Source organism: Battus philenor, unplaced genomic scaffold (assembly GCF_028537555.1).
Source record: "Battus philenor isolate CCGP_79_NKW_IND1 unplaced genomic scaffold, ilBatPhil1.0.hap1 SCAF_1, whole genome shotgun sequence".
Classification (NCBI taxonomy): Eukaryota; Metazoa; Arthropoda; class Insecta; order Lepidoptera; family Papilionidae; genus Battus; species Battus philenor.
This window is the reverse complement of record NW_027181661.1, coordinates 11,111,497-11,334,992: the sequence shown is the minus strand read 5'-3', so window position 1 is coordinate 11,334,992 and position 223,496 is coordinate 11,111,497. Positions and strand designations below refer to the sequence as shown.

Below are 223,496 nucleotides of genomic sequence, written 5' to 3'. Positions count from 1 at the left end.
TGTGTTTGCATGGCATGTTTTAGTTTTATTTATATTCCCACTCCTCTTTTGGTCCAGTATTTGTAATTTGTTTTCGTCGTTACATACTCGAATACTCTGAAATTCATACTATAATAAAACATATATAATATTACTTGTAAAATTAAAGTCTTAAAACGCTGATATTTTCTACAATTAAACTATACATATACTCCAGTAGCTGTGAAAGTCACACAATATAATAGATGTTATACCGAATGTGAATACTTAATATTTTAACATATTTAATTTCAATAAATAATACATATATGAAACGTACGGTTTTCCAAACCTAGTTCTTTTAGTTGATGTTTAGGTCTCCAATCATTATTCTGTATTACAAAATAGATTGAATGATCATAATTTAAACTTTAGAATTGTTTTTCTTAGTAGGCTGTCAACTGTTAATGCAGCAGATATTCGGATGAGAGAAATATTTTTTAGCGATTATTCGAATAAGCGCCTGCTTTATTGCACCCAGTCGATAAAGAAATAAAAGTGATTGTTTTTTGCTTGGCAATGCACACTACATGTTTATAAAAGTCAGTATACAGCTTAAGACGTTAAAGAATGTATGTATTTTTAAAATGCGCCATTGTGAGGGTATACTAAAATAAATGTGCAAAGCTTGATGAAGTAATAATGTAGAAAAAGAAAGATAGTTTTATGTTATACCTGTCTCAGTTTTATTACATCTCATGTGTTACAATGTGAATATTTACGAATTATGGAACAATTTTTGCCTCAAAGACAATGTTGCTTAGATGGTAATATTTTTCAATGAAAATCTGCATACAATATTTTCTACATAATTTCAAATTTGATTTTTCTAAAATGTTGTTTGAAAACGAAAATTCTGTACAAAAAAATGAATTTTTAGATAAGAAAATAACGTAAGCCATTTTCAAACATTGTGTAAATTTGAACAGTAATTAGGAATGAGTGATTCTACTGAAAAATTCTTTGAAATCAATACTTTTTTCAGGAATTTGAATTGTAAGTTAATGTAATAGACGTATTTTTTGTATTCATATAATATGTAATATGTTAAGCAAATGTTTTTAAATTATTTTGCGCGAATAATTAGTGGAGCATCAAGGAATAGCGAAGTCAAAGAATATTCGAAATTTTCAATACTTTTCATAAGGTTAATTGTTAGTGTATAAGATGAAAACGAGTATTTACAATTAAGTTTTAATTGACTAGTGGCTGCTGTTTTTAAAACATTTAAAAATTGATTTATGGAGTCTGTTGTGTATTGGTTCTCAATAATTTCATAAGCGACAATAAAATAATATTACTGATTTAAAAGCGACTCGATCCAATATCAAAATGAACAATATTCATACGTATGTCAATTGGAATTTTTTTTTTGATATAGCATAGCTTACAAAGCAAGTTACTTGAAAGAAATTTAATAATAAAAGAATTAAAATGTTTATATTGCATATTTTTGTATTTAGGAAATTGACAATTGAAATACATATTCTATTTTAAATAGATTTCAGGCCATAACAATTGGATTTGAATAAATAGCTCTGGTAGTTCATAAATAAATTACTTATACTCTTTTTGTGGAAAAATCTTGTTTCTGCATGTCTGTAAAGGTTCTGGAGGGTAAAGATATGGTTAAATTGTAATGAGAGTTTTGAAAACTAAAAATATGTAGAATCCAAATTGAAGTTATTATTGCTTTTACTATATTCTTATGTACTGCGCAGTGTATCTGCAACTCGACAATTACTTTGATCATGTAATTTACTAGAAATTACAACTGTAAATGTGCTAACTGAAGTTGTTCTTTAATGCATGTGTTAAAGAATTTATAATTATCAATCTGTGGGCTATTTTTCTAAAAGAAAATTCTTGACTCAAACCACACTCATAGATTATTTTTCTTATTTAATATCTATTATGATGTCATAAACAGTAAAGGAAATTGAATAATTTAACAGTAAATTAAATCATATTTAGCATTTCAACTGTAAAGTTACCTATTTCGATTTTTGTCATTATGACAAAAGCAAATAAAACTGTAGTTTTTAGAATAACATTCTATATAAATATGGAACGTCCAATGTTTTTATTAATGAACGGGTCATAATACATGCCCTTTGCTGGTGTTAATGGTTTATTTTTAGCGGCGGATTTTCTATACTCAACTTATGTATAGAATTTCTTAGCTAAGACTGAATGGAAGCAAGATATTATACATTATTATTCAAAAAGGCATCGGCATCTTAAATTGAGCTGGAACACTGGAAGGATTATACAGTAAGTCACATTATCTTTTAAATATCTATTTGTAAACGAGGCGTTATAATGATTTAATAGCGGAGTCTGGGTATTAAATAATTGTAAATATTCTCTTAAAGGACGGGCAAAAACATTTCTTTCCCTTATCAAGACTTCCAAATGGCTGTTCCGATGATAGTAGAAGTAGATTTTTCTTGTGTATTTACATATTGTAGTATTCAACTGCCTTCTCTTATAGGAATTTAAAATGTGTAACATGTTTAGGTTTATGTATTTGAGGACAATAGTCCATAATTGCCAACATTGTAATTTATGAACTTTAATAAAATATTTTGTTGTCATCTGGTTTGTGATTTTCTTAGAAATGAAATGCACATTTTTTATAATACTTAAAACATTTATTGATTACTTTGGTTTAATTTTTCAGTATGTGTAATAATAATTTATATACTCTAACAAACTTACATGAGCAGCCTTTATAGTTATGTTCGATAGTTTGACACAAATTAAAAAGAATCATCTCCTTGTTAGTTATAATTTTAGTAAAAGTTTGATATATATAGTTGTATGCATTTATATACAGTATAAGTATATAACTTAAAACAATCATTCCATTTATTTATTAGATATAATCAACACTTATATACTAATATATATATGTTCCATATTCAAGCAATTAATAATTGTTATAAATACACGCATATAATAATGTCGTAATAACGAACCCTAGATCAGAATAAGTCTTCTGATTCAATGAATTCTATTCAGACTCATAATAATCAAATGGACTACTAATAGTATAGGCAATCATGACAGATGCAAAAGTATGTATTCCATGTGTTTTAGTTGTATAGAAAATGCATATACCGCATTTTATTTGCAACAGAGATTTCTTAAAATTTTCTTTCGATTTTATTATGTATAACACGATGAATAGAATTTTTGACTCCGTTTCGTTATCATTAAAAATTTTACTGTCAGACGATAGTTCGGAAGATATTGGTAACGGAAGCAAAAAAATTCCCAAAATTTGATTAGTCGAATGTTTAGTGATCTAAGGCTAAAAAAGAATGCTAGTGTTACATATAATTTAAAAGATACGCTACTGATTGTAGCAAAAACATTCAGAAACATTGTGAAATATGTCTATTAAACGTGGGAAAAATATTGACGAAATAAAAATAAATTTATGATTATACATTAAGACCACAATAATCATTTTATTTATCTGACTAACATTGCACGTTCAATCTCTACAATATGCCTTTTATATCGTAAAATCAAAAAAAGTCTAGGAGATGTTCTACGAAGTTCCCCGAACATATCAGTCAATCTCATATACAAGTAGTAATTTCTTCGACATAAGATGACGGGAATATTCCGTAACTCCCATTAAGGTCGCCAGTCCACCACACGTTGTCTTGTTTCTCATAAATGTTGATTATGTCACCTGTTTAATAATGTTATTTTATTAGATAAAATTTAACATTAATTCGAAATTTTTTAATCTACGTAGTAGCAAACAAATTTTTCGCACAGCGAGTAATGTAGGCATAGTTAAAAAAATATCGATTTTCATTTTGACAAATGTGGATCTAAATAATTAAAGACGTTAAATGTATTCAAAGTATCAAGGTTTAAGTCGCAAGCATTTAAAAGTAAATTAGATAAGGGAAAGTTGTTTAGCATAAAAATAAGTATTTAAATATACCTAAAACGAGGAAAATTGGTTTCATAACAATAATTTTTTTTATTTGGTTCCCAACGGAATATATGGAAAGACCGATAATGACAGTCGTATATTTAAAAAAAATATAACCGTCATGTTGTAATTTAGAAATAATTTATATATATGTATATATATACATACATACACACGCACACACACACACATATATATGTATATTTATATGAACATGATTGAGCATATAAATGTTAAAAATAACTATCGTTTTAATAATATGGCAAAATAGTAAATGGCATTTATAATATTCAACTTTTATCGATATTTCGTAGATATCGTGTATCTTGTTTTCATACAGGAGTGCTGATAATTCGCACAGCAATCTGTGTCAGAGAAACCATGTTTTGTCTTAATAACGTGAAATATTTTATAATCGACAATTCAGTGAGAACATTGACTCACAATTATCTTCTTGACACAAACATAGCGTCAATTTTATCATCTTACATAATAATGTTTTAATTTAGACAGTAATTTAAAATGCACGTATTTTATATAAAAGACGCATATTACATTTAAATAAGAAAATCTTTTTTCAAAGCATTTATTAGAGAATTTAGGCAGAAAAAACCTATACATTAAGTTACATAAGCTCGACGATAAATTTATAATAAAATAAATATATCTTCATGACAATATATTATTTTCATCGTCAACACAAGACATAACAAGAAATGCAAAAAAGAAGTTAAAGGGCGGTCTTATTGAAAACACCGATTTTTTCCTGCCAACGAAAGGATGGACTTCGTTAAAGAAAAAATAGACAAATGATCATCAATAGAAAGAATATCATCTTAAAAGAAGCGGTTTGAAATGGATGCTAATGTTTTTATAACAACTGAGGATTATGTAATTTGTGCGTAATTGTTTTCTGTCTGAAATATGTGGGTAAAAAATGTATATGAGCAAATATTTTTCTAATAAAATAATGTACATATTATACGATTAGGTATAATGATTTCTTTTATCAGATTAAATAACGCACGCAATTACCTGGTGAAAGGGTAAGCTCATCGGCGAGTCTCGCTTCATAGGAATACAGAGCTCGACACCTTCCTATAAACTTTTGCGCCGACTCAATATTACTCCCATTCTTTTCAATATCAGCCAAATCAGTTGAGCAATCACTTTGTGAGGAAAATTCATCTGTAAAAAAGAAGCATTCATAATTCATCGCTATAATACGAGTATTTACATAAAAAATGTGTATTTTTTTCACATAGCGATAGATTGCCATTGGGGCCCTAAGGTTCTGGGGCGGACACCACGGACTGGGAAGCACAGCGTAGAACGTCCCCGCACACATGGTGAACAGACGAACTTATAATGGTCGTTAGAAGACGATGCAAGCGTTTTCCAACTCGTTCTCTAGGAAATCTATCGGGAAGGCTTTTTTTTTTAAACGTTAGTGATGAAAATGAAAATACTTTTTATGTAACTAGAACAATACACTTAAACATAGGCAGTTTAATTTTACCCTTAATGGTAAATGTAAAGGTAAATTACTGAATTATAATATAGAACCGGCTTAAATAAATTGTCATAGAGCTGTTTTAGAAACCGTCCTATACTTAAGTTGAAAGTAATTTGACTTACAGGTATGTATGATTAAAACAAATGATACACACTTGTATAGTATTAGAGAGGATAATGTCCATAAATTTGTGCATGTGTGTAAAAGAATAGGTATTTTGTTTTTTTATTATAATAAAGAAGTGTAAGGAACTAATAATGGACACTACATTTATATTACACTACATTAATAACTCTATACATACTTTATATACTGTTTTCTTAACAGAACGACAATTGTAGCGCGAGCATCAAAACATTCTTACCGTATCAAAGCGCCACTGAATAAAAAACGGACTCTCATGCCATGTCCCTACTACTGACTTAACAAAATATCCCTTCTTTATTAACCATTTACAACAACGTGCTATAGGAATATAATAAAGGATACTCGTAGATCGTCCTTATTTTACCCCTCTTTTTCAATGCTGGTTGCAGGTTGACATTTATGGTTTCGCCAGATTTGAAGTAATAAAGCGTTAAATGCGCTTGGCCTAGACCTTTTTTTTTTTAAATTGTTAAGATTAAGGTCTCCTTCGGAAGCCTCGGCCCAAGCTGTTATATAAAAGCTCAGTTCTCGCTGTTTGTTAAGATTCTAGAGTTATCTAGAAGTAGGAGCTGGTCGATTTTGACTTATCCAAACCGTCATGAAACGAAGCTTATGGCAAACAAACCACTCTGACACGATAGAGATTTTAAGGTGGCGTCATATACTTTTAGTTGTGTGAATACGTATGTATATATGTATATACTTTGTACCAAATAATCATTATTTGCGGCAATTGTTAATGAAGTAGCTTATTCCCTAGACATTGTGCCGTTCGATTATTACTTGTTCTTTTTGATGGTACATAGTCTAAGTTAACAGTTCCATTCATATGAAGGCATTTAAAAATTGGCTTGATTCGTGGATAGCCACAAAAGACGAATACTTTTGTCGGAGGAGTATTTGAGCTTGACAATAGTTTTAATAATATATGATACATTATACCATATCAATCGTACCAGCAAACATTTTAGTTAACTATTACTTTAATTTTTTAGGTTCTGTTTTAATGTAGCTTTTATTCTTTCAGTCTAAGTTTTTTCGTATTGTTTGTTTGTAATGAAGAGTTTGAACTCCTGCCCTTCGCACCTGTGGAAACTGTAAACGCCTCTTGGACTGCACTGTAAGCCAGGTCATAAAAAAATAGCAGAAAGTTCTGATCAGAGAATCCATCAGTGATCGATGACCAACCATCATCATCACTTCGGCTATAATACATCTGTGTGTTCGTCATGGGCTTCCACCATAGATATCCTGTAGGATTAGTTTTTTTCTAGTATCGTCAGTGTATTATTTAGCTCCAATTGGAAAATTAAGAGTAGCGCTCTTGCTTCTTTTTTACTACATTTTTGTATGGAAACGAACACCTTAGGAACAGTTTTAAGCGCACTGCATTCAGCTTCTTCCTACGACATTAACAAGACTGTCTTCCTGTATTGTATGTGGAGTCAGGTTGTTAGGGCTGGATTATTCAAACAATGTGGTAACAGAAAAATACGTATCCTTACCAAAATCACTGTCATGTTGGTTAGATAAGCCGTCACCAGCACCTCGTTCACTCCAATCCAATGGGCTCTCCGGTGGCTGTGACGCGGGTGGAGTTGGAGGCTTCATAGCTGGCGCGGTTAACTCTGCACAGACCGGTGTCGTGGGTGTACTCCTACTATCTGTATTCTTCCTGAACGATAAATGCTCTATACGAAGTTTACTCGAAGCTCGGCTCATTATTGAATCACGTCTTTCTCTCTCTTCTCCGCCGTTAACGCTCTTCGACAAAGCCGTGTAATTTGGTTGTAAGTTCTTATTAACCTCGTTTTGATAATCCTCCTGAAGCCATGGTGGTACCTGCAAAATTAAGTTTTATTTATCAGGGAAGGTAAAGAATTTTATCACTAAAATCTATTTAAACATTTTAGTAATACGAATAAGTTAACTTTTATTTTATTTACTTTTATTATAGCTTATTAGTTTCTAATCTGTTCGATGACATAAAACACGTTACTATTTATCTTTAAAATTACGTGCTGCTAGTTTGAAAATGTTAATCATTTATGATCCAAATTAAGAAAGAAAAGAGTGACGTGACAATTATATTGTAAAACTAACGTGAAACGTAACGTGACTTATTTACTTAAGCGCTGAAAAATGCTACCATTTAAAAATTTATTGTTTCATTTACTTTAAGAATGCTTTGCTGCAGTCCTTGTTTGTCTCTTATTATTTGTATGTGTGTAGCGAGTGGGTGTTGAACAGGAGATCTACTATCGAGTTCACTCAGGCTTGCTGATATTTTATATCGGACTGCTTCTAAGTACGTAAGCGTCGACCTCATCTGTAAAACAAAAATGCACGAGAAATATAACAAAGTTACGATCAGTAACAGTTACGTATACAACAAGCAAGAATACTGTCTTACGTGATAAAGTTTATCAGCTACGTTTTGTTGGGAATCGTCATTGCCGAAAGTGGGCGTTTGCTTTATAGCCATAGACAACTTTTCCAAACCCTGCTTGGATTTTCTTTCTCTGTCTATATCTTGCTTCACCAACTGAAGAATCTTTAACAAAGCCTGGAAATATGTCCGTAATATCTTTTTACTTCGTGATCTTACATAAAATCAAATTATGAAACATATCTATTTATCCACAGTTAACTGTTGTTATAAATTCTCAAATTAGATACAGACATTTAAAATAGATTAAAATCAATATATTTTAACAATTAAAGCGTTTACTTCCTTATTAAAGTGGAAATTATATAAAAAGTAGGGTTATATGATATGAAATGCGTAGATATAAAATTAAACTAATTTTCAACGGTTTAAATACCATTTACAATTTTTATATGTTACGGAAGTTTCGACTGTTTTACAGCAGCTATGGTGGGTAGGAGTGAGCCACCTTAACACTTTTAATTAATATTCCTGGTCGAATTTACGCGGGAAGAGATAACGGTATTTTGGAATATGGCATTATTGTTAGGCTTCGGGATTAAATATTTTAATTACGGTTTCCTAAGTCGATGGTACATTGGTTGGGCGCAATTTATTTATGTATATAGACTGCAAATTTCTTTAGCTGTCGCTAATTTTAAATGAAAAAAAAAACTTAAATCGGGATATAATCCTTTAAAATTAGTTCTATAATTTAAAAATGTTACACGGACAATTATTCGCAAATATAGAAGTGCTACTGCACTTCTATATTTGCGAATAATTGTCTATAAACGACTATAAACGATTTGTGGACTCGATGCGAGATTTTGATAGCCAACTGCGGATAATTTTTTTTAATGAATGTTATTTTTAGTTGAACTTAAATGTTTTATTTTATTTATGCTTTCACGCACTTGTTTACGGCGTTCCTTATTCATGGCTAGTGTCGTGTGTTCGCAGTAAAAGTCAGGTAAAAGCTGTTCGCTTGCGCCGGCCGGCGACGATCTCACACCACGCACGACTCTCATGTCGACATTAGCATTGGCGTTTTTTATTGGACCCACTAAAGCGTTAGTTGCCTGTCAACAAAACATTTACATAACAATGTTCACACGTGATTAAAAAAAATGTATTTGATACGTCACTCGTTCTACAATATGCTATCTTTAACTTTTTTTCATTTATTCATACAATATGAATAAAAACATCTATTCAGAAGTATTTTTAAGCCTGTTCTCTTATCATGAACTGTATATTAAAGGTAAAAAGAAGGTACTTATTCATTTATTTCTTCGTTCATATTATTATCCAAATATAATCATTTACAGTGACTCTTCTGTGGTCTCTTTAATATCCAATTCAATCTGATGTCCATTACCAAACTGAAAATCCCTCGCACTATAAGAGTATTTTTTTTAAATCTGTTAAATATTTCACAAATTTATGACATGGTAATTTAGAGACATATGGGAGAGTTTATACATTGTGTACGGCGTATGGTGTATGTGTACGGATGAATAACAGTAAAAATTGCGAACTTACCTCTGCTAGTTGCGGCGCCACCGCCGCTGTTAATCTCAAATAGCAATCTGCGGAACTTTTCAGTTGAGCGAGTCTCTCTTCTTCGAGAGATTCCAACATTCCGGCGCCTTTCACGACACTCGTCTCCCATTCCAACCTGTACAATAGCGAATTGTAAATGCTTATTCAGACGTATCGTTTGTATTAATACAAATCGAGTAACAACTACCTCGCCCGTTCCGCTTGGACACAGACATTGTAGTACTCGACTTCAGCCTTTTTAACAGCGTCTTCGGTTTTCCTCTTCTTGACTTGTAATTTGGCAGCGTCTCGCTCGCTCGTGCTGTTAGATAAGCGCTCCGCTCGGGCCGCGCTCAGTATAGAGTGCGGTATGTGTCCTACGCTTGAACTGCGAGAAATACGACTGCAACAAATGGAATTTTCCTAATGATTCGACCTTAGAGCCCCTATAATAAATCGCGTGGCAGACGCATAGCAAAACTCGCATTAATCGCATCGCAAATCTTATTTGTTATTTCTAACAGACAGCACGGCAAGTGAGTAATTATGAGAGGTATTACAATTAATCAGACCTAATATCCAGAACGGCGTCTTGAAGTTTCTCGTTCTCTCTCGCCGCGGCGTGTGATTGTCTTTTCGATTTGGCTTCTGCTGTTCTCCAGTCAGCGAGGCTTCGTGTCGTTTTATCTACGCTCCCTTCGATCTATAATCACCATGTAACATTTTATTTACATGCAATACTACATCCTAGATATATAAATACATATGACGTGTAACATAATCACCTTTTTTCTTAACTTTAATTGATTTTCAATAATATGTTTCATCGGTTTTACTAACTCCTCTGACATTGCGCTGGAGTAATTTCTGTAACATTGATACATTTTAATAAATTGTTGTTTGATTAATTTGTTCAGTGATAAAACGATCGAAATTTTACCTATGAATTTCTGATCTCTTTTCCATTTCATTGGCGACATGTTTCCATGCTTCTGTGCACGAGCCGACACTTTCTTTGCATGCTTTACTTAACTTCGTTCCCAGCTTAGCGAGGCATTTTGAGTAGTAATTTTCTGCTTCAACCCTTATGCAAATGAAATAAATAAAATAATAAATAATTACCTTAAAAGTAATATTTAACGTACGTAATTAGAAAAGTAGTTTCCTATCCACAGCACTAATTCTTGTTCATAATTATAAAGAAACAACATGTCTACGTAATTAAAACACATTACAGTTTCGTTGTTTCGTCGATTAAGAGATTTATCTATGCAAGTATATAAATTTATAAATAATTATTAATGTTACTTTATTTTTGTATTGTTAAGTATTTTTTGTTATTAGTTTATAAAACACAATACTTTAGAATATCAAATGTATGTAAATGAATATGCAACTCATAACTATACGTATATCCAGCTACTTTTTGTAGCGGGAACAGCAGAATGCGTAATTAAAACAAAACAAATGGTCGTTTTAATGACCAGATTCTTCGCGGAGGCAAACTATTGAGTCATAAACAATAAGGCATTGTTTTATCGCTCCGCTGGTGGAAAGTAAACGTTACAAAGAAACCCTGATAATGTAGCTTATCTATTGCGTTCACTTGTCGCCACGTGTGAGAAAACTGGCTTTATCGACTGGCGCCTGGTTAATGTTGCACTTTACAATTGTATTAGAATTTAAAAATTATGTGTAACATTTAAAACGTATTAGTAAATGTTGATGGAATTATTTCTGTTTTTATGTAGACATTATTATAAACAAAATTAGAGTTTATCTAGTGACATTCAGTCTTTTTCTACTAAATCATAAAAGTTTTGAAATATGAAATCCAACATTACACCGAATTGACTGTATCTTATTATCTTATCTTACCTTTCCTGAAGTATAGTCGCGAGTTCTTTACTAAAATCACTGCCTTGTTTTACGTAGCGGCGAAGTTCATCGAAGCCATTTTGTGCCTTGAAATAAAAAAAAGAAATGTTTACTTATTCTTATATTAATGTACATATACATTACATATACATTATATGTACATTAATATAAGAATAAGTACATACATTATATTCTTATATATTAATGTACATATGGCCGCTAAAGCAGCAAGCGCCAACGAAGAACTATCCGGGAACTATCCAGGATACCTATAAGGTGGATAGACGACCTTGTTAAGTCAAGTGACGGTACCTATGGGAGAAGACTATGTCCAATAGTAGACAGATGTTTTTCGGCTGAAATTATGATGGCGTTTTTTCAGTGAAGTAGAATTATAGTCAGTCACGTAATTCTATTCTTAAGTATTTAAAAGAACGTACCTTAACAAGTTGATTCTGCCGAATGTATCTAATAAAGTGAAATTTTCGTGGAAACAGTAGATATTACGTGACAATGACATGCGTGTCATGTAATTTAAGTTTATTATAATCACAGGACGTGACCTTTTAGTGTTTTGTAACAAAACGTAAACAGAGCTTGGAACTGGATAAATTGTAACTATTCATGTTTTCGATAGGCATTACATTTGTTCATGTTTTAAATAAGTACACGTTTTTACTTTTATTATAAAAAATGGTTGTTTTTATTATTTAATATATATCAGTAGGTAGGCGCCCTCTACAAGGCCCAAGGATCGTGACTTTAATTATGCTGTTAGTGCATCTAGTGGAGATCCTGCTCGCGTCGCGTCCTTTAGATAAGTAATTCTTCATGCTGCGTTGGTGACCTTGGTCCTTTTGCAGATCTCTATTCGGAATCGATCACGCAGCGAGATTCGAACATAGCCCTCTCCATTGCGCTCTGAGAGACCTGGGATACCAGCTAGGTCTACATGAACATAAATGTGATACTCATTCACAAATACGTATTTATACCTCTTTAAGTTCATTACACTGTCTCTGAATTCGTTTACTGTAGCAAAGTATAAATTTCTTTAAAGTTTTGTACAATCGAAAAAAATCTATATTATTTTGAGGGTTATGAATCAGTATAAAAGTATATATATGACTACCAGCTTTCCTCCACCAGCTCTGATCACACTCGTGGACAGTTAATTGTCATGGGTGGCTCAAACCCGCTATCTAGATGTCGTCCTGAAAGGCAGCCTTCGTCCAGTACGAATCAGCTGGCCAAGGATGCGGCCATAAAGAGTAAAAGGCTACCCGGGAGTTAGGAGTGCTTAGTTTCATTCGTCAAGCGGCTGGATACGGTTGGCGAGTGAAGGTGGAAAGTGAGGAAGAAGAAGAAGAATCTTCTTCTTCTTAAATCTGTACTTAAATTTAAAAATGAAGGAGGAAACAAATATTTATAAAATAAAATAAAAAATAACAAAAATAAACATAATAAAATGTATGCAAATAAAATGTAAATAAAAACCACGAGAGTAAAATAAATCATGAAGGATGCAAGAGGAGAGGAGCGAAAGAGATTGAGATGGTTAAGAACGCAAAATAAACAAAAACCTGAAAAACTTATTTAGAAATACAAGTCACTGCTACTTGGTTACAGCTTCTGTACTGGGTTCACGGAACTGTAGGGTCTGTGAACCTATTAAAAATTTATGCCCGGAGAGTCACACTCCAGTTGCATGATGGCGTTCGCTCGTAGCAAACAGCTCTACCCGAGTAGAGGTGAATAGGGCCGTTGTTATGTTTGCGGCTTAGGATGGCAGCGTGGGCTACTGGGCGAATCAAGACAGTATCCCAATCTTCTCCAGGTACGCCCACGCTGTTCGCGGTTAGGGAGCGGGTGTAGCGTCTTGTCCTATAGTGAGTGTCGCAGATGCAGTGGCTGCCACAAGTCTGTCATAGTATAAGAGACAGGGGAACAAGTAGCCTCCAAAATCGGAGGCGATACAAAATTAAAACGCCCGGAATCAGCTAATGCCATTTGGGCAGCAGTGAGAGTCTGGTCCAAAAAAAAAATGTCCCCCGCCCGCTTAGAGTGGCTCGTTCTGTTTTTTTCTGATGATTTTATGATATCCATTCTTGGTAATTTCTGGGGTTCCGAAAAAAATTAACTAGCAACTGGTTTTATTTATTCTAAGTAATATATTGAAAATATGCATTATTTTTAATAAAGGCTATTTCAACCTGTTTTGCGAAAGGAATTTCATTAAATCCGTTCTCAGGTGACTTTTAACGGCAAAAATAAAATTTCTTCTAATTTTCAAATCTCGTAAGCCATATGGTTTCAGACATATCGTGATGAGTCAGTACATAGGCAAAAATTTCTTATGTATATTAAAAACTGTGACGTACGGATGCACGTTGAAATAAAAAAAAACGGTTTTCGGCCCGTAAACTACGACATCCTTGAAGTTGTAAACAACCTTTTTTTTCACTTATCTTTTTATTTTAACTATGTAAATAAATATTTCACTACGTAGGAATTCTCTAAGGTTATAACCTACTTTATATTAAATAATCTTGTTCATTAATTCTTTTTTGTACAATTGTTTAATGTTGGAATATCAGGATGAGCAAACGGAGATTCTATTTTTAGAGTAATGTTCACCTACAGTTAATTTTGAAATTAATTACATTACAAAGGCGTTTCCTGGTTCTAATGCTTTCATTACATGTTATAAGAGCTATTCGTAAAATCACTTTACTAGTTTATCATTACACTTAAACTTTTTACGTGATAAAAGATTGTCCAAAACTATGGTACAGAAAATGTGACGGTACATAATCTATGTATATGTACATGATGGTCTAGTGTGTGTGGATAAGAACATAACTATAACTAACTCAGATTACTAGGCGCAGGCAAAGGTTTCATTGATACGTTGTTGACATACCCAAAAGTGGAACTAATCGGTTTGACAGCTCGTTTTTGGTGAGAGTCGCCAAGATTTGGAACGACCTGCCTGGATCTATTTTTCCAGATAAGTTGAACTCTGGAGCCTTCAAGAGTAGAGTGAACAAGGTTCTTTTGGATGGGCGTGTATCACCTTCGTCTTCATGTACACTTTGCATCAGGTGAGATGGAAGACTAAACGCCTATTCCATTATATTAATAAAAAACAGATAAAAATAGCGATACGTGAAGTTTGCACTAGACTACTAAAGAAATGCTTATTATATATACATTTCTCTAAGCTTTATAAAATTATAAATTAATTTGTGAGCAGTTGTGTACAGTGTTACTATACACTCCCATTTAATGTGTTTTAATAAATTAATACATACTTACATACATAAATTTAAGTTTACTGAACAAAAACTTGTAAAAAAAAAAAACCTTTTATAGTGCGAAGACTTTTTTAAGCTAATAAAGTTAGAGAAGGAATTGGTGCGGTTGCATGTAATGACAAAAAAGTCATGTCGGAGATTAGACCATCGTAGCTTGTGTCTCGTAAGTTGAATGCGTTTGAAGGAGGGTTAAATATGTTTTAAGTTTCTATGTAATTGGGCTCTTCTGGCATTCTTATCATGACGTGCAACAATATGGCTAATAATGTCAACGAATAAATAAATAGAAAGTGACTTCTTTTAATCTTATAATGTTTACCTCATGAAACGTGACTAAGAGCAAAACGATTGACTTCTGAATGCAGAGGTTTTTAAGAAATATTCGTAATGTCGGCGAAGTCGACCTTCCAAACGATTATTAAAGAATCATTTCTGCATTGCTCGAAGCTAAATGTATTCGTAGCGTGTATTTAATTACACGCAATGGACTTCTTTTAATAAAACAAGATTTCTGTTTTTCTTATTGCTATTATTGTAAGAAATCTAATGTAAAACGTTTTTTCTCGTTAATTATTTATGACGCTAGTGCTAAACTGCATCTAAAATGATAGTTGGCCTTGATTATATGTATTATTAAGGAAAAAATTAACATTTAAGTTAAATTAAAATAAAAAAAAATACGTTAAATGAACAGGCTGCTTTATACGGAAAATTATTCTAAATAAATCTGCTATATATATACAGTTTTATATCATAATAGCCATTAATTACTTTGGCTCCATACTTAAACACATTAATGTTTGGTCTAACAAAAAAAAACACAATAAAGAAACACACTTCACGTGCGAATAATTTTCGTAAGATTCGTAGTCGTAAAGCGTCCACTGTCTGACATACGCCCACCAGAATATACAAAGATTATATCTAAAAATAATAATATATATGTGAAAAAATTATAATGTATTTAACACTATGTGTAAATCTATGAAATTATTTAAACGAGATTATTTTATACTGTGAAATTTTAGGTTAACTACGGATTGTTTGTCACCCTTTGCGATAACAGACAGTTCTAGTCGATATGTATGTACAGTGTTCATTCAGTTTTACCTTTACCTGCCGGTCACGCAGAACACCACAACGGTAAACGTAAACAGATTAAAAGATACCATCAATACGAATAGTTCAACTCAACAACCTATAGCTTTCTTCACATCCTTACTTTCCCTGCAATGAATATTGAATTGTATGTGTTTAACTTAGAGTATATATTTTAATGATTTATATTAACACTTGGGCCGATTTCAAATGGCACGCGCATGAGTTGAATGGTTACGGTTCCACGTTTCCGCCCTCTCGGGAAGTGCGCACTGCCATTACGAAACTGTCAGCACAATTTCGAAATTTAAAAGTATAAAATAAACAGACGAAAATGAAAGTGCACAAATTGATCAAATACCAGAAATCTTAGTTAAAAATCTATCTTGATTGTTTTAACTTTATAGTGATATTCATAAATAAAAAATAAACCAAATATATTAACGATACGTTATTATTAAAAAAAACTAAATTAAATATTGAAACATACAACGCAAATATAAAAGTCGTCAATTGTTAGAAATGACACACCGCTGGTAACTCGTAAAGAAAGTTATCTCCTTATTATATTTCTGTGAATAAAACTTGATTCATGAGTAAGGATATACGTGGACTTATAGAACATTTGCGATCAAATGTACAACTAGTCTTCAGGTATAGAAATTTATTTATTCGAGCTTGATACGATAAAAGGTACAATGTAGCATTGGATATTAAAATTAAAATTAGTAAATCTTTTGTGCGAAAATGTTTACGATTTCACATTACACTCCCATTGAATGTCTCTAAATTATCTTGTAATAAAGAAGATTTAAATCAAAAATTGTCATAAAATCCTATTAAAGAGCTAAGGATTGAACGATAATAGAACTTGGAAAAGAATTTCTGTAACTACTGTATTATAATATTGTAAATGTGAACACAAAAACCTGTCTGACTATATTGTAAGCTCTTGTCAGATCAGAGAGCGTTTGGATACCTGGTAGCTATAAGTTGATGGACGCCTTATAGAAGAGTTCAATTTGATTCGAGTTTTTATTAAATCGAACTTTTAACAATGCTAGTCTACTCATGACATACACAAATGGTCACTTTAAATGATCACTTGCTAATAACACGAATGAATATGTTTATAATAACAGGAAATAAATAAAAGTATTTCATGGCGGAAGCTGAATTTGCGAGGGAAACATTATCTTTCTAGGGCACGATTGTATTCTGTGTCGTTTGTTATAGTTCGCTGTTCAGCAAATTTTACCTTTAAAACGAATCGAAGCCGTGCAACAATCTGCTACTTTTGTATATTTATCAGGAAGTAGGCACCGCATAGCTCGAATAGTTGTAAACCACGTTTTTTATTCGGTAACATATAAACAAGCGAAATCGACATGATTGAGCGATTTCTCTTTTCTCTCTGCTGCACTGAACCCTTTGAGTGATGTGATGGATACTTTATAGCAATCAAATAGTATAGTAGTAATATATCTCTTATACCAAATAACTATAAGACTTCCATATTTTACTATTTCTTTAGTTATATATTACTTGAGATTATGTTATTATTACAGCTTAGAAGTATTTTTTTATTACGAGTCCGAGTTACGAAGCAATAACCTTAGAAATTTCTGGAGGTTCACGGCAAATTTTGATAATCTCCACGTTGGTAAAGGTGTAATATAAATTTGTAAATTCATTAACAGAATGTGACAACTATGCGATGTGTATGATGTTACGCTGTTAGCCACTTTAGGCTTTGTGCAGCTTCTCATATGAAATTGAGCTCACGGAAACAGAGATCCGTAAGCTAAAAACTTTACTCTGGAAATTGTTACAACGATAACGCATGCACTAAGAGAGACTATACCCGTGTATGTGTAGTGTTGTGACTGAAGTGTAGTGAAGGCTAGCGAGGTGAGGACAACTCGGTGGTCGGGAGCAATACGGGCCTCTTCTGACCACACTCGCTTGAACCCGGGCGCGCCGGACGCGGCCGCCGGTGTAGTGAGTACGAAAGTGATGAGTGTGGTGCATCGCGCCAGATGGGGGCCCGATGTGGGAAGAGTATCGTAGCGTAGAAACGAAGAGGGGAATTTATTTAAATTCCGCTTTGAGGGCAGCGAGAAACGCCGAATGTAATGTGACGAGGAAAAACATAAAGCAACATTTAACAATTATATTTAGAAAAAAAACAGTATTAGGTAGAACTTATTTACATAAAAACCTAATTATATTCATAAATGGACACATATTTTAGGTGAAGGTACCAAAACGAACATAGTTAAAAAAGATTTGGGATATACGTTTTGCACAAAATTTCTAGTTAACGTAAATTCGGTGAGTACTATAACGAATCTTAGCTGCCCTAAATGCGTCTTTCTATAAGTCCACCAATTGCAGTCTCTGTATTATTTTTGATATTTATAATAGTACTGGTAAGACAGTAAAACTATTGGGGATAGGTGCGTTAATAATGTAAACAGTAAATTTTAGATTACATGTTGTGTAAGAGTAAAAGGCTTTAATATCGTCTATTACTGATTAAATGGATATCATATAGTAAACGCGGCAGTTTTGGCACATTTGAAAATTATAAAATTTGAATTAACCTGAATTATTCTCAAGTGAAACCGATGGTTCTTACTAAAGTCCGTTATGAATATTTATTATTGTAATAATAATATATTGCCTGAGCACTAAAATATAGTTGCCATCTCTACAATCTCACCTGTAAATTACATTTTTTTTATCAAGATATTAGTTTTTCGAAATATTAACATCGGTTTTAGTCAGTAAGCCGAATGAATCTATCGCATGTTATAAAAAAGTTTCTAGGTATATTTGTTTAATTGGTCTAAATAGCATCTAAACATGTAATAAACATTATTACTACTGAAACATAAAACTTTATGATATTATTCAGTTTCATGAGAGATGTCCTCATTGCAAACCTATCAATTGCGAAACATTGCTTTCACCAAATTTTTTGCGAATCTAGTAAAACATTATCTCAATTAAGACACCTGGGGCACTTTCACTCTCACAAAGACGCAATGCTCTTGTGAACAACGATGAATTTAATTGTATTTTTACTTAACTCTTTAGAAAAACATCATGTAATATGAGAAATTTTTTAACTGTATTTTATAATACTAATCTTCTGTTCGCTTTAATTGTGGTAGAATTATCAGTTTTAAGATAGTTCAACCCTTTACGCAGTAACTACACTTTTATTTCAATAATTAAATAAAATAGAAAAAAATACGTATCAATTCCATTTTAACAGAACACATACCCACTAGTTATGACGTCCAATTTAATAAAATATTTAAAGAAAAGTAGACCTGTCTTCGAAAAGAGATATAGTAAAACTTTTTGTATTTTTTTTATCCTCATTAAATGTAAAGAATAATAAAATCAAAACTTGTAATGTTTGGTTGATCCGGAGGTTACTGTGTGCGAATATATATATATATATATATATTCGCGTAATATATATATATATATATATATATACGCCATGACCCGTGCTGCGCTGCCCGCCTCCAGCGACTTCCTGCGACCTTGGGTATTTCGTTGATCCACCTAGAGGAGGGCTTAAGCACGCCATGTCTACCGCCTCGTGGTCGGAACACGAGAATCATTCGGTCCCAAGGTTAGGGAAAGCAATTCTTCAAGCTACGTCGGTGACCTTGGTTCTCCTGCGAATCTCCTCATTTCTTCAATTCCGCAGCGAAGTTCCGCCTTCTTTATAAGTTATAAGTCACTTGAAAATAATTGAAAATAGGAAACTAACCCAATAATTATCTTTGAACGCTTGATTATTCGAAGAACGTAAATGAATCATTTCTTCTAGCGTATTCTGCCATCGGTCCATTCCAGCCGCTATTTTGGTGGAAACGTTCTCCCTATTCATGGTGACTCTTGAAGCATCTTTTTCTCTCGTATGGGAAGCTGCATTACCGATTGTGCTTTCTTTGCTGCTACCGCTATACGACCTGGAAAAAAGTATTGTTAAAGTTAAACAAATGTACCAAAAAAATATTTTTTTTCAAGAGTATTCGTTGACGAAAATTAAACATCTGCTATGAATGTAGTCTCTACTGTGATGAACTAAGAAAAGACACGTCATACTTCCGATTTTGATGCGTAACTATTTCTTAGTCACCGAGTCGGTTTTCTAAATGCTGTAATATGAAATTAGATCATTTATACTGCACGAAAACAACTTTGGACTCAAATTCAGTCGATGTTCTCATAGCTGATAAACATAATGTAAAATGATACACATTTATCACTACGAAGTTGCTTCCTTTGTTATGATGTACTTATCCGGGAACCTACCCGGTGATTTTAATGCCAAGCTATGCTCTGGCGGTGCGGTAGCATTAAAATCGTAATAAATAATCGTGTAGTCTTTGACAATGATCACAGTAAAATATCGTTGATTTGTTTGTTAACTATTAATATAGTGTACCGAAACAATTATTAAGAAATTGAAAATATTAAAATACTAATTTCCACATGATCTTTTCGTGAACTTAACGCCACCCTTTACGTTAGCGAAATAGGCATGAGGAAAGTAGTATTTTCAACCCTCTCTGCTGGTGTAGTTTTGTAAAATCAGTTCTTAGCTGAAATCTACTCTTAAAAGTAATATTCCTTAAGTCTTTAAGCTTTATGGTTCCAGAGATAGGGTAATAAGACGGTTTAAACATACAGTACAGTTTACATCGTTTTTCGGAACATACGCTTCAAATTTAAAATTTTGCAAACAGAAGCTTAAAATTAGCTTGTGTACTGCTGCTGGGACTCGCGTTTCTTTTTCGAAGAGGTTGCACAGGCTGTGACACAGGCTGCACCTACCAAGAATCCTTAAAGCAGGACGGTTAAATAAATTAATTAGGTGGTGTAAGCCAGGTTAGCATGGCAATGAGATACTCCAGGAGCTGGTAGTCAGTTTTGACCTACAGTATCATTCAAAATTATTAAAATAGCCTAATAAAGACTATGCCCTGCTTGTGAAGTATCTTTTGCATATGTTATGTTATATCACTTATTTTTAAATAAATGACTGACTCATCATATCATTAGAACCAGAAGGCTTAAAGACAAAATTTAATAGGAATATTCCTATAGCCGAGTACAGGTGAGTCTTAAAAGGATTTTATTAAATTGTACCCGCAAGAGGGGTTGAGGAGACACTCGAAAAAAATTTAAATGTTTAAAAAATTACGAAAAATGGATTTTATGAAATTACATCTACAAAAGGTAGCGTGGACCACGCGAAACCGGAAAGATGAAATTATATGAAAACTGTTGTGTCATTGATAAGTTTAACCGTACTTTAATCAAATTCACTTTTATATAATGATGTTTGTTTTATTAAAATTATTACAAATGAAGGCATTGTGGTAAGTACTCAAAGTTTTTGTTTTAAAAACAATTACATAAAGTACGTATTGACATTTAATGCAATGTTGAAACACGGCCAGGCAGTCGAAGATTTGCATGGCCGCGCCGTCCGGCCGTTACATAACCGACACAGAGGACCGTTGGTTGTTGACGGTACAGTTTGCGAGTTTCAAATTCTTATTTACTAGTTAATATTCATCGTAATTTTTATGTCATTGACTACTCCATATCTATTCTGAATTCTTTTAATGAAAAATCTTCTTGTATTTTTATCAACATTATCGCATTGTAGCGAGACTTGGTTGGATAATTGTTTTAGTGAGAAATTATAATTTTATTTTGCAACGACTTTGGTATTTTACGATAGAATAAAAATCAAAATACTTTATTAAGGGCTTTGGTACTTGACTACAATTACCGATTCGTATTTACTTTCATTTAAATAACACGAGTTTGCGGCCTTGCCTCAAGGCCATGACAAATGAGTATTCATATACGAGTACATATCTGTTATTCACGGTTTTTTCTTCTCAATGCCATTTTGATCCTAACTACAATGATTTATTGTTTTTTTAATCAAATCCTATTGATTATAATTTTGATCTCTTAGTCCTATCTACGAAAGAATGACTTATAAATATGATCTATGCAAATATTGCTTCACAATATTTTTGCGCATTACGTTCTGTAATTAATTATATTATAAATTGTAATTATTTTTTGAAATTTTATTATATTAAATGACTCCTAAATTGTAAATGTTAGAATATTAGAACAGATAATATTAGAATAATAGATAATTTCAGAATAAATATTAGAATAAACTTCATTCTTAGCTTCTGAATCTGTAATTTTTAAGCAAGCTCAAGTCTTTGGCTTCAATTGGCAACTAGAATCCATATTAAGTGAAGTTTACTTTTGCACACATTAACTTACAGTTAAAAATTAATGTTAAGATACAAATGTTTCGGTTAATTGAATATTTCATAAATAAAGTATGAACGAAATGCAATGGTTTATGTTGACAGATTTAATACATCATCTTTTTTTTTCAGTATATTTCTGTGTTTCCTTGGTAAGCTTCTTAATAAGGTTGTGAGCTAGAAAGAAAGAACTTATTTGAAATATACACATAATTGAAAAATTCAAACTTTAAAATCCTAAAAACGTGATAGCAAAAACCGCGCATTCTACATTTATGTGTATATCTATGCTGCATGGGTACGAAATGATTGTAGAAATGAGATATGGTACTGGCTTTATCGCCTTCGTGTTAAATAGCTTCGTATTATAGCCGAGAATTAAATAGAAACTTAGACAATTCCAGAAGGAAAATATTAGTTGTTGGCTAGCGATTGTGACGAATTGTGAAATATTGTTTAACGATTACTTGAATTGCACCTAAAAGAAGTTCAATATTTAAAGAGGCTATCTACCTAGGTAACTTTAAATAGCAAATGTTATCGAGAAATAAAAAAATATGTGTTTCGCTTTAGAGCAACGTAATCAGGAAAATTTCCATACTACCGAAGCGTACCTTCTTATGTCTCAAGAAATTATGGTAATAATAGCGCTTTTAATGTACATACTTTATAAAAGAGAAAACAAATAAAAATTGAAATATTTCTCAGTCAAATAACAATAGAGAGGACTGTGGTGCAATCTAATCAATGTTCGTTGGAGCATAAAATTTAAGTTGTCTTCTGAAGGAATTTTCTTATTTTAGGAATTATACAAGTTACTCGAGTCTCCGGCCAAAACGATAACATAGAAAGCGATGTTGGGAACTATTTAGAATAATTTTTAGGAATAGTCTAATGACCAAATGAAAAGTAACAATATAAATGAAGTTTTGTTAAAAAAAAACTTACAAGACAGGCGAGTTGTTGCGATATGATTTTGAATGTCGCTCTATATTCAAATTTCTCAATAAATGACAGCATTAAAAACTGAATCGAGTAAAATAGAAAAATGAATCTGCCTCGAAAACATTTTTTAATTTATAAAGCCTACAAAATTGTTTAGTCAAATTTAATTATATTTTCGAACGTTTTGTCCTTCGAAAGTAACTGTGTGTATGTGTAACTTGTGCATGCGGTCACCTAAATATGAAGGATAAAGAAACCAGTATTCGTCATTACAAAGTTACTTGTAAAAGTTGATCTCACTAATTAGCAAATTAGCAAATCACATATGAAGAGACTTCACAACCTTGACTGCGAGCTCCGTGATCAGATCGAGACACATCTTAGAAACAACGCCGGTAAAACTTCGACAGACATGATTCGTCACAGACTCCCCCCCCCCCCCCCATTTAAAAGCAACTTAAGAGAATACTGTTGTCATTGTCAAAAGATACGACCTGTGCTGACCATGTCTATTGCAGTCAAAAATATGCTATTGATTCAGATGCATGAAACTTTAATATAGATGCTGGTATGTTTTTTGAAAATAATTAGTAAAACATGGTCTTCAACGGCCATTCATAAAATACATTTCCTCTGTAAAAGGGGCGAGGGGGATCTATGAAATCGTAATGTTTCTTCGTCGCAGAATGTGTAACGTGGCAGTAACGATGTTAGGAGTTTATAAAAATAAAGTTTCAGTTGACCTATGTTGTGAACAGCTCCTTATAAAGTTTTTACAATTTTTTTTGAACATACGAAATACGGTTTATACATTTTAACTAAAACTGCACATACGTAAGTAAACTACAAATTTAACGGCGATAGCAATCGCGAGATTATGACATCTGTGTAACCAACACCGGTTGGTCTATAGATCGGTTTCATAAGCTGTACGAGAAATGTGAGCAGGCCGCTGCGTGGCCCAACCATTGCGCAGTCGCCCGAATTGTCTTTGCCAATCAAACTATACAACCTGTGTCCATTGGAACAAAAGTTATAACCGGGAAGCGACTGTTGCACGTTAATTGAAAACGCAGCTACTGTATTGCGTTGTTACTTTTGAAAATTGATTCCCTACGAGCGCAAAATCCATATTATAATACATTCATTTTTCCATGTCTTATGTTTTCGTGTTAACCTTGACCTTACTAGCAAGAATATTCCAAAACAGACTGTCCAATCCATATATTTCTCCATATATGTTGGCCTGCCACAAACACCATTCTTAGTAGCTAGTCAAAGCAAAAGAAATGTTAAAACCGAAGTTCAAAATATAAACGTCATAGCTGTTTTGAAAAAAAAAAACTAAAAACTCTGTTGCGGAGTCTTTGGCATATAATGTTAGCGTACAATAAAAATGGAGAAGTTTACAGCGACATCGGAGGGATAATTTACCAAACTGATGTAGAAGATTAGCTCGCTATTGTAATATGTGAAAAACACGTAGTCCTTCTATGTTAAAGGAAAACCTAACCAGCGAAGTGTTTGCTGAAATAATCTATGTTTATTATTTTTGGGTTAATTCTTAAGTATTTGTATAAATTTTATTAGTAGTGACTGTGTATGTTATCGTACTGTGAACTTGTATTTGTGCAGAAGAACCACTCCAATTTTGACAATTACTACAAAATGGAATTACCCATTTATTGATCTAAACGCAAAACACCGCACTATGGACGGATATTGTGGTGAAGTACGTGAAAACTTATTATGCGATGTACACCATCAAGGTGGACATTACACCTTCAGGTCGTCGGAAGGTGATTGAAGGTCCTATTGAATATTTACAGGAGAGTACTCGGTTTCATATTTACAAATACTATTAAACTTTTTTAACATTGTATTTAAGACAAAGTATGTTAATTTAAAAGATATGTCTGGTTTTTTTAATTATTCGTTTTTAACCTTGTTAAGAAGCAAGAACATAATAGTTACAAAAGAAGAAAATAATTGTGGAAATATACTTTTTGTTTTATTGCTTTCATACCTGTCAACGAGGACAGGCAAAAAATTAAACATTTTACGCACATCGCGACCTATTTCGACATCATTTTTATTGCAAAAACCTAGGACCTTTTGTGGTTTTTTTATTATGTGTGGAGATCTTTAATCAATTTTTAGAAACCTTAATAGGAATCTCGATGATCATTTGATTGATGATCGTAATGGTTTTAGCTAAATTTTCTAAGGGGAGTTTAATGTAGGTAACTTTAAATTTATTTATCGAATAAGTGCGAACAATCCTATATCGCGAATATTAAAAATAATATCACAATTTATCACAGTCGCAAAATACACGTTAACGTAATATTTTTATCATCATCATGAATGATAAAAAACATCAGCGGTTGGTTGCGGCCGGGAATAATGTATGCACAAAGTATAGTTTGCACACACGTTGCCACTTCTCAATCTTGATACGGTTTCGTAGAGAAATTCTGAGCATAATGACCACACTACTACTATGTCCACTACTATGACCACACAATGGCAGTAATGGAATGAATATATATATATATATATATATATATATATATATATATATATATATATATTTTATATGGCAAATACACGCTTAACTATAACAGTATAAACTGCGATTATTCGCCGCCTCAACTGCTTGGAAGTTGGTTTTACCCTATTTATACATAGCTCATAAAAAAGTAAATGTGGGTATAGAACTAGTTGTAAAACATATCTTTGTTTTTTTGTCCATTGGACACAAAACACATTAGGATTGTTTAATACAAGAGCAGAAGGAAAAAAACGATTGGCAGCGCTCATATTTAAAAAAGAATAAAGTATATGTGTAATATGATCTCTGATTGTGTTTAATGTTAAAAAGAGAGATAAGATGGTATCACTAATTATATACTCAATAATCTCCTGTAATGTTCGCAGAAGTCCTAATCGTCGCTTGGTTTTTGTAAGCGGTTAAACTAGAGATTTTAGGGCGATTAACAAGACGCACAAGAGTTTTTCAGTCGATCATACACAGAAGCGTTGTTAGAATTTCTACCGGTTTTTCTGCTGTCGGTAACGCTTTCCGAAGTGGAAGTAGCCAGGCAATAGCAACTGACCAAGTCGAGGTTCGACTGTCTTGTCGACCTTGTGTGGAAATGCTTAACAAGTATTATCGACAAGTGACAGCCCAAGCCGAGGTTCTGTCGCGGGTATCCTTGGGCCTAGTCTGAATCTGAATCGTCTACCGCAGCGATCTAAGGACTTGGCGGTCTCCCAGTTCGGCGAAACGGTGGTATGTAGCAGCTTAAACCGGGGCTCCCTCAGGAGCCGTCGACCTTCGCTATCTTATAAAAAATCTTAGGCTAGGAGCCCTCAGAGACATACTGCCTCGAACCCGCTGAGACGAATTTAGTAATTACAAACAAATGTTCCACGGACAAAAAAATAACTTTGCTAAATATTTATGTATTCAAACTTCGTAAAGTTATTTATATTTTTCTTAAATAGAACAAATTAAAAAGAACGCTAATAAATTCAAAAAGAATAATAATATTCATGCAATTATTTGACAAAATGACCTTGTTTCAAATAATTAAAGTAATACCAACATTAACAAAATATTGTTACTTCCTTCCTTTCAAATCGCAGCCAGGAAGTTATATGTCGGTTTCCTTTGACTAAAGTAATTGAAGTCTTTCATCTTTAATAATAAATAGTATAAAATAATTTTAACATGCATTTAATCCTATAATTATATTATCAAGTTTAATGAAGTATTTTTTACTATCCGTTAATTGAAATAGCTAATGAATTACTCTATTAACAACTGTCTCCCGCTTGCTTCGGAAATGTAATGACGGTCCCATAAACACCCTTGTGGGTAGAATTTCGTTTAAGCACAATTTTTAACTCACCTCTACTCGTCGAAAGGAATATCCTACCTAATAAGTATCAAATATATATCTGTCTTATTGTTCCAGACATATCGTGATCAATCAGTTTATTCTTATATTTAAGAATAAATCAAATTGTCAATAATTGCGTTTGATTGAAGTTCGCCGATTTCTTATCAATGTTATTGAAACGAATAACAAAAGGCAGCAAGGAATCCAGTTCCGTTAACCTTATAATTAAAGATTCATTTTTTAATAATTATTTTAAAGATACACGAGCACTATTTTATCTGTTTCTTTTATGAAAGAGTTACTTTAATTTTATTATCACTGTATTATATAGATATTAACAATAATTTTGTAAGAGAATTATCTAAATCAAAGTCGGTATTGCATGAAAGCGTCGTTTGTCACATAATGTAATTATATGTGCACATTTGTGTGATGAAATATACGTGTAAAGTAAAGTATTTTAATATTTGTCATTACTAACACAACACTCGCACGGCGGTAGGGAAATCAGCGACGAGGATCAAGTTCCGAATGACAATCGATTCAAAGCAACGAAAGTGTTGCAGATTGATACCTCCGTTGATCGATTCGGCCACTTTCACTAACGGCCGACCGCCATGGTGATGTCGTCGTTCGTCGCCGCAGCTAAACATCGGCATTTGCGACGTGTTAAAAAAACCCAATCTAGCTATATAAACACTGTTTCGTAACATCATACTACATATAATAAATATATACGAAAGGTAAATAAATTATTTTTTTCATACATTCGTCAAAGTACTGGAGTAATAAATAAGGAAAAATCGCGAGGAAAACAGTAAAAACATCAGTTTTATTTTTCCATGCATATCACACAAAACACTAGTCCCTAGATGTCAAACGTTTGAGGTCAGTTTTGTATTCGTCCTGTAGTTTACCATTAAGTTATTATGTAATATTTTCATTAAAGTATATTAATATCTTTTTCAATAAAATTCTCGTGAATCTGCTTTTATTCTATAAAAGAATATACTGTAAAATTTATCAGGTTTCTATTAAAGTATTAAGTACATATGTTCAAATATCAATTTAATTTTAATTTTTACTTTAGTGTCGTATCTATCTCTTAATCGTTATAGAAATACGAAAATGCTAATGACTTTAAAAGTCAGCTCTAATAAACATGCGTAAGCCAATCTAAAGAAACATAAAATTAAAATTCATAATGTGTATATTAATATCAAACGATGCTAATTTACTATTTTCCCTCGTGATTAAAAATCGATTGCAAAATCGAAACTGCATTTATAATCCGTTATAAACATTTTCCTGATCTATCTGGACTAAAAACAAGAAGTTGAATATACAATAAAAATTGCCTATACAATAAAAAGTGTGATTTAGTAACTAAAACGTAGTTACATTACAATCACTCCCGCCATGCCGTGTGTGATATAATAGTATGAGATAATGAAAACAGTAAAACGTTAGACGCACACAGGCATAGGCATGCACGCACACACAATGAAGTTCCGATTATTTCCGGTAGAGCAGCACTATATGGTAAACTTACCGCACACCTTGGGAAGCTTCAATTACAATCCCGGTCAGGACAACCTCTGCCGTCTCCTTTCTCATTATTTTAATGATATATATAATAATAATAATAATACAATGATACATTTATGAAAATATAAAAATATTTTATTATTAAGTTTATCAATAACAGGTTGGACAATCCAATTTTAACAACGTATATTTTCATCATTTTTAAACGGTTAAAGACATAATTATTTTGGCTACTGTTCCAAAACGATTTACTTGGATATATTATGTTTGGAATTTTAATTAAAAAAAAATAGACGTAATATAATTGTCATTTTAATCTTTGGTGATTTGCTATAACAGGAATTATTTGTAAAAGTCATTATCTTCAATAAGTCAGAAAAATTAAAACTAATTCGGACCGCTGAGGTCTAAAATCGACCTCGTGTAATTAACACAAGATCTTTTATTAAAGTTTTAAAAATGTCTTGAAGTTATTTATGTTACGTGTACCGACTTGTTATAAGAATGACTAATATTTTAGTAGGAAGTATGATTGTTGTACTTTTAAAAGCAGTCTTTCAACAGAATGTGGTCAAGTTAATTAATTTAACCAACTGCGAAGTTTTTAAATTGTTAAGTATTTTTATCAATAGTCAAAAAACTGGGATATGATTTTTGGAGTATTTTGGCTATCATCTGAGGTACCAATTCATTTTAGAAGAGACTTAGAATCATATCATGCAAGATTTTTCTTTAAAAAATAGTAAACAGAAGTTTTCGTACGGTTAGCATTTACAACAGATGACATGTTATTAGAAATTATTTATTACTACAATAATTATTATAGCCATTTTAGAATATTAATATTATACTATACTATGATTTCTTACCACGTAAAAAAGATTTTACTACATATATTAACCCGGTTTTGCTTTATACATAAACAAATTTATGCCAAGGATATTTTTAATTTTTCTATACATTTCTTTGACTTTTACATATTAATTGAAAAAACATTGTACAATAGTATGCTGACGATATTTTATAACACTTTATTCGAATTCTTTTTAACAACATAAAAAATTTCACGTTATATGCATATACAACTACCACGCTCTAACGATAAAACAAATCTATCTTTTCATGATAATTGTCATAGTTGCTGTTCAACGAATGCCTCTTCCAAAACCCTAGCACCACCACTACTATTACCACTTCTTCTGTCAATCTGTGTAATATCCGAACTTCCCTAGCATGACCAAAAGGCTCACCTCCCATATTCAGTAAAGGTTTGTCATACTTCCTCTCTTTGGTTAGCACTATCACATTATTTTTGTGAGGGGCGAACCTATGCTTGTTTCTGAAACCGCAGTCATGAACATGGGCGAGAACCATTGGCTCTACTCGCGACGTGGCTTTAGCTATTACTCAGTCATACTCGATCATGATTCAGACAACGCTTAAATATAAAATGATCGGGGGTTGGCATCCCCTGTAAAATATGAGCGAAACTAATCCAAGACGAGGCCAAGTGGTCTTTGAACGATTGCAAACAGTATTTGTGATGACCGGCAGAGTTAAAATAATTATTCGATTTCCCTTTTAACAACTGGAGCTTGTTGTATTAAAGAATTGAGATATAACACCTGATATGGACAGATGGGTATATCGCAACAAGTAAGTTAACGTAGCGCTCTTACAGTTGAGTCGTAAAATGCACCTACGCGTCTTCATCTGCTTGTAAAAAACATACACCTTAGAATGATATTATTTATAATATACTATAGCAATGATCTACCCACGCTTCTATGGGCGTAGGTAGTCCCGGTCTAAATGGACAGACGATATAGTCAAGGTCGCGGGAAGTCGGCAGATGTGGACAGCGTTAGATCGGTCATTGTGGCGACCTCCGGCGAGGCCTGTGCCTTGCTGTGGGCCTCTACCTGCTGCCATGATAATGATGAGTGAAAACACATTTGTAGTGTTGGAACACGCTAAATTTGAGTTAGGCTACACCAATTCGGCTAAGGATTAGGTACAGACAAAATGGGAAAATTACAAGATAAGTAGCAAAACAACATAACAACCCATTTAATCACAGACAAAACATGGAGTAAATTAAAACACGTCTCTCTAGTTGTCAGACATATGATATCATAAAAAATGTCGTGTACAGATTATTACAAGTATTTAGTAATATTAATAACAGTATACTAAATTGATATGTTATTTTTCTAGATATTCATTGTTTATTATTAACACAATAACTAATAGACAAACCACTCTGAAACACGTTTTAATAATAAATTTCCTCTTTTTGACTGCGACGGACTAATAATATTTTAGAATACGCAATCTATCAAAGTAATTTATTTTATTAGTTTATATTCGTAAACAAGAATGACAAATAAATTTATGCATTGTACAGGCCGCATTGACATTACCTTGTACAAATAAAATAATTTGTAAGCGATGGTAAGAATTAACTTGTGTTATAGGCAACGAGCCCTGGGGAGGGACATACTGAGTATTTCTTTAAAAGATCGCATCAGCAATCTCATAAAGAATCAGCAAAAGAGATTCATAGACGGAGGAAAGTAACAGACTTAAAGTTGCAGTGGTCAGAGAACAAGGTACCATAAGATGAGCGTGCCGTAAGGTTCTGGAGTGGATACCACGGACTGACAAGCATAACGTAAGAGGTCCACGGACAAGGTTGACAGACGAACCTGATAAGGATTTTGGAATAGGTTGGATGTGGTTCGCTTTCATCCGCTCCTATTGTAAATCTACGGATGAGGCCTATATCCAGTCTCTCTAGTATTCTGTAAATTATACTATAAGCAAAAATAACAGTATACATAAATGTATAAAAACATTTGCGACATACATAAGAAGCCGAAATTAAGGTTATATAGATAATAACCTTCATTGGCATGAGTTGGTAGATATTACGCAGGACCTTTTCGTAAGTGGGTCAAAAATGCAACATTCAAAACTGCACTTGTATCATTTTATATTTTATAAAAAAATCTGAAAGTGCGATATAACGTCTATATTGTTTTACAATACGTTCTATGGTTCTGTTGAAACGAATATTTTAACGAAAAATGTCCTGACGGATTTTATTTTTGATAAGGATTATCTCAGTTTTTTTAATAAATTTAATTAATATATGATAAATTGTTAACTTTTTGAAACATAAGCAATGTGACATTTGTGGGATGATGATTGTTTTTACCGAACACATTCGATGTTAGAAGTAAACATTTCATACTTCCTTTTAAGAAAAATACTTATAATTCTGAAGATTAAATGGTACTTTAATATGATGAATTTTTTAAACAATGTTTCTTTAAACTAGACATAAGATACATATATAGTCTATTTACTTGCATGCATATAGGAAGTTCTCACAGCGTTGCGGTAAGAAGCCGCGCATTCAAGCATGGCGGAACGGTATCAAATGCGGTTTCAAGAACTCTGTTCGAAAAATAAAAAACAGGTACAGTCCCCAGCAAAAGAAAATAATAAACCTTAATGATTACTTACACATGAATTATTGTATACGATTTGTTTGTCATCGTTTATGCTGGATATATTTGATAATCCTCAGGCAATTATTTTACTACAATTTCTAACTAAATTTTAGCAATTTAAATCCCGTTTACTCTTAGTTATAATTTAAATAGTTTTATTTAAAATTCTACATCGTCATAATCATTTCAGCCGATGGGCGTCCACTGCTTAATGTAGAAGACCTGACCTGTCCTATACTTCCAACAGGAATTCTAACTAATTATTGGTATGTTTTGTATGTGAAGGTATTTTTATTAACTTCGTTTATTAATATTTGCAGTTGTCGCGAAAGTTACTGTCATTGGATATCTAAGCGGTTCCGCTTGTTGTGTTCACAGTTTCTTTGCTGATTTCTAAGTTCATTCGATCACATATTTCTTACGAATTTGATCTAGATAATAATAATTAGGCCGGTGTTATAATTTGCTGAAACCGGTAAACGGCATACACTTTCGCATGGATACATTTTTCTAAGAGTATATATTTTTTATTAACTCTAGTGTTACGTATTGTTTTTACAAATCGTAACACCAAAACTTTGTGTAATGCGTAGCATAATTACATGTTCCAAGGTTTTTGAAGACGCGCAACAATTCACAAGATTTAGAATTTCTAATTCTTCCGGGTACTACCGCTTCGTATTGAGAAAATCAGTTAATATTAAGACAAGTTCTTCTTCTGTTGGAACTTACAAAAAAAAATACAGAAATTATCCAGTCATTAAACAGCATGAATTGGCTTTGAAATAAAATTAACGATAAACGATTTATAAAATATATGCCGTGGTAGCCCAGCAGCAGAAGACTGATACTTGCGATCGTAGGTCACGGGTTCCATTTCCGATATTTCATCCTTTGTAACTCAAACGTTGAACATTAATTACATACGATTGCCCCGCTGACTAAAAAGTTTCTAGAGGATAGGCAGCAGCGTCCTCTTCGTACAATAATACTACACTGCGATCGCCAACCCGCCTGACTAGCGAGGCGATTATGGTATATTCACCCATAGATAACTTTAGGGAGGTCTATACCTTGCAGTGGGCGTCTATTGTATGAAGAGAAAAAGAAAATGCATGTTGTTACAAACGTTTGCGGCTATTGTTTTATTTAAAATACGTATGTACGCAAGTACTATGTTTACGGCAAAAGTATATTTCTATGTTTTATAATTATTTAAAATTCTTTTTATGTAAATATCAAAATACAAAGGCATATATTTAATGTTTTAGCCATACCGTCAAGCATAGCAAGTGAAACAATAAAACGCGAACCGCTTATGAAAACCTTGAAAAATGTGTCTGCACTATGATGTCATGAGTATAATTTAGACATTAACAGAATTATAACATAGCTATCACATCATAGGTTTTATTATTTGACAACGTACCCAAGTCGCTTATTATTCAAATAATTGGTGGTGAATGTTTTTTTTTAATACTTCATACTAATTATTAAAGTATTAAATAACAAGTGACTTGAAAGAAATAACATACACCAATTTTCAATCAGTATAAACTAAGAATGCTTACATAGGTAGGTCGCTGTATTTGATTTTAGAACCAAAATATTATTTGTACTCGAAATTGTTTTATTTGCTTTGATTAATACGCGATGTATTCAAAACATACCGTAATTAGTAGTAACGAAGAGATGCAGTGGTACGATGTTAAATATAACAGCGTCGCGGTGGCAGCTAAAAGAGACAAATAAATACTTATGTTTATTTAAAGGTCACCATCATTATTTTATCCGTAACACGTAGACAGATGAACATAGAACATCTTTTTTAGAATCACAAGAGGTCCGGTAGGAAGCGGCCTTAATCCAGCGTCTTCGGATAACGTTAACATTGCCTGTCCTAACCCGTGCCCAGTCAGTGGCCATCAATTCTGCGTGGGATTTAGCATGTCCTCTGTCACTCAGATTTCCCAATCCGCTTTGCCATGCGGCTTGCCTTCGTTCGTTTACACGGATGTCCTAATTCTTGATTCAGATATATTCCGAGCGGAGCCCTCTGTATCTTTACGAGCTAAAGCGAATGTGAACTAGCCAATGAGGCCCGAATTAAGAGATTTATCATAGAAATTAATAACATATTATCGATCCACACAGCCCCAGTAGAACGATCTGTCGGTATCTTTATTTCCCGAGAATTATAACTCCGTTCTTTTTGAGGTCACAGTGTATATACTACCTACAGAGTCTGCGTACATCATCTTCGACCACAACATTGCTTTCCATCAAATGCAGACGAATAAGCAATAAAAAAACTTGAAAACAAATAAATGGGAAATTAACATACATTATCATCCATGTAGTGCACAGAATTTTAAATAAATATGAATCGTGAAACACTTGTCTGTAACAAAATAAATAGCCAGCTATAAATAAACTCTTTAGAATAAGAATAGGAAATATTTTACTCCCGCAATCGCGCCAATTTTAGTTTGAATAAATACAGTGGGTGATGTAGTTCACTAAATTAGATTTTCTGGGGGACATAGTTAATAAAGAACAAATAAAAATCTCGGCAAATACGAAAGTTGTATGTTAAAAGATTAATTGTGAATGGCTTATGTAAAATTTAATTAATGGTATTAAAACCAATCAAAACAGTCAAGTAATGACGATTGTCGTGTTAATACTAAAATAGATGACGAACTGTCCCCGCGAGCGGCCGATCCCCCCCGTCCCGTCTCACCTTGCGACATGGTACAGCGGTTTCGGTAGCACACTAAATTCATATTTGAGTTCTTTATGTTAATTAGCTTTAGTTAGTTAGCTTTGATGTTGAAAAAGTTCTTCGTCGTATTTTGGATGAACGATTGATATTATTAATATACAGCCTAGTAAAGTTCCATCGATACTTATCGAGGTAGTTAATCCAAATATATTAAATATTATCGCTTAAGAAAGGCTAGGGTTAAATATGGAACTACTACAAAAACTAGTTCTATTCGCTAATTGTTTTCATATTAAATACAAATATGAGAGGTTTGAGATATAAAATATCTCTGGCACAGAGCGTGCGGAACAGAAGGCCGTTGGGGCCTTCAGGTTCCAGAGTAGAGAATACGAACCGGCAAGCGCAGCGTAGTATATCCACCTACAAGGTGTACAGATGACCTTGTTAAGGTCGCCGGATAATGCTGGATGTTCGACCGTTTGTTTTAGGTATAGGTTTCCTATGGTGGAAGTCTATGTCCAATAGTGGACATCCCACGCCCAAAATTGGACGATGTGACAGTACGATCTACGAAAAAAAACCATTACTTGTTATGTTATGGAATTAAATATTTATAATTTGTTTTTTAATTACATTGTTTCCCAAAAAGAAAATATACTCCTTCTCAATTCTTTCGTTCTTCTCGATGTTTGTCATTCTTCCTGTAATATCCTTCACAATATCTTTCATTCCTTTCTATTCTTTCTTTTATCACTTCCTTCGCCTTCGCTCCAGAATCCTACAGTTTTACGTTAATTATTTTTATCGTTTGTTCATTCATTTATTTATTCTTAATCCCCATTTATTTTCATACTATCACGTTTTATTTATTTTTAATATTATCAGCAATTTTCTCAGTCTTGTTTATTATTTAGATAATTCTTGTTCTGTTTTTTATTGATTTTTATTGTTTTTCCCATTACCTTTTTGCAGAATTCCAAAAAGGTCTGCCGATACTACTTTTTATTCACTAGTGAGGACATATTCTACTCCTCCATTCTCTCTGTGCGATAAGGTGCACTACAGTCTGGTCCACACCCGGATCACAGATGCACAAGGGTCTCTCCCTGAGTTTGGACCTATACAGGTACTCAGAACGTCCTTGGTCAACAGGACCGTCGTCTCGTTCCCTCCGTCCCCGCGTGCGCTTTTATCCAATATAACCTGTCATTCTTCCCTTTTTCTGTTCCTTTCATAATATTTTTCCACTCTTAACGACAAGGGATGGAGGGTATTCGGCCGTGCGGCAGCCTGGGGGGTTGTACCCCGAGTCGCTGAGAATCGTGCATGATTGCACAGACTCTCGTGCCACTATCTCTTTCGCTAATGATATAAGGCGCAGTGTACCACTGGATCCTACGAATCAATATCTACACCAAGACCTTCCCCAAAATGGGCAAGAGTTCGTTGGGCTGTAGGACTTCAGGTGCGTGTAGTCCTGCTTGCCCGGCTTCATCAACGCCATATCCACTGTTTCTTCCCACCTCGTGGAGAACAGAGGGCGTGAGAAACAGAATGGGATCCACGGAGACAAACGCGCGGCAAATGTGTGCAGTTTGGCCGCTAGCTGCCTGGTGTTGAAGATCGTTACCGTTCATCGGAGGTCCTGCATTGCGAACGGAAAGTCGAGTTTCATTATTGCTCCCTGCATTGACTTCATCGAATTCCACTCTAAGAGTACAATGGTCCGTGTTGAACTGTCCAGAGTTGTCCTTCAGGAAGAAAGCCTCCGTCAGCAACATGGCAGATCCCGCTGCGACTTTACGTAAATCTAATTCCGTACAGGCCAGCCTCGCGTAACGTATCCGCCTTTTTTCCTCTAGACATCAGTCTTGGCCCACCAGAGTTCTGTTCCCTTCCGCTTCGATACCTTCGGTAGGACAAACTCGTAAGCGTATTATTAACGATATTACTGTAATAATAAATATTTACAAGTTTATGCAAAGGCTACGCCTAGCCGAATTTGTTTATGTAATTGCAGAGACACTAAGGCGCAACATAAAATATATAAAAAAAATTTTGAAGAAAAAATAATCAACCTTATTGTGTATTAATCTATGGAGCATCATGGCTAGGAGCAGTAAACGTCTCGACTTCAATGGTAAGAACTTGCATGTTGCCAATGATTTCTCATACGGAATACTATGAATTACATAAAGACAGTTATATTGTAGTTTGTAGTTTCCAAAGTAGTTCAGGTGGACCCTCGTGGTCCATGGGAGACTCAACGGTGTAGAGCCCGTAGATGTGACAATAAAATGGGGGTTCTCAACTTGTTAGCGACACAAAAATGTATTTGCTTTCTATAGTAAAGAACTATTTTAGTTAGGTTAACAGAAAGAGTTGAGTGGACTTAACCTGTCAATGTAGCCATATAATATTATAAGAAACACCACTAACAGCCCAATATATTAATTAATTAAAAATTATTAATTCGTTGTTGAAACTTGCCCGTAACGCAAATTTCCATAGTTAGGTCTAATTTTCACATAAGTTTTGTCAGCTCGATAGAAATGTAGCAGCCGGAACCAGCAAAATTTAAAAATGGTCTATAAGAAAAAAGTATGCGAATCTCAGCTTTTTAGTGTAATGCATAATTTTATCATAATAATAAAAAAGATTTTTGACAATAATTTCATGCTGTAACAAACTACACGTTTTTTTAAAAAAAAATTAATGATGTTATCATGCAATAACCCCAAATATGGATTAAAATCAATATTACACATAAACTTATAAAAACGTTCTCACGGTCTGTTAACTGTTCCATTTTCGATTTTATATTTCGAAAATAAATAAATTGGATTTATCAATTTAAATTTCTTGTCAACAAATTAAAGTGCCATTACGCAAGGCCATTTCGACTACCTTGTTCACTTAAGCGAGTAGATCAACAATTTGAATTTATGAATCATAAGTCGAATGTCGATAAATTAAATTTCCATTAATGTAATTTTTAAAAAGACCACACAAAAAAAGGGGAAGTTAAAATCGTATTTTAATTATCGATAGTATTAGTCACCCTTTTACTCGATACGCTTGTATTATACTTCAAGTTTATTGTACAAGGTAATTAAAAAAAAGGTAAATAAAATATTTACGACTTAGGTACACAAGTTGCTTTCAATTGGTCCTATTGGAAATCTACGCGCAACACTTTAATAGCTGATCGAAAAGTCACGACCTTTACACCTATGATAAAGATAAAAAAGTAAAAAAAAACTTATGTTTGACATTATCAACTTAGCTATAACTATAATAGCATGACTAACTTGTTATATGGAAGGAATACTACATTTTAAGAGCTAACTAAAACTAAAAGATCGGACCACTCTGTTGTATTTTATTTTTGTACGTCGCTCAAGGGCGTCTGCTCGACACATGTTTGGTATAATTCAATCGCCTGGCCCAGTAATCGTTTCGTAAGTAAAAACCGACCGCCTTGTAGACCTTCGAGCTGGAGCAATCGGACGATTTTAAATAAAATTATGCTTCAATATGTATGCACTTCAGTAAAATGTTTTACTCGGAGCTTGAGATCGTGAACTTATTTTGTCGGATTTCGTAAACTCCGGCTGACCGCTACTCGACGAAAGGAGTATTCCTACTAAATCTCAAGTCTGGAAGACTTGTGGTTCCAGTGATATGGTAATGAGACAGTGCATAGTTGAAAATATTTTTTATATATATTGGTTGTCCCTCACGCTTTGCGTGGCTTTCACTCTTATGGGTCCATTTTAATGAAATCCACCTCTCCTTAGTAAAATTTAAAACGCTAAATATATACTTTGAATACAATATTTTTTTAAATCAAATGAGTGGAATTTCGTAGAAGCCGCTTAGCCGAAACCCTCTTGGCAAATGGAATAATCCTACCAAATTTCGAGTCTCCGCGCCTTATGGTTTTAGATATCGTTATAAATCAGTACATAGGTGGAAATCTCCTATACCTCGATAGATAGTTGCACTAATAATTTCACTATATTATCAATCCTTTTGAATCTGTTCAAAATTACTTTTTTATTTATTTATTACTGTGACGTGCCGTTCTTATAAGTTTTGTCGAATATAAAAAAAATTCTGTACATAAAAGCTATTAAAAGCATTTACCTCTTTTTGATAAAGAGATATGGCAGAAAAGCAAATAACTGATCACTCGATAATAAAATAATTTAATGAAAACATTCCGTTCGAATGTATCATAAACGAGGGAAATATTTACTGACATCGGTTTGCTTTAACGCATAAAACTGGTTATTGCAATATTGAGTCTTAAAGTTAAACGATCAAGCTAATTATAATAATAATGATGATTAATCATTTTATTTCGGACAACAAACCATAAAATTATAACACATAAAATGATTGCAAGCTATTATAGTATAAATAATGAACATTTGCAATGAAGCTTGGTCTGCACTTATTTTATATATACATCGTGATAAGCGGTACTTTAATGGGAATGCTAAATACATATATACACAGTACAGTCGGTCTCCGAATCTAGAGGATCTCTAATGCTGTCTTTCTCTTATTCGCCACTTCACATGTAACTTGGTGAAATTGTATATACTAATGGGCTTTCAGCAAGAACTAAAATTTTTGTGTTAAATGTTATTAAGTATTTTAATACACATCTCTATTTTCATTTTTGGTATAATGTCTTCTAAACAACTTCTAACCGTGCTTTACAGAAAGACAGGGAACATAGATAAATATTTTATGTTTGGTCGTTATTGACAAAATTGATAAAGAAAATTTCATAAAAAATATAACTCTTGAATTGTTTATCAGCGATGACACACTTGTTATGTTTTACTGGTAAGGATAATCATTAAATTTAAAACATTCATGACAAACATACCGGGCGCCTCTAAAGACAATGCACAACAGAAAAAACTTTTTTTAATCCCTTTAAATTGTTCATTGTGAATCAAAAATCTGATACAATCGTTAATAATTCAACCACTTAATTTTTTAAATCGTTTAATTAAATTACGTTGATCATACTACTAATTATTACTCAAACACTTCGTTAAAGTCATGTGCAACAGAAACCGATAAGCGGAGATTGTTGAAAGATCGTTGTGCAATAGATTGGTGTCGCCAAATAAACTTGATGGCCACTAAATTAAGCAAGATCGAAGTTAATTACAAAATCGTTACATAAGTCCCTTTCGTTTGTACTTATTCGCACGGGTACGGAACGCTTTCCTGTTCTGAATGTGTTATACATTTGATAAAATAATTAGCATCTATTATAATTTCTCAGTAATATAGCAGTACTAGGTGATTTTAATCTTTTTAAGAGAATTTATCATTTTAGCCATAGAACGTCCACTACTCCATAGATTTCTAACAAGTGCAGCTTCCGACGACTTCAAAAGTCATTCTACCAGCGCAGCGTAAGACATCTGTCTTCGTGGTCTCCACTGTAAAACCTTAATTCTCTAGCGACCGTCATATCTGCGCGCTTTCTGATCTATCCACTGCCATTTCAAATTGTCAATCCGCTAAGTGACGTTACTTACGCTCTCGGATCTCCACCAATTCTGTTCATTTTTTATATTGTTGTTAAGACACGAGGATGGTTCATATAGAGAGTTAAAATGGAAAAAATCCTGAAGAGTTTAAGTGTAAAAACAACAATTTTTTTTTACCCATACAAACCACAAAATAAAACATCTAGATACCATTTTCAAATAAAAATAAAAATAGATCCAAATTTATACAATTATTAAGGTATCAAACCTATAAATAAAGTAATTACAGTGAAATATGTTTTATATATTTATTTTGGCTTATAACTTTTGTTAAGGTGGTCGAAAGACGTTGAATGCACGCTGCTTCTCATCTTTTTTTAAACCTATAGTGGAGGTCTGTGTTCAACGGAGGTCTTTCAAATGGAAGTATGATAAAATGATATAATAGTTTTCGACAGCACTAAGTTCTAAGCAGATAATTTTTAATAAATTAAAATTGTTCGGTATATACTCAACGACAATATGGCAATGTAATTAGTTCCCTGTTTTACTTTATGTGATTCTCTGACTAATTCATCAAAGTAAAATAACATTTTGCATGACTTATACTCATATAATGTTCGTTGAGTAGAAAAATTGCTTGTACGTAATTCACAAACATGGAATATGATATTGGCTGCAGCTACATGAAAATCTATGCCGTTTACGTAATATCTGAACATGCATTCTTATGCATATCATTCTTTTAATACTTTACATAAAAATTATTTTTTTTTCTTTTAGATGTAATATTTACTTACTCAATACCTTAAAAGTTCATATTTTCCTCGTATTATAAAAATTATTTGTGTGAGTCACAGTCGTTATGACGATTCGTTTATTATATTGGATTTATGATTCATTACAGAGCGTTAAGTCCAGTTAATCATTTCTTCAAATAGTAAAAAACATAAACTGTTAAAAATAATTTTTCAAAAACCTTCCCGGATTGAATGTATCGTTTTTCAATCTATCGAACAAAGACAAACAAACTTTGACCTTTTATTTATAACGATAACAAAACCATACCATTTTTGCTTCTAGTTTTCATATACCTCATGAGCTATGTACTGCGATATCGTCTCTTCAATAAAAATTCATGTATGATTCAGTTACGAAAACCCAACATAAACGATTTCGCACCTCTAGTATTTCATATGTGAACACGTGACGTAGGATATATGTTAATAGCGTAGTCGTATGTTATAAAAACTTGAGAGGAAAAATCAATGACTGCACACAGCACGCAGCAATGAATGTTATACGAAAACGTATTGCCGTGTACCTATATCGAGATTATCGCCAATATTACATTTTGGACGATTACATAACGGTTGTATAAACTACACTGCACTAATAAAATAAAGGGCTCACCCCTTCTTGAAAAACCTTTAATGTGTTAAATAAGGACAAGTTAATGACATACAGGGTGATGGTTATTGATGTAAAAGCTATTAAGGGGTGAATGTATGGTGAAAGAAGTTTAGTTTTTTACAATTTCTCTCGATTTTTTGAATTTTATTACTCCATATGATACTTAAGCATTAAGGAAAATAATAAAAAGTAACTGAAATTGTAGCAGTCTCAAGTTTTGTGGCATAACACACCAGGTGCTTTAATATTATCTATATAGATTTAGACAGTATTATTATAAGGTATGATTGGTTATAAGTGAAAAGCTTTAAACCTTTAACATCTTTTCGAGTCATCCTGTATGGAGTGATCATATTGAAACTCTATTGGAATACGTCAGGCTAATTAGCTTCTGGTAGTAGAAAATCTACAGGTACAAATAGTAAACAATTATTAATTTTAATAGGTAGTAATCTTAATTGTGAAAGTGTTTTTTTTATTATTATGTTAATGCTTAGTTCTTTCTGATTTCCGAAACCTCTAATTTTTGGATAAGGTGTACCCGTACATTAATTTACAACAAATAATCTATACATTCACGCCTTTTGTACCAATAACCGAACAACCTGTATTTATGCCTTAAAGAAATTAGTGCCAAATTTAAACGTTGGATTATTCTAGGCGTACACAACACTGGCCATAATTATGCCAGCTTATAACTACACGTTATTAAATGATTAAAAGATTAATATAACTAAATAGTAAAGGGATCTGTAAATAATCATACAATAAGCCTAAGGATCGAAGTTACAGACAAGATTTTGTACTTTTATTACATACAGATCTTTATTATTGCCTGTATCTGAAATTTATGTATCCAATTATTATTTTTTTATGATAAGAGAAACTGTCAACCATAGTCCTTGTTACACCATGGAGTTCAAATACGTGCAAAGAGAACAATAATTCTAGTTTCAAAAAGTGGGTTTCCGTTTCAATTTTAATTGTCACGTCCGTCACCTGCAACATGGTGGCCGTATCAACCTTGCGCCCGTTTCAGCTGTCGTTTGTGTGCAAGTGATAATGCTACAATGTAGCTATTGTGCGCTATTCTTCTTTGGACACGGCCCGACTGCAAGATCAAGGGATAGTATGTGTTGCAATATCAGCAAGAATACTTATATCAACAGGTTTGACCTTTATCGCGTTGACTCATTAATATTCTTAGCCCACTATGGGATAGACATTGCCTTCCTTTTAATTTATTTAATTATTTATGCATTTTTTACATATTTTGGAATCAAGATGGCAGATTAGGCACATTATGAAAATAGCGCTTAGGTCCAAATGGATGCGTATGGCGATTGAGAACGGAATGGAAAACATTGGAGATGGCCTTTGTCAACATGCTGAAGGCATTCAACGACCGTTTACCGATACTAATGTTATCTTATTATTATTAAGGCAATTTCCAGCAACAAAGGTTTATTTCATTTATTATAAATGCATTTGTTTAGAGTTTTTCATGAAATACGTCACCAAAAATTACACTTTTTCTCAACCCTTCCTCTACTCATTTTTAATACACTTCGACCCCCCTGGCAATATTATGTCATAAAAAACAAACCCTCTCCGCGTAAAATAATGGGCAATCGAACAAAAATTAGTTTTTAATTTAAAATTGATTGATATAAATAAATAATTTCTTTTTATTCAGACGTCCAAGGTTTTCTTAACGTTAATCGTCACGCTAGGCAATGTCCCAAAGAAGTTTACTATTTTATACTACTTTTAGCTTGTAATATGTACTCACCAGAGAAAATTGATATCCTTTGAGAACTTTTTATTATTGCAAATTTTACTTCGCGCTTTTAATAATAGCTATCGCGTATCTTTTAATAATATATTTTATAATACATAGTTAACACTGTAAGTCATTGAATTTTATTAACTCATAACATAGCTGTGCTACCAAAGCTTTACAGAAATAAAATTTGCTTCGCAATACGTTAGCGTCCATCATTTTGATATAAAATAAAAAAAATCTCTCAATTACCACAGTAATTTTACTAATATTCATTATGCGATTGTAGCAATTATTTATTGTTGACTTTCCATTTACAAATGTATGCAACAGTAATTATCCCCAAAAAAGAATCAACGAATATCGGAGAATATAACCAGTAAATTAAAATTGAATAACTTTCAAAAAGCATATATAATTATAAAATGTTTACAAGAAATATAACAGTATATAAGTGTTATCACAAGGTTCTAAAGGCTCTTAATGCTCGACCTCGTAGATATCTGATAAGAGAGACGAAAATTATAACCAAAAGGCTACACTAACCGATAGAATGGATAAGACATCTCATGTGTCAATAATTAATTTCAGTCTCCTAAAAATAATCAAGATTTTAGTCTCAGTTAAACCAAAATATTTTAATCTGTTGGAGTGTAAGTTTAATCTGTTCAAGGCTATCTACGACAATTTTTGCATTCTCAAATGTGATATTCACTGAAACTATATTGCTACCGAAATCGTTGTATCGCGCCTTAAGTTCGATCCTTACCGTCAGTCCGCTGCCAACGTCCGCGACTCATCCTCGTCAAGTAACGTAAGATGTATGAATGTAACGTTAATAAATTAATGTATGCAGGTAGACCGAGAACACTTTCACTGGCTTCGCCCTGCTGTCTCATTGTCTTTGATTCCACGTACGCGTCTCCACGTTTTGGGGAAAGTGTTTTAATATAAACTTAATTGGACGCCTCTCTACACTGGTCAATTATTTGTTATTACAAACTATTATATTTTCGAAGCGGGCATTCTGTAATTGTCTTGTAAATTCGCACGCGTTACATGAAATGAAATTATTTAAGACAACCGTGCATGCAATACTTCATAGTTGCGCAAATTGCGTTATCCACAAAGATTTGAACGATGCGAAAAGGCACAAATACTTCATGCGGTATAAATCACGTCGCGTACAAATGAACGAACATGCATGCGTTTTTATTCTTCTAATCGTCTGTCAATTGATCTAAATCGTCTGTGGCACGTCACGAGCGTCTTGTACTCTCTTACGAGCTAATGATTCGCACGTTTCAAAACAAATTACTCGTACGATCAACGGCAAAAGTATTGCTCAAAACGGGACGCCACTAGCAATGGACGACAATTGACTCCAATAGAAAGGTCGTTCTTATTAAATTAGCGATGCTCTCCTAATGTGGAATATTGACCGTGTAACTAACCGACAACGGCATATGGTTTTTGGGTTTTTCACCTCACTTTTGTTATATCGGGTATTGCAAAATTAAATTTATTTCAATGTACGATAAGAAATCACTGGAAGTTTCTTATAATATCTAATTGTTATTTTTTGAAAAACGCGTGTGTTTGGGATTTTTTAAATTAAATATTGGATATTAGAAAATATGTCGTTTATTATTTTGAATTTCTTCTAATTTACCTCAAAAAATGTATGATGACAAGTTAAGCCTTGTGACTGAACGAATCTTGCTCCAGCCACAGTCCTACAGAGACGCTGAATCATATAGGCAGCACCTGTGTCCTTGCGACAAGGCGTACAACCCTTGAATACAAAACCATTGTGATGATAGAGAAAAACAAAGGTTCTAAAGTGTGTGCAATGGATAAGTCTATTGGGCAAAGTCAGTTAACGAAACTGAAAAGACAAGATGACAGTACAGCATCGACCAAAGCGAAAGTCCCAGCTGAGGTCGAATAATTCTATGGACAGTTGCACACATCGGTCGTTAAGCCTGTGCCTGTGCTGTTAGCAAGGCGAAAGACCAAAAAGCAAATCTATTCATTTTTACACTTACACTGAATATCGCGGACAACAAAGCCGTTATTTAAAAAAAAATAATAAACGCGTATGAGCTCGATGGTTGCTAGATATTTCAGTTAGATACAGGTAAACGAATTATTTTAAAATAGCTTATTTAACACGTAATTGTGTTAACAGCTAATGTGAAACTAAGAAATTTCTTTTGGCACACCGCTCGTATTTTATATTCCTAATACCGTTTTAGATATGCGTTCAATTTCTAAATTTCACCTATTCAGTACTATAAAAACGTAACATAATTGTACATTATACTAACAAAATAAAAGAGGTTTTTGTTTATAACACGAGATGGTTTCTAACAAAGAAAAATGTTACATCAGAGTATACATTATGAGTTTTATTGATACATCACATAGTGAATTTTCAAAGGAACAAAGTAGGGGCTTGTAGTCGGCGTCCAACGACTGACTGACGTTATACGTCGCAATAATTTTTTATATACTTATATTATTTGATTCAATTAAAAAATACTATATACTCAATTTAAATTTAAAGCTGTTAGTCCGTTTGTTTGTTACAGTTTCGTTTATTTTTGGGCGGGACAATCCTGAACTGACACGTTGAATCCTCTTATATTTCGTTAGGGAGGATATTAATATTAGCAATATTAACACAACTAACGAACTATCCAAAATAGATTTGTAGTTTCTTTTGTTATTTTAATATACTTGCACTGCTAACATTTTATCGGCGCTCTTGTTTGTAATTAAATATAGGTTCTTCAGCTTTGTTCAACGAGCTTATGACGTTTGATCATACCTTATTTTTTTGTTTTCATTGGCAGTTGAGAAGATCCGGTTAAAATGTAAGAGGTTGTTTCGACCCTACCTTACGCTTCCTTTAATCTTTGGCTATGTTGTTTTATTTTCTGCGCGGTGTTTTATATCAGTGTCGATGTCAGTGGTATTATGCATGTTTTGCAATGTACACATTAGACAAGTCTGCGCGTGACACGGGTTTGTGTTAATGAGTTTGGTGCCATAATACCTCGTAAACCTACGACTTAGGTTTTTATCAGTTTTAACTGAAGTTGAATCTGAAGAACTTATTATTCGTTAGAAGAATGAGGATGCAATTTGCTGTACGGGTGAATCGGTTTTGGATTACGCTTGGTTTGCCTTGAGGCATGATGTGAAGGATACCTAAACTTTTGCATAACAAAATTAGATCAAAACAACAGCTGTTTACCTTCGAGTCTTGAGTCTACTTATCGACAACTATCGAATTATGAGGCGAGCAATTTGTTTTTTGGTTCAATAAATTAAAAGGTTGAGTAAAATTAATTAAATTAAACTTTTATACGAAGTGAAATCAGAGTAAGCAACGAGAGATATCGTGGCTAGACCCGTTTACTCATTACTAAACCCTGATCGGTTACAATGTAACTGTTATAGCTGGTTGACGGATTGTTGTATGGACGCTAATACCGAGATCGAGGTCAGTAGAACCCAGACCGGGCGCACGGACAGTCAACTTTGCCTGAACTTGAACAAATTGTGGAGTAATTACTCTGAATATACTAACTTAATTTTAAAAAAGAAAACGACGTTTCTTAAAGTACCGTTACAAAGAACAGTATAAGGCATATGGCACATTTATCGATTAGTGATGAATTATATATACACGGTCTAATTAATAGTTATTCGCGTTTACCTGATTCTGGCCTATAAAATTCTGCTTGGAAATGCATCCTTTCCTCAATTTAATTCTCTCTCATGGTAATAATATATCATAGGTAGTCGATACATTTTCAACCCCATTCATCATTTAATGACCGCCCTTTGTAATTAATTGACTAAGTCAATGCAATGGTTGTCTAGAAGATTGCCGTTTGCTTAGTCTTTTGCCTATGTCATCTATTTTCCTTTTGTAGTTTGTGTTGTGTACAGTAAAGATTCAAATAATTAACAAAAAAAATGTATTTTAAAAAATTTTGTACAAATTTTTAAGAAGTCAATCTATTAAAAATGTGATTGTTTGAGTTATGAATATATTTATAATGATTTATATGTAAACAATAGCCTTTAAGTATTATGTTATCATTTTTGACATTATGTCACGCATTCTAAAATTATTGATTAGGTTATTATTCGTTTATACAATGAATATATCATCACATTTTTAAAATATAACAGAATGATGCCATATCTTAAACTAAGCACATTTTTTAGTACGATGCCGCAAAATCTATTTACAAAAATTGAGTTTGTTTAAATTTACCCGGTTCATGACAGACAAACAAAAATTTGATGTGAACCCAATAGTTTGCTTCGTTCTGATTGCTAAATAATGATGTTTTGCGTAACCGGCAACTTAACGTTTCCTGGCTTCAACAATGGCCACTGTAGACAATGCAGCGCCAAGAGATTCAGGTAACAGAGGCCCGCAACCTTGGTGAGCCGATCGCATCTTTGCAGTGTCGCATCTACTGTACAACTAACAAACATTGTTATTCGTACTTTAACACAACTACCTTTTATCCATTTACTGTACTATCCACGGCAATTCTAATTTCTACCATTTGAAATTTTTATTACATTTGAATGTAATCAATATTAAAGATAAACCGATAGTAGCCACAAATTTTGTTATATTCATTGCTTAAAAAAATTGTTAAACCAGTTTTGGATTATAAAACTGGCATTGCTTGTGAAATGGCTTAATTTTTTTTAATAGATATAATGAAAACTTCATGTAATAAATAAAGGTTTTCTAAGACATTACCTTAACTAAATAACTGAGTTATCAGGCAGCTCATATATCTAAAAAAAGTCACTATCCTCAGGAATGGATATGACGGAAGGAAAAGGAATATTAGCAAAGTCTAGTTATAAGCTTGTTGAAAGTCTGAGATCTCATTAAAATAATTAAAAAAAATATTTCCGTTTTTTTACCCAATATTATCAATTTATATAAAAGTGATTATTCTGCATAGCCCAAAGGTTGAATGGCGGAGAATGCCATTATAATTGCCTTCTGGTATTTGCAAGTGCAAATAGTCTATATAAACAAATTATTCATAACAACATGGCGGCGAAAATACTCAATACGGAAAATAATTGAATATATACGGCTATAAATTGAAATTTAATTATTTAGCATGAATGAAATTTCTTACATAATACATAATTTCTAACTGAATCACACCAAGAAGTATTAAACCATTATTACCGATAAATATTAATAAATGGAATTAAGTACATAAAACTTATGAAAACGTTAACCGATATAAGAAAAAAATTTTATTTAATAGTTATTAAAAACGCAACCAAAATGTGAAAGCCAGCTTTGTGGATAAAATTCGCAATATTCGTAAGATGTATTATAAAATAAAAGATATGGTAAACTACTAAATATCTCATGACATACAAAAATAATTTTCGGAGATATTGTCTTTACTAAATGTCGTAACCGAGTTAACAGGCAGCTTAGTTAACAGAGAGGTCATTGAAATTTGTTCAAGTGCCCTTTCCTATTCTTTTTACATTCCGTTTACCGAAGAAACGTAGGAGCGACAAATTCTTTCAAACAAAGCCTTTACCGGCAAATTATAATGCATGGCAACAGTAATGAAATAATGTAAAACTATTTGTCATGTATAGGCCGTACAATTTCAATATACAATTATTTTACTGTTAGTAAATAAACCGGTGTTTTTACCAGACTTACATATATTCTATGTCACAAGACGTTAATGCTAATAAGAGAGTATATATCTATTTTATACGATTTAAATATGCATCCTTCTATTCTATTATAATAATTTCTCTTAAACGATTTATAACAACTGACTTTATTCGGTATGTAACGGTATGTTTTCTTATAATCATGTATCTATATACAGTCAGTGCTGTTAAGTAGGTTTTAATAAAGCAGAAGAAAAATACCGAATTAAATAAATGCACATGGTTTTTATTAATTTTTTGGCATCGTTTTATCCGGAAGCGAGCGGATTGGAATGATGATCATGTGTAACAATAAACAAATGTTACAGGTTAAAGATACAATTTTGTTAATATAATACGTGGGCAAATCTGTTGGCGATTAGAAGTGCTAGATTTCAAAACATGTCATTAAAAGAGATAAACGTTCGCTTTATACTAAACTATGGAGATTCAAACTTGTTTCATTCTTGTTTAAAATTATATATATATTGATTTAACTAGCCACGTAGAAACCATATATAATCAAATTTGTGTTATGTTAAGAGAGATTACATAAATTGAAATTTATAAGTAAATATTTAAATACCGCGCCTTAGTGGCGCGTTGGAAATTATATAAGTTAATGTTTATATCTATTCGGAACTATAATGCGTAATAACGCATAACAATGTCACATTTATTTCATTTGTTATGATTTCCTTGTCGGAAGGTCAGTAACGAGATTAAGTTACGGAAATTAATTAAAAAAAACATTACCTACTTACGTTCCGCTACGAATTGACATCGATCCATTTAAAGCGACTCTCAACAGTTACGCTATTTAACAGTAGCGTTGTGTTATATTAGGTGTTTTGACAATCACCAATTTACACGCGAACACACGCGGTGCATATCCATTCTGACCCACATCAGTATTAGCGAATTCAAATTACATGGCTGCATCAGTTACTAGCTCCGGTTTATACGCAAGTGCAAAATGGGTATTATACTTAATCCAAGTCGATATTTAAGTATCTATTACTAAAAACAAGCGATATTGCTCGCGCGTCGTTATCTTTGGTATTTAAGAGCATGCGTGTGTTACATAGTCATTTGAAAAGAAAACTTTGCTATCTGATTTGCGCTGGTTTGGAGTAAAATATACATTGAATTGATGTATACTACAATCTATATTCATTTAAAATAATTTAGGGTACCCTATCGTATAGGACACAATATTTATAAATTTTTTCTTTCGTGAAGGAGAGAAAATGACGACTTCGAGATTTTTCACATAGACTAGATATTGTGATTGAAAAATATAAAATGTATTCAGTAATCATCATAAGTTCGATGGATTCTTCGGAAGCCTTTGCTCGATATATAGATACTTCACCCTATTGAGAGACCGCCGAGCTTGTACGTCGATTGGATTGGACGCCTCAAACAAAGATCGAACCGAGGTGCGATCGCATACTATTGCCAGACTACCATTACTTCTACCATTGAATAACGATATGCATTTAATCATATTTCTCTCCTAATAGAATCATTAAGGCCTATGTCTCGCAGTGGATGTCTATAGGTCTACTTGATGACGAGAATCATCCACAGTGACCACTTCAACGCGTCATGAGAAGAATTCCAGGGAAGGCAAATTTAATCAAAACTAGAATCATATTGAGCCACTAATTCAAATTTTTTCCTGAGAATTCTGAGACGTTACATGGGAATATACAGTAATATAGCTATCGTACCTAGTTGTTGTCCCACAAAAGAGTTATTAATTTTATGAATCCGAGAGGAAGTTGAATATTTTTTACTTTGCGTATATTATTCACAGATGCGTTATTCGGATTTAGGAGGGCTATAGGATCCTTTACCGTAAAAACCCTTAATACTAGGTACCGTCATATTTTCTAAATATTTATTTAGAGAACCGGTTATCTTTCGCGCTTTTTCATTAATTCTTTGTCTCTAAAATTTTAAAAAAATGGGTACAGTTTTTGATAATATTACAAAAATATTTTAAATGAAGAAGATTATAAAAAATATGAACATATTTACCTTTTTAAATTGTTAGCCATTATTACAATACACAATTTATATAAAAATCACTATAATGAAAGTTTTTTTAAAAAATTAATGTAACAAGAGCCACACATCGTAGTCGACTAGCACATTATCTGCAGAGGTCGTTATCAATGACAGATCGGGTTTTCTTAACTTTATCTTTCGCGTAATCTAAGAACAACACGTCAATCATGCAGACATGGCACTTATCTCGTCTTGTAGATAGCTTCATCTTTCTCTACACAGTCACATGGGAATATATAATAATAGTTCATTAGAATCGGCAATTAAACAGAACTTGCGTTAAGACACGCGTTTCAAAAATGTTTGAAGCTACGGCCATATAAAAATGTTAATACATTAAAGTTATAACTATGATTTAAGTACGTCTTCTCAAATTCAATTAAGTTATTTTAGATAAAGCAAGCATTATAACACGAGATTTCTAAACAATATGTAAGACTATGACCGTTGTCAGTATTTCCGATAGTAAGTATTCAATTGGCAAGAAGATTTAATCATCGGTGGTGAGTCGGTAAATAGTGAAAATACTATTATACATATGTGTCCATAATTTAAAAAAATTGTGTAAGTGAAAATAAAAAAACCCGTTTATTACTTATTTGAAACAAAATTTATTAAATGTGATTTTTACAATATCGTCAAAAAAGAACCTTTATATTGTGGTTGTAATTTCAACGCTATACAATATTCATTTAGTTGTTAATATTGGAAGTGGTCAAATCCAAAATTTTAAGCAAAACATACATTATGTGTAGAGATACATTACAAAAAAAACATTTTCAATAAATCTTCTAAAATAAAATCAGTGTTCTTTATTTAACGATTTTGTCCTGTATAGGATAGGAAAATACCTATGGCGTATGATCACGAAAATTAGTGTATTCAAATGGTTAGTACGTGTTGCAAAACGATATTCTAAACAGAATTACGTTACGATGTCTTACAACCGGTCTATTGGTAGCATGTGTACATCTTGTCTCTGAATATTTTAGTGCCTCTCTCTTTATTGCATATTACCTATACTATTAAAAAGATGATAATTAATCTCGTTTTAACACAATATTCCGCTAGTACTGCAAAACATTTTAAGAGTTTGTACAAAAAAAACTAATCAATTTTAATCATAATCATATCTTAAACAAATTCACGTAAACAATGAAATAAATATTTATACGAAAAATTAAATATTATACGATATTATAAACATTTGTTTGGCTTTGCTAAGAACTTTCGAAAGGGTAAAACACTGATATAATTTACATTTAAGTAAGTATTTATACATAGTATTATTGGTTCTAATTTTCTCCATATTCTACAGCCAGGTTCGGAATATTGATTCCATTAAGAAGAATCTGGCAAGAAACATTGTAGACTCTTAACGAATTTTTTTCAATTTTTCAGGTTATATACCCTGATACTGATCTCGGGTATGTTCGTTTCCTATATTAATGCCTCAATATTATTATCATTTTTCTTTACAATTATGCAACTATATATGTTAATATCCAAAATTAAAAATTTAACACTGTGTGTGTTACACAGTGTGTGTGTGTTACAAACACATTATAATATATATATATATATATATATATATATATATATATATATATATATATATGACATACATAATGTTAATAATTATATACATAATTAGTTAATTAAATTAAATTATTGGAAATATTAATAATATAAAATATTATTGAGAGCTGATCTATTGCTTCAGGTACAAAACATCGTCGACACCTTTTGAACCGAATTATGAAGATAATAAATAAAAACAATGAAATGACCCATATTTAATTATTTATAAAAAATCATCAGTCCCACAGTTTGTATATCACTAAATGTTGTTTATTGATTGCAATTATTACGATCTACAATGATCTTTCTTTCTTTTACTGGTAAGTTGTATGGATTTACCGTTAGACAATAGGTAATACTATTTAATTTGTCAACCTATATCTGAGTCTCCTGGCGTAATTTGTGTTACGTTACGGTTAGCACCTGTCCGTAGTTTTGCCGTGTTTCATTAAGGCGTCTAGGTGAGCAGTATTAATTAAAATAATATCGAAAATGGTCCGACCCATGGCTCCCCAAGAAGGCCTCGTACCTTGGTCCTTAAAATGAGATCTAAGCAAAGCTTCTTTTCTGCTATGCAACCTGAAGCTCGTTAAACCTTTAAATGTCAGTAGGGCAACAATGACGACCGTCAAAAAGAGTTGCGTACAACCGTGACGATAATTCCTGCCATCAAACGGTAGGATTCAAGTATACTGTGTTCCGGTTTGAAGGACACCGTAGTTGGTAAAATTATTAGACTGAAATATAATAATAAACAATGCAATCTCTTATTTATTTTGGTGAAATGCACAACGCGGGGCTATTTAGGTTTGTGCAAGGAATAACGTTGTTTTCCATTATTATACATCGATAGGTAACATTTGCTAACATTTTTCGATAAGGTATTTTATAAAGAGAGATTTTAAAGATAGCACAACGCTATTAAGCACATTTAATTAATTGAGATTTTTCTAGACCTGTTACATAAAATTCACAGTAAGCATGTACCATAACTACTATTTTTATTGATTGCAAACATAAAAGTCTGTACACTATCATGCATACCTAGATGTAATTAAAACCGTATTCGTTAAATATTTTTAGTTCATTTAAATGTTCATTAAATGGTCATCATAAAAAATTACACAATTCTGCTGACGATGTTATTCAAAGTTGTAATTTGTATTAATAACCTGTTCATCTCACGCTGAATTTCATTCTAATATGTAGCAATGGAGTAGAATAATGTGGTTAAGGAAATTTACAGAGCAATTTCAACCTTGCTTCCCACATTTTATATAGAGTATTAATTACTTTGCACAAGCATGCACACTTTCATTCCTCTATTTATATATCGTCAACGTTATTTTTTTGTCATTGAGAACAACTGAAACTTTTATACAGCTAGTTACGTATAGTAAAATCGTCAATAACGTAATTACTAACTTATACGAAAATAATAAAATAGTAAGCAACAGAACGCTTACCTAGGTTAGATGGACGTTAAAATAAACATCAAGAGCACTCACCGAAATATGCAAAAACTGTTGCTCCTTTTTAATAACTTTCAAAGGGTTTACACTCACAATTTGTATCTAGTCGACTTATATTATTACACTTTGTATATCTCGATCAAAAAAACTAGTATCTTAACAAACAACACTAGCGAGAGAGATAAAAAGGCAGCGCGTAAACATAAGGCGCGAACGCGTGCGCGTACTTCTTGCGACTGAGTCGACTGCGCCGCCCGAGTCGGCCAATAGAGTGAACGTCGCCGCGTTGGACCGCTGTGTAACCGTGCATCCGCAATGCCAGTTGTCCAGTCCGCCAGCAACCTTTGCGTTTGTGTGTTTATTATTATTAGTCTAGTCTTTATATGGTATCTTAAATGATTTTCATTATCCGAATTCATTACGCTTTTTTTGTTTTATTACTAAACATGTGAAGTTGATAGCTCTTTACTGAACGTTCTAATCTAATCGAATTAGTAAATATATTTGTTAAATAGGAAGAAGCGGCACCTAGGTGTAACCAATTAATGTTTCACCGTACGTGATGATTCAATGATATCCGAAATAAATTGAAAATTTAATCTAAAGGGTCTCTGCCATACAGGTAGAGGTAGGAAATTAGTGACAAAATTACTATTCCTTAGTAATGTCATTCTATAGAGAATGTAGTAGTCTGGCTACTTATCGTATTTTGAAACGTGTGGATCAATCTAAATTCAAAAGTTATTATATTTTATGGCCGGACAGAGTTGACATCATAAAACACAACTATCTCATTAGTTAGTAATAAAGAGTTAAGGATGCATTGACGTTAATAGTAAACTGTCAATTTACAATTGGCCTTCGCACATTGACTTGAATATGATTTTTTTAGAAATTATTTTAAAGAATGTAATTAATTATTAAAATAAAGTAATATAATCTTAATGTAAGATGAAATAAAATATTCATCAAATATTTTTAGGAAATGTTGACACTGACAGTTAACGAAATGAAAGAAAAATTGTTCATAAATAAGTTACTTATATACTTTCAAAACAGGTATCCTGATGTATAATCATTATTATTGTTTGCCATTATTGTCGTCCATTATTTTCAACTATCCCTTTCTCCTACCAAAATGCGATTGTAGGAGCGCTATATTAATTCTGTTAGCTGAATATAACATAATATTTTACTTAGTTTTAGTCAATAATAGTTTGACTACTTCGTCATTTCCTGTAAAGGATTATTAAATTTCTGAGTAAAAAAAAGAAAGGTTCATCATCAAAGAAGAGTCTGTTTAAATTGAATCCTGAGGAAATATACACTTTTGTTACTGTGGACCTGACATGTTTTGTAAAGATGGGTACATATACTGTGATTCTATCGATGGTGACAGAATTAGCGTGAAGTTTCTGCAGGGTACATATCGCGATAAGCTGTATCTTTCCCAACAATCACAGCTACACCGAATGACTTTCTTTTAGTGAACGTAGTAAATACGAACTATGTTCGAAAGACCTGCATTGGTTTTGCCAATAATATGAAATTATGTATCACAGAAGATTTAAAAAATTTTCAACATTGCGGACTCTTTGCTACTTGTTTTTTTTTTAATGCGTGTCAATTTCATCTTAGTGTCAACTGACGAAACGAATGTTTATAGATATTTTTATTTACGTATATGTTGTCCCTTATTATATTGTATAGAATATTTGAGTGAAATTATTCTACATTGAAATGGAGAAAAGACGATCATCGAACGTTTTGCCTAAAAGAGATTCCAAGAAAACGAATTCAAATCGATCCCTTTACAGAAATGCTAAAGGAGATAATAATGAAGCACCAAGTTATACACAATACTTTAAGAGAGATATTAAAACTGATGAATTCATAAGATTAAACAGTTTAGAAGTAATAAGGATGAAAAGAAATTTGCCCAGTACGTCCTCTTCGTCATCTGAAACATTTCAGTGTGTACAAGGATCAGAAGGGAAACAATATACTGAAGAGGAAATACAAAAAAAGTTTTTAACTCAAAAAATTGATCCCATTTTTGTTGGTAAAGAACTTTATATTACACTCTTAATTTAATTATGTTTTATTTTCTGCGTAATAGAAGTACAAAAATAGAAAGTTTATGGCGGTTACTGTGAGATAGAACAATGGCACGCAGTCAAATATATTAATAAATATGTAATTTACATAAACATAATGAAATGCTAGTCCTAACGCTCAATAAACTTTCCCTCGCCTACATAACCTTTAATCTGTTGTCATATATATATATGATTTCTCGTGTGCCACTGTGTTGACCTGCAAACGATATCCATTGTTTGCCAATCAAATTATATGGTCACACACAACAGTCAGGCCATCATTAAAACAGGATGACAGAGTACTTAAAAACTGGGGGGGGGATGATTGTTTTTTTAATAATGTCCTCCGATAGACAAACATATCAATAACTCGCGTCGACAGCTCATTAAAAGCGTTTTAAAAATTCTCAAATTTGTTTAAGTTCGACGAATAATCATAAGATTTTTTTTTTCATGAAACGTAATTAGTGTGATAAATACAAAATTAATTAAGAAAAGCTAATGGATAAATTTATAAAACATGTAGTTTTTTTTTTCAAATATATTGCTTTTATGGTAAGACATGCACGTATAATACAGAACATACAACTGTCACTAATTAGCCGTTGCAGACAATAATAAAACCGATAGCATAGTCAAAATTGCAACCATCTGTTTCTCTGCATAAAATAATGTATTGTATAAAAAAATTTGAAAATGTTAAGGGAAACACCCAAAACATGATCTACACTAATATGATTATTGTTCTTTTAAATATTTTATCGTCTATTACGATTAAATTTTAGATCAATCATGGGTCGATCCGTGTCCACCAACTCTTGGATGGGAAATTACCGAAACTTTAGTATTCATGATGCAAGACCCTGTCGCAAACCAACATGTTGACCGCTTACAATCTTATCTGAAAGATTTTGCGGAAATCGCAAAATATGGATATGTATCCTTTTCATTTTGCGTAAATTAGAAATGTGAATGGTTATCAATTACAAATTTCACATCAGGAAGCACCAAAACGTTTATTGTACATCGCTCATAGTACGTTCCCATGATTTAAACAGATATTATACACAAACCATTGGGAGAAAGTATGAAGGTATGTGTTTTCAACATCATAATCTACGTCTTTACTTTCAAACTACATTAGACGTGGAAAGTTCGCTTCTTCTAATAAAATCATCGATTGGTGGGTATCAGTAAGTTATATAATATTATAACCATAAACTTATTGAAAATGTTTAATTCTGCTTCTAGTAGGCAAATATTCTATAAGTATTCTATAAATATGTTAATTTTAAAATAATAATCAATTAAAGTAAATTGTATTAATTTTGTGCATTTAACAGGAAAACTGCAAACCAATTTTTCTTAAAATATCCTCAGAACATTCACTTTTTAGATAGTGTTTGCATAATAATAGACTATCTGTGTGAAAATTTGTCCGCCGACTACCCTTTACGTGAAGAATTTAAACTTTTATTACGTACAATGAATAAGCCTATATTATTAAATGCGGCTTCAGATGTTACAACTCACTTTCAATCTTTGACGAGTTACGTAAATTTTATGGGTTAGTTCTCTTGTATTTATCTGTAGAGAGTATAATTGTGTGGAAAAAAAAATGTAATGATATACATAGAGCGTATTTCATTTTCTTTTCTACTGTTTCCTTTGGAAAACCGTATAATTTTTTCATAATACTAAAATCTTGAATTGAGTAAATGTATTATTATCGTCGAACATGATTGTTTTAAAATATTTTATAATAAATATTCGCAACGGTTCAAATAATGGAGGATTTTAACTTATCGGGAATATTAAATAAAATTAATCACTGTTTTATAATTTTTTCAACTAAAATACTGACTTGTTTTAAATATTTTATTCTGTGTAATCATTACCTTTACGGCAAGGAGCGATATCGGCATCGCGCAATTGTTATGGTTAAAGAGGACAACGGTGATAGTATTCGAAGGGGTTTTACTCCTATTTTAGAGGCGTTAATATTATATAGTAAGCATGCCTACGACACGATGGAACGCTCAGCCCACTTCGTACCCTGCCCTACTTATGATTAATCTAGAACATTCTAAATTCAATCTTAACTTTCTACTGCGATATGATATATTATATACGCAACGATTCATTGATATTAAAAAATGTACTGATTTGCGTTCTCATTGTATTGTACTCTTGTTACATTTTGATAGATGGCTCAACCAGCAGCAAGTTTTGAAAATATTGTTTTACAAAATTAAAAATTATTCAAAATTTTCACTGTTCGTAGTGGAATTCTATTTATATTATTTTTAAAATGATCTATGAATTTTTTTTTATCCTTAAACATAAATTAAAGACAAGATTTCCAATTCTTAATAGATTTTAGAACTTTTTTATTAGATTATTCTCATTGTCTAAAGTTAGGTATTAGATTTAAAAAATACTTTTATTAATGTGTTAGTAAATTTTAGTTTTGACCTCGATAAAAAAAGGTTTGGTCTTCTATTACGACAGACTAGTTTTAAATTAACATTGAAGTAAAAAAAAACAGTTCTTTTAATAAATATTGTTCTTGTTAAACATATTTTGATCGTATTTAAAAATATTGTTAATAAAAAGGTTTAAATTTATGCTATATTTCCAGGTTACCTTCTCATACGAATAGTAGAAGATGATAATTTCGACGTGATTTCTAAGGCGCTTATCTGGCATCTATCAGCCCCTGATTCTCAGCGTGGGCAGGGCGATCTACGTCTAAATGTCACCCTCGCTGCCGCGACAGATCTGAATGAAACCATTGTTAGAATGTTGGCTTTGGCTACATGCCATCGTTTTCCAACATTTCTAGAGCTTGCTCTTCTATTAGCTTGCGATCAAGTCGATAATTGTAATTGTTACTTTATTTACAAACTTGAGAAAGTTGGGGACGAAAGGTGGCAACTACGAACTAACCGACGACATAGTTAACATAGGAAGTGACTGCATAGTCACTTCCCGCTTTAGGCGGAAGACCGGTCCTCGCGGAGATCCTTACAAGAGGCCGTCTAACAGCTGTTATGATAATGATGATGATGAACTGTAGGTGTGATGAAGATGAGCAGTTTGTAACCTAATGCGTGAGAGATTTTATGAACTATAAATCACAATTAGTATTATATATCCAATTTTGGAAGAACAAGACAATCAGTTGTCTTATCTGAATAATTTTTTTAATGAAAGCAGTTAATAAAACTAATGGACTAGAATTACTTATAAGTTTAAAAATTTATAAATATATTTTTTTAAATAAATTTTGTAGTGATGTTTATTAGAAATATACATACATACACGTTTTGTCAAAATATGTCGTTGCATATTTCAGGTTTATATATGATAAATAATAACATATTTGAAAACATATTTCTTCGCTTCAATCCATACTTCCCCGATCGAGCTTTGCCCATTTTCGACACCAATCCTTTGGATCCACAAGATATTAATATAAAATTAGGTAAACATAGTAATGTGAATATAATTAATATAATTAATCCTTATTTTTTACAAACATGCAATAGATTGTTGGATAAAAAATGAATTAAGAATCTGTTGTCTCTTAATTAATCGTGTTTTAATATTTCAATTTTCAAATGCTCTTAAAGAGAAAGAGGTTGCAAAGATAGATATAGTCAATATATACAATATTATAACCTTTTCACAGGTGCAAGCAGCCAACATATGTCAACAACTATGTCACTTCTCTTGGTTTTATTAAAAACGATTAAAAATATTACGGATGACAACCCTAAATTTAGTTTAACAATCCCTTGTCCTGATACATATAGCCAAAGGTAATTATTAATCTGTTTCCTCAGTTCTTGCTTGCACCATAAAACTTGTTCTTGCAATTTGTATTTGATACAAAATTACACTTTAAGTTCTAATGTTTTGGTCCACGTAAAACAATTTTTGATATTTTATTACCTGACATTTATTCAACAACCAAAGCTTAAATTTTAAGGAAAGATTAAATTTTATGAAATTGTTTTCTTGAAAAGTCAGAGTCTTCCTCTGACTTTTCTTATCTAATTTATATATTGCGACTAAAGTTAGTTTCTCACTTATGCCGTCGAAATAATTTCTACCTTAAATTATAGGTTGAAATGAAAAACTCTAGAAGAGTTTTTCATTTCAACATATAATTTTACATTACATTACCATTTCTCTATTTGGTTATAAAAGGTGCTTCATTTGGGCGTACCGATATGAATGTCGCGCGAGGGATCATCGGCACGAGAGAATCACTCTTACAGTTATTGCTTCTTGTCTTCTTCATTGTTTTGGAGAACGTTTGACTTCTTTTGGTAACGACTTGATGCCTGGTATGCTACGGTTTTCTTATATGATTAAATATTTATGACACTATGCGGTGGCATGGTCCATGTACTGTGACCGCTTTACAAGTTTTTATTTGTATTTACAAGAATTAATACATATTTATTATGTACACAAAAAAACTAAAAGCAATGTTATCTATTATTTTTTTAATAATTATTTATTCTATCATAGTACGTGTCTCTAAGCAATTATTTTTCAATTGTTTAGTACAATCAATTACTTTTCAAATAACATGAACTAATTAATTTCTGAATACCATTTACTTACTTACCGAAATTAAACTATAAATTTTAACAGATTCAAAATAAAGGCTGACGTGTAAAGTAATTTTAAGATACATTTTATTTATTATATCTATAGATGTGTTGTCGCTATCTGTTCAAACGGAAGTACCAGTAAAACAAGATTGGACAGGATCGGTTATTTTCAACACTAGTCAGCCAGATGTACGATTCAAGCTGGATTTACTGTATTTAAGCGTAAAATTCTATAAAACATTTCCTTACAATAAATTTGTAAGTAACTTAAGTGTTTAAGAATCATTTATTTGTCATAAAATTTTTATATTAATTATTTACTGAAAAAACTTTTCAAACTTTCACTGCATGGCATTGGCCTCTCCCAAAGATCGCAAAAACGTAGTCTATCGATCTTGATATTTGACTATAAACACTAAAAGATTCTACATTTGTTAAAATTTTAGTACCAATAATATTATTTAAGCAATACTCTCATTTTAAATGTGTCATTTTAAAATTAAATAACAACTATTAACTTAATAGACGCCACTTTCTAATAACACGCGTTAAACAATTTGACGTTTTCTTGAGGTGATACTGAGTTTTTTTTTGGTTGTTTTCAGTTTGAGTTCATAAATAATTACTTAATGATTAATAAAAAAAAATCCATTTCCCATTGACATTATAATTATTATACAAAAAATAGATATCATAATTTTTGTTGTAAATTAAAATTAAAACGTCACAGCAATGCAGATGTTGCATCAAGAACAAACTTACCCATAAAAGCATTAATTGTTTGAATTAAAAAAAAGTACCTTGCTTTACTTTTCTAGCTTTGGACATAGAAAAAGATCGAAGGGAGTGTAAAATAAAAAGTGTAGCAGCGCTTCTTTGTCAGGCCGTAAAAACAATAATAGAGAGAGTGTGTTTATCCTCTCAAAATATACTCCAAATTATTCACGAGAAACATAAGTCTGGTTTGGGTTAAGTCTACGCTAACTTCCTAGATTTTAATTTCTTTCATATCATTAAGAGAACTGACGATGGGAAAAAACAAGACTGAGTTAGTTTAATTGTGCCCCGAAAAACTACCAAACGTTTAGATACTCCTGGGGCTAGGCACACGTGATAGTTTAACGGTATCTATAGATAAAAAATGTATAAGATGGTTAGTTAGTTACCAAGGAAGTAAAAATCATTACTGAAACATTGCGATTATGTGTTAAGAATTGAAACGAACGAAAACAAAAATAAATCAATTCCAAAATTTCCTTAATTTCAAGAGCCCTTAGTTAGCAGTGAACATAGAAAGGCATAAGGATAGCTAATTTTTTCTGAATCCAAAACGTTTCAATGAAATCTCTGCATAAAGCAAATATTGTCAATAGCTTGGAAAAATATGTATGTTCATCGAAAGTTCAGTTTGATACTGAGAACAAAAACAAAAACTGGTTTAGCAAAAGTTATCAAATTAAAGAAGAACAAGAAAGAAGAATGTTATAAATTATATAAAAATTGCAAAGATCAACGACACACTACCAGATACTCTTAGATTTCGGTACCAACTTATGATAGCAAATATTTAAGTAATAAATTTTAATTTTTATTAATTCTGAATGTGTTTACAGATGATGGCATCGCGACATTGGCTTATAGGCTTAATGTATCTTTTGGATCCTCTATTATGCAAGCTGAGACGCCATTGGTCTTCGTCGCTTTATGCAGACTTAAGAGATGCTGCCTTTAAAGCACTGATTTGCATTCTACCAATAGCATCTCTACCTTTAATTCAAGATTATGGATTAATAAGACGGTTAGTTTCAACATGTTTTAAAAGCTTCTATGAAAACATGGCCTACCACTACATATTCGTCGACAAACGCCTACTACAAGGCATAGGCTAGCCCAAAATATAACTGTGCCGCCACGACTGGCAGGTAGGTTGGCGATCGCAGTGCGGTATTATGGTACGCAGATGGCGCTGCTGCCCACCCTCAGAAAACTTATTTGTGGGCAGTGGCAATCCTATATAATTAATGAACAAAATGTGAATTACATAAGATTGTATCCTTGGAATCAAGCCGGAGACCTACGATTGCATGTCTCAGTCCTCTGCCGCTGGGCATCACTACTCGTATTCGACAAGATCAAGTTAATTTCAGCTTTTGGGCTATCTAAAGCTAAAAAGTCAAGAATAAAGCTTAAGTACGCGTTATGCAGATGCAGGTGAGTTGCCACCCGTGCACGTTTTCCTTCATCGTCTTTCTTTCTTGGTGGCGAGGAATACGAAAGCCTCGAGTGTGATTGAGATGATAGAATTTACATATCTCTATACTATACTCTATATATTTGATGCAAACGCAATCGCAGCGACTTCTTTCAAGCTTTGTAATTTGAGTTTGACACTAAAAAGTATTTTGGCTATAGTTGCCACCAATGCTGACTGTTTACGCGTTAACGCTGCATCTCTATTTATTTTCAGACTAATGTGGTACATTGAATGGTATTCTGTTAGTCCCTATGAATTATCCGTCTTATATTGGTGCCTGAGGGTTCTGCAAGTCGCTACATGTCAAAGGAAAAGCGAAACTCGCTCAACTATGCTTAAAGACCTATTTGATAGTCACGGTATTATTATAATTGTTCGTAAGTATTTCTTACCCTTAAAAATTTTTGTTATTTATTTTATAACGTTTAATCGCCGTAGAAATAAAGTTTGAAAAAACCTTATAATTATGAGCATTACAACAATAATATTATTAAGTCTCAAAATAGTGAAAATGTAATAGACATTTGACGTATAGTGCTTTGAATTCACCGTGTCCAAAAAATATTTCTCTCTCAATACGGGTTAAAATTATTTATTGTTTACTAGTTCTTCTTTTTTTACTAAAGGAAATAAACACCAAAATTCATCCAAAGACCACACCAAAATAATCACAGACGCGTTGCTTATCAGGGAACCTAGTCTGTAGATTGTACTTTTACTAAGTGATAGCAGCTTTTCTTATCAATTTTAAATAGTTATTTACTTTTAGGTCTCTGTCACAATCTGCTAGATCAGAAAACGCCTCCAGTGGAAAAAAGCCAAGTGATAATAACATTGTGTTTAAGACTTCTGACCAGTTCTATTGTATTAAATTCGCGTTTAAGTTGTTGTGTGTATCCCGATATCAAATGGCCTTCTGCTGTGCAAACTCTATCAACGAGAATGATAAACATCGTTCTTCACTCATTACAGAAACATCTTCTTATAAGCGACAGGTAATGAATTTTAATACAACGAAAAATTTATGTATCAAGTTATATACAACGTTTTAAAAAGGTTCCATAGGAATACAGAATATTTGTTTTACATTCATACTACAAATGTACATTTTTTTATTCTTATTTAAAACGTTTATAAAATAACTTTCCAGGTGGATAATATCGTTACTCAATTTTATATGGGAGACAATCATTTGGAATGATATGTACAGGGCAAACTTTGTCGCCGATGATGGAGTTTTTAAACTTTTGGATATAATTTCGGTAAGTTGTGTCGGCTGGCATAGTTGTTGAGGTATTCTACGAACTATTATGCTAGAGCAACACGGGGCCAGCGGGCGGCTTGCGGCTTTTTAGCATTTTTTTGCGGCACGCCAAGCATTTCGAAAATTGCAATACATTTTTATAAAATTAAATCAAAATGGTAGTACATACTAAACCGAAACAGTTTGTGACGAGTTACTAACACAGCGACTTGTTCAAATATGCGATACGCAAGCGACAAGACGGAATGAAAAGATTACTTTTTTAATTTTACATTTTGTAATGTTTATTATAAATATCATTTTTAGCTTATTATTAAGTAGTACTTTATGTAAGGTCCACCAAACCATTTTAAAATTTAAATTGGCTCGTTGAGTATAACGGTTTTTTAGCCCTGGACTAGAGAGATACACCGAGGTGCGAACGCGTAATATTGTCGAAGATTTTGTACTTAAATTCTGCAAATCCAAGTAGGCTTTTCCAAGCACTTTGACTGTCTATTATTTTAACATTAGAAGTAGTAAGCTACAACCTGCTCGAAACGTGGATCTCCTGAGAAGAGCCGACTAGAAACTCCAAAGTTGCTTTTTTGAATTCAAATTTAACACTTTTTGTGGTGTTGCTTATAAAAAGCCCTTGAATACTATAGTAAGATTTATTTATTAATATACTTTTAATATTAGATTAAAATTAAGAAAACGAAGGCCTAGAACAGAGTTCCCCAAACTTTTTTTTGTCGTAGACCCCTTGCCATGTTTTTCCGTGTTGGGTAGACCCCCTACTTTCTTGATAATGATTTCCTGTAAACTTTTAACTGTAGTGACGATTAGTGTTAAAAACTTAAAGAAAAAACACATGTTAATTTATACATTTATTAATTGAATTTAAATTAAAACTACTCAAAATAAAATTTTATATCTGTTATGTTAAATATACGTAACATTAAATAAACATGTATGGCGACCACAAAGCGAATACCAACATCCTACAACTTACACAATTTTATAAACATATATAATATTTTTTATAACTTCAAAGGTACTTTTATAAATAATGTAAATGTTTTGATATTATAATATAGTATGATGTAAGTAAATAGGTATTATCAGTGTATGTATGTGTCGAGATCCACTATCGTGGACCCCCATTTTTATTTCATGGACCCTTTTTTCTTGAGTAAAGCTATAACTTCGTGTTAACATACATAGTTTCATAGCGATTATGACTCTTAATTGAAGTTGGAACATAAACATATGCGGGCCTCTCGTCTATCCGCTAACTCTATTATAAACAATTTTCTGATCAAGGAGGATTAGGAAGAAGATTGTAACATCCTCATTGATTAGTTGAATTGACTGTTTGTCCTCCCTTTATCACTATGACATCGATCATGAATAGTAATAAGATTCTTCAGAAAGTAATTATTTCATAACCTTTTATCATGCCCTAAAACAGGAAAAAACCATTAATTCTGATCTCCTCGTACAGGTATTGGAAATGTTTTAAAATATCTGTTTTTCGGCAACATCAAAAATAGGTACAAAACATGGATAATGTTTGTTTTGTTTCAAAAATGTTTATTTCGCTATCATTAAGTCTGCTTGTTATCGAAATGTTATAAATAAATGACCTAAAAATAAATATCTTATAGTATTACGTAGCCCTTTTTGCGTTTTCTTAGTTGCTAAAGCTTAGTAAATAAAAGGAATAATAATTCAGAGAGAAAATTAAAAGCTATGCTAACTTTCATCAAGTTGCAATGAGACTTCAAATGTGATCCGTATACTTTTTAAATTTTTATAATATATATTTAAATACTTTGTATGCACTAGTATTTAAATATTGTACATGTCTTTTTCCAACACGTCAGGGCAGCGCGGGGACTTAAGAGTACCCCCCACTAACCGATATAAATGAATATACTGCCACATATAAATATAAATCTCCGGCAGGAGAGAGGTAGTATAGTGGCAAGGGATACAAAGAAATCGAAAAGGTTGAAGGATCTTAGCCAACCGGCAAACAGAACGTCAATTCGTAGTGGCCTTTGAGCCTGTTTCGGATATGTCGACTAGAACACGCGAAATCGGCAAATGCCATTTGAGCAGCGGTGAAAAAAAACATGATATTACGGCAACACTAGATAATATAGCCTCTGCAAAATCTGACAAAAACGCTATAATAATAAACATAGGTAAGCAGGCCTGCTGTCCAATGTCTCGCCCTTGCTCTTCTATGCGACGTGGCTCGAGCCGGCAAAGCAGTTGGGCAATTGGTCACATGGCGAGCTAGCTCTACCGCTTCGGACATCGTATGTACACATATTTTTATTTGAAATCAAAACGTATCATGGCGTGGTAATAGTAGTTCCGGTTACTTAAAGAAGATTTATAGCAAAACGCGTAAACAATAAAACGCGTAAACAAAAGTAAACATTAAAAATCGACAGACTTCATTTACATTTAATAATATTTATTAGCTATATAGTCTGTATATCATTTCATCATAATTATCGTATCAGCCGATAGACGCCCACTGCACAGGCCACCGATAAAAATCGCTACGTTGACAGGTCATGCACTGCCGGAGGAAATGACTTCTCACGATTTTAACAATGCAGTCAGTAACCATGACTATTCTGCGCATCTCCTCAATCCTGGATTGGATCTTCAGCGTAGCTCCGAGCATAACCCTCGTTCTCCACAGCTCTTTGAGTGAATTTGAGCCTTCTTATAAGGCCTGTCGTTAGTGGCCCCATCTCGCCCCGTCTCGACTCTATTATTTACTGTTATAAAAATATAACTGAAATAATATTAGTATTGGTTTGGGTACTTATTGACGTATGTGATGTTTAGATACCAAATGTTGTAAGAAGAGGGGCTACGATCGCAAATTTACTAGCAGCAATATTTCGTGATGAATGTGATGCAAACAAAATAAAATTGGATAATTATGGCATAATACAAAGTATGTATTTCTTCTACTTCCCTTAGTTTAACAGATACGAGAATTATTGTCAACCAATACGCACTGGACCGATCGTAAAATATATTGTATAATTATATATACCTCTTATAATTTTAATTTACCATTTATTTAATAACTTCAGCGCTTAATTTTATAATTTATTACATAAAAATTCGAACTAAAACTACTTTTAAACATATGTACAGACTTAGAGTGTCCACTGATGTCTCGGGAGTTATTAGAACAAATATGTTCCCTATATGATACACAGTATTTTAGCAGAAAGACGCTAAAATGTTTGCCGGCGGCTGACTTAGCTGGATCTAGAATGCCGAAGGTAAGGCTTTTTTTATTTAAATGATCTCTGGTAATCTAAGCCAATCTAAGCCAATAAGTAAGTCTAAGTCTGGTATCTAAGCCAATAATTTTTGTGTGATTATCATAGTTATGTATCATTTATATGAGCGAATCGCACAACTACAACTACTGCTTTTAACTTTTTTATTGACGTAATTGGTAAATTATTAAACGGTTTACGCCGTTTACGAATATATGACACGATAGAAAGCTTTCTCGCAAAGACATTCATTGTTGATTAGTTTAAAATCGCAATGTACAAGTCTTCCCAACTAGTTCTTTCTATTACGGTTTAGGTAATAGATTAGGTAGTAGCTAGAATCGAGAAATCAATAACGAACATAACCTCAATATAAACTGAAATTAAAAGTAATACTTCAAATTATTTCAGACAACTGAACTAATTAAACATTAGGTTGAAATAGAAGCTACACGCACGTCAATTTAAAAGTTTGTGTTGGTGACACTGAATGTTTTAAGAACTGACCAACAATAAAAAAAATTCCCAAATTAGCTTCAACGTGAATTTTACTTTTTACTGTCATTATGGATTTAAAAACAATGATTATTTTTAATAATTTTCGTCTTGATCTGTCAGTAACGACGTCATGATAGGCTTCTAGTAGCATTTATTGGTGTCAATGTCAGTTTACGTATTTAAAAATAATTTAAATTTTAGGTGTACGCTCTTCTTCACATGCTTTCAAAAGATTTGGCCTTTAAAGTATCATTAGCTGACGAAGCCTACAACCTGTATAAGAATATCAAGTTGCCACCACAAGATGAGGTACTAGATGTTTTAAATTTTAATATTAATTTTAACAAATTAAGCTTAATATTAATTTGAACAAATTAATAAATTTGATTTTCTCAATTCATGCCATAGGTTTAAAATAATTAAAATATGTTAGAGGTAAAGTGGAAATTACTTTCTTGTTATAAAATCAATAATTTCACTCGTCACCGGTTGTATAATCTGGCGGGTTTAGTTTTAAAATTTTTGATTAGATCTCAAAACAAACGTTTAATTTTGGTTAAGATTAATGCATTGCACCTGAAACTTGTTAATGATAAAAAATACGAATTTCCAGATAATCCTTCTCCTTTGTTCACATTATTTAACAATTAAACTAAATGAAACTTGGTTTGAAGCGAAGATATTATGCCCCGGATTACTGCCACAAGGCGTTGAGACCCTTGAAGAATTTTCGCAAATAGAGCGGTTAGTTTATTCATTATTTTACTAGGAATAATATTTTAGCAATTTTTTTAGAATGTTTCAAGTCTTACATAGATTTACTTGATGACATGCCGATTTCTTCATGATGTTTTCTTCACAGTTTTAAACAATAGTGTTGCTCAATTTACACGAAACTACGCCTCTACCGGATAGAACTTACAGTTTACGACTCAACTAACACTACCTTAGCACTGGTTTAGTTGCCATAAACGTGACAACGCTATAAGTATTTTATTTAATAGCAAGGGGCGGAATTTCATTTTGTTCTTGGTTGTTGACATTAGCATAGGGATGATCGAACGCCATTTTGAACTATAATAACCGCAAAGCGGCTTAATCACAACATTAGTGATAATATAATTAATAAATTGTAGTCTAAACACGAAACATAACTTTATTTTAATGGAAGAGAAGCCTTTACTTAAACAGGGACTTACAACATAAACAAATTACTAATCACACTAACCATTGGGAGGTAAAAGTAAATAAAATATTTGAAGTGTAAATATTTACAAAAACAAGGATAATAAATCTTGTTATTAATTATTATGTGTTAGCATGGTAACCTTTTTAAACGAGGTACAGTAATTATTCTTCGTGTTAAATTCAAATCTGTCTTGTTTTAAAATGCTAATATAATTAGTTAACAATCAATAATATTACGCGGTTTAAAATGTTCTCGACTATCTGAGTAACACCTACGACAATCCTTCCGGATATTATAACGAAATTAAATAAAGCTAAAGTCGAGTTCATGCAATGATTTTGAGTGTTAGAAATGAGGTTCATAGAAACTCTTTAAAGTCAATGTAAGGCACACACTGCTATGAAGTAATATGTAAAAAAATTGACGTTGCAACGTATACTATGCTTGATTCAAAATTAAATAAATCAAAAAATGAGTTTGTTATAAAAGTTTTTAACTATAAGCCGTGATCGAAAAACATGTTCCGCTGCCACCATGATGTAAATATAATTTAGATAGCCCCGAAACATCAAAGCGCTGTTAATAATATCCAACATTGTTTAAAGTGTTAAGGTAGGTGACTACGGCTGCGCTATGAATTTATTATTTAAATTTAAAAATGCACTTTATGTAAATGGGGGCTTATTGATTATTACGAAAGATAATGTTATGTATGTACAAAAGTATATACTTACCAATACACGAATCTAGCACTAACACTGTTTTATTAATCGAGTGTTGTGACATTTTGTTAACCATTGCATTATCGTACAGGCGAGTAAATAGAGAGAATATATATATATATATAATTTAGTCTTTTATAATTCCAGTGGATGGGGAACAGAAATAAAGAAAATGCAGGAACGCATTTTGCAAAAAAGTCAAAAGGAGGTAACATTAATAAGTAGAGATCGCGTTTTCCAATTCATACCACAAACAGAATATTATTACTTTTAATAGTTATAATATTTCTTTTTTACGTTGCCAAAACATTGTTGTATTTTATTCAACAGTTAATGATGTATTTTCTTATCATTTGTTAGTTAGTTTGGTAGAAATAATGAACATTATGGTAGAATTAAAATATTCCGCTTTATTTTCGGGCACTGTTGAGACTTCACTCTAGTCTCCTCTTAGAGAGAAATCTATGACACTGGGATGTAATTCAACAAACGGGCCTGTTGTGACGGTTTTGTTGGGTTTGTGATTTCTAAGTTTTTTATAAAAACATTTTAATATATTTTTTGCAGGATGAAGCGGTTGAATGTTCGTTTTATGAATTTCTTAGTCGCGTGAGGCTTAACACGGCTTTGGACGCGTTACGCGAAGTACGCTGTATGGCACGCTCATCTGATAGATTCCAGATATCGCATGCTCTTCTCCATGACGCCGTGTTGGCACAAAAACGTCGATGCGAACTATCAGAAAACATAAAGTCACCAATAAAGAAGACATATACTTCTCCGCTAGATGCACAAGTAGTACCTTTAACTCATTTTTATTATAGTTTATTCTATTTGACCGAGACTGACTATCGCTTCACCTATGACTACAGCAATCTTATCATATATTGCTGTTTGACTGACTACGTCTACACCGACTGTGATAACTACAGGTCTACGACTATAACTACTATTCTGACAACCTCCTGAGGACGGCTATGTCTACTGATGCAAAGTTGACGGGTACAACTCAAATTCCTACGACTATTTCTATGACTATCACTTCGAACGTGGCTGATTCAATGTCTTCGGATATCACGTTAGCTTTGTGTAATACTTTGTGTCTATTACCGTCACTACCATTATGTCTACGGCCATGACATCGACAACGTAGTCGTAGGCGTAGGTCTTGTCATTTCTGTAGTCAATGACTACGTTATTCCCGTTGACTATATTATTATAATAACTACGGATACCACTATCCCTACGATAACGACGATGACTACTATTACTAGTATTGGTAACTTTTCTTTACGTGTTTTATTCAAATTAAAATTGAAACCCGAGTATCTGGTATATATTCATGTTAAGTTTTATTATAGCTTTATTTATCATTATTAAATACTTAAGAAACATCTGCAACCTATGATTATGATATTCTTCCAGAACGTAATTGGACAGCATGTAAAAGTCATCAGCATTGAACCAAAAACGGCTATCAAGACATCGCAGTCATGTTATTGTCAAAAATTGAATAACAATAAATGTTTTAATGTTTAAAATAAAGTACATATGTTAGTGATTATTGCTAAATTTTTACTATAGGGTGTTATCCGTTTTAATTAACACAATCAATGTCTTGAGGTGTAAAAATATATTCAGATTTGTTAATCCTTTGAAAAAGTATCAGTCTTTGTTGATATATCATAGTTTGAAGAATGTTTATAACTAGGGTGATGAATAGTTTCTCACTAAATGGTTATGCGCTTAGTTGTGGCAGCGGACTCAATAGTTGTGATTTGATACCAGACGGTGAAGTTAAGAGAAGCCTACGTGACTATTAAGTCACCGAAGATAGACACGAGAAGCCCACATCGGACGTAGGAACTAGTGGACGACTACTCTACTTCCACCTCACAGTAGTTGTTCTCTCTTCGGTTCCATTGGCCTATGTGAAGTCCGTTACCCCAACTCCCTCTCTCTTCCCAAAGAGAACTGCCGTAACATAGCAGACCTTATTTCTCGTCCTTATTATCCAAAGCAGGCAACGGACCCGCTTTGTTTTGGCATAGCTCTAAATGGAAAGAGGGGCATTCATTTTTCGAAAGGGCTGCTTGAGCAGTCAATACTGACGTGACAGTGGACGTTTTCGCAAGCGTTTCAGTAGCATACTAACTACGAGAAAACATCGCGGAGGTATTGGTAAGTCTGACATAGTGTTCCTGTCCCATAAGGGCGAGTAGATAATGCATTCCACACGCAAAAAAAAAATTAATAACGCTTTCGAATATTTTTTTATAAAATAATATTTGTTATATTATACAAGCCGTTGATTATTTTTTAATACTCTGATTCAATTTTTCAAGTTTGTGGAAATTACTAAAGCCATCTATAAGCGCCGTCAGAATGTAGTGAGTTCCGTCAATAAAATTCAGATTAATTTGAAGAAATTGTATTCATCGCAGCCACCATAAATTTCTATGTATACGTAAACGTAGGTTCTTTAACCTACACCAGTTCGGGGTTTTTAAATTATAAAAGTTCCCAAAATGAAAAAAGTTGAGCTTCATGTTAAATTCATCATGAAAAAATAATTAAACATGGTTTATATTAATCCAAACTTTATATAACGCGTAGAATACACGTTTTACATTTTGTGTTGAACATTTAACTCAACGCCTCTTTTCTGGTATAAACAACAAACTTTTGACATGTAACGTTTTTTAAAAAAGTAGTTTGAAATATTCACAAATCACTAATGCATTGAAACGTACATTTAAATATTTGCAACTACATTAAAGACAATAAAAGGAAAAACGTTTAAATACTAGGAAAACGAACCTTTGTTTAATTACAGTTCTTATATCAATATATAAATGAAATTATCACCCAATGCACAAGACAAGCAATGGTTGCATAAACAAAAATTAAACTATTCTAATATATAAATTGTTAAAGCCAAACAGTTACAGTAGATACCGAGTACAAACTCCCAAAACTTAAATAATTCAATATCAAGAATGTACCTGATGAATATGAATAATTAAGCAAATCTTTAAAAGCCTTCTAATGCAGAAGCAACACTGGAATTGGGAATCCTTTCCTGTCAGAAATCAATTCTGACAAAGTGACATATCCAGGTAAACCAAGTAATGCAAAAATCATATGTAGGACTAAACCAATATGAAAATAAAAACAAAACAATAATCAAAAATACATAGTACACGAATGAAAATCTTTTCACGTTGCCAACCGTAACACAATTAAATATTATAATTTGACTAGCAACATAATTAAGATTAATTCTTAAAGTTATCACTTATAACAGACACATAAATATCATTGACTGTAACTTTACAATAAAATCTATCAACTACATAAAGTTAGACTCTGATAGTTTGACAGGCTATGAGTAGGTATAAATTAATTTTAAAACTAATTGGCACTTCTTTGTAACATGTTAAAACTAGATGCCATCATTGCTGTATCATTAAGGCACTAATAAATATTGAAGATTTTGTATGGAGGTAATACACATTAATAAACACAAACAGACAAACCTTATTTACCCCAGTTGTACTATTACACCTTTCACTTTTGAAAATTGAAAGTACGACGAGTTATTGATAATGGAAATTTTACATGGCTGTAGTCAACATCCAGGTATAAAAAGGTATTCAGTTTTAAATATAAACTTACAAAATAGTCCCAGGCGTATCTAATAATACATACTCTACTCTATGGTTAACTAGTGTGTTCAAAACTACAAATTTCAACATTTAGTAATGAGACATCTCTCTCTGTGCATTTCAGGGTCATTTCATCCGAGCAAAAGCTATAAATATATGACATGTATATAAAATCTACCACAAATCGTTAATTTAGATAAAATAGCAATATTTCAGTTAGTTTTAATATTTTTCGTAATATTTAACAAACAATTCATCGATATATCTTACATGTACATCAAATTAGTTTGTATACTAAAAATACTAATTTAAAAACAAAGTATAAAGTTATATTTTTTAAAAGTTGGACTTATCTTTTTGAATGTATCATTAGAATACTGCTGTTATCCATCCAAAAATGATTTTAGTAAAAAAGTAAATAATAACTGTAAAAATAAATTTTGTATAAAAAATCACAAGAAAAAATTAGTCCATATATATGCTGTAACTAAAAATAGTGCAATTCCATTGCATTACATAATCGCAGTACAAGCACTTGTGCTAAATAAATGGAATGAAAATGCTTTTTGTTACATGGCTTTAAAATCACAATGAGTAAATATTCTATTATTCAATATTTTTATAAATTTTTATACAATTTCATTAAACATTAAAACATATTATATAAACCTTTAACATGATTTGTATTTTAAATTCATAGAGACTGACATTTCCTTATCATAATTCTAAGAAAAAAAACCTTAACCCACAGCATAGTTTAGGCTAAAAATAAAATAACATTTAACTTTATATAAATTGATTAAAATGTTCATTTGAAATTATTGTAATCCAAATGTGGAAACAATTGCAGGAAAACGTAAAAAAATCCAATTTCCAACACAATAACTTTGTTGCAATATGAATAACTAAAATATAACCTTTTGTAGCTTTTGCATATTAAATTAATGAAAAGCACCACATAATTATGTTAAAGGCAGTATTAAAATATGCAACTTTGCTATTCTATAGACCAATCAAATCAGATCTATGGTGGACACAAATGATACTCTGCAACAAAAGATAGAGAATCACAGTACCTCTACCTATCACAAACATGATCACTGTCATAAGTGCATCAACTAAAATGATATACTTTTACGGAAATGGCGCGAAAAAACTATCACTTGCTCATTAACTTTAAACCAAAATTTGTCTTAAATGTTAACAAACACTAAAACCATGATTATTTACGAAATCAGTTATAATGTACAATATACACTGATTACTTATATTATCTATGATTTAATGTATCTAGCTTTGCAGTCTTTAAAAATAGGAGACTGTTGATTTCCTTTGCAATTCAACATTTTGCTCCTTTTTCACATACACTAACAATTTTTTGTGTCCATATTATTGTTTAATATATAAAAAGCTTACTAAAAGGACCCTGAATGCATTTTTCTCACACAATTGTAGGTAACATTTTGATTTTGTACTTAATGATCAGATTCATTATCAGAGTTGCTTAACATTGAAGCAACCAAACTGTCGAATTCTGGTACAGCCTCCTCAAACATTGCTAATTGTTGCTCTAAAGACTCTGATGCAGTAGAAACAGAAACTTCTGTTAATCCATCTGTCCATTCACGAGAGGTGGACCTAGCCTGTAGACATTCTTGGTAGAAGTCGGCAAGCTCAGCAATTGGACTGCCATCAGCAAAAGGAAATTCCTGGAAATAGATATAGTGGTTGTTATTCATAAACATTCCACAGCCTTTAGTAATTTTCTTGCTGATGATTAATTATTTAATATTGGACAATAGAAATCCATATATGGATTAAAATAACATTTGTAGTCTAAGAGAAGATACTGATATCCTAAAAAATTATAGCATAAAATTAGTGTCAAATTTGTTCATCATACATGGGCCACCATACATTTCCTATAGAACTGGTTGAAACCCTCCTGTATCCAGCATCTTCCAACAACCGTAACAAGTTTTTATATCTTATGCTGTGCATATAAATCCATAGTCTCCAGAACCTTAAGGCCCAGCCACTATTTGTTTTATGTGTCTGCCCACTGCCACTTGTATTTGCCAACCTAGATATTTTGGTTACTCTCATCGATCTACAGATTTTCTCATATTTTATTTCTACTTGTAGAGATATACCAAGCATAATCCCTTATATGGCATGTTGAGCTACTGCCAGCTTAACAACGAGGTCCAGAGTGATAGCTTATATCTCAATGCTGCAGACATCGGGTAATTTACAAACATAGGTTAATTTGTTACTTACTATTAAACTGCAAAATCTATTATCTTTACACTTTGGTACTTCAATAGCATTGCTGGCAGAGACATAAGCTGGTGTCTCTGTACTGCTTCCTGGTATATTTTGTTTCATTGCATCAGATATTGCCATTAACTTCATTTTCTACAAAAATAAATATTAATAAGAAGCTTAAATTTGGTACAGAACAATAACATAAGATTAAAAACATGTGTTTTTTGTTAAAAATGGGAATCAAATATGTTATTCCTTCCATCACCGGTCAATAAACACACATACTACACAAAATAGTTTTCTAGTTCAAAAAAAGTAAAAAATCAAAATAGTTTTATTACATGAGATCCATACAATCATTTGTTTGACAGTTTCAAAATAAGTTTGTTACTTGATAATGCGCCACTACCTACTAAACATAATCTGAAGTAGTGTAAAAGGCCTATTGGCAGAGGCCATGCTTAATAAATTTCTTCAGTTTGCTAAATAAATTTAACACATTAAGTTTGTTATGAAAGCATTTAAAAATAATTTTTACATATATTTCAAGATTATGGATGTGGAGATCACTATTTATTAATTGGAAATTATGTTAAAACTTTAAAATTTTTACCGCTTCCATCTTATCTTTTTCTGCAAGCAGCCAAGCCAATGGGGGCTCAGGAGGCAGTTGTTGGTACAGTGTGTCCTGTAATTCTTTAATTTTTTCAACATCTACAAAAGCGCCAGCAGTCAAAGGCTTTGACAAGTCACACTCCTTTTTCTCTATGAAATTTCTTCTGAAAAACAACATTGATTGTAAAGAAAATTTACATTCACTTAATATGCTTTATAACATTGAAACATTTAAGGAGGCACCAATGTCTTTTTCTGTACCTTTTTTCTGTACGGTTCTCTGTTGGGAAATGGTCACTTTTCATCATTATGTTAGCATGTGAATTATTAGAGTTAGCTTCAATTAAACATCCTCTATCCTCTGGCAGCATTGTCATCTTTGTTCTATATATCACTTCAATAAGTATTGTACCAATGGGTGTATGAAGTTCACTAACTTTAACAGTCTTGGGATTTTCACCTGATAATCAAAATAATAAATTAATAAATAAACGGATTTGACCTTATTGCTAATTTTTTTTTAATAATTTACACTTTTTCTACCTTAGTCATCTTAAAATATGAAAAACTGGCAAGTATTCTTAGTGACAGATTGGTCTGTGTTGTGTGTGTGAAATGTGAATAGAATAACTTTAACAAATAACTGAATTGAATACTCCATAATTTTTGTTTTTTTCTTTTATTTGTTGAAGGTTTGGAGTTGTAATTCATTTTAAAAATGTATTGACTTTGTATAAATTCATGCATAATAAAAGAAAAACAAAGTAGTTGTTTTACGCAAGCAACAAAGATAGTGATGAGGTGGTCACACAATCTGACGCAGCTCACAGCTGAATACATCTAGAAGAGTAGCAAGATTGTTATCACAATAAAAAAATTTAGAAGAGGTCTGTGCCAAAAGGCCCACAGAAACTTGGCACATTATAATACAAGAAAAAAATTACTACTAAGATTTAAATTACTAGCTTACTTATCATGTAACTAAATAAAGGCCTTTACTATTATTATTACAAATTCTTTTGGTTCTCTAAAATTCATAACCAGCTTAAGGGGACACTGTGGTAATCACACAAAGTTGCCGAAACTATGTTGAGAAAGCATACAGGGAAATATCTATTGCAGATTATAATCGTAAAAGGATTTAACATTATGATATAAAGGTTATCAATAGAACATGTTTATCTTTCTTTTTAAAACTTCTCTTCCTATCGTCTTAGATATGTTAACTAAGTGAGTCTCAGACGGTATTGAAAAAACACTGTTGAAGAATCCCAAGCAGCACGATCGCGCTTTTCCTATATATGTATGAAAATACCCAAAAAGCACAATATTTCTCAAATTGTCAAGAAACACCAGGCAGTGCAATAGCGCTTGTATGGGTATCAAACTTAATTTTCAAGCGATTTAGAAAAGGAATTCATCCAGTATGTTTTGATAATCGCTACTTCTAACAATTATAATTGTTACTCTCAATTTAAATTCTTTGTTAATAAATATTTCAAGTTTGTTCAAATTTTTTTTAAAAGCTAACAATTATTAAACTTTTTATTTTGTATATATTATTGTATTTTTATAGTACAATTCTACCTGTTGTAAAAAATACTATTTACTCCAAAAGGAGCTGTGTGATGTACTTGCGTAAGTAAACCTGAGCGCTCCAAAACGGCACTCCGTAATGCACCGTCACACCACACATTGTCCACAGTGCTTGAAATGTGCTGGGCTTTCTTGACATAAAATCTGAACAGTGCAATTGCGCTGCTTAGGACTCAAAAGGTTAAAATGATAATGAAGATTTTTGATGATAAACAAAGTATGTGTCAGCTTGACTGCATTGCTGTATGATGTTTTTTTGATAATTAGTTCTTGACAGATAGACACTTAATACATGATTGTTAATAAGCTTACCTAAAATTTCTAGATTAGGCTGCCCCCCATAAATTTTATGTGAAATTTTATATGATTCCTTAAATTGTGATCTTGACAATTTATATGCGGGAGTAATTCTTGAAATACTTAAAGTTGATTTAAGCATAATACTCATTCTATAATAAACTGCAGATACAGACGTAATGCTGGCATCACATCCTGGGAGTAATTTAACAGTCCATACCTCAAGTACCATTTCATCTCCATCACTGGTTCTTAATGATATTTCAATACATAAGACTTTAGCTAAAGCTTCTAAGATTTCACCATTTAAAACACGTTTTGCATCTGTGTTAACGCTTGGTTCATCGGGAATCGATAAATTAAACTAAAATTATGAAAAAATGACAGAAACAAGTTAATATTTATAACAGTATTATTGGTACTTATTAATTGCACCACACGTATATATCTCAAAAATTGTACATAATACAATAAATATGAAGGCCACAATCAAATTTAAATGTGCATAATACGATAGACACAAATTTTAATCGTACCCATTGTAAACTAGTTGAAGAGGGAGGCTCTTCTGGTTTTGAAGCTATGTAATCAGGAGTAATCTTCTTCCCTTGTCTACTTTGAACCACAATTTGTGCAACTTTTAATGTTAATATTTTAGTAAATTTATGCAATTTAAAACGATCTTGCGTGTCTAAATTTAAAGCAGTCATTGTGTTATTAATAATTACTAAACTTTACAATTTACAATATATAATGCAAAATAACGACGATAAAAGCATTTAATTTGAGTCCACAAGCTTCTTAAAAATGTTCTTTATTATATATAGATATATATATGTATATATGTAATAACTACGTAAACAATTCAATAACGGAACTAATAAATCAAAAGTAAATTCTGATTTCTATTAGAACGATATACAGATAACAACAATGTCATTTTATTAACAATTTTTAAACATCAATTTCTAAACGATTATGATATTAGATAGGATTTTTTTAAATGCTATAAATAGTTGTAACAATAAATTCTAGACTCTTTTGAACAGGATACAATATTCTTTAAATAAAAATAAGTTAAAGACGATTTAAAGGGATAAAAAATCGATTAAGTATATTTTCGAAGAGTATTGCTTTGGTAAGTAATTCGTTTACTCAATCATTGCAAAGAATAGGTTTAACTAAGGATTTTCTATTAACGCGAAGTACTTGGAAACTGGCAAATATACTATATATAGAGGATTACGTTATTCTTAACATGAAATCAAATACATTAAAAAAGTCAAAAACAAATTCTTTGCTTCTTTTGGAATTTTAGTGTGTAACTAAAGTTCAAAGCTATGCATAGTGGTTTCTGGAATGGCATACCGACCATCAGATATATTTATATCAATCGTACATTTCTATTTATCATTTTTTTTTCTTACAAATCTCTAGGTTTCTTTTGTATTTTTTCATTAGGCATATCTTTTAGGCGCCAATTTTTGCCATCAAGTATCTATTATAAGTATTACAGTGTTTTAATTGTAAAAGCGTCAAAAGCGTAACTCGATTACTAGATTAAGAAGGCAACTCGTTAATGTAACACTTATTGTTAAGAATAGCAGATAAGCATTGTTATTATAAAATTAATTAATATGAATTGTATGCATTTTAACACAATCTTTTTTTTTAGTTCAGAAAGTGTGCTAGTTTTTACTATGCAGAAATAGAGAATCGATTTTTATTGCTAATATTCATAATTGATGTCATGTTTTTTTCTTACACTTTATTTTCTTTTATTCATAACGTAATTATGTTTTGCTAGTTACCATCACTTAAATAAAATTTCAGTTTTATGTAAAAACTTATTGGTAAAGTTGTTATAAAGTAAATTCTAAAGTTTTTTGATAATGTTAATGTTTTCGAAATTATTTGAATTTAGAATAGTTTGATTGTTTCCGACATTTCGCAGAAAATTATCCTTGCTACTGAAACTGTTGTAACGAGGTTTTAAATACGAAGCAGAAAAACCCTTTGGTTAGATTTAGAACAACAAGAAAAAAATGTTCCAGTTAGGAGACATTTTTCCAAACTTCACCGCCAACACCACTATAGGCGAAATAGATTTTCACGATTGGCTTGAAGATTCGTAAGTTTAATTTTCGAGCGCTAATGCCATTTTTATATTTCTTATACATGAACCTGTGTATTATTATTTACCTATAACGTTTATTTCCAGTTGGGGTATTCTTTTTTCTCATCCCTCTGACTTTACTCCTGTTTGTACTACAGAGCTAGCCAGGGTTATTAATTTAATGCCTGAATTTGAAAAACGTAATGTTAAAGTTATTGGATTGTCATGTGATTCAATTTCATCACATTTTGACTGGTGCAAAGATATCAAATGCTATGCAGGTTTGTTACACAAATGATCAATACTGAAACCTATTTTTATTTCTTACTATTAACTATTCTGTACTGTCTCACACTTATATTCTGTAAGTGGATATTTTCAATATTTTGCTTTATATATTTTGTCATGTTTGCAAACTTGTATGGCTTTTCTATTAAAAGTTTATTTGTATTTTTACAGGTTGTAATGAAGATGAGAAATTTCCATACCCAATAATTGAAGACAAGGACCGAGCTTTAGCTGCAAAGTTGGGAATGGTAGACAAAGATGAATTGGATGAAACTGGAATGCCATTGACAGCTCGTGCTGTGTTCATCATAGACCAAAAAAAGAAATTTAGACTTTCAATTCTTTATCCAGCTACTACTGGCAGGAATTTTGAGTAAGAAAATCTTTAAAATGATTTGTCACAAGCTATATGTAGCCTACTATACCATCTTCATCAAAGAATGTCCAATGCTGGTGATAGTATTCCTTATATATTTTCATCAATTGAAAGGGGCCTGTATCTAGCAATTTCCGACAATCTGTGCTAAGTTATGTAAATGACAACTACATACCGAGCTTTTAATACCAATAGGAACATATTGCACATAAAGATAATTTTTTTATTTCTAAACATGAAGTTATTTTGTTAACTACTAAATTTCTTCATTATAAACTTTAATTATCAGAGATTCTATTAATCTTTATTGACTCAGTATATATTGCAATAGTACAATTAATCAAATTTTCATTAAGAGAAACACAAATTGGAAAATTATTATAACTGTAATACATTATATATTGTTGTTACCTAATGTTTGTCTAGAATTAAATGTTATGAAGTATACATATAATCATCTTCATTTCAACCATATTATGTCCATAACCAGTTGAAAGGACCTACAAAGACCTTAAAAACCTTCTTGTGGGTGCATCCTATATTGTACTTGCTGGCCTTTAATATATACTCCAGTACTCTAAGGTCCCTGTGGTTTTGTTTTCCTTGTTATGCAGTCTGACCACTACCACTATAATTTGCCATTCCACTAATTAGAATATGCTGTAACAAATGCTGTAACAAAATACAGAAAGCAAATCAAGCTTAAATAGGTACTCGTTCTCACATTCACTGAATTGTGTATAAATATATCAAATTTCATCATAGATATATATCTTTCTAAATATTAAGGTTTATATGTTAGGATGTTAAAATTTTCTTAATAATTAAATAAGAAAATCCTTTATTGGATTAATTTGGATACTTCTTTACAATATATAATTGTCCTATAAGCATAAATCAGAGTTTTTACTACTTTTTTCCTATTGGTATTCTATATTAAAAAAATTATGAAAGCAGCTTCAATGTGTCTGACTGTGATGCAATTATACATAATGATTATGTATACTTTTTTATGCTGCTTGCATTTATGGATATAGTTGTCACATTTGCACATTTATATACTTATATTTTTTTCATTACATGTTTACCATTATAAGCTTACACTTGAAATTTAGGGTAATATGCATCTATATGTTTGATCTCTGCTTATTAAAATAGCATTTGACTTGTCCTTAACCCAGAGGGTTACAATTCATTGTATTATGTTCTAATCATATAAATACTTTTGTCAAGGTAGAAGATTATGAATTATGTGAACTAGAGTGTAATATGTATAATATTTTAGAATTCTTAGATAATATTAAAAGTAACATTCTTGTGTCCATTGTGTTTCTAACATTATACAATGCAGGGAAAATATGACAGGCTTGTTATCAAGCTATAACAATGTATTAAGTATTCAATTAAATGTTTATGAATCAGATGAGTATAAATTTCATTTGACAATCTTTTGCCAACCGATATGATTTAGTTATTAAATTAATATTAAGTCATGATAATATTTTCAGGTTAAAGAGCACTGTTTATTTAACTATAAATATTATCTATTCTTTGAAATCATATACATCTGTTTGTATAAATAAGTAAAATACTTATAGTTGACTTCTCTTTCTTACAGTGAAATCTTACGTGTGTTAGATTCTCTTCAGCTGACTGATAAAGCTAAGGTTGCTACCCCCGTTGATTGGAAGGTTAGTTTAATAAAAAAATGGTTAGTTAACTTCTATTGTATCTGAAAAAAAATATATGAAATATATAATAAATATAATATATGAAAAAAAAATATAACAGCATAATTTCTCATGGTCATACATTATAGCTCAATGTACTGATATTGTTTAAACTGTTCTGATGTATACGGTATATTTTGATAGAAATGCTTGCTTTTTAATTTTATTACCTATTCAATACATAATCATGTCTCCACAGAGGTTATTACATCAATTTTGTTAGTTTTTTGATGAGATTTTGGTGGGATCTGTTTTAACATTCCATCCTGTTTAATATTTTAACAATTTTGAAATGCAACCAGTCAGATCACCAAGTGTTTCTTGCATAAATCATAATTCAATAATATTTTACTGCTAAAAGGCTAATATTAGACACATGAAAAGTAATTTAAAATAACTTAATACTGGTTTATTACATAAAGATCAAGAATAGATCGAGTAGCATATAAGTAATAGCAATAATTATCGTTACAAAAATTTCTAGATGGGCGACGATTGTATGGTACTACCAACTATAACTGAAGAAAATATGGATATGATGTTTCCACTCGGAGTCTCTGTCATCCCGCTTCCGTCAGGCAAGAAATATCTTCGCAAGACTCCTTGTCCGGATGTTTAATGTTATTTGAATATAATTGTATGATAATTTGCCTTAACCACTGATATGTGATATGTTTTGTTTTCATCTCTCAAAAATATTAATAAACCATTTTTAAGAGTGCATTTTTAATGTATAAGAAACTTCTCCCGCAACACATCTCCCATATCTCTCAACATATTAAACATCACCTAGCAACCAAGTCGCCGATATCGAAGCCGACCCCCACACAGTCGTTGACGCTGTCGCTGAATCTGGATCCGACGCCGGGTGCCTAACTGATACCAACACCAATCTCAAAGTATATGCCAAAGAACAGGTGGAATCCGACGAATTAGTCGACATTGACGCCTTGCTAGAACCAATGCCAACAACGTTAGTGAAGTGGAGACCGACGCTGATGCTTGTAGCGATGCAGATGCAGAAGACGTCGACACATGCTTCGGCGGTTGCGTCTCATAAGTATAAGCGTCGAAACGACGTCGGGGTCCGTTTCGGAATCCGCCTCCTCATGAGCATTTGCTACACTGCCGGCCTCTGCGCCGTCTTCTGCGTTGGCGTCACCGTCGATCTAACAATCAATGATAATATCGACATAGATGTAGGCGACGTTGCCGACGCAGAAAAGGCTAATGTTAGTCAATAAATATAATTCATAATAACTTCTTAACGGTTTATTCATAATGTTAAAGGATAGACCGAGGAGCATATTAAAATAACAATAACAATAATTATTTTAATATTAATTTCTAGATGGGCGCCGATTGTATGGTACTAACGACTATAACTGAAGAAAATATGGATATAAGGTTTCCACTCGGAGTCTCTGTCGTCCCGCTTCCATTAGACAAGAAATATCTCAGCAAGACTCCTTGTCCGGATGTTTAATGTTATTTGAATATAATTGTATTATAATTTGCTAACCTAACCTAACCACTGATATGTTATATGTTTTGTTTTCATCTCCATTTTTAGTGTGTATTTTTAATGTATAAGAAACATCTCTCGCAACACATCTCCCACATTTCTCACATCTCTAACATCGCCTAGCAACCAAGTGCCGATGTCGATGCCGACGACCACGTGGACGACGCTGTCGCAGAATCTGGATCCGACGCCGAGCGCGAAACCGATGCTAACACTAATCTAAAAGTATACGCACAGGTGGAAGTCGTCGTCAACTTCAACGATGACGCCTTGCCAGTACCTACGTCAACAGCATTAGTGAAGCGTAGACCGAAGCCGATGCTTTTAACGACGCAGATGTAGACGACGTTGTCGACGCAGTTTAGACGTCGTTGACGAAGCAGATATAGACGTCGTAGACGATGTAGATAGAGAAGACGTCGACGACGTTGCCGACGCATATAAAGACGACATTGTCGACGCCGATGAAGACGACATTGCCGTCGCAGAAGTGGATGACATTACCGACGCAGTTGAACACGACGTAGACGATGCAGATGAAGACGACGCAAATTTAGTTGACGGTGACGACGCAGGAGTAGACGACTTTGACGACGCAGGTGTAGCTGACATAACCGACGCCGATGAAGATGACGTAGGCGACGCCGATATAAACGACGTTGAAGACGCAGATGTAGACGACGTAGTCGACGCAGATGTAGACGGCATAGCCGACGCCGATGAAGACAATGTAGACGACCTTGATGGCGCAGGTGTTTATGACGTTGTCGACACAGATGCACATGACATTAACGACACAGTAGTGTAGATAACGTAGACGACGCAAATGTAGACATCAAGGGCCATGCCGTTGTCACAGGAGCCGACCACGCAGACGCCGACGCCACCGCAGAAACCGTACCCAACACTGAATAATAAGACTATGCCGACGTATACACCGACGACCTTACAGGCGATTATGCAGGTTCCGCCGTTGCCTCAGGCCCCAGGGCCGAAGCTGACACCGAAGCGAACAAAAACATCTCTTATAAATCTCTCATAACGTATTCCTAAATACCATTTCCCACATTATATCTTGTAATCTTAAGTGGACCCAGTATACTTACCAAGTTCTGATTGATGAATCTTTGGGATTATAAATATTTCTATACATATATGTAGGTGCTGAGATTTGTGACGTTCATTTTTTCCAGTATCTGCGAAGGTGAGACGCGTTGGTTCTTATTGGTTTTTTCGTATGGTTATTTTTGTCATCTTAAATGTATATTAAATATGACCCATGGGATTAAATATGAGATGAAAAATATCGATTAAATTGTTATACAAGAAAATTGCTCGCTCTGTTTTGTTCGTGATTTGATTATTTTCTTTTGTCTTAATCGACTATGGCAGTGAAAGATATGTGAACTATTGTTATTAGAGATGTGTGTGTGTGTGTGTGTGTGTGTGTGTGTGTGTGATGTGTGTATGTGATGTGTCTGGTGATGCGTAGGTAGGCTTTTAATATATATTCTTTAAAAATATTTATTTACATTATGAGAGAAATAATGGTTAATAATCATACATTTATATTTAAGTAACATTGAACATTCGGACAAAGAAACTTGTTGAAATATTTCTTATGTCTGGCGACGGAATCGGAGCCTATTTGTTCATCATAGTTTAGCGTGTTCAAATGGCGTCGGCGTCCGCTGTTTACTCCGCGTCGGCGTCAGTGCAGGCTTAACAATATATTTAACTTAATATGTTTTAAAAATCCGTTCAGGATCCTGCCCAATGCGAGCCCGCAAAGGGAACCTGCAAAATCGACAAACATAAAACTCGAACATTTCACGACCATTATGTTTTTTACTTAAAAGTCAACATATTTAGGCTTAGCGGACTCAGGTTAATCATCATGCTCATGATTTAAATAAAACTTTTGTCTCTTGTTTCATCATTCGGTGGCGGCGAAAACGATCAATTTTTTTTATTATGTCGGCGATGCCTTCCACTGTGTGCTCCTTCTTTTTTGCATTTTGTAAGAAATGTCGTAATTATTGTTTGAACGGGGGAGAAAAAACCATAGTCCGAGATCTATGCAATCGCCTTCCAGTGAGCTACAAGGTCCTACGTAGCGAAATACTGGACATTGCAAAAATTTAACTTTTGGCAGGTTCACTTGAGAGCCCCAGGGGGTTGCTTCCTTGGGATGAAAAAAGTCCATTATCGGGGTTAATGCTAGCAGTATTTCCGTCAAAGAAAAGACAAGCTCTCACAAAATCCATGAAACACGACCGCTACGCGAGCGCACGAACACAGTTCCCGGAGAGCTTTTATTGTATACGACATCTCCTAACTTACTGAAAACCACAGAGGTATTGAATAAGAGAGTAATAGAGCAAAAGTCGGTAACCGGGTCGCAGTCGCCATCTTGAGTTTCATTAATGTTAGATTTTTCCGGAAGTGAACGAATGGGAAAACCCTGTCATACACCGTGAACCTTTATCTCGATTCCGTACGAGGGAGTAATCGTGTCAAATAGTCAGAGGTAGTTGCAGTAATATACAGTATGCAAAAGAATAGAAAAATCAACTTATTATTCTGATGTCCTCTAGTACGATACTTCTCAAGCCTATAAAATTTTAGTAAATACGATAGAAGTTACATCACCATGAGGGAGAAACATTTTTGGCTACTAAAAAAATATAGAAATTGTGTTTTTTGTCGCAGGTCGTAGTAACTATTTTATAGAAATTATCATTTAGTTATTAACTGTTTCGTATCTCTCTACGCATATTGTATACCACATAGTTGCTAAACCAACAAACAGCGGACTTTAGAACTGGTTCTTGAAGTCATACCTCAGGTCGCGGTTTGATTTTGTTGTTTTTGATACCCATTTCTGTTTATACAAAAATGTTAACAGGTAGTGAGACTAAACTTAAAAAATTATGCGTAGATTTTTGTGGTTTAAAGCACTCGTCTTATTGAAACGTGAACCCGTTGTGATAGAAATTAGATTAAGTTGTGTCACGCTCAAGCTACATTAGTGGTCCAGTAAGCCTTAATAAGCGTTACTTAATAATTTAATCTGTATGTAAGTAAATAATAATGTCTATTTCCATAACTAATAGAAATATATTGTACACTCAAGAGGAGATTTTAAATACGTTTTCACTACGTATAAATATTGCACGATGAAATAAACATTTTTTACACCCTAAGATCAGTCATTCACGACTACCGAATGATTTAGTTGATGAAGTGAACATGACAGGTGTGTCTGGACCGGGGACGCGGCTGTGTTTGCCGGGGATCGGCTCAGCGGGCCGTTGCACGGCGATCAGTGAAAGCACTCACTTTCATCGTGGTGGGGCGCGCTGGTTGCCGCCACAACAAAAGTGAACGTCGCCGTGAGCGCATACCACGCAAGTCGGCCAGTCGCTTGACAGTGCGTTTTCGAGCGTGTCTTGCTCGTACTCGCCTCGTGCTCTCGCGATGCCCAAGTGGTGGTTGCTGATGCTGCTGGCGACGAGCGCGGCGGCGGGCGGCCGTCTGCCCAGGACCTCGCCGCCCGTACCCGCGCCCGCGCCCGCTTCCGCGCCCGCCTCCGCTACCGCTCCCCGTCTCCCACAAAGGAACTTCACTCTATCCAGCCGGTCATCCGTTCGAAACAGGTCAGTTTAGAACTGTATATTTACATCATCATATCATTTGTTTTCTACGTTTATAGATGATTGCGTATTTCAACAACGAACAGATGTTATTAATTATACATATCTTTAACGATTCTAGATTATTAATGCTAATCAAAATTTATTAGCTGTAGAGTTTTTTATAATGTTGAGGGAGATGTTACTGTGGTTCTATTTTTATATGTTAGCTAAGTTCATTTTAAAAACAGGGAAGGGATTGAATAATGTAAGCGAAATTCTCACATATAATTAACAAATTGAAATTGTTACTTTGGTGTACTATTCATATTTCAATACGTATTTAGCTATGTATTAATGGGTGTAGCCTTCGAATCTCAGGTTCTGTATTATTTGTAAAGCTGCATGGCTAGTGACTGTATAAAATGTATGGGGATTAACATACTTTTATCATTAAAACTAAAGCTTCATTGAAAATTTTTCGAGATTGTGGAACATTTGCTAAATATTTTAAAATTTGTTTCGAAAGTTGTTTCCACAACCATTTGTAAATAAAATCGTAATAAAAAATGGAAAAATTTATTAAAGGTCCGTTCACTTATTTGTGCTGATTACATAACACGTTTAAACGACATGTACATACAGAGCGTAATTATCGAAAGCAATATGTTTGTTCAAGTACAATCGACCTAAAATGCACCAAGGTCTACGGGTAATGGGTTAGTATATTAATCAACACTACCAGTAAGAACCTTTCGACTTTTACACTTCCTTTAACTACTACAATATCGGTTAATTTGTCGCAAATATATATTTGCTTAAAATACTTTCTAGCGACCACTTTGGAGTTACAGTTTAAGAGCATTTCGATTTTCAACTTGTCAAGTACAACCACTGAAAGACGTAGTCCACCTCGCAATGATTCGCTCGACTGTAATCATTTTTTATTCCAAAAGATTTACTTAAGGATAAATACTGTGACTTCCACTGTTTGTAATGTTTATGTTATCTGTGATAGTTAATATGTTAATTAATACTAGATGTCCCCAGTACGCTTGGCCATGGGGCCCGCAATGTCTTTTATGGCTGTTTTTTAAAAAATATTATTGTCAAATTTTATGCCTATAAGAGCTATTATTAAAAATATGTATTATTTTTATTAACGCCCCTCAAACAAACAAACTTGTGGATGGAATTTCGTTACATCTCTTCTTAACCAATTTGATCTGTTCGATAAAGTTCAAATTCCAATTCTTAAAGACTTATGATTCCGGAAATGTTGTGATAAGTACATATGTGGAATATATATATATATATATATAAATTGGTTGCAAGTATGTTTCGTGTTTATGGCTTATGATGTTTCCGGCTGTTCGATATCAATTCGTTTTAATCTAGATTTTGTTCGTTTTCTTTTTACATAATGTCTACGCCGTTTTGCAGTGATAGATTTGAGCTACATTTGAATACTATAGTACAACACTGTTGGGTGAGCTTCTTCATTAATCAAGCGGAAAAAAACAAATTCCTTTTAAAAGAGCCGGATTGCTTAACTGTGTTCCGTGTGGTGTATGCAATAGTCTCGAACTGAAGACTCGACTGTTAGTGGAGCATTTATCGCGAACAATATGCTCGACTACCGATTAACCGACAACTAATATAAATTGATATTTAGGGCTGCTGCTGATTCATCAAACATCAAGCGGTACAATGATTATTTTATTTTGTCTATAAAAGTAGGTTTATTTGCAAAAATTGTTGCCTTCAAACTTATTACTAATACATTTGTTTTCAACCAACGTGGAACATATTTATCCTGTCAAGAAGAGACAAGAAATGCTTTCACAAAATATACAATTTCTTCTATTCGTATGTTCAATGCACATAACAATAACGTTAAATAAAATTTTATTATTTTCGTTAAAATAAATGAAATGCTTTCTTAAATGAATTCCCCGAGCTATTAAAGTAATCGATCAAGCTCTCGCTCCATCGAATAAATATATTTTTGAAATTGTTACGCCAAACTATTGTAGTTTCCTCTTCTATCTGTTATATTTATTTTTATTAATTTGCAACACTGGTTACTAACACATATGATGGAACCTTACTCGTTTATAAAAACTTCAGGTTTATAAATAAAATTTTAAGTACAGTGTACATGATATATTAATTTCTTTTATACCGGGATAACAGTCGATACATTTTCTGCCGGCATACTTCACCTGTCAAAAATTGTTACGTCCTCATCGATGGCGGTATGTACTATTGCTCAACAACGCTCATTTAGTTTAGGCACGTTTTATACATTTCATTTTGGTGCTCGGTACTGTTACTGAGTATTAAATATTTTGCATAATATTAATGATTTAACATTTCGTGTTGCTTGACTTCTATTAAAAGAGTTTTTCTCACGTATTCATTATACCTCCGAGTTTAAAATTTAATCTATTTTAAATACCAAAGAACTACAGTGTTCAGATAATAATTATAATATAAAATTTAATCGAAAATTCTGTAAATCCATAGAACATTAGTAACAATTTTTACTTTTTTATTCCAAACAGGTTGATAGCGCAAATTAAATAATAGAACACATAATTTTTTTATAACATCAAATCACTTATGTAAATGTAGCACTGGATACATTTAAACGTTTGCCTATATAGGATGATGGTGTACCTCATTTGCTGTTGGTTAATGTATTTATAAAACGTTTCAGAAATTTTGAAAAACTTACATATAATATAGTAAGAAAAAACATTTTAAAAATTTGGGTTAATAGTGATTGGCCTGTCGCATTTCTATAGCAAACCATCTACACATTAAGATATTAAGACTCCTTTATAGCATATACACCTATAACCAACCTATAAAAAATTTGGTCCTGCGATCATTGAAATGAACAAATGTGAGTAATAGAAATTCATATCTCGTAAAACCGCTAGCTGAATAAAAAAAGGCGTAGAATATCTGTTTGTCCTATATGACACCAATTCCTTTGTAATAAATAAGATAGTTAATATTACAAGGTTTTTTTTTTAATTATCTACTTATATCACTATAGAAAATAGTTTCTTGACAAAATAACTATTACATGATTGGTACAATAATTAGTTATGAATTTACGATCCGCTCCTGTGAGGAGTTCCAAGTAATTGAGAATGAATTATCTAGAATTCATGAATCTTAACGGTTTCCTCGACATGCTATCCGTTTAATTACACTATTCTACAGTTGTAATAGCGTGACTTTCTATGTAGGCTTTGGTTCGATTTCCGTGGGAAGTAAAAATTAATTGATTGGACTTATTTCAATTTTAATTGTAATGGTGGTCTGCAACGAATTCAAACCTATCCTTAAATGATTTCAGCACTTCTTTGATTTCTTGAATATAATATTGCGGCATAAAAAAAATAATAAATTGTTGATGTAACAATTGTTGGTTGAAAATGTGCACGTGCACTTTGAAACGAGAGGTGTCTTTAAAAAATCATGGCCACATTCACTTCCTCAACAATCAGTAGTTTGTTATAAAGCAACATTATAAAAACTTTTTGTAATTAATTTTAAATTATTCAGTAATTTTTTAATTACTAATTAAATAAGTAACATGGCGATTGTTGTAGAAATTAGAGTTTTAAGCACATTTTTTTATTATATACTATGTTACATTTATGTAAGTATAATTTTATTTGTCATTAAGTTTGTTCTTTTAATCGTGCGTGCTCCTATGATCTAGGGAAGATGATCCAGCCCTTGATAAACTTCTTTATTATGAATGGTAATAATTGAAGTTTTTATTTACATTCCTACATAATGATTGGTTAAATTGTATAGGTACCTAATGAATACTTTTAAATAATAATAATAACTCTTTTTATTTCCTTAGCATCAGAAATTACATTCAAAACCTCAGCTACAACAAACACGCCACGCTACAGCTTGTTTCGTAAAGTAAATTATATTTGATATTACAATTTGGACTGGCGTGCGTTAGGGCGTTAGGGAAAAAAATAGAAAATTGGAACAGCCTCGATGTTATAGTCATTAGAAGCTGATCATAAAAATTTTGGTTTGTAAATAGGATCAGTTTAACTGTTCTCCTGTGATAATATTTTTAGCTACATAATAAATAAGGTTGTAAATTGTATGATTTTTTTAATAGTTATAAAATATCATTTGGATGGTGTAGAGGAAATCGTGTCATAATTTTTATCTTATTATTACTTCTTCAAAACGTTGAACGTGTAGATAAAATTTGTACCTAGACATATTCATTAATATAAAATGAACGGTTTGAAATTTGAGAAGCAATCTAATCATGCGAATACTAAGGCGCTCGCCTAGTTAATATTACACCAATTGCCTTTTGATTTACCTTTACATATAAAATTAATATTACAATGATTTATATGCATTGAACAAAAAATTGTGTCTATCTATTTATTTCTTGTAGCTTATTCCGATAAACGGATATTAATGGTCTACTTTTTCTTAAGCTCCAATAGCAGACAGGTGGAGGCGCTTGAATTGAGATCAAGGTCAAAAAGGTGTTATTGTTGTAGGTTTAATTCTAATTGCCAGAGCTAATGTTAACCGCTGTCGGCACGGTTGTTCGTCATACTTTATGAAGTAGATACTCGATACCGTAAGGTGGGGATATACTTTGCTTAGACACCTAAATCTTTCTAACAAACCATCGATGTACGACGTGAATTATTCGTCTACGGATATGTTGCAAAAAGCTCATAGTGCGAGTGCATCTTGAATTTCGAAGGGACAGCGATCGGCCAAGGGCATAGCAGCTAAGCGAACGTATAGCACAAGCGTAAACTTTAAAACCGATTTATATAGACCAAAGAACTTATTTAATTATCACACACACACTGCCATTTTATATACCGTCTCCGTCTCACCAGTGACAAACTGTATTCATTGTCCCCTGTTCCGTGTATTGCGTCTAAATGTCAATGTCAGCTACCAATAGTACATGGGAAGATCAAACTGGGCGTATTATGATTTCATCTGATCTTGTTACTCGTTCAGATATGTAGAATGGTGTGTTGACAGGGACACAATAAATTTAACCGTTGCAAAATTTAAAAAATTTAAAAAAGGAAATTGTTTATTTGAATAAGATAAATATAATAATAAATATATTTATTTTAACATTGTTTTAACTACATTTGCAATTAAGAATACAAAAGGGAAATAAAATTCGCTTTTGGCATCCCGAACTAATCAACAGGATTGTGAAAAACAAAATAAAATTGAGTACCTAAAAAAATTGATAATCGTTTAGGCTGGCGGTTTAAATGTGAATAAGTACTTGTGTTACTGATAGTGAAAAACAGTACTACTATTGGGTCCTAACGATTAACATAGAAACCTTCTGAAATGCCAACTTGTGATGCTACCACAAGCGTAAATTTAGTATCAAACTAATAACTATGCTGCTATGTATAATCAGCGCCAGATAAAGGGGTGGGCAAGCTGAGCGATAATCCAAATTCAGTGAGACACCAGTAAAAAAATTGTAAAATTTTTTGACATTACAAAAATCTTATATATATAATGTATATAACAGGAATATTGTAACTTATCTCTCAAATGAACCTCTGTGTTATTCCATTTCTAACATCATCGTTTCATATCAACCGATAGACGTGCACTGCAAGGCACAGACCTCCCCCAAAAATCGCCGTGATAACCGGTCTAGCGCTGATTGCATCCAGCGATTTCTCGCCACCTTCACATGCCGTCGGCCTACCCACGCCGCGTCTGCCGTCTCGTCTCGCATCGCTTGTATATTAAATTATTTCTTTTAAAATTAAAATGAAAATGCATTAACTGTTTGTTTCAAAGTTTTGCAAAACCCGTTAACCGTTTCTATTTATAACTTATATCTGTAGATGAGGCGTCACTGGGTCAAAGTAAGCGAACGCTTCACTAATATTACAGCACGGATCAACTAGGTTTTTTGGCAGTTCTACTTCTCGCAGTATTGCACAAAGTATGTGAAAATTATGCTTAAGCTAGCTTAAGTAAACTTACTGTTACACTGTTACATTTCGCTGAGCACAACGTTAGTAATATGCAAGCGTTACTTTCCTTTCTGCGATGTTTTTCTATAGAACAATGTATAAGTAAGCAATCCTGGAGGTTAGCTTGTACATTAAATATGAAAAAAACTATAATTGTTCATTTATGGTCGAAATTAAATATTAATAAATTAAGTCATAAACGCAATATTATACACAATTCGGGAGTTACATATTTATAAAAGAGCTTTTATAAATGAAGTAAGGTAAAACGAAGTCGAAATAGCAGCTGGGAATAGTATTCATTCTGATACCTAACTATTTTATCCTGTAATGCATTCTCTTAAGTGTTAGGTTTTGTTACACTTCACTAATATCTTAAATCTTTGCTGTTGCGAAATATACTTGAATTAATATTCAAATTCAAAAATGCTTTATTGAACAAAGAACAGCATAAATATGTGATGCGTGAGCATAAAGATGGGTCTAGCATCTGTTTTGATGATAAATGCCTCAGATCTGAGAAGAACACGTGGAAGAATCTTAAAACAATTTTTTTATTTATAGAAAACATGAAATTACACATTTTTTTAAAAATTTTAGTTGTCTTGATGCCAATGCCAATATTGTCACGGTGTGTTTATCTTCTAGGAAGTCATATTATAAATTGTAGTAATCCTAAGCATACAAACGTTCTATGTAAAAATTTTAAATCTACCAATAAGAGCTTTCTAAAAGTTGTTGGGGTTGAATTTTCATTTGATGTAATCTATTTATGGGTAAAGAAATACTTTAACTCGTGTAAGCTGTAAGTCGGTCAGGTGACATTTATCTTATATCGAATAGCTTAAACATATGTATGTAGGGTGTACGCCAAATATCTGCCTAATGTTTTAAACTGTAATTGAGTTTTAGATAATTACTAATTCATTAATGCATCACACGTGCAACCCACTGTAGCTGAGGCCGAAAGGTTTTCGAATAGTGTAAAGGAGCCAGTAGACTCGGCGTGGGTAGCGTCTCCACGAGGCGGACAGAGGACATAGTCAAGATAGCGAGAAGTCACGATGAATGAGGTAGCATAAGCTGGTCATGGTGGCTAGATAGCCAGTGGCTTGATACTAAGATATTAGTAGGAGGGCTCGCAGCGGGCGTCTACCTGCTGATGTGCGTTAGTCACATGGGCAGTTTATATGGTGGTCACCAACAGGACGAGTTTTTTTTAAAATTAAACTATTAAACATAATAAAAAAAAATAAGTCTAATAAATTGAAATATAAAAGCTGCATGTAAAGAAAACTAATTACAGTGTCTTATCGCAAATAACTCTGGTTCGCATGGGTCATCAGGAGAACGACTGCCTTCTCAAAATACCACACCCATTCACCATAAATATCACGATAACCTGTTATGTTGCTCAAGGAAGTTGCTGAGACGCTGTCGAAGAAACATGACAAGGTCGTTTTCAAAGTGCAGGTCTACCCTTGTTAAGAAAAGTAGAATTTTTGATTCCCATATTATCTGTAACTCTCTATGTTTTCTTTTATTTTCAAAACGTAAGGGCGTTATAATGATTTACACAAATGTTTAATGCTTTGTTGTTAAAGATATCCGGTCGTGTGTAAACCAGTTTTTGGTTTTCGCTATGTTCTACTTAATGCTACCTCAAATTACTAATTGTGTCACCACTCACCGGGTGACTATGAAAAACAACCTTCAATAATGAACTGAAATAACTTGTACATGAACTTAACACGCCAGTACCGTATCACTTGTAATTATTTTCGATGTAATAAGTTGCATAACAAACAATAAATTGAAGCCAAGCACGAAACAGTACTCGTTGAAGGATTTAGTGTTAAAAAGGGCAATAATATCTTAAAAAAAATTGTAACACCTACATATTTTTTATGTTATATATTTCGACAATTAAATAAATCATTTACTAGCAATACTTGTGTTAGGTGATAACGTTCTTCCTTTTGCATGTGTTTTGATTATGTCTCTGTTTATGTGTGTTTTCCAATTGTTTATGTAGTAATGTTAAATACCAATACAAAAATATTAATTAAAAAGGTATGCGTGTGCGCGATAGCCAGTATTATTTATAAACCACTAATTTGAAAAGTTATTTTTGACTTAAAAATTATTAAAATATTTTAACATTATTTAAAACAAAGTGCACTTATATTTTGTCTTAAGCAAGCACAAACACACAATTGAGGTCACTCAATTGTTTAGGCCCTTCTTTAACCTCTGTCTTTTAGCGGCCACAACCTAAACGTCAGAAATGGCTGATTTTTACATTGAAATAACTTAAGTTAATATTATCTGCAATTCAATGAAAGTTTAAAGGTATCTAAATAGTAATAATATATCTTTTTAATAATAAGTAACGTGATTGCATGCGTATAAGTCATTTATTCTTTTTCATATATATTTATAAAGGTCTTATAGACGTATTACGCTGCGCTAAAATTTACCATGTACCTCGGTAATTCCTCACTTCTTAGAGAGATATTGTACATAATTAGCCAGTTACTATAATTGTTACGGTTCCATTATATCATAACTTTGTGCCGCCTTGGACAATCAAAGGCGGGCGGAACAGATGTCTACAAGGACATTAAGGTTTACGGAGTGGAAACAGCGGATCAGCAAGTTTTTCACATTAAGGTGGTAAAAACACCTTGGTAAGGTCGTTAGAAGACGCTGGATGCAAGCTGCTTCGAACCATGGAAAATATAGGAGAGAGGCCAATAATCAAGGTAAATGATGAAGATGATTCTCATTAATAAAATTTACTGCGATTAAGCACGGTGATTATCTGCTAGGTTTTTCTTGTTATAATACGGACAGCTGCCTTAACTTTTATGAACCTCGGTAAACGAGTACAACGGTACACATGCAATCGGAATAATAGATTAATTAAAATAGGTGGGCGCGTAGATTATTCGCGATCGGCCGCCATCATACAAATCGAGTGTATTATATTTCATAACTGGCGACCTTCAAACATCGAAATTTTAAACATCGAAAGTATTAAACGACGTCCGTTGTATGATATTAAGTTGACATTGTTCAATCAACTCGTAAGTCAATATTAAAGCTATATACCTTTGCGACTTGTCACTTTTTTATATTTGGCAATGCGGTTAACATCTTCTAATATAAGCGGGAGCATATTGACCATAATAATGTAACATAGTTGATTTATGAAGTCATAAGTGACGTTATGTCTATTAGACACACATAGATTTTAAGTCAGATGTTACATTACATTTCTTCGACTTCTCTCTGGTCCAAGCATTCTCATCGAAGACTTAAAAATTTTAAACAAGCTAATGCTGGATGCGGATAGCGCAAGTTTCTCGTGTCGATCTTTGGTACAGGACTATGCTTCGCAGAGCGCGTTTATCAGGTGACATAACTATGATAAATGTAGTATTAGTTTTGCTTGACTTACAGAAATTAAATAAAACAAAACAAGCAATACCCGCAAAGATCACCGATCGGAGCGTCACAAATAGCGTCGCACGCACCCTTGACCTGTTGATCGAGGTCGATTTCTATCATCGCTTCCTCGCTGCATGATAACAAATACGAATCTGTCCAATCTCGATAGTTTTTTTTTCATTTACCGTTAATTAATTCTCAATTAGCACGCTATTTATTTAAATAATATATGCAAATCGAACCGGACCAATGTTGAGCTATCTCTTATTTTACATAAAAACAGCTATCTTCTGACTCACCGACGTGTAATTTTGTTAGAGATTGCTAATGATTAAAATATGCTTTTAAAGAGCGAAATTCAAAAAATAAATAATTTATAAAAAAATGACAATGCGACTCAAGTATATACACCTGCAAGGAAATATAGCATCAATGTGTGAAATGAACAGAGTGCCAAATACAAAAAAAAATCGAGATCCTTAAACTAATGTTTCGAATTGTGAAACTGGATCATATGTACATGAAAGTATTCCAAAGTTTTATCGAGAGATGTAACCACATTTTTATAGCCCCCGTTTCCGTGGGCCTCAGGTACCTCCTTCTTTGTGTGGGACAGACGTTACAAGTTCAGGTACTAATTTTTTCAGAGGTATTTTTATTTACATTTGTCTTTTTTCTTCCGTCATAAAATCTTTCACGCCTTTCTTTCCTTTTATCCGCCATATAATCTTTGACTCCCTAAGCATTATTATCATTCTTTTAACCATTGCCTTTCTTCCTTCTACTCCATTCCCAAAGTATCGTCATTCTGCCGCCGTGCTCCGTACGGACACCATACGGTTGCTAAAGTAGCTATCGAGAATAAGCGCCAGATTGGCGGCGCAGCGAGACTTTGTCAAACTGCACTTTACAGCAGGCCATCACGCGATGCTTGATTTTATAGTACTCCTTTGATGATTACTATTCCTGCTTCATTGGCAAGCTCACAGTAGGTCAACGTACCATGGAGAGATCGAAATCGAGAAATAAGAAGACAACAGATAGACGAATGAAAAAAACCAGCGTAGCCCAGCGGGTGGACTTTTTCATGTGAAAATGGGTAGGCCAAGTATCACAACAGTACAGATCGTCGCTGGGATCTTAAGGTTTTTGGGTGGTGGCCACGGATAGCCAAACTTCACTTCACCCATAGGGTGAATAAACTATCTTATTAAGGTAGTAGATATACGCTGGAAACAGGCCGCTTCCAAACGATGTTATTAGAAACTTGTGAAGGAGACGTACGTCCTACGACTGAAATGATGATGGTGATTGATGCTCACATCATTAGATGACATTTTTTAATTATTTAAATGATGTTAGCAGGAAAATTTGTGAATGAAATTCGTACCTGTGACTTGATAGCTTATGAAGTGTCTGTTTTGGAAAAGTAGTTCCGCATTTTATTTTTTATTATTATTTACAGCTTTAACAAGTTTGGGGTAGCAAAGCTGTGAAGGTGCTGAGCCTAAATATTTTTACAGTAACTATTCAAGAGGGCTCCTTTGAGAGCCTAAGTTATATTATTTATTTAATCGAATTTGGCACTCTGAGATCCGTAGATGAACGAAAGTTGCCGAAATAGCCGAACGGATTGGCAAGTAGAAGTGGTAGTGGGCAGGCGAGGAACTTTTCTTTTACTTTTGTGTTTCCTTTTTTTATAAAAGAATATTATTACGATGAAATTGTAGTGTAGTTGTATCCATATATAATAAATACTTGATGTAAAATATTGTTTTATGTCTGGTAAATTATTAATAACAGTCACTAATGGATCTAAATAAATAAGTGAAAACAACCTTATTAATCTTATCTAAACAGTTCAAACATTTGTCCTTCATGGATAGCTTATAACGAGAGAACATTAACAGTATTGTAAATTGAACAATAATCATATATCATATAACATTACAAATTACCAATATTTTGTAACACTTCCTGTAATGTATACTTTTGTGAGTGTGAACATATATGTCACATTTGTCACTATAACAAGTTATTCAATATTTAACATCCTATCGACACAGTTGTTTCGGATATTTGAAAAATAATATTTGCACAATAAATTTTTGGTAACTTTATTATAACTTTACCACAACCAAAAATTAAATTTCCTACCTCCACCAAAAAATATTGAGAGTATATGTCAGCTACAGTAAATAAGAGAAACAAGTAATGCACGAAAGCACTGAAAGGTTTGCGTAAGGTTTTAATCTAGTTTTATTAGTACTGCCAGCGATTATTGCTTTAGTGGCATTTCTCGACAAAACAATCACTTCACTTTAGCGGGACCCGCGGTTTGCGGCCACTTGCAGTTTCGAGTATAAAACAAGGGGGCTATAATTGTTGCCTAATAATGGCCTCGGTTAGTCTGTTACAATGAAGTAACGTTATGAATCTATATTGTATTATAGCCAGAACGGATACACGGGCGCTTACTTAATTAAGATTGTTGTATTGGTTTATTTTGAAAAGCACCTACATATCGACCTAATTATCAATCAAAAGCACACCATAATTCCATCATTTCATAGCAACAATAACGTTTACTAAATGTGCACCCTGATATTAAGTTAGTTAATATTTTTGTAATAAGATAATAAGGTCATCAATTATAACAGTAAAAATTTATTACCTAACATATAGTAAAGTGAGTAGTGATGATTTACGGCAGTGAAACGTAGTTTCGCACTTCAGGTCTCATTGTCAAGCTTACAGTCATGGCATGCTCAAAATACAGGTCATGCTCAAAATTTTCCAACGAGATGGAATCTGATATAAGGAAATCCGTTGACAAATGAAACTAAAGGACATAGCCCACCGGATTGACGAATTGAAGTGGCAATGGGCAAGCAAGCCACATAGCACGCAGAACAGATGGCTACTATAAGCTTCTGGAGTGGACACCAAGTTCCGACAAACGAAGACAGTGGTGACCTCTTACGGCTGAAATGAAAATAACGACGATAGTGACAATATTAAAGAGTTAAGGGAACGATAAAGTAGTCTATTCATTCTTTTAGACAAAAATAAATTAATGCTTGCTTTTACATACCTTAACATGATCTTTCAAACTACTTCTCTAGATTGCCTGGACCTCTTTTCTATTTTATATAAAATTGTCACCTTTAAACCTAACTGTTACGGTCAATGTTTTTTGTAATGCAAATATCTATTAATGTTATTATAAACACATAAACACACAACACTTACCCAAACATCGGTTGACAGGGCGGTGTTTGCATATCAAAGACGGCATAATAAACACTAATTTTACAAGTACAATTTATTAATTACTTTAGTATGCGATTTTATTTTAAAGTAAGGAATTAATTATTTGTTGCGTGGAGAGAGAGAAAAAGAAAAGTTTTCCTCTTACTTTATACAAGTTTAAAAGAGTTGTACCGCTAAATGATACGAAAACGTAAAGGTTACGTTAGAATGTATAATCAAAGCTGCAAAGCTAAGAATTAAGGAAATTAAAAACAACAAGACATGTATTCGAATAACGGATTGACTCGTTCATCAGTTCTTTAATTACCTTTGTAATAAACAGCTTTGTGCTAACATTGCCAAAAAAACAATATTTTTTAGCAAAACATCGAATATTATTTATTTTATAATGTAAAGAAATTAATGCAATATCGACTAAACTAATACCGTAGGTAATAGTATTACATACATTTCATAAATAGCTGTGCACGAGTAAATGGTTTGTGATTGGCTAGTCGAAAGGACGTTGAACTTTCAAGCTAGTTAACAAAACTTCTAATCTTAGTTGCTCGATGTGTTTCACAATTTGTCGCAAATAAAAATTTATTACGGCCGTGTACATAGTAAGAGGTTTTTACGCGATTCTTTTTTAGATAAAGATTTTTTAATCATTGATTAAATCATTCGGAGGGAAGATTTGTAAATAGTTTTAAGCTTTAATATTATAATTAGTTAGATATTTGTATTTAGTTAGGTAGTTTTTAAATCATTGTAGCAAGGGCATGGGTCCTACCATTTAGTCTGATACTAGTTTCCTGATATGGAATGGAGTGATAACTATTTCTAGTCTTCAACCTTGCACCATACAAAGAAGTTATATGGTATAAGACATCTTCGCTTCGGTTTGGTATTCCTACTACATCTACCTAAAGGCAATAGATTAGTTCTAATTACTTACCGGAGTCAAAAATGGTAATGTGTTCAGACAAATTGATTCTTGGCATTATTTGTATTACTTGTAAATTAAGCGACAGTCATTTGTCATAAATACTTAAATATTTAATTGAATATGATTGAATGAAGGTGGGATGTGGTCTCTCATTTCGGGCCTCATTTGCAAAGTCGCTCAATGAGCTTTGGAAAGAGCTATGCGCGGAATTTTTCTAAAAGATCGAATCATAAATGAAGAGATCCGTAAACGCATGTAACTAATTGACAGTAGCAATCTACATAGTATGTCTAAAGATACTGTAGTGAAGACCACGGTCCCGTTAGCGAATCTTAGGATGCCCACCTACGAGGTGGATAGATGACCTTCTTAAGGCTTCAAATGTTTCTCAACCTATGATTTAATTTATATAATAAAGTGTGCACTAAAACATAGTATAACATCCATTCTGTGCACAATAATATTAAAGATCATTATAAATACGACTATAATTAAAAAGTTCTCGTCGATATAATTTAATAAAATACTTCCAATTTGCTGATTCGTAGACATAAGTTATAAATCGTTTTATTTTCTTTAATAATTTACTAATAACGATTATATTCATACTTCAACCTTCATTATCACTATTATTGTCATCCTGAACTAACACTATTATTGAATCCTGAACTGTCAATGATAAATAATGTTTCGAGAACATTGTCATCAATGATTGTTACATAAAATATTAATGAAGAGAAACAATTTTTAATTATTAAATAATCAATATTTCCTATTTTATATATAAGGATTTGTTTCTAAAAATATAAGAAATAATCAAATATCTATGCCACAGACGCACGTTCATAATAAACTTTTTCCGTTTAACTGTTTATTCAAATGGAAATCGAATGCAAATTTAATTGACAAAAGAAAAAAAAATCAAATTGAAATCGTAAGAATTGAATTAATTTTTTTTTAGCTTTTGCCAATAATATGTTTTAAGGAAAAGTTTAGCAGTATTATTATAAATGGAACATTTTAGAACAATACATTGTCGTTCGTAATATTGCACTGAATACATTGCATTGATACAACTGCATAATCCGCCGTGTCATAATAATAGCGAATTAAGCAATGCCGCACTATTCGGTGGAATCGCGTGAAAGGTCGGTTATATTAGCGAGCAACATTGTAAGGTTATTGTAGCCACTGGCAGTGATATGATAACAAACAATACTAGCATTTGGGGTCATTAATCATTTATAAAATGAAATTAGCGTTTTTACATAAAACAATTTATAATCATTCAAACTTATAATTACAATATTCCTTCAAAGCATGTTTACAATTTAAATTCATAATTCTTAATATTGAATTAAAGACACATTATTGGTTAAAAACATAAGTTTTACGCTATTCAAGTAAGAATATTAAATTTTTGAAATGTAGTTTCTTTTCTATAGTATTATTTATCATTTCTATGATCCAACACACCGTACCTTAAGTTATGATATTTCTATTACATAACCTGCTATTGCAAATTCTTACTTCTTAAGCTTCATAAGGTATTTTTTTTTTTTTTAATCAGAGGTACCCGGACTTTATTTCTCATAGACTACTTTCAAAATTTTGCTGTTTCGGGTGGATCTCCCGCAGCACTCGACACGTTGTACTGAATTAGGCATATGCAAGTTATAACAAGTAGTAATCGCAGAGCTTCTTAAAATATTATCCGCCTACACCGTGGAAGTCAAAACAATATTTTAGTTCTACAGTATCAAAAGCAGGTAAACTTTCGTGGACACCCACCACTATTTTTTTATCACGCCAACGCAGACACAAGTCGAGTCTCCCGTTGTTGCTTGGGGACCACTTGGACCACTTTGGGAGCCACTGCTTCAAATAATGCATGTTAACATTATTTACAAATTATACTTATCAGTTTATAATAACAATTATTAACGAAATAACATAATTAAGATCTAATAACATTTCGCTTATGAAATTAATATTTTCTTACATTAACTTAAAACAAATACTATCATTATTATCAATAAACGATCGCGTGAGTGTAGTTATTAAAAAAAAACTAAAGTCTGATAATTAATATCGCCTTTAGTTGCTTATAAGTCAATCACTGTATAAATATTTAAATAGCTTTAGATTTTGGTCGAGTGTTTCCGTAACTAGTATTGGTAAGTGGAACCGAAGTCGACGCAATAAATAGCTCGCCCTGTAAAATTCATAACTAATTCGAATGTAACAAATTCACGCAATGTTGCAAAACACCATTCGCGAAACCTTACCACTACTGCCACTTGCTCAACGTCTCGCTCCCGTGCATAGGATATTATAGCTTTAGGGACTAATTTTTAATTTACAAACGAAAGTTTATTTTGTTATTATTACTCGATGGGAGGTGATGTGTCGAATAATAAAAATCTTTTATCATTATGGCATAACTTCTGTATAGATTTATACTATATTTCATTTCAACCGTAGGGCGTCATTGCTGGAGATAAGTTTGTCCTGTAGATTCCCAATAAGATCGGTAAGAACCGGTCTAGATACCGGTCGTCCGACGACGTTAACAAGGTTGTCAGTCTAACTTGTAGATAAACGTTTTACGCTGCGCTCGCTCCCCGTTCCCTGGTCTTCCCTCCAGAATTTTATAGCCTTCTGTTCTGTGCGCTATCCAGCCCGCACACAGTTATATCAATTTGTCAATCCGCAGTCTACAAATCTAATCCACGATTCGATGTATATTCTCATATATGTAAAATGTAATAATTAATATTGTAACATGTATAAATCTACCACACCTGAGAGTTAATACGGTTAATAATAATAATTTAATCTCAATATGAGAAAAATCTTTTTCTATCTTAGTTATATAAACAGAATATTTGTTTCGTATAATATTAATAATAAGCAGTAACTAGTTCCCAAAGTTGCGCGTGACTTCCATTTAAGGCGCTCGATAATTTAATTTGTTCGTATGAACCAAGTCGTTTTTGCCATTTGTATCTATCATAAACTTATTAATTATTCAAGCAAAATTTGGTTTAGCTTTCAATAAATAGGGAGGGTATAAATTAAACTGTTAATAGTCTTTAGCCGTGTTTGGTTCAGCAAAATGTACCAGGCAGTTTTGGAAAACGTAAACGATAAACTGTAAGTGACATGGAACAAAAATAAATGGTACTATATGTATATTTTATATAAAGAATTAGTTTTAATTATTATCTTTGGTGCTATTAATTTTGGTGTCTTTGTACACTGTAATCTTAAATTTGTCTACTATTTATTATTATATTATTGTAAATACAATACAATTAGATACTGAATATTAATTTTATGTTATTTAGTATTTTACTAGAATAAAATATATAAGCAGCCCTTAGTTCCTTACTATGTGATAGTCTATTTGCTGCAAAATTGTGGACATTGAATTCATTTAGTGACACCTCTATTCTTAAGTTTTGGAAAATTTCTATAGCGTCGAGCATTACATGTAAAAATTTCTGTCCTCGTCGCATCTGAGGCAGGAGGTCAACATAATGCTGTACGCCGCTTTGAACTTAGTATAACCTTTTCTGTCAGCCGCTGCGTATATCTTTGTGGCAAAATCATTTAACAATTGGCATTTCAAATTTAACGTAATGTTTGTAAAATAAATTCTCTCTCAAAAGTCCTTGTAGAACATCCATTTTTCGATTAAAATAATAAAAGTACGCGTATGTTGCGCAACCGCGTGACAGTTGCGCAAATGGATACTGTGCACATTACTCGATTATTTCATACTCCAGATCTACACGTGCACCGTTTACACTGGTTGCTTCACATTGGATCATTAAAACTATAATGTTTTACTCAATACGTTGATTATTTAATCGACATTTCATAAAATAATAATAAGAAAACCTCAACATTTGGTACACGAACCGAGATTGAAATGATTTCTCGAAATTATGTTGTTACGAAATTTTTGCTCATTTAATATTGCATTTTTAAATCACTTTAATTCACTTTTAGGTCGCTCTATGTAATTGTTATTTTAAATATCAATGAGCTTAATATTATTCTTCGCATACAATTTCAATCATTTATTGTATAAAAGCATGGACATTTTTACCATTTTTTAATATAATTACTGCGTTTCTGAGCTACTATATCGGAGATGATTGTAAACCTTAATTTACATCGTTCTAATTTTTTGATTAACACGGCTGTATTTTTTTCAATAAAAACCTTGAGACATTGTTGACCAAAGCAAATTATTTTTATCTAAATATATCACAAATGTCCAGCTTTTTGATATTTCGACGATTGTTAACACCATAATTGGTTTCCACGATTTATTATTTTAATTCTCGATAGAATTATAGTATTCCATGCATCTTGCACTTTTATTAAAACGCTCTATTTATTATTATTACTATTATTTTATTACTATTGTTAAGGCATGACTGTTATAGCCTATTGATAGGTCGTAGTAGGGATCCGCAAATAATCTTTCTGTATATACAAACATATTTTTTTAACATGTTAAATATATCTCACCTTTCTCGAAATTATTTTGTAAATTTTCTTATTTTTATTTCCATTAAAATTTCTATGATTTCAAAATTTGTAAGTCTAGGTTAGCCTAAAGGATAATGCTTATATGCCCTGGCTTTACTGCGTCCTATTTAGAATAGTTTAAGTTTCCGTTACAATCACCGGTATTAGTTGTATGCGGTTGCACTAGATTAAATTACCAGAATTATAGTTTGGGTGAAAATTACGCAACTGAAACTTGTTAAGCTTTAGATAAAACTCCTTAGTTTTAATTAAAAGCTTTAATTAAAATGCTCTTGCATCTACTGAGTCCATGGGACATCCGGCGAAGCAATCTAAGATCTAGGTGTCCTCTTTATCCGGTGAAATATATTAAAGTGTGTCAGTGTCAGTTATATGTGCAACGGTCCAAGCTGATCCTCCTCCGAACCCCGGTGCTTCGATATCTTAAAAGAGGTCTTAGGCTACGCGCCTCCTGCACCCTAAACTCACTGCACGCTACGACACCGCAGAATCTGTCCCTTGAACAATTGTAAATGCCAGGGAAAAGTATATATATGAAATTTTTTGAATTCTTCTATGATAGAACTTTTATTATAAACCCAATATGGGTTTAAACTTGTCAGAATTTTTTTTAATCTAACTTAATAAAAAACCAACTGTAATTTCAAACTATAATGTTCAACCTTGAGATTTAATTGGCTTGAATCTGGGCCCAAAACTTTTGTTGAAAGAAACAAAGTCACGATCGAAAGATCGTTCCCAGCGTTAGTGACAGCACGATTCGTTTGAATTACAGGCTCATCCGCACGATGACACTTATTACAGGGTTGTTTTTATTTTTGCGTAATAGGCCCTATAAAAAGTAAATCCTGCTAACTTAGTGCAATATGATATTGATTTGTCGGGAACTATATTTATTAATAAAACGTGATATTTAGCACTAATGTCCGGAAAAAACCTATTAAAATCCGGTTTTTAACAAGAAACTTTTGGATGACAACATTTTTGCACTCTTATTTAATATGTAATAAATAAACACTTTTCATTATTTATGAGTTTATAGTAAAAATACTCTTTTGGCAACACTTAGATCTTAACACCGATGATAATTTTCACCAGTGTGTGTGTGTGTGTGTGATTTATATAAAAATAGACATTATTAATATTATATTACGTAAAATAAGCAGTTGCGAGAAATGTGCAATTCAATTGAATATTATTGCCTCCACCCCGTCTTAATAGGTAATAAAACCTTTGCTTTAATTACAATTTATTGCGACATATACCAATCAAACTCCACAAGCCTTAGGTTGGTATAAACGAGAATATTCGTCGAGGTTACTGAATCAATTACCAATATACCTATATCCGCTGACAAAACGGTCACAAGCGCTCATGTCAATTGGTTTTACATGTAAAAATTAAATAAATCTGATTTCCTTTACCGAGTGTAAATCAAAACGCCGACTTTGCCAAGTTAGGTCCTGTTTATGCCATTATTCATCGATAATATCTATATAACCTACTTAATGTAGCAGTTGTCTGCAAAGTATTATAAACATTTATTGTGAACATATTTAACATTGACTCCCGTGGTCAATCGTGCGTCAAAGAACGAAAGTAAAACTTTCAGTTATTTGGAGTACTGCGTGAAGTAATATGCTCGTAAAAACTGAAGTAACTAAACTGTAGTATTTGTAATTTTTTGTAACATTAGTCTGGAAGCAATAATACAGTGTATTGGTTAATTTACTATGCAACTCATATTAAATCGATAGTGACAAAACGTTAAAGGCACAAGGAAAAGGAAAGTAAAAAAGCCTGCTATATACGAATGTATTAACTAATAACTATAATCATGTGTAAAAATAAATTAATTGCAGTTTTAACTTAACAGGCTTATGTCTTATACCCTAAAGTAATAATAAACCTAAATTCATATATTCACGACGTTTAGTGGCACTCCATGCAGAAGCTTGTCATCTCATTCTGTTTAAGTTCAATTTAAATTTTTTTTCGATGTCAACTAAAAAATATTGTAACGGTTCTATATAGCGATAAAAAAACTATTTTTAGTGTTTTTTATTTTTTGTATATGATACACAAATGTTTAACAGTAATATAATCAATAATTTTCCATAGCTAACCTTAAGTTTCAGCCTAAAGTTCTTATATTGTTGAAGTTAAGCTTATATTTTGCATCAGTTGTGCAACTGAAATCGTAGCTTGCAGAAATTAAAATAATTAAGGAAATTTTAGAATTTCTGTTGAAATAAATTATTAAATACCTTTCGGTTAAGAATTAACCATGAGAAGCAATTAACACTCTACAGAGTGTTAATTGCTTTTCGTGGTTAATTATTTTAACTATGTATAAATATAATTATTTTAATATTTAAAAATTACGTCTGTTTCCCGTGTTTTAAATTAGATTTCATTTTAAACTCTTCAATTATTGCAATCTCCCTGGGATTACGTATAACATACAAACATGTGCGAAAATAGATCATTTTTATTTTGTTTTATTTACAAATAAAACAAAGTTACATACAACGTCTTCCAAGGGCTTTAACTAAGTACAGTAAGGCCAGTTGAACTCGCCAATCCGCTAGGCTGTTAGTTACTTTCGTAATGAGTTTTTTGTAATAACGAAACTCATTCCTGATTCGATCTCCTAGTGTAATTCTTAGAATAGCCCTGTTCCATGAGATCCAGAAAAAAAAATATGAATGTTTCAGCCCCGTAAGTCATCACTGATACAAACATTGGTATTAGTTTTTCGTCTTAAGGTACCGAGGAACAGTTGACTAAAAAGGTTTCGTAAAGAAACTATTGGCTCAATGATTGACCACATTTTGAGTATTATCATAATAAAATAAAAACAATTATAGTTAATTTTTTCATGTTTTTATAATATTATTCAAGTCTTCGATAACTTAAAAGGGTAGTTGTTAAACAAAACGAAAACTAGTAAATATAATTTACTTTACATCGTTCTTCGGTAATGAATTCACTTGATTACCTCTGTGATTTCTTATGCATTTTACATTTTCATATTTTTGTTGTATAATTGTTCCAAAATTCCACAATAATCAAGTTCCGCATTTGTTTTGAAACTGCTGCATCATTATACTACATTTATGATTCCATTTGCACATAAATGTTTTAACGGGCGGTTCTGTTAAAAATTAATTTAAGTTGATATGAGTATATATTTATGACTTAGATGTCCTTCATACTCGACACGAAAATTAGTTGCGTAGTATTGAATACAGGACATAAAATGAGAAAAGCGGTTATGGGTCAACTATAGAATATAAATATTAAGCACATAAACTAGTTATCGAACAGATTTTTTGTGTTACTTCCATCATTGGAATATCCTACCGATAACATCGAATTTTTAAATCCGTTAAATGAAATTGAAAAATAGAAACATTGAATAACTTGATCTTACTTAATTCGTATAAGGAGTTTGTTAAAATAAGTAGACATTTAGGTGGGATTCCCACAGGGCTTTATTATGTGGATAGAATAAACATCTCATTAAAAGCAACAAAAAATAGTGCTATTTACAGAAAAGATATTTTCATCCAAGTCTCATTTTTTGTTATAATTTTTTTAATAAAATTTTTATTCCGTAATATTTAGTTCCGTATACTTAACGAAAATGAACTTCTAATTATAGCAATTATGAATAAAGATTAAATTGAATCAATTACAGGTAATTCAATTAAAATAAATGATACTAGTGCGTATGAGAACGTGCAGCGTAACCGAATAATCAAATTTATTTAATTGGGAATTACTTAAGGAACGTGGCCATGATTGACATACATCAAATATAACCATGTTATGATCTCTGCATGTCTGCAATATACATTTTGTCATGTGCTTTTAACAATTAATAGCTATGAAAAACAATATTTATAAATATTCATTGTCTTCCACTTGCATTACTAAAGTTATAACACAATGCATTTAATCTCTCTAAGGCTTTTCCGTCTTACTGTGGTGAACAAAGTAATATTAATGCCCCATATTACACATGGTAAACGTTGATTCTTATGTCGTGATAAAGTTTTGCATGTGTACCCTTGAAGTATCAGATCCCTGGATCACAAATAGATGCTAAAGAAGGTGCATATCTGTCTTTTCTTATTTAGAGCTTAATTGCTGATCATTGTAAAAAAAGCATCCTAAAGACAAGCAAATTTAAATGGATTTAAAAAACATTGATTTCTGATTCGTGTCTGTAACCCCATTTTGTTTCGAAAGGACCTTTTAGTAATGTTAAGTACTAGTTGTTCCCCGCCAAGTCAACCCTGTGTATTCAACATATATAAAAAGCGTACCTTTAATATAACAGTTCATCTGCTGTGTACACACTGTTAGAAAAAACTGACGATCAATAAATAAATAGTCTAACAAATAAAATGAAAAAACATATAAAATAACATTTACGAAATTTACAACTTCGTCAAACATATCACACATCCTAAGATAGCATGCGAATATAAGATAGGTTAGCTGACAAAACATAAGTCATAATGACGCTATTTAAAAAAAATCGTTAAAATAATGTGAAGAAAGGAGTGAAAGAAATTTCTTAAGATTGTGCCAGAAGCAAAGGAGTAGAACTTCTTCTCCTTAATGAATGGCTAGGCTAATGCGAGTAAAAAAAAACTTTCGCTTCTCATTGTTATAATTCTATTTCTCACAAACAGCGGGGTAGGACAAAGCACTTGTGCGTTCTATTTTGTTAGACAAAGAATAATTTTAGCGTGTGAAAAATGTTCGTAGCTTATTTGAAATTACTCTCTTTAATTACTTCAGAGACTTAATTGTAGAAAGCATGTGATATTTCTATTACAATTAAATGAAAAATTGTTTGTGGAAAATCTTATTTTTTCTAACCCTCGTATAGTTTGTTAAAAAAACAGTTTCTTATTGTAAAAGTTTTTACAAGTTTTTGGGTCTGATTAGTCAAGCCGAAGAATACTTGATACGAGAGATACGTCTCTTTGACAATATTAGGTTCACAGCACATGTATTTTCTTTCATACAATTACTTTCTAATATCATCGAGTAAGTTTAATAATTAATTATACAAAAAAACACAAACTTATTAAGCGCTTTTTATTAGGATACAAATAAATTAAAAAATATATAAAAATTGGTCCAACCGTTAAATATACCATTTATAGGTCAACAACTAACACGACTTTGTTTTAAAATATTTAGGGTGATAATTTATAGGTGTAAAAACTTAAAAGGGGTGACTGTATAGTTCATTTGTCAGCACAAAACTTTAAAGCTTTTACAGTTGTTTTCAATCACCCGGTATAAAATGATCACTGAAGTGTTTTACGTTAATATATTTTTCCTAATGGAATGTGATAGGCCAGTAACTTCTGGCAGTATTAAGTCTTAAAGTACAGAACATACAATACAGGCAATAACTATTTTTAATATGTAGTAATCCAAATTATGAAAACGATCTTTTTTACAATATTAACATTACAATATTGATTATTTGTGAAACTATTGATTTTGGCATAGGGTGTAACACACACAACAGCAAAAACTTTTACACCTATAATCAATATCGCTGGACAGAAACGGCTAGACCGAAATTTATTATTGATTTTGTTTTAATTATTCTAAATTATATCTATAGAAGGCGAATGTACCTTTTCTGTAAGTAGTCTGACCGGAAAAAAGCACCCAGGTGCCAATAAAATTAACGAAATATTGGTATAAAAACAACAATTCAACAACAAACACGCTTTCTGTACACATAAGTTATTGTTAGTTTAAGATAAATAGTTATAGCTTAGTTTAATATAATAGTTAAGCCATATCAAATCATGTTACTATCGTGTTTGGTATAAGCCAAGAAACTTAAATACATTCTGGGAACCGATACAACATTAAAATCAATAGATTATAATTATAATAGCTCGCTAGTGTTAATGTCAACAATTGGAATAAAAACTGATAAAAAAGTTCCAATGTGTTGCTTTCGTTTCTAGGCGTGGCGAAACAAAAAATATTATCAAATATATGACTACAAAATTACTGATTAGATTAAGTTTTGTGGATTTTCAATGTCATCTCGTAGTTTTGAAAGTAATCCGCCTGGTTTGTTAAAATTTAAGATGAGAATACTTATAGGTATATGCGCATTAAGTTGAAGTGAATTATAAAAAACAATTTACTTAAAAATGTGCATAAACCTTATATAACCCTGTAATTTATGGACAGCATACGGTTCTCACAGTATACATTTATCTCGGGCAGCTATAACGCAAGGTTAAGCCACGAGTAAATATTCTTGATCTAGAATATATCTTTGATACACTGAACCAAGTACTGTATAGTATAATATGTACATATCACATTACATAATAATAAGCAGCGGTAGCCCAGGGCTAGAGGCGGAGACTTGCGATCCTAGGTCTCGAGTGCGATTCCCGGGATACAATCTAATTTCACAAATAAGTTTCCATAGGATGGGAAGAAACGTCCCCTGCTTACCATTACACAAAACTTTCGCTCACGTTCACCAAATCGCCTGCCAAGCGTGGCGATTATGGTATTTCCGGCCATAGATATCTTTGGGAGAGGCCTACGCTTTACAGTGGGCATCTATAGGTTAAAACAACATTACATAAAGCTTTTTTTTATTGTAAAAGAAGTTTTAATAAATATCAAATATTAGAAACAACTGTTTCTGTTGACATTGACTGACACCACAGGCTTTAGGAGGCATGACACAGATGGCACATAGCCTAGCTTCTGTTTTTTAGAACAAAGCTCGAGGACTCATTTAAGAGCCTCAGCTCAGACCGCCACATAATTTTATTACTACAATGGAAAGCCGAAGATTTCGTAGATCGCTTGGGCGGATGCTCTATAGACTAGCCCAACGTCATTTTGTGCGGTTGCTAATACCTGCCAGTTAAGCATTATTCATACGAGGTGGTCCGGTGTACAAGAGTTGCGTAATCTTTATATGAAACCATGGTGCCGGGCAAAAAGCTTTGGCTATGTCAATTTAGACAATCCCCTTATTTGTTTGACAAGAACGTTCTCCGTGATGCGATCGTCTAAGGTTACATCAGTGTTATTCTTCAGTCTCCATGAAACTTCTAACGCGGACTTAAAGGGGTTTTTGTCTCTCTGTCTTATTGTTTTCGTCAATAATAGTTTTAAAAAAAAAAACCCTAATAAAAATATAACTGACTATAAATAGTGAGTCAATAACATATATTCTTTTTCTTAGAAATAAAACTTGCACTACGAATAGGTATTAACTAGTTAATTATATATTACCTTAATGACAAATCAAATACTGTATAAACAATATTTTCTTATCTACCATCAAAATTCGTAATAAACCTTGGCGGCGAATGCTATGACAATGCTATTAATGGATTTCTTTAACATCCGTCTAGTTATTGTTAATTACAAGCATGTGCCTTCCGCCCTTGTTGTGAGAAAAACTGCAACGCTAACAATAGATTTTTAAGTATATGAAATAGCGAGGTGCACGGTCGGGCGTTCGTTTGGTCAAGGATAACGGTAATTAAATAGTAATTTTATTAAAACAGTGAAACAATTCTTCAAAAAACTTCAACACAATCAACGACCGATATGACAGTGTTTAATAAACATCTAGCTAAAGACATACGCAATTAATTTGAATGTATAAGGTTTAATTTATGGCTTCGATTAGTATTTAATGATGCAGCAATAAATTATACATTTAATGCACGGAGTCCTATATCCAAATACACCCGTATTCGTGTCAATGATCTTTTATATTATTACTCTGTAAACGATATTTAAGAGATACACCAAGCCTGATAACAAAAATCGCGCTTTAAAGGTAAAGCTTTTGTTAGAGATAACATCTCATTTCTTAGATCTTCCTTATTACATTATTAAAAATGTAGGATCGTAGGATGTCAGTTATTTTTCATACAATGTTTCTTCAGTGGACCTTGCTTCGTACTACAAATAATCTTTTTTATTAGCCTAACGCTATGGCACTATTACACTTTAAGAGTAAACAAAAAGTGTCAAACACAATAAATGTTCGATTTATTAAAAAGTTTCATTTTTATACCAGACCAACTGATCGTGAAGATTGTCCTTTTAATAATGTTATTCTTCTTTTAATATAAGCTATAGTTTTACGTTAGTTTTAGCCATTTCAATGATAAAATAATCCTAATGCCCCCTTTATTATCAATAACTTAAATTTTTTTAATAGAATAGGTTTATTTCTTGATAACTCTACGAAATTGAACAAAATTAGTAGCGATTTCATTGCTAAATTATACTTTAGTATAATTATACCACGGAACAGCCTAGACGAGTTTGTTTAAGGTCGGAAGACGCTGTATGCATGACGCTTTCAACCGGTCCCTTTGCAAATGTATGTGAGAAGCCTATGTTCAGCCGTGGATGTCCTACGGCTGATGTAATGAGAATAATAATAGTTTTCTGATGATTTTTTCAATGAGTGAATATTTGTCCCCACTTGCAAAACATTCTTTGGGCAAGTTCTAGCGGAATTGACTTAGTGTTGATTTAAAGCTACGATACAAATAAGCTGTGAAATTCTTGTCATCCGGAGTTTTCACACTTATACTGGTATTAGTTATTATATCAATATAAAATTCCTTTCGTTGAAGACGTACATTTAATAAATTTTACAATTATTACGGTTCTGTTAGGTTTTTACACTTAAAATAAAATTTTACAATGATCGAAGAATATCGATAAGAATTCAGATAATCTTAAAAAAACTTATTGTAAGAATTTTGTGATATTTCATTAAAGTACTAGACCGTAAATCCGTATTTAGCTGCAGATAAGTAATGGGTTCTTTCTATTGGCATTTGGACATTTAGGGCTGCCATAAATTAAATTACACAAGACACCCGTTGCGAACAAGTTAGATATTGTTGCAATTAAATAGATTGAAAATATAAATGCAGGAACTGACAAAATATCACAAGTGGGCCGCAGTTACACTTGATTCAAATTATTTCAACATAGGATAAAACCCTTGCTAAATTTTAATCGTTTAAATTATAAATTTGTTCACATCTTTATAAGGCAGCTATTTTTACTGATTTAGAGACCGGTGGACTTATTTTAACTGTTACTTGTAAATATTACATACTTTGTGAATTGGTTTTCATAATTGGTATTTCTAACGTTTATTAAAAAACTATAAAATTTGTATTTACACTTTAAATGTTATTAAACTTGCTTTACAAAGTGTATACTAACTGAATTTTTTGAATGCTGAAAATTAAACTGCACCCTAAATATTATTTATTATGTTATAATATTTATCTATAATAATCAACATCAATCAAAAACCGGAACACGACATGCGGTTGTTTTAATTTTCTTAAAAAATTTGACCACTTACATCTTGCCTTACTTACGTTTTTCGTGTTACGCAAACGGAACATTACGCTCGACTTTTGGTCCACTAAATATTTTCGAAAGTACGAAATTCTCAAGTTTATATGTTAATATTATTACATAAATTATCTCCTGTAATACTGCACCGTCTGGTTAAAATAGCCCTTCTAAAATAAATGAAATGTGTTCATTCATTGAAGGCGATATTGATTACAATATCTTTTTTGATTCGAATCCTTCATATATCTAATATATGATATGACCACAAAGGTTTTATAGCTTGATATAAATTAATTTAACGGCTATGATGAGAAGTATTACACGTAACTAAAAACATACTATAAAATACCGAGTTAAGGACAAGTACAGTTTTTTTTCCATTTGTGTTCTTTTAGAAAGCAAAAGAAGTTGAGTTTATCGTTAAACTCTCTATATAGCATCAATATTTTCTGTATTTAAATTTAATCTAGTTATGCCGCATCCATAACCTAAAACTTAATTGTTCATTCGCTTGTCGTTTATTAATAAGTTATTTATATTAGTATATATATATGTATATATATATATACTTTTCAAGGTAGTTTTACATGATATATGTTTCGGTTTTTATTATTTGATTATTATAACTTTTAATTTGTTCTTCAAATAATATAATGCCTATAGGAGATTCGTTAAAATGGTACTTTTACTGTTGTTTGATTATTTTCACAATATGCAAAAATACATCTTGTACAATTATAATGCGTTGTTAGTAAATAAGAACTTTTGATTAATAATTCGTACTCAGCTTGTCCAAAGATCGAGTTAAAGAACTGGTTTTAAAAAGTGGTTTTCTTATTAAATAGGACGATGAACTTTTTGTTCCAAAACGTTATGTAACCAAGCACTCGATATCAATTTGTTTTCTCTTCAACTTTGCGCCGACTTAATAAGTTTACTTGCAGAAAGTGACTGATTAACCTTCAGGGCCTCTCCGTTGAAGTTCGAGAAAAGAATGCTCTGTGATTATAATTGACAACTGCAACAGGAAAACATATGCTTGCGCCTTTTATAATATAACAAAATAAATCCAGTGGTAGAAATAAATGCACAGCCCACTTTTGATTTAATTTTTTTATTATTTTCTGCGAAAAATCGATCCATTCCGGTTTTGCTGACGAATATCAAGGAATGGTTATCAAAATATTATTTTATTGTTTCCAAAGTTCGATAAAAAAACTACACTTTAAATAAATGCATGTATATAAATACCATATTTTTTATAACTGATTGAACACTCGATGTCATCTTTTCCTTTATTATAATTTTTTTCTCTCAAACTATAAAGTTATAAATATTAATAAATATTATTTGACATATGGCAACATATTACACGCACCACTGACAAAAAGTTGCCACAACAGAAAAACTTAAATATTTTACCAATTGCCTAATTTTAAATTGGTTTGTTATTCAATTCTCTATTAGTGATTTATTAACATACAACCAGATGTCTTAGTCTCATAAAAGATTCGATGACACCGGGAGCAATAACACAAGTCGTTAATACGGAGCCAATAAAACTTTGGAATTAAAGATTCTTCTTATGATTTTAGCTTATAGGGAAAATTCTAATCTAGTTATAAGAGTTACGACGTAATTTATTAGATATAGCATTTTATCTTTAGCTAAAAAAGTTTTATTCACCGTTAAAATATAACGGTAATGATTGGTTTTAATGCTGCTTTTTATGTATTTTTTACTTCATTATATTCTAATTATTATTTAATGCAAAATCTCTCGTAGATTGAATAAATTATGCTAAATACCATGCTCTGCGGTCCTGAAGATGAAGATATAACTTTGAACGCGCAGCTATAATGTATTAATTGTACCCTGTCCATATAACGCGACGTTTGTCTCCTTGAGTAAATAGTACGAAATCAATAATGAGGGGTGCCTAAAAGATATCAATGGGTTAAAGCAACTGTAACCAACTACATAGCAATAGATTGTTGATTGCTCATTAATTACTGTACTAAAACAGCCGAGCCAACAAAATATTTGCCTTTGCAATCACTTCAGTGGCAATTAGTTCTCATTGGTAAGCCGACTAAAGCCGAAGACAGATAGCGATCGATTTATATATCTAAATGCGATCCAGCTGAGCCCTTGCGAAATAATCTTATACGAAGAAAAAAGAATTGCGTATCGACTAGCGGCCAATACTAAAATCGTCAGCGCCTTGCCCCGAGGCTGTTTTAACCTTTTAGGGTTGTGCCCGGCAAAAACTTTAAAAACGAGATAAATCAAAATTGATTTCCACAAAACTTAGTGGGTTTTATTTTGCTAACATTATTATTACAACGAAACTAAACGTCATAAAACTGTAAAATGTTTATAGATATCATAAAAATTATTTACCAATCAGATAATAAATTTTAACCGGCTAATTTCACACATGTATATCGTTAACCCTTAGTAGCCTGATTTACGAAAGTGATTTTTTTTAATATTACAGTATTTGCTTGAGGGTCTAGATAAAGAGAAAAATAGTTTTTTTTTTTTAATTTCGTTGCAAAGAATATTATACTACTAATATAGAATATTATAAAAGATTAGTATCAAAATTGAAAATCTAGGCTATTAAGGGTTAAACGTTACCATCATCAATATTTATTCAACTGTCGGAAATCCACTGCTGTACACAGGCCTCTCTTATGGATTTTCATTAGAACCGGTTGGAAATGGCTCACATACAGCGTCTTCAGATGAAAGCGCCTTGTAAAAAAGGTTATCAGTCCACCCTGTGCGAGGTCGTCCGACGATCATATTTATATGTCGCTATTTAGATCTCAAATACTAAAATAGATGGATTGGACGAAATGGGCCCGTTGTCAGAAGACTTGGCGGGCAATGACCTGACTCCTATGGAATTTTATATGTGGAGTAGACCACACTCTAAATGTTGACAGTCTTAATGGATGCTCATCGTTCAGTTGTTTAACAACTTTACGCACGCTAGTTGTAGGATCAGTACGAAATGCTTTTAAAATCATCTCATCTACTTCGATTCTACTGGGTGTCATTTTGAACATCAGTGAGGATAAAGATGTAAACTATGATTAAAATAAAGTTTGATTTACGATTTCCTGTATTTCGTCATCTTAACTATATCTCAGACTTTCCGGCCTTTTGGCTTTGTAAGTTATGAGTGTATATTGTTATTTTAATAATTGTTACGTCAAAACAAAGAGGAGAAAGTAAACTGTATTCTAAATAGTATATTAATAGCACGTTTTTTAGTAAAGACGAACCGAAGTTCTAACTTTATAAGACTTTTTTGTATTGTTTATTTTGGTTAGATCCCGATTGTTTTTTTTTTATTAAAAAGGTTAAATCACTTCGTTACTACTGTGGGCTATGTGCTCACTTTGAAGATAAGTACTAACATCAGTCAATCGACAGGTTTTTTTTAATAGTAGATGTTGGAGAACCGAGCTTGACTTATTAATCACTAATATTCCAATTACAATTTTGCTTCTATGGTGTCATCAAGCATGTATCTGTAACGACACTGAATACGAACTTGTATATCAAATTCATACTCAAGTTACATATAGATAATATTTAACTATTTTGGGTCATTTAATAACATAAACATTTTTAAAGTTTTAGCAAGAAATATATAATAAATACATCATGAAATTGAAGATTATATTTCGTAATTAAAAACTTTTTAATTAACCTTATTTAACGCCAAACATATAAAAAATATAGAGATCAATAAAAACTTGACTCGGCGTCATTCGCAGTTTTTTTGTAAAACTCGGTTTGAATTGATTTGCATATTTTATATGCTTTATTTATATACCGTTATATTATCGAATCAGTTACAATATATTTTTAATAAAGACGAAAATGTTGTAACATAATTTTACCTGTTATTGTTATTAAATGTCAGCCATATTTTTGTTTTTATAATTACGTTATAAGTCGTTAAGGATTTAAAAACATAGTAGTTTAAACCATGTCGTGTAGTTTTATACTGTTAATTATTGTGTTATCAATTTTAACTGAAAATGTGAAAGGCCCGAAAGACAATCAGGAGTATTGGAGAGCTATGTATATGCAGAGGTAGTGGATATTCTAAAAGTCCGCATTCAACAGTTGTCTTGTGCAATCGTCCAAGTCGTTCGTTACAGTAACCGATCAATGTAATAGTTGCTTACACATATACCTTAAGAAAAAGCGAATTCACTCTGCCGCTTGTTTTCAATGATATATGCAGTCTATACCATGATTACTCTGTTTCACAATGTGATTTAACGTAAAATAAAAAAAAAATTATTACAAGTAGAGAGCCATCGTCATTAGGGACATTATGATGATGACATAATAACTGAGCGGTATAAAGATACTTATTCTAAAACCTAGCTGATTTACACAATAAAACTTTACAAAACAATCGGTAACTTTATTTATAAGTTTGTGAAATGTATCGACAATCCGTGCGACTAAATATGTTATGTAACTAATGGTAAGTGAGTTATTGAAAGTAAGCAAAGGTTGTAACAAAATATTTTTATAACATTCCATTAAAAATTACTATTTTTTTCTTAACAATATATTTTTACACTGTTTCAAATGTATTTAATCTATAGTACTTTCAATAATGAAATTGTGGTTGTGTTGAAATAATCTCACTAATGACAAACGCCATTTACTTAAACTGTGACTAATAATAAGTAAACTGAGTGTTAAGTGAGCTCGATACTTTATGACATGTATACATTTCTCGATTAAGTTTTTATATATTTGTATATATACTTTGTAAAAGATAGATTAACTTTAGTACCACAACAATATATTTTCATTTATATTTTATTTTAATTTTTGGCTCTAACAATTACGAATAAAGACAATTCGGATATTTAAATCAGTGAAGTGATAAATTGTATTGAAATTAGCTTTGGTTAAAATGAATAACAGACTGAATCAAAACGGGGACATCCGTACACGAACATTAGTAATTATAAAGGCCCAGCGGATGGGAAAGTTTAAGTGACAGTGAGCCATGCCATTCGATAATCAACCGATCTAGTCAGAAACGCGGTCGGGTGGCATATCGCAGGAGACGCTAACCCCGGATCTACTAGATAGAAGCATTCCTGGAGTTTCTTCCGGCACTGCTTTTCCCGGTGCGAACGCATTTCGGATTGGTAGTAAGGGATATTAGCTGGACAGTAGTAACCGACCAGGTCGAGGTTTGGCTCCCTCAGGCATCCTTGTGTCGGAATGCAAATCGGGAATTATCGACGAGTGACAGCTCGAATCAATGTCCCCTTGAGGATCGCTAGCCAGTCCATGTCAGCCGAAGCGATCTGATAGCTCTGCGGTCCTCAGATCCAATAAAATAGTACTAGGCTCTTCAGAAAGCCCTCGAGCTTCGATGCTTTAAAAATGTTTTAGGCCAGGCGCCTTCTAAGCCCTTTCGCTTCGAACCCGCGGAATCTGAAGGTGCCGTCTAGGCAGCAGTGAGAGTTCAATCTAAAAAAAAAAAGCGGAAACGCCACATAGTTCACAAGAGACAGCCGCCTGGACCTTTAGATTCTGAAGTGGAAACCACGGACCTGTAAGCGCAGCGTAAGAGGGCTATCCACAAGTTAAAAAGACGATTAAGTTAATGTCATCAAAAGTCGCTGGATACAAACTGATTCCAAACCATCCTATTGTAAATCTATAGGATATAACCTCATCCATAGTGGACATCCGCTAAAATGATGACGATGTCGACGAATGTTGTAAACTATTTCTACTATAAATCTAAAGAAGAATCTTCATAAACCAATCTCACTGGTTTTGCAATAGTCAGCGTAATATGTATACGTATATACGTAACACAATTATGGTTACCTTGTTTAAAAAGAAAAAATATTTGTAACCTTACTAATTCGTGATTAATATCAGAAATGTCTTGTCGAATCGGGCGGACACAATAGTAATATTAAAAATTAAACATGTGGCTTAATGTTTAATTTTTAATATTACTATCGTGTCCGCCCGATTATCACAAAACAAAATCGTCGCGTAAAGTTCGAATCCAGAATTCAATTTTTCTGCTAAGATTTTACGATTAATTAAAGTTGAGTTTCTGAGATTTTAACCTCAATTAAATTGAAAATTACTCCTGTGAATTAAGAGATATTTATAAAAAAAGTTATTAACCTATTATCTTTATGAAGACAATAAAATAAATTCTTTGTTGTGACTTACATGTGCCCTCTACTTATCGTGTTTGATTTTAGGCTATATAAACAGGTTTGCAGGTATCTGGTACAGTTTACGGCACATCCGATCCTTCAGACACACATTTGAGGACATTATTTTAACAGATCCTATAGGAAAATTACTGTGGACGACCCCTTACTGCTTGATAGAATGAATATATGTTTAATATAATACTGTATCGGTACTCTCAATGCTTTTGTTATTAGGAGTGTAAAACATACAATTTATAACGTAACACAGAACTGACTTCTTATTTTAATATCAGAATAAGAAGTCGGTTCTGGAAGTCAGCTTCTGAATCATGTATTGATAGAGGAGGCCACAGACCGCACGCGGCCAGAGATAGAGTACGTAAGGGAGATCATATATCTAGGAAAATGACCAGCGGTCAGGGAAGGTCCGACGAGAAGATTCGAAGAGGAACACAACTGGAAAACAATATGATGAGTAAGTTGACCAGAATATGGTAGAATAAATGTATACACCAAGATTGTGTCTTTTATGAATCTTTTTTACACACCTGAATCCTGGACCACTCACACGTCAGGTCGAAGGATAATCGACACTTTTGATGCTCGCGAAGGATGCTACGCCTACCATCGACTGACAGTAGAACCAACAGATTTGTTCTCGATCAATTCCGTAAAAGGTTCAGGCTCACCATCATCTGCTAGAAGCAGTTTTCGGGCTATATTTTTATCTATTAAACTCAAAGGCAATCAGAGAACCTCGATAAGCTCATTGTCTTTATTAGGAAAAGTAGAAGGGTAGAGACCAAAGGAGCGATTACTATCCGATGGGCGGACTCTATATAGACCTCACAATGACGGAAGCGCTCAGGAGAGCAGGACGTAGAGACCAGAGGAGGCAACTGGTCGAATCCTCGGCCACGGCTTTCCAGGAAGGAAGCGACCTTCAGCAATGAAAATTAATGACAAGAAAAAGAAGATAGTCAGTATATATAGTTATAGTATATGACATGATATAATAAATGATAGATTGTCAAGTCAAAAAGTAATAGAAAGTTTTTCTTAAATACGTTTTGTTCTCCGTCACCTAAAATACACAAATGATAATTAGAAAAATGTGATGATCTAAGTAAATGACATGATATTAATTGGAGAATAAGACTTTATTTAAATTTGTGACAAGAATCTCAGTAAATGAACAAAAATTTGGGAATGTAGTTAGTTAAGTTATATTTCTAAAAAAAAATGTTAATGACATAGCTTCTTAAACTTCTAATAAAATTTGAACACATTAGCAAAATATAATTTATTGAATTAGGTTGTAATGATTTGAGATAAATTAAACAAAAAACTAGAGAACATTAAATGGTGAATTATTTATTAAAAGCTTTATTAGCATTTTAGATTGTGTTAACCATCGATCATATTGCCATAAGATAAAACATGAATAAATTGACATGACTGAAACTTGAACTTGAAATTATACACATAGGATGACTTGTTCGGTTTCGTGTTTGATGTCAAAGTTAAGCACACAATAGGCCTTGAAGTTCAATTTGTATACTCACATATCGACAGACAACGTACAACAACATCATTCATTTTCATTAACTTTTATGTGAACAGTTCCAATTTTATAATTTCGCATGTCCTTAATTTATAATTTATTTCCATTAATTATAATTTAAGCAGCAACTGTGCTTTGTACTGTTGATTTTTTTTTCTTATCTTTTATTTAAAACGCGCAATTGTAATCATAATTCGTACCGACAATCATCATATCCACATGGTCGATGACTGTGACTCATTGTTAATACTAAGAAGTGTGTTATTACCGGCGCTTTGTTTTAGAGTAAATTACCGACATTTATGTATAGTTGTGAGGTCGACGCTTCTCTGATGGTTGATAATAAATATTTAGTGATTGATGATGGTGATTGGAGAGATACAAGAGCCATTGTCATTGCCTGCGGAGCCACGACCACTCACCGGATAGCGCTGCTTTCAAAGAGGTTCTAGCCAAGGCCTCTTTTTGTCATAATAATAGAACACGTACCAATTACAATAGTGTCGAGACGTGTTTACTTAGTGTAAAAAGTACTTTGACAAAATATTGTATTAAATCTTAATAATATTCGAAAATTTATAATGGGTCAATTGCTTCGGCACAGCGAGTGCTCGATATTGTATACCACCTAAAGTTAATGCTATTTGAAGGTTATGTACCAAGGTGTTACAATTTATAATTAATATATATTATATTTATGTATTACTTTATATCTTTCATTTGAGAAAAGTATCCAGAACATTTAAATAAATAATAAATTCAATTTTCCATCTACCAAATCTTTTAGATAATATATAACTAACTTTGAAAATATGTAAACAATCAAACAAACGTTTTACTTCTTCGTTATCGAAAGCAGATTGATTTTCATTTTAAATTTTAGATCTCCGGCTTACGAATTGTAAACCCCATTTTATTGTCCCGCCAACGTATCTTCCAGTCGAGTCCCAGGTGGGGCCCCAAGAGTCTTTCTAGGAGTCGGAATTACTTTGGAACAAAAAATTTTGTGTAGTCTAATCAACGTCCCCAAATACGTCCAGTGAAAACATTGTTGTAATTAAACTCCAAAAACAGTAAATAGAGTGTTTATATTAGAATTGAACTAAAGTATTCATTAATTTTTTTATTTAATAAATATTTAAAGTTGAAAACAATTGGCTTTGCTTACTATCTTTTGAAAAATTATAGGATAGATAATACAGGTGCAAGATCTTTAAATTAAAAGCCGAGGCAGTTCTTGAAATAAATATAAAACTAACACTGAAAGTTAAAAATGCATTTGCTACAGTAAAGTATATCATACTTAATCTCATTGTATAATTCTTACATTTATATATCAGACAGATGGAGTCATTTAATAAATATAAATACACATAAGGCAGATTAAGTACAATCTTTAAAAGTTGATCTGGCACGCGAGGCACAAACATGTGCTGCGATATCTCGACCATCGACCGTGTTACACTTTTGAGTCATGTGTAATTAATGGGACATTGCGTAACTGCCTTTCCCCGGGTGGGCGCTGTCGCACCTGCTGTCAATCATTTGACCGAGATACCGTCGGCTGAGGTTCCGGCGATAAGACCACCCGCAGTCTCGTTATCTTATCAAAAATACGTCAAGTAACTCCATCTCATTTCTTTCTAATACGTATTGATTAACTTTTCAACCGTAAATATTACATATTGTCTTAAAATACACAATTATTTTAACACTGCTTGCAATATGTCCCCAGTACGGTTTCCAATGCAACTACATTCATTATCACTTATGCCTATTTGCTTATATGTAAAATTACGCTGACACGCTTACGCACACATGCGCCTGGTTACCTGCTCTGCTAACTTATGTGACTGCACCGAGCAAGAGATTGTCGTTCAACATAGCATTATATTAAATTCAAATGCAACACTTAGTACCCCGAGAACAAGTTGGCACAATAGAGATGATGTGTTGCAATAATAAACGTAATTCAAGTAGTAAACCTATTATTAATATAAGATAAAACAATAAAAAAACAGAATGTTTTTGAATTTCACAAATAGCACATACATTTAATCAATTCATGTTTGTCAGTCCACAATTTACTTACAAGCATATGGTGTACACACGCGTGTTTAACGCTTTTTGACATAAATTTATTCACATTATCATTTATTAGTTATAAATGCAACATGCCACTCCATGTATTATGAATATTTCTGGGCCAACTAGATTTACAAAATATACCCTTTATAAATATTTGCCGGATCAATTTATTCTCGTTTAAAATGAATATAAAATAATAGTTTATATCAATGATCATTGCTTGAGAACTGCATACCTCGTTATTCCTCGTTATTGAACTCGGTTATTCTAATATTTATTTTTGTCGCTATAAAGGACTCATGAGAACGGACTCAGTAAACATTCTTGGCAAAACTTCAATAAATAATTACAAAGTCACTGTAATATAATCATGGCTTATAATATGTAGACTGTCCAAGTCACAGCATGATTTGTAATTCTTAGGAAAGCTATTCCTAAAAGCTTCATAGTGCATTTCATCAAGCCGATTATAATTTTACTACAATAATATAATAATAATATAATTATAGAATATAACTAAGAAACCAATGTAACAAATAAACTGATTCTACAGTAAATTATGCCCTGTGTCTGGAGCTACACAACCTAAGTTGTTATACATGTATACAAGAGTATCTTGTTAGACAGGTATAACAAGATACCCTTCCACCGATTTCATTAAATTAGTAGCTCTTTTGAGCAGGCAACTGTGCATCTCTCTGAACTATCACGTAATATATTAAAGAAGTTTGTTAAAATAAAACTTCTAAAAAACAGAAAAAGTTTGAAGTGATAATACAGCTTGTATAAATTGCTCTACTACTTTATTAGGGATATTCTGAAAGTAATCATAAAAAAATTCGTCTGAATTTGTTGTATGCCTTTCACCATCAAGGAACAAGGAACATTTGGGGCCCCCGTAGCTTTCAATCAATTCAGGTCAATTTGGCTCTAGTTCCTATCAAACTGGGTTCTTCTGCCATTCTTCTTGTGACGTACAAAAGTGATCGTTATCAATGATACTATGTGGATAGTAGTATGAACGAGGAGGAACTTTGTAAAGTTTTGTGTTAAAATAATTTACTTAATTATTCACATAAAAGGTATCACGTCATCGTCTTAGTACAAACTCTCCGTCGTGTGAACTAAACCATTGTGATAGCTCACTCTAACTCACTCACATAACTCGTCAAATATCGAGGGCGCAAAAGGTGTGTTCTTTCTAGTAATCAATTCAATAAAAATCTATCGATATACGGTAAAAGAGTAAATGATTCTTTAGTTAAACAGATATCAAAACCTGACAAAAGATATTAAAAAAATTGTTGCAATAGAAATGAAACTCTTAAATCTTATATTAACTTTTAAAACGTAATATTTATTGTCAACATGTTACGTGACAGATTGTCGTGACAACAGATTAGCATTTTTGTTAATTCGTTTATTAAAAACTATCTATGGAAGATTTAACGACACCATATGTGTATTATGTAAATTATGATTCTTTATTTAACTTTTTTTGTGCAGATGCTAATTTTTATTAATTTAATATTTTAAAGAAGCCTAAAAATGTTATGTTACCTAAAGTAATTGCAAAAACACTAAACAAATAATCGTTATTCATTTTACTGTTGTGTTTACTAAAAACTTTCTTTTCAAACACCATATGGAAAGCGGATGAGCGGGCATCTGTGCAAAGTTTACGTCATAACATGGTTTTTATAAGAAGTTAATTTCACTAATACCTAATGGTTGTTTTAGGTTGAAATATTAATAAAAAAAATTATTTTATCGCGACAATTCAAAGTTTTTATGTTTTGCAGTGACATAAATATTTGAATAACATCAATGAAAAACACCTTTTTCTTTGAAATTGATTTGAACAAAGGACATAATTATTATTTAAGTGTTTTTGCTAAAAACGCTCTATGAATATGTGTATATTTTAAGAATACTAGTTTTAAAACTTCGCATTAACAGCATTTAAGACAGCTGATTACAATATTTTTTAAAATAATTTTCTCTGTATCTGATAATTAAAAGTAACAGGGTAGCACTGGTATAAACATACATACATGGGTATTCACGACGATTGCTATCAACGCTATGCTGACTGACGATAATCGACGTTACGTAAACACGAGCAAGTAATTATGGTTTTGAGAGACGATCGAATATTCGCTTTACAATGGCTGACGACAAAGCGTTGCGCGGCTCGAGTGCTCGCAATCGTATCTCTAACTTTAACTATACAATGCTCAAGGCCATGCGCCACATTCAAATCGTTAGCGCACAAGTAGTACAGCCATCCATGGATAGGGCTGTCAACCTACAGATAATCAAGCTTAATAGCCAGTAGTTTAGCTGACGCCGGCGCTCACTGCATCATTTACTATATCATGACCAATTATACTAAACATAACACATAAATAATATTGACATTCCGAATTTAAAGACCACCTGGCATATATTTTTTTCTTTAGATCGAACAGCGATAGTTATCTGCTGGGGTATTATACTACTTATGTACGCCATGAAAAGAATGCCAGCATAGCCGAATTAGATATAAACTAGAATAAGATTATCTTCACTGCAAGGCATTCTTCAATTTAAAGCTGCGAGGGTTCCAAACGCGCCCTGGTCTAAGAAAGTTCTGAAGGTTTTGATGTGGAGACCACGGACCAGTAAGCGCTGCGTAAATCCGCCACCCACAAAGTGTACAGAGGATCTAGTTAAGATTGTTTAGGTCAAAAGACGCTGGACGAATGCCGCTTTCTACCAGTCCCATAGGAAATCTGTGGAGGAGGCTTGAGTCCATCTGTGGACATACGACGGCTAAAATGATGATGCGACTGTTACAAAAATATTATAACCAAACTCAAAATATAACATAAAATCAATGTCTATGAACACCATCATTGTTCGTGAATGCAGCTAAAGAACAATTTCGTCATAAATGATAATAAAAAATTTAATTCGGTAATAAAAAACATTGGTGAAAATAACAATTTCAAATCATCACACAAAATACAACTATAATAAGTAACACCTAAACAATGTCTGAAATTAAGAATTAGGAATTTAATTATGAATTAAATTCGTTGGCAAAAATGGCGTATGTCATGAAAATCCAAATATTTTACAATACACTGATGATTATTTAAAATTTAGATTATTTTTAAAAATGTACAAATTTTTATATTCGATAACCTTATGTGATATCACCAATAAATACTAAATTATTTGTCATCAAGAATTGATTATGAAACATGAAGAACCATAACGTTTTTGTAAAGACTTCGGTGTTTCTGGGCTAAGAATTGAGAAGTAGTATCAAAAATTTATGACTGCGATAACGTTTTTAACTTAAAAAATGACTAAAATAGTATTATCATAAGATAGGAAAATTGGTCCATAGAGTTCTTGGTAACAAGTTTTCGTTACTGTGTAACGAACCAAGGCTGCCCGGTGAACTCTCGACATCCGTCACCTAAACAGATGTTTAGGCTAAGCGCCCTCTACGCCCTGTCCCTCGAATTCACGGATTCTGCAAACGAAACTTGGACAGTAACGTATGCCAGGTCAACAATAAAACTTCTTTTTAACAAAAAACAGCAATAAAAAAAATAATAAAGCATTCATCAAATTTTATATAAATTTCCTTACATTGAGATTTAAATAATGTGTATGTTATGTTCAGTGCTTACGTAGGGCCTTATAAACCATGTCAACGTTTATTTCTACTGCGAAATTCGTACAAACATTACTAAGTACCGGTTAAAAATTTCCCATTCAATTGAATGAGTAGGATAATTAAACGTAGATATGTATGTTAATAACGTTATTCGTAATTTTGTTACGTAACATAATACGAATATCACATAGTAGTGTACATTAACAAGGATATATTGCTTACCACAACACGAAGGAAAATGAGTTGATATTTAATGGTATTCAATGCGTAATGCGCTCAAAATTATATAATGAAACTAACCGACGTTCTAAGTTATTTAAAAATTAGATTAATTATGTACACTTATAATAATTGAACGGAAAACCTAGGCTGTCCTAATTAATACTGTTTAAAAAAAACGAAAACAAAATAAACATTTCCCAGTTATTCTGAACGGTATATTATAAATGTGCATGAATATAATCCGCGTGCGCTTGTTTTCCATAGGCCCATTCTTTAGCAGATATAAGTATATGATTAAAATTATTAAGAAAGAGCAGTTTTAGACACAATTACTTAGGTGGTTAAAGAGTTCGTTTATACGTCGTCCATCAAGGTTTTCATTAGTGCCGCTAAACAATTAATGATTAATGACTAGTGAGATTACGGGGTTTAGAAAGTATCACTTCGTACCTCAACGTTACATTTGCAATAAGGAACATGCACTATAAAAGCTCATTCACGTTGCCCTTTTGCGAACGGGTCTTACCAATTGCCATTAATTGAAACGACTTGTTGGTCATATTAAAATATTTTTAGAAAGCATAATTTGTTATTCCGATCTAGCTTCAGCACGATGAACATGAAATAGTTTTCTCTTTACTGTCAACAGCTGTTCACTTCAACTGTTGACATAAAATGTCTTATTCATAGCGTATACATAGTAATAGTAGAGTTCTAAAATAATTAGGGAATCGTACCTATTATGCAATAAAATGTTAATTTTATACTAAAATTAGTTATGACATTAATTCATCATCATCGAGTTTTTATTTGCAAGCAGCGCACTGCTGAAAATAGGCTTCAAAATTACTTTACACTAGAATATCGATCGATAAGTTATAAAAGCGGAATTGTTGCCGTTGAATTTCTTACGTAATAACTGGGTTTATGCACCTCGCCGTCCACCAAGTACTCTACGCCTGAATTGGGTCTGTGTTGCAAAATAAGTAATACCACCTGTCGAGCTAGTGCATAGGTATTTCGATGTTAAGAAGAAATTCAACTACGCAGATAATCTATGTATATAATTGATTGCGACAGATCGTAACAACTGGGCGGTTTAATAACGTAAACACTATCAGTACGCTCCATTTTGCAGACAGTTTAATTTAAAGATAAATTTGCGTAACAGCGACTGCTTTAACCGTCGTTTTGACTGGACCGTATTCAGTACTCACTTCATAAAATATTTTCAACTAAACGAAAATTTAATTGGTTATTGCACCGATAAGTTACGATTCATTTGACAATAACATTGTTGACATTTTTTTATATGTAATAGTTAAACACACTCAAAACCCGTTTAACTGATGAGCAAATCAAAGATTCATAAAGATCGGTCCTTATAAACAAATGCTTAAAGACCAGCAAGTCTATTTATGTATTCAATATATATATCAGAGAGTAAGGTAAGATATTTGTCGCTTCATACATTTTAGATACACATTATGCATTTTACATACAACTTTGTTATGAATATTTTTCCAGGACTTTAAAGACATTAATGAATCCGCAACAAGAAAAACATAGCTTACTTTAAGCTTTTTTATAGTTGGCTGCAAATAAATTATCAAGGAAAATTTATCAAGATGGCTAACTACGGCCCAAAGAGTAAAATAAGTATCTTAACCCATTTAAAAACGCACATTCAAAAATTAATTGGTCAGTAAAAAAAATAAATGCACTAGTAACATCGCTCTCATCTCTCGTAATATTTATGTAAATGAAATCCAACATTCTCGTGTTAGTAAAACTTTTGTTTTTAGTTTAATTAAGACAACGTCAAAATTATGCATAATACGAACACACTATAACCTTCGAGGTAATCTGAATACGAATACTTTTCATATTGTCCCAATTACATTCAACTGCCTTCCTCGTGTGCATTTTATTACGTTAAAATCAAAATCACGCAATTACTTATACAATTTCAAGTGAATATGCAAATTACATAAATTTCACAACTGATATTTATAAGAAAGAGTCACATTTGTACAATACGGATTTCGTTCGGTTGGGCTAAGATATGTCTTGTGAAATAACAGACTGGTTCTCTCCATCACCGTACTGACTGTCATCGTCGTTTATAACTTTAAACATTCCTCAAATTATAAATCACTGTAAAGCTACACATTTGCACAAATTTTATACCAAAAATATAACAGTAGAATAGCTGCTTTGTTTTGAACTTAATCAAAGTATTTGCAAAGATAACCTATGAAAATATGTTAATAGTCAGCATTCAATACATTTGCAAGGACATTCCAATTGGTATGATTATGTGAAAAATTCGCAGTATTCCTACATATTTCTTTAAAGAAATTCTAATGACGTAGTTGTGTTAATGTATACAAGTCTGTATCACTAATGTTATAAAGCGCGCGTTTTAACATTTTCTTTTTTGTCTTGCGTAACTTACACCATATCAGTTTGAGGTCATTGAACTTTTATCAAAAATATAAAAACGCACACTCAGTGAAGTTTTGAAGAATGTAACATAATAAAACTCATCATCTTTTATAAGAAACCTCTGTTGTAAATTGTTTCATATTTTATTAACTTGGAGACATTTTAATAAAAACAATATTTATTTCTTGCGATGGCTTAGGTTTTCTAATAACGGTGACCTAATTCAAATTAAGCATCACAATATTTTACTCCTATTAGTAAATATTTCAAACAGGGTTTCTAACAATATATAGTTATTTAAGAAATATGTTTTCTATAGATTAATGATTGTTTCCGTTTTATTTGTTTCAGGGAACAATATATCTTTAACGTATTTGAAGTCATAGTTAGTACGTTGGAGACAAAACTACAAAGAATAGAAAATCTAGACAAAGCTGTCGAGCACTTAATGCGCAGAGTAGAAGCATTAGATTCTCGTGTTAACGATAACATACATAAAACAGATGCCATCATCTCTAAACTGGGTAACCTTGATTTAAAGCTATTTAGCCAGCCGCATAAAGATGACGATGAAGAGTATACTGAAAAAAGTGACAAGAAAAACGAAAAAATAATTAGCAACACGCAGATACTTGACAAAAAATTGGAATCTTTAGACCAAAAAGTGACAGATATTGACTCTAAATTGGTAGGGTTGAAGAATCAAATTGATAATAACTTTTTACCAGTCGATGACATCAATGCGGAAGCAAGTGAAAAAAAACCCGTTAACCTAAATGTAGTAGAAATAGCTAAAGGTCTTAATACAGAAGTTGTTAAAACAATTACTAAAGAAGTGGACCAGTTGAGGACCTCAATGTCTACAGTCGATCGGAAGCTGCAATTTCACATAAATCTTGTTTCTGAAAATTTAGGGAAAGTCCTTTATATGATGGCAGATGTTCACGCCGCTATAGTAGAACCCGATTCCGCTTCAATTAACGTTAACAACATTTTTAAAAATAAGACAACAACGAGTACACAATCCCCAATAACTAAAGGAAGCAAGATTGATACCCTAGTCAATAAAATTATTCCTATGATGAGCGTGTCAGAGAAAATGGATGAGGTGTGGGATGTAGTTGTTGGAACTAAAAGTTCCGTAGATGATTTGGTTCCAAAATCAGATGAACTCCTGACTCAGACGCAAAGACAAGAACGAGCAATAGGACAGATTCATAACGATTTAAGACTTAAAACTAATCTAATTATTGAAAATTTAGATATGGTGGAAAGACGGCTTAAGAAGCAAGAAGATGATGTTGCAACGTTAGCGCAACATCCTGTACCAGCAGAATTACTCCTGGATCCAACAATCGATAGACTTGTAGAGTATGCTCCAAATAGATATAGATACGAAGAACCCTCGACAGATCCTAATACTAGTACTGTTGCTGCTACTACTTTGCCGCCGGCTTTCTCCTCTACAATAATTAACAGGTGACATTCCTCTTTACATTTATTAAACAATAATGGCGAATTTTAAGCATTGAGCGATCTTTGTGTTTTGCGAGAATTATGGCGAACGATCATTATATTATTGCGTGGCGCTGTTTATTGTATTTTATAAATCATGTTTAATGGTTATGTCGCATACAGCGTGAACACCCCGAGCAGCCTGAGCAGCCCGTACAGCACCAGCAGCGCGAAGAACTCGATCGGCTCCAGTAGCTTGAACAACACCACCACTCCCTCTACAATAGCGACGAGTGCTATCAGCAATAATGGTAGCTCCACAAGTGGCGCCGCTGTTACTGGTTCACGCTCCGCCAGCCGAAAAGGTGGCATCATCTTTCCTAGTGTCAAAAACAAGCCCATCGTCGGCAATAACACTTTCGCCTCAGAGATCGTCGCCAACTATAAAGATGTGAAAGTGAGTTAATGTTATATAAAAAATACAGTTATCACTCTCTATGACAGCAATTGTTTTTTAACATTATAAATTAATGCCGTGGCGAATTTTAAGTCTATCCAATATATGAACAATTATTTTATATAAGTTAGCTCGTCTAATATTATTTTCTATATAATGTCACTCTGTTTTCGTATGCTTGATTTTTTGATAAATTATTTAATATTATACGTATATATATATATATATATATATATATATATATATATATATATATATATATATATATACATATATATATATGCATATATATACACATTTAATGTGCATTACGTATGTTTTACATATAACTTAACAATGGATACCAATGTAACTAAATTCTGTTTTCGGAATTTTAATCTACTTCATTGCTAGCCGGTCTCCGAGACTGCAAGCGAGATACCTAATCTATCAGCAAAGCACCATTTAAGTATCCTGGTTAGGCAATAAGGAACACAGATACGCAACACTGACTTTGCGTTTACCACTCACTTAACTCCATATTCCACAACCCGTAATATAAAGTTTTCACTGCTTCGTACATTATTTTATTTTTCTGAGTTGATTACAAATATTTTGGCATATATTTAACTTTTAGTAATAAGAGATACTTATTGTATAATTTGAAATCAATCATAAGTGATGACAATATAAACTTATGTAATACGTGTATTTACTTGAAATAAAACTCATTATTACACTCGGTTTACAATTTTACACCCGATTTAATTAAAATAATACGCTATGTCTAAAGTAAAATGGCGATTGTTTTTATTTTAAACCGATTGTTCACCTCCAGAGAAATTATACCAATGATTAGAGTGTCTATTATTTTACGGAGACCAAGTTACTTTGAACAACTTACTCGACCTTTAACTATAACTTCATCTTTTAATTCATTATCAGAATCATACATATTGTGATAATTTTCCAGGTTTTTTGGTTCACTTTAAATAGAACCTAACATGGAACTCATTTTATATCCCATCCATATTTGTTCATTTTTTCCTAACGGCATATCCTTTTATTTTACCTTTGCGATCTTCTACTAGTTGGCGCAGAACCTTCAGCTTAGAAAAGCTAAGGATCGTTACGCGTTTGTGAATAAAGATAAATTATTAGACAATGCGAATAGGTCGATGATTCTGCAGTTTGTTCGTACAGCAAATTATTCAAAAAACACTTTGACGACAGTAACTCAACAATTGATATTTTTTTGTTTTTATTTTCTATTAGCTAACAAATAGGCGACCTAATAAAAATAAAAAAACGGATTTTAGTTACATTTTTATATAACAAAATTAACGAAATCTGCGAAATTTGTCTATTTTTACTTTAAATTTTTTATATATTTTTTATTATTATTTTATTCTACTTAGGCTTTTACATATACATATATATACTCTATAACACATACTAAAGAGTTCCGGACGCTTGTGTGACTATGCGCTTAGTTTTTTTGAAATATTTATTTGTTACTTTATGGCTGAAAACAACTTTCCAAGCTATCCCTCCTAAAACCTTCTTTATTGTCTAGTCTGTATAATTACAATATGTGTTTCTTGTTTATATTAATATAATTTTACTATCATAAACAAATATCTAAGCGCACCGCGAACTTGTATAAATATTATCTTTTAAAATACATAAAGCTTTTGCATCCGGCCAGCATTGCGTAAAGAAATGTAGTAATTTATTTGGCGAACGGATTACCATCTTTAATTAAAAACGACTTCGAAAAGTAATAAAAACATTTTTCAGGGTTACTCGTGTGTCGATCTTCTAAACGCGGGCATGAGGGAATCAGGAGTTTACTATCTTCAAATTCGTGGCACTACCTATTGGTTCCTCAAAGTTTTCTGCGAGCAAAATGTTGCTGACGGAGGGTGGACGGTACTTAATAATCTTTAATTATATTATTATTCATTACTCCTTGACGTCATCCTGAACATCTACAGGAATATGCTGATATACTTTTAAGTTTATCTTTGCTAAAAATCTGACTTTATGCCACATTGTTTTCTAACAAAATGAAAATTATTCTGTTTGTTTGTTCTATTACATATTTTATTTAGCAATATTAGTTAAATGATCAAAAAGGTATATTTCTTGTGAAAGGTCATTCATCGACGTGACGATTATGGAATACCAGCAGAGAATTTTAACCGCGATTGGAGTGATTACAAAAATGGATTCGGAGACCCCAACAAAGAATTCTGGCTTGGCAATGAAAACATTTATATGCTGACTAATAATGATGACTATATGCTACGAGTTGAACTTGAAGACTTCGATGGCAAAAAAAGGTATCGGAACATATTTCAATTTAAAATATAAAAATATCAGGTCATTTACAGCAATTATTTTTTAACCTTGGTTGAAATTTTCTTACCTTTCGTATGTCCTATTCGTATTCTTATATTTCGTATATCGTTCCACTTCTATCGCCTTCTCTACAGAATCCTACATATACATTTCCTTTTATTTTTGCTTTTTACATTTTTTTGCCTAAGTTTTATATTATTTTGTTTGTTTATTATTTTTAGTCGACTTTTAAAAATGTCACACTTTATTATTAGCACTTTTTTGTAAAAATTCAATTACACCCTTATTAGATAGCCAATAAGGCTCTAATCGTAGGTCTTACGACCCTCCTTCAAAGCTCTAGGAAGGTCTGGCGACTTTCCTTATTGCTCATTAGTGAGGCGATGTTGCCCTCCTCGAACCTCTCTTAAAATCAAAATTCCTAAGCCACTCTCTCCGCGCCAAATACGGGACAATCGGAGATTAAGTACACCACGGTCTGGTCAACCCCTGGGTTACAAGTTCACGAGGGACTCTCCTTGAGTGTATACCTATGAAGATACTTGAAGAATCCCCCGTGCCCCTTGAATATCCAGACCAGGACCGTGTACAGTTCACCCTGACGAAGCACGCGGTAGGCCGAAACCGCCTTCAAGAAATTTACTTATTTTCCTGGTGTGAATATGTCAGAGCGCAAAAGCCGGTAAGCCATAACCTCTCATTTAGATACTTAGTTCCAGCGCTTCCTCAGGAACCGTTACATTAGATATTGCATCAGCCCTAAGGTTGATTAGGTAAATATGCCAGATCACTCCACGATACGGACGGTCCACCAATATTCTTGCTTTTACATTTCGGGAAAAGCCTGGAAAGGACCGATTCTCAACTCGGTCTTTAATCGGACTTTATAAAGCAACTAATATAAAATAAATATATACAGGTCAGTTATAAAGTTTTCGGAAAGAAATTTTTGTGTCCTGGTGATGTTAAGAGTTATGATTTAGCTTGAAAAATCGTTTCTCAATTTTAATTCTCCCCCCAAAAAAATTTTATCAGCGTTACAGAACTGTCATAGAAAAATTAAACTACGTCGAAAACATTTTTGTGCATCTCATAATCTTACGACTTTAAGTCCAATTCAAAACCTGGCGACTTTAATTAACGATGGATCACTTTAATCACATGGAGATTCAACATAACCCACAACAAAGGCACAACACAAGTCATCGCCGAAAGATGCGCTAACTGCGTTCGAGAAGACCGTTAACAAGTCCTGTAGTAGAACTCACCTTAGGAATTACATATATACAAAAAAATCTTACAACATCAACAGCCTTAAAGCATCTTAAAAAATCAAATGTCAGTCAATTCAAACTTTTTTTAAACTATTTTTGTTTTCACAGATATGCGCAGTATTCGCACTTCAAAATATATTCAGAAGCGGAATACTACAAATTAGAGATAGATGGATACGAAGGCAATGCTGGCGATTCACTGAACGACCCATGGTACGGGTCAAATAACAGTCCATTCTCTACGTATAATAGGTAAACCATTTAATGTTTATCACACTATCGCCGACTAAAGGATGACATTAGACATTTATAAAGGGATGAGAGTTATGATTTGGTTTAAAAAAACACAAGTGTATCAAGAAGAAATATATTAAAATTACCATTCATAGAGAATAAAGAAAAACGAGATATGCATATTCTTGTTTTATGAAGGATTATTACTGTATATTGTTTTTTTCTCACTCCTCTATCAGAGACAAGACAGAGGCTTTTGTTTTAATGATTTTTATTATGTTAACTTTTTTATACTCATCTATCATGCTTTTCAATTTCTGCCATTCCTTTCGTTCTTCCATCCCTCACATTTTCTCCCACTCTATGACTTTCTTTTGCATACTTTCCATGCATCGCCATACACCCTGCGCCACCTTTCACAGAACACCGCCTTTTATTTTAATATTTTGTCATATTTTTACATTTCTTTTATATTTCCATTATTATTTATACAGTTAAAACATTTTTTTTCTTGGTTAATTTTTAAAATCTTAAAATCTTTATCACAAGTTTTATAACTTTATTTGCTTTCTGTATTTTCTTAGCCGACCTTACAATTTTAGTTTTTGTTTGTCCTAATCACCTCCTTCATTACTTTGCCGCAAGATCTAGCAAGGTTCGGCGGCATCCTCGTCTCTCATTAGGTAGGCAATGCTATAGCTTTGCTTTTCCCATCTCCATCTCACAATCGGCTGTAAATCCTTCAAACACGGTACTGTAAGTGATCACGTGCACAAAGGGCTGGTCCACCGCTGGGTCACAAATGCACGAGCTTAAACCTATATAGGTACTGCGAGAATCTCTTGTGCCCTGTTGCGCCATTTGGACCAGTTCCACTTTGCGGAACACGAGCCCGAGTCCGGCTGACACGGTGCCCAAGAAGAACTTCCGCGTTGTCAATGCCGTAACGCCTTCCACATATCTCCTGTCCTCTATTCGACGAGGGACACCAACCTGAACTGTTACTTGATAAATAAAACGGGGCAACTCTCGTATTCAGGTCGCCTTTTATGCTTTAGGGCCACGTCTTTTGCCAACTGATCCCCCTCTGTCACCGCGTGCACTTTCATGCAATATAACCTTACATTCTTTCCACTTTCTCTCGCTTTCATGATGTTCTCTTTTACTCTTAACGCTAAGGGATAGAGGGGAGGGTGTCCGGTATTACGACTGTTTGGACTGACGAACCGCGAGTCTCAATATATAATGACTGCGCAGACCCGCCAACCGCGTTCCCTGTCGCTTCGCTAGTACCAGCAGCTCTGCCTGGTATACAGTGCAGAAGCTGTCCAAATTGAGCTTTTTACAGTACAACTGAGCGACGTCCCGCATAACGCAGAACGACGCACCCACTTTATCCTCTATGCGGCTTGCTGCCGTGGTGTAAATAACTAGATCGGCAGCCGCGGTGGCAAGTCGAGCAGCCTCCTCACCTTCTTCTGGGCAGGAGAATTCCACACCAAACTGCCCAGACGGGTGTGGCAGTTTGAGGTAGCTGACTGGTAACTCCAGTTGTTGTTTGGTCCTCTACCACCTGCCGAAAATAGCCACGCTTTATTTCAAAAAAATTGACCCGTAGGTCTAGAGGAAGCAGCCTGGCAACGATAAGGGTCGAGTGCAGGGACCCGGTCCTGTGGGTCCTCGCGAACTTCTGAGCGAAGCCACTCTGGACCGCGCCCAGGGGGGCTTCGCTCAGAAGAGCCCTACATACCGGCAGCTTCCTAGCCGCCGGCGTGCATGCACTCACTGCATTCAAAATTATCGGCTCGAGCACCGCCAGATACATCGCCTTAATCACCTCCGAGTTCAGACCCCAACACACCTTAGTGGTCTGGCACAGCTGACTACAGAGGCCTTCGGCCTTCCTGCTCACGTTCGTTACGTGACTGATGAATGTGAGCCTATCATCAACTATGAGATCTAGTTTTCGAATCTCCCTAGTCAGACCAAGCGGCTCATCTCCCAAACTCAGAAGTGGGTTGACGTACTTCAACTTATTAGTTAGCACCGTCATCTTTGTTTTGTGAGTGGCTAACCTAAGTTTGTTTTTGACTCCCAACCTATGTACATGGGCGAGAACTTCGTAGGACTTACTCGAGATTGTATATCCTGTTGTCGAAGAAAGCTCGTGCCCCATTAGTATAAACATTACCATACAAATGAGATTTAATCTTGTTCATTGTCTTGCTCCGGATTGACAAAAGCAACTATTATATTTAAAATATGTAAAGGTTTATTCACAAGAAAATTGCTTTACAGAGACAACGATAGATCATCACTGAACTGCGCATCGATGCTTAAGGGTGGTTGGTGGTGGAAGTCATGTGGCCGCGGTCTTAATGGTCTCTACTTACATGACCCACAAGATCTAACCGCACGACAAGGTAATTTCAGGGTTTTTTTTGTTACTTTAACCCACTCTGTTACATCGGGATTCTCTACGTAATCGAATCTAGAATGACGAGATCGTGAGACGAAAGAAAAAACCAACTTAGCCCTGCCGTTGTGTAGCGCGCAAAACTAATAGTTGCTAGGACCTTAAGGATCTGGAGTGGAAAAGGCACAGACCGGCAAGCGCAGGCCAGGACTTCCTCCCACAAGTTGGACTGACTACCTTCTTAAGATCTTCCAGAAGATACTACAAAGTGTATTTGCATAAACCTGTATTGTTAAACTTTTTTAAAATCGTGTTATTGAAGTTTCTTCCCGCTTCTGCTCTACAACCATAACATCTTGCGAAGCAGAGAAGAGTCAAAAATAAAACAGATAAAAAAGTAGACTATCAATAAAAGTTCTGTAAAAATTTCAAACTCGAATAAATTAATTTTGTCTTTGTCTTTCAACCATTCCTATTGTAAATCTTTAGCAGAGACCATGTCTAGTAGTGGACGTCGTACGGCTGGAATGATGTTGGTGTTATGTCAAAATAATAAATAAATTTAAATAATTACGATTATAATGTTAGAATTCTTTTGTATTAATGAAATATGTCAGTATTCTCTAAAGCAAAATAGTATACAGAGACTTTTATCTGACTACAAATATGTTTTATTCCTCATCTTCACTCACGGTTCATCACACTCTTCACGGTTTTTTAAACATAGGCATAATTTTAAATAATTATAAATTAAAGTTAAAAAAATTTAAATGTACACTGCCGCGGACACAGCGAAACTATACGAAAACTAAAAGCGTTTCTTATTCAATAAAAAGATACTCTATTATTACATTGTGCTCCACAAACATTACATATTTGCAGAGAAAATCGGTACCTGCGCGCAGTAACATGCGCTGCATTATGATCGATTGCACTAATTCTGTACGCACTTTGCAAAATACTATGTTCATCATGGGTGTGGAAATAATTATTATCATACGTCAATAGGGATGGAATGTAAGGTTCACCAATCGAAACTTACATTGGGGTTTTCTGACAACAATGTGAAAATGCTGAAATCGAATATTCAAAGTTATCGAATTCAATGACAACTTGTTTTCGTTGTCAAACAATTCACTGGTACAAAGTGTTACAACAATGTTTTCATCATTCTAACAAATTCTAATTCTGAAAATTAATCCACTAACGATTTTATTACGCACTAAACTAAAGTTCACTTATTACAGGTATAGTATGGTTCCGTTGGCGTGGATGGGATTACACTCTGAAACGTGCTTCCATGATGATCAAACCCAAAGGTTTTACCAATACGTGAGGCGACCGCCTGTCCAGGCATATTAACTTATATACCATGCTGTTCAATCAAAAAGTGGATTCATAGCTGTATATTATATCGGAATTTTAAAAAGTGAATTTCGACTTGTGAAATATATACATATATCTTTATATCTATAGTGTAACTGGTACATAAGGTTTATACATACGAACTAATGTGTACACCTCTGCATCTGTACGTTTTTGAAAACATTTGTAAATACAACCAACTCTTTTTTTACACGATTTTGAGACAAACCGATACACAAATAAGAATAAATACACTTTTTACACGATTTGTTAAAGCACTAATTTTAAATTAATAATCATTCTAAAGTGCTTTCAGAAACTTATGTAAACAGCAACAAATTACAATATCAATTAGCACCGAATAGTTGGAAGATTTATATGTTTTACTTAGGGATTGAACTTTCACTGTACACTATTTTTTTAATAAATATGAATTTAATTTATTTTATGAATACTTACATGGATTTCATTATTACTTCTTTTGCACGTTTTTTTGGGAAATAATTAGTTTCCTCCTTGCACAATTTTCATAGTTGTGCAACATTGTTCAATTTATCTATATCACATGTATCCACCATGTAAAAAAAGAGTTGAACATATTTGATTTAAGGAAAATAAAAAAGTACATCAAAGAAAAAGTTTAATATGACGTTACACTATTAAGCCGCTTATAAGATACATTGAAAAACAAGATGCAATGAAATGACCTAGATCCTTGTACGCAAAAGATCAACTTATATATTACTTATTTTTCAGAAGTTTCCCCTGTAAATAAAATCCAACAACAATTTGTCAAATCTTTTTACTTTCTCTTGTGTCTAAACCAGATGTTTAAAAGTGTATATAACTATTATTTACTACTTTTGTAAACGTGCCACAACACTTTAAATCGGTTAATTTATTTATTGATATCTTAATACAAGAAAAATTTTCGTTAATTAGGTTTACGTCTTTAATTATAAGTTTAAATATAATAAGCTGTAAATAATTATAATTACATTTAAATTGAATGAAACTATGTAAATGACAGTGTCACTACTGTCATATTAAACTCTTGTCACTAATGACAGAGGCTACCTATTTATTACAACATGGTAAAGTATTTATATATTTCGCTCGAAATGTGATACACAATGCTTCATTCCCTACAAGTGTATGTACACAAATTAAGTTTTCTTAAAAGTTTTATACTTACATTAAAGATTTTTTTATCTGATAAACACATGGCAGATTCTTTGTTTACTAAGAAACATACTAATACAGAGAGAAATAATTCAATTCTATGAACCAGTATATATAATCTATCTCATAAAGACAAAGCTAAAATTTATCATGCATTTAAAAACAGTTACTTTTGTGAGCAACATTTACATTCCTTACATTCATACAAATGAGGAAGCACTTATGGTAAAAGTCGATGCTTTTTTATAAACCACACAATTTTATACTATCAAGACACCGAGTATCTACATTAAACAGGTGTTTTAGAATTTTAAAAACTTTTAATCTGAGAATAAGTGTTAAAATAAGATCAGGATTTTTATACAATACATGTACCAGTTTATGTTATCTATTTCTAAAAGGCAAAGCTAAAATGTATCATGCATTTAAAAACAGTTACTTGTGTGAGTAAGATTTGCATTCCTTACATTTCTACAAATGAGATAGCACTTATGGTAATAATCCAAAAATTTTTATAAACCTCACAATTTTATACTATCAAGAAGCCAAGTATATACATTAAACATGCATTATAAAATTTTAAAAATTTCTAATCTATGAATAATTGTCAAATTAAGTTCAGAATTTTTGTACAATATATGAACCTAAAATATAAAGCTATAATATGCACTTGAGTTTCATTACTTTTTGGGTTTTCTTAATTGGGTCACATGTAATATATAAGATGTTGCAATATTTATTCACTTCACTCTCCTTCCAAGTTACCCTCTGTTGGATTTGTTTGCATTTCATTGGTATCAGCTGCACTAGCATCTAACATGTCTTGTCCAGTAGTACAGTCCTCCAAAAAGTTTTCGGGAAGTAGGTCATCATTTAAAAAGTGATCACTCAATAAGTTATCAGAATAAAATCCATCTTTTAAAAAGTCATCAGGATCCATTAAAGCACTAAAACTATCTTTAACTGTTGTATCTACAGAACTAGTTGCTATCACTGGTATTTGCGGCTCAATAGGTTGCTGCACTAAATCTTGGGGTTCAGAGTAAATAACATTTAAGTCAGATAAAGAATATTGCATATCCTCTATGTTCTGTAGCACTCTGGAAGGGCTAGACTGCGAAACTCTGCGGGAGGAGCGGACGCGGGCTACACGCGTGCCCCCCCACTGTTCCTGTTATACTTTCATTTTCTTGTTGCCCTTCCTCGATGCACGCTCCTTAGCCTTTTCGTACAAAGGCATTAACTTCTTTTCTTCAGCTAATATTTTCAAAAGAGTTATTATGAAAGGCAAATAATTATGCCTCCTCCGTATCATTTCCTGTTGATATCTGGCCATTTTTACATCTTCATATTCTATCAACATCCTTAGACTTTGAATTTCATTTTCCACTTCATCCTCATCCATGGTAATAATAAGCTGTGTCTCTGTCAAAATATCATTTAATCGCCTTTCATAAACTAGCTTTCTGTTTGACACCAGAGCCATCAAATTGAAATGAATTTCTCCCTCTGTGTATCTATAAAATACCATAAGAATTTATATAATTTTAATCTAAAATAAATCATTTTACAAAGTCAGAAATTAAATTTGTTCATAATTAGTTTTGCAGAAAGACATTTCAAACACACTTAAACTAAGTCACATAATAGGAATCAGAAATAAGCCAGTGATTAAATGTGACAAATCAATGCATATTAAAATACTTACACACTGATCCTTTTCATTATAATTGGACGCACAACATCAAGCCAATCTTGCTCAGGTGCTACAGCACCATGATCAATTGGCCCATCTCGTAAACCATCTAGTTCATAAAGACGTCCATCTATGGGCATATACCCAATAAAATGATAAGCATCATCATCCTGAGAAAACATGATTATTAATTAACATTAAAACATATTATTTTAATAAAGCATAAATGTCTTACACATTTTTTCTCTTTTACACAAAATAGTAGTATTCATCAACAGCATTCATTTAAGTATTGATAGTAATGAACAACAAAAATAAAACATTCTAAAACAAAAAACTTACTTTAGAAGCCACTTTTGGATCCAATTCAAAGAGGGGTTGTTGAGCCATTGAATTGTGGGCTGTTCTAATGGTTTGGGAGTTGCTAAGTGTTAGTCCACGCATTTTTGGATCAAATGACATACTAAATTCCTTTAATTTTGTCAGTTCCGGACCAATATCTACATCTGGATGATTGCAATTAAGTAAAAGACTAATGACGGCCTGTGTAGCACATGCATTATTAATAACCTGTAAATAAAGTGAATAATGAATTGCTACATTATTTTTTACAAAAGTACATAGTACATATATATATAGCCTGTGTTATCCATTGTTAAAAGTGAGGAAAGTGTGATGACCAAATAACAGAAATCCAAAAAACATGACTACTACCAAAGCTCAGAGTAAATGTGTAGCAATCTACATCTATATTTCTCTTATCATTAATTACAATGAGAAAATTACAAACATCTTCTGTTATTTACAATATCATCATTTCTGCACATCGCTTTGAAAATCCTGATATGTACCCAGTTTTAGGTAATTGTACTATTTACAGTGTCTTTAAACACTACACTGCTGTGTGCCTTATAAGCTTTTAGAAAAAGAAACCTTCCACCAGAGTGAAACAGATTAGTAGTCCAGTAAAAGAGTTACAATATAAGTATCTATTATATAAATTCATTTTAAAAGTCACCTCCTAGTTTTAATTTTTTTCACCTAAAATAAATAATACTTTAAGGAACAAAGCTTGTTCATGCTTCAAAGAAATTTACATATTGTCCCTATTGTATCCATGTCTTGTTATTAATTAACTCTAATATAATTGAGTGGCTATATTGGACTTAATTATATCAACAAATTACAATATAAATATATACAAAAATATTTTTTTACCTGTTTAGCAAAATAAATCTTATCAATGCGGTCATCAGTAACAATTGGTTGTGGAGGTTCATCATTTTGCAGATATTTAAATAAAAATATAAGTCCATGAACTGGCCTAAAAATTCAAAATTGCTAGTATAAATAATGATAAAAAAATTGATATTATGACATTATAAAATAAAATATAAATATACCTTAAATTTTCAAAAATTCCATCATCTATAGTCCATAATTCCTCAACTTGAACTCCAGTTGCTCCTAAATTAATAAAGGTTTCAAATAAATAAATGTTACTTCCTCCCTATACATAATATTTTCATTAACAAAAAATGCATAAAACCCATACTTCATGGATGTGTAGTACACGGAAAATGACAATTTTTAATAAACCTGCCACATGTCGATTAAAATTAATCATTCAAAAATATTAAAATAGAAGATCATGGAGTTAAGGTTTGATATTTCTAATCAGACAAATTTAGCTTTGATTTAATCATGTCCAACAGATTATCAAAAAAAATTCTTTCAATTAAGAAGAGTACTTATGTAATTATTTAAGTTATATATCTTGAACACTGTCCAAAGTAATTGAACTATTTATTGTAAAAATGGTATCAAGTACCAAGAAGCAAACAGCACATTTGTGTTTTATTTAAATTAAACAGTATTCTAAAGTTATATAATAAATGTTAATAACAATACCCATTGTTTTAATTAGCTGTGTAAAGACCCCTGGATCACTTTCAATCAAACACCAATCCCCTGCAGTTTCCATCTTAGATCTGCTTGGTGTTTGTGCAGGGAATTTTGGTGGGTAATTATATAGAGACACTGAAATAAACAATTACATGCTAAAATTAGCACTGCAAGGCAGCATGAAAAGCAATCCTAATATAATTTTGAAACATAAAGAAATAAAAAAACAAGGTTTTGTTTTAGACACAATTCTATAGCGAGGATAACGTGATTGTGGGAGGCTCAGGTCATCACAGAATTGCAAAAGTGCAGAGAGCATTTCCAGCAAACTGTATATTAAAGGTACTGGTGAGACCCACAAATATTAAAAATGTTGAATTGTGTCCATTACTTAGAATCAATAATTTTTAACATTTAATTCATTTAGGATTACGTTAGATAGCAAATAAAAATTGTGAAACGTCTGTCTATTATTTTACAGTGAATTACACACTACGAATTTTATGAAACACGGAAAAAAATTGTATGTGAATTTTAAGCCTAGCCTTATGAAAAATGTTATTTCTACCGTAGTAATTACAACGGATAACAGAAAAAGTTCTTTACTGCTAAGGAGGCAGACAGATCTGCCATAGGAAAATTAAGATAATATTATATTAAGATACTATTATAGACCTTAAGTAAATCATTTATGGTAACAAATTTGGCAAATTTAGAATATGGAATTATATGGACTCACTTCAGCAAAACGTATTGGTCACTTTTTGCAAGTCAGTGTAAATCCACGCTGTGCTAATGTGGCGAATATTAATCAATCGCTTCAAATGTTTGACTTAACTCTGTCTGGATCAATACTTATTTTCATTTGGTGTTGCTAGATTGAATAAAACTATGGTACGCACTTAGATATTTATATTTACACACATATATATATAAGACAAAGTAAGAATTTGATTTATTATATTTATTTATTTGCAGAATGAATTCGTCTTACCATATCTTAAATTAACGTATATCTTATTTTTTTAGTCAATGAAAATATTTGTTTCAATTAATTTTAGCAATAATTTGACAAATTTATTTATACATATTAGTTAAAAAGCTAAATATGTATGTGCGTGATAATTTGCTTATAAATTATACTTATTATTATGATACCTTTCGAGCCATTTTATAATATTAAATCCAAAAACATTTATTTATTAACACCGGATTCCTTTATTTATACCGCAACGGAAAGCAGTCATATTTTGACAGCTAGTCAGCAGCTCGGTGGCGTAATAGTAAATTTTAAATAGTATCCGTTGAATATTCTTTTAACATCCAAAAATCGTCTTAGGTAAGAAATATTTAAAATCGTCCTTTAATAAACTATACTGTTATTAACCCTGAACATTTATAGTTTCTAGGTGTTTAACTACAACATTAGACAGGTCTGGTCTAAAGAATTATTCTATCTTCATATTTGGGATGTTTATAATGGGGAAAAACAATAGAAAGCTTTATGAAATTTTTGTGTACTACAATCAGTATAATAGCTGCATATTATTATATTATCCATTTATACATATATATCAACATAACATCAACAACTGAATAACATATGTTATTCAGTTATTGCAGGACCCTGAATCAAAATCAGCTGCAATACTAACTATGGTGTAATATCATCAATTTATAATTTGTAAAAGTAGAAGTTGTATGTTATTTGCCCTCCTTTTTTTAGATATTCAAGATCTGATCCAGAAGAAGAACAAAATGAGAAACAATAATTATGAATCCTCACACACACCTAGTCTACAAGATGGATATACTACCTACAATTACCGACGAAGAGAGATTTGTCGTAATTTTTTAAGAGGAACCTGTTATAAAACTTTTAATTGTATATACCGGCATGTACTAGATTTAGAATTAATGAGACATGTTTTAAATTTTTGTCATGATTATCAAAATAAAGGGTATTGCACAAGACAGAGATGCACATACTTACACACATCATTACAGGAAGAAAATTTGTTTTATGCTACAGGAAAAATACCTAAAGTTCTCGCTGAACGTCTTTTGTCCATGTCAGGTTCACATAGGAATTTTAACCCAATAACTAGAACAATAATGAACAGAAGTGACAATGCTGCTGCTTTTCCATCATATTCAAGAACTTCACTTAGTTTCAAAGCCTCAAGCATGTCCGTCTCTGCTATATCCTTTCAGTTAGATTCTCAGCAACCTCGCACTCCTTGCTTTAACAGACCAAATTCCATTGCTCCAATGTTCTCAGGTAACTATAAAAATTAAAATACCAAAAGCTATTATAGTCACATAGGTATTAGAACTATAATTCAGTTTTTTTATCTACAGATCAATTAGAATCCAATTAATTTAGAATTTTTAAGCTAAATAAAATTTAATACTTATTCAGTTGCAGTCTTATTACAAGTTTATAAATTGCTACATAATTATAGTTATATTAGTTGTATTTAATAAATATAATGGTAATATGATTAAATATAAATTTCTCTTCTTACAGTTGCACCATCACCACACACTCCTTCTGAATCAAATAGTGCACAAATGGCCTTTCCTGTATTGGAAATACCTCAACTATTCCCAATTAAGTAAGTATATTATAACATATTAGTATCATATTTCAATATTTCATTAAGTCTTGTTTCTCTTGGGTGTATATTTGTACTTGTTTCGGCAGTATATATACTAAAATCGGAACAATACAAATAAGTTTAGCATGGCCCCTGCACAAAGATGATATTCAAAATTATAAATTGTTTCACATTTTTACCAACTTGCTGTAGATTTGACAATCCCTCAGACAATGCATTAGCTGAAAAAACAACAAATATTGCGCCAATAATACTTTCAATAAGGCTCTAATTAAATGCAGATATATTCTCAAAGGGGTATCAATTTTTACACTTTATCCTCCACATATCTGATCAGTGTATTGACTCCTTAATACAGAAGAAGAAATTCAATAAATGTTGAAAAAATATATCCCTCATAATAAACTCCTTATCATTTTTAGTTTCGACACCAGTAGACCGCCTCCTACACTACGATCTATAATAAAAACTGATGATATAAAGCATGAACCAATTTCTTCAGGTGAGTTTTTCCAAAGAAATAAATATTTAATGCTTTGCGACTGAGTAAATACTATTTGCTATGGATGTTTAAATGTCTTTTTGATAATAATTAAGTTGGGCTTGTATTTTTGTCTTAGCTAATATTAAAAATGTAAATGTCTTCGCGAAAGTTACATGGTGTTAATATTTACAATATCAAATCTATTGATGAACTTGTTTTGAAGTTCAATATGTAATTCCATCACAAAATATTTTTCAACTAACTTTTTGATTATTCTGAAATACTATACTGCTATCTTAATATACTGATAAAGGAGAACTACAAAAAGTCAATATGGAAGAAACATGTATGCAAGTCTAAATTAAATTAAAAAATTGAGGTGCACTTTGCTATTATAAGTTTTTGTCAAATCAGTGTTTTAGTTTTATCTACACTATAGGTATAGTGTAAATAAAACAACAACACATTTCTCAAGTTTCTTTAGTAACACATTCACTGCGGGCCCAATTTTGAAGAACTTTCAGCTGGTGCGCCTCATGTTCATCAATATTTTTTTACAATATTGAGTCAATGCTTCGCAGACATAAAGAAAGCTATATTTGTCTTTGTCATACCTCATACGGTTGAGTGTAAACAGCCGCCGCACTAGAGAGAAAACACGAGTTTTACGCGCCGCACCAGTGCAAAGTCTACCATGAGGTTGAATCGACCTCAAGCCGCAGTGAACGTGTTAAATGTTTATATATAACATATAGGAAATATAAAACTTGTAGGAATATAAAACATAAATATCTAATATTTATGGAGTCCATTTTATACACTTTAAACCACCCAAACAAACTCAGAAGAACCTAAGTATTGCAAACACAGCATTGTCACATTCAATAAAAAAATTGATGATCATGTCACATTTTCAAAGTACTCAGTCAACAAACAAAAGCAATAAGGCTTTGCTGAGCTTAAAAGGAGCATCATTGCATGGCTTTTAGGCACTCCTTAAGTGTTGTTATGAACGGCATAATCCACCAAACAGCATAATAAGTTTATTTTCTTTCTGTCAATGATGGTGATGTAGGTAAGATTAATATTGTCTCAGCAGTATTATGCACTTGTCTTTAACATTATTTGTAAGATACCTTTAGAACTTTCGGTAACCTTTTTAGGGCCCATGGCTATTTCATTCCATCCTTGCTAATTCATCACCTACATTACTCATGACCCAGAGAGCGTGAATAGATGTGTGATTTTATTTAATGAAATATTATTTTATCTGGAATGAGTTTTACTAATATTGTTATTTTAATATTCAACATCTATAGTTGCAATACAACTATAGATGTTGAATAGGACTTAGGATTTTTTTGTAATTTAGATAATTTTTTTATTGATAATTTTACCAAACCTGTTCATGGAATGATGGTTGCAGTGAAGTATATGTGCCTGAATACTATACTTCAGCCAACAGCTGCAGCCTAGCACTAAATATTTGGATTTATGAGTATTTATTCTTGTTTGTTAATTATTACTTGATTAAAAAACAAGGATTGCTTGTCTTGAGGTCTCATGGTAAAGTAATATTAATGACACTCCGGTAATCATTATAGCTAGGTTGTCTCTTTAAAAATGTTTTCCCCATTCTTAGCATGTTTGCAATGCTACCTTAAAAATAGGTTTGAGCAGTGTCTACATAAAGCCCCTTCTATAATAGTTAAATGTAAGTCTATGAAAGTGTTACCCAGTTGACCATAGAAAATAGGATTGATTGAGAAAACTATCCTGTGCTGTTAATATTGTTAATGGTTTATAAATCAGAAGTTTTCACTGACTGTTATTGCAATACTATCACCAAGGCTTTCCAATATTTTTTTAACAAGGGTTGCCTGCCTAAATAGCAGTCTGTTACCTGCCCTAAATAGCAATGAAATTTCTCTTCCTGGTTTCTTATAAAAATAACTTTTTCTTTCAATGGTAAAAGAGGTGTAATCCAAAATTTACAATCCCACTGCAAGCAGAACTGATATGATACTATCTGGTATAAAAGCATTATACTTAGATTACCCCTGGAGTTTTTAGTATTTTTATCATCTTTCACATACCGTATATTGCATTTTTGTTTACTTAGACCATTTTATAATTTTAATATATATTTTGAACAGTGAACCAACTAGAACAGAGCTGTAAAATTATAAATAAATATTTTAATTCATAATTAGTATTTTTTTATATATTTCCTTGTTTTCATTATTAATAGTATACATTTTGTGAGTGTATCCATATTTATATTGTGAATATCTATCCAGCTTTGCGCTTCTTGATCTGTTTGCAGCTGGGCCGAGCAAAATATGGAAGGTAGAAGACCAACCTAGAAAAGCTGACTCAATGTAAATCCTGTATGTGCAAGATCAGGTTGGAAAATACAGATATTAGTCATAATGAAAAACTGCATGGTGGTGAATTTAAATAACAGTTTTGGTTTTTGTATTTGATTTGTTCTGACAGTATCTGGAAATAACATTTTTTTTGTGATTAATTATTTGATTCATGTTACAATGCTACACGCTACATGCTACCATGTCACAATTATACAAGTACATCCAGCATTAATTTATATTGTTTCACATAACATTTTTTTTTTGTTTTGATAAAGTATATACTATAGCAGTGTAGTTTTGATTCATTGTAGTTGTGATATTTGTTACAAATATAATTTATTACGTATATGTATGTCATAATGTTTACATGGTAATTAAGTTATAATTTTCTCTGTATTGATAGAAGTAACCTTTTCTTTCTAATATAAGAGTATTTGTTAACAAGTATGTAATAAGTAATGCTATCAATATTGTAAGAAAGAAAAACCGTATTATTTTATAGTATATGACATTAATTAATATTACTCTGTGTTGGCTGAATATATTAATATAAAAGATAAAAATATATAAAGTTTAGACAAATGCAATACAAGTTTATACAATGCAATACATTTCTTTAAACATTGAGCAAGCTATCAATAGCAATACACACGGCGGGTGTTTTGATACTTTTTTCACAAAAATATAGCTCAGTCACTCCTTCATACCTAACTACCCCCCAAACCATCACTATCTATAATCTATCTCGTATAATGACCACATTAAACTCTGTTGACCAACTGGGGAGCTTCTTCAGAGCCTTCAACGTAAATACGGTCATTTTCTTTGTTTAAATATTGATCAACTTTAAAAAAAATCATCTATAAACAAAATATTTCTGTAATGTCTATTTACATACCATTTAAGTAATTGTTTTGATTTCGCCAGTCTATTTTTTTATTATCATTTAAGCAATAACCAGTGTGTCCCTTATATACTGCAAGTCAGCTATCTTCATCATTTTCTTCAAATTCCTACTCTTGGAAAAGTAATATTTTAAATATTAACACTATTTATGGCCAGACTAAATATATGTTGATGAGATCATTTTTCTTTGGTACTTCATTGTTTAGCAGGCCTTGGTTAACACTCTGGTACCTTATTGATTTATTTGAAAATACAATTCTTTGATAATTCTTTTAGATAGATAGATCTTAAATTTTGATGTGACCTCGTTGATAATTAAACTTGGTTTGAATTTTTAATGAATGCTCATATATGTGAATGTGCGAAGATGATTTTTTGATTCAATTTATTTCTAATGGTGATATAGGAAGTCAACGCATTAAGAGCGAATTATTTACATATAATAAGTTTGTATTGTTTTTTTTATAGATAAAAAATTGTTTTAAGAAAACATTTTAATAATAATTTAACAAAGAAATTTTGAATAAATGATTACCAAAATATTACCTATTTTTGTGTAATTTAAAATTAAACCAAAATGAGAAAATTTAAATTTTATAAAAACTTATATTTCCCAAAATGTTTGAAATGAACTATATCTATTTTTAACTCTTTTTGGTGCCATTTGCAAGGAGGCTGTCTAGGTTTTGACATTGCATCACGCTTGGCTCTGGCATTGCTTTTTTTTAAATAAATACCCGAACCCCAAGCATTAGATCACCGCGAAAGGTTGCATGACTGATTGGAGGTTCATGTGCTGGTGATATCCTCCGTCAGGATACTTGCCGCAGTCCTCGTGGGCTCTACATAACCTTACCTTGGGCATGGGAGCTCTGCCCAGGTGAAATTTTATTTCTCGCCATGCTCGTGGGAGCAGTATGTAAAATATTAAAAATAATATTGATGATATCAAGAAGTAGTCAGGCTCCGAATCCGTACTTAGGTGGTGCGGTCAATGGCTTTATATGGAGCTCCTGTATGGGCCGATGCTCTCCCGGAGCGTACCGTCCTCAAAGGGCAATGGCTATTGGTGTGATAAGGGGCTACCGCACCATTTCTCATAAAGCATGTGCATGGGCGGGATCTCCACCATGGGACATTCAGGCCAGACTACAAGCCTGGATATATCAAAGCCGCTTAGAGCTACGGGCTTGCCATCGAACTTTGCGGGGGAATTGGAAACGCAGATGTCCTTCAAACTAAGTTGCGACTAGGATGGTGGAAAGAACGATTAAGCAACCTAAGAGCAGGGATCACTACAGTCGAGCCTATTCCTTCGGTCCTAGAGAACTGGACACATGGGCGGCACGATACGCTAACATTTCGAATGGTGCAGGTGCTTTCAGGGCATAGATGCTTCACAAAAGTGATGTAGCAGAAGGAGGCTGCGGAGAGAGAGAGAAAGAACATCTGAGCTCCCAGTCCGCAGTCGGAGACCTGGACGTAACGTAAAGGAGGGTGTTATAGCGGTTGGGTATCTAGCTAACAGCATTAACATCATCAGAAACAATACAAATTCAATCCTGCAGTGTAATATGTATGCCGCCAAAAGAACTGTTGGAAATTATATCATTCACTCATTTGGTAAGGTCAATAGAAGGAATCAAGCAAGAAGTTCGGTTTTTTGTACTGTGTAAATACAGCATTTCGGTATTCTAAAATGACTAGAGTTAGACCTAACGTGCCACTAACCTTTATTCCGCCCACAAGCTCTATTCCGTCAAACATTTATCTGTCAACATATACAAGTTTGAGTACTTATCAAGCAAATACAGTTTATTCCTCCCGACCGACACCTAAACCTCCGATCCGTAAAGTTGACGCACGCATTTCGCCAACAGCCCATCATTCATTATTCAGTAAATGTAGCTGGATCAACCACAACAAACGCAGAAGTCGAAGCATTGTCAACCTAAACAGATTCCTCAGAATTTTATTATAATCAGGGACATATATCGCCTAAACAGTAAATTTTGGTATTAAGGTTATCTGTTTTAATATCCATAATTATTAAGGAGGAATCATAAAACGAAGAAACCTATTTGTAATCTTGACATGCAGTTCCCTATCTGTTAAATTTAATATATATATATTATAAATGTGGGTGGGATGTGTTCACACCAAAATCAAGTTTTATTAAATAATTGATTTATTGCACGCTATTCAAAGCAATTCTTTTAACTGGTAAAATTTTCACTAAATCAGGATTATCCATGTGTTACATATATTATTGCATTTAATGTAGTATTAACACTATTCTTGACGTAACATTTATTTATTTTTGATAGTTGTCTGCATATAACATGTTTATTGAAAAGCTATTGGCAGTTTAATATTATACATGTATTGGAGCAAAACAATGAATCTAGAAATAAAACTTTGATAGCGTGGAATACTTACATTATATATTACAGTCAATTGTCATTGTTTCTTCCAGAAACCTTAAAGTTTCATCTTACCATGTACTATTCTGGGTAAATTGTAGAGTAACGATAACTTAAATTATATTGGTTTTGACATCTTTATTGTATGGACCAATTTTAACTCTGAGATGTTAACGTATAAATATTGGCTTAAGATTTTCTAATCCTAAACCTAAGGTTTGTAGTATTTATATGTAATTTATATGTATTTGTATGTAAATACTACAAATATAATAAATAATAAACATATATAATAATTTTATTATATATTAATTTTGATGTAAATTTGTATATTTTTGAATGTATATTATTGAACTTTCGTCAAATCTGTCTATGATGTTTATGCCTATGAAAATTATCATTCACTGATAGAATAATAGTTGTGATCATTAAAATATCAAATTGTATGTTGGCATGCATGTCTTATAGTACTTGACAAGTACTATAAGAAAATATTAGTTTTGTTTCAAATATATATAAGTATTTTAATTGTTGCATTTATACTTAATTAAATGTGTACATTAAGAATTAATTTGTAATCATTTGAAAGTATTGTAATTAACATTTTTACTGAAAATGTCTAAGGTGAAGAGCTTAAAATTAAAACCTAAGTTTAAATTAGAATAGTAAGCATTTTTCGATTTTGATACAACATGTATGAAATAAATAAATTAAATAAATAAATAAAAATAAATGTATTTAAGTAGGAATTTTTGTAATGACTATTCTCATGTAATAAAAAAAATTGTACATAAAGCCATTGTTGTTAAAAATAACTGAATTTATATTAAATACTAATGAACATTACATAATATTAAAGTAAAATCTGCAATATTTTAAGTTCTTATTGTTTTTAATAAATTTAAAACGTGCACCACTTGGTACCTGAAATTTTTACAAGGAATTTTTGTCTCTTAAGTATTATCTAGTCATTATTATCTAGTCTTGCTATTTACAATGTCAGCTATTATTTTTATTAAACATTATTTTGTACACAGAGTCTTTCGCTGAATGCTAAAATAAAATAAATAAATGTGTTGATACTGGTAACTCTTTAATTTTTGTTGTTTATTTATAGCAACGCTAACAACCCAAACTGTAATAGTACACAATGTATAATAGTACACAATTTTAACGTCTTAGAATATTGATGCCGTCTTACTCCGATGCGTTGCTTGGCATACTAGATAAAACATAAACATAGTTACAATTTTGCCTTCGACTCGAGGCGTAGCGATTATAGGCGCACATGACTGCAATCTTACGTCTCAGAAAGAGATGCCTTAATAAGTAACTGTCACCTTCATATTTTATCGGCGCTCACTTGACCCGCGAAGCTCAACCGACGCTAAAAATATCGTCTTGTGAACAGACGACGGACCTCAAGCAACGGCCGGTACTTTTCTTGCAGGTGTTTATAGACAGCCGTGTAACTTTGACATATACAAGCAATCTGTATTAGAATTTCGAACGGAACAGCCATGCGGTCCACTTGATTCAACAGTCTAAAATTGTAATAAGAATGGGGAAACTCATATTTACTCTGAGGTTTCCCGCTCCCTAACTTCCTTCCATTCAAGATTATCTGGCATCTGGCCCAGCGGAAGTTATTCTCCTCTGGAATATGCTTCCTATAATCCTCGATCATGGTTTAGATATGCTTTGTAAATGCGTCAATTGCGGCGTCTGCGTCACGTTCGGTGGACATCACAATTGCATCATTGTAAGGTGGCGTATAATGAAGTTTCGGTCTTTGTAACAATTGGTTGTTATTTTAAAGGTTGGTGTTGCGGACCTAAGCCAAGGTTTGATCGGTGATTCGAGTGAAGATCTTGTATAACCTCTTGAAAGTTGATGTAGATAGCCTTAACAATTGCTACGTCTACCACGCCCAGCAAATGTACCGCCACGGTTTTATATCGGGTGGTATTGACGTTGATATGCTCAGAATAAGTACTGCCGAAGATCACATCCGGCGATCATCAGTACTTTTAGGTGATTGGAATTCTTTTTTAAGCTATGCTGGCATTATTATTACAAAACATTAAATGATCCTCTATCTAACATTAAACTATTAACATTATTTTCTAGATAAAGTTAATACGTCCAAAACTTAATCGTTTCTAAAATTTAGTTATGAAAAAAAATTGAAGTATGTTAGCCTAATTTTTATTGTAAGTGATATCATAGGTCGCGGGTTAAGGTTCTATGTATTCTCATTTTGATTGGATTTTTTCTAGTTTCACTCGGCGCAAACCCAAAACTAAAACCGCTGCACCGCACCTTAGAAAAGCGCGGCGAATTGAGACTAGAGGAATAAATAACATAAGCGCCGCCGCCAGGAGCGTTGACGACGAGCTGACTGAAGGGAGTAACCGATACTCTCCTTAAATATAGCCTGTGGTCTTCGTAAACAGATAGATATAGTAGACGCTATAAATTATAGTAATCCAATATAAAAATCGAAAGAGCTGCATTTTAGCTTCTTAAGGCCCTGATATGAAATGTTAAACAGATACAGCATAAGGCTTGAGAACTGCCTTTTCTTTCACTAGATAGAGCCTCTATCTCTTCTAAGAATTCGGCATTTACTTAATCCAATATAAAAAATTAAAGTAATGAACGGGTAACAGCTTAGTTATAATATAAAGTGGCTGTGAATGTATTCTAGAAGCAAAGAGTAAATATTCTAGAACAAATTAATATTCCGTTGCTAAAGTCACCGTTACGGATTATTTTTTTATTAGGTGAATGAACAGCTATGATGTTAAGTGATAGCTACCTACTTTTAATATTTCCAACAACATTAATTTTAACCGCGTTATAGCATTGAGACGACTTTACCAAAATTCTTTTACAACTATTTTAACAATATTAAATAAAATTCGTAGACTTCATAAGCGGTTAAATAAAATCCAGTGGTTAAAAATTCATATCGGTTTCTATTTTAATCATCAAATCAAACAATTAAGTTAATATATGTATATATAATTATTATTAATGGACAGATTGTTTATCGATCACACGCAACGTAAGTACTAACAACTTACTATTTCAGTTTAGTGTAGTTGTAATAATATAACAGCTCTAAAATTAAAATAACATAATTAAGTTTATAATGACAACTTCAATAGTTCTTCTTGGTCAAGGAACCCATGCATAAACGAGGTTGTTTAAATAAGTCTATATCATCCATTCAACAAAATAATCGGATTCAACAGTTTTATTGCATCAAGCATGAAATGTCATTTCATCGGGTAATTTGAAGGAATTTTATGAACAATAATAATTTGAAATTTTGACAAAATAATCGGGTTGAACTGCATGCGCGTGCATTTTTTGCGCTGCCACTTTGATGTTGAAATGACATTTCATCAGGTAATTTGCAGGTATTTTATGGAACAATTGTCATTTAGGCATTTTTACAAAATTATCAATTTAATGACGTTTTTTTTAGCGCCGAGCTTCAAATGACATTTCATCAGCTAAATTGAAAGTATTTTATGGAACAATAGAAATTTAGAAAAATTTACACAATAATCGGTTTCAATCACTATTTTTGCACAAATTTCAAATGACATCGGATAATTTAAAAGCCATTTACGGGACACATCTTTTATTTCGATTTTTTTTTCACAATAAACGGTTTTAATGGTGTTTAATAGTTTCGGTGAGGTTGCGAAGAATATCGGACACATTATAATGTTTCTTGACAGCATGCGAAACTTTTAATTATTAATTGATAGAATAAATATTTTTTTATGTTCTAGTAGAATTGAAATATTTTGCATTTTCGATCATTTTTCATGGATTTATCTATAAATATAATTATTAGAAACCTAACATAATATATGTATATATATATATAATTAAATCGCTAATAAATTACTTTTCAAAGTGTGCTTATATCAATTTAAAACGATTTTAATGAATCCAATGTAAATATGATAGAATCGGGGAGTAAGTATTTATTTATTAATTATTTATTAAATAAAATTTTAAATTTCATGGTTTTGTGTATGACTTAAATTATATTGCAATTTTGTAGCGAATTTTTTGCCGATGCAACACTGGTCTAGGTATCGCCCATCTTGTTTATTTCTTTTTGTCTCATTTTCATGATTTTTTAGAAATTACATTTCAAGTGCAATTCTGAAATAAAGATGTTAGTAGTATATTTTAGCATTTAATTAGTTTGGATGGATTTACTGAGAGTGCGTGGTGTCCAGTGGTTTTATTCGTGTCAATTTCGAATTGTTCAGGTTAGAAAGGTTTCATATTCTACCAATGTAATAAAATGTGAAATGTGTTTTATGGGAAATGTTTATATTACTAGTAATAGTGTAAGCATGCTTAGAGAGTTCCTCACGATTTTAATGTTATTATTCTTGTGTTTTAGGCATTCTTAGTCCATGAGCAATCGTGTAGATCAAAATGGCCGACAGCCTCCGCTACCCGCGCAGCCGCGGCCTCCCTCCGAATCACAACCTGAAACAGAAAACTCGTCTAATGACCAGCCGAAGCAGATATGTCGTAATTATGTATGGGGGACATGCACAAAAAATGCAAAATGTAAATTTCGCCATGAATTGGACTTCGAGGAAATGAAAAAAATACTTAAGTTCTGCCACGACTATCAGAATAGGACAGGTTGCACAAGAGAAGACTGCACATACCTTCATACAACTAGAGAAGAAGAAAATTTATTTCTTGCTACAGGACAAATACCTCGTGTACTTGCTGAACGTCACGCCGCGATGTCAGCCTCCGCAAACAACGGAGAGACAATACCCCAAATTGCCATGTTTATCAGAGAATCTTACGTACCTCCGCCGCCTGCTGGAGCTACAAGTTCTCTTATTACTACTCCAGCAACTCCTAACGGGCCCCCGTCAACACCGCGACCAGCACTGCCTATTCCTTCTGTGGCGCCTGTGCCGCCAGTTCCGCCGATACCGGTGATGCCCATGATACCCACAATGACGCTACCGGTGCAGCAACCTCCTCCTCCTCCGCCCCCTCCTCCTCCACCACCTCCAACTGTTCCCTCAACTGTGCCACATACCACAGTGCCTGTTTACACTGGTAATTATTACATTAAAATTGTATATATACAGAAAATCATTAAAACAAATTAAATTGATGGTAATTACTCATTTTTATACTATAACATTTTTTTAAGAAATACTACTGGAAATAATTATTTTAAATTCTAGCACCACCGCCTCCACCACCAGAAAATGCACCAGTGGTTTTTCCTATGAATCAACTACCACCTTCTTTGCCAGTAATGTATGTATTTATGTTTTTCAATAACAAAATATAATTTAATGTTAATATTCAAATTAATAATGTAAGTAAGGTAATACTTTATACAATTTAATTCAAGGTTTGATGCTAGTAGACCTCCGCCACCATTGCCAAATCAAATAAAGACAAGTAGTGATACAGGGAAACGTAAAAGATCAAATTCAATAGAAGGTAAGTTATTTGAAGTTATAAAACAAAACATTAAAGCAAAAATTTTAACACTGATCAAATGCTAAGCGATATTGCATTATATTATTTTTTTCTTAAATAACAAGTCATAAAATTAGCCTTAGCGAATATTACAAAATCTACAACTAAGAAAATTTAATAAAACAAAGTGTAAATGTTAGTAATTTTTACGTTTTAAAACAGTCTTCAAAAAAGATTTATGAATTAGTTTTATATTTCTAATAGCTATGGGCTATCCTATTTCAAAAATAGTTTTTTTTGTTCTGTACAGACTACCGTCCTTTATTTATATATTTTATTTATGTGCTAATCTTTAAAATTACTATTTTATGTATAAGTACATTTATTTGGGCTGGCTCTGCAAATATATGCGAAAATATACCACCACCAATAAGCCAGCCATGCTTTCCACCTTTTCAAGTGTTAATTAATATTTATTTATACTATCACACACCTAACTTGATTTTTGTTAAAGAATAAATTTATTATAAATTAACCTAATTTAGAAATACTGAATATGAATTAAAATTTAAGTTAGTATATTTTGAATCTAACTTTAGACAACAAAGCCTCTGTCATTTGAGGAAATTTGAACAGAGTCCTATAACAATTTATGGAATAGATTTATCTACGAATTTGAGCTTTTTTCTTGTAACGTTTTTTAAAACATCGATTTCTATCTGGCTTGGCGCTTGTTGATTTGTTCTCAGCTGGACCAAGCAAAATAAGGAAGCCAGAGGACACCAATGTAGCAGACGCGCATTGCGAAAACTGTGTTCAACGCGAGATCAGGTTTGGAAATATCGCAATTTGTCTTTAATATTGTCTGCATGAATACAAATCTGAAAGTTTATATTTATTACTATCATTAATTTTTATAAGTAATAATATATTAGTTGTGGCTTTTTACAAGTGATTTACTTTGGTCGTAAATAATAATTAGCGACATGAACAGTGCGTGTTTTTATTTATTAAAAAAATATAACCAGCGAATTTTCAGCGTTCAACATCTGCCAAATACTTTTTAGATTGCTTTAGCTTACTTTATTAGTTCAATGGACAAGAAAAAGGGCATATCTTTTAAAATCGTTTGAGCGCGCAAATATTACGAAAAATTTGTTTATGCTGTGCGAAAAAAATTAACCATCCACTTGACATTTTCTCCCTCGATATTTTCCACAGACTTTATCTTATAAGCCCTCTAATGTTGGATGTTTACACTAACAGACCTTATTGGCAGTAAATTAAAATATAAAACATTCCATTATATATTAATCTCGTACATGCTTATGTAAAGTGAAAAGGTTTGCGCGGCGATTACAAATTTGTTAGTTTTACCTCGTAGTTATAAAATAAACACGCCGAATATGGATGCGACACTTAGAACTATTCATTTTCTTAGTTAAACTTTTTCATATCAATTTTTGTCCATATAAACATAGAAACATAAGGTCAATAACAAAAAAAACCTATTTAAATGTTTTTTTTTATAGGATTGATTTGTACAGGCAAGAATTAAATAAACTACAGTGTGAAGAGGAGTATCAAACCCTACTTTACAAAAAAAACTTAGAGGAATATGAGACTGCAAAAGAACTTTTGAGGTCACTTGTTAGTGCAGATTTGTATCGGAATTTGGAGGAAGACATTGAGGTTATATTTTGTTACTCTATAATCTTTATAAATACATTCATATTTCATAAAATGAATTGGACTTGAGAAGTTATTTTTTTTAAACTGAGAAATAAATGCATTTAATTTTAATTGCAGGGAGTGCCACAAATACAGTTACATGACATTTTGTCAGAGCTCAATCCAACATTTGGTTCGGCAAGTATCATTACTGATGATAATATTATGAATGCATATTGTGCATTTTTTATTATTTTGCTTGTACTTTATTTTTCAGACTTTGCAAACTGTTCCTATGCAGTTTTTGTTACAACTAATGGATTGTGTATTTCGTAATTCAAGAGGTTTAATTAATGCTGTAAGTATCCTAATTAGTGAAGAGTTAATCATTTTGATATATTATGTAAACTCTGGATAATCTCAATTTCATCATATAACATCTGTAGATGTTGATTAATCAATACTTCTCAAAAAAAGGTCATACAACTGGTCATATATTCTAATATTAACCTTAATTTTTAATACCTTACCTCTTTTTTCATTGCAATGGAATTAGTTTAGGTTATTAAGTATGCACAAATATATGTATAACAATTATTGTTTACCACTATTTTAGCCTTCAAGTAGTTCAAGCACAATTGATGAAACATTACTGCAATCATTGTCTTCACTTCCCAGAAGAACTAATTCAGTAATAAACCATTCGCCATCTGAAATGATTCAAGCTTTCAGTAATTTTCTACAAAATTGTAAGTTATTCATATTAATTAATATAAAATATCTTTAATTTGTCATTTTGTGCTATCAAGTTTAATGTTTGGTGTGAATGCTTTTCCAGCTAAAATGAATTCAGAAAAATCACCGTCAAGTAATTTGACCAGTGAGATAAATAGAATAGGTAGCACAAACGGGAGTTCTGCTGGAGTGAATGGCTTTAATGGTTGTAGTACTAGTCAGAAAACTGAAATTGTAACATCGGTGTCAATGAGCGGAGCAACTACATACTCAAGTTCAAATATGCCTCCTAGACCTTATTCTCTTATAAACACTGTAGCGTCAAGCACGTCAGGGACGCAAATCACTGCGCCTCTACCACCCTTCCCGTCATATCAACCAACTGTTCCACCTCCACCACCTACTGGACCGTACTATAATCAGATGTTTCCGGCCCCTCCCAGTGAGTATTATTCATGATGTTCACTACCTTTAGTTAAGTATAAGGATATAAAAAAAATATTGTGATATGCAGAATGTAAAAATTTTAAAAAACGATATTATGTAATAAAATATATTAATAAAATAATTTAAAAAACATACTAATATATAACAAACAGCATAGAATGCAATACATAAATCTTCTTTAGATAGAAGGTGAAATGAAAAGTATTGTTTTTACTTGACATTGTTGTTTATATAAAAGCATAACTTTATAAGAATATAACAAGATTGTATTCTGCATATTTTTGTGGGCAGATAATCAGAACATGTCGTACAACGCAACAAATAGGGCAAGTGCGCCAGTCGCTCCTGTCACACAACCTACACCATCTAGATCCTCGACTACAGCAGCATTTCCAGTTCATCCTGACAGCTCAATATCTAATCAATATGTAATGGGAAGGTATCCACCGCCACACTATTACACTCCATATCAATAATTTATGGTGAGTTTAATTGTAGGACTATTTTATAAATAACTGCTTCTAAAAAGCATCTTGTGAATATTTAATTTTAATGATGGTATTGACTCTCATGTAATGTATTTTTAGTCTAGTTAAGTAAACGAAAACAATCTGAAATTGTTGGATTTCCATAAGTATGTTATAAATTTTCTATTGATTTTGAACAATGTATGTAAGAAATTGGTTACATAATTAATTAATTTTTGGCTGGGCGGCGAGTTGATTGTGTGAAATAAATTAAAACGAATTATGACTGAAATAACAATGTTCATGGTTAAGCACTAAGTTGACGTGATATAAAGGATAAGTGCATACATATGTATTGCCTCATTAGTTGTAATTAGGTTGCTGTAAAACTTAATCATAAATCAAGACAGGCGAAATGAAATGTACAATTGTAAAACATAGAGGCATAGTAGTACTTTCTCTTTTTTTTCAAGTTTAATTTATAACAATTACTGTAATATTTCTGCAATAAGTGTAACTTTTAAAATTTATTTACTTAATAAGGGAATGAAACTAGATAGCATTTAAGATTATATATGCCATGCAAAATGTTTAATGTGCGAATTAAATTATTTGAATTTTAAATATTTATATAACATATGTTTAACTTTTAATAATGTATGTCAATGCAGATGCTTCCTTTTTAGATTCTATCTCGTAACTAATAAAGAATATACAAACTAATTTGCCAACAAAATTTCTTTTACAAGTACAAAATAATCATTTTGATGAAAATGGCTAATCTCAAGTTTTCATTGTTCATTGTCGAAATTTGTAAGTTTTATGTTAAATGAAACATCTTATAAGCAATAATAATATAAACAGAAAATTAATCCACTTATGCAATGTTTTCAGTGTTACTTATTATTGTTCAACATATATATTAAAAATGATATAAACTTTTAAATGATCAACAAATTTGGTTTTATTGTTTAGTTTGGGCATCTGCAATGTACATTATAAAACACGTGTAATTTTGTAATTTTTTTTTGACAATATTAATTTGGTTCAAAAATGTAAATTGGTGGAAACCATCTAAATAAGTTGTAGGGAAGTTTGAATATTTTAATTTCATCATATGGATTTAGTTAAGCTTAAATGATATTTGTTTAATATGAGATTTTTTTCAATTATAATTGATTTTAATAATATGTATTAATTCTTAAGCCATTTTACAACTTGAATTTCGTAAATTATGCTGTAATTGTAATTCGTGTCTTTAATATGAATGCTGCATTATTTTAAGTTTTTAAGCAGTGACTTCTGAATTAATTTAAATGATAATCCTAATCATGTCCACAGTACCTGCAAATAAATATGTTGTTTCTAAATTTTTAACTATGTTGTTGCACATATTTGTTCTTCAAAACTAAAGCTTGCAATAAATATTATTTTGAACTGAGTATTAACTGTTCTTTCATCCTAAATGTTATTTTACTGTGTTTGAAAAATTTTGCGCATTGCATGCATGTCATTAAAAAAATATTGGAAGATTTTGTAAAGTATGTTAAACTTATTAATTAATTTTCACCTTTCACCCTTGTCCTATAAGAGATTAAAACATCATTTCAAAATTTCTTGAAATTAAAGTTATTCATGAAAATTTAATATCTAATTAATAACAAAATCTCATGATTTCTTATTAATTTTTTCTAGACTTATGCTGAAAAATGTTGTTTTGAATTTAATTGATATCAATAAATGGAAGAGAATTTCAGTATTTTATTTTAATTATGAACATTCTTTGGTAAATCATCTATATATAATACAAAGATTTAATCAGCGTCAAGATTTAGTTACATATTTTTAAAGTTACTCTTATTACTCATATCGGTGGTTATAAAATGTAGAATTCATAAATAGAATAAATGTTTCAGCATTTGTTAGATAAACAGTTGTCAAAGTTTTAATCGCACTTCTTTTATATTTAACTGTTATAAAAGAAACCTGTTCATTATGATACACAGCATGCCAGTTTTCTGTTGCTGAAATAATATTAGCATCACATGAAAAAACTGTAAAAACCATTTTTTGTTTTGTAGATTTGTTCCAAACAGGGTCAATTTTACATTGAGAATTTATTATTATTACAAAATGATATATTTAATTAAAACTTAATTATTACTTGATTTTGTGATCGCATATTAATTAACAAAAGAGTAAAAATGGTTGAAAGATTTTTAGAAATAGGAGTCCAATTTGTTCACAAACTGAAGGTAATGACCTCATGTGCTAAAGTTATATACACAAACATGTTTCATACAGTATTCTAATTAGAAGTAATTTTGTGTATAATTAATGCTCTCTGCTGTAATGCAAAAGTCGCTTACCTTATCTGCGCCATATATAATGATCAAATTGCTGGCGTCTTATTTATATGTTGTTGCGTTTACACTATTTTATATTCCTTAGCAAAGTGTTTTAGGTCTAGAAAGCACTCTTTTCTTACAGGATCTAGAACACAATGACTGCACTATATTTTATGATCGTTACTTTTACAAATTTTTGGTTTCATTTAGATATAGGCTAAAGGACGCTATGTACGTAATGATATGTTTCTTTTTGGTAAAACATAGATTTTTGATATTGTACATAACTAGAGTTCCCTATTATACATAACAATATATACCACAAGAATCGAGAATGCGTATGTTAAAATTTCTTTTTGTTATATCTCACATAATATACATATATATACGTATGTTTATGCGCGTCATTTGTTACATAGACTAGGTATTTACAAAAATTGCGTTCCAAACTTCAGCAAAAGTAGTACGAGTGAAAGTGGAATATGCTTTCTAATTTCCAAGTCAAAAATAGCTTTTTATATTTTTATAGCGCTATCAATCAAGCACAATAAGACTAAAGAAAAAAAATATTTTTTAATAATTTTTTTTTCATTAAAACAAAAATAAATTATAAATATAATAAATTATGTATTTTAATAATTAAATGTTACTTATACGTGCGATATTAAATGTTTTATTAATTTTATTTCTCTATTTATAACTTTAAAATTGATGGTAAACGAAATGAATACAATATTGCCATTAAAATCCGATTGATTTTTAAAGTAAAGACTTCATTTTAAAATTTAAATTAAACGTTTTATTTTGTTATTTGCTGTTTTACATAGGTACATTAATTTTTATATATTTGTTTTAATAACACACATAGTTAACCTCATTATTTGATATTGAAACCATATTAACCATAATTGTTATATATAAATGTGGGTTCTTTTTTGTAAACTTCTTAAGGGGTAAAAAATACTTGAATTTTTGATGGTTTTTGATTATTATCATTAAGATGTATTTTCAATTTCATAATAGTGTGGCAAGTTTATATTGAGCTTGATTTATATTTATGTGGTTCGTATACGTTCCTTTAAAAACTCATTATTAAAAGATTACGTTTATTTATTATTTCTCGCGATATGCATATTAATCAAGTAAATGCTGTTATTACTCAATTAATTGAAATTATCTCATTAATTTTAGTGGCAACTTTGGCCCTTAATACTTTTGGCCATTTATTTTTATTAAAAACAGAAAAATAGATATTTTTAAAGAATGTGTAATATCAAAACCCGCCAGATGCAAAAAAATTACTATAAAAGAGATTATATTACACTTTTAAACTGAAAATGTGAATTTTACTGGCACCATCAAAAAGAACAACTGAATAGGCTTGAGTGTCTACAGAATTTTTGTGTTTAATTCATATTTAGTCTGGACCAATATGCACATGTGTTCGCAATAAGTTGAAGTATTCAAATTCGCCGGAATTCCCACCCTTTTGCCTTCTCTACAATATTTTTAGTCTGACTACCTTTTAAATTTATCTTTCTACACGACCGAAATAAGTCGATGAGATCATTGGAAAACTTGTAATTGAAGATGCCTTTGCGTTTTGTATTTATGGAGAAATCCCTCGCTGCTGCTGCTGTCAGGTTATTAAATGCGTCGTTAAACAGATGGTAAATAGCCGTTATGTTTGAATCTCCTTATCAGGTGTAATTAATTATATTTGGCCACTTTAAAATGCCTATGTAATTGTAATTGACCACTGCCACTTTAATTTACATATTAGCAAATTGAATTACCAGTGGGCAGGCCACATAACGGGCGTAAGAGGTGGCCCTAGGGACTTTTTTATCCTGGAATGGAAAGCACGGACCGGCCAGCGTAGCGTCGGAGACGTCTGCCTTGTTAAGATCGTCAGGATTCTAGATGCAAGTCGTATTCAACCGGATTTTTAGCAATCTGTAAAAGAAGCCTATGTCTACGCGGTGGACATCCTAAATTATAATGTATAAATAGGTTTTTTCGTTTGTAGTATATTTATGTACTTGTAAGCATGTTTAAATTATCTGTAAAACGTTTTTAAGTACTTGAAAGCTATTCTATACTGCTATATCCTTTTTCTATTATGTAGAACTTAGCTTGTCTTTATGTTATTTCTACCATCGCCATCCGAAGGTTCTCTGGTAGAGATCGCCTCGAGCGATAAGATCGCATTTGTATCACCGCCGCTAACAATGTACAGCTTTTAGTAGATAAGTTTTTTCGTTATATTAGATGTATTTTTGTTCCGTTTTTCTGGCGTACTGAATTTTCCGTTTTTAGATTACGGGTACTCCAAGACACCACGCATATAGTAGATAGAACATTTTTCTAAATGGGACACATTTTATTTTTAAAATTGAGTAATACTGTATACAAAGAAAATGTAAACATTATTACTTACATTATTTTTATGTTGCCAAAAAACAATGTATTACAATATGTCTGGCTTCTTTACCTGAAAAGAATTTTTAAGCATAAACAAGTATAATTTGTCGACACTCAGGAAGGGCAATAATATTGTGCTTTATCTACGTAGAGAAAATAAGAAAATCTCTTATTCTTTTATCGCAACTCAAAACTTTCAATCAATCAATCAATTTCAAAATACATTCTATGATAGTAAACTACCCGACGTAACTATTTCCATTATATTCTATAACCATTTTAAAGGTTAAATATAATTAATAATAAAATTTCGAATGTTTGTAGGCGGCATACATATCACAATTTTGAAATTGAAAGTTTCGAGCTGTTATAAAGAATAATAAATTTTCTTTTGGACGTCCTATGGCTAAAATGATAATCCGAATATATGAATCAGTGTTTAATGATACCCGCTTGCTAAAGTTTTCTTGTTATCAAATGTTTTTAAAAGCATCCCTTGCCAGCTGTGTTTACCATTTTGGCATCAATCCAGATGCTTACTCCTCCAAACCTCAGCTAACAGGACAGAATGCTGTTTCTACTCTCTAATTTCATTGTTTGATATTCAGGAAGACAAATAGACCAAGTAAGTCTATTTGTCCTCCTGGATATCGAACTTGACTTCTGCGCGCATGTTACTAAAATCAAGAAAGAAGTTTTCGGCCTTGAATTGTCGTTTCATTACAAAGTAAAACTTCACAAAGCATTTATTATGCCTTTGCTCAAGTACTCCTGCAAATTATTTAGACTTCAGGATATATATAAGAGATTAATGCGTAGTGTTAACATAGACTTTGTGATTTGGTATCCTAATTTGTGAGCTAAACACCAAGCCCGTCCCATTGTTTCCGCTAGGTTCGGGACTGACTCTCCGGCGTCCCTAAATGCCGCCCCCACTGCATCCACCCCACGTGTGGATTTACCAATGCCCTCGTCCCCCTGCCCCACTGTTGTCTTCAGCGACTTCGGATCGGGCTCTGAGACGGATTCAGATATGGAGGTAGAATCCTCCAATAAAATTAACAACAACGAGGGTTTTAACTTTGTGCAGGGCAGGCGCAAGAGGGAGAGATAGGCAGGCCAGAGGGTCCGCACTCTCGTTGAAATAGCCACGAAGAGACCTAAGCCCTCCGTACCCAAACCCGCCTCCTCACAAGATATTACTCCCGCGGCACCGCAACCGCTGCCCCCAAAAGAATAAAAAAAAATGTACCTAGCCACCTAAGAGTAATAAGATGATAGAAGGAAGGCGATGAAAGCAAGAAGGAATGAAAGAACAAAATGAATGATATTGTGATGTAAATAAGGTATGAATTAAAGAAATTGAGAAGTATGACAGTGAGTGAAGAATAAAGATGAAAAATCTGAAAAACTTATTTGTAAACAAAGACTCTGATCCCAACTAATTAGGGTACGAGAGACCTCCAATAGCGATACCATAAAAAAATGCCGCTGCCCCCGAGCGCGCGCACCCGAAAACAAATTACGCTGGCGCCCCTCTCCATCGAGCTCACCCCCGAAGGGAAACAAGTCCTCGATGCCAAGAAGATCGGCGGCCTCTAGGGTCTTACTTCGAAGCCCTTCATCAGTAGGGCTTGATTGGGCAGTGCCACCACTGCCAACTTTACGGGCATTTTCCCCATAACAGATAGGCACTTTCAAGGTGCGTTAAATGCCTGGTTGACAACGGTACCTAAAAACAACTGTGCCCGCCGCGAGGTCCGCTAACTTTGCGGAGGTCTTTACCTCTCTTACTGCGTCCTCAACCTGGAAGTCTCAGCGTGTTCAATATCCCTCTCGAAATACACTGGTATCTGCATAACAGCCATGTAAAAAAGAGATAGTCCTCTGGGATATTAGGACGCTCACCTCCTTAGGTCCGGCTGTCTCGAAGGATTTCAACAACAAAAACTGTAATCCCTCTAAAACAAATGAAACGGCTATGGACTAATTAATATGGCCGAAAAATAGGTCTAGCCCTAAGGGCTCTTCTTACACCCACACGTTATCCGCATAACTCTCTCCCTCACATGGCGTCTACTTTTGACTTAGCCCTCTTTAGCACCGTTTCACTTCAAGTTCAGAGCATCGAGTCATTCCATGAACTAGACTCCGATCACCGGCCCGTCCTAATGAACCTGGGCCAAAGCGCTACCGAGGTACTTACAACCAAAACTAGCGTCAACTGGCATACCCTCGAGTATATGGACTTCCAGCATCCTCGGCACCAACTCGCCAGAGGAAACCTTAGAGGCGATAACGTCATTTGCGAACAACGTTCAGTCAGCCACCGAAGAATCTACCCGGAGGATGGAGGAGAGTCATCAAACGCAAGTTTGTTGATTTTCTTTCGGATAATATTCGGTAATAAGATACCATGAATTAATCGTACCGAGGTGTATCGGCTCTGTCCTCACAAACTACAAAAGCTAGTCAAAGGACGGCTAGCGAAGCACAGGAATAAGAAATGGGACGATCTGTTTAGTGACCTCGAGCCTATTAAAGGCGCTTTTTAGCGTCTGGCTCGTAATCTCAAAACAGACGAAAGCTTTCTCATGCCTCCCCTAATTAGGGAACGCGATTCTGCAATAGCATTTCGTCAAAGATGAATGTTTGGCCGTGGTTTAGAGTGCCAATGTACACTTTCAACTTCTCCTGTGGACTCCAACCACCTGAGTACAGTCGAAACTGAGGTTCGGATTAAATCGGCGCTCCCGGCGAACGAACCGAAAGTCACTTGTCTCCTCTAAAGAGGAGGAAAAATAAATCCTCTACTGAAACTGATGACCTTTCCTACAGAGCCCCGAAAATGCTTCTTCTCCTAATGGTTTCCATCTTCAACTCCTTCATCGCCAGCTGCTTCTTTCCAGATGTCTATAAGGAAGCGGTGGTGATAGGGATTCCAAAGCCTGTCAAACCAAGAATCGCCCGTCATCCTAAACCCCTATAAGTCTCATTAACATCTTGGGAAAACTATACGAACGGATTCTTCTGAAATGACTAGAAGAATTCGTTAATTAACAACACTACCTTCCGAACGAACAGTTCGGGTTCCGTAACAACTATTTGTGCGTCTACCAAGTATATAGATTCACGAAATCTATCCATACGGGCTTCGCACCGCGCAAGCCTAAATACGATTGTCCAGCAATAATTGTATATTTAAGTTCAAGGGCCCCTTGTTTCGTGAATTCAGCTCCGACGAAGCTGTAAAACCCCCCGGACTAACAGCATCAATATTAACCAAATTCTTTAGTTTGCAACTGTAGCCTATGAAAAAAATGTTTCTTTTCATTCAAATGTCCCGCCATTCTAAGAATAAATCACGTTCACAACTTTTCAGAAGACAATAGTCAACAATGAAAAAATATATATAAATTGCAGCCTAATACATCCACAAGGCCCCATATATAGAGGAGATATCGTCACGTTCTCATCATCACTTTAGCCAGTAAGACATTCACTTCTGGCCGTAGATCTAGGTCTGGCAGTGGACTTATTTTTATTCAGTAACATCGTTGGGAGGCGGTTTTCTACAAACACAGAGAAGAGATGCTGGAGTTTCTTCTGTTTCTTCTTATCCCTTATCGCTAGTGAGCAAATAACATTCGACCAAGTCGAGATTTGGTTCTCTCTGGCACTCTTTGGTCGTATTTTGGTTTGGGTAATGAGCATAAGCCATAGTCCTCCTTAGTGGCCTTTGCGCCCCCAATCCCCAAAATAAAAGAGCTGGATGTAATCTGGTCCAGGTTTAAGTAAATTCCGTGAAATCTGAAATATTAGTAGGTTAACAGTGACTTTTGTGAAAAAAAACTTAACAAACACAGGGACTACACTGTACGAAAAACTTGACAACGAAATCTAGTTTTCATCCCTCAAGAAGAGTTGCAAGGAATGGTAAACTGAATTGGATTTCATGCAAAAAGAAACACATCGTTTATTTTTATAATTTTTGTCCAAAAATTTTTCATTTATTATAGGAAAGGTAATAGATAAAATTTCTGTCGTGTGTAAACTCTTGCATTATTATATAATCTATCTATTTTTTAAATATTTAAAAAAAATATTTGGCGAGTGGATCTCACTAACGAAATGCTTAGCCGCCACGATAATTTTAATTAGATCAAAGAGAATCCCCTACTTGCGGCCGGAATTATTAATATAATATGATAATCCTGTTTCACTATAGCAGTTACTTGAAAGTCTGTCGTCAACGTGACTATTATTTTTGCTTCGATAAGGACTCGCGGGTTAGCAATTGGGCGATAAAATATCAATATTCAACCGTACTGCTACGAGTGTATAAAAATAATACTACAGAGGACCCTGAGCTACAAGAATGATGATGTCGATTTTAGCATGTGCTTCAAGAATGTCGCAGTTATATACAGGTAAAAATATTTTTCAGCCGTATTTAAATGTATTATATAATTAGAGTTATTTGGTATTATAAATTCTTAATACCAATGTTAGATTTTACTGGTTTTAATAAATGACGAATTAAATATATTAAAAATGAACGAGCAGTTTTATTTTAGTAACAGAACTCAAGATTTATATTTTTTAGTTTACTTAGATGACCTAGACATAAAATGAATATTTTCTGGAGAAATATAGACCTTAGGGGCATTTTCGCTAGTATCCAAGCTAGTGGCCTATATTTTATAAAATGGTCATTGTTAAAGATGGATTATTCAATGGATATGTTCGTAATTTATGAACGATAACACAGGGAGCTGTGTTGGTAATTGTTTTGTGTTCTAAATGCAAGTTGTGGGAGATGTCATCAAGCAGGAGTGGTTGTCTTTATATAATTATTTAAGAGGTTTATTATGTGTATTATAATTCAACTGCAAGCAGCAACATAACTAGGGAGATCTAATTTCCTTATACGGTAAGTATACATACATATATATATTAACAATTTCCAACAAAATCCGTCATTGTGGCGATCCTCGGCGCCGTTTGGCTAATATGATAATGATGAAATGTACAGTGAACATTTAATTGAGTTGAATCTTAAACTACATTTGCACTTTGCGTTATTTAATTAATAAGTATTCAACTTATTAATAAAGTAATGACAATTTCTAATTTGAAGTCTCTGTTTTGGTTATTAAAATAGTATGTAGCTGTCTGAGCCGAGGCTCGACTCGAATTTACTATCAAAATCTGGGACTAGGCTATGCGTCATCTGCGCTCTGGCGTCCAAAACTATGGATTCCGTAAATGCCTACAAGACAACAGTGCATTCCGTCACGAATAATAACGGTTTCATAAAAAAAACTATACGGTGTGAAAAAGAATTAAAAAAATCCTGTGTCAGAACCATAAACATTATTGAGAAACAGATAGTATTTAGAAATTTTAATTTTTTTTTCAAAGCTATAAACATTACATATTTTACAATTAAAATAAAGAAGTACTATATGTGGCTCAGCAACAGCTCAGTTACATTTTTTTAGTTATAAAAATATCAGTGTTCATAGTTCGGACTTTGTAATATCTGTAGTTAAGACGTCGTTAAAATCGAAACACGAAACAATTTGAGTCCTGCATATTTCTGTACCTGGTAGCTTTGTATATATAAATTTATTATAATTCCCACAAATATTTTATGAAAAGGCACTATTTTCCGTTAACGCTCGGCCACGAAACATGTGACTCCTTTATGATGGAGAACTTCCGACGGTCCGGGTCGACCTTCAATGCCAAGAAGGCATCGGGAACCGACGGACTTACAGCAGATATCTGCGGCGGCCGCCGTGAACCCTGTCCTGTTCTTTCTCTTTTGTCTGATGTCTCTTTCTTTCCCTCTTCCCCACGAGATGGAAAGAGGAAGTGGTTGTGGTGGTGAGGAAGTCTTTTAAGCCCATCGGACCCTTGCCCATTTTACACTTTAGCCATTACTCAAAGACCGTCTTTTGTCAAAACAAAACGATTGCTGTGATTACTTCAAGTGTGACGCCGGTCAGGATTCGTAGGTTAGTATAGTATGGTGGCATAGTAAACACAAAAGGAGACGTAGTACTACAGACTGAGTTCCATCAAGAATAAACTTGCTGCAGAAATTGATGGTAGCTCAACAGCTAAATTAATTCTTCCTAGTGAAGGTGTGATAATAGTATTCGTTGAGGCCATAGACATATCGCGATTCGCTGGCGTTGGTGAAAATGAAGTTAACTGACGTAGGTATATTTAGCACGACCGAGACTAACTATAAATTTCAAAATTTTGATCTAAATGGTAATTGTTTTTCCATTTGCAGACGGTTTAAGAATCTTATATGGGTCTGAATTGTTATGCAGCTGCTGAATTAAACATAAAGGCTTTCTTAGTAATCAACAGGCGCAATAATTCTTTATAGAACAGCGCAGTAGTTGAACAATTGAGATTTTAAAGTGTTAAATGAATAACAAGCATTAACAATAGAACAGCTTTAGACCACATTTTAGTGTTAAATATTAGAAATAAGCGGATGCTTGAATAGACGGCCTTTTTTTTTGTTATTTGCTTATTTCGTTGTTCTGTGGCAAAAGTTCATGAGAAACTGGAATACGTCATTGGTAACAGTTTCGACGACTATCAAGAATTAATACAGAGAGTGATTATAGTTCTTACAAAGTTTATATAAAATAATGTGTTATAAAAATATAATTTACATTGTTATAAGCATTACAAAATTTGCTGTATGGGTACTTATCCTGTGCCTTTTTTTAGCGAAATATGAAGAAAGGCAACACTTATTATAGGCGGCCATTATTAGTTACTGTCTTCCTGGTGTAGAAAAAATCAGCGCCGTATCCATTTCATTTTTGTCTAGTACTGTAAGTAAAATTTATTATTATTTATGTTTTGGTTTTAGTTAATTTTAGCAAAATTCCTAAATGTTTTAGGAAAAACTGTTTTTCTTTTAAGCACGTGGTAGAATTTCAACTGATATTAAAATATTTGAACTTTAAACTCAAAATGTACGTTTATATCGCCGTCACTTATATTTACCTAATTGTTACGTTTCTTATCATAGTGTTTAAATAATACCTAAAACAGTTGTGATCAATAACCAAAAAACCGTATATTTTTAAGTTACCGTTAACCTTTGTAAATACTTTTCGTGTTTTTAGTAATAAAATATTATGACCCTCGGGGCATTTGCACATTAACGTCACAAAATTGACCATCTGTTTTGTAAATATTTTTAAAAATTGTCAAAAACTTTCAAAGCTTGCAAAATGAATTATAATGCCCTATTTTTCTTTGCAGGTACAAAATGTTATTTATTTTGATGCTTTTAGGAGCATTGGGCTTAAGCCCAATCCCTCATGCTGCCTATTTAATAAGTACAACAGAACCCGCGCTCAAACTTCTTTTATCAATTTTATGGGGCTATCCTGTGGCTATTATTTACCATAAATATATAAGACAAATTAAAACGCCTAAATTGAGAAATATGTACTTCATTTTAACTGGAATAGATATGGCTGCATATAATTTTGGTTGGGCTCTGATACACAATGCTATACCAGCTTTTGTAATGTTTTTCACAAATTTATGTTTTGGCCCCGGTAAAATGAACTGCATCTTAACATTTGTTTTTAACATGACATATCTCCTTGTGGGATATGTTATGACAGAGTCTGAGGATTATGACATAACATGGACTATGCCACACTGTGTTTTAACCTTAAAGCTTATTGCATTATCATTTGATCTCTGGGATGGACAAAAATTATTAACAGGTGAAACTCTTTCTGAAAACAATAAAAAGACTGCTCTTACTGCAAGTCCTACATTAATAGAGCTCTTGGGTTTTGTGTATTTTCCTGCATGTTTTCTGGTTGGGCCTATATTTTCATTTAAACGATATGCAGACTTTACTTCTGACAAATTTCCACTAGTCAGAGAATCAAGTGTTTATCAGAAGAAATCCATTCAGCGATTGGTACAAGGCATAATTTACTTGATAGCTTTTCAAGTTGGAGGTAAATTGATAATTTTTTATAATTTTATTCCTTTCTTATAAATAGATTCATTAGAATACTAAATGATAATACTTAAAACTCACTCATTATTATTTAAATTTATACATGAACCATTTACTTTAAAACTGTTGGAGCCATAAGGTCAGTAAAATCACAAGAGTTTAATTAAAATACTAAAGTAAAACAGTTATATGTAATACAAGAATTTCAAATGTGAAATGTTTTAAACAACTTTAGAATTTTATTACTTATTATGCAATATTTTATGTTATCAATATTTGTTTGCAGTCACAATATTCAATGTCAAGTATATGCTGTCTGATCAATTTTGGGAGAAATCTTTTATATACAGGCACTTCTACTGTGGATTATGGGCACACTTTGCACTTTACAAATATATTTCCTGTTGGCTGCTAACAGAAGGTAAGTTATTTAAAGTTTATCTGGAAGTGCTTCTTTTTCTATATTTTTGTTTAATTTGATATTTGATTTGTGAATGTTTCTTGTAAAAATGTTGATTTTGTTACAATTTCGTGTCAAAAATGTTTGAAATCAATAGGCAGTGGCATCCCATGTTTAGCATCAATGCTTAGGTCAATTCTTTTCAAGTGTTTTGGATTAAAGGATAGCAGTATTTTTACAGTTACAACAGTTTTTAATTGATCATAATGTGTAGAAACTTGTTGAGATTCATTTAGATGGTTGGTATTATAACATATACATTGATAAATTTCTTATAAAACAAGCACCTGTTGAGTTTCTGGCTGACTCTTTGCAGCAGATCAGCATTCCGAGCCAGTGGTAGCCGCCAGCCTTATAAAGTTTGTCTAAATAATGATTCAGATGTGTGTGTAACTGCCTACTGGAATAAACTAGTCCACTGAAATGACATTTATTTAAGCATTATCATGGAAATATTTTCACAATCTGGTTTGAAGATTGTAGTAAACTACATTTGTAAAAAGGTGTCACCTAATGTTTGAACAAATAAAGGTTATAAAATCCACAAACAGTCAGTTATTTAATAAACATTATTCAGTATTTTATTATTACTTTATTGATAAACATTATTCTCTGTTTCAAACTTCAAACATTTTTGATCAGAAGAATAACGACCTAAATTTAGCATTAAACATTTTATTCACAGCTTCATGTATACGGTTTGGCATTTCATATAATGGCTACAAGAAAAATGCTAATGGAGAAAAAATAACTATGTGGGATGGTTGCAGCAACATAAAACTGCTACGTTTTGAAGGTGCCACTAAGTTTCAACACTACATAGATAGTTTCAATTGTAACACAAACCATTTTGCTGCCGAGTATATCTACAAACGTCTTAAGTTTTTAGGGAACCGAAACTTAAGTCAGTTGTTCACCTTGTTCTTTTTAGCACTATGGCATGGTATAAGGTCTGGGTACTATGTTACGTTCTTTAATGAATTTTTGATTATTTTAATGGAAAGAGAACTAGAAGCCTTTCTCCAAAATACTGTTTTATTTAAGAAAGTATGGGAATACAGATTTAGCCGTTATGCTATGTATATCCTATTGAAAATGTATACAATAATTTTTATGGGCTGGAGTTTAATACCTTTTGATCTCAAAATAATTTCCAAATGGTGGAGTATATACAGTAGTCTTTATTTTTCAGGATTTGTCATATTCTTACCTTGGGCATTCATATACAAACCTTTATTAAAACATGCATTTAAATATTTTAATATTAATTACCAAAAAGTACAGTAAATAAGCAATTAGCAGATTTTAAAATCAAGTTAGACCTATGCCAAATATTGTTTTTATTTTATTACAGTTGAAATTCAAAATCAGACAGTTTTTCAAAAGGTGTAAATAAAGTACATATGTTATTCAAATGTGATAAAATTATATGGATGAATATATTGGTTCTAAAAGTTCGATCTCATTATGTAAAATCTAAAGCAGTAAAGTGTAAAAGACTGTTAATGTTATACAATGATGTACTTTTCGAAAGTAAATGGGAATAATACCTTAATTACAATAATGATACTTTATAGTTCTGAATGAGATTTCAGACACTGCTCAAAGTCGAAGTTTATTAATATATTTAGAATTGTTGAGAATTTAGCCAGAATACTTTAAAAAAAACTTTAGGTAGTGAGTATTTCAATGCAGTTTAATTTTTTTTTCAATAATTACATGCTGCTGTCAATTTTCACTGAATTCTTGAGAAATGGTCAGATGAAAAGTTTTTTTTTTAAATTATTAGTTTTAGCAAAATAATGAAATTGTCTTGTTTATCCCTTCATCCAGGCTTCTTTTTTTAAAGCAGTTTAGGTTTTCATTGTTAAATAAAATGTGGCTATTTGACATTGTAATAGATTAAATTACAATCATTACTTTAAATTATTAATTTAATAGTAATTATGAATTTAATTGCAAGAAAAGAACACATATGCTTGAGTTCCAAATATTGACAGTTTTATACTGCCAACTGGCAATGCCGTACAATTTCGTTTATAGACTGAAATTCAATTTATTGATATTGATGCTAATATTTGAAAATCCGTTGTTCCGTATTTTGTAAAGCCGTATAATTTCACTTACAGGCGAAAATTCCAGTTATTAATATTTGAAAATTAAAGTTTTTAGATATTTTACCGAATATTTGTTTTAAGTTATATGAAAATTGCACCTCAAATGAAAAAAAAAACTTGTCACAAAATTTATTTAATTGCCGCTACACTGTTATTTAAAGGATAAATAGATATCAACAATATAAACATTTGGGTGGCGTAAGTTTTGTAAATATCGTATAGTAAATACTATAGATTTAGAACAATGGTAAGTTTTCGTAAAATCCATTTTCGTCCACAGATAACTGACTATCATAAATCCATAACTACAATGACTATTTAACTATAGTCATTCTAGTCCTATTTATTATCATATTTATAATGTCAATAAAATTAACCGTTGACTAGGTATAATAACATAATGTTATTGTATTATAAATAATTTTAAGTGAAACTGTTGTTTTTTTTCCTATGTTTTTATACTGATAAAATATTGCATATAATCACGTAAAGCATGCATGTAAAATCAGTTATATGTGTTATTAAGAAATTGATTTCTTTACTTAGTATATTGACAGTTACATGAAACTGTTGCTAAGATGTTTTATAAGTTTGTAATTCAATATTTTTTTGTATGTTATGAAAATAAACCTATCGCAAATAAAACATCTATTGTATTCATTTCCTGCCTATAAACTGCGCCGGGATCCTAACTTCATGTATCTTAACTTTTAATATATCATTCGGTGATGCAAATATGAGAAGACACTTCCTTTACGCGAAATAACTCAAGAGTCAAATTAAAATTACTGAAAATAAAATGTTATTACGTTTCTGTTTGATTAGTAATGTCATTTGTTCTAAATTCATCCATCCATTGCGTTAATACATTTTAAACAGCTCGTAATAGTCAGTATTTCACAATATGTATTGAGGGACTGGATTTGTTTGCAACAGGATTGTTTTATAGGTGTCCAAAGAGTACCCGTGCGTTTTAAAACAATTTTATAGGTATAAACCATTTTAAAATGGAGCTAATTTGATTTAATAAGGATAGAGTAGATAGTATTTTTTTAATTAATAAATTAAACCAATTTAAAAAAGTGATTTGGAATTGATACTAAAACTCAAGGTGATAAGCACGTCAATACGAACTGATGCGAAACGTAACGGCTTTCGTACTCTGCTCCCTCTTTCCTTTAATAGGAAGAATAAAATGTCACTTATAAACAAGGTGACAGATATCAGTTATCCCTTACATTCTAATATACACAAGCCGGGGTCTGAACTCGGACGTGATCAGAACGATATATCTGGTGGTGCTCGAGCCAACAATTTTGTATGCAGCGAATGTATGTGAGGAGCGGACACCCTCTATCCTTTGGCGTTAACGAGTAAAAGAGAATATCATGAAGGCGAGAGAAAATGGGAAGAATGTAAGGCTTTATTGAGTAAAAGCGCACGCGGGGACGGAGAGAAATGAGGGAGCATCAACTGGCTGGACTGCATAAGGGTCATCAAAGAAGTCATAGCTAGGAACAACCCAGGCCTAAAGACATTGTTAAAATGTAAATACAGGTAAATTATCAAAATAAAAAATAATACAAAATGTTAAAAACACATAATAGAACCAAAAATAAACTGAAAATTATATATAATGTAATAATTAAATAAAAATATAACTGTTATATATATAGTTAAAATGCTGTTAAATATATAGTGAGAAAATAAAATAGACCTTAGCTTTAATGTATGAGGATGGGATAAAAGGTAATGGAAAAATGTAATAAATAAAAATGAAAACAATGTAATGTATAAATGATAATGAATAGGAGAAGATAGAAAAGATTATTAATACAAAGAACAAACGAAAAAATTATTGCCCCAACAAATCCCTGTTCCCAAGTAAATAGGGATTGGCTCGTAAGAAGTTGAACGTCGAGCGGCTTCTTCCAAAGTTAGGGTAGTGCATACACGAATTGAATGTTGTTCCAGTGTCAAAAGATGGCAGTGTAATTATTATTCTACCATGGACCTACGGAAGGCTATATCATCGCTTCATTTCGGGTGCTCTGCAGTGCCCGGGCGGTACTTTTTTTGCTCTTGTCTGCAGCGGTATTTGTATGCCACACATAGTTTTAAAAAAACTTTATAAAACAAGTTTTTTTTTTAAATTTTAGGATAAATTTATAATTAGTGCTATTGTTAAATTATACAAAATACTAATAGTTACTAACATTCTTTAAGTAAATATTTTACTAGCTTACTAATGTCCTATGAACTTACCGAGTACGGAATAAAATTTATTATTCTCTTAGGAATCTAGAAGAAAAGTACGGTAGTGCCAGTGCTAAATCTTGGATAAGTAATTTTTATTATGTATTTATGATGTGTGTGATGTTACGCTGCTAGTCATTTTGGCTTCGTACAGCTTCGTCGAAATCGAGAGAAAAATAGGTCCCTAAGAAAAAAACTTAATCTGGCACATCGCCTTCCAGATACAACAATGACGTTTGCACGAAGAGAGACTATTCCCGTTTATAGTGATGTGACTGAAGTGCAGTGTAGGTTTGCGAAATGAGGACTACTCGGTGGTCGGGAGTGACACGGGCCTGCCCTGACCACCCTCGAAGGCCCCGGCGAGGCCGACGCGGTCGTCGACGTCTTGAGTACGAGTATGATGAGAGTGCGGTGCATCGCTCCGAGGGGGGCCAGTATTGACCATATGAGATTTATAGTATAAGAGAGATTTTCTCTATGGTACTGATTCATTACGATAAGTCTGTAACTGTCAGGCTTAGAGAATGGAACTGGGAGAATTTGGTGAAATTATTACATTCGTCAAGTAGAGTTTAGGTAAGAACTGCTTTTACGAAACATTATCATCATCGGAGTTGAGAGAGCGTTGATAAGGTTCGCGAAGAATACAGGGGACAGGTTATTTACAATTTAACCATTTTTAAAGTTTTAAATTAAAGTAAAGATAGGTTATATCATATTTATTTCCAAGAACATATAAGTTGAATCTTATGTAAAAATTCATTACAAAAAAACCCCAAATTAATAAATTCTATCCTTTTGTTAGTTTCTGGAAAAATTCTCACGCATCAGCGCGGAAATACAATTATACATTTGCACAGCAAATTAATTTAAATATTAAAAAAGCATAGTGTTTTTTCGAATTCCTTGTCCGCGTGAACGTAAAGTAATTGTAACTCAAATATTCGTAATAAGTTATTTTTGTTGTTGAAGAATTGTTTGAGTATTTTTTTTTGTAAATGGTGTTTCTTATGTATTAAAAACTTCAAAAGAGAAAATAATAAATAGTATACAAGTCTTGGTGTTCTCTCTGCTTATTTACCCTTTATTGAACATCAACAAGACATAAAAATAAACAAAGACAATTTGATAGAATACAGATCAACGGGCAGGGTCTTATGTAAACGGCGAATCGACAAGATTTTAAAATAAAATATCTATTAATAAACCGAAACTTAATTTTGAAAATAATAGGAATTTGTTAATGATTGATAAGTAATAAATTATATTATACTAAGATATTTTATTTGGCTTAACTAAACTTGGGTATCGCAACTGGCTATAAATGTGACAAAGGAATAAGTTTACTCCTTATTTTACTTTATTTCTGTGGGGGTAATAATATTATTTTAGGTAACATATCTTTAAAAGTGTTTCATAATCATCATTTCAGTTTTAGGATGTCCAACGCCGGACAGTGATGCCCATAGGACCAGTTGGACCCATTAAAGCGTCTTTACTGTCGTACGAGTACATTATTAAATTTACGTTATGCTGGATTTTAATACTGGGTGTATTACATTGTGTAGAGCTGAGATCTAAAATATATTTATCATAATTTTTATTTAGGTGAATATACATAAATATAAGTTTTTGATAGTTAACTACCTAATGTTTAATAATATTCAAAGTTTGTTAGAAAAACCATCAGCATCCTATCCTTAAACACACTACCATAATCTCAAAGTCGATCGATCTGATAGCTATGCAAGCTACTTAAGGTACTTAGATCCCATTCACACAATTACCTCTGTACTGATTATATTAAAGTGGTATAGATTAATTAGGTTTAAAGAATGGTATGACGAACAATAAAAAATGATCTTGATTATTGTATTTATATAGTAATTATAAAATCAAACTTGTAATAATGTTGTTTCAAAATTTTCGCTATGAAACTTTTCTGTCAATTGCTGGTCGTTATTGAATATGCTGTTGGAAAATGTTTAATGTGTTAATGGTTTTAAATCAGAGATGAGGCGGAGCTGGCATGGGAAATGCCATCTGCAACCAATCCGGGACAGCGCTAGATATTGATCGAGTAACGCCCCATAACATGCAGCAGGATATTTATTTTGTAAAAAAATATTAAAGCCTTTTTAGTTAAACGTATCCGTTAAGGTTATTCTGAGCGTGTACGCAGTTTTTTCTTGAACATTTTATTTGCATTATATATTTAATGAATAATTTTTTGTGAATTAAAATCTTGATAATCTCTGTCCACTTGCACGTTGCACTTCTGCTTCTGGAAAGCTTCTGGGAAATCAAGATATACTCTTACTATGCCTAAGTTTGATAAGCTTTAACATTTTTATGGGCTAGCTCCAAATCAATGCCCAGAAATAAAATTCTACTATTTGACTTTTAATAATAGAATTTGTATTGGGTCTAAAAGCAAATCTTTCCGTCTATTGTTCAAATAATAAAAACTGTAATTTCGTTACAAATATTTTACCAAGAAATCGCATTTTCTAATTTTAAATAGTTTATAAACTGTGCACTGTGTTAAAAGATAACTCAAAATGGATAAACTATTTGATATAACAAGGGATATAGATACCGTCTCTGTGGGAAACTGTGCATCTGTCTAATGCAGTAAGAGCGTTTTCATTGCGTAATATTTATTTGGGAATGAAGGTAAACTGAAAGTGTTTTCTCATCATCTTTTGTGCTGCTAGACGCCACGACGACCGGTCTTTCGCTGCCCGCATTTAGTAACATCCCGCGACTATAACTATGTCCACCTAGTGAAAGTACAACAGTAATTCAGTTTGCCCTATTGCTATTTATAAATTCCGATGACAGGGCGCAGATGGCGCTTAACCTAAGTTCACAGTTCAGGCTCTTCATCGCTCAACTAAGCTCTTTGATCGCTTGTGCTGCCGCCCCATGCAATGACCTGGCGTAAGAACCCACTGGAGGAGACTACGGTTTGAGCTGTTGCTCATAACCTGTTTAACATTCCGTCTAAACAGATGTCGAGCCATGACTTGTTGGCTTGCTATCACCTTTGTTTAAGTTGTCGTACGAAAGTTTAAGAGCGCGTTTCGGTCTCAGGGTGGCGCGACGTTTGAAGTAATTATATGGGAGGTTACGGTCCGAACAATTATGTATAATATTTGGATGAGCGATGCAGAGACTAAGTAATGTGTAATTGTTCGTTTTACTGTAACACTCCTTTCCATTTCAGAATGAGCGTCTATTCGTTCATGGGAGGAGTAGTTTTCCTCAGGTTTTTCTGAAGGCGTTGACCGCGTGTACTGCGTCCGTAGGTATATAGACATCCGGGGGCATCGGGGAAATTTGTCTTTAGGAAGGCAAGTATCACGTTAGGACGTCGAGCTATGAACGCGTGAAGCCGCTCCCCTCCCCCTACAGTGTTAGCAGGAGGAAGTTGGACTAGTCTCTCTAGCTTGCCACAAAAAATAAAAAAAGAAAAGAAAAAATTGATCTGCGAGTGAAAACTAAGTCTCATAATATAAACCTAGCACAGTTCTGACGAACTCACAGAAAATCGTCATGACTAACGGTACAGGCTGGTTCCTAGAAAGCGACTCTTTTGCCTAAAATATTGCTATAGTCCGAAGGGTAATGTAGTACCGTGTATTAGATATGCATATCTATAGGTAGTCATATATAGTCATATGCCAGTAAAGTTTTTCCTTCTGTTTCAATTAGGCTTAAAGAGTTCTAGCACGTGGTGTTGATAGTTATAGCATTTTTCTTATACTTTTACTAAAGGTTAACACTTTATTTTGTTTTTCTTTTGTAACACTGCATCGTAAAGAATAGAACGGTTCGAAAGAAATATTTTTAATTTGTTAGTGATGAGCAAAAAGTTTAAACATACCATGTAATTTTTTTTCGTTTAACCGTAGAGAATGATTTTGTATTTAGTTTATTAAATCGAACCAGCGATAGGATGTGCAGTCACTCAGGATCAGTTGTTGTGGACAATAATTAAGATGTAAATTAATCCCATAAAATATTTATTTAGAAATACACAATTGTCAATATAACTATAGAGAGTTCCGAAATGGTATCCTAGCAACCGCGCCAAAAATCAATTTTTGTGTCGTATGTTTACATACTGCTCAGAAATACAAATCCATTACTTATGCACAAAACAAAAAATTTAAAAATATTGATTGTCGGGAACAGACGAAATAATATATTTTTCTTGTTGTAAGAGAGTGAGAGAGTTATATATTATACTTATTATATTACTTTAATACAAATCGAATGCCTTCCAGAGTCTCTAACTTTTACTGATCGTCGCACTTCACTTTTAGGGAATGTAAAACCACTACGGTTGTTTGCCATAATTTTCGCATGTTATGCCTTAACATTTTTCTTTTTAAAGTTATTTAATATGTTGCACGCTAATAGCGAATTTTTTCACGATTTATAATATTTAATACATATAATGTAATCCATTAAAAGTGGGTTATATTAAATATATAATATAATAGTCTCATAAATACCCATTTTAAATTAAAATCATTTATGACTAAATGGGTAGGTATTATTGATTAGTGGAATGATATAAATAAATCAAATTATCTCCCGTAATGATTGTTTATTTTTCGTTTTAATTCATAAACGCCACATTGTGAACTGTTTAGATAAACAAATAGTTTATATTTACATATTTCAATTATTAACTACAGATAATAGAATATTACTTTGATTAACTATACTTGTTACATACTAATAGAGATCAACAATTATCATATGCACTGACTATAATTTATCTTAGTTCTTCCTTCTCGATGACGTTATTTGTATTGTAATGTAACTTAGGATCTTCGGGTATCCAAATTTTAGCGTGTAGAGTTCCTCCCGGCGGCCTTTCTCCACGACGAGACCAAGACAACGAATGAGCTTGGAAATTACTACCTGAAATGATTAAAACACATTAGGTCATTCTTAAAATAATATGTCGTGTATTTACCAATCTCTCGCTCTCGTTTTAAAATAAAATTGACAGCAAGATGTTCCATACTTTGTTTACAATCAATAAATAATGATTTTTGTTACTATAGCAGAAATAAATTGTCATTCCTACATCATTGATAAAAAAATTGATAGATGGAATGTTTCTATAATTTCATGTCTGCTATCACAACTTTTATAATACATAAAAATATATGTTTAAAATAAGTACTTCTTTTTTCGTTAGTCGCCGGTAAATGTTGCCAACTAACAGCAAATGTAGCCTAATCTTTTTTTGGTTTCTAGACGCTTTCTCCCAACCATCCCAGTAAAGAGAAATCTTCTGGATTAAGCGCTTCGTCCTCCGCGAACCGATGTTCAAGGTACGTTGGCATCACGTCATTACGCGAGGTTCCTGTACATTAAAACCCACTCATTACTACGTTGGTGTGAGGGACTTCACTAATCAGTGGGAAACTTTTTTTGCCACAGTCCCACGTGCTGTGCGTAGTTCACTCTACCTTTGAATTCCCCGTGTTCTATCACAATGGATTGAGATCCCGTAAATCCACCGATCCTTTCAGCGTCGCTAAAGCTAGTGGGAGTTAAGAGCTCTAACGATTCCAAACTAACTTAACCTACCCACAATAATTGTTTATCGATTTATTTTACTTTAACATATAATTTGTTGTACCAATGTCAAAACAAAGTCCGCTTTTCATTTATGTATGTAGTGAACGATTTTTCGCCTGCTCCCAGCTAACGGAACGCTTAGTTCTTCCAAATTTTGTCTAAATCTGTTTTATTGCATAACCCACGTCATCTTGAACTAGTTTTAAACTTCAGCATTGTTTTTAATGCAAGATGTGTTTTTGTAGATATAAGTTGATTTGTTACATTTAGATAAATAATGTTTTAAAAAATCTAGTATGTTGTGGAAACAAATTGTAAAAAAGTAAATTAAGACGAATTTATAAAGACGATGTTTAGATTCTATGACAAGTCGCGCCAACTTACAAGAAATGCTAGTTAAAGCAAGTTTTTATATATTATATTACGTTCAATAACCAAGTTAAAAAAAAAGAAAAGTACCCTAAATGTATTAGAGGTCTAAAAGGGTTATTGTTTAGCAACAGAATAGTACTCCCTAATTCCACGGAAAAATTGTTCAGATAAAGGCAAGGAAGTTGAATACCACAGAGTATTAGATATAAAAATGACTAATCTATAACCATTGATCTTGCAATTACATACGGACAATCGCTTGGGTGCAGCCCTAAGCAAGCATAAACACATTTTTATTTATCTGCAATTACAGTGAAGAGAGCGTAAACAATTCTTTACGGGGGCTCTTCTAACTAAACATTTCGCGATGTGGTACAATATCGGGGTGTTTGGCTGGGGGTCGAGCGTGAGGGCGCTTGCACGTGCGTTCCTTTCTGTCCCCTGTCTATTACAAAACTGGTGATGTTCGTCATTTATCGATATTTAGATGACTTTCCTGTTATAATGCTGGAAAGTAACAGAATCCAAACAATATTACATTTATTCTATATGTTGGAAATTCTAGCTTCCAAATTTATCTTCGATGGTAGTCTTAAACTACCAAAGGAACTTTTTCTGTTATTTGGGAATCTATTTCGGGGCCAGCATAAATACAGTTTCTTTTTAAATAACCCGGTTAAATTTATTATTTATTTGTACTATAAAAATTATTGAATTTAAGAACTTAATAAAAAATAAAACGATTTCATGCAAAAGTGTGTTATATTTTCTAAACATTTTTTATACTTCCAGCTATAATTTAAATTATTGTTTGAAGAAATTTATAACGAATACATGAGATTGTTACTTTGCTGTTTTGCCGTTTGACATTTATTTTGCTGTAGTTTTAGCGTACCTATATTTAAAATAAGTATTTATTGGCGGCAAAATGCGATAAACGTGCTATTTTTATGAACCACAATACACAAATTTAGCAATGTTCTCCAACCGTTTGAATTTTCTATCATAGATATCGATATACATTATTGTCATAGCACCACATGGTTCAATGGAAAACGTTTATGCAAGTGCATTAATAACAGTTTAGAACTATATCACAATGGACATATTGAACATTTCCGGTAATTATACCGCTTGCCATGAATTTAAGACAACCGCAACTGACAATTGTCTGAATATTAGATGCTTAAGTACCTGTTGTCTTTAATTTTTATAATTAATTATGAGAACTGGAAAATACATTAGACTTGTCCGCGGTAATTTTTTCCAGCGTATTTAGCTAAAGCGCCTAATTCTTCTTCTATTCTTAAAATCTGGTTATATTTACCGACGCGTTCAGATCGCGCGGGAGCACCACATTTTATCTGACCAGCAGACAATCCAATTACTAAATCAGCTAGGAATAAGTCATCTGTATCTCCCCACCTGTCGCAAACTACGACACCAAAACCATTGGATTTTATTAATTTAAACACTTCTATTAATTCGGTAAGCGTGGCGGATTGGTTTAATCGTATGCCTAAGGTATTTCCAGCTCTTTTTTCAACTGCCAAACTTACTCTTCTTAAGTTCGTCTGCGTGAGGTCATTTCCAAACAATTGTGCTTGAGTCCGTGTAGTTAAAGTGGACCAAGCGGCCCAATCGTCAAAATCAAATGCATCTTCGAAAGAATTTACGGGAAACTCTTTCATGCTTTCCAAATACATTTCTGCAAGCTTGTCTGAAGACATGTAATCTTGGGGATTGGTATTGGGATTTTTAAATTCTAAATCATAAGCGCCATCTTTAAATAAATCCGATGCGGCAGCGTTGATAGCAATTTCAACTTTACCAGCGTATCCACATTGTTTAATAGCGTCAGTTAAAAATATAAGTGCGTCTCTATTGCTTCGCAGAGGTATGGAAAAGCCACCATTCTCAATTACGTACGTTGCCTCGACTTTAAATTTTGATTTGACAGTTTTTTTAACATACTGATAAATGTCAGTGCCAACGCGCATAGCCTCAACAAAAGACGACACTCCCGTTGGCATGATCAAATATTCTTGAAATGGTAATTCGTTCGAAGATAGTATACCCCCCGTCAAAATGGTAAAATGTGGAACCGGCATAATTATGCTAGTTACGTCGGCCATATCAGATATATGTCTATATAGAGGCATTCCTTTTTTAGCCGCCCCAGCCTTCGCTACAACCATTGAAACACACATTATAGAGTTTGCTCCAAGTCTTGATCTGTTATCGGTCCCGTCAAGAGCGAGCATGAATTGGTCTATCTCTTTTTGCATTGTAACTTCATAATTTTGTTTTATAAGTTCAGGTGCAATTATCGTGTTAATATTCTTAACAGCGTTGCTTACCCCCATGCCCATGTACTCGGCAGGATTATTATCACGAAGTTGTACTGCCTCGGCGACCTTTTTCGCATCAGTGTTCGGCACGCCTATTCTAAATAGACCAAGTTCGGTCACCATATCCACCTCGACGGTAGGAAGTCCCATTGAATCAAAGATTTGTCGTGCAAGTAAAATTTTAATTGGCATTTTACAGTACTAGTTAACGATCAATAGTTATGTAGTACTGAACCATCTACTATTGCACCTAAATACGTAAATACAAATAAACGTACTAAAATGTCACGAAGACAGTTCCCACAAAATAAGGTTTTTGATGCGGCCAGTTAAGAATAGAAATATAAGAAGTATTTATATCCATTGTGAATTGCGTAGTTTAGTGTTTTGTTATTGAGTTCAACAGCGGAGTCAATAGAATTGGAGGGTCAGTCGGCACACGTGCGCGATAATAGTTATGTAAATCCTATACTTTCGATAAGGTATTTTATTAATTAAAAAATGAATAATGTGACATCCGTCCGAAATGTCTTCTATTAATTGGATTCTTTTTAAATATTTGTTTTCTAAGAAATAAAAATACAATTATAGAACAAGGACTTTTCGAAATGCTTTAAAAAATGAAATTTTAACAGTGTATATTGGGAGACTAACATGATATATGAAATGGAGGATCTAAAGTTTACTGACGTTTTATATTATTATAAATAAAAATGGATTACCAAATAACTTGCTATACGTAAAACTCGAGAACGGCTGAGTATTCGGGCACAATTATTTCTATATATGTTTAGTATGACACGAGGAATGTTCCTATAGAGAAAAAAAAAATGGAAACAAATATTGTAAATTTTTCCCGAAGAGTAAATTAAAACACCTGCCTCTAAATATCAAATATATGACATCAATCGTAATCCAAAAATGGTGTGTTAAGATGTAATAAAAAACACAAACCATTGATATAAAATATAATCACATCATAAAAAGCTTGTTTATGAAACAGAAAACTTATCACTTTGTAAAGAAATCATTGTTTGTTATTAATACATTTAGTTTATGTATACAATATATAAAAATATATATAATTAAATCAACAAATATAGTGCGTAGTGCGTAGTATAAGAATGTCAATAACACATAACTTATAAAATGAGTAAGATTTACTTAACCAAGTAGTTAAATGTATATACAAAAAAACCCACGCTTTTATTTCCATCATCCAAGCATTTATTAGGTTCTTTTTCCGTTATTATAAAACTAATTATAACAAGCGTTGAATATTAAAAATTTTAAATTGTCGAAAACCTGACAAACAAAAAAGACAAACTTGTGTTAATTTATTATTGTGATATTTTTACGTTTAGCCATCATATTTTTTAAGAGCTACGGAAATCATTATATATTTTTTTCATTACTTTTGTAAATATTAGTATCATTTGTGATCGCTGTACAAAAAATTCACACCGTTGCAAGAAGGGGTGTGAAGAGCTTAATAGTTTTCTAATTCACTTCGCCCTTCTGTTTGCAGAGGGAGATCACTTAATTTGCTATATGTGATTCTGAAGCCCGGAGCACTTTTAATATATTTATTTTTTGTATGCGGATTTAAAACACCCTCCATAGAATAATGTACGGATTGCTTTATGTAAAATATGTATAACTTTAATTTTTTAGTTAATTTTTAAATCGCTATTCTTTTTTAGAACCTACTAAAAGTTACATTTAAGATAATTTAAGTCTTATTGAAAGGAAAAATGTGTTTCGTTAAAAAACAATATATTCGAATTAAAAATCAATATTTATTTTAAGACTTTTTTTTCCATAATTATATCATAATAACTGAATAATACGTTTGTTTCGTCTGTGGTGGATCCCACGGGACAAAGGGTGTCATCACGCAACACGCCATGGGAAGTGCACGGGAATAACACCTGGACCAATCGATTTTAGATACCTACACATCGTTGTACCGCTTCATATTCTACGAACCGTGTCGCAAAAATAACATTAAATTGAATAAGTGCGAAATTAATTACGCTTTTAAATTGTCTTTTAAATACATCAAAATTCTTCACTACAAATTATTAAAACTTGAATACTGGTAATGTAGCAATATTAACCGATATCACATTCTCGAAGATGTTACATAATAATATAGTTAACTACAGTAACTAAGAAAATAAATCGTCTAATTTATTTATATTTTTATCGTCAATTCATGTCCCTTATTACGTTTGACATTTTTCTTCCTTGTGACATTTCATTATTTAATTGAAAATATTCTATCAGTTCCATTTATACAACTGTTAGTTAATAGTGTCTTCAGAAAAACCTTCTTTTAATAAGAATGAAAGTTTTTATTAAACTATTATTACGATATATAGGTATCTTTAAAAAACATTTAGCTGTGAAAATTAAGAAATATCATTAGAAAGTTCACAGTCGCACAATGAATTATGGACGGTCTATTCTCGGAATTTCTCTACGAGATTAACCGACTAAGCAAAGACGATGTACAAGATATCGTGGCAAGCGGCAAGCGCAGCGTAGTACGTTTATTACCTTAGATGGCGGGTTGCAAACCGGTTCTAACCGATCTTGTTGAATATCGACGGGACGGAGCTAAATAAAAAGTCATTTCAGATTCCGCGGGTTTGAGGTGGCAGGGTGCAGACTGCGTCAAGCTAAGACCTTTTTTAAAGTAGCGAAGCTCGGAGCCTCGGTTCGGGCCGCTACATATTACTATTTTACCAAATTGGGAGGCCACCAACCTCTTAGATAGGTTCGTTGAATGCTAAATAGAGGGACTTAGTACTACTACCACTGGGAAAGAAGTGGCGAAAAAAACTCCAGCAACGCTTCTATTCAGTATGATCGTGGGTTTGGGTCTCTTGTGATATGTGATCCGACCTCGTTTCCGACGAGACAGTTTGTCTTTTAGTGGTTTCGTCGTCTGGAAATTCGAGTATGTGTCTCGATCACCAGACTGTCCGAATGTACCGGGTGTAACCATAGTGTAGGTGGCGGTACTTATAATCAATGAATTTGTAAGTCGAGCGGCAGAGTCAAAGTAATGAATTGATGCCCGTCGTAGGAACTGGTCGATTGTCGGCAGTTCTATGTCAACATGCAGGTCTTCATTGCGTAAATATCACGGGCACTCGTTACCCTACGCATGAATCGGTTCTGTACGACTTAGAGTCCATGAGTCATTCAGGCGAAATAGCATATGTCAAGCATGGTTTTACGTATGTGAGGACGGGTCTTATTACGGCTTTATCACGGCACTTTATTCGACAGAGCCAGTTCACTCCCACTGTTTAATAATTGATAGGTGCGGCCAAGTATGAAGGCCGCTTTCGCGTGCTTTAGTCGTGCGCTTAAAATTGAATTTGTTATCCAAAACGACACCTAGATAACGTGTTTGAGTTAACCATGGCGCAGAACTTATCTGTGATCGGCAAAAAGGAGCGGTTGCGCTTTGTAATGAGCATTACCACGCGTTTGGAGAGATTGATTAAAATCCTCCATTTCCAGAAACAACGTCCTAGGACATTGGCTGCGGTCTGGAAGCGTTTGGTGATGGCGTCGGTGGCGATAAGTGAGAGGTAGAAATGCAGGTGTCGTCTGCGAATAGGACGAACTTTAAACCCTTGACCTGAGGGATGTCATTGGTGTAAAGCGTGTACAGAACAGGCCTGACCGGTCTTTGTGGCGCGCCCGCCCGCACCGGATGTGGGACTCGCTAGAAGTCCTCGACGGCAGTTGAAACGTTTTATCACTAAGAATGTCAAATACCGACCGGCATACCGACATCGTATTGGTGTCGTGTACGAGTCCGATATGCCAAACTTTATCCCGCAAAGTGGTGCACTTTATGAGCGCGGGAGTAAAAATCAAACTGTTCAGAAATAGGGAGTTCTTTCGCCTCTATTAATGTCATAATTCCAGCACGGATGAATCTTTTGTAGATTATAGGACGTGGGATTCATTGCGGTTTTGGAGGGCTTCAAGAACTCTGTTTTCCGCACTCTTCCACTGTTTGGTTAAGAATCCTTGGCATGGCCACGTTAAAAACAAGAACTACAACCTTGATTGTGTCGGTCGGGAGGAGTTTGGCTGCCTTATTGGGTATGCCATCGGAGTCTGGCGCTTTACGCGGGCGTAAATTGTACATGACGTCCATAACTTCATCGCACATGACCAGATCTATGGGGCAAGGGCTTCAGGGAGCGTCTTTCAACTTCACGGTCCACCTTTAGGAGGTGATTCGGATTTGCGGCTAGGCATTCAGCTTTTCCTCGTCCAGCAAAGCCAGAGTCTGATTACTCTAGCGCTAGAGGGGTGGCATGATTGAGCAGGTATGTATGCTTTGAGGAATTTAGGAATCTTTCAGGAGGCGAGATGGGACGGTTTGATTTCCGAGAAGGTGTCACTCCATCTCTCGTTCCAAACTTAGGCGATGCGCTCTCTAGCTTCACTTAGGTACCTGCGGTTCGGTTTGGACGGGAAACGATATTGGGTGCACATTGCCCATACTTGCGTCTCAGAAGGTATCTTACATCATCTAGCAGAGCTCTTGGAATTTATCTTCCGCTGGGATCTGTTTTGAGAAACTCTTGACGACAGATTGTATATGACTTGTAAGTACATTGATGCCTTGAGGTATTGGCGTCATGTTCGCACGTGAAGGATTTTGGATTTGCGTCACTTAGAATGGAAGCTTTCGTGAAGAGATTTTCGGAGTTATTCCAATTAATAGCGATTTTAGTCGCTGTTGCTAGATGCTGAGACAGCATCTAGCGCTCTCCCTCGAACGTTGATGGTGTTGGTGTTTCATTTGGCGCGCTTACTGTTAATTACCCTTACCAGAATAGTCGCCCCTTGGACTTTATGATAATTAAAAGCAAAGGCTGTCATGACGAGCACACTGACTGAGGCCTCTAGGTTGGTTAGTTTAGACGTGTCGGTGGGCATGTAGTGCAATGACCTTTAACAAGAGATCAAGGTACCGCCGCCCTGTCATTTCTCACAGGGTTTCAATTACGGATTTCCGGATCCCTCTTGGATGGTTTAAGAAATGTTTATTGCACTAGAACCACATCAAAGTCATGATCGTGGACGAATTGTAATAATACGTCGCGTTGTTAAGCCATTCCGTTTGCATCGTAGAACGTAATGGTCAATGCTCTGAGTTCGACTAAGCCGCTTTCCTACCGCAAGCGGCAGTCGTATGGTTAGTGGGCTTTGTTCCGCACTTTAAGCCCTATGGTTGATTATGATGATGAAACAGTTATTTTTTATTATATGAATCGCGAAGTAGTCTCTGTAATAATACTTCCGATGAGTCGTTACAATTTCGTTTCGACGTATCGATCATTAAAAGGTACGCGTTTAAAGGGAGGGCGGCAGTTGCACCCTGGCACGATCTAATCCATGCCTTAATGCGTCGTTATGAGTATTATGGGGATGTTATTAACATTAACTATATTATTTAAAATAAAAATATTGCAATAATTAACTTGTTTCGGTACATAGCACATTTCCCACGTTCACGATAAACAACAAAAAATCAATATTATAAAAAAGAAAGTTTATTAATCTTTGTATCTGGATGTACTCCGAACGCTTTCTTTTATTCCATTTTTTTTTCAGAATTATTGTTTAAATTGCAAACTAAAAGCAAACAAAAAAGTTACTATGAATTCGTTTGCCGGATATAGTCAGTCATAGGTACCGCCGATTACAATGCGCTGCGATCCACAGCGTCTTCAAATAAATTATTTCAAGACGTTACGGCACCGTTGTAACCGGAATACAGTAATATTTGCGCATTGTGGTTTTTGAGACCACAGACCGGCAGACGCAGTGTAAGGCATCCGTGCTCAAAGTGGACTGACGATCATGTCAAGGTGGTCGGATGACGCTGGATGCAGGCCGCTTCCAACCGGTCTCATTATCAATGTATAGAGAATTCTTATGTATATAAGTAATCGGTTAATTATATAACCTCCATCTGGTCCTATTAAAAATCTATGAGGGAGGCTTAAGTCGAGTCGTGGAGGTGCTGCGACTATAAGCATGATAATAATTTTTGAATACAAATAGAAATTTGTGTCGCAAAGTTACCCACCGAAATTGCTACTTCTAAAATAGTCCTATCATTGACGTGTACTTAATTAATACTCGAAAATAATTTACCATCGAGCGACCATCTCGGGTGTCTTAAAACGGAATTCTAGATTGGTGGAATAAGTTGACGTCCTTTCCATTGGCCTTCTAGTCCGGAGAAATGTCTATATTCAGGGCTACGAACGCAGGCGCCCGAAGGCCGGCCTTCAAATACTTAATAAGAGATTTAGACTATAAGTTCTCGGCGTTACTACAATTAAATTATGCAAACTGCCAATAAAACAAACAGTTACCAGCAGTAACAAAAAAAAATAATAGTAATGGCTTAAATAATGATAAGTTGTTTATTAGACCGACGACATACTTAATGTTGCGGGAAGTCCCTGGATGCGGGCAGCGTAAGACCGGTTCTCGTGGCGATCCTTGGGAGAGGCTTACGGCTTGCAGCGGGCATCTATCGGCTGAAATGATGATGTTGATTATTTAAATAAAGCTTAGCTCACCTCTTATGATCACTTTCTTCTGTTCTTCTTTATTATGAGAATTGCTTGCGCCTGAAAGCATAGCGTCTGAAATGCTCCTGTCCGTTCGAACCTGTTGAATATAAATTAACTATGTTACTATTATTATAATTTATATATTCATATATAAATTACAATAATTAAAGAGGACTAAAGATATTTTTAATAACACTTGAAAATCGATAATATTTATCGTGAAAAATCACTGCGCTTTATATGGAATCTCTTATTAGGTGCTTTATTTAAAGAAAATAATTTAATTACTAGAAAGCATTTTACCTTTTCTCCGTTAGGAAACGAATGTAACTACAGTTTCAGTTTTAGGCAAAAGCCAACGGGTTTTCAAATTTAATCATTGATTAATCAATTGATTAACACTACAAACATTTAATACAATTGTATTACTATTGTGTCTTAATTTTCTCCTAGAAGAGGCAACAAATATGACAGAGAACTTGTACCCCTTTGCTGTATTTAAATACACAAATGACAAAAGAAATTGAAACTTTCGATATAATCCCATACATTTAAGTACACCTTTATTTTTACTTGATTAGAGTTAAATAAAATGTAAAATAGGACCTCATCGCTGTTTATAATGATTCATGGTAACGACACGTCAATTTGTTTTTTTCGTAACGGGCCTATGATGTTTGCCTTTTTGCTTTAATCGCTTTACCTATAAAGGGCAGAAACTTGAAAGCAGTCCAGACGTCTTTACTATACATAATCACGAAGACTCCTTCCGAGACCTTGGTTAGTGTTTTTACATTTCATCATCATCATTGATCATGATATAAGACGTAGATTTCCATCATTAATTCCTTTAGTACCGATTTAAAGTAGCCTTCAACGACCTCTTTAAGTTCGAATGTCTACTTTACGGGTGGACAACCTATGCTTGCGGGGTTGTGATTTTTTCTCCACCACTTTAAGGCCTCAGCAGGCTTTGTTCTGCACGCTGTATGGCCTACCTACTGCCACTTCAACTTGGCATTCCGTTGGGTCTAATGGTGTGTTACGATGATTACTTACGGTACAGAAAAGTGTTTGAAGAGATACAGTCGCTCATCAATCCATAGAGATGGCTGGGATTTCTTTACGAAATTGAATCAGGAATAAGGAGATCCGTAGACCAACGAAAGGAAACAACGTACATTATTAATTTCAGCAGATTGGACTTACCAATTCTCCCAAAAAACTGATGTAGCCAATAGCCAACTTTAACGTGTCTACTTTAGACAGTCGTTTTTCATAAGGCAGAGTGGGTATGTGCGCTCGGAGACCCTCGAACGCATCATTTATCGACTGCATGCGACGGCGTTCACGTAGGTTAGCGGCTTGCCGTTGTTGCATTTGCTGTTGAGGGCATCGCGAACGTCTTTTATGCAAACGCCTGCAGTCCGATCTGCGCACAATTTTATTGTTAATTTTTTATGAATAAAAAAGTGTCCTTACCTTTTGTAAGCAAAAGATTTCCCAGAACAGTCCAGTGATACCCTCGATTTTGCAATACAGTTACTTCTAGATGGCACACAATATACACTATTCAACTGTAAGCTTTTTTCGCTAGCTTCAGTCGGCTCGCAGTGTCTTTTGTTAGTGTAATTTCATTAAATCTTTTCAATAATTTCATCATAAAATATCCTGACTAAGTTTTATATTCAAAAGAGGTAAGTTAAAAAAAATTTTTTTTTGGATTAGCGCTCCCTAAGCCTTCTTACGGGCAGATTTTGTAAAATCCGTTCTTAGCTGATATTGACTAGGCAAAAAAAATATTTGAACTAAATGGTCTCTGCGCCTTATAGTTCCTGGGATATCGCGTGGAAGCAGTATGTAGGTGGAAATTTATTATAGGTATATAGATATCCCAAAATCCAATTACAATAGCCTATGTTCTTTACTTAGTTTTGGTAAACTAAGTAGAGAACATAGGCTAACTAAGCCGACGGAGAACAGATCAGGTAAACACTCTTTCAGCAACAATTAATTGTTAAAATAAATTAATAACATAATAATACTCTCAATAAATACAAATCTAAATTATACTTTAGTACTTGATTACTTGATATCGTAACAGTTTCTTCACACCTACAACTCGCAATGTTCCTAAACCCTTTTATGTTGTGATTTTTTATAAATTAAAATAAAAATAATTAAATAAGGATTGCTTGTTGTGATAACGTTTATCTTTGACGTCAATATTTCACAGATAAAGATATTTACTAGTCTAAACCAAGTCTAAACCGTCCTGGAAGTGCATTATAATAGTTTGATTATATCTAAATCAGTTACATTATTTACACTATTAACAGAAGGATTTTTACGCGAAAGCAACGAGTTAACATTTACTGATACAGTAAGTGGGTATTGTAGTGTATATTATCTTGCCACGTGAGGCATAATATACAATTATCAACATTTGCCCAATTATATATAAAAACCGTTACCTTAAAAATCACTTATCGAACAATATTGCTTAAGCAAGATAAACTTATGTCTGATAAAGAAAGATAGTCACTGACCTTTTCCGCGGAGTGGACAGGTTTTCCTGATCACTGGCGTAGAGGCTGCTGTCGGACATCGATGAATCGTCGTAGAGAAATATATCAGATCCATTAGCCGATCCAGGGGAGCCGCCTTGTCCGGCGGGTACGACATTAGTGTTTTCTAACCCAGGACATCGTCCTATGTTCATGCCGTCCATATTGAACATTTTAAATATTGTGCATTTACACTGTTTACATATTAATACATAAATTTGCAAACTAATGAGCCTTTCCTAACCGCATTCAGACGCGTAATGAACCAGAGGGTTGTTACGAAGAGGGCTCAGACTCACAACAGGGTGACTCCGCCTACGCGAGCTTTCCCCGCCCACGAGTTTTCCCCAACCACTCAAAGAAGAACTACGAAAATCGATACATCATTTGTTCTAGTGTTTTAACTAAATCCTTTTCCCGCATTTGCTTTTTTTGTTTTTGATAGTCAAGTACAGTTCACCTTTCTATGTTCATATGGATAAGTAATAACTGCTAATAATTTTTTAACAAAACCAAAAATAGCTATACACATAATGAAACAAGTTTTTTTAAGAGTTCAAACAAAGTATTTATGTTTTATATAATTTGCCGGCATAAATGTTCACATGCGAGTATATTTTTCTCCTTAAAGCAAAAATGAGCATCTTTACTTCTTTAAAATAAGATAGAATTTTTTTTGAAAATTTAAAAGTAATCTCTGTTAATAGAATGCTTGTTAATAAATTTAATCTCTTGGCAGTCTAGCAACCATGGTTATGTCGCGGATTTTAATTTATTTATTAAGCAATGTGTTTTCTAACAAGTAGACAGATATTTTAAAATTAACCGTATTTCAATTCTCATTTTTTTGTTTAGGGCTTTCAAGTGAAAAAATTTTGTCGCTTATTTATATTAAAGAATAATTATTTGACTGTATTAGAAACCCAAGTGTGTGTTATCACTTATAAGTTTATACATGCCAATACTGTTTAATTGTATTTTGGGGGTATAAGAAACAATAAAATTAGAAAACAGGACGAAAAAAAAAAAGTAAAATTGAGATTAGATGATATTTTTCCGAAGAGGTACTAGTATCATTATAAAATAAAAATAATAGGTATTTATTATTTTACTTATTCATATTATAATCACCTTGGAATCATTAATAGTTATCAGTTGAGTACGTCACGAAACAAATGGCAGAAGAGCCCAATTTGAACTAGAATATAATTAAGCTCAAATGTAATGGCATCCTTTTAATAAAGAAAAACCTGGCTACGTGGGTTTCAACAGAAGCAGTGTGTTAGGACCGCTCGCTCCCTAATCGCGAACAGCGCGGGCGAATCGAGGTAAGATCCGGATCCATCCTTGACTCGGCTATGTTCCATGCTGCCGTCCCAAGCCGCATACACAACATGAACACTACACAGCTCAACTGGAGTAGAGCGGTTTACTACGTATGAACGACATCGCACAACTGGAATGCGTCTGTCCAGCTTCTGTTTTATTTTTAAGTTCATGGACTCTTCCGCTCCACGAACTCAGTTCCGATGAAGCTGTAAAAGCCCCCGGGCTACCAGCATCAACGTCAATTGAAACTTAGTAGCTGTGTATTCAAAAGTCTTCTTTCACTTTGGTAATCGTTACAGGCGTTCGAGTGTTTGAAAAGGATAAATTGCATGCGTGAAGCAGCGTGTTTTTTCCCATAAAACTCTTGAATCTTATATTCACAAGATTTAAAATTCTTTTTAATAATACTATTTATTTTTTAATTAAGTGGTCTTTCACCCTCTTTACACAATAAGAATATGTTCTAGGAGATCGTCGTTAATTTCAATTTATATACATATTAAAATAATTTTCTGTTAACTTCACATTATTTTTTTTTATAATTTTTACTGGTTACATGTAACCTAAACTCTATTTGTTATTATTAGCTATGTTATATACACAGTTATATATTCGCAAACCAATTAGTTTTTTTGTAATAACCATATCAGTTATATAAAAATAATCTATTTACATGACTTCAATGTAGCTTGTGTCGGATTTTTGTATATGTTGTTATGTTTAAGTAAAACAGTATTTAAGATCTTAGCAGCATTTGTGGTAAAATATTTATTGGTAAATTCATATGAAGGGCAGTAAAAATATGAATAAAAAAGTACTATCGATTGTTTTTCTGATAAATATTATAAAAAAAATAGTTATAGTAGCTATGTATTAGTTTCTTTCTTAGCTATAAATTATTGGAAGTGGGATGAGCATCTTAAACTAATGTATTTAAAAACATAACTCTAAACAAAATCTTACAAGACACTGTTTGTATGATTAGTTTATTATTTGTTGTGCCTGTGCGTGACAATTGCCGTCGGCTTTAAAAAAAAATATGACAGCAGTCAAGAATAAATCAACAGTCAATGAAACCATAACAAAGCTTCATCTTTTTAGTTAGCGTTAACGTGAATATATTTTTGCATAATTACTATAGTTTTACATTTGTTTTTCTATAATTATGTTTATTGTGGGGCTAACGGGTGGATTGGCTACAGGCAAAAGTACAGTACTCTCAATATTTCGTGAAAACAATATAGCAGTAATAGACGCAGATGAAGTTGCTAGAAAAAGTTAGTAATTGAAACTTTATGGTTATTATTTAAAAGTAGTCTCATTTATAGTTATTTGAGGTTTATGTCATATGTATCAATCTGATATAGAAATACTTTTGTAGCATTAAAATATTTAATAAATATGTTTTTGGACATAAGTAGAACAGGGTATAAATAATTTGTTTTTTTTTTTTTAATTATAACCAATAACATTATAAATTACCTGGCTAACATTGTAGTGTCCCAAGCAACAAGACAAATACAATACATAATACAATATTTTGTTTAAAACTTCTGGAAATTGTTACTAACACAGTAATTACTTTTTCTTGGATACCAAAATGTAGATACATATAGATTCTTTGTTTTAGTTTTAGAACCTGGTACAAGAGCATGGAAAGAATTAAAATTTTATTTCGGAGATAAAGTTTTATATCCTGATGGTAGGGTGAATAGGGCAAAATTGGGTGAGTTAGTATTTGATGATATTGAAAAGCGAAGGAAGCTAAATGCCATAACACATCCCCAAATACAAAAAGCCATGATGAGCACTGCTATAAGATACTTCTTCTCTGGCCATAAATATATAGTAATGGAAGTGCCATTGTTATTTGAGACTGGGAAAATGTTAACATTTATGCATAAAATTATCACTGTTGTCTGGTAAGTGTTTTTAGACATAATCTTTGGTTAAAAAGGTTATATTGTAAATAAAATAATCAAGTTACTGTGGTTCATACTATTATTGTAACACAAATCTAAAGCATCAAAAATTATTTCACCAAAAAAGGCATTCCCAATATGCCTTTTTTGGTGAAATAATAACAAACTTTCATTCCAAAGAAAATAATTACTTCGAAAGAAATACTAAGTTTGCCTGAATGTATTTGACTTAAACTTTGGACAATCAACATATTCTATATTTGAAATAAAAAAGTGATTCCCTTTCTCCTATATATTATGTGATTTTATTAAATTCTATATGTATTTGTACAGTGAGGACCACCAACAGCTTGAAAGATTATGCAAGCGAAATGACTTCTCAGAAGTAATTGCAAGAAAGAGAATAAGCTGTCAAATGCCACTTGAACAGAAAGTATCTCGATCACATTTTGTTATTGACAATTCTGGTGATATTGCAAGTACAGTTTATCAAACTGAATGCATTATAAGGATGTTGAGAAAATCAAAATTTACATGGTAAGTTGATGTGCCTAATTCATTTTTACACAGTAGATCAGTTCTTTAGCAAAAAATTGTATAAAAATATGACATATGGTGTAGTTGACATGTTTCACAAATTTAAAAATATTGGGAAGATAAGAAAATTCTATATATTTTACCAAAAAACATGCACAAGAAGTGATAATGAAATATGTATTAGACCAATTGCGTTTGTTCCCCCAATTATATTATGTTGCTGTATAGTAAAGTTTCTGTAAGCATTATCAAAATAACAATTTAAAAAAATTTAGGGATTCATGCTAGAACAAATAATTTTTGTACTGTATTTATTTTTGTTTACACTTTTTTGTACACCACAGACAATAAGTAAAAAAAAGAAGCAATTCATGTAGAGGTACAAAGGCAGTCTTATTACTCGAGGCAAGTTCTATCAGACAGCCTTTGGATGGATTTAATTTCTTATTTGTGAACAACATTATTTCAAATTTGTTAAAAAAAAGACATCAAAACTCTGTTTAAGTGTTTATTGTTGGATTGTTTCTGAACTCTATGACAAAAAAATTATTTTTAGATAAGTAAAATCGTACATATTTATTTAAATACATTAAAGAAAAATACATTTTTAGAATAACTTAATAGTTCTACATTTTTAAACACCCTATTGAGCTTTGATACAAAAATAATAGAAAGTCTGTGTTTATTGTATGTTTTCTACAATTTTAAAATTTAACTTTTCCTTTATAGTTATAATAATTCTTTTCAGGTATTTTCGAGTTATACTTTTGATTACTTTTCTGTCAGTGGCATTTGGAATCGGACATATGATTAGCAAATTAATTAATGAAGATACATAAATTCTTCATTTACATGAAAATTAAGGAAACCTAACCTCAAATTTTATACTGTAAGGTAATGTAAAATGATGAATATGTATTGAGTTGATAAAATATTTGTAACATAGTCGCTGTTTACAAGTAATTTGCCAAACAACAATGTATAATTATGTTAATATCTATCATAATTTAATTTACCTATTTGTTTAATTTTTCTTTAGGAATATGTTTAATAATGACAGATTATGAATAATATGTGACATATTATGAATAATTTAAAATTTTTCATAATATGTCTAATAATCTTATGGCTGCCAATAAGATTTAAGAGTTTACTTTAACAGTTACCAATCATTGTACAAGTGATAATTTTAAATCCACTTAAATTTCACTGCAGGGATAGAGTAGATTGAAACATGGAACTATTATGTGCAGTGAATAGCAAGAATGCTTAAAGTAAGGCATGAAGTTTCACATATTGAAAACCATGAACTATGGAAGAGATAACACAAGCATAAAATTCATTAGATTTAAATGGCAATAATTAAAATAATGTGATAGAGACTTTTAATTAACTTTATAGTGTTAGCCAGTACCTGCCCTATTATTTTATGATATAATTTACTTTAAGTTGAATAGAAAAATGCTCTAATGTTAAGGTTACATTTTTTATTTAAATATAAATGAAGCATTTTATCAAAACAAAGAACATATAGGGTTCACAGTTGCGATAAAAAAACTATAGGTTATCTTATTTTGTACTATAATTAAAAATAACGCTTAATTTATAAAATTAAACAAAATTAAGCCTTAACTTTTGATAATAGTAAAACATGAATAATTATTGTAGTAATATACATTTTAATAATATTATATTCTTTTTGAATAGTGTTGTGGTAAAATAATGTGATATATACAAAAATCACAATTTGCATGTATAATTCATAATGCACAAGATTTTGATATGGATTTAAAAGTTTAATAACTGTTATTCCTATTTAAATACAAATATCGAGCAGTAATATGTATTTAAATAATATAATTAACAGAAAGCTGAAAATTAGTACCAAGTGTGGTTTGGATGAGTAATTTCAAGCCCAGTAGATAATAATTAGAAAGATAGAAATTAATTTAGAAATATTTAAGTAATTTAAGTAATGTCTAGGAAAATTGTGTACTGGCCCTAAAATAACTAACATTAATAACATTAAAAATACATCAAAATGCAACATTATTAACATTAGATATTTATTATAAAATAATTTGAAAAAAATAAGCATTCTATTGTAAAAAAATATTGTTTAAATATTCAATAAAGATTATGCTGAGTATATTTCCTTCTAGTTTTTCTTCATCCAAGTTCAAAGAAGACTCACGTCTTATTAATGAATAACTTCAAAGCACACTATTAACAATTAAAAAGTTTTGTTGACAATATCCATTATTATTAGTTTAATCAAGGAACAAAAACAAGGTCCATGTAAAAACATGGGGAAAATTGTACTACTTAAAAAAAGGCTGTTAATTTATTCTCCTGAGCCAGTATGTACCACTAGTCCGGTCATGTGTAGAATACTGTAGCTATCTGGGATGGATAGGCGAAACATCATCTCGAATCTTTAGAATCCATACAGAGAGGAGCCAAGAGGTTCAATGGTAAGGATACTTCGGTGAACGCGAGTTTCAGAGCTTGGAGCATCGACGGGAATTTGCCTGTTTAGGGTTGATGTATAGATTTCATTAGACAGAGATGAAATGTTTTGCCTATAGTCGATAAGAAAAAGAAGTATATTTGGAGGGGTATTGGAAAAGCTGCAAAAAAGAGAAAAGAGGTGTATGGTTTCGCTGAGTCTAAAATGGACATGTTAGTATATAGTAATAAACATATAGTAATAAACATAGTATATTCATCATTGCTTTATTAAATATTTTACCAGTTTGCTAAAATAGGTTTAAATGGAAAACGGCGATTAAGTTTGTGTATATGCTTTGAAGTTGTAGTTTGATTTCTATCAGGTTTTTTATTAGGATCTTGAGTAGTAATAGTAGTAGATTCTGACTTACTTAAAGTCATTCGTTCAAATCGATCACTAATAGGGTTATAGCTGTATGAACCAAAGATTGCGCTGAAATAAAAAAAAAACAGGAGAATGTACAGGACAAATACCAATGTCTATATGTTGATATGTATGCGTGATAAAATAAAATATAAGTACAAGATAAATTTTTCGCGTCTATGTGACTAGTTTTCTCAAATTCATAATAATGAAGACATAGACTTGTACTTTCTTTTAAGAATATGATGCATGAAACACGTTGGTTGTGGTTTTTGGAGGGTCTGTGGAACCACATTACCTTTAACATTGATTATTGCTTTTAAACAGTAGAGAACCAAAAAAGTGGTGCGCATCGGAAATTGCGGTTTAGTAAGCAATCTAAGTTCTAGAGTCAGCTACTGTATACGAGACAAGTTTTGTTACCTTTGGTATTATTTCATCGGATCTTGCGGGGTGTCTTGAAGCGTGCTTTACAAATATATATATTTTATTGTCATTACGAGGGTGGGCGAAGTTGGCAAGTTTTTTGAAAAACAACGTACATCAAAGCTGTCCTATATTTTTTTTTTCATCCGGCACATTGGAGTCAGAAACGTGGGACGAGAAGCATGAACGAATGTGCGTCTCCTATGAGGTATTTCAATAACTTCCACAAAGTTTTGTGGTAAGCTTTGGCAATGTGTAGAGATCGCAGTAGTTTATGTAGCTCCATACAGTTCGAGTTAGACTATCTAAGTCGCGAATCAACATGCCTCTATATTTTAAGAGATCCTAACAAGGGAGTAAGTGAGATCAGAATCTAAGTGCGTATTACAATCTACGAATGGATTTTAGGTTTTATGATAGTCTATGATCATTTTTTTCGTGGGAGAGGTTTGTGGTTATTTTATAGATTATAAAGGTTTCCTAATCCGCAAGCGTAACTTGAGAAGTTATCATAACGGCAGCATAGGGAATTTTGGTAGGGAACTATATGGTATTAATAAGTATGCGGCCGCGCAGGCAGCCGGCTATTTTCTTCTTCTAACACAACAACATATGGTCTGAAGCACTTTTGGTAGAAGTAAAACGTCTGTATGTGTTCTCATGTCAGTTAGTTAATTTCATTGCGTTAATTACCTGTTGCGTTCTTAGTTATCTTCATCATGTCAGCCGATAAACGCTCTCTGCGAGGTATACGCCTCCTTCAAAGCACGCCACCATGGCCGCCCTACGCTGCCCGCATTCAGCGATTTCTTGATATCTTGTTTATAAAACTTTCCTTTACGTTATTCACGCAGGTGTAGAAATAGTCATAAAGCTTGGACAAATACAAGCCTTCCGTATGGAACAGTCATGCAGTTTACTTCACACAACAGGCCATTATTTATTTCAGAGCAGAGAATCTGTAATATCACTTCTCAGTTTTGGGGGAGGAAGGGAGGGAGATGTTGTGGATGTTCAAGATAACCTGTGCCTCTCAGGGTAATATGGGATTCCCAGGAGCTTAAGCTAAATTGGAAATTAGTTCAGGTAGGTATAGTTTTAAAGCCAGTAAGGTCATACCTTTTTAAACCATCTTCTACGACATAACGCGGGAGCATATCGCCTCTACCCATGACACCGGGATAGCTAAAGATAGTAAGGTATGAAAAATTAATTAACCCATATTGTATAATATTTACGTTGTTATTAGTATATCGAAAATTTTGTATTTGTTATTATTGATACGACAGTATATTATTATTTCAATGTATATTAAAATTACTATATCCTATAATTTAACATATTATTACTTTATCAAAAAAAATAGAAATCCATAAAGGTACAATACAAAGTCCATGATTATTTTACTTAACACATCGATTCAATATTGTAGGGCTTTTTATCCAAACAAATGTAATAAACATACATATTTTATAGTCTTCTATATTGGTAATTTTAATTTTATTGGTTTCATTTTATGATCGTACAAATTCAAAACCTGTGTAGATTTTAAATTGAAGTATATAATAAATAACGGCTGTCTTTTGCGACTTTCTATACCCATTGTCAGTTTACTTTTACCCATTAAGAATTACTCAAATATTTTAGTGTTAAACTGTGGGAACAGATGTAACCAAATAGTAATAAATATACAAAATGTAAAGTTTACATATTGACTAATTTGTTGGTAATACCTTAGTTCATTGATTATAGCATTTTATCGATTTATTACAATTTATCGAACTCGATTGATTTGACAATAAATAGGGCGCTTAGATTTTAATGGGTCTGTATTATAAAAATTATTGAAACGAACAGGCGTTTTTCATTTTCACGGGGAAAACGTTTTCGTAAAGTCGCTGTGCTCACCGCCTTGTGGTGAACCTGGCACAAAGCTCCACGGCTATTCATAATTGTCGCATCGCATCACCGGCACCCTATTCGTGGTCATTATACAGCGGAAGATAGAGAGAGCTTTGCAATACCGATAGTTCATACTTTATGCAATTATTCTATTCCATTGAATGATAAGACAGTCGCACAGTTTTTAAAACTACTAGAGCGTACTCGTGGCCACCTTATATCTTAGGCTATTTTGACGTAGATATTTTTAAGAAATTTTAAGAATTACGTTAACAATAAAATTATTACCGATATAAGGAATAAGTCAATAAAAGATTACCCATAGCACATTTGGGACTATTTATTAAATTATTTAATAGAAAAAACAAATTTTAATGCTATAAAATTTGATAGAAATAAACTTGTTCTTTCTCAGTTACACATTTTTAAATTTAAGTATATTACCAAATATTTGAAAATCCCGATTGCAAGGAAAATATTTTTATTAAAGAAAAATAGTCGCAATTGTCCTAATTAAATTTTATTAAAAAATCATTAAAAACTCTGCCCCGAAAGAATTTTTATTTTGTTCATGGGCACAGCAATGTGATATGCGTTAAATGAAACATATTTTGTTTAAGAACATTATACAGCTGTCAACTTGTTAGCTGGTTTATTTTCGTCATTTCGTTTGTGCATTGTATCATCACTATGGTTCTTCTTAATTCTTTGTATCCTTGAACTATCGTTCTCTATTTAGTAGACTCTTTTAATTTTGTTACTCGTGTGTTCAATGTATTAGGAGGTGTTAATAATCGAAACTTTTTTTTTCATAATATTGAAATTGAGTTCTTTTAGAAGCCTAATAATTCTGGGCCAAAGTCAAGAATGTGTAGACAGTTAGCGGCCCTTGTAACGAAAAATTAGACGTAGAAAACAATATATAGTGTTAATATATAGGATACAAAATGACACAATTTAATAGACGTGATATTACGTACAGCGCTTTGAACAACGAATTGACTCCTCCGCTGGGGCGTTCGGCGCAGAATACAAATGCTTCTCCTACTATGATCACTCTAGACCACGAACATGATGATTCGACAAATGTTATTATACATAAAGTACCGAAAACCAAAGGTAATTACTTAGTGTTCATTGTTTCCTTTGTTTATGTGTACAAATAGAATGCTATTTTAGTTCAAAGCTAAAAATACCACATTCTTATTATTTATTACGTAAATAACAATGGACTTAATATGACATTGTTTTATAAAATTAATTTTTGTGGTAATTTGAAATGTAAATATATCCTATAATCAAATTTGTACCAACATTTATCTTTTTAATGGTCTATAAAGCAGACATTTTGAAAACTATTGTTAGCATTCTACTCACTTTTGTTTGTTCAATTTAATGAAATGTTTTTAAATGTTATGTTTGTACTAAATAATTGAAACACTGTTTTTGAACTTTAATGATAGTTTTTGCTTATTATATAAATATATATATATATATATATATATATATATATATATATATATATGTATATATATATACATATATATCTTATAAATGTTATTATATATACTATATTTTAACATCTAAGAATCTTAAACATGCAAGTAATTAAATATTTAAAAAGTGTTTTAAAAAACAGAAACAAAAATGAGTACACATTTATTGATTATAAGTGAAATCTGTAGAACATAAAAACTCTCATTAAAAATATATTAATTACTCCTGAAAATTGCTATGGGTGGGAGTATGTTATTTATGTTATGAGTTTACAGTGCTTCTAAAAAGCTCTAAATACTTTATCCTATTCTTATGTTATAATAACAGTAAAGATATGTACACTATTTTTATTTCTTACAGGAGGTTGGACACATATTGAAGATCTTGACTCCTTTTTCACAAGAATGTATAAATATTATGTTCGAGGGGGATTTTATCCTATGATTATGTCTGATTTATTTTATCTTCTACAATTTATATTTATAATTTGGTTTTCAACATTTTTAGTTCATTGTGTTGATTATCCAAAGTTGTTTAGGAATGATGCAAATGCTAACTATAGTGAGAAGCTAAGCCTTATTGATGTAATATATTCTACTTCTGAGTGTGTCAATAGGATATCATGGAGATGGTAAGAAAAAAATTAAATATTTTAAACTTGATGTTGTCTGATGTCACTTTCATCTGTTAATTTTATATTACTTCATGAGGTTGCTTAAACTTATGTAATAAAACTTTTTTTTTATATCATGATTTGCTGCTGTTGTACCTTAAGTAAATGTAGTTTATATTTTGTCATAAATCTACTGAAATTCCAGAACTATGCAAGCTTTATTCAGTAAATTATTTATGTCCTGACAATGCTTATCAATAATCCCTTTAAATTTAAATTATATGATAATTGTAATGGTATACAAATTGCCAGCCAATTAAAATCAATTTTTGTAAGTTATATGTAAAAATTTTCAGGTGGTGTGTTATAACATTATGTTCAATAATTTGGTTTATGCGATTATTTTTGTCATTGTACCACTTGTATTATGCATATGATACAAAATTATTTTATAATAGTGCATTGAAAATTAATGAAGTAAGTAGCTATCCTATCTTTCCTATAAATGATTCCAATTCAGCTACATTGTTGTAATTTAAATTCTAATTTTTATTTTAGAGTGACTTGGCTTGGATAAATTGGTCTACAGTACAAGATAGAGTTAGGGAAGCACAGCCTGAGCACCATATGTGTGTGCACAAACAAGAAATCAACGAATTAGATATTTATCATAGAATACTCAGGTAGATAGATATATTAAAAATTTTTGTGCACTTTTTTATCATAAGTTTTTGCTACTAATTTATTTTCATTATATTTATTTAGGTTTAATAATTATATGGTTGCAATGGTTAACAAGAATCTACTACCTCTGCAAATTCATGTGCCTTGTCTAGGTGATTTTCATTATTTGTCAAGAGGGTTGAAGTGGAATTTGGAATTTCTTCTATTTTGTAAGTGTTTATATGTCAATACATAACCCTTTAATATAATCAAAGTAAGAAGGTAATTAATTTTAAATGGTTACACAGCTAGTCCATGGAGCCCATGGGAAAATTGTTGGCAACTGCGTGAATGTTACAAGGATCATTCAAAACGAATGATTCTTGCTAGACAACTTGAAAGACAAATATTGCTGCAGGCGTTAATAAATCTTTTGCTGGCACCACTTATCCAGGGCTGGCAGATCCTGTATTTCTTCTTCAATTATGCAGAGGTCAGTAAATTTAATATTTTTATGACTTATGTAAAAAATTGAACACTACATCACACACAATACATCACAACAATTAATTTATTCAGGTTTAGTTTTCAGTACAGGCAATAATCTCATATATATTGTGCAGATTAGTCTGTAATAATAAGCAATGAATTAATGAGCACTAGATCTTATGAATATTCAAATAGACACATTATTCATGAAACATAAAGATTTTTACAGTCACATGTTGGATGTGAATAATGTAATATTTTAGAATTAAATAGTTTCTTTCATAAGCTATTTTTTTTCAGCTAATAAAACGTTCACCTGCATCTCTTGGACTTCGCACGTGGTCCCTCTACGCACGTGTTACTTTGCGGCATTTTAACGAATTGGAACATGAGCTACGGGATAGACTTAACCGGGCCCACAAACCCGCCACGAAGTATCTCGCAAGTTTCTCGTCGCCGATCACTACTGTGATAGCCAAGTAAATAACTCATCTCTAATATGATCTAGTGTCCTACTACGACAGCTTCGCGTGGCCCGCTCTGCCTTTTGTGGGTACAATTTGAAATAAATAAAAAAATCCATTCTTGGCAGTTTTTAACAAGATAAAAGAATAATCTGACTAAATTTTATACCTATAGGAGCCATAATTCGAAAATTTTTATTTTAATAAACGTTCCCTCTGACTATCCCCCAGGTGGAATTTCGTAAAATCAAACTGACCTCTGCTTGGCTAAAGGAATATACCGACCAAATTTCAAGTTCGTAATGAGTCAGTACATACATCAGCGATTTCCATCTATAGTATATGTTATCCTTATATATGTGTATTGATTTATTACAAAATTAAATGCAAAGCAAAATATTTAAAAATCCTTTTGTAATTTTCAGAAATCTAGTGTTCCTGTCGGCGAGTGTGCTAGGTGTGCTCGTGGTGCTTTCGGTGTATGACGAGGACGTGTTAACTGTCGAACACGTGCTTACGATCATCACTATACTAGGTTGTGTGTTAGCAGCTGCCAGGTAATGATCATTAATATTCCAAGTGTATAATGTCGACTGTCCGGTTGGAAGTCTGCATCCAGCGTTATCCGGCTACTTTAATAACAAATTTGTCTGTCCACTTTGTGGCTGAATGTCCTATGCTGCACTTGTTGATCCATGGCCTCAATTCTAGAGCTCAAGGCTCCAGTGGCCGTCCGTAGCCTGCATGCACACTGCCAATTCAATTTACGACACTGCTGAGCTATGTCCGTTATTTTCGTTCATTTATGAAACTCTGCTGATTCGATCTCGTAGCGAAATTCCGAGTATAGCTTTATCCATAGCTTGTTGAGAAACTGTTTGCCAGATAATACAATATCCAAATTATTATTTTTTATATGAAAAACTTACAGCAATTAAAACCTAATCAACTTTAAACCAATTCACTGATGGCCACTAACAAGTTTTAACTTGATGTACTTTTATAGCTATATATATAAATATGCCACGCTAATGAGGTCATTTACATTACAAAAATTATAAACAATATGAGAGATAACTTAAACAGTACAGAGATGAAACGTCAAGAGCAGTTACATATGGTGCTTAAAAAAGGTTGAGACACCAACTTCTTTCCAGTATCACTAACACTTTTTTGCCATTACAAATGAATTGACATAACATTGACATAACACTGACATATTTTATTAAAGCATGCACTTGCAACAATACAACTGTTTTGTATGTAATTTGAATACTCTTTAGTAAATTTATTTTTATTTAGTACGTTAAATATACATGAAGCTGCTATTGTTAAATTAAAAAAAAAATGTCTAAGAACCTTTGTGTGCTAACGGTTATGATACTGTCAATGACGATTCAAAGAAGATATCACACATTAGTAAGGATGTGTTCGCCTACAGACCTGTTTAATATTACTTTAATAATGTAATTTTATAATATTTGGAAAAATGCATAGTTCCGTTAAGTTTCTTTTGTCTGTTCTTCTCTTGTTTAAAACATTACACCCGAATAGGTGGTAGACTCAAATTGATGTCGATTAAAGAAGAATGTTGAACAAAGAACTTTTGAATTTGAAAAGTCAAATAACATGCTTTTTTGCTTGTATGTTGCAGAGCTTTGATAGGGGAGGAGGAGCGCCTGGGCGGAGGGTGCACTGGACCGGCAAGAGGCGAGGAGTTGTTTGTACAGGTGCTGGGGCACGTGCATTACTTGCCTGCTGCCTGGCGCGGTCGCGCTCACACCAAGGATGTTGCAGCTCATTTTCAACAGCTCTTTCAATTCCGTGCAGTATGTACCATATAAAAAAAAAATTATTAATCAGGGCCTATTTTACCACTTGAGCTCTATGGATGCGTATACGTCTGTCGATATTTTCGAATAACATATAATTTTTAGTGTTATAATAATAGCAAGGCGTACTTTACTAATCTGCCTGTCTGTTTTTTTGTGTTTGTGATAAACATTTATAATAAACAAAAGTAACACTCTTTTTTTATTCAATTTTATTAAAAAGTTTACTGTTTAATTTATTACTGTTTCAGATTTAAATACTCAGTTAATTCTAGCATAAAAGTATTCCGTCCATAGGTACTATTTCGGCCGCGAGTATTTAAAACCAAAAAAGGTTAAAGGTAATAGGTTAAAAAAAGGCACTCACTCTCATAGGCAAATTCACTCTGTAGCAAATGATGTGTTCGCACAGCCTATCGTGAGTTATTGCGTAAAATATATTTACATATATATAATAAAAAAAATACACGTATTTATGTATATGTATATATAATTAGAAACAAACGTTATTGTAATCACCCATGTTTCAATTCTAGTGCAAAAACCTGCTGTAATTATATTATTACAAAAAATAATTATTTCAATAAACTTAATTATATGCAAGAAAAACACAAGTTGTTTACCAAATTATAATAACGATTAATTATTAATGATTATTTCAATCTACTTAAGTAAATAAATACAAAAAAAGAATTTGTGTCTTGTGGAGCACATTGATTATTTTCATATATTTTTTCAGGTGTACATACTGTTTGAGCTTCTTAGTCCCCTCCTTTGCCCACTTGTGTTGCTGTCGCTCAGATCCCGGGCGCTGGACATTGTAGACTTCTATCGCAATTTCACCGTTAGCGTGCTGGGCATTGGGGATGTTTGTTCGTTTGCTCAGGTAATTACACGATTTTCTTACAACTTTTTATGAACATTGAAGATTAATATCTAAAATATATTTTATATTCATGCTCACTGACCTGTTAGAACTTTAGATGGACTGTCTATTACCTTAATTAGCTGCCATATTGTTTTCAAAGCAAAATACTGTTTTAACATTATCCCACTTTTGATACGTTAACAGTTAATTTATTCATCTTTTGGTATAGCTCGACATCCGACGGCATGGTCACCCTGACTGGCAGACAGTGGCGAAATATGGCGACAAGCTTACGGGTAAAGATTATCATTATATTATAAATTCATAAAAGCACACAGTTCATGGTAGGTAATTGCTATCCACAACCGCTGTCAATAATTGCATACTATTCCACTTAAAAGGTTAAATTTTAAAACATAATGGATTCTCCCAGCGAAACCCTAATTCTCATCAATGTTAACATAACAATTTTTTATTAAGTGATCTGAAAATCTTTGTATGGATGAAAATAATTAACATAGCCCTTTGGAGAGCAGACAAGAGGAGGGGGAGATCTGACAAGCGCAGCTTTAAATGTCCACCCACAAGGCGGACAGGCGTCCTTGTTAAGGTCATCAGTAGACACGGGATGCAAGCCTATGATACAGGCCATAAGGATATAAGTCCAGCAGTGGGCGTCGTACGATTGACATGATTATGATTATACCCTTAATCCTGATTTATAGATGTTTATGATGCGTAATTAATAAGTGCATATTGAAATTTACAGGTGGCAACACACAATACAATCAAGGCGAAGGTGGCAAGACAGAGCTATCACTCGTAGCATTTTCGTGTCGCCATCCAGGATGGCACCCTAGCGAACCTGCCCAAAGACAGTTTTTACGTTCTTTACGTCAAAGCATGCACCACGCTTTACCTACAAACAATGCCTTAGTGAGTGAAAATGTTGCGAATGCTTTATTTTTCATTTTATTTAATCTTAATTGTCAATAAATTTTCTTATACACAAAAATACAGACTACATTTGTGAGGCACCTCCATCCTATTGTAGACACTTGAATCATCAATGATGATGTTTGTTCAGACGCTACTAAAGTAGATAGAAAAAGTTTACTATAATCTTGTTGTGGAATGTTCTTTTCCACTCACACAAAATTTAAATAAAGAAATTGTCTGTTTACCTAAGTATTAACATGCTTTGCTATATAATGGTAGGAATATAATTTGTATGATTATTTATTAACAAACATTTATCTGTTACAGAATAAAACAATGCTGGGTTCATACATTCAGCAGAGTATTTTCGGTACCAATACTCCCTTGCCAGCTGTACTTTCATATTATCAGCAGCCGAGACATCCCTATCGATTGCCTGTGAGTTTTAAATTTACTTAATAAACAACCGAAATGTTTTTCATATTCAGACGTATTTTCCATTTGATGAAAACCACTAAGTTGAAAAATTAAAAAATAAAATATGATTATAAAATTTTTTTCAACAACCAAATGTTATTTCCATTTGAAGACATATTTATCATAGCGTTTTATGTCCGCTTTTGAATCGTCAGTTATTTTAACATTATAAGTAGTAAGCTGCCAAAGCTTGAAGTTGTAAATCGCCCAAACAGCTCTTTTCTAAGTAAGAACAGGACCAATATTTAGCCACTTCCGCACATGCTCTTTTCTGTAAACTGCACATACGTCGGCACTGCCCCATAATAAAAATTAATTGATTTTGTGTTCTAGGACATGGATGAAACGAGTGACGAGGAAGAAAGTACTTCTGGAGTAGTGTCACGGAATGCGGGGTCTGGATTGTCTGGAATGGGTGGCAATCCAGCTTCCGGGATGTCCGGAATGAGTTGCATTCCAGGATCCGGTATATCTGTGAATGCTGCCAATGTGGTAGCATACGAAACGGGCAGCTTACTGCCGGACTTAACATCACCTGATGAAGCTCGAGACATGTCGGTCAGCACGCTCCACTTGTATGACTTGCATCTCTCACAGGTACATTGATTTCTTATCGGTTTTTTCTTTTTGTTATATAATACAAGTAAAATAGTAAATCTTCCTAATACGAATTATTAATATGATTTGGTAGGTTTATCGCAAAGGTAGCTAAAACCCGTTGTATTTTATCATGGCCGATTGATCCCGTGGGTATAGCTCTAGCCAAAAGGTCGTCACAAAAGTCGATTTTATGCTAACTTTTGTGACTTCCCCCATGTTCAACTTGTCGTCGGTTCATCTCGTAGGGTGCATCTACCGGCTGTTATTAGCACGAGTGGTGTGCCCCGCCTATTATTATTTATGTGGTTAATATTTCCGGAGCTAGTTTTAGATCACAAATATTATTCAAACAGCATAAATTTTAAATTTAAAGCCTGTTCTGTTCACAATTTGTCGCTATCTGCAACAGGGTAGCTTTGTGACTTGTTTGATTTAATAATGAAATATTGATATTCACTATTATAATTACAAGTTAGATGTAAATTGTTATAATACCAAACAAGGTATATATCTTTGTAAATTTGAATAAAAAATGTCATTCATGATATAAAAATATGCCAGCTTAAAAAACATTTTTAATTATAGGCATTATCAGAAAACTGCCATCTATGTACAGTTTCAAGACTCAAATTATACAGCAATTTTGATAACAGATGGCGTTAATTTTATTTATCGTTTATTATAGGCTGGCCAAAGCGTTTCTGCGTGCTGTACGAAGAACTGCGGTGAACGTAATAGAAACGAGAGCCGCTGGGCAAGTGGAGAAGAGACGCCCCTGTTGCACCGTCCTTAACAATGGCTCCCCAATGCCCCCCGTGCTGATCTACACCCCGTTTGGATCTAAACATGAGTACATACAATCCGACGTAGCAACCTTGCTGTCTGCGCAATCCACCGCAAACCACATAGCAACATTGCTTATCTAATTATTTGACTTCATATCATCATCAGATTCGAGTGTTATACAATGTGGGTATTGTATAAACTTTTTTTTGTTTTTCATTGGAACTAAATTTTGATCAATTTTAAAGCAATAAAAGAATCAGAAATTAAATAGATTCAAATAATATTGTTGACAGTTTGGTTGAACTAATCGTACGTCGGGTCTCGCGTGTGCATCCTCACTGATACATCGGTTTGTTGTTGAGGCAGTTTAATAACAACCTGAAACTTAGTCCTTAACCTTGCTCAACATCTTGTTGAACGTAATTTTTTAATTTTTGACACTCCTCGATTTATTACATAACAGACATTGAAAATTTTAAAGAAAAATCTACATAGATATATGAAGCGATGATGGTAGGTTTCCATTTTAAATATTTGTAGTAAAGAATTTGTCTTTCTTCCTACAAGTTTTGCGAACAAGATTATTCCAATACTTATATTTTTATTACTTATTTCCCGTTGTAGTTTAGTGTGGAATTTCATTAAATCCCATCTTCTTCTGGCTTTTAGTCGGCGAACGGCATATTTCTACCAAATTCTCTAAGTTATATGGTTCCAGTAATATTCAACAGTAAATAAACTATACTATTTTAGTATAAAACCATTTCATACGTGATATATTAAATCTTGCCACATCGTCGCTATTTGTTACTAATGACTAAGTTTCGAGGTTTTATTAATCTATAATTGTTGATGGGTTTTTATATAGGGAAGGCCAAGGTTACGTAAGACATCTTTTATCATTCGTAACTGTTATCTCTGAAACTGATCGGTCAGTGATTAGGGTTGTTTTTCTAGAGGGGCAGGGCCTCGGAATTAGTAGTTAGGTCATTAGAGTGACACGGGCAACCGATAGACCTACTATTGTTGTCGGTGTAGTAAGTTTTATAACCGTAAGCGATCTTTACGACCGCAAATAGATAATCTTAGCTTGAGGGTAATTCGATTTAAATTAAGTAAGTTTCAGCATATATCAGTTCGAAAGTAAATTATTGATGAAGCTTCGTATTGGCAGTTACTAAATTGTGGTTTTTCTATACGATTGAATGTAATGGTACCGAAATTGCAGTATCGCGCCTTAGGAAAGTGCAGCGGAATCTCTCTAAGGCGCGGTGTACGCGCAAATTCGGTAAATAGTAACATTTGTGTGTGTGTTCTAACGTTATTCTAACGCACACTATGTTAAGGTTCGTATGATACGTTTATTACATATTTTTTTACAAATGAGACAAAAGATAATAAAACTTCATATCGTTGATCGTGCGATAGAACTATTGAATGAAAATAGAGCGTGTGGGAAAAAACAACAATAATAAAATTATTAATATTCACTGAAAGCCTTCGGAATTGAATAAGGAATAAATAAGGCGGTCTATTATAGTGTACTGATATTTTTTACGAATACAAAAAAACTGAATTTGTATCAATTTTTTTAAGCAAATGTAGGGTGTCGCGAATAAGAATATATTGATAGAACCAGTAACAAAAAGAATGTCATGGTACTTAAAAGAACGTAAATAATCGGATACGATTTAAAAAAAGATTTAAAAATAATACCGTTTGAGCGTAGTGGATGGCAATTTCTTTATCGATTAATAAAAGTTGAATTCAAAGTAATTGGCTAGTTAGTAGCTTCGTACGTGCGCTAGCTAGCATCGTATTCTTTTATACCTAGTGATAATAGGTAGCAACTTATTATATATGACATTTGTTTCGATATTATTATTCCGTAATATAAATATGTATCGTATATTTGATGTATAAATATTTAAAACCGATGTTTAAAAACATTTGAAAACGTGTTTGCCGTTTTGAATTCATAAATTGATAATTTAGTCCAATTAACGGTTGATATAAATACATATGCTTATACGTTGTATGCTACAAGACTGCCTTCACAATCGAGTTGATCTTTAAAATGATTAAGCAACAGTTGGTATCAATTTGATTTTTTATATTGTAACTGATTCAATAATTATTGCTGAATACTTTATGCTTTATTTAATGATTTTAGAATAATAATAACAAAATGCAGCCGTTCCAAGTAGTGTTAATAATGATTTGTATGTGTAGCAGCGTGTAAAGGCTTCTCCGCTAGTTGGTGGATAACTTGCTTTGGTTTTAAATCTAACGAGCCATTTCCAGAATTTCCCTTTTATTCGTCCTCTTGTGTGTCTGATTAGGGCAGAGGATTGACTCTTTATTTTCCCAATCATGATTTTAATATTTGATTTATGTTAGGAACCTAAGGTTTTTTATCTATTTATTTAGGGGAATTTTCTGGTTTCATAAATTCTCTTCCTCCACTCGGAGGCCCTCTGTCGAAGCGAAAAATTCCTACAATTTTACCAAAATTTCAAGTCCCTAAGCCAGTTAGATTTCAGAGATATCGAGATGGGTCAGTACATAGGTGAAATTTATTGTATATATATATATATAATTATTAAACAGAAAATTGTTACAATGTATTTCCTATACATTTATTTGAATACCCTTGTTCATAAAATTAAAAAAATGTATCGAGCGAAGGGCAATGTTGATGTTGGTGGACTAAATTATCAATGATGACGCGTGTACATGACGTGGATCATAAGACACGCGCCGCAAGGTTCGCTATTCGTTAATGGCCGACATGCAAATAGTTTATAGCCCTTAAATAAAACGTGACTTACGCAAGTACAAATAGCATATACATATTAATGAGGCAAACAGACGTGCTTCCAAATTTTAGTGGCTTCGCATTAACATGTACAAATATCAAAAATTCTGGTGTTAATCTACAATTTTAGTGAACAAACAAGGAAGTAATACATTATATTTTTTTGACATTGCTATTTTTATCGTTGTTAAATAAATAGGTAGGTGGTAGTTTACTAAGTATTAAATTGATTGATGATAGATAGCAATTGCATGTACGTTGCACCATACGAATAATTATTCTAAATAGTACAGTAACAGTGGACCTTCTAAACCAATAGTGTAGATACCTTTTGGTTATTTAAAAAGTGTAGAAAGAGTAGTTTTTACAGAGTATATATTTATTGATGAATTTTTGCAGGGCGTGAAATATTAGATCTAATAGAAGTGTTAAAAAATAATGGATCTGGGCTTGGTTTCGATTTTAATGAAAACTGTAAAACAACATAACCTTGATTATTAATACTTGAAGTAGAACCAGTTGCTAGAGAACTCGAAATAGACTGTCTATCTGTGTGTATTCTTTTTCCAACCTGTTACATCTGTCACTGGATTATGGTGTATACCTACCGGATAAATTCCATATATCTAAACCATCGGACCAAAGCCTGAATTATCATAATGAGAATGATATAAAATTTGGATTCTTTTTTACGCCATCTAATATAATAAGGCACAATACGTTTCCTACGTGTATGGACCTTATTATATTAGATCTAATAGAACGCCTTAATGAGTTCGATTTCCGTTCTGATGAACATATCTAAGGTATTACGTTTTTTGTAAAAATCGTCTCCTTAACTCCGCTATTTTTTATATTCTCTGTGGATCTTCGTTCTACGTCAATTCATCGATTCGTACTTTTATTAAAAAAAATGGTCACAAATAGAAAAATCAGAATGTGACATAATTCAAAACATAAAGATCCAAATTAAATCAATAAAAACACGCAGAAACTAAACCGCTTTTAAATTCATTTTAAACGATTAAGCTTGTAAACAATTTGCTACACACGTGTTTATGCCTTTTTAAGTATACACTAAGCTACAAAATTCGTTATTACATAATATTTTTATCGACAGATATTATAAGGGGAAAGTATTAAAACATCAAACAAATATAGAAATTATAAATCTAGTTTCAGAATGATTTAATGTTTTGGTTTACACGCACGGGAAATAGATTTTTTTATAAATAATAAAAAATTTTCAAAATAATACCTTTACTATAAAATCTGCATGCTTTATTTATATATGGTGAATACATTTTATTCCAAAGCACGATGAAAGTTATGTGTCCGCCGATCGCTACGTTAGCTGCATACCATACCAATATGCATACCAATATCTCTGACGCCGTAGAAATTCATTGTAAAACTGTAAAGTTGTAATATCCTCGCTTTGTACTCTTGTAAGCTTTTCTATTAACATCCGAAACTAATGTAGTAATTTACTTGAAAACGCTTACTTGAAAATGCTATATCCAACTTCAAAGCATATTTGGAAATATTATTCAATAAACGTGGCAAAACACGGTGATGTTTAGTTTAGAAACGATACAAAAAAGAAATCGCAAACGAAAGCCGCCGCGGGACAACGTTCAATTTATGGCTAAAATATATTTTTGAATTTAACATATGATCTCTCTGAGCATAATAATTTATAACTCAATTTTAATGAAACTATTCTCCCTATTTTTCTATACAAATTGTATATAATTATGTTCACGTTTGATAATATACCTTGTACTTCAACTAGTACTACATTACCTAGTACGTTAACTAGTACCTCATTGTGTCACAAAGCAGCTTATATTTTAGACCTTTGTTTTAAGACCTAACCGGCTATATTTAAGAAACGACGTTTTTTTTTTAAAACTAATGAATAATAAAAATCACTAGTTGCGTCGAATTGCTCTTTATATAATTCTTATCATTATTTAGACTAACGACATCAAATTTAACTTTTTAACATGTAATAGAAGTAGTCGACTGTATAGCTTTGCTTAGTGTATTACCATTAGACAATCTAGCATTCTATATATTAGTTTTGAAGTAAACTCTAATATTTAAAATTAGTGGTGCTTACAATGATGGTTTCGACCTGTAGTTGCGCGAAAATAAGTTGTGACGATGATTTACTTCACAGACGTTTATGATAAGCATTTTAGAATGTAGATTTTTAGTAAACTCTTTAAGGGCTTTAATAAATTGCACGTATTAAGTTAAGCGCGCCATGTAATGTTGCAGATGCCTATAAAACCATTACCATATTTAATGAGCCGCATGTACTCTACTACATCACACATATTACATATACTTTATAGAATTGCGAAATTGTCATTGTCTATCGGACGAATTTAAACAATAAAAGATATTTGGAAAAAATATTTCTGTGATATTATAAATTCGTAACTAACATATTTGCTGAAATTTTTGTGCATCTAAACTTTTAGGAATTTTAATCAAAATCCTTTTAATATATTCGATCTTTTCAATTTTTTCCGAACCACTGTATAACGTTTAATATCGATATTTCCATTTGTGTGTTATTAGCGGCAAGGTTTTTTTTTCATCAAAAAGCTGTGAGAGAATATTTACCCTCCGCGTTATGATTAACTGAATTCCACCAGTCAATTCTACTAAAGTTAAACATTTTGATGTCATAGACAAAGTAGCTTTTATAAATATAACTATCCGATCTTACAATATGTAACCATGACGAGATAACGAAGTTACAATTCTAGATTCCAATTTGATTTTCATTGAATGCACTATCTAATATTTGAAACTTAGCATCTCGATGTTATTATAAAACTGACACTGTTAAACAATTTC

At 32.6% G+C, this 223,496-nt stretch overlaps 11 protein-coding genes, 3 long non-coding RNA genes and 1 other non-coding gene across 21 annotated transcripts; 9 read left to right on the top strand and 6 right to left on the bottom strand.

The window, feature by feature from the left end:
- Positions 1 to 3,460: 3,460 nt before the first annotated feature.
- Nost (Nostrin) lies at positions 3,461 to 54,708 on the bottom strand. Of its 2 annotated transcripts, none has more exons than XM_068771408.1 (14): positions 54,510 to 54,708; positions 19,699 to 19,900; positions 11,491 to 11,576; positions 10,553 to 10,696; positions 10,398 to 10,479; positions 10,185 to 10,315; positions 9,821 to 10,015; positions 9,613 to 9,748; positions 8,985 to 9,149; positions 8,053 to 8,205; positions 7,816 to 7,968; positions 7,145 to 7,481; positions 5,012 to 5,164; positions 3,461 to 3,724 (listed from the first exon to the last, which is right to left on the bottom strand). In XM_068771408.1, exons 2-14 carry the CDS (start codon positions 19,816 to 19,818, stop codon positions 3,609 to 3,611), a joined length of 1,971 nt encoding a protein of 656 aa, XP_068627509.1. In that variant the 5' UTR covers positions 19,819 to 19,900; positions 54,510 to 54,708; the 3' UTR covers positions 3,461 to 3,608. The 2 variants fall into 2 exon arrangements, with proteins under 2 accessions (XP_068627509.1, XP_068627508.1); XM_068771407.1 differs by lacking the exon at positions 54,510 to 54,708 and adding an exon at positions 51,391 to 51,485.
- Positions 54,709 to 56,213: 1,505 nt separating this feature from the next.
- On the top strand, positions 56,214 to 71,140 carry LOC137932663 (cilia- and flagella-associated protein 69-like; the record flags this gene model as incomplete). The annotated part of the gene is made up of 19 exons (XM_068776294.1): positions 56,214 to 56,415; positions 57,358 to 57,509; positions 57,953 to 58,139; positions 59,214 to 59,456; positions 59,931 to 60,059; positions 60,267 to 60,396; positions 60,788 to 60,927; positions 61,304 to 61,458; positions 62,814 to 62,998; positions 63,668 to 63,831; positions 64,224 to 64,449; positions 64,605 to 64,716; positions 66,911 to 67,027; positions 67,572 to 67,683; positions 67,890 to 68,020; positions 68,720 to 68,827; positions 69,132 to 69,262; positions 70,577 to 70,637; positions 70,997 to 71,140. Coding segments are annotated over exons 1-19 (2,829 nt in total), but the record flags the coding sequence as incomplete, so codon positions are not given.
- A 3,725-nt stretch (positions 71,141 to 74,865) lies between these two features.
- On the bottom strand, positions 74,866 to 79,583 carry LOC137919499 (autophagy-related protein 13 homolog). Of its 2 annotated transcripts, none has more exons than XM_068762596.1 (6): positions 79,410 to 79,583; positions 78,889 to 79,237; positions 77,242 to 77,440; positions 76,979 to 77,144; positions 76,378 to 76,515; positions 74,866 to 75,806 (listed from the first exon to the last, which is right to left on the bottom strand). In XM_068762596.1, the coding sequence occupies exons 1-6, from the start codon at positions 79,581 to 79,583 to the stop codon at positions 75,573 to 75,575; spliced, it is 1,260 nt and encodes a 419-aa protein (XP_068618697.1). In that variant the 3' UTR covers positions 74,866 to 75,572. The 2 variants fall into 2 exon arrangements, with proteins under 2 accessions (XP_068618697.1, XP_068618704.1); XM_068762603.1 differs by having other exon boundaries at positions 76,979 to 77,141.
- Positions 79,584 to 80,657: 1,074 nt separating this feature from the next.
- Positions 80,658 to 84,099, top strand: Prx6a (Peroxiredoxin 6a). Of its 2 annotated transcripts, XM_068768478.1 has the most exons (6): positions 80,658 to 80,726; positions 80,828 to 81,004; positions 81,095 to 81,270; positions 81,449 to 81,650; positions 83,272 to 83,344; positions 83,868 to 84,099. In XM_068768478.1, exons 2-6 carry the CDS (start codon positions 80,919 to 80,921, stop codon positions 84,000 to 84,002), a joined length of 672 nt encoding a protein of 223 aa, XP_068624579.1. In that variant the 5' UTR covers positions 80,658 to 80,726; positions 80,828 to 80,918; the 3' UTR covers positions 84,003 to 84,099. The 2 variants fall into 2 exon arrangements, with proteins under 2 accessions (XP_068624579.1, XP_068623894.1); XM_068767793.1 differs by having other exon boundaries at positions 80,660 to 81,004.
- Positions 84,100 to 88,505: 4,406 nt separating this feature from the next.
- LOC137919368 (angiopoietin-related protein 2) lies at positions 88,506 to 142,421 on the top strand. 3 transcript variants are annotated; one of them, XM_068762433.1, is made up of 8 exons: positions 88,506 to 88,567; positions 132,828 to 133,955; positions 134,142 to 134,388; positions 136,168 to 136,299; positions 136,525 to 136,712; positions 138,114 to 138,257; positions 140,538 to 140,662; positions 141,903 to 142,421. In XM_068762433.1, exons 2-8 carry the CDS (start codon positions 132,925 to 132,927, stop codon positions 141,989 to 141,991), a joined length of 1,956 nt encoding a protein of 651 aa, XP_068618534.1. In that variant the 5' UTR covers positions 88,506 to 88,567; positions 132,828 to 132,924; the 3' UTR covers positions 141,992 to 142,421. The 3 variants fall into 3 exon arrangements, with proteins under 3 accessions (XP_068618534.1, XP_068618525.1, XP_068618542.1); XM_068762424.1 differs by having other exon boundaries at positions 134,133 to 134,388; XM_068762441.1 differs by lacking the exon at positions 88,506 to 88,567 and having other exon boundaries at positions 132,868 to 133,955; positions 134,115 to 134,388.
- A 228-nt stretch (positions 142,422 to 142,649) lies between these two features.
- On the bottom strand, positions 142,650 to 147,651 carry Uch-L5 (ubiquitin carboxy-terminal hydrolase L5). Its single transcript, XM_068767889.1, has 7 exons — positions 147,543 to 147,651; positions 146,810 to 146,938; positions 146,302 to 146,365; positions 146,117 to 146,222; positions 145,241 to 145,468; positions 144,911 to 145,068; positions 142,650 to 144,719 (listed from the first exon to the last, which is right to left on the bottom strand). Coding segments are annotated over exons 1-7 (1,029 nt in total). The 5' UTR covers positions 147,544 to 147,651; the 3' UTR covers positions 142,650 to 144,376.
- A 428-nt stretch (positions 147,652 to 148,079) lies between these two features.
- On the top strand, positions 148,080 to 153,558 carry LOC137920188 (uncharacterized). Its single transcript, XR_011106758.1, has 5 exons — positions 148,080 to 148,142; positions 148,530 to 149,084; positions 149,334 to 149,421; positions 149,847 to 149,926; positions 152,235 to 153,558. It is a non-coding gene; the product is annotated as an uncharacterized lncRNA (long non-coding RNA).
- LOC137922343 (U6 spliceosomal RNA) lies at positions 149,495 to 149,601 on the top strand. Its single transcript, XR_011107515.1, has one exon. It is a non-coding gene; the product is annotated as a U6 spliceosomal RNA (small nuclear RNA).
- Positions 153,559 to 158,606: 5,048 nt separating the features above from the next.
- On the bottom strand, positions 158,607 to 167,182 carry LOC137932786 (uncharacterized). The gene is made up of 5 exons (XR_011109108.1): positions 167,097 to 167,182; positions 166,798 to 166,921; positions 163,385 to 163,489; positions 160,476 to 160,730; positions 158,607 to 160,136 (listed from the first exon to the last, which is right to left on the bottom strand). It is a non-coding gene; the product is annotated as an uncharacterized lncRNA (long non-coding RNA).
- LOC137932777 (uncharacterized) lies at positions 159,735 to 166,002 on the top strand. Its single transcript, XM_068776452.1, has 11 exons — positions 159,735 to 159,910; positions 160,048 to 160,733; positions 160,865 to 160,940; positions 161,038 to 161,129; positions 161,858 to 161,939; positions 162,641 to 162,800; positions 162,918 to 162,977; positions 163,057 to 163,137; positions 163,396 to 163,528; positions 163,618 to 163,956; positions 164,253 to 166,002. Exons 2-11 carry the CDS (start codon positions 160,061 to 160,063, stop codon positions 164,435 to 164,437), a joined length of 1,881 nt encoding a protein of 626 aa, XP_068632553.1. The 5' UTR covers positions 159,735 to 159,910; positions 160,048 to 160,060; the 3' UTR covers positions 164,438 to 166,002.
- An 8,814-nt stretch (positions 167,183 to 175,996) lies between the features above and the next one.
- nes (lysophosphatidylcholine acyltransferase 3 protein nessy) lies at positions 175,997 to 180,338 on the top strand. The gene is made up of 4 exons (XM_068765889.1): positions 175,997 to 176,066; positions 176,503 to 177,221; positions 177,510 to 177,644; positions 178,369 to 180,338. The coding sequence occupies exons 2-4, from the start codon at positions 176,510 to 176,512 to the stop codon at positions 178,968 to 178,970; spliced, it is 1,449 nt and encodes a 482-aa protein (XP_068621990.1). The 5' UTR covers positions 175,997 to 176,066; positions 176,503 to 176,509; the 3' UTR covers positions 178,971 to 180,338.
- An 8,941-nt stretch (positions 180,339 to 189,279) lies between these two features.
- Positions 189,280 to 199,626, bottom strand: LOC137920936 (enolase-like). Its single transcript, XM_068763910.1, has 4 exons — positions 199,568 to 199,626; positions 198,228 to 198,450; positions 197,026 to 197,115; positions 189,280 to 190,560 (listed from the first exon to the last, which is right to left on the bottom strand). Exons 1-4 carry the CDS (start codon positions 199,624 to 199,626, stop codon positions 189,280 to 189,282), a joined length of 1,653 nt encoding a protein of 550 aa, XP_068620011.1.
- A 2,355-nt stretch (positions 199,627 to 201,981) lies between these two features.
- On the top strand, positions 201,982 to 204,965 carry Dpck (Dephospho-CoA kinase). Of its 2 annotated transcripts, XR_011109123.1 has the most exons (5): positions 201,982 to 202,191; positions 202,545 to 202,836; positions 203,170 to 203,373; positions 204,122 to 204,267; positions 204,589 to 204,963. XR_011109123.1 is itself a non-coding variant. In XM_068777200.1 (4 exons), exons 1-4 carry the CDS (start codon positions 202,080 to 202,082, stop codon positions 204,210 to 204,212), a joined length of 699 nt encoding a protein of 232 aa, XP_068633301.1. In that variant the 5' UTR covers positions 201,982 to 202,079; the 3' UTR covers positions 204,213 to 204,965. The 2 variants fall into 2 exon arrangements, 1 of the variants encoding a protein (XP_068633301.1); XM_068777200.1 differs by having other exon boundaries at positions 204,122 to 204,965.
- Positions 204,966 to 206,093: 1,128 nt separating this feature from the next.
- On the bottom strand, positions 206,094 to 208,115 carry LOC137933309 (uncharacterized). Its single transcript, XR_011109125.1, has 3 exons — positions 208,024 to 208,115; positions 207,794 to 207,859; positions 206,094 to 206,317 (listed from the first exon to the last, which is right to left on the bottom strand). It is a non-coding gene; the product is annotated as an uncharacterized lncRNA (long non-coding RNA).
- A 1,159-nt stretch (positions 208,116 to 209,274) lies between these two features.
- Positions 209,275 to 218,052, top strand: Atg9 (autophagy-related protein 9). Its single transcript, XM_068767202.1, has 15 exons — positions 209,275 to 209,695; positions 210,434 to 210,704; positions 211,043 to 211,163; positions 211,245 to 211,369; positions 211,452 to 211,579; positions 211,658 to 211,842; positions 212,139 to 212,317; positions 212,728 to 212,859; positions 213,957 to 214,131; positions 214,874 to 215,020; positions 215,232 to 215,298; positions 215,772 to 215,938; positions 216,269 to 216,379; positions 216,752 to 217,015; positions 217,704 to 218,052. Exons 1-15 carry the CDS (start codon positions 209,524 to 209,526, stop codon positions 217,809 to 217,811), a joined length of 2,352 nt encoding a protein of 783 aa, XP_068623303.1. The 5' UTR covers positions 209,275 to 209,523; the 3' UTR covers positions 217,812 to 218,052.
- The last annotated feature ends 5,444 nt before the right edge of the window (positions 218,053 to 223,496 follow it).

Bases quoted from the DNA above. Each gene is read 5' to 3' on its own strand.
- Nost (XM_068771407.1), bottom strand. From the start codon at position 51,410: ATGGCTAACAATTTAAAAAG. The intron at 10,316-10,397 runs GTGATTATGTTA...TGGTGATTATAG, and splicing joins AATTAAAGTTAAGAAAAAAG to ATCGAAGGGAGCGTAGATAA. The intron at 7,969-8,052 runs GTAAGACAGTAT...TTTGTTTTACAG, and splicing joins TAGCTGATAAACTTTATCAC to ATGAGGTCGACGCTTACGTA.
- LOC137919499 (XM_068762596.1), bottom strand. From the start codon at position 79,583: ATGACTGCTTTAAATTTAGACACGCAAGATCGTTTTAAATTGCATAAA. The intron at 79,238-79,409 runs GTACGATTAAAA...TCATAATTTTAG, and splicing joins CTTCAACTAGTTTACAATGG to TTTAATTTATCGATTCCCGA. The intron at 77,441-78,888 runs GTAAGCTTATTA...TTTGATTATCAG, and splicing joins GCCTAATCTAGAAATTTTAG to GTGAAAATCCCAAGACTGTT.
- Prx6a (XM_068768478.1), top strand. From the start codon at position 80,919: ATGTTCCAGTTAGGAGACATTTTTCCAAACTTCACCGCCAACACCACT. The intron at 81,005-81,094 runs GTAAGTTTAATT...GTTTATTTCCAG, and splicing joins CACGATTGGCTTGAAGATTC to TTGGGGTATTCTTTTTTCTC. The intron at 81,651-83,271 runs GTAAGAAAATCT...TCTTTCTTACAG, and splicing joins ACTACTGGCAGGAATTTTGA to TGAAATCTTACGTGTGTTAG.
- LOC137919368 (XM_068762441.1), top strand. From the start codon at position 132,925: ATGCGCAGAGTAGAAGCATTAGATTCTCGTGTTAACGATAACATACAT. The intron at 133,956-134,114 runs GTGACATTCCTC...TGTCGCATACAG, and splicing joins TCCTCTACAATAATTAACAG to CGTGAACACCCCGAGCAGCC. The intron at 136,300-136,524 runs GTACTTAATAAT...TTCTTGTGAAAG, and splicing joins TTGCTGACGGAGGGTGGACG to GTCATTCATCGACGTGACGA.
- Uch-L5 (XM_068767889.1), bottom strand. The intron at 146,366-146,809 runs GTATTGTTATTA...TTATTAATTTAG, and splicing joins ACAGCTAATTAAAACAATGG to GAGCAACTGGAGTTCAAGTT. The intron at 144,720-144,910 runs GTAAGTATTTTA...GGTATTTTATAG, and splicing joins ATAATGAAAAGGATCAGTGT to ATACACAGAGGGAGAAATTC.
- LOC137932777 (XM_068776452.1), top strand. From the start codon at position 160,061: ATGAGCAATCGTGTAGATCAAAATGGCCGACAGCCTCCGCTACCCGCG. The intron at 162,801-162,917 runs GTTATATTTTGT...TTTTAATTGCAG, and splicing joins ATTTGGAGGAAGACATTGAG to GGAGTGCCACAAATACAGTT. The intron at 163,957-164,252 runs GTGAGTATTATT...TTTTGTGGGCAG, and splicing joins GATGTTTCCGGCCCCTCCCA to ATAATCAGAACATGTCGTAC.
- nes (XM_068765889.1), top strand. From the start codon at position 176,510: ATGTTATTTATTTTGATGCTTTTAGGAGCATTGGGCTTAAGCCCAATC. The intron at 177,222-177,509 runs GTAAATTGATAA...ATTTGTTTGCAG, and splicing joins GATAGCTTTTCAAGTTGGAG to TCACAATATTCAATGTCAAG. The intron at 177,645-178,368 runs GTAAGTTATTTA...TTTTATTCACAG, and splicing joins CTGTTGGCTGCTAACAGAAG to CTTCATGTATACGGTTTGGC.
- LOC137920936 (XM_068763910.1), bottom strand. From the start codon at position 199,626: ATGTCCGACAGCAGCCTCTACGCCAGTGATCAGGAAAACCTGTCCACT. The intron at 197,116-198,227 runs GTAAGTCCAATC...TATATTCAACAG, and splicing joins TCAGTTTTTTGGGAGAATTG to GTTCGAACGGACAGGAGCAT. The intron at 190,561-197,025 runs GGTGAGCTAAGC...AAAATTTTACTT, and splicing joins AGAAGAAAGTGATCATAAGA to GCACGACAAATCTTTGATTC.
- Dpck (XM_068777200.1), top strand. From the start codon at position 202,080: ATGTTTATTGTGGGGCTAACGGGTGGATTGGCTACAGGCAAAAGTACA. The intron at 202,837-203,169 runs GTAAGTGTTTTT...GTATTTGTACAG, and splicing joins AAAATTATCACTGTTGTCTG to TGAGGACCACCAACAGCTTG. The intron at 203,374-204,121 runs GTAAGTTGATGT...AATTCTTTTCAG, and splicing joins AGAAAATCAAAATTTACATG to GTATTTTCGAGTTATACTTT.
- Atg9 (XM_068767202.1), top strand. From the start codon at position 209,524: ATGACACAATTTAATAGACGTGATATTACGTACAGCGCTTTGAACAAC. The intron at 211,843-212,138 runs GTCAGTAAATTT...ATTTTTTTTCAG, and splicing joins TCTTCTTCAATTATGCAGAG to CTAATAAAACGTTCACCTGC. The intron at 215,299-215,771 runs GTAAAGATTATC...TGAAATTTACAG, and splicing joins ATATGGCGACAAGCTTACGG to GTGGCAACACACAATACAAT.